The following is a 265,024-nucleotide window of genomic DNA, read 5'->3' on the forward strand; positions in this document are numbered from 1 at the left end:
GCAGATAGGTGATCATTTCTAGGTGCGCTGATATCCTGTGGTGGGGGTTGCCCCCCTTCCCTATATTGTTCCCTGTCTGGTTGTCTGTAATGAGTAAACTCTTATTTTGTGTTCCTATCCAAAAAATTTTTTTTCTATGCTTTGTACATAATAAAAAAAATTTGTTTTTCAATGCTGAAAAGTTGAATGCATTTAACTACCTATGTGTGTGACCTGACTGTAAAACATGTATGTATGCTACCTCATGTTCTCATCATTCACTACAAGAAATGTTCATGTTGTTTATAATATAAAAATAGAAAAAAAAAATCACTTAAATTGAATTTAATTTTTGGCTGTTTTTCTCTTTTAGAGTTTTTTTTATTTTATTTTTATTTTGATGAAATATAAGAAAAATTACTAGTAATAACAATTGTTATAGATGTAAATATCTATCATATGTAAATATCATCTATCTATTTATCTATAATCTATTATCTATCTATCTATCTATCTACCTATCATCTATCTATCTCCTATCTATCTATCTATCTATCTATCTATCTATCTCCTATCTATCTATCTATCTATCTCCTATCTATCTATCTCCTATCTATCTATCTATCTATCTATCTATCTATCTCCTATCTATCTATCTATCTATCTATCTATCTATCTATCTATCTATCTATCTCCTATCTATCTATCTATCTCCTATCTATCTATCTATCTATCTATCTATCTCCTATCTATCTATCTATCTATCTATCTCCTATCTATCTATCTATCTATCTATCTCCTATCTATCTAATCTCCTATCTATCTATCTAATCTATCTATCTATCTATCTATCTATCTATCTATCTATCTATCTATCTATCTCCTATCTATCTACCTATCCCCTATCTTCTATCTATCTATCTATCTATCTATCTATCTATCTATCTATCTATCTATCTATCTATCTATCTATCTCCTATCTATCTATCTATCTATCTCCTATCTATCTATCTCCTATCTATCTATCTATCTATCTATCTATCTATCTATCTATCTATATATCTCCTATCTATCTATCTCCTATCTATCTATCTATCTATCTATCTCCTATCTATCTATCTATCTATCTCCTATCTATCTATCTCCTATCTATCTATCTATCTATCTATCTATCTATCTATCTATCTATCTATCTATCTCCTATCTATCTATCTATCTCCTATCTATCTATCTATCTATCTATCTATCTATCTCCTTTCTTTCTATCTATCTATCTATCTATCTATTATCTATCTTTCTATCTATCTATCTATCTATCTATCTATCTATCTATCTATCTATCTATCTATCACCTATTGATCTATCATTGACCTGTGCCTAAGGCAATAGTGTTAATGGGGGCAAAACTTTAATGAAAAATATATATCCATATACTTTTGATGTAAATGCTGCCGTGATGCTGTGGGCTGTAGAAATTCTATAAAAAAAAATCTGTATCACCCTTTAGTTAAAACCACATGGATCAGAACTGATGTGAAAACTGCAGACTTGCAGTCGCATTTCATGTAGTTAATTTCATTCCTTTCTGCATATAGTGATGAGACTGATAGTGAATCTGCAACAAAATCTGCACGCCAGGCCTCATTCACACGTCCGCAAAATCTGTCCAAAATGGCGGATCCACCATTACTGACAATTTGTATCCCATTGGTTTCTATGTGCCTTAGCCGTGCTGCAAAATAAAAAAACAAAAAACGATGCAACATCCGTATCATCCGTATCTGTATTAACAAACATGGTGTAAAGTGAAACAGGCCCAGTTGCCCCTAGCAACCAATCAGATTCCACCTTTCATTTTCCAAAGAGCCTGTGAGGAATGAAAGATGGAATCTGATTGGTTGCTAGGGGCAACTGAGCCAGTTTCACTTTACACCATGTTTGATAAATCTCCCCCAATATCTCTGTACATAGAGATCTAGCATGCCAGACTTATTCTATGCACTCTGTACAGTATAGGATTTGTGTACCCGGCAGTGTGTATGAGCGCTTATCAGTACCGGTTATATTGGCTGACATGTTTGGCGGGCTGATTTGTATGGAGCCTGATATAATATGGTATCTCTGTACAGTATGTCTCATGCAGACATGTTTATTTCTGTCATAATTCTCTCCTCTTGTTCTCTAGGAGATAGCTCTGCTATGCTGTGCTGTATATAGGCTCTGTATGGCGGCATAAAGTCTAAGGATATGTTAGGAAAAATAACATTAAAAACAACTTATCTTTTTTTAGACTAAAAAGTGGGAATAGGGGGCGATTTATCAAACTGGTGTAAAGTAGAATAGGCCAAGTTGCCCCTAGCAACCAATCAGATTCCACCTTTCATTTTTAAAAGACTCTGTGAGGAATGAAAGGTGGAATCTGATTGGTTGCTAGGGGCAACTGAAACAGTTCTACTTTACACCATGTTTGATAAATCTCCCCCTATAGCTTCATAAAGGCTACTTACCTTATGCTATAAAGCTGTGTGAATAAGTCCTTAAAGGGGTTATCCAGAGTAAATCTATTTCTTTAAAACCAACTGGTTTCAGAAAGTTATATAGATTTGTAATTTACTTCTATTTAAAAATCTCAAGTCTTCCCATACTTATCAGCTGCTGTATGTCCTGCAGGAAGTCTGACATAGTGCTCTCTGCTGCCACCTCTGCCCATGTCAGGAACTGTCCAGAGCAGTAGCAAATCCCCATAGGAAACCTTTCTAGCTCTGGACAGTTCCTGTCTCGGACAGAGGTGGCAGCAGAGGGCAATGTGTCAGACTGAAAAGAAAGCAAAATTGCAGGCCATATAGCCGCTGATAAGTACTGGAAGACTGGAGATTTTTAAATAGAAGTAAATTACAAATCTATATAACTTTCTGAAACCAGTTCATTTGAAAGAAAAAGCTAACCCCTTTAAATACATAGGGGCACATGAGGGTAAGGAGTCAGTGAATGTGAGGGAATATTGGTAAAATATGGCGCACAGTCTCCCGCCATGTGCTGAACACCAGTGTACGTGATGGTTGAACGCTTTGAAAATCTTCAAGATATGTCGCTCATTGTGCAGCATCGAAAAGTGTCAATGATTTTCCTCATGTCAATATCCATGTGCTACACAGCTGAGAGGAATTGGCAGCATCCCGTCATCCAGAAGACATTTTATATACTGACCCCCACTTTGTCTTCAGTGTCTTCAGATATGTATAAAGATTCTTGTCAATTCTGTATCCCACCAAAAACTCTCAGGAGTCTGAGATGCTAAATAGGTTTATTTGCATTGGTTTGATATTTAACTTTCCATATCCTCCTTGTTATTGGCTATTCTATTGAGTTATTGCCTATAAGTTATTGCCGATTCTACATAATATATCTGTGTTTATACTTGAAATATTCAGATTAAGCCATATGAGACAGATAAATAGAAGATAGATAGATAGATAGATAGATAGATAGATAGATAGATAGAAGATAGATAGATAGATAGATAGATAGATAGATAGATAGATAGATAGGAGATAGATAGATAGATAGATAGATAGATAGATAGATAGGAGATAGATAGATAGATAGATAGATAGATAGGAGATAGATAGATAGGAGATAGATAGATAGATAGATAGATAGGAGATAGGTAGATAGATAGATAGATAGATAGATAGATAGATAGATAGATAGATAGATAGGAGATAGATAGATAGATAGATAGATAGATAGATAGATAGGAGATAGATAGATAGATAGATAGATAGATAGATAGGAGATAGATAGATAGGAGATAGATAGATAGATAGATAGATAGATAGATAGATAGATAGATAGGAGACAGATAGAAGATAGATAGATAGATGATAGATAAATAGATGATAGATAGATAGATAGATAGATAGATAGATAGATAGATAGATAGATAGATAAACAGCAGAGCGGAGTGCACTCACAGAAAGTAGTGCTCGGAGTGCCAGCAATGAAAACTGGATCTACGTCTCCTCTTCAAATAATATCAAGAACTTGCAGCACTTCCAAAATAGTGAAAAAACTGGTGGTTTATTTGGTGTAGCAAATAACAAGAAAATCAGCAACGTTTCAGTCTCATCTCGAGACCTTTCTCAAGCACAATAGTCAGTGACTCATATCCTTTTATATACTTAGTGCAATACAAAACAGGTGATTAATCACAGTGCAATCATGTGACTCAAAATACAAGTGTTGTGAAAAAGATACAAATAAGGTTCCGATCGGGAACAAAGTGTAATTACTAAAATGAATACACAGTACATTTTGTGTAGTGATATACATACAGCTTGTTAAAATTGTTACAATGTAATAGATCGGCGGGGCCAGCTTCCACTCACCACTGCTCATGGTAGAAAAAGGCACACTGCAGACGTCTCCATGCTTGTTCGCCCTCATGTGGGGTGGTATTGTTTACAAACCACTAGTCATGAGGGCGAACAAGCATGGAGACGTCTGCAGTGTGCCTTTTTCTACCATGAGCAGTGGTGAGTGGAAGCTGGCCCCGCCGATCTATTACATTGTAACAATTTTAACAAGCTGTATGTATATCACTACACAAAATATACTGTGTATTCATTTTAGTAATTACACTTTGTTCCCGATCGGAACCTTATTTGTATCTTTTTCACAACACTTGTATTTTGAGTCACATGATTGCACTGTGATTAATCACCTGTTTTGTATTGCACTAAGTATATAAAAGGATATGAGTCACTGACTATTGTGCTTGAGAAAGGTCTCGAGATGAGACTGAAACGTTGCTGATTTTCTTGTTATTTGCTACACCAAATAAACCACCAGTTTTTTCACTATTTTGGAAGTGCTGCAAGTTCTTGAAATTATTAGATAGATAGATAGATAGATGAGATAGGTAGATAGATATACAGATAGATAGATAATAGATAGCTATATAGATAGATATATTATAGGTATATAGAAGATAGATAGATGAAATATATATATACAGATAGCTAGATAATAGAAAATAGATAGATAGATAGATAGATAGATAGATAGATAGATGTAAAGAAGATAGATGATAGATAGATAGGAGATAGATAGATAGATAGATAATAGATAGATAGATAGATAGATAGATGATAGATAGAAGATAGATAGATATATATATAGATAGATAGAAGATAGATAGATGAGATAGGTAGATAGATAGATAAATAGATAGATAATAGATAGCTATATAGATATATATATATTATAGGTAGATAGATAGATAGATAGATAGATAGATAGATAGATAGATATGACAGAAGTCCAACAGCACTCCAAAAAATTTAAAGTCAAAACTTGGTGATTTATTCCATTAGAAAAAAAAACAGCAAAACAGCACAGCAAGTGCGAGTATGTGCAACGTTTCAAAGGCTTCTCGCCTTTATCCTCAGGAAGCGAGAAACCTTTGAAACGTTGCACATACTCGCACTTGCTGTGCTGTTTTGCTGTTTTTCCTTTCTAATAGAATAAATCACCAAGTTTTGACTTTAAAATTTTTGGACTGCTGTTGGACTTCTGTCATATATTATTGGAATCCTGGTCGGGATTTTCCAGCTGGCACCCTAAGCTGCTCTGTGTGCTGCTACATCTGCTTTAACTAGCTAGCTAGATAGATAGATAGGAGATAGATAGATAGATAGATAGATAGATAGATAGGAGATAGACAGACAGACAGACAGATAGATAGATAGATAGATAGATAGGAGATAGATAGATAGATAGATAGGAGATAGATAGATAGATAGATAGATAGATAGATAGAAGATAGATATAAAGATAGGAGATAGATAGATAGATAGATAGATAGATAGATAGATAGGAGATAGATAGATAGATAGATAGATAGGAGATAGATAGATAGATAGATAGATAGGAGATAGATAGATAGATAGATAGATAGATAGATAGGAGATAGATAGATAGATAGATAGATAGATAGATAGATAGATAGGAGATAGATAGATAGATAGATAGATAGATAGATAGGAGATAGATAGATAATAGATAGATAGGAGATAGATAGATAGATAGATAGATAGATAGATAGATAGATAGATAGATAGATAGATAGGAGATAGATAGGAGATAGATAGATAGATAGATAGATAGATAGAAAGATAGATAGATAGATAGATAGATAGGAGATAGATAGATAGATAGATAGATAGATAGGAGATAGATAATAGATAGATAGATAGATAGATAGATAGATAGATAGATAGATAGGAGATAGATAGATAGATAGATAGGAGATAGATAGATAGATAGATAGATAGATAGATAGATAGATAGATAGATAGATAGGAGATAGATAGATAGATAGATAGGAGATAGATAATAGATAGATAGATAGATAGATAGATAGATAGATAGATAGGAGATAGATAGGAGATAGATAGATAGAGAGATAGATAGATAGATAGATAGATAGATAGATAGGAGATAGATAGATAGATAGATAGATAGATAGATAGATAGATAGGAGATAGATAGATAGATAGATAGATAGGAGATAGATGATAGATAGATAGATAGATAGATAGATAGATAGATAGGTAGATAGATAGGAGATAGATAGATAGATAGACATATAGACAGATAGACTATATGAGGTTTCAGCATCTATTTAAGTCAGTTTATTGTGTTATGCAAATATATGACTAGAACAAATAGGCATGACCATCATAGTCACTGTCTGGTCATGTGGCCATTTAAAAAAAATATATACTTTTGTTCCCATACACAATCCATAGCTTTCTTTAGCTATCTTTAAAGGAGTTTAAATCAACCGGTGTCAGAAAGTTATACAGGTTTGTAAAATACTTCTATTTTAAAATCACAAGTCTTCCAGTAATTATCAGCTGCTGTATGTCCTGCAGGAAGTGGTGTATTCTTTCCAGTCTGACACAGTGCTCTCTGCTGCCACCTCTGTCCGTGTCAGGAACTGTCCAGAGCAGTAGCCGATCCCCACTCACAATAATGTTTGGAGTAGTCACATGTTATGAATGTGGAGAGGGGAGGTAAGCCGCTCCGTCGGCACCATTTAAAGTGTTTCTCGGTACAGTATATAAAAACATAATTACTAAGAGCGGAGAGAATTTGGGTTGGAAAGGGTTAAGCGTATAAAGGAGAGGCTGAGAATGGATCTGTATCTCACAGGAAGGGGGCACGGTCTATAGTTTGGCCCAGGCTGCGGAGCTCCCTGCCTCTCCGGCCACCCCTAATCGTGTCATAACGTGGGATGATAGGAAGTGATCTAAACTCACAGACACCCTATTAATGCGTTCAGACCTAATCCAGATTTGAAGCAAATAAACCTCAACTTGTAAATCCATCAATTAACTTTTATGTTTTGCTGCCTGGCTTATCTGACACAGAGCACAAGTGGGAGAGGAGGGAGCGAGCACATAAAATACAGCCACTCCGAGGTCTGGGAGCGGAGGACACCAGATAGAGTGCAAGCTTTTGAGAATAGTTATAACATGTTCCATAAACCGTATAGGTGTGTATATCCATAAACCTTATAGACCTGTAGCCAATCAATGGGATCCATCTAGGGCCATTAAAAAACGGATCAGACCGGATCCATTATGTTCATGTAGAATCTAATAAAAACTGAATTCTTAGCATTATTAAAAGTTCTACACTGAATTATTTCATGATATATCTTTATAGGGGTCAGAGCTTCACATTCCCTTCACATACCTATAGAGTGGAATGATTAAATTCTTGCTTCCTGCAACCACCAGTAGATAGCGCCCATGAGCTTAATGCATACTAATTTATAAGGAAGCTGTGCAGTAGGTAGAGCATTACTTCTAGATACATGTCTGCCTATTCTGTACGGTGTCAAAACGGTGTCAACGTGATTTTTTTCACACGTACAGTATGTTTACTGGGGAAAATCTGCAGCGAATGCGCCCCATGTAAAAAGTCTGTGTCTACTATTGCAGCTAGGGCAATGGAAAAGGGTGCAAGGGTGGCGCTATTTGTCCTTGAGTAGGATTCTATATGTAGTCATTCTTGTAAAGGAACTCGTACATAATTTACTCTAAGGGCCGTATTCCACAGTAACGATAATCGGCTGGATCGGCCCCATTTGGCCCGATTCGGCCGATTATCGTTCGTTGACTGTGTTATTGGCAGATCGTTCATTTAGGGCCAGACCTAAAATTATCGTGCATGGCGGGCGATTTGACAAGCAGCAGCATCATACATTACCTGTCCAGGCTTCTTCTCCGTCTTCATCCCCGGGTCCCGCGCGCTCTATCTTCAGAATGGCCGGTCAGCTGACGGAGCGCTCAGCCAATCACAGGCCGGGACCGCCGCGGCCTGTGATTGGCTGAGTGTGGCCTGTCAGCTGACCGGCCATTCTGAAGATAGAGGGCGCGGGACCCGGGGATGAAGACGGAGAAGAAGCCTGGACAGGTAATGTATAATGCTGCAAGGGCTGCAAGGACATCGGTAACGATGTCCTTGCAGCCCTCGCTCAACGATCATCGGGCCGTGGAATAGGCCCAGTAAACAAGCGGCGATCTAGCAGATCGGCGCTCGTTTACATCATTGATCGGGCCTTCCTCGGCCTGTGGAATAAGACCCTAAGGGGTACTCTAAAAAAAATAAATAAATATATATATATATATATATATATATATATATATATATTAACTGGTTTCAGAAATTAACTGGTTATACAGATTTGTAAATTATTGCTATTTAAAAATATTAAGTCTTCCAGTACTTATCAGCTGCTCTATGTCCTGCAGGAAGTGGTGTATTCTCTCCAGACTGACACAGTGCTCTCTGCTGCCACCTCTGTCCATGTCAGGAACTGTCCAGAGCAGAAAAAATGGTTTTCTATAGGGATTTGATACTGCTTTGTACAGTTCCTGACATGGACAGAGATGTCAGACTGGAAAGAATATACCACTTCCTGCAGTACATACAGCAGCTGATAAATACTGGAAGACTGAAGTTTTTTTTAAATAAAAGTCATTTATAACTTTCTGATTTGAAAACATTTTTTTCCCCTCCGGAGTACCCCTTTAAATTTTACCCATATCTCTCACTAACATGGTCATAAAGGTCAGGCACGTGCGGACTCAATTAGGTGCAGAATATTATACACAAGGCACAATATTATCGTCCAATCCGGACCATTTCTCCCACAACCCCCCCCAACGGAGTAGCCGCCAAGCCCCATTGAGGCGAGAGGTCAGATTTCATGTTACATTACACAATGCTAGATATTCTCTTGTAGTGGGTATAATAGGCTCAGACACCAATAAGGAGTGTCAAAGGGCTGACTATGTAACGTAACAGTCTATTCCGCAACGCGGTTTAATGCTGGAGGTGGAAGGCCCATTAGTGTTAATGTGGCAAACTGAAAGGCACCTTTATACTTATCCCCAGCGCAGCCCCTCCATAACAATCTGGCCTTTATAAAGCCCCTCTTTCTAGTCCGGGTGGGGAATAAATAACAGACTCAAAGAAAAGCCAAGGAAAATTAGATCAAAAAACCCAAACCATTTTAATGAGGAAAAACACCTCGGCGGTAATGATCACACTGGGACTGCAAAGGGCCGGCCCAGAGACCCAGAGGGGCCGCAAAGCACTTTGTGTTGTGTCGGGACTTCCAGGGGCAGCTGCCAAGGAGTGAAATATTGTGCTGAGGTTCAAATGTGACAAAATGGAAGTAGCAGGCGCGGCGGACGCGGAGCAGTGTGCTCTCTGTTATGACACGGATAATCTCCACTGAGGGAATATGGTCTATGTATATCATTAGTAATATCGCTTCCCATAAAACTGGCCGAATGGAATGGAATCACCAGGTTTAACAGGGGCGGTCGTAAAATGTAATGGAGAACATCGTCGGAGGGAGGCAGTGGTGATGTCACAGGCTTGTATGTCTTTCTTATTTGGTGTATGATAAAGCATGACACATCCTAGGAACAATAATGACAATGTAATATATACACTACAGTTCAAAAGTGTGGGGTCACCCAAACAATTTTGTGCTTTCCATGAAAAGTCACACTTCTTCACCACCAAACGTTGTGAAATGAATAGAAAATAGAGTCAAGACATTGACAAGGTTAGAAATAATGATTTGTATGTGAAATAACATTGTTCTTACATCACACTTTGCTTTCGTCTAAGAATCCTCCTTTTGCAGCAATTCCAGCATTGCACACCTTTGGCATTCTAGCTATTAATCTGTTGAGGTAAGCTGGAGAAATTGCCCCCATGCTTCTAGATGCAGCTCCCACAAGTTGGATTGGTTGGATGGGCACTTCTGGCGTACCATACGGTCAAGCTGCTCCCACAACAGCTCAATGGGGTGGTGATCTGGTGACTGCGCTGGCCACTCTATTACCGATAGAATACCAGCTGCTGCTTCTGCTGTAAATAGTTCTTGCACAATTTGGAGGTGTGTTTAGGGTCATTGTCCTGTTGTAGGATGAAATTGGCTCCAATCAAGCGCTGTCCACTGGGTATGGCATGGCGTTGCAGAGTGATAGCCTTCCATATTCAGAATCCCTTTTACCCTGTACAAAGCTCCCACCTTACCAGCACCAAAGCAACCCCAGACCATGACATTACCTCCACCATGCTTAACAGATGGCGTCAGGCATTCTTCCAGCATCTTTTCATTTGTTCTGCGTCTCACAAACGTTCTTCTTTGTGATCCAAACACCTCAAACTTGGATTCATCCGTCCACAACACTTTTTTCCTCTGTCCAATGTCTGGGTTCTTTTGCCCGTCTTAATCTTTTTCTTTTATTGGCCAGTCTCAGATATGGCTTTTTCTTTGCCACTCTGCCCTGAAGCCCAAAATCCCGCAGCCGCCTCTTCATTGAGATGTTGACCCTGGTGTTTTGCGGGTACTATTTAATGAAGATGCCAGTTGGGGACCTGTGAGGCGTCTGTTTCTCAAACTAGAGACTCTAATGTGCTTATCTTCTTGCTTAGTTGTGCAACGTGGCCTCCCACTTCTTTTTCTACTCTGGTTAGAGCCTGTTTGTGCTGTCCTCTGAAGGGAGTAGTACACACCGTTGTAGGAAATCTTCAATTTCTTAGCAATTTCTCGCATGGAATAGCCTTCATTTCTAAGAACAAGAATAGACTGTCGAGTTTCAGATGAAAGTTCTCTTTTTCTGGCCATTTTGAGCGTTTAATTGAACCCACAAATGTGATGCTCCAGAAACACAATCTGCTCAAAGGAAGGTCAGTTTTGTAGCTTCTGTAACGAGCTAGACTGTGTTCAGATGTGTGAACATGATTGCACACGGGTTTTCTAATCATCAATTAGCCTTCTGAGCCAATGAGCAAACACATTGTACCATTAGAACACTGGAGTGATAGTTGCTGGAAATGGGCCTCTATACACCTATGTAGATATTGTACCAAAAACCAGACATTTGCCGCTAGAATAGTCATTTACCACATAAGCAATGTATAGAGTGTATTTGTTCAAAGTTAGGACTAGTTTAAAGTTATCTTCATTGAAAAGTACAGTGCTTTTCCTTCAAAAATAAGGACATGTAGTGTATATATATATATATATATATATATATATATATATATATCTTTATTTATATGAGAGTGTAAAGATGCGGCATATCATTTGTTAGGTCAAACAGCAGAAAGAGACAACCCCGCAGAAGCCAACAATCCCAGTGGTGCAGCGTCATGGAATCAGCTTAAGGGTACAAACACACACGGCTTATACGCTGCGTATTTACTGCTGCGATACGCAGCAGATACGCAGCAGATTAGATCTAAATAACTGAACACAGTAACAAATCTGCTGCGTATCTGCTGCGTATCTGCTGTGTGTGTTTGTACCCTAAAACAGCCCCCTAACACTGCTGCTCCAGGCACTATTATGATGCTACCCCAGGCACTATTATCACACTGTCCCAGGCACTATTATCACACTGTCCCAGGTACTATTATCATGCTGCCCTAGGCACTACGATCATGCTGCTGCAGGCACTATTATCATACTACATCAGGCACAATTATCCTGTTGCTTCAGGCACTATTATCATGCTGCTCCTGACACTGTTATCATGCTGCTGCAGGCACTATTATCCTGCTGCCCCAGGCGCTATTATCGTGCTGCCCCAGGCACTATTATCCTGCTGCCCCAGGCACTATTATCACGCTGCCCCAGGCACTATTATCACGCTGCCCCAGGCACTATTATCACGCTGCCCCAGGCACTATTATAACGCTGCCCCAGGTTCTATTATCCTGCTGCCCCAGGCATTACTATCACGCTGCCCCAGGCACTATTATCATGCTGCCAAAGGCACTATCATAATGCTGCCCCAGGCACTATTATCACGCTGCCCCAGGCACTATTATCACGCTGCCCCAGGCACTATTATCACGCTGCCCCTGGCACTATTATCCTGCTGCCCCAGGCACTATTATCCTGCTGCCCCAGGCACTATTATCCTGCTGCCCCAGGCACTATTATCCTGCTGCCCCAGGCACTATTATCATGCTGCCCCAGGCACTATTATCATGCTGCCCCAGGCACTATTATCATGCTGCCCCAGGCACTATTATCCTGCTGCCCCAGGCACTATTATCCTGCTGCCCCAGGCACTATTATCACGCTGCCCCAGGCACTATTATCATGCTGCCCCAGGCACTATTATCATGCTGCCCCAGGCACTATTATCCTGCTGCCCAGGCACTATTATCCTGCTGCCCCAGGCACTATTATCATGCTGCCCCAGGCACTATTATCATGCTGCCCCAGGCACTATTATCATGCTGCCCCAGGCACTATTATCATGCTGCCTCAGGCACTATTATCATGCTGCCCCAGGCACTATTATCCTGCTGCCCCAGGCACTATTATCATGCTGCCCCAGGCACTATTATCCTGCTGCCCCAGGCACTATTATCATGCTGCCCCAGGCACTATTATCATGCTGCCCCAGGCACTATTATCATGCTGCCCCAGGCACTATTATCCTGCTGCCCAGGCACTATTATCCTGCTGCCCCAGGCACTATTATCATGCTGCCCCAGGCACTATTATCATGCTGCCCTAGGCACTACGATCATGCTGCTGCAGGCACTATTATCATACTACATCAGGCACAATTATCCTGTTGCTTCAGGCACTATTATCATGCTGCTCCTGACACTGTTATCATGCTGCTGCAGGCACTATTATCCTGCTGCCCCAGGCGCTATTATCGTGCTGCCCCAGGCACTATTATCCTGCTGCCCCAGGCACTATTATCACGCTGCCCCAGGCACTATTATCACGCTGCCCCAGGCACTATTATCACGCTGCCCCAGGCACTATTATCACGCTGCCCCAGGTTCTATTATCACGCTGCCCCAGGCACTATTATAACGCTGCCCCAGGTTCTATTATCCTGCTGCCCCAGGCATTACTATCACGCTGCCCCAGGCACTATTATCATGCTGCCAAAGGCACTATCATAATGCTGCCCCAGGCACTATTATCACGCTGCCCCAGGCACTATTATCACGCTGCCCCAGGCATTATTATCACGCTGCCCCTGGCACTATTATCCTGCTGCCTCAGGCACTATTATCCTGCTGCCCCAGGCACTATTATCCTGCTGCCCCAGGCACTATTATCCTGCTGCCCCAGGCACTATTATCATGCTGCCCCAGGCACTATTATCATGCTGCCCCAGGCACTATTATCATGCTGCCCCAGGCACTATTATCCTGCTGCCCAGGCACTATTATCCTGCTGCCCCAGGCACTATTATCATGCTGCCCCAGGCACTATTATCATGCTGCCCCAGGCACTATTATCATGCTGCCTCAGGCACTATTATCATGCTGCCCCAGGCACTATTATCCTGCTGCCCCAGGCACTATTATCCTGCTGCCCCAGGCACTATTATCATGCTGCCCCAGGCACTATTATCATGCTGCCCCAGGCACTATTATCCTGTTGCCCCAGGCACTATTATCATGCTGCCCCAGGCACTATTATCATGCTGCCCCAGGCACTATTATCATGCTGCCCCAATCACTATTATCGTGCTGCCTCAGGCACTATTACCATGCTGCCCCAGGCACTATTATCATGCTGCCCCAGGCACTATTATCATGCTGCCTCAGGCATTATTATCATGCTGCCCCAGGCACTATTATCATGCTGCCCCAGGCACTATTATCCTGCTGCCCAGGCACTATTATCCTGCTGCCCCAGGCACTATTATCCTGCTGCTCCAGGCACTATTATCGTGCTGCCTCAGGCACTATTATCCTGCTGCCCCAGGCACTATTATCATGCTGCCCCAGGCACTATTATCCTGCTGCTGTTTACATTTTTTGGCTGAAGGGCCCCGTAACCTTATAAGAAATGCCCCACATTACAGCCGATGCTGATCACATGGGGTATGAGGCCGGTAAGAGAAGATGGAAGGGCCCTGCAGTCCAGCTACAGGCTAATTTTAGAGAGTGAAAGTATGTAAAGTATGGGGATATCTGCAGAGGAGCCGGCGGGGATATCACACAAACACCCAGCTTTCCTGTGTATCCGCCTCACAGGATCAGAACCTTATCTGCTGTATGTGACGATATGGGGGGAGATGTTTATGGTGGATTGTCTGGCAGACTCCTGACACTCATACCCTCACTGTAATATAATGTAAGAGGACGCACATAAATGTCTGATATATCTGTATAGGGAGAAGGAGGGGGTCTCTATATATACACACCGATACTGATATAATCAGCGGGTCTCAGATCTATTATCTATCTATATTCTATCTATCTATCTATCTATCTATCTATCTATCTATATCCAATCTATCTATCTATCTATCTATCTATCTATCTATCTATCTATCTCCTATCTATCTATCTATCTCCTATCTATCTATCTAACTCCTATCTATCTATCTATCTATCTATCTATCTATCTATCTAAATATCTATCTCCTATCTATCTATCTATCTATCTATCTATCTATCTATCCATCTATCTCCTATCTATCTATCTAATTATCTATCTATCTCCTATCTATCTATCTATCTATCTATCTATCTATCTCCTATCTATCTATCTATCTATCTATCTGTCTATCTCCTATCTATCTATCTATCTATCTATCTATCTATCTATCTCCTATCTATCTATCTATCTATCTATCTATCTAATCAAAAGAATCTCTGTGGCACTCAAAAAATAGTGAAAAAACTCGTGGAACACTGCTTGAGAAAGGACTCACTGTGAGTTTGAAACGTTGCGGTTGTGGGCAAATAAACCACGAGTTTTTTCACTATTTTTTGAGTGCCACAGAGATTCTTTTGATTATATAATTTAGCACCTATGGTCACAAAGGTGCTTACTGTTTGGCACCAACTACATCTTTCTTGAAGGAGTGCTGCGCCACAGAATATTTTTATCTATCTATCTATCTATCTCCTATCAATCTATCTATCTTTCTATCTATCTATCTATCTATCTATCTATCTATCTCCTATCTATCTAACTTCTATCTATCTATCTATCTATCTATCAATCAATCAATCTATCTATCTCCTATCTTTCTATCTAGTCCAATAGAATATTAGCGGCACCACTCGTTAGTTAGAGAGTCCGAGTGCCAGCAGGATAGTATCTGACCAACGATACCCTTAGCTATAATAAACAAATGTCCCGCAGCACATCTTATAGTGAAAAATTCTTTAGTGATTTATTTCATCAAAAATCGAAAAACATCGGTGCAGCAGAGCAAATAAACGAAGATATGATGCGACGTTTCAGCATCTTGAGAAAGGCGGTGGAGAATGCCGAAACGTCGCATCATATCTTCGTTTTTTTGCTGTGCTGCACCGATGTTTTTCGATTTTTGATGAAATAAATCACTGAAGAATTTTTATCTTCTATCTGTCTATCTCCTATCTATCTATCTGTCTATCTATCTATCTATCTATCTATCTATCTAGCTCCTATCTATCTATCTATCTATCTATCTATCTATCATCTATCTATCTATCTATCTATCTATCTAGCTCCTATCTATCTATCTATCTATCTATCTGTCTATCTATCTCCTATCTATCTATCATCTATCTGTCTATCTATCTATTATCTATTTATCTATCTATCTATCTCCTATCTATCTATCTATCTATCTATCTATTATCTATCTATCTATCTATCTATCTCCTATCTATCTATCTATCTATCTCCTATCTATCTATCTATCTATCTATCTATCTATCTATCTATCTATCTATCTATCTCCTGTCTATCTATCTATCTATCTATCTATCTATCTATCTATCTATCATCTATCTATCTCCTATCTATCTCCTACTTTATCTATCTATCTATCTATCTATCTATCTATCTATCTATCTATCTATCTATCTATCTCTATCTATCTATCCATCCATCCATCTTTGGCCCAGTTTTTTATTACATAAGGCTGGATCTGGTTGGATATAATTTATTGATCAGGAGTCTGGGATAAAGCTGGATGACTCCCCTATGAGGAAATATCATGGCGGCCATTTTGCTTGTCACCCAGCTGCTGCCTCAGATATGACCGTGAATCATGTAGATAAAATATCAAACAACTTGGCAACAGAACTGGGAGGAATCCGGGCCCCAGACAGGCGGCTTTAATCCAAGGATTTTTTTTAAATTCTATTATTTTGTAAGTGAATAGTGAGATGTGTGGCGTTGTGAAGCCCTCCTAGGCCCCTGTATAGGCCGCACCTCAGTATCTCCACAAGCTGCTATAGATCTGTTTATCTGATCTCCTGGGAGCCTCCTCTTATCTTGCATGTGGTTAAGGAATAGTTAAGGTGGAGAGTTCTCCAGACATCTCGGAGCCAAATAAAACAGCATGTTGACACCAGAACCAGAAGGTGGACAGGGGGGGCTACGAGGGGAGAGCGATTGTGGGGTCATCTGGTTAAGCCGGAATAGGGACCCCAGCTGTATGGATTGCAGGGTGTAGCAATCTGCTGATAACTTATCTTATTCTCTGATTAAGGGATAGAGGGATATCACACAAACTTTTGGCACTTCCTGATGGTGGAGAAGATGAGGAGATGCTGGAGAAGCCTATGTAATGCATTGTCCAGGGTGGCCATGACCATTGTAGATGTGGGAAAAAAATGACGTGACGTTTCAGGTTAGAGTACTGCTCCTTATGAAGTATATGGTGAAGGCACATACACATAGATACCTAGGATCAGAGTCAAGTCACTCCCTATATCACTATATGGACACTAGGTCTGCTATTCCAATGGGAAAAAAAAACAGAGTCACCACCCATCAATAGGCGGCCATCCATCTTTCATAGCTGTTGGCTGAATATTCGTTTGGCTGACTACTATTTCTCCTCATACATATGAACGTAGATGAGAGAGGAGGGGTAAGCTGCTGCCAGACATGTATAACAATGGCTTATCTCTCAGAGAGCAAAGGGGTCAAGCAGTTGAAATCCAAAATGTCCGACTCTTCTCTCTCCCAACATCATCTGTTAGGGAGAGTTAGGGTGCGCTTATCTCTTAAGCTCCCATTACACTTTATATAAACGAACACTGGGCTTAGTTCAAAAAATAAAAATGATTTTTTTGTTATGTATAAATAGGTTCCAAATACATATTACATTTCATCTGAATAAAGTTATAAAAATGACCACAATAATTAAAAAACACAATATTAAAAAATGGTGTCTGCAGGTATAATTCATCATGGTTACGGCAATTGTGATAATGTCTTGTATCTTAACCTCCATCTTAGTATGCTGTAAGGGGATATATATGTATCAGAGAGCTTAGAAGTCTCCCAATGTCCCCTATACTTCAATCTAGTTTCAAAGAGGTCTATAATCAGCCACTATTACTATACAATACTATTGCACTCACCCATGTAGAGCCGTCCCTACGTACGTCTCGTTATCTTCCTCAGGGAACCCATTACACACCCGGGCCACCCATAGAAAATAGCGACAGTCTGCTGCCGCTGCTCCTATTCCACGGAGCGACAGCATCAGATGTTTGCACTCTAAGTGGTTTGTCGCTCAACATGTTGAAAGACAATGACAGACAACGATCAGTTGACTTTGTTCATTTCAGCCGATTATCGGCCCTAACAGCCGATATCAGCCGATAATCGTTTTGTGTAATAGGGCCTTAACTTGCTCTCTACTGACAAGGATGCCAAAACAGGTTATATTTGCGTATAGAGGGGACTCTAATATGAGAAAGCTTGCCTCCTTTTGGAGAGCTCATTTGCATATTTTTTGGCCCAAGAAGCATAGTCTACAAAATGCATCACTTTGTCTCCTCAATGAGAATCAGAAGCAGCGGCACAATTGTGAATATTTAAGGGGGTACTCCAGCGGGGGGGGGGGGGGGGGGGGGGGCACTTTTTCGCTGGGACCGCGGCGGGTCCTGCATTCCTGGTGTCTGACGTGGGCCCGAGAGGTAAGTGGAAGTCTTTTCCCTCAGCCACCTCGTTCCCGGTCCCAGCGAAAAAGTGCCCCCCGCCCGCTGGAGTACCCCTTTAAGGGAATATTCAGCCTGAGAAAAGCATGTCTGCTTTCTTCCTGAAACAGCAACACCCTTGTTCTCAGTTTGAGTGTGAGGTTTGCAGCCCATTTCCATTGAAGTGATGGGAGCTGCATTGTTATACCACACACAACCTGAAGACAGGGGTGGCGCTGTTTTTGAAAGAAAGTAGCTGTCTTTTTTTCCCCCCTAATCCTGGATATCCCCTGTAAGTCTGGTAATTCTAAAGCTGGATATATACATATCAGGATCAGCTGACTTTGTAATGTTTATATTACATTGTTATATTGTTATATTAATGTTATATTAATGTTATATTACATTGGTATATTAATGTTATATTACATTGTTTATTTGTAATGTTTATATAGCCATCCATGATGGAAGAATGTGAGGAATATTGGATATCACCGTACCCGATTCATATGTTCTTGGATGGATACATCACCACTAGAGGAGTCTGGCAGCAACTTCTTCACCTCTCCCCATTTAAACCTCTTGTGTATGGTGGGGGGATCAGGGGAGATGGCTGCCAGCCGATCAAGCAAATCCTGAATCTAATACCAGCTATATGTGATTATCTAATAGATAGATAGTAGATTCTATTAAAGGGGGTTACCCAACGCTACAAAAACATGGCCACTTTTCCCCCTCTCTTGTCTCCAGTTTGGGTGGGGTTTCATACTCAGTTCCATTGAAGTAAATGGAGCTTAATTGCAAACCGCACCTGACCTGGAGACATAAGAGGGGGAAAAGTAGCCATGTTTTTGTAGTGCTGGAAACCACTTTTAAAGTGGATTTCAAGAAAACACTGGCGATACTTACCATTTTCGAGGTTCTATTTGTGACCACTAACCGTCCACCACCATCAATATAATTTTTATGAAATATCATGTGATGTGAACCGGGGATGTAGAGTCCAGCCATCTCCACCCAGCAGAGGTCCATGGTCTATCAGACCCCTGAGTGCAGGGTGACCACCCTCCTGTCAGTAGGTCTCCTCCGCTCCAGTGATTCTTGGTGGGAGGCTGATTTCTTTACAGCTGGGCCTCACTTGTGGGATGATGCCAGGTTCATTATAAGGATCAATCACTTACAGACAGGCCCATTTATCAGGAGGGAGCTTTCCCATGGGACGCATCAAACCCCATCAGGCCTAAACTCTGCTAATCTGGCTGACTGGCTTATGGCTTACACTAAACAAACAATCCACGCTTGGCTAAACCACATGGCAGGGGATAATGGAGACTTGGACACAGGATTTTTATTCAAAAAAGGATCAGGTCTGAAACACAGAAAAGGTGCAAATCTTTTAAATATAAGGGGAGATTTATGACACTGCTGTAAAGTGAAACTGGCCCAGTTGCCCCTAGCAACCAATCAGATTCCACCTTTCATTCCTCACAGATTCTTTGTAAAATGGGTGCACACTGCGTTTTAGCAGTCCGTCTTTTAAAAAAAAACCAACGGATGGAAAAACCGATGCATTTGTTTGCATCTGTTTTTCCATTGACTTCCATTATAAGAAAGCCGATCAAAAAGCATCCTTTTTTTAACGTACACAAAAACCACATTTTTGTGTACGTTAAGAAAAAATTTATGCGTTTTGAGCCTTTTTTTTTTTTATAATGGAAGTCAATGGAAAAATGGATCAAAACGGATGCACACAAATACATTAGTTTTTCAATTTTTTTTTTTTTTTCGTAAAAACGGTTGAAAAAATCACAGGTGTGAACCCAGCCTAACTCTCTGACACCAGTTGATTTGAAAACAATTGTTTTTTCGGAGTACCCCACCGATTTTTATTTTTTTTTTTAATTAATTGTTATTCCCAGTGTACAGAATTGTCCGGATTAGATGACAAAGCCCAATGGGTTTGGTGGGACCATTAATCTGGATCAGGGATGGGAAACCTTCAGTCCTTCCGCTGTTGCAAAACTACAATTCCCATCATGCCTGGACAGCAAAAGCTTTGCTTTTGCTGTCCAGGCATGATGGGAATTGTAGTTTTGAAACAGCAGAAGGGCCAAACGTTCCCTACCCCTGGTCTGGACAGCCATGCTCTACCCTTGTCAGGCCAAGCATGGGGCAGGCTGCAGGCCATGACGCTCCACGACTTTTCTATTCCCCAATCACACATTACAATTACTCTATCGTAATTTTTTTTTTGTATACTTTTATTCCTCGCAATTCCATCCATTTTGGTAAATGAAATTATGTCAAACTTTCCATACCATTACACCATCTAGGTTATAAATAAACCTTTAATAATTTTCCTTGGCAATGGACTCCTCACAGTCGTAAATACGACAGAACGCATTCGAGTTTTATGATTTGGTGCAGAGAATGGGCCGTGTCGGGTTGGCAGGTGAATGGCACTTAACACTTCACTGTGGGAAGCGCTCGATATTACCGACATGGAGGGAATATCCTTTCCTTGGCTGTTCCCCCCGAGCTGAGAGAAAGTCATTGGTCTGAGGACAGGGAGACGTCTCGGAGAGTGCCAGCACCGACAAGGTATCCACGAAGAGTCCGTAAATTATTTTTACTTTTATACGTAAGGAATCTGGTCATCAGGTCATAAAAATGTATGTTTTTGGTACTCTACTCACCGCAGCTGATCGGTGTCCCGCGGTGCAGCTTCGTTACGGCGCGCGCTCACGTCAGCCTCTGCTGTCTCCAGTGATTGTACGCCGAAACTCACACGCTTCAATGCATTCTCTATGGAAGCGCGTGACTTCCGGCATTCAATCACAGGACACAGAAGAGGAGTCACAGCAGAGGCTGTAGTGAGCGTGCGCCGGATTTGAACCCCGCCACGAGACACCAATCAGCTGCTTTGAGTATACGTGCCATCGCCTACCAGGGGGGCCAATAATATTTTTTGTGACCTGCTTCTTTAAGGGTCTGTTCACACGTACAGACTCGCGAGTTTTGCAGCGAGATCAGCTACGAGTCAAGGTCCTGGCAGGTCCCAGTACTACATACTGAAAGACCGCTGCGAGTATGTAATGCAGCCGCCCCCTTAACCCCTTCTGCTACCACTCCGCTGTCTGTATATACCTGTCTGTCTGTATATATTACCTCTCTCCTGCACGGGTCCCGACGTCCTGCTCTCCCGCCCAGCCAATCAGTGGCTGCGGCTGGGCAACACACTGATTGGCTGGGCGGGAGAGCTGGACGCCGGGATCCCGTGCAGCAAGGAGACTGGTAATGTATACACACAGTGGAGCGGGAGCAGAAGGGGTTAAGGGGCGGCTGCATTACATACTGGAACCTTCCAGGACCTTGATCTTGCTGATCTCGTTGCAAAACTCACAGCAAGATTTCAGCTGCGAGTCTGTACGTGTGAACAGACCCTATTGTAGCCTATTGTATTGTAGCCTCCAGAGGATAGGGAATACCCATATGATCATGTTAGAATCACACGAACCTCGATTGATTGTATCTTTTGCGCTGCTTTAAAATTTACTGTTATGAGCAGCATATCTCCCTGTGTAAGGCTGATAGCAAAGGGAAACTGACTGCACAGATCACACAGCAGCACATACTTACCTTGTGTGCTGGTGCTGTGTGATCCGGCACTGTGGGCTCCTGTCCAGGTCTGTGAATGCCTCCTCTGACTGTCAGTCATTCTGGAGGAGGCGGGGCAGTGTACTGTAGTTACAGCAGTGGCAGGATGGAAGCTGAGTGCTGGATCACACAGCAGCGCACTAGGTAAGTATTTACTGCTGTGTGATATGAACTGTTTCCATGGCTGCGTGCAGGATACAAGAATGGTTTGTGCGGCCTGGCCGTTTGAGTCATTGTCCTGTGTAAGGACTGTAATACCCCTTTAATGCCATGAGTGGGTCATACATCTTAGATTAATGTCAGCGAAACCTAATGGTACTTTTACACGGAGCAATAATTCGCCCAATCGCACGATTAACGATTTTGAATGAACGATTTTTTTTTTTTAATATAACGATCGGCGTTTAGACGGAACGATACATCGTATGGAATATTCGTTTTGCGATCGCTTAAGCCTATATCACACATAGGAGAAATCGTTGAAAGACTGTTTACGCGGAACGATCAGCGAATTTTTTGCGAACGATCAACGACGATTTGAGAACATGTTGAAAGATCAAAATGAACGATCTCTCGCTCATCGCTTGATCGTTCGCTGCGTTTACATGTACGATTATCGTTCGAATTCGACCGTTATCGTGCAAGTTCTAACGATACATCGTTCCGTGTAAAACCACCATAACAAATTTATTGGGATCAGCTGATCCTCTGCTGTGTATGATGGCCTCCTGACTCTGAGGATTGAACGATTCTTCCGATTCTTTTTCTAATGTGGAGATAAGTTACCCGTGTATATGGGGATCTGGGGTGATAGCTACAGGAAATGTATGGCACGGATGGCTGTGAACCCATATCCACTCCAGACCATCACTGGTGCCACCATTACCCACATCTACCCCCTATATAACCGAGAATACTATCACTTACCTCTAAACCAACCCATCAATCGCCCTTCTAGTTCCATCCCATCCTCCTGTAAAACAATAGAGAGTTGCTGGACTCACCAGGGGGTTGTAAACAGGTCATTACCCCCAGGAGAGGTGTCCGTTACATGATGTGGATGGATTAGTCTCTTGCTCACATTATGTCTGAACCCTGTGTGGTGTAAGTGAAGGGGAAAGCTCCTGCAGCCAAAATGAAGGTGCAGAATCCCCTTTGTTTCTGATCACTCTCCTTAGAGAGTCCATAGAGCACTTACCCTGCACTCCGAGGAGAACCAAGACATGGAGGAGCACAGCACTGTACTAAGTGCTTCTGCAGTCTGTGGGCCCATACACCTTAAAAGGGTTGTCCAACGGAAAAAATAACTGGTGTCAGAAGTAAATTACAAATCTATATAACTCTATTTAAAAATCTAGAGTTTTCCCATACTTATCAGCTGCTGTATGTCCTGCATGAAGTGTTGTTTTATTCACATTCAGAAACAGTGCTCTCTGCTGCCACCTCTGTCCATGTCAGGAACTGGCCAGAGCCAGAGCAAATCCACATAGAAAACCTCTCCTGCTCTGGGCAGTTCCTGACATGGACAGAGGTGGCAGCAGAGAGCACTGTGTCTAAATGTAAATAAAACAACACTTCCTGCATGGCACACAGCAGCTGATAAGTATGGGAAAACTTGAGATTTTTAAATAGAAGTAAATTACAAATCTATATAACTTTCTGACACCAGTTGATTTGAAAGAAATTGTTTTTTTTCCGCTGGACAACCCCTTTAATACTAAAGTCAGAGAACCCATTGTCACTGTGCAGGCACCAGGACCGATAAAGCAACACTTTAAGGGGGGTTATCCACTATAAGAAAAAGAGAGCTGCTTTCTTTCTTTCAAAAAACTGTGCCACCCATGTCTTCAGGTTGTGTGTGGTATTACAACTTGGTTCAATACACTTTCACGAAATGGAGCTGCAAAACCCACACCCAAACCGAAGACAAGAGGGCCGCTGTATCTACATGAAAGCAGCTAGGTGTTTTTAATACTAGACAATTCCTTTAAGTGTACTTCATACAGTGGCATTAATCTAAGCTTCCCAGGCCCCTGTGATAATGATTTAAAGTAAAGTGTAGAATTCAGTTTACCTACTGTTATACCCAGGGGCAAATACAGTGGCCTGGGCCCCGATATGGTAAAAATGAAGGGCCACTCACTGTTCTCTGGATTAAGGTCACACCTTTGACACATTTGTTTAGGTAATTTTAAATATTAAAGGCATAGTCTCATTTTAAACATGGCCCCCAGGATATGTCATCAGTGTCTAATAGCTACAGAAGCCATCTCTGAGAGGAGGACCCCGTCCCTTACATAGGGCAGCAGAGTCTGATAATCAGTTTTTTTGCTGTGACAATACTGCCATCTGCAGGTGGGTTTATGTCATCGCAGCCACAATGCAAAAGCTAACGGGATTATTTGCAAAAAAAATAAAAAATAAAAGTGAAGTTATTGAGGGCAACTAACTTATTTATTTTTTTGCTTAAAAATATGAGCAGAGCTTTTATTGCTATGGAGAACATCATCCTGCACTTTGATCAAAGATGTGCCTAATGTCTTGGTGTGCCTGGACAAGTTGGGAGTTGTAGTTCTGCAATAACTTGAAAGCCACAGGTTGGTGGTCAGTGGTTTAGGGGCAGGTCCAGTGTAACATGCTGTGTTACTGCAGCTCAAATCAAAATGAATGGGAGCTGAGCTGCAGTAACCCAACACGGCCACTACACAATGTATGGCGCTGTCTCCTCACAGCTTTGTTCTCAGTGGATCTTGCAACAAACAGCTGATTGGCAGACCAGATATAGATGGCCAATCAATGACCTGGAAATCCCCTTTAATATTTCATAGTCCAGCATCCATCAGGTCCCATTCATGCAAAATTTAAAGGATTTTTCCTTTATAACAAACTTCCATCGCAGTCAATTCACTGACACATATTTCCGTAGCAAAAAAAACTGCAAACGTGAACTCGGCGGTGAAGCACTAGGTAACTTTAATAGACCTTACTATATTTCAGTACAATAAATACTTAAAAAAGTGTAAAAATGGTTTCAAAATAGAAATGGTAAAATAAAAAGATGGGGGAGGGGGGAGGATGGATGAAATGTGTTAGTACGAAGAAAAATTAGACCTTTAAACATTTAAGAGTATCCGCACAGATCCTAAGTCAGTCTTACAGCTGTCATGGAGCAACCAATAAAAGAACCGGATCCGTCAACAGCAGCTTGTTGGCCGTTTTACTGGTGGTTACAGAAATAATAATGAAGATCGGTCTTAGTTTAACATTTGCTGGTTAACAGCAACAACCAACCAGGAAACCATCAACAAGCTGCTGGTGATGGATCCTTCTCTCCTGCTGCTGGTGATGGATCCTTCTCTACACCAAACCCCACAATGTCTGGACGCGGCCTGATGGTGTTCTGCTGGTGATAGGCCGCGGGTCTAGCGGAGTCATCGACACATTAAAAACATAGACAAGTAAGTGATCTTTCTACCCCTGTTCTTGATGGGGGGGACCCTGCCTTATTTAAAGGGTTTCTATAAGATGGCGGCCATGTTTTTATAACCTGGTGCGCTCCATAGATGTGGAGGGAATTTACAAGAGACACTATATAAAAAGCTGTATGCACTCGTCTGTTAGTCTATGAAATGGCTATAAATACTGTAATGTTAGGGAGCGTGGGGTTGGGCCTATATACAGTGAGACCGCTACACAAAGACTATGGGGGAGATTTATCAAACATGGTGTAAAGTGAATCTGGCTCAGTTGCCCCTAGCAACCAATCAGATTCCACCTTTCATTTTCCAAAGAGTCTGTGAGGAATGAAAGGTGGAATCTGATTGGTTGCTAGGGGCAACTGAGCCAGTCTCCCTTTACACCATGTTGGATAAATCTCCGCCATTATGTGCTACGACCAACCATCATGCCTGGACCAAGCTTTGGCTGTCCAGGCATGATGGGACTTGTAGTTTTGCAACAGCTGGAGGGCCCCCCAAAAAAAAGTGCAAGCTACATCCCTCCAGATCTGCTATTGTATCGCATATAGCAAGTTAAACACTTCATTACAATTAAATGATACTACAACTCCCAGCATTCTCCGACATGCTGGCAACTGTAGTTGAAGACTACTACAAAGCAAGTCTATAGCTCTTGTATTGTCCCTATGGTGATACTATATGCAGGATATAGACTATGGGGGAGATTTATCAAACATGCTGTAAAGTGAACCTGGCTCAGTTGCCCCTAGCAACCAATCAGATTCCACCTTTCATTCCTCACAGACTCTTTGGAAAATGAAAGGTGGAATCTGATTGGTTGCTAGGGGCAACTGGGCCTGTTTCACTTTACACCATGAGATATATATTATATATCTCATATAGCGTGGTCAATGCAGTAAGCCGGCTCAGCCCACATATACTATACTGGAGTCACACGCCAGGCGCGCTCTGCCTCAGGCCAACATACAATGGGTAATATAGAGTATAAAATATTCCGTGTGACTGAGGGTTACAGGCTACGCTGAGCGAATGTCTGGTCAGGTGACAGGTGGAGGAGCCCGACGTTACGCCATGTCCTCGATTCACATGTGTGACCGTATTACAAGCACAGTGAGGAAGGATTCCTGGAAATATAATGGGGACTATTAAAACATGTAGTAAAAAAAAAATAAAATAAAAAGATCATGTCCAGTCCCGGAGAGCCGGCTGCCAACATGGTCGGTTATTGCTGAGAGACAGACTGGAGCGGGGGGACGGCTGCCCACCATACGCCCCTCTCTGGTGTCTGGAACAATGGAGGCAACACGTATAGACGGGAAGTTTTCTATACAGACATCGACCTGTGGTGAAAATTTTAGAATATGCAAAAATATCCATTTTCATAGCAAAATCTGTTCGGAACCTTGGCAGAATTTGCTGATTTGGCTGAAAGGGACGCTGTCTTGCACCATGTATTATGATATATAACATTACACTCATTATGAGCTTCATGGTTTTCAATACCTCTGCTTGCCGTCATTCTCTCCCTCCCTTGGTCACATGACGGAGACACAACGATAGCTGTGTGCCCATCGTAAGAGCAGGACAGACTGTTTACTATTGAATTACAGCGAGAAATGTTCATACACAACGTTAAGTGGAAATCCAACCTTTAGGCCCCCTCTAAGTGCCATCCTGATCACCCCCTGCCCTGGGTAGGCACTAGGGGGGGTGGATGCTGATACTTACTGGTATAGTGAGGTCTGATATAAGGACAGGTCAAAGAGCCAATGCCCCCTGTCTATTGCTCCTATATGACTGGTATAGGTGAAGGTCCTGAGATCTGGATTTAAAGTCCCAGGACGTCACCTATAGGAGGAGCATAGGACAACCCCTTCTTGCCCCGGCCGTTGTTTAGAATCATGACATGCTGGGGATCGTATATATAAAAGTGTATGACCATAGATCTGTGGTGACTACCACCGTCTTCTATGTGCGAGTGTCTATGAGTGAGCTTAGTCTTCCAGGTACAATACATTAAGAAGATGGCGGGGCGTTTGTCTCCTTCCTGGTCTCATGCAATATGCAGTGCCGCCGTGGTCAGTGTCCGTGTTATACGGCAGCCCCTGCGGACCGGGAGGAGACGCTATGGCACAGGGTGCGGGGGGATTGCCGCATTCACATTTCCTATGTACAAGGGATAAGAGTTTGTGGCTCGGGCGCTGCCAGTCTTGCGGCTATGGCGGCTATGCCTCCAGCTGCTTGGTGCTCTCAGATTTCTGGTCCAGGCGGCTCCGGTTGCTTTTCACCATGTAGATGAAGTAGGCCAGGGTTTCCTTCTCATTTACAGGAATGTTCCGGAAGTGCCGGCTCACAGTCTGGTGGTGGGGAGAAAAGAAAGGAGGGGATGGAGTGGTTAGAAAAACATGGCCGCTTTCATCCAGAAACAGCAGCTCTCCTGTCCCTGGTTTGGGTGTGGTATTGCAGTTCAGTTCTATTGAAGTAAATGGAGCTGTAATACTACCGCACCACCCTGTATATGTCACTCCTCCACCTGACACACAGATAGAAGTCTATGAGCAGAAGACAAGGAAGTGAATCACACTGATGGGGGCATTTTTTTTTTAAAGTGACAGTAAACACTATAAATATTACAATCAGGTAGTTAATCAAGGTTTTTTCCGAGGGAATCCCACACAGGAAACCATCAGCATTAGGACTTACCTCTGAGAACCCCACACAGGAGACAGTCAGCATTAGGACTGTTACCTCTGAGAACCCCACACAGGAGACTGTCAGCATTAGGACTGTTACCTCTGAGAACCCCACACAGGAGACAGTCAGCATTAGGACTGTTACCTCTGAGAACCCCACACAGGAGACAGTCAGCATTAGGACTGTTACCTCTGAGAACCCCACACAGGAGACTGTCAGCATTAGGACTGTTACCTCTGAGAAGCCCACACAGGAGACTGTCAGCATTAGGACTGTTACCTCTGAGAACCCCACACAGGAGACAGTCAGCATTAGGACTGTTACCTCTGAGAACCCCACACAGGAGACTGTCAGCATTAGGACTGTTACCTCTGAGAAGCCCACACAGGAGACAGTCAGCATTAGGACTGTTACCTCTGAGAACCCCACACAGGAGACTGTCAGCATTAGGACTGTTACCTCTGAGAAGCCCACACAGGAGACAGTCAGCATTAGGACTGTTACCTCTGAGAACCCCACACAGGAGACCGTCAGCATTAGGACTGTTACCTCTGAGAACCCCACACAGGAGACAGTCAGCATTAGGACTGTTACCTCTGAGAACCCCACACAGAGGAGACCGTCAGCATTAGGACTGTTACCTCTGCCAGTTGTGCCTTGTTGAGGCCAGGACGGGTCTGCAGCTTGTAGTGCCTCTTGTACCTGCGCAGCGTGTTCACTTGAAGCTGGAAGAGGTCGACCTGCAGATGAAGGAGAGAAGAGGTTACACCAGGACCGCAGAGACCCCACAACGATCTAGCGGGAGAGCTGGAGGCTGAACACAGTATATAGCAGTATATAGGACATTACACAGTATATAGGACATTACACAGGTATATAGCAGTATATAGGACATTACACAGATATTACACAGGTATATAGCAGTATATAGGACATTACACAGTATATAGCAGTATATAGGACATTACACAGATATTACACAGGTATATAGCAGTATATAGGACATTACACAGTATATAGCAGTATACTGGACAACATTACACAAACGCCTATTGATCTCAGCTGACACTGTGTAATTCTTCATTTCCCCTATGGTGGCGCTGCAGAGAACACTTGCTGCCCAGTGCACGGCTGATGGCCGCCTGTGATTGGCTCATCCTCAGGACAGGTGAAGCATGCGACGTGTGCGCGGACGTCGCTCACCTCTGGCACGTCTGTGTCGTGTTCTGGGGAGTCACCGCCATCGTCGCTGGTTTTCCTCTTCCTCTTGTTCCGGACACTTTGGATAAAATTCTTGTGGAAGTCGCAGATGTAAAGATGTCGGACCTGAGGAAGAAGAGGAGGCTGTGAGGGATGAATACGAACGGCTCAGGGGTAAAGGGCGCCCCCTGCTGCTGATAGTAACCAATCACACTGCAGCTCATAACACACGTCTGTGGGCCTGTACACTGATCCATGCAGGAGGGTATATAGTATACAGTGTGGGGTATTACTATATATAGCAGTGCAGAATATGGCAGTATACAGGATCTGGCAGAATAGAGTATATAGTAATATGGAAGGCAGTACAGTATAGTATGCAGTGTGGTATATAACAGTCCACTATATTACAGTATACAGTATGTGGTAGTATACAGTATATATGGTAGTAATATATATAACACTCCACTATATTACAGTATACAGTATGTGGTAGTATACAGTATATATGGTAGTAATATGTATAACACTCCACTATATTACAGTATACAGTATGTGGTAGTATATAGAGTATATATACGGTAGTAATATGTATAACAGTCCACTATATTACAGTATACAGTATGTGGTAGTATATAGAGTATATATACGGTAGTAATATATATAACACTCCACTATAATAAAGTATACAGTATGTGGTAGTATAGAGTATATATGGTAGTAATATGTATAACACTCCACTATATTACAGTATAGAGTATATATGGTAGTAATATGTATAACACTCCACTATATTACAGTATACAGTATGTGGTAGTATAGAGTATATATGGTAGTAATATGTATAACACTCCACTATATTACAGTATACAGTATGTGGTAGTATAGAGTATATATGGTAGTAATATGTATAACACTCCACTATATTACAGTATACAGTATGTGGTAGTATAGAGTATATATGGTAGTAATATGTATAACACTCCACTATATTACAGTATAGAGTATATATGGTAGTAATATGTATAACACTCCACTATAATAAAGTATACAGTATGTGGTAGTATAGAGTATATATCGTAGTAATATGTATAACACTCCACTCAGTAGCGAAATTTGATGGGGGCAGGGGGGGTGGCCGCCCCCGGGCCCACTCTGGCAGGGGCCCACTGTGATCTCCAGAGATTTTTTACGCCGCTGCCCGCCATTGGATGGGTGAGTGCAGCCACAGCCCCCTCCCTCCAAAACACTGTAACACTGCTCTTAAAGGGGTTGTCCGGCGATAAAAAATTATTCACAGAATAACACACATTACAAAGTTATACAACTTTGTAATGTATGTTATGTCTGTGAATGGCCCCCTTCCCCGTGTCCCACCACCCCCACCCGTGTACCCGGAAGTGTGGTGCGCTATACATTACCTGTCACGTGCCGACCACGGTCTCCGATCCTCAGCAGTGACGTCTTCTTCGGGAGCCCGGCGGATCTTCCCGAGTGCCGGCCGCCCTCTGCAGCGTCATCCGAAGCTCAGCCGCGATTGGCCGGGAAGATCCGCTGGCCTCCCGAAGAAGACGTCACTGCTGACGATCGGAGACCGTGGACGACACGAGATGCGGTGAGTATAATGCACCACACTTCCGGGTCTAGCGTGGGTGGGGGGAAACACGGGGAAGGGGGCCATTCACAGACATAACATACATTACAAAGTTGTATAACTTTGTAATGTGTGTTATTCTGTGAATAATTTTTTATCGCCGGACAACGCCTTTAATCTTAATTCACTATGAGTAATGGAGCAGAATATACCCTTTATTATTTAGAAAGCATTGTTGTCAAGTGAGGTTCCCTTTGGGTAACATAATCGGTTGGGGGCCCACTCAGACTTGCTCGCCCCCCCTAGGCTGAACCCCTAGCTACGCCCCTGACTCCACTATATTACAGTATATATGGTAGTAATATGTATAACAGTCCACTATATTACAGTATATAGTATGTGGTAGTATAGAGTATATATGGTAGTAATATGTATAACAGTCCACTATATTACAGTATGTGGTAGTAATATGTATAACAGTCCACTATATTACAGTATACAGTATATATGGTAGTAATATGTATAACAGTCCACTATATTACAGTATGCGGTAGTATACAGTATATATGGTAGTAATATGTATAACAGTCCACTATATTACAGTATGTGGTAGTAATATGTATAACAGTCCACTATATTACAGTATGTGGTAGTATATAGCTGAACATTATAGTATACAGTATGCGGTAGTACATATAGCAATATAGTGTGTGGTAGTATATAGCAGGCCAATATGCAGCACATTATACAGGGTATAGGGAAATCATGTTATAGTATATGGCAGCCCCATATAGTATACAGTAGTGTACATTGCAGTACAGCATGCAGTAGAGTCCAGTATATGGCAGCACATTATAGTAGGTAGCTGTAGTGTACATGGCAGTATAGCATGCAGTATGTAGTACTTTAGTGTATCACAGAAGAGTATGTGCTGTAGTGTATAGCAGTCCAGTATATGGCTACATATTACGGTATTCACTGACACTCGTCTGTCCAGTATATGGCAGCAGATTATAGTATATATAGTCTGTAGGAGTGCAGAGTACATGGCAGTAGGGTATAACATATAGAAACCCAGTATACGGCAGCACATTACCATATGCAGGGGACTCACAATCTTCTCTATGTGCAGTATATAGCACTATATGACAGTACACAGGTTACAGGGTACTGAGACACTTATCTATGTCCAGCATGTAGCAGTAAACATCAGTATACAGTATGGTGTAGTATATAGCAGTATACTCACACTCTTGTCTATGCCCAGTATATATCGGTATACAGGAGTATATAGCAGTATACTCACACTCTTGTCTATGCCCAGTATACAGTATATAGCAGTATACAGTATATAGCAGTATACTCACACTCTTGTCTATGCCCAGTATATATCGGTATACAGGAGTATATAGCAGTATACTCACACTCTTGTCTATGCCCAGTATACAGTATATAGCAGTATACAGTATATAGCAGTATACTCACACTCTTGTCTATGCCCAGTATACAGTATATAGCAGTATACAGTATATAGCAGTATACTCACACTCTTGTCTATGCCCAGTATAAAGCAGTATACATTATATAGCAGTATACTCACACTCTTGTCTATGCCCAGTATACAGTATATAGCAGTATACTCACACTCTTGTCTATGCCCAGTATATAGCAGTATACATTATATAGCAGTATACTCACACTCTTGTCTATGCCCAGTATATAGCAGTATACAGCAGTATACTCACACTCTTGTCTATGCCCAGTATATAGCAGTATATAGCAGTATACAGCAGTATACTCACACTCTTGTCTATGTCCAGTATATAGCAGTATACAGCAGTATATATCAGTATATAGCAGTATACTCACACTCTTGTCTATGTCCAGTATATAGCAGTATACAGCAGTATATATCAGTATATAGCAGTATACTCACACTCTTGTCTATGTCCAGTATATAGCAGTATACTCACACTCTTGTCTATGCCCAGTATATAGCAGTATACAGCAGTATACTCACACTCTTGTCTATGCCCAGTATATAGCAGTATACAGCAGTATATAGCAGTATACTCACACTCTTGTCTATGTCCAGTATATAGCAGTATACTCACTCTTGTCTATGTCCAGTATATAGCAGTATATATCAGTATACAGCAGTATACACACACTCTTGTCTATGTCCAGTATATAGCAGTATACTCCCACTCTTGTCTATGCCCAGTATATAGCAGTATACAGCAGTATACTCACACTCTTGTCTATGCCCAGTATATAGCAGTATATATCAGTATACAGCAGTATATAGCAGTATACTCACACTCTTGTCTATGCCCAGTATATATCAGTATACAGCAGTATATAGCAGTATACTCACACTCTTGTCTATGTCCAGTATATAGCAGTATACAGCAGTATACTCACACTCTTGTCTATGTCCAGTATATAGCAGTATACAGCAGTATACTCACACTCTTGTCTATGTCCAGTATATATCAGTATACAGCAGTATATATCAGTATACTCACACTCTTGTCTATGTCCAGTATATAGCAGTATACTCACTCTTGTCTATGTCCAGTATATAGCAGTATATATCAGTATACAGCAGTATATAGCAGTATACTCACACTCTTGTCTATGTCCAGTATATAGCAGTATACTCACTCTTGTCTATGTCCAGTATATAGCAGTATATATCAGTATACAGCAGTATACAGCAGTATACTCACACTCTTGTCTATGCCCAGTATATATCAGTATACAGCAGTATATAGCAGTATACTCACACTCTTGTCTATGTCCAGTATATAGCAGTATACAGCAGTATACTCACACTCTTGTCTATGTCCAGTATATAGCAGTATACAGCAGTATACTCACACTCTTGTCTATGTCCAGTATATATCAGTATACAGCAGTATATATCAGTATACTCACACTCTTGTCTATGTCCAGTATATAGCAGTATACTCACTCTTGTCTATGTCCAGTATATAGCAGTATATATCAGTATACAGCAGTATATAGCAGTATACTCACACTCTTGTCTATGTCCAGTATATAGCAGTATACTCACTCTTGTCTATGTCCAGTATATAGCAGTATATATCAGTATACAGGAGTATATAGCAGTATACTCACACTCTTGTCTATGCCCAGTATACAGTATATAGCAGTATACAGTATATAGCAGTATACTCACACTCTTGTCTATGCCCAGTATACAGTATATAGCAGTATACAGTATATAGCAGTATACTCACACTCTTGTCTATGCCCAGTATAAAGCAGTATACATTATATAGCAGTATACTCACACTCTTGTCTATGCCCAGTATACAGTATATAGCAGTATACTCACACTCTTGTCTATGCCCAGTATATAGCAGTATACATTATATAGCAGTATACTCACACTCTTGTCTATGCCCAGTATATAGCAGTATACAGCAGTATACTCACACTCTTGTCTATGCCCAGTATATAGCAGTATATAGCAGTATACAGCAGTATACTCACACTCTTGTCTATGTCCAGTATATAGCAGTATACAGCAGTATATATCAGTATATAGCAGTATACTCACACTCTTGTCTATGTCCAGTATATAGCAGTATACAGCAGTATATATCAGTATATAGCAGTATACTCACACTCTTGTCTATGTCCAGTATATAGCAGTATACTCACACTCTTGTCTATGCCCAGTATATAGCAGTATACAGCAGTATACTCACACTCTTGTCTATGCCCAGTATATAGCAGTATACAGCAGTATATAGCAGTATACTCACACTCTTGTCTATGTCCAGTATATAGCAGTATACTCACTCTTGTCTATGTCCAGTATATAGCAGTATATATCAGTATACAGCAGTATACACACACTCTTGTCTATGTCCAGTATATAGCAGTATACTCCCACTCTTGTCTATGCCCAGTATATAGCAGTATACAGCAGTATACTCACACTCTTGTCTATGCCCAGTATATAGCAGTATATATCAGTATACAGCAGTATATAGCAGTATACTCACACTCTTGTCTATGCCCAGTATATATCAGTATACAGCAGTATATAGCAGTATACTCACACTCTTGTCTATGTCCAGTATATAGCAGTATACAGCAGTATACTCACACTCTTGTCTATGTCCAGTATATAGCAGTATACAGCAGTATACTCACACTCTTGTCTATGTCCAGTATATATCAGTATACAGCAGTATATATCAGTATACTCACACTCTTGTCTATGTCCAGTATATAGCAGTATACTCACTCTTGTCTATGTCCAGTATATAGCAGTATATATCAGTATACAGCAGTATATAGCAGTATACTCACACTCTTGTCTATGTCCAGTATATAGCAGTATACTCACTCTTGTCTATGTCCAGTATATAGCAGTATATATCAGTATACAGCAGTATACAGCAGTATACTCACACTCTTGTCTATGTCCAGTATATAGCAGTATACAGCAGTATATAGCAGTATACTAACACTCTTGTCTATGTCCAGTATATAGCAGTATACAGCAGTATATAGCAGTATACTAACACTCTTGTCTATGTCCAGTATATAGCAGTATACAGCAGTATATAGCAGTATACTCACACTCTTGTCTATGTCCAGTATATAGCAGTATATAGCAGTATACAGCAGTATACTCACACTCTTGTCTATGTCCAGTATATAGCAGTATACAGCAGTATATATATATCAGTATACAGCAGTATATATATATCAGTATACAGCAGTATATATATATCAGTATACAGCAGTATATATATATCAGTATACAGCAGTATATATATATCAGTATACAGCAGTATATATATATCAGTATACAGCAGTATATATATCAGTATACAGCAGTATATATATCAGTATACAGCAGTATACTCACACTCTTGTCTATGTCCAGTATATAGCAGTATATATCAGTATACAGCAGTATACTCACACTCTTGTCTATGTCCAGTATATAGCAGTATACAGCAGTATATATCAGTATACTCACACTCTTGTCTATGTCCAGTATATAGCAGTATACAGCAGTATATAGCAGTATACAGCAGTATATATCAGTATATAGCAGTATACAGCAGTATATAGCAGTATACTCACACTCTTGTCTATGTCCAGTATATAGCAGTATATATCAGTATACTCACACTCTTGTCTATGTCCAGTATATAGCAGTATACAGCAGTATATAGCAGTATACAGCAGTATATATCAGTATATAGCAGTATACAGCAGTATATAGCAGTATACTCACACTCTTGTCTATGTCCAGTATATAGCAGTATATATCAGTATACAGCAGTATACTCACACTCTTGTCTATGTCCAGTATATAGCAGTATACAGCAGTATATATCAGTATACTCACACTCTTGTCTATGTCCAGTATATAGCAGTATACAGCAGTATATAGCAGTATACAGCAGTATATATCAGTATATAGCAGTATACAGCAGTATATAGCAGTATACTCACACTCTTGTCTATGTCCAGTATATAGCAGTATATAGCAGTATACTCACACTCTTGTCTATGTCCAGTATATATCAGTATACAGCAGTATATAGCAGTATACTCACACTCTTGTCTATGTCCAGTATATATCAGTATACAGCAGTATATAGCAGTATATATCAGTATACAGCAGTATACTCACACTCTTGTCTATGTCCAGTATATATCAGTATACAGCAGTATACTCACACTCTTGTCTATGTCCAGCTTCAGCTTCTTCTGGGAGATGCTCTTCTGGACCCTCTTGCTGAATGACGCGTTCCCCGCCGGCCGTGCGCACCGCTCCCCTCCGTCTATCAGACAACACGTCTGGCCGAAGAAGGGAGCGGCCGGTGCGGGCGGGCCGTCCCTGCTGTCCTCCTCGGTGCTGAAGCCGTTCATCCTCGTTCACCCGCAGTACCGTCCGGACATGCCGGGCCTGTCCCACACTCAGTGCAGCAACCGAGCCGCCAGCACCCTGACAACGGAAGTCCCGCCCTCCCCGGCACTGGCGGCCCGGAGGCATGGGGGCGGAGCTTACTCTCGATCAGGATGTGTATGATAGGCGGTATGGGCTGTCAGTTGGAATGTGTGTAGACACGCCCCTTCCTGGTATGAGTGCTGACCAATGAGCGGGCAGTGCGTACTGGGGACAGCCCCTCCCCCTGAGCCGTTTACACACAGCCGCCCGTACACAGTACTGGAGGGGGGAGACCTGTGGCGCTTTGAAAACTTAGAGAAGTTGCTGCTGAGGCCGCAGAGGCATTGTGGGAGTTGTAGTCCTGTCATAGGGAGCGCCACAAACCTCATGCTAGTCACGTGGTAGCTTAAAGGAACTGTACACGATAAGGCTGGAGATAGTTGTGACTATGAGCCAAGTCAGCACCCTCAAAACCTGTAATGTGGCTGCAGTTATTGCGGTTGTCAGCTCTGGGTGTAGAAAACTGCGCCAGATGTATAAAATGATGAATAATATCACATCCTGAGTGGTGGAATATACACTGATATGGTGTGTAGTGTATGTGGCAGTATATACTGATATGGTGTGTAGTGTATGTGGCAGTATATACTGATATGGTGTGTAGTGTAGTATGTGGCAGTATATACTGATATGGTGTGTAATGTATGTGGCAGTATATACTGATATGGTGTGTAGTGTATGTGGCAGTATATAATGGTATGGTGTGTAGTGTATGTGGCAGTATATACTGATATGGTGTGTAGTGTATGTGGCAGTATATAATGGTATGGTGTGTAGTGTATGTGGCAGTATATACTGATATGGTGTGTAGTGTATGTGGCATTATATACTGATATGGTGTGTAGTGTATGTGGCATTATATACTGATATGGTGTGTAGTGTATGTGGCAGTATATACTGATATGGTGTGTAGTGTATGTGGCATTATATACTGATATGGTGTGTAGTGTAGTATGTGGCAGTATATACTGATATGGTGTGTAATGTATGTGGCAGTATATACTGATATGGTGTGTAGTGTAGTATGTGGCAGTATATACTGATATGGTGTGTAATGTATGTGGCAGTATATACTGATATGGTGTGTAGTGTAGTATGTGGCAGTATATACTGATATGGTGTGTAGTGTATGTGGCAGTATATACTGATATGGTGTGTAATGTATGTGGCAGTATATACTGATATGGTGTGTAATGTATGTGGCAGTATATAATGGTATGGTGTGTAATGTATGTGGCATTGTGTGGTATGGTGTGTAATGTATGTGTCCAGAGCAGCAGCAAACCCCAATAGAAAACATCTACTGCTCTCCAGGCTGGAAAGAGTACATCCCTTCCTGCAGGGCACACAGCAACTGGTAATTACTAGAAGACTTAAAGTGTCACTGTCGTAATTTTTTTATTTTTTATTTTTTTTTGCATAAATCAATAGTCCAGGCGATTTTAAGAAACTTTGTACTTGGGATTCATTTAAATAGCTTTTCCCCGGGTCCCCCCGCCTCACTTTTCTGTCATCCACTGCTCATTATCAGAAAATCACGACTGTTTTACATCATTCGGATCCTGTCTGTGCTATGGAGAGGGGAGGGGGAGGGGGAGGAGGAAGGAGGGAGATTAGTCGGCAGCAGAGAGCAGAGAACAAAGGATTACACAGCGGGAGCTGCATGAAAGGCGGTATTCAGAGGTCAGTGCTGAGGTCAGAGTAGATAGCGCAGTGATGTAGCTGATTAACTCTTTATTGTCCTGTTTTGGTGCCCACTCTCCATAAAGAACAATGAAGACAGGGGGGAGAGCTTCAAACTGCTTTTTCATGATAAAAATGCATTTTTCAGCTAATAAACCCAATTACAAAGTTTATTAAAATCACCTGTACTACTGATTTCTGCAACAAAAAAAATAAAACATTAAATAAAATAAATAAATAAAATAAATAAAAAAATAAAAAATAACGACAGTGACATTTTAAGATTTTACTAATAGAAGTAAATTACAAATTGAAATAGGACAAAGAACTAACCTACTTCTTAGGCTAGATTCACACGTAACATATCCACAGCGGATTTCACTGCAAACTTGTCTCTCCTCTCACTGTCAATGGGGGAGATTTATCAAACATGGTGTAAAGTGAGACTGGCTCTGTTGCCCCTAGCAACCAATCAGATTCCACCTTTCATTCCTCACAGATCCAGGGTGGTGTCTATGGAGCCGTCGGAAAGGCGTGCGGCCATGAGCGCGATCTAACAACGGAATTCGGCTGAATTTTTCCTCAAGAATTCCATAGTCTGAACCCGCCCTCACACTACATCATTTCAGGAACAGTCTAGACAATACTAAGATATTAACTGGTCAGATTGTACCTGAAAAATGTGCACCCCCCCATAAAAAAGCTTACATCTTATGTGTCCTATTTAATTAAGATGATCTGTGAGTAAGATCGTGTGAATGCCCAAAACATGTCGGATTGTGATTGGGCTCTACATTGTTGAAGCCTTTAGATTTAAAGGTATACTCCGGCGAAAATCTTTGTCTTTCAAATCAACTAGTTTCATAAAGTTGTATAGATTTGTAATTTACTTCTATTTAAAAATCTCCAGTCTTTAGTACTTATCAGCTGCTGTATGTCCTGCAGGAAGTGGTGTAGTCTTTCCAGTCTGACACAGTGCTCTCTGCTGCCACCTCTGTCCATGTCAGGAACTGTCCAGAGCAGGAGAGGTTTTTCAGTTTCAATATATTTTTATTGAATTTTTGTCAATAAATTTTTGCAAACAAAAGTACAACAAGAGTAGATCGAAAGTACAACAGATAAAACAGTTTTCACAAATGGAACGAGAAATAGAGCTAAGGTAAAGTTAACAATAACGTAACATGTATTAAGATAGCATGTCTATCAAAATATGCATGAGGATATAGTGAGTCTGTATGTGTTTTCTATGGGGATTTGCTCCTGCTCTGGACAGTTCCTGACATGGACAGAGGTGGCAGCAAAGAGCACTGTGTCAGACTGAAAAGAATACACCACTTCCTGCAAGACATACAGCAGCTAATAAGTATAGAAAGACTTGAGATTTTTCAATAGAAGTAAATTACAAATCTATATATCTTTCTGACACCAGTTGATCTGAAAGAAAAAGATTTTTGCTGGAGTACCCCTTTAACTTGAAGAAAAAGCGGATTATGCAGAAGCAGGTACTGAATGAAATCCACCTGTATCTTCTCTGTATTGCAGTTCATGGTCAGAGCAAAAAACTTCTCCGGAGGAGATCTCGGCTGAACCACACCATACTGACAGAACACCAGCTCTGGGAATGTCACTGCAGGAGAGGGTGCACCCGCTACACCGCCCGCCAGGGACAACAGCACCCTGATGAGCCATGCTGGTCATCTCTCCCCCCCCCCCCCAGAACACTTATGGGCCACGCCTGACGTCGCTTCCCGGACGTGCCGCTGAGGATCCAGGAGATAGCGCAGGGGACACCGCTGCTGCTGGGGACCGTAGCTCTTAGAGGAGAAAGATGTATGAGGGATGTTTTTATTATTTTTTCCATTACATAGGGCAGCGGGGAAGGGGGAGTTGACTTGAAGTTGGGTCGGGGGGGGGGGGAGCAGTTCTCTGCCCACAGGCCCATAATTCCGTACCTCTGGGTACTATTAAACAAAGCGATTATCGGCCGTACTTGGCCAATTACCGGCCGTTGCAGCTGATAATCGTTTTGTGTAATAGCTCATGCAACAACAATAAGCCTTTAATGGCCCTTGTCCCATGTAATCGGAACGGCGGGAACAGACCACTGCTTACCTCCGGCAGCTCCCCACGTCCCCCCTCCATCCCACTTGCTGTCGGTGTGTAATAGCACTGACAGAAAGTAGGAAACGAGGAGCAAGCGAGCAGTGACCGGACAGGTTGCCGCTCGCTTGCTCCTGTAATACGGCCCTAAGGGTGATGGGTCCCCGGGCAGCCGCCTAACCTCCTAACCTCCTGCCCCTTTCCTGTTTTAGATGATCTGACTAAGTTTAATATGAGCAGCGACGATGCAAGTAACACAAGATACAGCTGAGGATAAAGATATATTAACAACCAATTGTTAAAGGTTTCACTGCAGCATGAACTGTCAGCCATCACTCCTGGGTAAGCGCTGTGTGCTTGCCAGCCAATGTGTCTTCAGCACAGTATTAGCAGTGCCTGCCAGATGCGGAGAGGAGGCAGATGGTAAAGGTAGTAATGCCAGATGTGGAGAGGAGGCAGATGGTAAAGGTAGTAATGCCAGATGCGGAGAGGAGGCAGATGGTAAAGGTAGTAATGCCAGATGTGGAGAGGAGGCAGATGGTAAAGGTAGTAATGCCAGATGCGGAGAGGAGGCAGATGGTAAAGGTAGTAATGCCAGATGCGGAGAGGAGGCAGATGGTAAAGGTAGTAATGCCAGATGCGGAGAGGAGGCAGATGGTAAAGGTAGTAATGCCAGATGTGGAGAGGAGGCAGATGGTAAAGGTAGTAATGCCAGATGCGGAGAGGAGGCAGATGGTAAAGGTAGTAATGCCAGATGCGGAGAGGAGGCAGATGGTAAAGGTGGTAATGCCAGATGCGGAGAGGAGGCAGATGGTAAAGATGGTAATGCCAGATGCAGAGAGGAGGCAGATGGTAAAGATGGTAATGCCAGATGTTATAGGCAGATGGTAGATAGTAATGCCAGATGTTAGATGGTAATGCCAGTTGTTAAAAATGCCAGATGGTGATGCCAGGTGGTGTTGCCAGATGGTGATGCCAGGTGGTGATGCCAGATGGTGATGCCAGATGGTGAAGATGTATTTATAAACCTGTATGGAGCAGAGAGACACCAAACAATGATGTGAAGCAAACAGGTGATGGATACTTTATACTTCTATACTTTATACTTTTTTTATATTTAAATTTTATTTCAGATTTATTATTGATTATTTATTTATTACAAAAAAAGAAAAATATTCTAAAACAACAATTCCACCAATTGGAAATAATACAGTACCATTACCAATTATATTAACAACAACTACTTAACCCCCCAGACCTCCCCCCCTCCCTTCCCCTGCCACTGCTGGAGGAAGACCAAACAAAAAAAAAACAAAAAACCATCATTTAACCTTTTCAAAAACTTTGCAACAGTTTTCCCAATTTTTAAGACTTGGAGGGACAGGGGAAATCCAATTCCGTATTATCAACTTCTCATGGCTCTTTATAGAGATGAAGAAATGACTAATTTCCTTACAGAATATTCTAGGATTAGAACTGAATAAGCTGTAAAAAAAATTTCACAAGTTCTAACAACACAGTAATGGCCGATATGTGGGGGGCAACCAGCCATAACTATAGAGCGTCCATTTCTGGGCACTCTATACGGTCTCCACCCCACTACTAATTCCTGCCTCTATATAGCCTATGGTGTATAGCAGCTTCTAATGGCCCCAGCAACACAGTATCCACACAATGCAAATTTTCAATTAATCATGCCCGTGATTAATTGAAAATTTACATTGCACTGAACTTAACTGAATCCCGGCTGGAGTTTATACGCATAGTATACACTTCGGGCAGGATTCCTAGCGGCCGCAGGAAAGACTGAAACGTCAGTTATGTGCGGCCGCCATTCAATAAATAACGGCTGCACAACACTAACAGATCACACAATGGAAAGTGCAGCTCCGGCCGCACTTTACATTGTCTGCTGTGGTGAATTGGGATGAGGGAACAACTGAATGCGCCTGCATCCTAACTCAACAGAAATGAAGTTCATCCGGCCGATACTGCAGTACCGGCTGGGATGAACTTCACTGACATCGAATAGTCAGACTGTGTGTGAACCCAACCTTAAAATGCAAACAAGTAACACTCTAACTGTGTAAGTGTAGGACAATGTGCTGGGCTTAAGCCCCTTTTACACGGGCCGAGTGTTGCTAAAAAAAACAAAACAGCCATTAATTGGCAGGTGTAAAGGTTTCAGCGATCAGCCGAGGAGCGAGAAAACGTCCACTCAGTGGCTGATCGCATGTCTTGTGTGGGTGGCAAAATCTATTGCTGTCTTTGACATTTCTGAGCAGTAGGTAAGGGGGGCATTGTGTAGAATGACTACAGAAAGGATTTTGTATACTCACAGTTTAGACCACGGTGATCGGATTTCAGCAGCAGCAGAAGAAGGATCTTATCCTAAGGAATAACAAGAACACAGCTGACATGATGAATCTTTAGAGACCCCTGGGGGAGGAGCGCACTGACCGACTCTCCAGCAGGTGTTTCACATCCGGTGGCATCTTTGTGCTGCAGGATATGTCCCATGACTGGCACCACTAGATGGCGCCTGTGTGAGCAGATATATAGTGTGTGCAGACAGGTTTTGTATCAGTGTCTTCTATTGGGGCAGTAAGACATCTATATGGTGGTGTGATGTGTAATGTGTCTGTATGTTAGTGTATTGCATCTCTCTACTTACATAGCCAGCCTCCTCGCCCTCTTCAGAGCCTGACGCCGCTTCTTCTGCTCTCTCCTCTCCTTCTTCAGCTCCCTTTCCAAGTCTTTTTTGGTCTCCTCCCTATTGTACATAAAACATATATCATGTTATATGTAACTATATAAAGCCTGGGAGACATTATCCAAGTCTTTATTGTCAATGTAAGAGGATCAAACAGTGTGATTACTGATAGAAAGTAAGGGGTCTTACCAGATAGTCTCCAGAGTGGGCCGCCAGGTCGTTTTCTTACAGCCGCCACTGGTAGAGAACAGAACTGGTTAGGATAACATAACATAAATAGAATCTACAGAAAATGTTTGGATTAATTTTTCTTCTACAAGGAAGACTCCACCATACCTGAAAGCACAAGGAGCCGAACGCACCAAGGAGCGCCATCTGCAAGAGAAGCCAGAAGAAGAAATATATAGACAAGTCTTCCACAACTAGTGATGCATAGAAGTACCCACACTACTCAGGAGATAAGTGACCATGGGGTATAAGGAGAAAAGTGGCCATGGGGTATAAGGACATAAGTGGCCATGGGGTTTAAGGAGAAAAGTGGCCATGGGGTATAAGGACATAAGTGACGATGGGGTATAAGGACATAAGTGGCCATAGGGTATAAGGACATAAGTGGCCATGGGGTATAAGAAGATAAGTGGTCATGGGGTATAAGGAGATAAGTGGCCATGGGTATAAGGAAATAGGTGGCTATGGGGTATAAGGAGATAAGTGGCCATAGGGTATAAGGAGATAAGTGGCCATGGGGTATAAGGAGATAAGTGGTCATGGGGTATAAGGAGATAAGTGGCCATGGGTATAAGGAAATAGGTGGCTATGGGGTATAAGGAGATAAGTGTCCATAGGGTATAAGGAGATAAGTGGGCATGGGGTATAACGAGATAAGTGGCTATGGGGTATAAGGAGATAAGTGGTCATGGGGTATAAGGAGATAAGTGGCCATGGGTATAAGGAAATAGGTGGCTATGGGGTATAAGGAGATAAGTGTCCATAGGGTATAAGGAGATAAGTGGGCATGGGGTATAAGGAGATAAGTGGCTATGGGGTATAAGGAGATAAGTGGGCATGGGGTATAAGGAGATAAGTGGCCATAGAGTATAAGGAGATAAGTGGCCATAGAGTATAAGGAGATAAGTGCAAGAAATTCTTTTTGGGCGGCACGTCTGTGTCAAGGGTGGTGCTCGGCTTCCGAAACGTCCTGTTTTTTTACCGCTGTAAAAATCTGATGAATTTTCTAAAATAAAGATTTACGGAAGCATGAAAATGGTGAGTGCCGAATTTTGAACTTTCATAAGGAGATAAGTGGGCATGGGGTATAAGGAGATAAGTGGCCGTGGGGGGGAGGGGGTGGAAGAGGGGCTGATACTCACGCCTCGTCAGGTCCGTTGTCCTCTTTAAATTTGGACACTTCAATCCTGTTATATAGGAAAGAAGAGAATAATGATTAGCAATCTCTTTTAGCAGCTATATAGGGTTACCTATAGAAAATATTCAGATGTTTTGAATTTTTTTTTCTTCTACAATGAAGACTCCTCCATACCTGACAGCCTGAGGGTACGGCGGTACCAACAGCAGCGATCTGCAGGAGAAACCAGAATAAGAAACATATTAACAAGTCTTCCACAACTAGTGATACACAATCCATGGGGTATGAGGAGATAAGCGACCATTCATTGGGTATAAGGTTGTGTGTGTGTGTGTGTGTAGTGTGTGTGTGTGTGCAGTGTCCCAGAACATGCAGACTACTACTCCTATTATGCCCATTTCTCTTGCTGTGTCCATGCCTGTTCTGGTAAGTGTTTGCACTGCAACTGCTGCTGGTTTTCCCCTAGTATTCTCTGGTAATGTGCATTTTCATGTGTATTGTCATGTATTCCTGTGTATTATTACAGTGTACAGTGGTATGCAAGGCTGTTGATCACGTGACCTGTAACCATGGTTCCTCCAATGGCCGACTAGCTCTGGCCAGGAGCAACCATGTGACCTCCCACTTCCTGCTGACAAGTTAGTCTTCCCCCTGCTTCCAAGCAAGGAGGATGTGTGTCGTCCCTCTCCTGCCTCAGAGGAGTTGGGCTTCTTCTCTGCAGCTCCCACTTCACCACTAGAAGTGTGGATTAGGTGCTCTGCTATATTCAAGTCTTCGGCTGTATCTGCCTGCTCAAGTGACCGGATTCTTCTCTCTCATCTGGGTGTCATTCCGATATCTCTCCTCATCGCTGCAAGGATTCACAGCAAGTATTATTCTCAAGTTAATCCACCCAGCAACGCTATTCCTCTCATACTCCTACTCCCATCATCCGGCACGTATTCTCACAGCCTATGCAGCACCACTCCTGCCTTATTTGTCAAAGCCTGCTATATACCCGGTTGCATCCGGACAGAACTGTTGCTACTAGTTACCTCATCTATAATAAAACCGCTGTTACTGAACCCTGGCATTGGTGTCCACTAACTGGTGCCCTGACTAAGTGCAGCGAAGAATCGCATGCCCATCATCACCCGCAGATTCCTCAGACCGGCCCTACAGCTGTGCCGCCCTCAGGCCTATACCGTGACAAGTATACACCCTGCAGCTGCCCCGGTCATTGCCCGCTCATAACACCAGCACTGCGGAAGTGGCCCCCAGGGGCCAGGGCATCGCATTTTTGGCGTCACGAACAGGATACAGACTGTGTTGTGCCAACTGTCAGTGTCCCCAGAACTGTACTGCTAATCCCCCCAGAGACTTTGCTATTGCCGCGCTGCGGCCTGCTAAGGGGTCAAGTCAGCCGGTGACGCACTGTCTTCGCGCGCGCGCGCGCGCTCCGCACCGGCCCTGCAGTATCCAAGCCTCTGTTGCAGGAGGGAAGGAGATTGTGCCCGGACCGCCGGAAGTGTTGATGCTGACTTCCGCCCTATTCCTCTCCGGTCCCGGACACCCTGCCTATCGGTGCCTGCTGTTCCCGCAAGCTCTCCTCGCCCCTACTTTCTTCCAGGCGCCTTACACCAGAACCCCTCGTCATGTCCACCGGCCATCACAGTGACTCTGACGGGTCCGGCAGTTCGCCGACGGCCCGAAGAAGGCTTCCCGCGGCTCCCGTTGCTATGGCTACCGCAGCGGTCCCATTCTTCATTGGGCCCAACAATCTTCCCAGTTATAAAGGAGAACCCCACACGTTGGCTGATTTCAAGGAAAAAATTTCCCGCACCCTTGAACTTGTCTCACTCTCTCCCACTCAGCAGGTGCAGTTGCTGCTAGGACAACTTGAGGGTCCCGCTGCCGAGGAGGTGCGGTCATGGCCAGCTACGAAGAAAGCTAATGTACAACAGATCCTGACCCGGCTGAGTAAAGAATTTGAGGTACAGTCACCCACGGAGGTCCGCCTTAAGTTTTATGACCGACGACAAAGGCCAGGTGAGACCCTCAGAGACTATGCACTAGCACTCCAATCTGCCTACCGGGCCCTGAGACAGGTTGATACCATAGACCCCTCGGCTGTGGAGAGTATGATCACTGACCGCTTCATAGAGGGGGTGGACTCTAGACTCATCCAGAGCCAACTGCGTATGCTAGCTGCCCAAAACCCTACAATGCCTTTCCTGGACTTCAAGACTCTGGCTCTGAGGGTGGTTGGCATTGACAATCCCTGTGCCGGCTGTACTCCAGGTTCAGATTGCCCGGATCCGGTGGGACCTATACCCCCACCTCCAGTGCCCACTATGGTTCCACCAGTTTCCGCTATACAAGCTGCCCAACAGTCTATCCCGGCTAATTCACCAGCGATCCCTGCTCTCCTTACGCAAGTGGTTGACTCTCTCTGCCAAGCCCTAAGGGGGCTACAAGGGGCCTATCCAACACCTCCACCACCACAGGACCCCTGCCCTGAGTATTCAGTTCCCGATCGGCCTCCTCCACCGAGACTTAGATCCCCTGAGCGCCCCTATTGCCGCCACTGTAGGCGACATGGACACTACCGCTCTCAGTGCTATCAGTTAAACGGGCTACCCCTGGGTCCGAGGGCCAACACCCAGGAGGTCGAGATCCAGGCCCGCAGGAAGCACAGTGGTTCTCAAGGTTCCTCTCACAATGCCCGCATGTGACTCTCTGGGTGGACGGAGTCCCCCTGGAGGCTCTGGTAGATACAGGTTCCCAGGTTACCACTATCCCGAGGCATGTGTTTGAAGAACATTGGGATCTGAGAACCCTAGGTCCAGTTGAGAAATACCGTCTGAAACTTATTGCTAGTAATGGTCGTCCTATTGTGCAACTAGGTTACTGGGAACCCACTGTCTGCATAGGGAAGCGGGAGCTAGCGCGTCAGGGTATCATTGTTACTGAGGCTCAGGGAGATAGTGGGACCGTGGTATTAGGCATGAATATTATCCGTCATGTATTCACTGAAGTGTTGGATGCCTTGAATGCCTCTATGTCTTGTGCTATGTCTCCTCAGTACAGGCAAGCCGTTCAGAAGACCATAAAGGTGCTCGCCGCTCAGCGGAAATTTGCCAATCCTCGAGGAGAAATCTGCCGTGTCCGCACTAGAGATGCTCGTCCGATCACCATCCCAGCTAACAGTGAGTTCCTCATCTGGTGCAGGGTCCGTCCAGGCCTCAACAATGCTGATTATGTGGCCCTTCTGGATGCTATGGAAATTGAGGGGCAACCTCTTGTCAGGGCCGCTAGAAGCCTGGTGACCGTCTCCAATGGTCAGGTCCCTGTCCGTCTGGTGAACCTTGGAGACTCCTCAGCTGACCTACCCAAGTTCACCACCGTGGCCATGTTATACCAACTCGATCCTGAGGACATCGTCTGTGAGGAGACCATCGCCTATCAGAGTTCCATCCGTGGCACTCAAAGGGACTCAAACAGGGCTCTCGCCCCTTGGTGGGATGAACTCCATATTGGCGATGCCAATACCCCACTTGAATACCTCCACGGCATCCTCAAGGTGGCCAAAAGGTATCACGAGGCCTTCAGCAAACACTCCCTCGATTTCGGGAAGACCAACCTGGTCCAGCATCGGATCAACACAGGGGACCATTTGCCTATCAAAGAGAAACATCGGCCAATTCCCCCTGCCAGCTATCAGCAGGTCAAGAAACTGCTCAAGGAGATGAAAGACTCTAACGTTATCCAAGAAAGTCAGAGTCCGTGGGCTGCCCCTATTGTCCTTGTGAAAAAGAAAGACGGTAACATCCGGTTCTGCGTGGATTATAGGAAGATAAATACAATCACCCACAAGGATGCCTATCCTTTGCCCCGGATCGAAGAGTCTATTGCTGCTTTGGGGTCAGCCGCCTACTTCTCCACCTTGGACCTCACCAGTGGGTACTGGCAGGTGCCCATGGCACCCGAAGACCGTGAGAAGACGCCCTTCACCACCCCCATGGGGCTCTTTGAATTCACCAGCATGCCCTTCGGTCTGTGCAACGCCCCCGCTACCTTCCAGCGGTTGATGGAAAGGTGTCTCGGCCATCTCAACTTTCAGAGTGTCCTGCTCTACCTAGATGATGTGATTGTCTATTCACGTACCTACGAAGATCACGTCCATCATCTGGCTGAAGTGTTCCAGGTCCTAATCGATCACGGCCTGAAAATCAAGCCTTCCAAGTGCCACCTTCTCAAACCCCAAGTGAACTATCTGGGGCATGTTGTGAGTGCTGAGGGGATACAACCCGATCCAGAGAAGATCTCGGCTGTGGAACACTGGGATACCCCTAAGACCGTCAAGGAGGTGAGAAGTTTTCTGGGATTTGCCGGCTATTACCGCCGCTTCATTCCCCACTTTGCCCAAGTGGCCGAGCCCCTCAATGAGTTACTCCGGGGTTGCCCTCGAGAAAGCTACAACCGACGGCTCCCCGTCGAGTGGTCCGAACGGCAGGAGGTTGCCTTTCAAACCCTGAAACGCCTGTTGACTACGCCTCCTATCCTGGCCTACCCAGACTATAACCTTCCTTTCCGGCTCTACACGGACGCCAGCTTCCAAGGCCTGGGAGCTGTGCTGTCCCAGGTTCAAGATGGCCAAGAGAGAGTTGTAGCTTATGCCAGCCGGAGTCTTCGGGGCGCTGAAAAGAACGACAACAATTATAGCTCCTTCAAGTTGGAGTTACTAGCCCTAGTGTGGGCCGTCACCGAAAAGTTCAAGGACTACCTGGCTGCCACCCCTGTTACCATCTATACGGATAACAACCCGTTGGCGCATCTCAACACTGCTCGGCTGGGCGCCCTGGAACAGCGGTGGGCTTCTCGACTGGCCAATTTCCAGTTTGAAATTAAGTACCGCAGTGGCAAGGCTAACGTCAATGCAGACCTCCTGTCCCGACTACCCAAGGGCGAAGAGGCCCCAGAGGACAGCGATTGGGAAGATGTAGAAATGCCTCCCTTCTACCAAAGGTTCGCTACCCAGAGTGCTATTGATGCAGCTAGGCCTGAAACGCCTTCGCCTCCACCTAGGGCCCCGCAAGACTTGGCCAGGTGGCAGACCATCCAGGAAGAGTCCCGCGTCCTGGGGGAGATCTATGACTACCTCTCTACTGGTCGGGTCCCCATGCGGATAAAGAGGCCCTATCCTGATGTCGAGCTAAGGCGACTCTGGAGGCAAAGAAAGAGGCTCTTCCTACAGAAGGGACTGATCCTGCGGAACTCTCTTGACCCGGTCTCCGGGGAGAGGTGTCACCAGATCCTCATTCCCCGACGAGACGCTAAGATGGTGCTAGATGCCTACCATGACCGGTCCGGTCATTTCGGGGTACACAAGACGGAGGCCACTATCCGACAGCGGTTCTACTGGATCGGGATGAGGGCTGACATCGAGAACTGGTGTGCCGAGTGCCCTGCCTGTAATATCTCCAAAGCTGGGGGAAGAGAAGTCAGGGCCCCTTTGCATCCAATCACCTCCCACCGGCCGAATCAGCTAGTCGCCCTGGACCATGTGAAGCTAGCCCCTACAAGATGCGGGTATACCTACGCCCTCACCATGGTTGACCACTACTCCAAGTGGGTAGTCGTGGTACCTGTCAGGGACTTGACCGCCAAGACCACTGCTCTTACTTTTTACAAGGAGTACGTAAAGCACTATGGGTGCCCAGAGTCTCTGCTGACGGACCGGGGTCCGGCCTTCGAGTCGCAACTTTTCCAGGAGCTGTGTGCCTACCATGAATGTAAGAAGCTCCGCACCACGGCCTATCACCCTCAAGGGAATGGTCTGTGTGAAAAAAGTTAACCAGGTCTTTATCAACATGCTCCGAACGGCTTCAGTGACCAAGAGAGTAGAGTGGCCCCACTTGTTGGATGAACTAGTGGAGATCTATAACAATACCACTCATTGTTCCACTGGCTACTCCCCGTTCTACCTGATGTTCGGCCGCCGAGGCCAACTTCCTCAGGACCGTGCTCTTGGAGTCCAAGCTCCTGACACCTTCAACCCCCTACCTGAAACTGACTGGGTTCGGGAACATCAGAGGAGAATCCAGGATGCCCGGGAAATTGTTGACCGGAGGATGGGGGAGGCTCAGCAGCGCCAAGAGGATGCCTACAACCTAAGGGCGAATGCCACACCACTACAAGTGGGGGATAAAGTTTGGCTAAAGAAATATCATCGCTCTCACAAACTTGAAAGCCTTTGGGAGCCTGAGCCCTATGTCATCTCCTCTATCCCTTACCCAGAGACTGATGTGTATGAAGTCAAAAAGCCTGGGCTAGCCCCACAGACGGTGCATCGGAATAGGATAAAACGTTGCACTAAGGAGGACCTACAGGGCCTTACAGCACCGTGTCCGGTACCTGCATCCACGCCTCCGGCTCCCCCAGCAGCTCCAGCTAAACCTCTCTCTCTGGAAGAAATGTTCCAAGTTGAACCGTTCCTCATGGCCGTAGGCTATCCAGCATTCCCTGTACCCGTTCCAGCGGTTTCTCCACTTCCAATTGTGCCTCCAACGACTCCATCTCTACAACCAGACACTGGGGGTGATCTTCCACCGGTACCTGCACCAATCACTGTTGAAGAGGATCCTCCGCTGAGACGGTCTGAGCGCTCTACCAGAGGAATTCCTCCACTTCGCTACAGAGACCAGAGCCCTTAAACTGTTTTTGTTGTCTAACTGTATTGTTCCAGTTCCTGCAATGTTCAAGGTTCGTGCCTGGTCCTCCTGACCAAGTTCCCTGTACTAACCAGCCATGAGCTGATGGACACTTACCATAACAAAAGGTTCTCTAGTGCCTGTCCCAGAGCCTTTTACATGGACGATGTCTAATTGCCTAAAAGAGACTCTACCTAACAGAGACACTTAACCCATTCCTTCCTTATGCACTTTCCTGTGATTGTGTGTTCCACACAGGGTATTATTGCACTTATTTCATTATTGCACTTATTCTACTATTGCATTCCAGTGTTATCAAAGTCTTTGTATTTCCTCCTCTGAGTAAGCACAAGGTTACTTAGATAGCCTCAGAGTAGAGTGCCTCTTTTGTAAAACAGTATATTTTTCCAGTGTCTAAGACAGATAGCTCCTCCTCTGAGTAAGAGAAGTCAGTATATATATACCTCAGAGAAAGTCCAGTTTATGTAGGAGTGTATTTTCTCATCCAGTCTCATTATTGTGTATTATTATCGTATCTATAGCTGGAAAGATTTAGTTGAGCCAGTTTGTATGCAGATTTTTCTCAAATTTTCATTCAGATTTCTCTCAGGTTTCATTCAGATTCATGTGAGCCAGTTCTCCTCAAGACCTCGCAGTATTTGTTGTCTTTTGTGTTTCCCTTCCTTTTGTTTCCAGTATTTGTTTGCCTCTGTCTTGTCCCAACACAGTAGTTATCACACATAGTCATACCTAACCTTCACACTTGTCCATACATATCGCACCTTGGATACCTTTTCGTGTGTTTGGCCTGTGGAGTGCTTGTGTGTGTGATTGAGTGATATGAAAGGGAGCTCCCCATGTATGTTTGCTTTTATTATTTTGTTCTTTTCTCTTCCAGGTATCCAAGACACTACTCAGACACGCCAAGGTAGTACACAGGTCTTCACGGTTCTCTTTTCCAGTAGGGTAACACATTTAACAGAAAACCTACTGTCTAACTGGCTGGAATATGGAGGGTCACCCGCCAGCAGTTAAGTTGTCCTGGCTTACACGTCAGATGGTTCACGCACTAGCTACCTGGTCGCCAGAGTACGTTAGGCACCCCTAGGTGAAGTCCTGCCACTAGGGTTTCTCATTCTCTCTCTTCTCACCTGTGCCTTGGGCGTGGGAAACACACACCTCATCACACTCACTCTCATAATTCATTCCTGTTGTTTGATTGTCCAGTCTATTCATGTTTGCTGCCTTCTAGATTCGCCGAGGTCGGCTCAAATTTGCTAGGGAGGTATGCAGTGTCCCAGAACATGCAGACTACTACTCCTATTATGCCCATTTCTCTTGCTGTGTCCATGCCTGTTCTGGTAAGTGTTTGCACTGCAACTGCTGCTGGTTTTCCCCTAGTATTCTCTGGTAATGTGCATTTTCATGTGTATTGTCATGTATTCCTGTGTATTATTACAGTGTACAGTGGTATGCAAGGCTGTTGATCACGTGACCTGTAACCATGGTTCCTCCAATGGCCGACTAGCTCTGGCCAGGAGCAACCATGTGACCTCCCACTTCCTGCTGACAAGTTAGTCTTCCCCCTGCTTCCAAGCAAGGAGGATGTGTGTCGTCCCTCTCCTGCCTCAGAGGAGTTGGGCTTCTTCTCTGCAGCTCCCACTTCACCACTAGAAGTGTGGATTAGGTGCTCTGCTATATTCAAGTCTTCGGCTGTATCTGCCTGCTCAAGTGACCGGATTCTTCTCTCTCATCTGGGTGTCATTCCGATATCTCTCCTCATCGCTGCAAGGATTCACAGCAAGTATTATTCTCAAGTTAATCCACCCAGCAACGCTATTCCTCTCATACTCCTACTCCCATCATCCGGCACGTATTCTCACAGCCTATGCAGCACCACTCCTGCCTTATTTGTCAAAGCCTGCTATATACCCGGTTGCATCCGGACAGAACTGTTGCTACTAGTTACCTCATCTATAATAAAACCGCTGTTACTGAACCCTGGCATTGGTGTCCACTAACTGGTGCCCTGACTAAGTGCAGCGAAGAATCGCATGCCCATCATCACCCGCAGATTCCTCAGACCGGCCCTACAGCTGTGCCGCCCTCAGGCCTATACCGTGACAAGTATACACCCTGCAGCTGCCCCGGTCATTGCCCGCTCATAACACCAGCACTGCGGAAGTGGCCCCCAGGGGCCAGGGCATCGCATGTGTGTGTGTGTGTGTGTGTGTGTGTGTGTGTGTGATACTCACAGCTCATCAGGGTCCTCGACCCAGGGTTCTGGATCCTCAGCTGTAAAAAGAAAAAAAAACAAAAAAAAAAACAGATGAGATTTACTGAGATGTTCAATATAAGTAAAACACGCAATCCCTATCCCATGTTGTACAATCGTATTGTGTACATGGCGGACAAATGGGGAGCGTAGGGATCACAGAGGATGGCGGAAGGGTGGGAAGGATGGTGGGGAGGTGGCAGAGAGGCTGGTGAGGAGGACTGTGGGGGGTTATGGTGGTGAGGATCATGGAGAGACTGGCAGGGGGATTGTGGGGAGGATAGATGGTGGGGGGATGATGGAAGATGGTGGATGGCGGGGGGAGGTGGAGGACGATGGTGATACTTACAGTGCAAGTCGCACACTGTAGACCATTTCTGTAGAAATAAAACAGGGAGAAGTAAGTTAGTGTCATTGTAATGAAAAACGACTTGCAGCACAGCAGAAACAGAGGCAGGCCAGCAGGGGGCAGCACCAGAAACACACAGCAGTTACCTTGCTGGAGATTTATGGCTCTATCTTACAGTAAGATTCTCCTTGTTGCCCTCAGCAGCCAATCACAGCTCAGCTTTCATTTCTCGCATTGCTCTGGTAAAATGAAAGCTGAGTTGTGATTGGTTGCTATGGGAGCTCTGGTTGCTTGGGACAGTGAGAAGCATTTTACTATAGGAAAGCTGGATAAATCTCCCCAATCTCAAATCCATCAATTATCTTCATGGTTAGAGATAATAATAATTGTGGAGATTGGATGAAGTAAATGTGGCTGTGATGGGTGCAGCGCCCCCTACAGGCTGACACATGGTGTCCTGGTGACTGCAGCGGAGATACATAGAGACTGTGACAGTGTGAACAGGCCCTTACCTTCATAGAGAACATAGTGATGCTCTGTATAAAACAAGAGAACCTGAGGAAGAGAGAAGAAATGTTTTTAGTGCAGCTTTTTTATGGATCTAGCGGATCACTCCCCAATGTAAGTTCTCTACTGTGTGAGATTTGGGGGACACCAGACTTGGGGGGCGCAGAGGGCTCAGCATAGGGTGGGAGAGGGGAGGGGGAGATACTTACACCTCAACTCCTACTCCAACTCTGAAGAGTTCCGAGATCAGCGGCGCCTTATCATTCATGTATGTCATCATGTGTGGTGATGTCACTCTGTGATGTCATAAAGAAAGCAGACAGCCAAACAGATACCAGATCATTGCTAGGTGTAATTTGCATATGGATAGATAGATAGATAGATAGATAGATAGATAGATAGGAGATAGATAGATAGATAGATAGATAGATAGATAGGAGATAGATAGATAGATAGATAGATAGATAGATAGATAGATAGGAGATAGATAGATAGATAGATAGATAGGAGATAGATAGATAGATAGATAGATAGGAGATAGATAGATAGATAGATAGGAGATAGATAGATAGATAGATAGATAGATAGAAGATAGATAGATAGGAGATAGATAGATAGATAGATAGATAGATAGATAGATAGATAGGAGATAGATAGATAGATAGATAGATAGATAGATAGATAGATAGATAGATAGGAGATAGATAGATAGAAGATAGATAGATAGATAGATTAGGAGATAGATAGATAGATAGATAGATAGGAGATAGATAGATAGATAGGAGATAGATAGATAGATAGATAGATAGATAGATAGGAGATAGATAGATAGATAGATAGATAGATAGATAGATAGATAGAAGATAGATAGATAGGAGATATATAGATAGATAGATAGATAGATAGATAGATAGATAGATAGGAGATAGATAGATAGATAGATAGATAGATAGATAGATAGGAGATAGATAGATAGATAGAAGATAGATAGATAGATAGATAGATAGATAGATAGATAGATAGATAGATAGAAGATAGATAGATAGATAGATAGATAGATAGATAAATAGATAGGAGATAGATAGATAGATAGATAGATAGGAGATAGATAGATAGATAGATAGATAGATAGATAGATAGGAGATAGATAGATAGAAGATAGATAGATAGATAGATAGGAGATAGATAGATAGATAGATAGATAGATAGATAGATAGATAGATGATAGATAGATAGATAGATGATAGATAGATAGATAGATAATAGATAGATAGATAATGGATAGATAGATAGATAGATAGATAGATAGATAGATATTTGATGGTAATTTTACTAGAACTACCTTATTAACACTTAGAAGACCCGGTCAATTTTCATTTTTGCGCTTTCAATTTTTCCTCCTCGTGTATATAAGGCCATAGCACTTGTATTTTTCCACCTAGAGACCCACATGAGCCCTTATTTTTTGCACCACTAATTGTACTTTGCAATGACAGATGTAATTTTTGCCTAAAATATGCTGTGAAACCAGAAAAATAATTATACGTGTGGTGAAATTGAACAAAAAAAAAAAACACAATTTTTTTTATTTGTTTTTTTTTTGTTTTTATGTTGTTTGCCCTAGGGTAAAACTGTCTTGTTATATATGTTCCTCAAGTCAGTGCGATTGCGACGATATGTAACTTTATGTGATTTTAAATTATGTAAATATGTAAATTTAAACCTTTTAATAAAAATATATGTTCCCTAAAATCGCTCCATTCCCAGGCTTATAGCGCTTTTATCCTTTGGTCTATGGGGCTGTGTGAGGTGTCATTTTTTGCACCATGATGTGTACTTTCTTTCAGTACCTTGCTTGCATATATGCAATCTTTTGATCGCTTTTTATCACAATTGTTCTGGATTTGATGCGACCAAAAATCCGCAATTTTGCACTTTAGAATTTTTTGCGCTTACGCCGTTTATTGTGCGAGATCAGGAATGTAATAATTTAATAGTTCAGGCGATTACACATGCGGCGATACCAAACATGTTTATTTTTCTATTATTATTATTATTTTTTTTTTATAAAATGGGAAAAGCGGGTGATGAATCAAACTTTTATTAGGGGAGGGGATTTTCTATTAATAAAAAAACTTTTTTTTTTTTTTTTTTTACACACATACTAGAAGTTTCCCTAGGGTTAGGGTTATTCTCCCTGGGGGGACTTCTAGTATCTCTACACTGATCTATCGTTGAGATCTATGCAGTATAGATATATACAGTAGATATAGTATAGTTATACTGCATAGATCAATGAGATCAATGTTCTATTGCTTTCGGCTGCTGCAGCCCAGAGCAATAGATTACCGAGCTGAATCAGCGCTATTACGACGCAGACCCCCGGCCAGACAGGTAGCGAGGACCGCTCCACTGTGATCGCGTCTGAGGGGTGGGCGGTTCCTTTGCTAGACCTCCAGGGATGGGGGATAAAAGATATTTAGATGCAGCTGTAAACTTTGACAGCTGCATCTAAATACCTAATAAGCGGGCATGGCGATCGAAGCGCGCCCATTAATAGATACGGTCTTGGGCTGCATATAGCACATGGGATTACAGCGGTTCAGAGTAGGACCGCAGCGTGGCCCCACTCTGAACACCCCTAGCGGCTCTGTAACGTACGGTTTACATCATGGGTTGTCTAGGGGTTAAAGGGGGTACTCCAGAGGAAAAAAAAACCCACAAAAACATTTTAAATCAACTGGTGTCAGAAAGTTATATAGATTTGTCATTTATTCTGTTTAAAAATCTCCAGACTTCCAGTACTTATCAGCTGCTGTATGATCAGATCTTGTTGTTGTGAGATGTTGTGAGATCAGTGGCCCCTTTGAAAACACCTGTTACTTATTCAAATCATGAAAAAAAAGCCGGTCTGCCCACTTTGATGCCAGTTTTTATACCCAGAACCACTTTGGGCCAGGCTGGGCTCCTTTGGATGTGATGCGGGGCCCCTCTCTGCCTATTATGTGTGTAGTATCAGTGTGATGCGGGGTCCCCCTCTCTGTGTGTACGCTGTGTGAGATCAGTGGCACAAAGTCCATTTTATTTTTAAATCATAACTTTGCGTTTTTATTTTGATGCCCATTTTTATGCCAACCGTGGGCTCCTTTTGGCTATTTTTATCACCGTTCCCCACAGGGCTCCTCAGTTACAGGCAGGTTATGAATATTATACATTTTCTGTAAGAATAAGTATGATGCTCTAGCATATGGCAGTATGTTATAGCATATAGTATAGTGTATGGTAGTATAGCATATGGCAGTATAATATAGCATATAGTGTGTGGTAGTCTAGTATATGCCAATATATTATAGAACAATGCTTCTCAATTCCAGTCCGCATGGCAGGGCCGTCTGTTCAAATCCATTCCTGGCTTTGGCTTTAATAATCTGTGTAAAGGATCTCTGTGTGTAAAGGAACCGTCACTCACTGTGAGAGTCAGTAAGTGCTTGATAGCTTCTTTCTCTACTTTGTGACATTATAGAGTATAGTGTGTGATAGTATGTGGCGGTATATTATAGAGTAAGTTTATTGTGGAAAACTGTACAATGGAAAGAAGCCTCATAGTATGTCAGTACATTATACGGCGTATAGTATATACAGTAGTGTGTAACAGTACATAACACACAGTTTTGTAGTATAGTATATACGGTATTGTGTAACAGTACATAACATTTCCAATCCGCTCATACAGTCAGTGGCAGAGGCGGGATCCCGCCTGAGTGGACTGGAAACATCATGTCTTAATCCCCTGCAGAGACCAGGAAGCGGCACGATGCGGGACACTGCGCTGGAACCGGGGAGGTAAGGGGACGTTGTTGCCCTCATCCACCTCCTCCCAGCCATAGGCAAAAAAGCCCCCCTGCCCGGAGTACCCCTTTAAGTGTGGTAGTATAGTATATAATGTAGTGTGTATAGCAATACATTCTACTATACAGTGTTGCAGTATCGTATACAGTAGTGTGTATAGTAGCAGACAGTAGTATATGGCAGTACATTATAGAATGCAGATTTTCCATTCAGGCAGCCGGAAAAGCTGAGTGGTAACACAATGGTGACCACATACCTGATACTGGATGATCGATACACACAGTATATCACTGATGCATCCTGGGTGATCAATTTATCCTTCACCACAGCGGCACAGAGGTTGTTACCCAGCTTTCCCAGGCCGCCATATCGCATACAGATAAAGGTGTGATGTTTCCTAAACAGACTCCTTCAGGGGAGCACCATCAAAGCTGGTATTGAAGTAAATGGGCTCTAAGCCCCTATCCTTTCCCTGAATTTCCAGTTTTGATGGTGATCTCATAGGGATTTCAGTTGGTCCCTGGAAGAGGTATTTTTTGGGGGCGGGAAGATATCCAGCTTTATGACTCTGTAATATGTGACTGACCCCCAACTCTCAAGTAAAATGAATGAAAACAAAGACCACAAAATAAAGCCACGACACATTGTAATCAGATGTCAAATGGTCACAATTTTATTTAAGATCATATGACACTGAAAAAAATGGCAGCCCAGCACTCCAGCACTAAGGCGAGAAAAAAACCCCTGTGGAGGAAACCTCAAGGGAGACATGGCTGGAGAGTTGCCCCTCCCCTGGGCTTAGAGGGTAATACTAATATAAGATAGTTTACGTATACAGTAATAATAGACTACACCAGTTGTGAGAGCAATCTGCCATATTTATCACCTTATTGGCTAGGCGGTAGTATTGCTTCTCCATTACAAATCCAGATCCACCTCTCAAGAAGGTGGGGACTCTGTTAAAGGGGTAGTCTATAGCAGACACTAAGGGTCAGGAAGAGTAATGTAGTCAAGTTCCAGGTCCTCTTGGCGCCTCCAACATGGCAGTCATCCGGGCAGCAGGCCTTCTTTATGACATAGGCGACTGACCTTAGTGCACGGTTGCCATGGTGACTACAGGTGCTCACAGTGATCTGACTAAACCTTGTGCTGTTAGCGCTGCCCTTATTTATATCCAGCTTCAGGGGCACGGCTAACATCAATGTCAGGATTCTGACCAGTGACCAGTCATATGTATTGTTTGCAGTTTCTATGGGAACATTGGAAGCCTATAAAAAGGAGCTGCATGGCTACTGTATACTGCCGTACAGTCTGTCTACTTGTACATGAGCCTAAAAGCTAAGGGAGTGCCATAATAATAAAAGGGCTCCTATACATGACTCACGTGGACTGAATGGTGTTGCGCTTATGAGCTTAGGTATCTTTCCTTTTTTGCATTACGAACTCTGTATTCTTATCCCATTGTTTGGTCCCCGAAAAACACGGAGAAACACGTTGGGACCCACATCTTTCTTCTTGTTGGTAATAAGATCTGAGGTTGATTCCCTCTCTCGTTGCTATTATCACCCATTTTATCTACTTGCCACTTGTTTAGCAATATAAATATATATATATATATATATATATATATATATATATATATATGCAAAGAATGGGTCAGTAGAGCCTCAGTTGCGAGTCTCAAAACACGGGAATAGCCAGATATCAGGGTGTTTTGGTGTTCTGGGAGGCACCCCTTGGCAACAGGTTTCCTTCTCTGCAGAGAGGGATTTCGGCTATTCCCGTGTTTTGAGACTCACAACTGAGGCTCCACAGACCCCTTCTTTGCATATTCAAATTTTGTAGGGGGCAATCAGTGGAGACTCCATTGTATTTTTTTCACTGATCCCCAAGCTCAGTGATTGTTGTGTTTTGTTGATATATATCCTTCACATTTTGGGTTGGGGCCCCTTAATTTTTTTTTTTTTTTAGGACTTTTTGTTGCATACCAACAAAGCCTGGGTTCACCCTGTGTTTTTGCAGTTTGTGTTTTTAAATGGTCGCTTTTAATGTATAGAAAACCAAGGTCAACCCCCCCCCCCCCAAAAAAAAAAGAATCTGTTTTAAATTTTTATAATAGAAGTCAATGGAAAAACGGATGCAAATGCATGCACAAAATTGCATTTGTTTGTCCCCATACAAAGGATGCGTCAAACGGACTGCAAACACGCAGTGTGAACCCAGCCTAAGTGTTCTTTTATAAGCGCAATACAGTTCCCTACTTGTATTACAACCTACCCATCATGCTTTATCTCCATGTTTTTGTGAATCGCGCTGTCAAGTGCAGCTGGAACATTTGTTTAGACTGGGGTCACACTGTATTTTTTTCAGTCCGTTTAACCCCTTAAGGTCAAAGCCTATTTTCGTTTTCGCGCTTTTGCTTATTCCATTTTAAGTTTAAAAGTCCATAGCGCTTGCATTTTTTCACCTAGAGACGTATATGAGCGCTTATTTTTTGCGAAACCAATTGTACTTTGCAATGACAGTCATTATTTTTCCATAACATATGCTGCGAAACCGGAAAAAAATCATTTGCGCTGTCAAATTGAAAAAAAAAACGAATTTGTTTTGATTTCGGGGAGTTTTGCATTTACGCCGTCCGTCCTATGGTAAAACTGACTTGTTATGCATGTTCCTCAAGTCGTTACGATTACTATGATATATAACATGTATAACTTATATTGTTCAGAAAAGAAATCAGCAATCCAGCACTTGAAGCAGAGAAATTCTTTTATTTTTCCAAATGCCAGTATACAGGAATACACCTAAGTGCAGTGACCCCACAGGACGCGTTTCAAGCGCATGCGCGCTCTTGATCACCCGACTTATATTGTATCTGATGGCCTGTAAAAAATTCAAACCATTGTTAACAAATATACGTTCCTTAAAATCGCTCCATTCCCAGGCTTATAGCGCTTTTATCCTTTGGTCTATGGGGCTGTGTGAGGTGTCAGTTTTTGCGCCATGATGTGTTCTTTCTATCGGTACCTTGATTGCGCATATACGACTTTTTGATCGTTTTTTATTACATTTTTTCTGGATTTGATGCGACCAAAAATGCGCAATTTTGCACTTTGGAATTTTTTTGCGCTGACGCCGTTTACCGTGCCAGATCAGGAATGTGATTAATAGTTCGGGCGATTACGCGCGCGGCGATACTAAATATGTTTATTTATTTATTTATTAATTTATATTTATAAAATGGGAAAAGGGGGGTGATTTGGACTTTTATTAGGGGAGGGGATTTTTTATTAATAAAAACACTTTTTTACTTTTTTTTTTACTGTAACTAGAAGTCCCCCTGGGGGGCTTGTATATAGACAGCACTGATCTCTCATAGAGATCAATGCTGTGTATATACACAGCAAAGATCGATTACATCGGTCATAGATTACTATGGCCTGCTGCAGGCCATAGCAATCTATTGTCGAGCCGGGATCAGCGTCATTCCGACGCTGAGGCCCGGCACGGCCAGAAGAACGGATCTCCCCCCCGCGAACGCATCGCGGGGGGGGGGAGATCCGTCCCACTAGACACCAGGGACGTGAGGTCTGAAGCCTCTAAGTGCAGCTGTCAGGTTTGACAGCTGCACTTAGAGGCTTAATTAGCCGGCGCGGCAACGGGACCCGCGCCGGCTAATAGAGGCACTGCCCGGCTGCACGTGTCAGCCGGGATCAGCGCCGTTCAGAGCGGGGTCCCGGCGGGACCCTGCTCTGAACACCCCGAGCGACACCATGACGTATCAGATACGTCATGGGTCGCTAAGGGGTTAATGGAAAAAAACTGCTGAAAAAACAGATAAAAAAAAAACAGATGCAATTATGGGCATCAATTTAGAGCCATTTTTTCATTAACTTCCATTATATAAGGTATTGTGTTTTTAGTGCACCATGTTTTTGTGTGTGGCAAAAGTAACCATTTAAAAACTGATCTGTTAAATGGACCAGGTGTGAACCCAGCCCTAAAGGGAACTTGACGCCTAGGCACCAGGGGCAGAACCCACCCCCCAGTACTTACCCCCTTCCTGCCGGTTCCACCACTCAGAAAGCCCGCCTGCTCGTTCAATATGCAAATGAGAAGAGATGAGTCCGATTTCCATAGGAAATCACTACTCCAGACATCAGACTCATCTCTTCTCATTTGCATATTGAGCACCAAGAGGAGCGTTGAGCATTGAGCGACAGTAAGTATTGTGGGCTCTATTCCAGTGTCAGACGTGCCCACCAGAGGATTCTCTGGTGGGCCCCCAGGATCATTTCCTCTGGTGGGCCCCAGATACCCCAGTCCGACACTGGTCGGTTCGGTTCTGCCCCGGGTTCCAGGTTCCCTTCTATAAATGTTATAAATTGTACTGTTATATACAATTAAAATCATATTGATTGTGAAAAGTCTTTGCCATTCTTGCCATATCTATGCTGCCACCTGGTGTTCAGAGTGTAAAGCAATGTGCACGTCCACCTAGTGATAAAAGTCCTGCATTAAACATACTGACACAGTCCACGCCTCAATAACACAGCAAGCGTTAAGAAATCTTTGTAAAATTTATTTAATTTAAATACATTACAAAATAAGTCTTCTTTCAGCCTTTAAAAACCTAGCAATGCATTATGTCAGAAAAATCATCAAGGATTATCCAAGCCACTAAGGTTAAAGTGCTAGAATCGCCCCCCTCCCCTCACCGATCACAACTTCCTACAATTAGAGGAATTTACGGGATAGTCTTATACCACCCCCCCTCAAAAAACCCAAACCATAACTACAACGTTAGTTACAGTAAAGACAATTCGGGACAATTCACACATTTTTTTTTTTTAGACACAAAAATACTCAGAATTTTATATTTTGCAGCTGAGAGTGATGTCCGGCATGGCGACAACCTCAACACTGTGTGCGGAAATATTTTTTGGCATCATCATTGAAGAGATTATAATACATGATTCAGAATAACAGGTGAGAATGCTATAGTAGCATCTGATACATACATTACTATGGAAAGTCATGGCAAGGATGGGGAACAATCGGCCCTCCAGATGTTGCAAAACTACAATTCCCATCCTGCCTGGACAGCCAAGGCATTGCATGATGGGAGTTGTAGTTTTGCCATAGCTGGAGGGTCCCATCCCTGGTCAACAGCAACAAGGGTTGGTGAGATGTCTGCTTCTTTATGAACAATGATCATGAATGGCGTCTTATAAGTAGCGTTGAACGGACCTGTCAAACTGTTCGGGTTTCGGCAACGTTTTCCAAACCCGAATGGAGTCCTGGAAAACATGGATACAGCCATAGGCTGTATACATGTTTGCCTGGCAGGTTAAAGAATCACAGTCTCTTCCTGACAGGTTAAAGTGTCCCCATCACTTTTGACTTGTAAGTAGATCGGAGCAGAGAGAAGTGCTCAGCTAGGCTCTTCTCCCCATATCTCCCACAGATTCATCTTAGGCAGCGAGATGGGGGGAGAGAACACTTATCCAAGCTCTTATCTCACCTCATTCTAGCAATCGGTGGGGATTTGAAGGCAGACCCCGATTAAAATTTTTTCATGTCAACACTTTTTATAAGAGACGGGGACACTTTAAATCCTGGTATCTGTAGAATAAACATTTGGAACATCTAGCTGCGTGGGATCGAAGTTACGTTTTCCCTTTTCGCACATCTTTGGCCAGGAGCCACCTAGGATGAGCATTGGCTGCAAATCTTTGACAGGCTGTGGTTATATCAGAAGCCGCAACACTGACGGATCCATCACATGAAGGATGCCAGACCCCCCCCCCCCCCCAATCACACTGACAAAAATAGTGCTGCTTGCAACACTATCTTTCCCATCATAACATACTGACTATATAGAGACAGCGGCTCTATAGAAACAGACAATGCAGAAATGAACAGTTTTTAAAGGGGTTATCCTCTATCCACAGGATAAGTATCTGATTGGTGGGGGTCCGACTGCTGGACTTCTTGTTTCCAAGAAAGGAGGCCCACTGTTTTAATAGAGATTCATTCTACTTTCTGTAAATTTGACTTTAAAAGAGCAGCTGCCTTCTGTAGACTGACTACTGTTGACGGATCTTATTTATCCTAATATCCAGAATAACCGACTAATGAACATATAAACTATCCAAATGGCGCGGAACCTTACCTATCTGGCCTCATCCAATATTATTTTATTAAAGGGAATCTGTCACTAGATTTATGATGCCTTTAATGAGGGCAACAAACTAGTGACAGAAATACTGAACAGATCGGTGTATTACTTATATCGTTCAGCCGTTCTCCTAATATGCAGGAGAATAGGATTCTTGCCACACCCCTCCCCCACCCTCCAGCTGCTGATTGACAGATGACTGCCTATACACAGCATAGATAGATAACTGCTAATCAGCAGCTGGTGGGCGGAGTTTTCTGCTTCTCATGAATATCCAGGACTACTGGGCTCATGCACATAATGTAGAGGACTACTTATTGTCCATGGTATTCAGGAGGATATCTCCGAATCAGCTGCACAGAACAATGTAAGTGATACAGCATTCTGTTCAGCTTCTCTGGCACTAGTTTATGCTACCCTGAGATAGGACATGCTGAGAGAGTCCCTTTCATTTCTGTATTCATCCCACTTCTGACACCTTATGCCATTGGTCTGATAAAGGTCACCAACCCTGTTTGCCCTAACAATATTGAACGGACATGTCTGGATTCATCCAATCTTTGATTTCCAGTTATTACAGAAGAATATCGCCATGTGCTAGAATACACAATGGAAAGAAAGGAGTGGTATGACGGGAAGCGTAGAGGACTGGAGGAATAGTTATATAGCTACACGGCGACTAAACAAATACATACATAGAAATCCCATACGTTTCTAATAAAAGAAGCATTTTTTTTTTTTTAGTCGCCGACTAGGCCCTGGCCTTGTTAACCGTTTATGGAGTGATGAACGGTGTATTACTTGTATAAAATGTAGAAATGCAGAAATATCGACTATATATAAACATCACCGATAACAACATAAAAACATATACAACAGGGACTTGTGCTGCTGTGTCGTGGAAGCAGAGGTAGGTCATAGAGTACATGGTAACACAGCATCCACCCACACAAGCTGTACGTAAGCTATAGTGACCAGGAGACGGACGGCTACTGTAATGTGTATTTACACAAGACGTACAGGGTATAAACCACTCATCTGTGCTCCGCGATGGCCGAAACGCTGGCTGCTATTTTATATCTGGTTGATGGAGTGTTAATGGATTGTGAGAGGTCAGAAAATAGAAGGGTTTTCTCCCTGGAATCACTGAGCATGGATTGTGTATAGTATTACAGCTTACATTACCATTTAGGCCTAGGTCTAAGATATAGATGGGAAATAAGTATTCAGACCAATTCACTTTAATACAATGAAAATTTTTTTTTTTCTTTTATGTCTATGAAAAAGACCATAGTCACTAGTAGACTACATTCAGTGTATTACAGTAAACAGGTCCACCATGTTATCCAGATCAGATTACCCATTTGTCCAATTTATACCTGAAACGTTATGTTGGCGTTCTTACATAGTATGCTGCCACCTGGTGTACAAGGTGTATAGCAATGTGCAAGTGCACCTAATGATTTTCTGTTGCTGGTGAATAGGGCCTTGGCCTGATGTAATACCATACACAAGACAATGCACAGAACTAACTCAGGTTACTACACATATGTATATGTATATAGGCAACACATACTGACGCTCTTAGCTGACACCACTGGTGGTGACTTGTCTCCCTTTAAAGTGTCACTGTCGTTTACATTATTATTATTTTTTTTTCAGAAATCAATAGTCCAGGCGATTTTAAGAAACTTTGTAATTGGGTTTATTAGCCGGAAAATGCATTTGTATCATGAAAAAGCAGTTTGAAGCTCTCCCCCGTCTTCATTGTTCTCTATGGAGAGGGGAGGGGTGGAGGGAGATGAGGCACCAAAACAGGACAACAAAGAGTTAATTTACAGCTACATCACCGGGCTATCTCCTCTTAAGTCAGCACTGACCTCTGAATACCAGCTTTCACACAGGTCCTGCTTTGTAATCCTTTGTTCTCTGCTGGTGACTAATCTCCCCCCTCTTCTCTCCATAGGTTACACAGGGCCTGACTGATGTAAAAGAGTCGAGATTTCCTGATAATGAGCAGTGAAGGAGAGAGAGGAGGGAAGGGGGGACCCGGGAAAAGTCTTTTTGAATGCAGATAATGGCAGATTTGCCTAATAAACCCAATTATAAAGTTTCTTAAAATCTCCTGGACTATTGATTTCTGCAAAAAAAAAAAAAAAAAAAAAATTAAACAACAGTGACACTTTAAACACAAAGAAATGAGAAATGTTGCAGTTCAACATGCTCCCACTGAAATTAGAGATGAGCGAACGTGCCAAAAGTTTAGATCCGCATGAACCCGAACGCTCAATATGTGAATCTCTCTGCCTGGAGAAGGTGGATGCAGCCTGAGGACTGCCTGGAATGCATCGATATAGCCTATAACCTATGGCTGTATCCATGTTTTCCAGGCAGTCCTCGGGCTGCATCCACCTTCTCCAGGCAACGGGATTCAAATGCTTATCGTTCGGGTTTGTACGAGCACAAACTTTAGGCAACTTTGCTCATCCCTAACCAAAATAGTGTGCTCAGCCAACTTTAGTCTTATCTGTATGGGCAGCTTAAAGGGATATGCAACCATTAAAGTGTACCTGTCATAAGAACAAACTTCTGACGTGTTATAGCCACATGTCAGAAGTTTGTATAGGTGCTGAGACCCCCGCCAGTCACTAGAACGAAGGGACAGCATCTCCCACCCCTCAACAACAGCTCCAATCGGCTCCACCCTGACCCAAACTTTGGGGCCCCATTAATTAGACCCCCCAAAACTATACACTCAGCAAATGTGTGATCAAGTGTATACAATAAACAAAGCTCCTTCCTTCAATGGCTGCACTGTAGGCAATAAGAACCAATGCAACATGGCTAAACCATAGATAAAGATTAAAATGGCCGTAACTCTATAACCTAAGATTTTAAAGGGTTTTCAGGGACCAAGAAAAACTATATATATATATTTATATATATATATTTTTGTGTTATTGTATATAGATAAACCCATAATAACTTTCCACCATCCAGAACAGGTGACATCACATGACTTTGTAATGCAATAAATGGACCAGGATGTCACTTGTATAGGTGACACAGTATGGCCCAGTGGGATTCTGGGGTCATAGATGATGTGTTTATAAGATAAATGATGAAATAAAATTAAAAAAAAATTCTTGGTCCTAGAAAACCACTTTAATGAATAAGTTAATAAAAAATGATAAATCAGTACACAACATATATATACCGTATACACCTCCATAATAAAATTTCTGTATTGGAGGCGATATGGGGTGTCCAGGCGACCTACTACGACCCCTTCTCTTTGGGGCACACAGGGGTAATGACTTTGTATAGACGGTAAGCCATCGCTATGACATGCAGATACAACGCCACACTCATTCATTGGTCAGTAAAACCCAATCACACAAATGGCTTGTGGGTACAGAGAGGTAAAAAGTGAGAAAACAAAATTGCACAATCGCCTCGTTCCACCCAGACCACTTTCCTCTTGTCCTGCAAGGCACTAGAAATAGTTCAAGTTTAGCTATTTGCTCTTCCCAGCTGGTTATTCCAATGATGCTGCATTTAAAGGGGAGCTCCATTAAGGGCTACACCTTTGTAGATGCTGTGGAGACATATCCATCCATCTATAGATATACAGATGTACGACGGACGCCACCATAAAGACAGAAAAGGAACCTTTAAATATTGTGCATGACTTATATAACCTCCCCGGTCAGTGCAGAGGTGACAGTAGTACAGTCTACTACAGTCTACTATTGAATTAGCAGCAGATTTTTCCCTATATATTAAAAAGATTAGAAAAACATAGCTGCTTTCTCCCAGAAACAGCACCACTCTTATCCTCAGTTTGCATGTGGTACTGCAACTTAGTTCCACTGAAGAAAATGGAGTTGTAATACCACGTACAACCTGAGAGCAGGTGTGACGCTGTTTTTGGAAGTAAGTAGGATTTAGCTGAGCAAAAAAATCATGTTTAAAGGGCAGGTAAGCGCAGCCTCCTATTCTTCCAAGGGAAAAGCTCATATCTATGATGCTGTTTGAATGAACCGCACACAAGAGAGCCTCCCAATGATGGTAGAAGGATCAGGTTTTCGGGTTTCCATAGCCAATTCAGCAGCTTCATTTGGAAAAAAAACGCACGCTCGCCCACACTGAGCATGCACAGGCATGGGGCACAGACAGCTGAATGTTTGGCCATCAGGTATCTAAAGTGCTTGTCCAGCTTCACCCCAACAACTAGAACATGATTGTCTGGAAAGGGAGTGCATGTATGGCCTCGCTGCTGACTGTAGTGGGCATGCTTTATAGAGAGGATCATTTATAGACTAATGCACCCACTGCTGTCTACTTGTATCTAACTCTTAGGACCGTTTTACTCCGTGTGAACTGGCCCTTATGGATAAGTTGTGCTCAGCTCCAATATAACCTGAACATTTTAGCTTCTGCCTGGTCATATTCCAAAACCTAAACCATATAGACCAAGGAGGGCGAACCTTCCACCCACCAGCTGTTGCAAAACTACAATTCCCATCATGCCTGGACAACCAAATCTTTGGCTGTCTGTGTATGATGGGAATTGTAGTTTTGAAACAGCTGGAGGGCGGAAGGTTCCCCATCCCTGATATAACGAGTTATTACAGGCTAGAGGTGGTATTTAAGTGGCCATTTTGTTCACTGACAGAACAGTCTTGTGCATAATTCCCTTAAGAAACATAAAATCAGTACAACGAAGGCGTCTGCTAACTGCAACTTGACGACTGCTGTGAAACTACAACGCCCAGCATGCCTGCAGAGCGGTGTAATTCGCCAGCTGCCGACAAACTGCGGGACGCCAGAACCCGCTGTAACCTAAGAGAAATAAAGTGGCCGTTACTTCACCGCAGCATCTGTTATGTCAGGGTCTCATGTATATAAACCAGTGCAGTCAAAAATGGAGACGTCATCCATAGCAACCAATCAAATCAATCTGTCCTTTGCATTGGATGTAAAAGGTGGAATCTGGTTGGTTGCTATGGGCAACACCACCACCATTCAACTGCATTGGTCTTGAACCGTAAGGCCCAATGGGGAAGGTGGGGAAGACTTATAAAATCTACCTGTAGCAAAACTACCATTCCCAGCATGCCTGGACAGCAGTCGGCCGTCAAGCATGCTGGGAATTGTAGTTTTGCAACATCTAGTGTAAAGCAAGAATGAGGCAGATTTATGACAAATGTCAAAAAGCAAAACTCTTTGTTGCCCATAGCAACCATTCAAATTACATCTTTCACTTTTTCATCAACGGAATTTGAAAATGAAAGCTGCACTCGGATTGGTTGCTATGGGCAACAGATGCTTAAAAAGCCTTTGTTCCCCATAGTAACTAACCACATCACAGCTTTAATATTTTAAAAATAGAATACGAAAACAAATGTTGAGCTCTAAATGGTTACTAAGGGCAACCGGACTCCCAAGGGCAACCAATCACAGCTCAGCTTGTTGAGAGCAAAACAGGAAATAGGTGCTAAGCTATAACTGGTTGCTATGGGCAACAAGGAGGTTTTCTTTTTTAACCGTTTCCTAAATTGCCCATGGCAACCATTAGGCCACTCCCCTAATTGTCTAACTGCCTTATAAAATCTCGACTGATTGGTCGCAATGATTCTTTGCGCCGATTTTTATTCCCCCCCCCCCCTACTGCATTCATTCGCAGCATCATTGAGAAATAACTCAGCTCTCGTTTACACATTCATCGTCTCCCATCTTAGATTTTTTTCTTTTTACCCCACACAGAAACGGCAAAAAAACACAGAAAGAAAAAAATCTTCCTGCCCAAAGAAAAATTATATCTCACCCAACAGTAAAAAATATAGATTTAAAATATATATATATTCCTATTTATATATGTATAATCCTTTCCTCTCCTTGGCCGTTATAAGCCTCGGTCTCGGTTGAAGGTCTCTAAGACTGTGTGGTTGGTGTTTTCAAAAGTCCATTGCTGTGTCAGGGAGCTGGGATTGCAGATGTTCATGAAGATTTTGCGGTCGGACTCGTTGCAGTCCATACAGCTGTTGGAGGTGGGGTGGTATATGGACTTGTCCTGGAAGCAGAGAAACCTGTTAGTCAACGCAGAGGGTCTCTCTGTCCTCAAGACCTGTCCTGTCCTGCTTTACAAAGACAATCTATTGATTTGTATAGACATGGTGTAATGCTTCATTACTCCTGAGGTGGCGCTCAAGGGAAACTGAACACTACTCTGAAACTTCCTTTTCACCTATTGTCAAGGAACTGTCAAAAACTTCTTTAAAGGAGTTGTTTGGTTTAAAAAAAGAACTTTTATTAACCCTTAGGCTATGTTCACACATGGTATAACACCAGCTGTTCTGTGACCCGGCCGGGTCACAGAACGGCCAATATAACTGAAGATCATCCCGGCCAGTACTGCAGTACCAGCCAGATGATCTTCATTTCTGGTGAATGCGGATGCGGGCACCATTGCCCACAATGAATAGTGGCGACAGAAAACGGACATGTCAGTTTTTCGTGTGGCCGGTACCAATCCTGCCGGAGCGTATACTATGTGTATACGCTCTGGCCGGGATTCCATTCATGCACATACAATGTATGTTTTGTATAAATCACGGTCGTTGTTGCAACAACGGCCGTGATTTATACAAAACATATGTTGTATGAACATAGCCTTGAGAAGTTGTGGTGGATTCTGTCACTCGCCACTGCTCACGCCCATGCCACAGACTTCACTCTATGGTCGGGCGGATTCCGTCGACCGTCCAAAGAACGAACAGGTTCATTCTTTGGACGGACGGCGGAGTGGTTATAAAGAACGTATTTTATTCTGAAGGATCTGACCCGTCCTGCTTTACACAGGCACACTGATTTTAATGGGAGTGTGTAATGCTTCATCCCTCCTGTGGTGGCGCTGCACGGAATATCAACACTTACTGCAAGGATTCCCCACAGATTATTAGTTGACCCTGGGGATCCCAGCAGAGGGGATCTGCTTAAAGTGGTAGTGTCATTTATATAATGTTTTCACATACTACCCAGATGTGTGAAAAGTTATGATCACATTGGATCTCAGTCCTTAGACCCACTGAGGTTGCGAGTTACCAATGGGGAAAGCTCACGGCAGCAGACTTTAATGGTGAGGACTCCTTTAATCAGTCGGATCGAGAGGCAGCTAAGGACTGAGATCCAATGTGAGCCAAACTTTTGACGTAAAACAGCTGGGATCAGAATTATCTCCAATCCTGGCCATTGCATCAATGTCAACTAGCTGACATCAGCTATTCATACTATGGGCCCAGTCCTTGCATCCACACCATCCCCATGCCATACATTTACAGTGATGGGCACTAAGTATATAGCTACAGCACCCAAATGTATGTCACCAAGGGGTGGAAGATGACTGGTCAGCTGTGTGAGTACAAACCAGAGAAATGGCGGACAGGGACTAACTAGAATTATTACTGCAAGGTGATTATCCCATCATGTGACTAAAAGGAAATAATACATAGCATAAAATGCAGATACTCACCTTCCTATACTTCCACAGCTGGTTCCCCTTCATCCCATGGCAATCGAAGAGAGTGACAGGACTTGTGTGTGATATGGCATCAAAGCAAACCTTCTTTGTATGCAGGGGGTCTCCAGGACGAATGTCCTCCCTCCAGCCCAAGGTGAACACCTGCAAGGCAGAACATTTCAGTGTCCTCATCCCATAGCTGTCATTCAGATTCTGCAGAAGGGCAGACGGTCCCTGCGTTTACCTGCTGGCTGCTCCATGCGTCTGCCTTACGTCCCTTGGTGCAGGCTTCCAGCCGCAGCTCAGAGCCCATAGACCCGTGCTTAGTATCTACACACAGGCCGATCTTATTGTTCCGAATCTGTACGGGTGACAGGTGGTCAGATAGTTGTTACCAGGACTAATGGAGAATTGAAGTGCAACAATCCCCCCTTAAAGTGTTACTGTCCCTTAAAAGAAACGCTCTATTACCTCTCCCCAGGCGGCTGCAGGGGGCTCCACAGGAGGGTAGTATTTGGGCAAGTCCCAGGCCACCTTAGTCATGAACCACTTGAAATTCTGACAGCTCAGCTTAGTACGCAGCTCCTTCTGTGACGCCACATCGCCTGGCGATAGATGACGGTAGTCTGGACGCCTCTGGTAGATGTACTCCGCATATTCATCCATCCAGACTTCAGCAACTCTCTTTAGATTCTGCAAGAGAACAATCTCTGTGTAAGGGTGCGTTCACACTGAGTAAAATTGGCGGAATTCTGAGGCGGAACTCTCTACCGTAGAACCCCGCCTGCCTCAGTGTTACACAGTATCTCTATGGGAGGGCTCGCGCGCTTCCGCTCCCCGTGCAAAGAATTGTTAAGTCAATTCTTTGAGTGGAGAGCGACGCAAGCGGAGGTGCGTTAGCCCTGCCATAGAGATACTGTGTAACACTGAGGCAGGTGGGATTCCGCAGCGGAGAGGTTCACTGTGGAATTCCACTGATTCCACCCGAATTTTTCCTGCTAAATGTGATTTAGGTCATATCAGGTAAGCTACATTCTTTGAATTGGTGGTAGGCAATTATAATTGTTTTCTCTCTGCACTGTTGATGTTTACTCAACGCTTGACAGAAAATATGAACAGTGCAAATGTTATTAGTTTACATTGTGCTTGCCCATAAGAAATTCAAATTCTTTGCAACTATACATTTACCTTACAAACAAATGCAGCAGTTTTACTGTACACCCTGGTACTCCTATCCTGAAAATAGGCTTTAATGTAACTTCACATCCAGTCCCCTAGATGGCGCTCAAGTACAAGAGTGAACCGACATTCGTAAAACGCTTAGGACTGCAAACGTCTGCTAATAAGCCGCCTGCAAATGTCATACCTGCCACTGTGTATGTAAAGATCTTCTACCTTTAAATGGATTTGCATCTGTTTTACATAAAGATACATTCATCAAAGGTCCGTACTTCTTATAAGCAAGCCCTATGGCAGACTGACACTGGGGCTGCTGTTGCGGAATATGATCTCCCCTTAGGTGTTATCCCTGATGTCTTTGCTCTGTCAGTGGAGAGCAGAGGGGCTGTCAGTACATACGTCTGACAGGGTATATGTGCTGTGACAGTGAATGGATTCTGCTGACTGCCCATGACAGCAGCTGTGGGGAATCTGATGTCCCTGAAGCTGCTCTCCACTAATAAGCTGCTCTATGAATGTATGATGGGGACTGACCCCCCTAGGATTCCGCCCAATAATAAATGTAAAAATGGGAGAGTAGGTATGAGTTACCCTGGCTAGGCTGACACCGGCAGGAACCTTGTATGGCACATATTTCCGGTATATATGTCCGACTCGTGAGCACGGTGCATCCTCCATGCGGCCTCCGCACATCCAGACCTGTGAGGAACAAAACATGGTCAGCGGCCGTGCATTCAGATAAGTACTAATGTTACTCTTCTCAAACGTTCATTACTGTTCATCCTGAGCCTGCTGGTTCATGGCTGTTACTGCCAGAACTAAAAGTGACAGATGAAGTCTAGGGGATAAGGCCTACCACAGACAAAATACATTTGTGACGTCAACTAGAGGGTGATATATTGTATTCCAGGGTACAGTCTGTATTCTATGAGGAGAGTAATATTAAGCTGTCAGACACCGGCTTCCTGAGTGTCTAAAGTAGTAACACTGGCATATATACAGGAGTCTTACAAGTGAAAAGTGGAATGTGTCACAGACGGCACTGCCAGCCATACAGGTGGGCACTGCCAGTTATATAGATAGGCACTGCCAGTCATACAGTATTCTGACTGTGGTCTCAAAAATGACCTCTAAGGAGAAAGTACCGCACACTGAAAATACTGTAACCTGCAGTCATTATTAGTAATAGGACAGTATATACCATATTGCTAATGTATATGTGAGATACTATACCAGTAGTATATACCATATCCCCAATAAGTGTATGATATCCTATAACAGGTGTATAAACCATATCCCTAATGTGTGAATGAGATCCTATAAGTAGTAGTATATACTATATTACTGAAGTGTGTATGAGATCCTATAACAGGTGTATATACTATATTACTGATATGTGTATGATATCCTATAAGTAGTAGTATATACCATATTACTGATGTGTGTATGATATCCTATAAGTAGTAGTATATACCATATTACTGATGTGTGTATGAGATCCTATAAGTAGTAGTATATACTATATTACTGATGTGTGTATGAGATCGTATAAGTAGTAGTATATACCATATTACTGATGTGTGTATGAGATCCTATAAGTAGTAGTATATACTATATTACTGATGTGTGTATGAGATCGTATAAGTAGTAGTATATACCATATTACTGATGTGTGTATGAGATCCTATAAGTAGTAGTATATACTATATTACTGATGTGTGTATGAGATCCTATAAGTAGTATATACTATATCCCTAATGTATATGTGAGATTCTATAACTAGTAGTATACGCCATATCATTAATATATACATAAGATCCTATAAGTAGTATTATACCCCACATCCCTAATATATACATTAGAACCTATAAGTAGTAGTATACACCATATTCCTTATGTATACATGAGACCATATAAGTAGTAGCGTACACCATATCACTAATGTGTATATGATAATCTACACGTGGTAGTACATCCCTATGTGTACCTGAGAACCTACAAGTAGAAAAGCAGCCCATAACCCTGTTAACACCAAACAATAAAGTGTCCATGTTTACCGACAATGATGCTTGGAGGGGACCAATTCTCCTTGTGGAGATCCAGTGTAGAAAGTCTTACATGCAAGGAATCCTGGGAAAACTATGCAAATTAGTTGTTGCTCTAGTGCCACCTGCCGGTAGATACTAAGTAAGTCAATGTCCAACCCTTCACAGAGCTGTAAGGGCAGGGGTAGGGAACCTTTGCTCTCCAGCCGTAGCAAAACTACAACTCCCATCATGCCTGGACAGCCAAAGCTTTAGCTTTGGCTGTCCAGGCATGATGGGAGTTGTAGTTTTGCAACAACTGAAGAGCAAAGGTGTCACTAGAGCAACAGCTAATTTGCATAGTTCCCTGCCCTGGCGTAAGGGGTTTTTCCAAAACACAGAAAAACATACCCTGCTTTCTTCCCTAAACAGCACCACCCCTGCCCTCAGGTTGTGTGTGGTATTATAACTCAGCTCCATTAACATCAACAGAATTGACCTGCAATATCACAGCAAAACTGAGGACAAGAAGGACGCTGTTTTTAGAAGGAGGCAGCCATGTTTTTCTAACCCTGGATAACCCCTTTAAAATCCGATTAGGGATATCAGCCAAACCAGAGACAAAAGAGAGACAGGTCTTTCTTCTGGTAGACAGACATTTTGCTGCCCACAGTGACACCTTTGTTCTATGGGTTCTAATTTGTCAACAAAATCTGACGTAATAAGTTATAATGTGCAGATGTAAGACCAACCAGGACTAGTTCAGACTATTACCTGGAAACCCTAGGGGGTAAAGCCGCACCAGTGCATGCATCACAGTCTATTACCTGGAAACCATAGGGGGTACAGGGGGCATAGCCGCACCAGGTCTATGCAGTATAAGAACCCCAGTACTATATTAAACGACTGATAGTGAAGGGGATCTTCAAACGAAGCCTTATATTAAGTTTTACTTAAAAACAGGCACCCTCTGGACCTCCCCGGAATACTCACAGCCTTGCGGGACGGGTGGCAGCGTGCAGCGGGATGTGCGGCGTTGGGACATGCTGCAGCATGCGTTGGGACGGGACGTGCGGAGAATGTCGGGGCCATGGACCAAGCTGCCTGCGGCGCCGGCAGTGAAGCTCCATGAGAGGATTAGGTCCTGTTTGGGGGCGAGTGGTCTTACTTCCTGGGGGTGCCCTAGTTTAAAGTGTCACTGTTGTTTAATTATTATTTTTATTTTTTTGCAGAAATCAATAGTACAGAAGATTTTAAGAAACTTTGTAATTGGGTTCATCAGCCGAAAAAAAATTATTTTTATCATGAAAAAAGCAGTTTGAAGCTCCCCCCCCCCTGTCTTCATTGTTCTCTATGGAGAGGGGAGGGGTGGAGGGAGATGAGGCACCAAAACAGGACAACAAAGAGTTAATTTACAGCTAACTCACCAGGCTATCTCCTCTGAAGTCAGCACTGACCTCTCTTACCTCTGAATATGGCTTTTACACAGGTGTGTAATGTAATCCTTTGTTCTCTGCTCACTGCTGGCGACTTATCTCCCTCCTGCCCTCTCCATAGGTTATACAGGGCCCGACTGATGTAAAAGAGTCAGGTGAATGAGAGAGATGGGGGGGCTGGGGAAAGTCTTTTTGAATGCAGATAATAGCATATAAACCCAATTACAAAGTTTCTTAAAATCACCTGTACTATTGATTTATGCAAAAAATAAATAAACAAATGAAACGACAGTGACATGTTAAGGTAGGTGGGGCCTTATTTAGGCTAGAGGGTAGGGTAGCTGAGGTGTCTTATTTTAGAAGGGCATCTTATTTTCGGGGAAACATTGTAACTGCGGACCCCAGAGCTTCAGGTCACATCAGGATTTGATCTTGAATCTAGTACTAGCCGTCGGCCATAGCTTCACTATAGATCTCACCCAGCTTTCTGCAAGATAACCCTATCCTACCATTATGTAACAATACAAATAACTCTTCAGGGTCTGGGGAAAGCTGTGTTGTCACTGAGGGAAGGTCTGACATTTCAGAGGCCGTTGCGGGCAGGGGCTGCCACTCATCTCCTATATAACACAGACATCTAGCTATTCTCCGCACTGCTCTGTGCAATGCAATGAGCTCAGCATGAAAATAAATAGGCTTAGTTAGCCCCCATAGCCTCGCTATCCTTCATTTCCCAGCTCCCATCCGCCCCCTCCCAGCAGCCAGCCCTTTGTGCTTGTGATTTCAGCTCAGTTATTAATCTATCAGCTCCAGATGACTGCACCACTTTATCTTAATTTCAGGACAATAAACGGAGCTGTTTCTGTGCGACTTGTCCCTACCCCGTCAAAGGGGCTCGCGGCGGGTGACTAATTACAAGGGGCGCGCGCTGCAACTTTATCTGGTAAACGGGAATGTGGCAGGCGGAGGGTTGGTCGCTCCCCTCCCCCAGGTGTCAGGAGCGTGTGCGCATGATGAAGCTGCTCGCCCCGACTCGGGGGAACCGAGACCAACTCGGCCCAGACTCACCTTAAAAGAAATTTCATACTGTTCTCCTCCCCAGATCTCCAAACCCGGGTCGTATCCTCCGAGCTCCCAGAACCATTTTTTATCCACGGCGAATAATCCACCGGCCATGACGGGAGACCTGATAGGAGAGAGGTAATGGAGACGCTGATCACAGACAATACATTTCCTTGGTCGGATCACCTGCCTGCCCTGCGGACTGAGACAACACTTCATTTGTATTACGCCGGCCGTCTGAAGGATTCTCAGATTCTGCTTCATGTTCTTAAAGATTAATCCTGCAGCTCTGGGGCAGCTTACAGCAGATGTGCGCGGCTATGCTTTACTGAGCCAGAAGGCCACAAACAGGGGCATCTCTGACACTTAAGATGCTGACACTGATCCACATGCAGAACCAGGAGCCGTGTGCTGTAGTCTATGGAGGCCAGGGGCATACAAATGTCACAGCGTATGAAGGATGCCTCACCCCCAGCTTACCGCTTACATGCCTGCGGCACAATATGTTATGTACATTGCATACATGCATCATTTGTGTTCATGCAACATCACTTTCCATCATGTCCTTGTGGGTATATGTGGTGAACAGGGGAAACTCCTCTTGGGTATAGGCAGGGTTAATGAGGAACCTTTCCAAAGCTGGGCTGTGGTCACTAGTGAAAATGGCCGAGGTTTACTAGGACTACTGGGGAAGAAGGGGGAAAAGCTGCCATCTCCACTGCGCAAATGGGGAATAGGGGATAAGCCTACTGTGACTACTGGGGAAGCAGGGAGGAGGCTGCTGTGACTACTGGGGAAGAGGAGAGGAGGCCGCTGTGGCTAGTGGGGCAGAGGAGAGGAGGCTGCTGTGACTACTGGGGAAGAGGAGAGGAGGCCGCTGTGGCTAGTGGGGCAGAGGAGAGGAGGCTGCTGTGACTACCAGGGAACAGGGAAGAAGGCTGCTGTGACTACTGGGGAAATAGAGAGGAGGCTGCTGTGACTACTGGGGAAGAGGAGAGGAGGCTGCTTTTACTACTGGGGAAGAGGAGAGGAGGCTGCTGTGACTACTGGGGAAGAGGAGAGGAGGCTGCTGTGACGACTGGGGAAATGGAGAAGAGGCTGCTCCTCTCGGGTATAGGCAGGGTTAATGAGGAACCTTTCCAAAGCTGGGCTGTGGTCACTAGTGAAAATGGCCGAGGTTTTCTAGGACTACTGGGGAAGAAGGGGGAAAAGCTGCCATCTTCACTGCGCAAATGGGGAATAGCCTGCTGTGACTACAGAGGAAGTGGGGATAAGCCTACTGTGACTACTGGGGAAGAAGGGAGAAGGCTGCTGTGACTACTGGGGAAGCAGGGAGAAGACTGTTGTGACTACTGGGGAAATGGAAAAGAGGCTGCTGTGACTACTGGGGAAATGGAGAAGAGGCTGCTGTGACTACTGGAGAAGAGGAGAGGAGTCTGCTGTGACTACTGGGGAAGAGGAGAGGAGTCTGCTGTGACTACTGGGAAAGAGGGGGGTGCTGTTACTACTGGGGAATAAGAAAGGAAACTAAACTACTAGAGAAGAGGAGGGGAGCTTGCTGTAATTACTAGAGAAAAGAGAGGAGAGGAGGCTGCTGTGACTACCAGGGAACAGGAAAGAAGGCTGCTGTGACTACTAGGGAAATGGAGAGGAGGCTGCTGTGACTACTGGAGAAGAGGAGAGGAGGCTTCTGTGACTACTGGGGAAGAGGAGAGGAGGCTGCTGCGACTACTGGAGAAGAGGAGAGGAGGCTGCTGTGACTACTAGGGAAATGGAGAGGAGGCTGCTGTGACTACTGGAGAAGAGGAGAGGAGGCTTCTGTGACTACTGGGGAAGAGGAGAGGAGGCTGCTGCGACTACTGGAGAAGAGGAGAGGAGGCTGCTGTGACTACTGGGGAAGAGGAAAGGAGGCTGCTGTGACTACTGGGGAAGAGGAGAGGAGGCTGCTGTGACTACTGGGGAAGAGGAGAGGAGGCTGCTGTGACTACTGGAGAAGATGAGAGAAGGCTGCTGTGACTACTGGGGAAGAGCAAAGGAGGCTGCTGTGACTACTGGGGAAGAGGAGAGGAGGCTGCTGTGACTACCAGGGAACAGAGAAGAAGGCTGCTGTGACTACTGGGGAAGAGGAGAGGAGGCTGCTGTGACTACTGGAGAAGAGGAGAGAAGGCTGCTGTGACTACTGGGGAAGAGGAAAGGAGGCTGCTGTGACTACTGGGGAAGAGGAGAGGAAGCTGCTGTGACTACCGGGGAAGAGGAGAGGAGGCTGCTGTGACTACCAGGGAACAGGGAAGAAGGCTGCTGTGACTACTGGGGAAGAGGAGAGGAGGCTACTGTGACTACTGGGGAGGTGTGGAAGAGTATGCTGAAACTACTGGGGAAGTGTGGAGGAGTATGCTGAAACTACAGGGGGTGTGTGGAGGAGTATGCTGAAACTACTGGGGAAGTGTGGAGGAGTGTGCTGATACTACTGGGGAAGTGTGGAGGAGTGTGCTGATACTACTGGGGAAGTGAGGAGGAGTATGCTGATACTACTGGGGAAGTGTGGAGGAGTGTGCTGATACTACTGGGGAAGTGAGGAGGAGTATGCTGATACTACTGGGGAAGTAAGGGGCAGTATGCTGATACTACTGGGGAAGTGTGGAGGAGTATGCTGATACTACAGGGGAGGTGTAGAGGAGTATGCTGAAACTACTGGGGAAGTGAGAAGGAGTATGCTGATACTACATGGGAAGTGAGGAGGAGTATGCTGAAACTACAGGGGGGATGTGGAGGAGTATGCTGATACTACTGGGGAAGTGTGGAGGAGTATGCTGATACTACAGGGGAAGTGTGGAGGAGTATGCTGATACTACTGGGGAAGTGTGGAGGAGTATGCTGATACTACTGGGGAAGTGAGGAGGAGTGTGCTGATACTACTGGGGAAGTGTGGAGGAGTATGCTGATACTACTGGGGAAGTGTGGAGGAGTATGCTGATACTACAGGGGAAGTGAGGAAGAGTATGCTGATACTACTGGGGAAGTGAGGAGGAGTATGCTGATACTACTGGGGAAGTGAGGAGGAGTATGCTGATACTACAGGGGAAGTGAGGAGGAGTATGCTGATACTACTGGGGAAGTGAGGAGGAGTATGCTGATACTACTGGGGAAGTGAGGAGGATAGCTGGGAACAGAGTATGGAATGGAGTGCGGAATGTGGCTACTATTTTAGTTACTGGGGATAAGGGCGGAACCTCAAATGATGTGTAAAACATTTTATAAAGTGCACTGATCGCCTCCTTAAAGGGATATTTCCATATAATAGAGTAACTGTATTCTACTAGGGTATACAATCACTACATCAGTAGTAGTGCTACCTCTGTGACTCTCACCAACCCCATCACACAGTACGGAGGAGCAGTGCTGCGGCCCATCAATCTCAGGGTCACAGAGGTCGGACCTCATAGATTATAAAGTGATGAGATATCCTAATGATACGCCATCCCTTTAAAACAGGGGAGTATCTCTTTACCATGTTTCCATGCATCATTACCCTAATGAGACATGACGCATATATACTCCAGGATGTACAGGGGTATATACCCACATAACACCTTATAGGCAACCAAACAGTCAATGCTCTAGGCGCTGAGAATGACTCTATCAGGCGGCACAGAAGTGACTGTCGGTAAGTGTCGGTGTCCCTATATTCCTCCTAGATTTCACTCAATCACGCTGTGTCTGGAAACAAAGGCCATGCTAATCAGGTAATTAGTCATAGGCGAGCACCGCGCACTTGTCAGCGCCAGAAACGGCTGATAAAGACATCAACCACTGCAAGGAAAAACAAGACATTTCGGAAGAATTTCAGGTTTTGTTTTATTAAAGGGATCTGAAAGAGAGAGAGATAGTAGATCCAGAAGAACAGACACAGATTCCTAACAATTACCCGGCTATAGTCTTTTACAGTTTCAAACGCCGTCAATTTTGCACGTTTTCCCAGAGAGGTCTGTAATTTTTATCGTAGTTACACTTTACCAATGAGAGACTATAAAAAAAAAAATAAATCTACACACTCCAACCTCTCCACCATGACCAAGACCAAAGAGCTTCTTAAGGACACTGGGGGGACAAAATTGTAGACCTGCACAAGGTTGGGATGGGCTACAGGACAATAGGCAAGCAGCATGGAGAGAAGCCAACTGTTAATAGATATTGGAAAAAAACACAAAATGACCGTCAATCCTTATTGGCCGGGGACTTTATGCAAGATCTTGCCTTGTAGGGGTAAGGATGATTCTGATTATTTAGATGTCGTACAATAAGATATTCAGGATTTTATTTTTTATAGATTGTCATTCAAATTACACATACACCTTTCAAGTGGGAAAACTTGAAAAATCGGCAGCATATCAAATACATATTTTCCCCACTGTATATAAAAGCTAGCTACTTCCCTGCGCGCTGACATTACCATTGGACTTCATTTGGGAATGCAGCTTTCAGCTCTCTTCTGTGGTTCGGTAGAGAATTTCAGGGTCCCTATTCTCAGGATCACGGGGAGCCCCTGCGGTTGGACCCCCCAGATGCCCTAACTTGTGCATACTATGGATAGGGAAAGACTACCCCAAATGGGAATATCCCTTTTAGTCAAACATTGACTAAGGGAATCTAGCTCCAGTAGGTGGCACTGTAAAGCAATGTATCTTCCTACAGGAAATGAGCTAATTTGCATACTCTTTTCCTATAGCATTGCATGGCTTGTAAAGTTCCATATGCCATTTGGTGGTCTCCGCAAGGAGACACACCAATCCCCTAGTCCCGCTATTTACGGATGGGTAAATCCTCCTTTTAAAGGAGATTCCAGCTTGGCATACAATTCCCAATCAAGTTTAAAGCGACTCTGAACCCACAATTTGCCCCCCCCCCAAACCACTTGTACTTTCGGATAGCTGCTTTTAATACAAGATCTGTCCTGGGGTCCGTTCAGCAGGTGATGCAGTTATTGTCCTAAAAACAACTTTTAATCTGGCAGCGCTGTGTCTAATGTTCCTGGATTATTCCTAATGATGAGGAGGGTGGGGAGGAAGGACGGAGAGGTGGTGCCAGCCTAATGCATATACAAATGTAAGCCCCGGCCGTTAGACACAGTGCTGCCGGATTAAAAGTTGTTTTTAGGACAATGACTGCATCCCCTGCCGAACAGACCCCAGGACAGATCTTGGATTAAAAGCAGCAGTCCGAAGGTACAAGTGGTTTGGGTGGTCAGATTGTGGGTACAGAGTCGCTTTAAATGCTATTTGTTAGGAAAGCTACTTCCAGTAGGTGGCAACAGAGAGCAAGCTTATTCCTTCCTTTGAGAAATGCAGTTAAAGGGGTTTTTTTTTTAATTTTTTATTGATGCCTCTTTAAATCTTGGTTGAGAAGCAAGTCCTGACATTCTTATAATTCATCTTATTAAAGGGCCCACTGCGCTCATGTGAGAGCTACAGCCAGGCACGTTGCTGTACACGAGGTAGTGGCTGCACCTGGTGTTCCAGCTCATCCTTCACTGTAATGCAGTACTTGATACAGGTGCTATCCAGTGTATGAGGCTGTAACTGGTAGGAACTGAAGAGACCATACTGCTCCTTTGAGGGCAGGTGCCCCTTTAATCAGCTTGTGGAGGTGCTGGCAGTCAGATTTATTTAAAGGGATACTCTGAACATTTTTTTTTTCCAGAAAGTTATACAGATTTGTAAATTACTTCTATAAAAGAAAAACTACCAAGTACTTATCAGCTGCTGTATGTCTTGCAAGAAGTGGTATATTCTTTTCAGTCTGACACAGTGCTCTCTGCTGCCATCTCTGTCCATGTCAGGGACTGTCCAGAGTTGGAGAGGTTTTCTATGGGGATTTGCTACTGCTCTGGACAGTTCCTGACATGGACAGCGAGCACTGAGTCAGACTGGAAAGAATACACCACTTCCCGCAGGGCATATAGCAGCTGATAAGTACTGGAACACTGGAGATTTTTAAATATGTCGTTTACAAATCTGCAGAATTTCTAACATAAAAAATACTCTCTTCCTAATTTTTTTCATCCATGTGTCCTACTTGGTGCTCCTGGTGATGGACAGAATCAGTCTCCTTACCCCTCTGGCAGCTGATTACATAGTCCTAGATTACTTTCTGAGAGTCTTTTAGCCTTACTTTCCTGCTGCTGCAAATGTTCTGCTCCTTCCCTAGCAAGCAGGCAGAGAGCTGTATCTGTAGAAGAGCCACTGAGCATGTGCGACCACCAGCCGCAGCTCAGTAGGTGGACGCACACAAGTATCAGTATGGAACATCTACATTAAGGAGGGAGAGGGGGTTCAGTCACATTTGATCGCATACATACAGCCTTTTTTTCGTCCAAATGAGCCCATTAGGAGTCATCGGGATCTTTCTGGTGCCGTCAGTATCCGTCATTATAAACACCTTTAAAACATCTCTATTAGTTTCTTTAAAAAAAATTCCCCGCCGCGCTCCTCTGCTCCTTAACATGCGAGTTCCTATGCTGTATCTTGGTAACAAAGCGCAACCAATACTTTTGATAATGATGCAAGCGCGCGTATCTGCACACAATCAAACAACATTAGTCGGAGGAAGGAGGGGGGGGGGATTAACCCTTGCTTCACCCTGAATACAAATCCGCACATAGAACCGTTAGTGTATAAGGCGGGGTACGGGAAGGGTTAACCATCACACATCCAGGCAGGCCGCAGCTCAGTGCCAGTCCTGTAATAAATGATCCATTACGGCAACAACCTTGGAAACACCTTTTCTAGACAATCATTCAAACATGACAAAAGGAAATATATTTTATGCAAAAAAAAAAAAAAAAAAGAATATAAAATCATTGAAAGTTTGACAATGATCTATACATGGCTGGATCTGAATAACGTACAGACATTGTGCTCAGGGGCGGTTAGGCTGAGATCCTGTTCATGCGGATACGGCTTCACTCCAATTAGGAGAGTGTAATACATTGTACTTTGTGGCTGTGTATATATATTTCTCACGTTGTCTGGGTTCCCATTGATTTTCAGTGAGCGGAGGTCTGAGGTGGGTATAGCTCTGTGTAATAACTAATGGACGGGGTGCAGGATTGGTGAATCCCTTCCTATTAGCTGAACATGTCCCTGAAAGAGTCCACAATACGGAGTGATTTATAGCACACTAGCTGGGGAAGCGCTGCGGCTACCTTTACCATCATTTTGGAGTGTTCCTATGCATTGAAACTGATATAGTTCCAGGAAATAGTCTCGTATTGTGTATATGGCTTCTGTGCAGACCTATATGCTGCCTTGTATTATGGATTACACAGTTATATATATATATATATATACATACACACACACACACACACACACAGTGGTACCTTGATTTAAGAGCATTTTGGTTTAAGAGCTCACAGTTTTTCACAATTGTGACTTGGTTTAAGAGCATTGCTTTGGTTTAAGAGCTCCCTGTACTGGGTGGGAGGGGGAGTGGGGGAGGGGCATAGTCTGCATAGCGGGGTCTACAGCCCTGTACTCTGACCCAGGAAGTCCCCCTCACCTTCCAAATCATAGCAGATCCACTTCAGGCTGGGGCTTGCATCAGGGGACAGGACTGTGGAGGTAATCTCTTCATAGCTGTAACCCCTCTCTCCCCGGACAGAGAGCGCTGCATGTATGTGCCCACATTTGCCCTGCTCATTCCTTCATGCTCCCTGCAGTCTCTGTCAGCCCTTGTGTTTCCCATCCTCTACATTCCTGCTACAATGTTCCTGCACTCACACTTAGCTTTACACACTGCTGCTATAATGTGCCTGCACTCACACTCATCTATACACACTGCTTCTATAATGTGCCTGCACTCACACTCAGCTATACACACTGCTGCTATAATGTGCCTGCACTCACACTCAGCTATTCAAACAGCTGTATATAAAGTTTCTGTCACTGTCCTCCTGCACATCTCTGTGATTCTCACTTCCTGGTCCAGGCTAAACACACCCCTCCTTCCCCACTGCTGTCATGTGACCACACAGACCTCTGACAGCTGCCCTGCTTCTCTATTCTAGCCTGTTGTACTACGCTACTGCATTATGGGGATCTGCAGTTCCATCCTGTATCTACAAACTGCGGCTGGTTTTCCGGATTATGCCCTTACTATACATTATACCCCACATGATAATTGCTGTACTGTACAGTAACTTATATTATCACATTCAGCTGTTTCTCATTGTTTGTTTCATCTGTTCTATCTTTGGGGTGTGGAGCCAATTTTCTGCATTTCAGTGATTTCTTATGGGAAAATTTGCTTTGGTTTAAGAGTGGATTTAGATTACAAGCACGGTCCCGGAACGAATTATGCTCGTAATCCAAGGCACCACTGTATATATATATATTTTGTTATTATTTTACACTTTGTAGACTTGGTACATAAAAGCAATCCGCCCTGTTATATGATTATTGTCAGTACTTTGATGGTTCTAGTCTGACCAGTCAGCAGCCTTCTACAACAGGTCCCTGGTGATCACATGACCAGTCACTGGAACCAAAACAGGCAATGGCAGCATTGCTGCCCCTGTAGTAACCCAGCACAACCACTATACAATGTATGGAGCTGTCTACTTCTGGCTCGGTTCCCTTGGTACAGTATGTAGGCAAAAACTGTTCTGGTTGTTGGATCTTCATTGATCACATCCTGAGGACAGGCCATCTATTAAAAAGTTCCAGAAAACCACTTTAAGGGTGCAATCCCACGTACAGGATCCGCAGCAGATTTGATGGTGCAGATATCAATGTAACTAAATGACTGAACACAGCGTCAAATCTGCTGCAGATCTTGTACGTGTGAACGCACCTTAAACCTGTGCTGTATATATACACTCAGTAATGGTCCACCCACTGTAATTAAAGGGGTACTCCAGAGAGAAAAAATATATATCAACCCAACTGGTGTCATAAAGTTATACAGATTTGTAAATTACTTCAATTTAAAAATCTCCAATCGTCCAGTACTTATCAGCTGCTGTATGTCCTGCAGGGAGTGGTGTATTCTCTCTGCCCTTGTCAGCAGGAGCAGGAAAGGTTTTTAATACGCATTAACTACTGCTCTGGACACTTCCTGACATGGACAGAGGTGGCAGCAGAGAGCGCTGTGTCAGACTGGAAAGAATACACAACTTCCTGCAAGACAAACAGCAGCTGATAAGTACTGGAAGACTTGAGATATTTGAATAGAAGTAAATTACAAATCTGTATAACTTTGATACCAGTTAATTTGCAAACTATTTTTGTTTCTGGAGTACCCCTTTAAATTGGACCTGCAGCTCTCCTAACCTGGGTTGGCTACAGGTCCAGGCTGCAAAGGAGGAGCTTCCTTTTAAATTTAAGGGAGGGGAAGTGTTCCTCATGTTTTGGGGCCATAGATAAGGACCATTTGGTTAGTTTGGGCTCCTGGATTGGTAACTTACTCGAAAGGCTCGCTGGGATCAGGGTTCTGCAGCTCTGCTGGAATGGGGATGCGCTTGTAGAACATCTCCCAGTCGAAGGCCCCCCGCATGGCGTCTCCAGCTTGTGTTTCGTATCCAAAGTGGTCGTGATCGACGACATCAATCATGGGGCAGACGATTGTCTTGCGGTTCTGGGCTATGCGGTCTGCAGGAGGAGAGGACATTTCATTTCTATGGAAGAAAACCCCCTAAACCTAAGATAAGCCGCCATGTATTGTAATTACAGCAAAGTGCGGATACAAAGCAATGAGCTGTTTGTACATAATCTCCCCGGTAGTAAGAGATTTAGGTCAGACACTCCGCCAAAACAAGAAGTGACAAATGCCAATCCCTCCGGAGAACGGTTGCTATGAGGATGCACAGGAGGGAAGACACGGGAACTTTGTAGTAGGGAAAGCTATAGATCCATCTGTGCAAAGCAAGGATGTATAAGGATGCAGGAAATGGGGGGGGGGATGGGGCAGTGCTGGCGGTACTTACCCAGCAGCGGAGGAAGCCAGTTCACATTGGCCTCGCAGTGAGAGTCGAGGAAAGTGATGACTTCTCCAATGGCCACTGCGGCTCCCAACATACGCGTGCGGATGAGGCCTTCTCTCTTCTTGGTGCGGACTATTCTCACTTTGGGAAAATTCACCATATATTGCTCCAGGCGTTTTTTCAAATGTTCTACAATGGAGAAGAGAGAAATTCAGAACCGATATAGGGAAAATCCAGTCACAATGATCCATCATGACAAAGTGTGGAGTCTCGGCCCAGTAGAGTGCCGAAACCACTTTAGCCCCATTTACGGATGTCAATGGTAAGAAATCTAAGCCTAGCTCTAGTCATATAAATGGTTACTCTATAGAGGCTTTTAGTTTTGAAAATCAACCTAAAGATCGCCTTAGACCTTCAATGACGATCGATCAGCCATCATTTATTTCTCCCATCTGGCCTCCCTCCTCCCTATACATAGGAATGCGTGACACGGGCAAGTGATCTTGGTTTCTCTATGGGGGGGATTAAGCCAAGCCGCAGTCAAAGAGCCCTGGCTACGGCTTATCTCTCCCAGAACATCAACTATTGGTGGTCATTTGTTCAAGCCCCATACATCTTATACCGACAAAAGTATAAAGCGTATGGGGACCTTAAGATGTGTAATGTATCATGGTATCATGTATGAAATCTAGAGAGAGGTCAGTGCTGACATCAGAGGAGAGAGCCTGGTGATGTAGCTGTAAATTAACTCTTTGTTGTCCTGTTTTGGTGCCTCATCTCCCTCTACCCCTCCCCCTCTTCATAGAGAACAATTAAGACAAAGAAGAAAGCTTCAAAACTGCTTCAAACTGCATTTTTCGGCTAATAAACCCAATTACAAAGTTTCTTAAAATCGCCTGTACTATTGATTTCTGCAAAAAATATATATTTTTTTTTAACGACAGCGACACTTTAAAGATTAAGAATAGTCATGTCGGCAATGGCTCCTTCCACTTTAGGTGCCAATAAGCCAAGCACCAACCACACCTTTTCACAAAGGATGGTGTTTATGGTGTTCTGCAGATAGGGACAAGGAACTAGTAATACAGCTATGAGACATTATAGACTTCTATAAAAGATTCCCAGACAACAGGGAACAATCATAATAAGAGATATGGTAAATGTGAATAAAATAGACCTTGACATTACACTGTACAAAAGGAATGACTATAGAAAGACCTTGTAAGAGACTAGGGAACAGTCTGTCTTTCTATGTTACTCTTTATGTAAGTGGTCTCAGCAACAATATGGGTCATGCCAACTACAGTACAGCGGCTATCACAAATGGCGCAAGAGACTGGCAGTGATTATAATCAGAATTTAATTGACACATCAGTCGGTGGCACCAAGTCGGTAATCTGCATGAAGAAGGGCAGCTAGAGGCAGACGCATGGCACGCAGCCTGACTCATGTGTATTGGCTTATTTGTAGAGACAGGGTGAAGCCCCGACCACTATTGTTAGTAAAGACGACTTGTTTTCTGTAGATTATGATGCAGTGAAGGCTAATGTTATTTAGCTGTGGTTGTCCAGGTACGATGGGAATTGTAGTTATTGGCCCATATAGACAGGGTCTTTTCTTGCCCTTACATTAGAGGATGGTACTGACCCCCCTTACTCTGTGTGTTCTCTGCAAGAGTAAGGGGGGGGGGGGGTGTGACAATATCACTAACAGTTCATTCTACTTCACCCCAGAGACTATCTATACGATTAAGATCGGGGGACTGTTAAGGCCAGGAAAGCATGGCATGATGCATTGTGTTGCTTAAGGTGTTATCCTGCCTTGGTAAACAGCTGCCAGATAGGGCTATAATTCATTATCAACAATAAACCCTAATGTCCAAACCTCTACTCCATTGTTTAAAAAATGCCAGGGTGTTCCAAGAAAACATTCCCCACACTATTATGTCACCTCTGCCAGCCTAAACTGTTCAAACCTGATAGAAAGGATTATTGAAATTTTGACCCTCTCCATCAGTGCCCCAGAGATGTGGATCCATCTGACCTGCATATTTCTCCAGAGATCTGAATCCATCTGAGCACACCATGTTTCTCCAGAGATCTGAATCCATCTGAGCACACCTTGTTCCTCCAGAGATCTGAATCCATCTGAGCACACCATGTTTCTCCAGAGATCTGAATCCATCTGAGCCAGGCCCGGATTGGTAATCTGGCAAAGCGGGCAAATGCTCGCTGGGCTGCCAGGATTACCAATCCGGGGGCTGCTGGTCCTGGCCCCCATGTGCACCGGCCCTCAGCAGTGGCTGCAAGAATAGCGCAGCGGCCGGCTGCGCTATTCATTCAGCCTCTGCAGAGGGCCGGTGACCTGGCCCTTTAACTGTGAGCGTTCAAGATGAACTCTCACAGTCTGCAGTGGCCGCACTCTGCCTCTGACTGACAGATCCAGGGAGCCATTGGCCCCCGGCCCTGCCAGTCACTCCTGTGGCCGGCCGGTCTTCGTAGCCGGAAGTTGTCAGGGCCGGCCCGGGGTCACAGACGTGCCGCGCGCAGGCACGTCTGCAGGCACCTCTGCCAGGCCCCCAGCGGCTGACGTCACTTCCATGACGCGCCGCTAAGGACCTGGCAGGAGAGAGAAGAGAGACGCCGCCATGCTGCAGCAGGAGGAGGCAGGTGCAGTGACCGAAGATCCGGGAGGAAGAAGCTGCCAGGAGCGAGTTGACAGGTGAGAATGTGTGTTTTCTTTTTTTACCCCTTTACATGTGGCCATTGGGGGGGGGGGGGGATTTATGTGGATGCACAGCAGGAGGCTATTCTACATTGGGGGGATGCAGGGGGAGGCTATTCTATATTGGGGGGATGCAGGGGAGGCTATTCTATATGGGGGGATGCATGGGGGGCTATTCTATATTGGGGGGATGCACAGCAGGGGGCTATTCTATATTGGGGGATGCAGGGGGGGCTATTCTATATTGGGGGGATGCAGGGGGGGCTATTCTATATTGGGGGGATGCAGGGGGGCTATTCTACATTGGGGGGATGCAGAGGGCTATTTTATATTGGGGGGATGCAGGGGGGCTATTTTATATTGGGGGGATGCACAGCAGGGGGGCTATTCTATATTTGGGGATGCAGGGGGGGCTATTCTATATTGGGGGGATGCAGGGGGGGCTATTCTATATTGGGCGGATGCAGGAGGGCTATTTTATATTGGGGGATGCAGGGGGGCTATTCTACATTGGGGGGATGCAGGGGGCTATTCTATATTGGGGGATGCAGGGGGGCTATTCTATATTGGGGGATGCAGGAGGGGCTATTCTATATTGGGCGGATGCAGGGGGGCTATTTTATATTGGGGGGATGCAGGGGTGCTATTCTACATTGGGGGGATGCAAGGGGTGCTATTCTACATTGGGGGGATGCAAGGGGGGCTATTTTATATTGGGGGGATGCAGGGGGGCTATTTTATATTGGGGGGATGCACAGCAGGGGGGCTATTCTATATGGGAGGGATGCACAGGGGCTATTCTATATGGGGGGATGCACGGGGGGCTATTCTATATGGGGGGATGCACGGGGGGCTATTCTATATGGGGGGATGCACGGGGGGCTATTCTATATGGGGGGATGCACAGCAGGGGGGCATTCTATATTGGGGGGATGCACAGCAGGGGGGCTATTCTATATGGGGGGATGCACATGGGGGCTATTCTATATGGGGGGATGCACAGCAGGGGGGCTATTCTATATGGGGGGATGCACGTGGGGGCTATTCTATATGGGGGATGCACAGCAGGGGGGCTATTCTTTATGGGGGGATGCACGTGGCGGCTATTCTATATGGGGGGATGCACAGCAGGGGGGCTATTCTATATGGGGGGATGCACAGCAGGGGGGCTATTCTATATGGGGGGATGCACGTGGGGGCTATTCTATATGGGGGGATGCACAGCAGGGGGGCTATTCTATATGGGGGGATGCACAGCAGGGGGGCTATTCTATATGGGGGGATGCACATGGGGGCTATTCTATATGGGGGGATGCACATGGGGGCTATTCTATATGGGGGGATGCACAGCAGGGGGGCTATTCTATATGGGGGGATGCACGTGGGGGCTATTCTATATGGGGGGATGCACAGCAGGGGGGGGCTATTCTATATGGGGGGATGCACAGCAGGGGGCTATATCTATATGGGGGGATGCACAGCAGGGGGGCTATTCTATATGGGGGGGATGCACGTGGGGCTGTTCTATATGGGGGGATGCACAGCAGGGGGGTTATTCTATATGGGGGGGATACACGTGGGGGCTATTCTATATATGGGGGGATGCACGGGGGGCTATTCTATATGGAAAGGTGTGCAGCAGGAGGCTATTCTATATGGAGGGATGTATTGATGAGGATGTTGCTGGAACAAGAAGCCTAAAATGTCTGTCTGACAGATCCCGTGAAGATGAGACATGGCCAGAGAAGCCTTCATGATGGCCGGAGATAGATGGAGAAGAAAAGGAAAAGTGGACGTCTCTTCATGCAGAGAAGACGCCTACTGTGAGTCACAGGATGTAACTGCACTATAATCACCTATAAGGTCTGCAGAACCTTTATACAGCTGGGATCTACCTCTGTATCAGGGGTGTCAAACTCTGGCCCTCCAGGTGTTGCAAAACTACAATTCCCGTCATGCTTTAGCTGTCCAGGCATGATGGGATTTGTAGTGATGTAACAGCTGGAAGGCTGGTGTTTGACATCTGTGTTTTATGGTCACTGCTTTGGAAGAATATTGGTCTTTATATGATGGCTGTTATTTGGTGCCAGTATAGTGGTATTATCCAGTCACCGTATGCTGAGAGTAGTGGGCATGGTGTGATGGTATAATGGTATTATCCAGTCACCGTATGCTGAGGGTAGTGGGCATGGTGTGATGGTATATGGGCATGGTGTGATGGTATAGTGGTATTATCCAGTCACCGTATGGTGAGAGTAGTGGGCATGGTGTGATGGTATAGGGGTATTATAAAGTCACCGTATGGTGAGAGTAGTGGGCATGGTGTGATGGTATTACTCGTCCTGTGTATTCTAGTATGTTTGGTAATATTAGTGTTGTATATAGTGGATTGTATTCAGTCACAGTGTTGCAGTATTAGTCATTATGTGGTGGTAATGGCCGTGCTCATGGTTTGGTGATATTATTTGTTATACTGGTAGTATAGGAAATATTGGTGGGTTTGCTTAGTAACAGTATGGCAGTAACGTGCACAGTATGGGGATAATATTTGCTTACAGGTGTTATTAACTATGACAGTATTATCATGCACAGAAAATTCTAGATAGATAGATAGATAGATAGATAATAGATAGATATCCAGTAGGAAATGTCTATCTAGCAGCGTATTATGTAGCTTTGATTACACATGAGATCACAACCAGCAGACACATTTTAATAATTAAAACCTTACTACTTATACCGCCATTATATGGAGTGCAGATATAGTCAGGATAAAAGGGATTTAAAAAATATAGTAACTTTTGTCCAAAAACAGCACCACCCTGTCCTCAGACTGTGTGTGATATTACAACTTGGCTCCATTCACTTCAATGGAACTGAACTGCAATTCCTCACACAAACTGAAGAAGAGTGTGGCGCTGTTTCTGGAAGAAGGTGGCCATGTTTTTCTCCTTTAAGGGGAATCTGCGAGGTCCGTACCAGGTCTCGGGCTGTAGATCAGCAGACAGGTGTGAGGGAGATATCACTGACAGGACCTTTAGTCCAGTGTAAACTTATACAATTGTCCTTTTCATTACCAACTAAAGTTTCACAACAGCAGCGGCAGCAGCAGCACCCTATACGTCCATCAGTCAGAGCAGGCAGGGGTGGGGCAGAAGGTGCTGCTGTGGCTCCACCTCTGTGACACTTCAGCTGGTAATGGAAAGAATGATTATAGAGGTTTACACTGGACTAAAGATCCAGTCCCTGATCTGTACGCTGGGATCTACAGCTGTGCACATGCTATAGACCCCACAGGTTCCCTTTAAGGGCACGTTCATACCTAATCCAATGCAGATTTGATGCTTGTGATTTAATCAGTTGAAATGAATGCATAAATATGCCGCATCAAATCCACAGCAGATTATGTTATATCATTATTTTTAGGTGCTGATGGTGGGGTTCACATGTTTAAGGGAGTAGTGGGGACACGGCTAAATGAAGCAGAATTTGCTACAGGGAATTACGCTATCCATGATATGGTGTGTGGGCTGCTGGGGTTTGATTGCCAGGGCTGATTTTAAGTCCCAGTCCGGCCCTGATCTGAGCACACCTTGTTCCTCCAGAGATCTGAATCCATCTGAGCACACCATGTTTCTCCAGAGATCTGAATCCATCTGAGCACACCTTGTTCCTCCAGAGATCTGAATCCATCTGAGCACACCATGTTTCTCCACAGAGATCTGGATCCATTTGACCCCGCCACGTTTCTCCAGAGACCTGAATCCATCTGAGCACACCATGTTTCTCCACAGAGATCTGGATCCATCTGACTCCGCCATGTTTCTCCAAAAATTTGAATCCATCTGAGCACACCATGTTTCTCCAGAGATCTGAATCCATCTGAGACAACCCTGTTTCTTCACAGAGATCTTGATCCATTTGATCGGGCCATGTTTCTCCATAAAGATCTGGCTCTATTTGACCCTGCCTTGGTTCTCCACAGAAATCTGGATCCATCTGACCCCACCTTGTTTCTCCAGAGATCTGGATCCATCTGACCCCACCTTGTTTCTCCACAGAGATCTGGATCCATTTTACCCTGTCATGTTTCTCTACAGAGATCTGGATCTGTTTGACCGAGCCATGTTTCTCCAGAGTTCCAGATCCATTTGACCTGGCCATGTTTCTCCAGAGATCTGGATCCATCTGAGCCTGCCAGGTTTCTCCACAGAGACCTAGATTCATTTGACCGAGCCTTATTTCTCCACAGGGATCTGGATCCATCTGACCCTGCTCTTTGTCTCAGCTTTCTCTTTCCTTTAGACACAATCTTCTTGGAACTATTGGTCCGTTCTTATATCTTATCCAGGCTGTAGAGTTGTTTCTTCAGACACCATCAGTCGGACACATCTGTTCACATCAGACAAACTCTTGACTTCCTCCATTGAACCCTTTTATCAAGAACTGACTCTATCCACAGGATCCCCTTTAGAACGATGTTCTTCCTTAATCACTCTATTCTCCGTTGAAACTGATCCACAGAGAACTTCATCTCTTCCTTCTATGCACCAAGGTTCCAGTGGAGAAGCTAGTTCTGCAGTGGCCATTTTCCTTACCCCAAGGTGTCTCTTATTCTGTGTTAATCACCCCCAACTATAGTAGTTGGCAGTGTACAAAGGTATCTCTGTAAATCGAATGCGATCTCCTTTGTAGTTATTGGTCATTATTTATAAGGTAAACTTCTCCCCGCCGCACGTCTCGCTTACACGGCGCCTGCAAAATAATGTTCCTTTCCTCTAGTGCTTTAAAAAAAACAACTGTTTTAACTTTTTCCCTTGCAGTCCTCTGGGGGCACCGTGGCAGACATTAAAGCTTTACGGTTTTAATAATTCAGAAACTGTGTGTGGCTTTCAAGGAATAGACATGGCAAGAGTGGTCTCAGCGGGGAGCTGAGAGATCAGATAGATGTATTTTGCCAAGGATTCTTACATACAGCTACTGCGAAACGAGTAACGGTGCCAAAACGGAACAAAATAATGAGGTGCAGCCAACATTAATGCATCGACTTATAAACTCGCATACAAAATCTTATTTTCTCAGACAAGGTAAAATTTACCTGATCATTCTTAAAAGGGAAACGGACGTACCCAGTGTAATTGTCTTACCGACTCCCTAATGAACAGTTCATTAGCAACACCATTTGCTAAGCAATAGGGAATACTAAACACGTTCAGGCTGTGGCTTCGTAACATAACAACGTAAGATAGGACGAGTGTAATACACTGCTGGATCCCAACATAGTCAAACATATTGATCAGAAAGGTTGGCGGCGTATTCTTGAGCACCACCCAACTTTTCTGGTCCCATCAGTAAATGAGAAAAGGACCGGGAAGGTTTTTCCCAAAGGAAAGGACCGGTGAAAGGTTAAACTGTCCATATTCTGTCCCAGATCCAAGATCTACCAGTGTTAGCACCATTTATCATAGAATAGACTTGTAAGGCAGCAAGTTAACAGACTCGTTGAATAGACAAGCACACACTCATCTATAATGCATGGTCTCTGAAGTCATCCATTACTCTGACATGTATATAGCTTTAGTGCTGCCAGAGGTCTCCTGTCTGAGATTTAGTAAGATCTAATGCATGGCTGGCCAACGAGACACTGGTTCGAACCAAAGGGCCCACAGGAGTTTGAGGTATCACCACACCTTCCTACTCTGATGGGTTGTCTACCAAAAGAGTAGCCAAGCCTCCATCATTGTCCTGGTTGTTGTGGGAGACTGTCTGGTGGATATTGTTCCATAAAGTGCTCTGGGGGATAATTTATCAAGGTGGTTTTTGGTGGACACAGTTTCACGGAGGGCTCTGGTCGACACAGTTTCATGGAGGGTTCTGGCGGACACAGTTTCATTGAGGCCTCTGATGGCCACGGTTTCATAGAGGGCCTGGCCTGTGGTGGTTACTGTTTCATGGAGGGCCTGGCCTGTGGTGGTTACTGTTTCATGGAGGGCCTGTGGTGGTCACTGTTTCATGGAGGGCCTGTGGTGGTCACTGTTTCATGGAGGGCCTGTGGTGGTCACTGTTTCATGGAGGGCCTGTGGTGGTCACTGTTTCATGGAGGGCCTGTGGTGGTCACTGTTTCATGGAGGGCCTGTGGTGGTCACTGTTTCATGGAGGGCCTGTGGTGGTCACTGTTTCATGGAGGGCCTGTGGTGGTCACTGTTTCATGGAGGGCCTGTGGTGGTCACTGTTTCATGGAGGGCCTGTGGTGGTCACTGTTTCATGGAGGGCCTGTGGTGGTCACTGTTTCATGGAGGGCCTGTGGTGGTCACTGTTTCATGGAGGGCCTGTGGTGGTCACTGTTTCATGGAGGGCCTGTGGTGGTCACTGTTTCATGGAGGGCCTGTGGTGGTCACTGTTTCATGGAGGGCCTCTGGTGGTCACTGTTTCATGGAGGGCATCTGGTGGTCACTGTTTCATGGAGGGCCTCTGGTGGTCACAGTTCAATGCAGGGCCTCTGGTGGTCACAGTTCCATGGAGAGCCTCTGGTGGTCACTGTTTCATGGAGGGCCTCTGGTGGTCACTGTTTCATGGAGGGCCTCTGGTGGTCACAGTTCCATGGAGAGCCTCTGGTGGTCACTGTTTCATGGAGGGCCTCTGGTGGTCACAGTTCCATGGAGAGCCTCTGGTGGTCACTGTTTCATGGAGAGCCTCTGGTGGTCACTGTTTCATGGAGGGCCTCTAGTGGTCACTGTTTTATGGAGGGCTCTGGTGGGCACTGTTTCACAGGGGACTCTGGTAGACATCTGGAGGGTTCTTATTTACATTGTTTCATGGAGGGCTCTGGTGAAATACCACTCAAAGTTGAGTGATACCAGAGGCATACTCTTATAAAGATGCCCAGATTTTAAAAATTAAATGAAAAATTAACCAGGCCACAAACTCACCTGTTTTGGGTACTTGCCACTCATCAGAACAGAGCCGAGTACTGGTTGGCTCAGTGAGATGCCTTTGATGCAGCTGTGGGACCCAAAACAGCTGACCACACATGGGTTTGTGGTTACGCTAATATCCCTAGTGATTTCGCAGGACTTGTAAGAAGGGTAGGCACTGCTTTCTTTCTTTTGGAGGAGTGCTAATTTGCATCTTTCTTTTTTTATTTTTACCAAGGGAGCATTTTCTGTAAGACTCCATACCTCATCTACATCTCTTCAATAAGTACCCCATAGAAATGTAGCGTAAATGCTACAGCAGCATAGGTAACTACTACTAGCAACCAATAAACAGAAGATCTCTGTCTGCCAATGACAATTTCTGCTATTATGAACACCCAGATTGTCAATAAGGGTTCGAATGATTGGAAAATCTATGTCCATCAGAATAAACAAGTAAAAATCCAGGTCACTGGTTGTGGTGTTCTCTCTTTATATGTACAAATCCCAGTTTGAACCGCATTCATGTAGATCACCCAAAAATCTGCAGTCCGGCATGTGGTGTAAAACATCTTCAAATCAGATTCCTTCAGCATTGAAACAAGCATTATAGCGCAAGAGTATTTTTTAAAACGCATTTCAGATGCTATGTGCATCCTTAAAAGGGTTATCCGGTTAGGTAAAATATAATTCTTTCCATAAATGTCATTATCTTTTCAGTCACCTTCCCCCAGTTCGGAGCTGCTGCTTTCTGCTGAAGACACAAAAATCTGTTTGTGTGCTTTTCTCTCAGTCTCCCCCTCCCTTTCTGGGACGGCCGATGTAAACAAATCCCTGGCAGGCTTTATCTTCAACTTTGTAGCTTCTTTGTGGTAGGGTCAATCTAAGGTCAGAGACCTGACTGGCAGAGAGGGACTGTGTCTTCAGCAGAAAGCAGCAGCTCAGAACTGAGGGAAGGAGGCAGAAAAGGTAAAGACATGTATGAAATGAATTGTTAGTTTCCAGGAGTACTATAAGTACATGTTTTTATGTTGACAGGATAGAATTTCAGGCATTCTAGTCTGAAAATTTTTGGCGCTATTCAGTGAATAGGGATTTGGAACCTTCGGCCCTCCAGCTGTTCTACCTGCTTTGCTTTGTCTGTCCAGGCATGATGGGAATTGTAGTTTTGCAACAGCTGGAGGGTCGAAGGTTCCCCATCCCTGGTTTTAAAGGACAAAAAAGTTCAGAATTTTAAAGCACATCACTTTTTTGTTTTTACCATGTATAGACCGGCATTGGCACAGGGAGGCCGGTGCCACAGTCCTTTTTTTGAACCATGGCCTGGTTCCCACACGCAGCGCCGGTCTATTATCGGGCACCGGCCCCTATGAGAGGAATTCCCCTCCCCTCTATGACACGGCTCCATTGATTCTAATGGAGCCGCTTCATTGAGGGGAGGGGGTTTCCTCCCACTAAGGACGGGCTGGCCTGCCTCCAGTGCGTCAGGCAGGTGCCCGGTAAAAGACCAACGCCATGCGCTAGAACTAAGCTGTGGTTCAAAAAAAAAAAGACCCCCATGCCGATGCCGGTTTATTCATAGTAAAACCAGAAAAGTTATGTACCACTGGTACATTCGCTTTAAGGGAGAGTTCACACACAGCAGACCGAAAACCAGTTCCATTCTAGAAAAATGTAGAAAATCCAGATTGGCCATTTTGCAGAAATTTCTGCAGCGTGTAAATTCACCCTACAGGAAAATACCGCCCTTCAAGATCTACAGCACACCAAGGGGCACCAGGTCTGAATTCCTAATGTAGGTGGATCATTCTAGGCTGACGACATCTAAGCCTAGCCGTCCCACCGCAACCCTTACCGACAGGACTAATCTGTAGGAGAAACTTTAATAGAATATTCATGCGGTAGTGCGGAGCACGCTTAAGATCTCCGCAAACTCCCAGAATAAGATAACTACGGCAGCTTTATTGGCTTTAAGTGTGATCGACGAGGTGTTTATGGGTCCAACAGGTGGCAATTAGAACCTAAGCACCGACCGTACCATTAAGATTCTAATCAGCGATGAAGGGCAACGCGCAACCAAAGGGCAACCGAGTGAAGCTGATACTGTTCTACCAGCCAGCGATCTTTGGGGACAGAACAGACGGGAGGTCTGTGGAAAAATAAAGAGGCGCTAAGGGAGGCAATTAGGGTTCTGGCAGACAAAGCGCAGCTAAATAATTTACTCTGATTGCTGAGAAAAAAAGAACAGCTGTTCAAATTTAGCATGAAGATTCCTATATAGATGGAGCTGCCAAGGCGCACCAAATTATTTATCAGCCGAAAGGAAATAAATAAGGCTTCTGATATCTTGATTGTCGGGAGCGCGGCTTTAGCAGATCGCGGAACGAAGGGATTCTGCCGCAAGGTAAATGAAGGTTGTGGTTACTAGGTAGCGTGGTAACAGTGATGCGTAACACTGCCTCCTCTTTTTATACCCAGTCCCTTTATAGATGTTAAAAGTTTTAATAAGACCCCCCCCGCTGTTCCTTGTGGGAGAAGCACTTAGCTGGGCACTTCATTTCCTGCCTCGTTTTATAGACTTACAATAAAGTCTGTCTCCTGCTGTAAGACAGGGAATGAAGCGCTTGCCCAGGCACTTCTCCCAGTTCTATCTAACAATGATCGGGTGTCTGAACACGTAGCGATAATTTGACAAATAAGGCCGATTTGGCACATCATCGCTCCGTGTAATAGAGACAACGATCAGCTGATGGCAATGATCATTGGTTGATCTTGTCTTAATGTCCTGATATAAAATCATCGGCTGCCAGGTGCGCGTTGCTAGGTGTAATAGTGATGTGTGGCTGACGGCTGACGGATCTGTAAAGAAAATAACAACATATATACGTTACCTGTCCACGCTCCTCAGTGTCTTACCGTCTTCTCCACGCTTCCCGCAGCCGCAACTTCAGAAGTGGTCTCTAAAGTGACAGCCTGCTCAGCCAATCACTGGCCGCGACGGGAGCGTGGAGAGGTAACGTATATACTTTATTATTACACATATATATATATATATATATATATATGCGCGCTGACAGGCAGAGAGCGGTGACTAGATATGGGCAGGGAGCCGCCCAGATGACTACTTCCCTGCCGCTGCCCGTCATGCGCCCGGGGGATTAAAGTTCTTTTTTTGAGGTATACAGCTCCTGCTGCAGCTGCGGCCGGTACAGGCCACGGCTGCTGCAGGAGCTCTATACAGCGCTTCAGGGAACCATATCAGCCCAATTGGGTTGATTGGTTCCCTTTAAAGACACTTTTATAAAGCTGTTGCTGATGTCTTGGTGCCAAATATTAAAGGGGTTATCTAGCGCTACAAAAACATGGCCACTTTCCCCCTACTGTTGTCTCCAGTTTGGAACTCAGTTCCATTGAAGTAAATAGAGCTTAATTGCAAACTGCACCTGACCTGGAGACAGCAGTAGGGGGAAAAGTGGCCATGTTTTGGTAGCACTGGATGACCCCTTTAAGGAAGATCTTCACAAGTCTTCTGGAGTCCGGGCCTCAACAGACAGGAGTGGTCCCAATTGAAATAAGGTGATTTTAAAGGGGTACTCTGGAGGGGGGGAATATGTTGTTAAATCGACTGGTGTCAGAAAGTTATATAGATTTATAAGTTACTTCTATTTCAAAATCTCCAGTCTTCCAGTACTTATCAACTGCTGTATGTCCTGTGGTGTATTCTTTCCAGTTTGACACAGTGCTCTCTGCTGCCTCCTCTGTCCATGTCAGGAACTGTCCAGAGCAGGAGAGGCTTTCTGTGGGGATTTTCTTTCTGACATGGACAGAGGTGGCAGCAGAGAGCACTGTGTCAGACTGGAAAGAATACACACTTCCTGCAGGATATACAGCAGCTAATAAGTACTGGAAGACTTGAGTTTTCTTTAAATGGAAGTAATTTACAAATCTATATAACTCTTTGATATCAGTCGATATAACATCAAGTTTGTTTTCCCTCAGGAGTACCCCTTTAAGATTCTGCATCCACTGCAGTCTTTCACTATGTTCTATGTATGGCAGGATAATGACTGATCAAATCTTTGTGGTAGAGAAGACTGGAAAGACCAGGTTCTCTCATCTTAGCAATCCGTAACTATTACCAAACTATCCAGCACAGCACAGTCGCTTTATAGCGCAGATTTGGGGTCCGTCATTCTCAAGGATTCTTACATTACTCCTTGGCAGTCTGTGCCGCTAAGTCGCTCCTCACAATTAATACCCATGGCCTGCAGCGTGTTCCCAGCGCTGCCGTCTGGATAGGGGCGGCAGGGGGGAACCGGAGCCGCTCACAAATATTGGGAGGTAAATCTGATTCACGGCCATTTATGTGCAGAGTCTCAGCTTGAAGAGGGAAAAAATAAGAAAAAAAATTGAATCACTTCTTGAGTTTCTCCTTCTAGAGAAGAAAATGATAAATCATAAGAAATCTACTGGCTGAAATGCGTCTAAACAGCGGCCTCCAGCAGGCAATTAGAGCCTCCTTGGATCTGATTGAAGGCTTCGAGGAAGAAATGGCTTTTGCTGACTGCTAGAGCCATTGGGCTTCTGGGACAAGAGAGTGCGTCGGCGGCGGCGTTATTCACTCCATAGAAAGGTACTTTAAGATTGCATGCCTCTCATAGTAGCGAGCGTCAGTGTGGCCAAACAAGCGGATCAATAATAGCGCTATTAGGGAGGGGAAAAAAAAAATCACGTATTGCTATTGGCGCCATTTTCCACCAGCAACATGTGTAGTGCAAAGGTATAGCCACATAGCATGGCTTCAATGACATCGCATTACATGTGGATGACAGCAGACAAGTCTGAGAGAGTCTTAAAGAGCCTTAAAGGGGGGGGGGGGTTATCCTTTAATTCCTGAATTGCAGTGGCGCGGATGTTGCTGCAGATTATATACAGATTTAGGCTATGTTCACACAACGTAAGGGACCGGCCGTTCTGAGACCACGGCCAGATCATGGAACGGCCGGTCTCTGCCCGGATCATCTCGGCCGGTACTTAGGTACCGGCCGCAAGATCTTTCCGGCCGCAGAGCTCTGATGCGGGCGCATGAGCGCGCCCGCATCAGAGCTTCCCATAGCGCACAATGAGCCGCTCGCTTCACTGTGTGGACTGACAGGGTTTCCTACAGCCCCAATTCATTAAATTGCGGCCGCAAAAAACTGACATGTCAGTTATTTGCGGCACCGCACGGATCCCGGACAGAGCGTATACGATGTGTATACCCTCTGGCCGGGATCCCATTGAAAATAAGGCATAGTTCCACACCGCTAAAAGTACGGCCGTTGTTGCCGACTACTTTTACGTAGTGTAAACATAGCCTTATAGGGAAAGCTTCAACCTCAAACCACTTTTTCCTGTGAAGATTGTAGATTTGCCCTTGAAGATTTTCTGTCATGTCAAGTAGTTTTTAACATGTCCTTAGATATGTAAAAGAAAATAAAAAAATTAAATTGAATCATCACATCAGGTCTCAATCCTGAGACCTGCTGTAATCCCGAGATACAGCCGAGGAAAGTGCGCTCCACTCCCCATGCCTGAAGGAACATCTGACTAACATGCTCTACAGACTCCAATGGAACAAATAATTTTGCCATTATTCTTAGCCGGGGGTGGGGTGAGGGAGATGAGTGCTGCCGCTCACTCAACTGTACTACATGATCACAGTGAGTCTCAGGAGTGAGACCCAGTCAGTAACTCCTGACATATCTGAGGACATGTAAAAAGTTCCTTGAAATGACACTAACACTTTAAAGGGGCTATCCGAACAGTAAAAGTTATCCCCATATAAAGTAACTCGCTGATTGGTGGGGGTCCGAATGCTAGGGCTCCTTCCGATCACAAGAGCAGGGGTCAGTTGTTTCCTGGATAAACGGAGCATCACTGCATCACATACTCGACCACTGCCGCCTCACTTACTTAGTGAACAACTGACCTCCGTTCTCCTGATCAATAGAGCTCTCAGTGGTCGGGTTGCCTCTGATCAGCTACTAATCCCCTATCCTTCCAAAAGGGGAATAATTTTTAATCTAGAGAAGTGATGAATATGGTACGAATAAAGACTATCATTATTTAGAGCATTCTATTGACAAGAGGGAAAAATAACACAAAACTACCAAAGTATTTAAGGATTTAAAAAAAATAAAAAATAAAAAATAAAAAAAATCAGATACTCATTTACCCTGATCCCCCGCAGCTGCCACTCTAACTGTACTATTACACAAATCGATTTTTCAACGATAAACGATCTCAAATGACCGCTACTGCGAAAGACCAGAAATCGTTTGCCCAATTACACGGAAGGATGATCGTTACTTATGATCGTTTTTGTGTTCGTCTTGCCGTCGCTATTGCGTTTGACGCTACTGAAAAATGACCGAACGAGGTCTAATTCCATGTGAATGATTTGCGAACGATCAACGATAAAAATAGGTCCAAACTCTATCAAACGACTAACGATTTCTCGCTGGTCGTTTAATCGTTGTCTGCTATTGCACTAAACGATTTTCGTTCAAATCCGAATCTAAAGATTTTTCGAACGATAATCGTTCCGTGTACAAAGGCCATAACATTCCCTGCTCATTACTACTACTTCCTGGTACCTGTGACGTGTTGTCCCTGGAAGGACTACCCACCCATCTATGACCAGTGCTTGGCTAGGCAGGGCACATATTCCTGGAATGACATGCCACAGGAAACAGGATGTAGGGGTGATGAGGGGATAATTGGGTAGATGAGTATCATTTTTTTATTATGCCACCCTCAGCTGAGATTTAATTTTTTTTTAAATCCATGGACAACCCCTTTAAGCAAAACCAATAGGGACAGAGCCCTGGCTGTGACTTATCTGCCCCATTGAGAAAAAAAAGGTCAGGTAGAAGAAATCCAACATGCCCAATCACCTGAAGGCAATGTAACGTCTATGGCTCATTGTTATCACATATTGGCTACCAACAAATATCACGCCTTATAATCTGACAAGCCATTTCTTTCTTCCCCCCCGTATTATTTAGTAGATAATAGCTACCGGCACTACTTCTGAAGGGGTCACTAAAAACAAGATTCTTATATACAGCCGGCTTGATATGTGCACAGTGTGGGATCACTGGATGGTGCTCACTTTCATGGAGTATAAAGAGAACGTCACAATCCAAGAAATATAAGAAAAAGTTGAAAGGACACTCACCCTCTGGTGTGATCATCTTTATTTTGTGCAAGACATTAAAAGTTACAGGACATATTGGGTTTATCCGCAGTACGCCAAGCACCTAATGGGAAGAAGATAAAAGCTGTTTCGCGCGCATGCACGCTTCTTCAGACCTCATCAGAGGTCGGAAGAAGCGTGCATGCAGGCAAACCAGCTGTTACCTGCTTCCCATTAGGTGCTTGGCATACTGCGGATAAGCCCAATATGTCCTGTAACTTTTAATGTCTTGCACAAAATAAAGAAGGTCACACCAGAGGGTGAGTGTCCTTTCAACTTTTTCTTATATTTCTTGGATTGTTTCATTTTTTTGTTACTCATTTATAGGCTTAGTGTCCCTTTAAGGCTCAATTCTTAGCACCTACACCAGATTAATGAAAGCAAACTTATTTTGGTCACTTTATGACATGACTAAAAGTAGGAAGAAAAAAAAGCATTAACAATAAAAGCTCTAAGTGTCAAGTTTTTTGGAGAACACACGGACAATACATTAAAGTCATTCGGAGGCTTTAATGTGCATTTAATGTTCCTCTTCTCCCCATCAGAACGAAAAAAAGCCCTGATGCTGTATTTGATGTGTTTCCACAATGATATCTACTCAAACATCCTTTTGACTGCCTTGAAATTCATCCCGCAATCAAAGGCTTGACATCTGGCACCCCGGTGCACCGAGGACGCACACGCACCTTTGTCACTGAAGTCATCCACAAGCACAATCTCGGCGATGAGCTCCGGGGGAGAGCGGTTGAGCACGCTGTGCACGGTGCGGAGGAGGGAGGACCAGCCCTCATTGTGGAAGGGGATGATCACGCTGGTGTTTGGCAGCTTTGCCGTATAGAGCTTGTTCTTGCAGCTAGGAAAAAAAAAAAAGAGAGAGAGAGGACATAAAAGGGACAGCTGTCAGCTTCATATGCAGAACATGCCCTGAGCTCATGTCAGATGAGGACAGCTTGGGAACGTCTGGGAGAACACCAGCTGAGAGGTGCGAAACTACAGATGGGACTCACAATTGGCTATTTGTATACAGCTACTTGTAATGATATAAGTGAGGAGGAAAGAGGCAGCACAGGTCTTGGTGGAAAGAAGCCATGGAGAGAAAGTCATCCGTCAGCCCTTAGACCGAGCTTGCCGTATGCATCGGGGAAGTCAAACATATCCAAAGACCAACATAGTATCTTTTTGGTCTCTGTTGGGCGAGTACACCTGTTATTCTGCTGTATGGAATAGCACAACAGATTGTATTATCCCTAACAGGGGCAGCTAGTAAAACATTGTATATTACACCGTATACATTATTTACTAAGTATGCCATGTCTGCCTACGCAGTAGCATCTGTCTATGGTGTGCATTAGGAAATCCTCAATGTATACTGCCATTACTGCAAGGCATATACTATCCATGTATGAGAATCCTGACATATACTGCAATGTATATACTATCCATGTATGAGAATTCTGACATATACTGCAATGTATATTCTATCTGTGTATGAGAATCTTGATGTATACTGTGATTACTGTAATGTATATCCTATCTGTGTATGAGAATCCTGATGTATACTGCGATTACAGCCAAGCATATACTATCTGTGTATAGGGATCCTTATGTATACTGCGATTACAGCCAAGCATATACTATCTGTGTATAGGGATCCTTATGTATACTGTGATTACTGCAATGTACTGTATATGTTGCAGTGAAATGACAGAATCAGGGATTTGATCAAATCCCGGGAAATGATGAAATGACCGCGTCGTTCCATCATTTCCCTAGGGAATTGATCAAATCCTTGTCCCCTTTTAGGGAAATGATGGAATAAACTATATAATTTCCCCCTGCGACATAGAATTCGCTTACCGTATCGCCTCTCTGCTCCCCCCAGCCTGTCCTCTCTGCTTCCTGTCCGCCTCCGCCACCTCTCTGCTCCCAGTTCCGCTCGTTTTCCCTGCTATGCACCTCACGCTCCCCCGGCCTGTCCGCTCCACTCCCCGTCCACCTGCCGGGAGGTGTGCCGCTCTGCTTCCCCGTCCGCCCCGCCCTGCGATACGCCTCCAGCTCCCCCGGCCTGTCTGCCCCAAAGCCGTATGCCCGCCGGGCGGTGTGCCACTCTGCTTCCCCGTCTGCCCCTGGTTCAGTCCTCCCCTCTGCCATATGCCTGCCAGGAAGGTGTGCCGCTACGCTCCCCCTGTCCGCCTCTGCCGCCAAACATAGAGCCAGGCGACTTCTTGATCGTTCAGTTCCATCATTTCCCTGAAAGGGGGTCAGGCATTTGATCAAATCCCTAGGGAAATGATGGAGCGCCGTTTCATCATTTCCCTAGGGATTTGATCAAATGCCTAGTGATTTGATCAAATCCCTGGATTCTATCATTTCACTGCAAGATATATAACTGTGTATGAGAATCCTGACTGACTATACTGTGATTACTACCAAGCATTTACTATTTGTGTATAGGAATCCTGATGTATACTGTGATTACTTCAATGTATATGCTGTCCGTGTATGGGAATCCTGATGTATACTGTGATTACTGCAAAGCATATACTAAATAGTATATATATATATATATATATATATATATATATATATATATATATAAAAAGGAATTAAAACGTCAATGTCATTTAAAAAAAAACTCTTCAAATGTCATGAAAGCTTTTCAAAAGTTTTGACTAGTACTGATCGCGGTGATCATGTGTCATGTGATCTGTTGCGTTCACAATGTAAGTCTATAGAGCCCAAACTCTTTCACTGACACAGAGCAGGGAGTTCTTATAATCGGTACGAGCCTGAACACAAAAAAAAGTTTTTTAAAGCAACAGTGACAACTTAAAGACAACTTTTTTTTTTTCTTCTAAACAAGACTCCGATTAATATTGAGGTAATAACGTGTCACTGCACAATTACCTGAATTTCTAATTAGACTTTTGTAAAAAAAAATAATAATAATATTGTTCTTCTTGTTTATGAGAATTGTGATGTATGCCGCCGATAAATGCTATATAACTGATTACATTTACGAAATAATATGCATGATGAAGAGACTGGTTGCTATATACAAGCTGCACTTAATTTGGTTGCTATGGACAAGTTGCACTTATCCTGGTTGCTAGGGACAAGCTGCACTTAATCTGTTGCTATGGACAAGCTGCACTTATCCTGGTTGCTAGGGACAAGCTGCACTTAATCTGTTGCTATGGACAAGCTGCACTTATCCTGGTTGCTAGGGACAAGGTGCACAAATCAGAATAATAGTGCGTCCTGCCTAACAGTTACACTTAAGTGACCAAGTCTTAAAAAAAGCAGTTTTATCATTATAACGCTGTGTGGTGTCTAATAATTCCTAGAACATCAGATTTATTTATAAGAAGTGCGGTCGCCTCCTCCTCCATCCCCCCCCCCCCCCCCGTCCTCCTCACAATGGACAAATGGTGTCTGTCATAGCTGCTTCTACTATGGCTACGTTCATATTAGGCTTGCCTTCGGGGTTTACATTGGCATACCATATACTGAGCAAACTGCAACATGCTGCATTCAGTGAGAATAATCTACCGAACATGGTCTACAAGTGACTATATAAATCTATTTCCGAGCATATACATATTCTTTGTCAGGAAAACTGACAGATCCTATATAGAAGCACATGAAGAGAATAATGCTATTGCTCCACATAAACATGGCAGCTACCATACACATCTCATAGCCTGTGACTATACGTCAGTGAACCTAGGCTGTACATTGTTTTAGTAACCTAATGCATAATATACTCAGTCATTTTCAGCCTGGAGCTTCTGTGCCCCCTAGATTTAGTTAGGGTCATGTGCACCATAGATTTAGTTAGGGTCCTGTGCCACCTAGATTTAGTTAGGGTCCTGTGCCCCCTAGATTGAGTTGGGGTCCTGTTCCCCCTTACACTTAGGGTCATGTGCCCCCTACATTTAGGTAGGGTCCTGTGCCCCCTAGATTTAGGTAGGGTCCTTTGCTCCCTAGATTTAGTTAGGGTCCTGTGCCCCCTACATTTAAGTAGGGTCCTGTGCCCCCTACATTTAGTTAGGTTACTTGCCTAACCATGTCTCCAGGACAGTTACATTAAACTGATACAATAGCTTTTCTGCAATTTTTCTTATACCTTCAGCAAATTTTTATAGCGTTCTGGCCATTCTTCGGCCTTGTACAAAAAAAAAGAAAACTGCAGACGGTGGCAAGACAGATACTTTCTGAGACTTCTTGCAACTATTTTGGACACTGATGCGTGGTCAGCAAAGTGGATTACACTGGAAATTAAATTACGTTTGAACTACAGGTCAGACTGGTTCACTACCAGTCTCTTATGAGAAAAATATTTAGCCGGCTATGTGCAATTCTATTACCGCGATTCTGAGCTGCCAAGTGATAAGATGGAAGAGGAGACAGGTCTGAACCGTATTGGATGTTGCAATAGGACAATGATATTTGTGAATGTAAGGGTTCCTGAAACACTGCAAAAAGCAGATGTATGGACTCGATAATAAAGCCAATACAAAGAGAGAAATTATTAATACTGCAGACATCGGAGCCAATATCTTATAACATATTCAATAGAACCTATACATGGGGATGAGTATAAGAAAACAAGTCTGGATGCAAAATGGCATCCATGGTGCCCTCCATTTCTAGTTTAGGAATGGCTCGGTGGACGTCTATTAGGCAACAAGTGAACAGCCAATTCTGTGTGTTTGAAGGAGGATAAATGGGGCCACGTTGTAACTGGGACTCTAAGAAGACCGGTCTTCTGGAGTGTTCCCTGTATACAGTGGTTAGTACCGATCAAAAGTGATCCAAGGAAGGACAACCGGTGAATCGTTGACAGGGTCATGGTGCTCAAGGCTCATTGATGTTTGAGGGGGATGAAGACTAGTCCTTGACGTCTTATCTCATAGAAGAGCTGCCGTAGAGCAAACCGTTAAAAAATTTCCTGTTGGCTATGATTGAAAGGAATCAGATTAAACCGGACGTTGCAACTTGCTGTGCATTAGGTTGGGTAACCATAGGTCAGAGTGCCCATGGTGATCCACTAACAATGTCTACAATGGGTGCATAAGCATCAGAACTGGACTATGGAGCAATGGAAGGAGGAGGCCTGGTCTGATGAATGGCGAATGGAAGAGATGGCACCAGGTGTACTATGGGAAAAAGACAAGTTGGCAGAGGCAGTGTGATGTTTTGGGCAACGTTCTGCTGGGAGACCTGGCTTCACTGAGACAGATATCATCTACCTAAACATTGTACAGACCTTCATGGCAGTGGGACCTCCTTATGGCAAAAGTCTCAATTAGCAGGATAATGCTCCGGAGACCACACTGGAATGAGGTATATGACAAAGAGATGACGGTGGGGACTCGGCCTCCAGATCTCACTCCGATTCATCATCTGTGGGATGTGCTGGAGAACCAATCCCATCCATGGAGGCCGAACCTCCCATCTAACAATATCTGCTGCCAAATACCACAGGACTCCTTGATAGGTATGGTGGAGTCCAGGCCTCTATGGGTAATGTACTGGAGGCACAATATTACCGTAGGTGTCTGGTGTATAGATATATTTTTTTTTAAACTTTTTTTTCTTTTCCTTTTTTACTTTACCATCTCACAACACAAGGAGAGGCACGCTGCATATGAATTTATACAGCTCTGGCTGAACTGCGAGCTAGCTGTATAAATCTGTATACCGTAAGCTCTCCCAAGTGGCGGCTGCTGGCGGAAAGAGTTATCACTTAACTCCACTGTTGTGCGAGAAGTAGCAGAAACCGGAGGAGTAGAGGCAGCGTGGCAGAGGGGGTTAAACCTGCTGACAGTCTCCCTTTAAAGCCAAGCTGCTGCGAATCGGCTGCGGCCCTGCAGGACGGATAATCATTGATGTCGGATTTGTACAACGCTTCAATTCAGTGATTCAGAGAGGAAAGGTGAACGGTGAAGTCTGGAAGGTAAAATTTATAGAAGATTTCCTTGTATCTGCTCATCGTTTCCTCTAGAATTAGGCGCCGAGATGTGGGAGAGAGGTCTCCGGGTGCCTTAATAAAGCATTACATTTATTTTTTATTGAAACTCGCATTTCCATATATCTCTCGCTGTTTATTTGCCCTTTATTGAATCTGCTATCTTACGGGTAAACGCTCATGCCGTAGGTTTTATGTAGATTTTTTTCATGCAGATTTTTCGGATGAGAGTGGCGCTCCTGCGGCAATGCTTCCTTGGTCTCCTGTCTATGCGTGTTCACTCTACTTGATCATATCAGAGCTAATGGTTGACATCAAAGACTGGTGGGAACAAGGAGAGTTGGGAAAGGTAAGTATAGTTTTTTTTTGTTTTTTTTTAAATGTTCTGCTATTTTTCCCTGTGAATTTGCTTTGCATCATATGTGCAATTTCCATAAGAGTTGTCAACCTTACACAATTCAGAAATCTTTAGTTTAATAAAAGATTCAATTGCCCAGCAGCACCCCCGCAGGGGAATTGCAGCATTGCACAATAAGCACTTAAAGGGACTGTCCAGCGAAAATCTTTTTCTTTCAAATCAACTGGTGTCAGAAACTTCTAAAGATTTGTAATTTGCTTCTATTTAAAAACCTCAAGTCTTTCCATATTTATCAGCTGCTGTATGTCCTGCAGGAAGTGGTGTATTCTTTTCAGTCTGACACAGTGCTCTCTGCTGCCACCTCTGTCCAAGACAGGAACTGTCCAGAGCAGCAGCAAATTCCCATTGAAAACCGTTCCTGCTCTGGACAGTTTCTGACATGGGCAGAGGGTGTCAGCAGAGAGCACTGTGTCAGACTGGAAAGAATACACCACTTCCTGCAGGACATACAGCAGCTGATAAGTATGGAAAGATTGGAGATTTTTAAATAGAAGTAAATTACAAATCTGTGTAACTTTCTGAAGCCAGTTGATTTTAAAGAAAAAGATTTTTGCTGGACAACCCCTTTGAAGGCAAACAAACATACAAAGCTGCTGATAGGTAACTGTAGTGGAGAGTTCCGGATCCTCGCTCTGGTCTCTCTCCGCACAGTTTTTCTGTATTTTTATGAAAATATATGCAAATTAACCATTTGGCGCACTTCAGCCATGCCCCACCCATCGGCTCCTACGTCCCCACCTATGTACGTAGGCATGCAGCTCTGCTCTCTCACAAGATCTCATGTACAGCACCGGGCCGCAGTGCCAGATCTGGTGACAGCAGACTGTGACTACTTATATATATATATTAATATGCATAAATAGGAGGGGACATAGGAGCTGGCATGTGGAACGGGGCACTGAGGGGCCAAGGACCACCCTCAGTGCACCAACGGGCTCATTTGCATATTTAGAAGAGACCCGTACCGGGATTAGGAACTCTGCAGCTACAGGTTCCTACCAGCAGGTTCGTACCTACATTTTCCTTTAATTCAGTGGCTTGTGTATGTAATGCATGGACTGGGCAAGTCCTCCAGAGTGAGAGATGCTTTCTGGCTACTAATATGTGTATTGCTGCTCACTACAGTATTGAGCAAAGGGGGGCAGGGGTCCAGCAATAGAGTCCTGGCTCATCTACATTCTCTACACTCTTCACAAAATACTGTCCTTCCTAGGCATTCTGCATTCCTCTGTTATTCCTCCTAGAAATTTATAAAAAAAAAAAAATGACACCTAGGAGTTACCAGGTGTGGGTACTGCCAGAGCTAGGCACTCCGAGGCCACGCCCTTTTGACAAGCAGAATGGATACACCCAGTTGTCAATTTTGGAGAAAAGCTCACTCTAGATCATGCCCAGGGCTCTGGTGTTAAAGAGACCACACTAAATTGTAGGTGGATAGGTGCTTTAAGGGGTACTCCAGCGGGGGCTATTTTGGGATCTGGCCGGGGAGGAAGTGGCTGAGAGAAAAGACGTCCACTCACCTCCCCGGATGCAGCGGCAGGTCCTGTATTGCGGCGCTCCGGTCCACGGTTCCCAGCCGCTTCCTGGTGTCTGACGTGGGCTCGAGACTCAGTCAGTGACAGAGGCGGGATCCGTTTCAAGTCCACTTAGATCCCGCGTCAGACACCAGGAAGCGGCCTGGAACCGGGAACCGGAGTGCTGCGATACGGGACCCTATAGAACATACTATAGAACATCAACCAAACTAAAACTTTACAACACTATGGGGGAGATTTATCAAACATGGTGTAAAGTGAAACTGGCTCAGTTGCCCCTAGCAACCAATCAGATTCCACCTTTCATTTTCCAAAGAGTCTGTGAGCAATGAAAGGTGGAATCTGATTGGTTGCTAGGGGCAACTGAGCCAGTTTCACTTTACACCATGTTTGATAAATCTCCCCCTATATGTCTTTCTTTTTCCTCTTTACCCTCTATATCGCCTTCCTTACATCTATTTCAATCTCTCTCTATCTGTTAGTTCTCTCTCTCTCACTCGTTTTCTTCATCTCCTCTCTTTTGATCTATCTCCGAGCCGTCTCTTTCATTTTCCTCACCTCTCTCTCCGCCATACGTCTTGGCGCAGTTATTTTCGTAGCTCTCCACACTTCTGCAGTGAATATAGGCCATTGGTACCCTATGTAATTTGTATGACTGAGAAGCCCGGCAGTCCCTTGGAGTGAAGTGTGCGCAGTACACTGCAGACCGCTGTCTTCCACCATCACACTCCGCTTCTCCTTAAGGACGTCGTCTCTCTTATTAGCTCAGCTGAATGCAGAAATCGAGTGCGCTAGCTGCACGGACTGAGAATTAAGATCGAGTTTCTCCGTCATTGCACTCCAAATAATAGGTTATACGAGAGGGAACTGGACACCGCGCACACTGAAGCGTACTACAAACAAGTGACCTGAGCTGCCTCTTTACTCATCGGCTATATAGCAAGTGTCAGTTCTTCCTAAACTAATAGGGAAGTTTCTCTATTGCCCCTTGATATCAGACATTTATATCCTGGGAAAAAGACAACTCGGTGACCAATGGTGTCAATGGGGCCCGTGATTTTTTTTTAACATTGAATGTCCGCAGTAAGGGGTGGGGCCAATGGCTGTGCCAGGAACTGCAGGACTGCTCAAGCCCTGTTTTTGGCACACTAACATACTGCTAGTGTTACTTAGCCTCCCATTGATGTCTATTCTTATACATGTTAGCATTAGAATAGACATTACACTTGGGGAAGCTGTCTGTCAGTAGCGCTGCAGTCGTGGCACAGTGTAGTACAGAGAGCAATGCAGCGCTACAGACACAGACAGCTTCACCGAGTCTAATGTCTATTCTAATACTAACATGAATTAGAATAGCCAGGGGAGGCTCAATGTCTGCACACACCAGCTCTGCAGTTCCTGACACAGCCACTGGTGGCAGCGGAGGGACCATGTCACCCCTAAAATGTAAAAATGTGCAAAAAGGAAATGATAACTGTCCCTTTATATCCATATACAGTACATGTCCAGACATTAAAGGGGGACTCCAGAGGAAAGAAAATGTATAAACATTTGTAAATTACTTCTACTTAAAAATCTCCAGTCTTTCAATACTTATCAGCTGCTGTATATCCTGCAGGAAGTGGTGCATTATTTCCAGTCTGACACCGTGCTCTCTGCTGACACCTCTGTCCATGTCAGGAACTGTCCAGAGCAGGAGCAACTCCCTATAGAAAACCTCTCCTGCTCTGGACAGTTCCTGGTATGGACAGAGGTGGCAGCAGAGAGTACTGTTTTAGACTGGAAACAATACACCACTTCCAGCATGGCATACAGCAGCTGATAAGTACTGGAAGACTTGAGATTTTTCAATAGGAGTAATTTACAAATCTTTCTGACACCAGTTGATTGGATTTTTTTTCCCCCTCCGGAGTACCCCTTTAACTACTGCCATCTATGGATGAGAATGTGACAATCTATGTAACTTTCAGCCTAACAGACACGATTTACTTACTTTGTGTGCCGGATGTCTGGAAGAGATCTGTTAAGGGAGATTTTATCACTGACGTATATATTGAATCCATTCTCACGGTACGCTTGTTCCACACGATCTGCATCAGTCATCGGGAAAGGTTTTCCTTGCTCGCCATTTCCTACGGATGATTTACATTTATTATAATGAATACTGAATACAACACACATACCTATCCAGGGACTTGTACATGTGCTATATAACACAGGGACATATGTTACACACCAAAACACGCTACAGCCAGGGTTTATTAACGTCTTACAGCACGGTCCTCTCTAAAGGGGGTTTCCTAACACGGACATTCATCATCCATTCACAGAACCTGTGGTAAGCATCTAAAAGGTGGGGGATCCCAGTGGTCAGATACCCATCCAATAACCATAAGGAGGGGTGTCCGACAGAATGTGAACTGAGTGACGCTAGATAGACGATAAACGTTTGATGGGGGGCGTAAGCGATAACGTTTCTCCTTGAGGAGAGCGCCATAAAGACGTGTTAAGAATTCTGTGAAATATGCAAAGCAGTTCTGTGACACCACCTTCACGATAACCAAAATGGGGGAGCTATTGTTTGAATGGACCAAGCACCTCTCTATTTAAACTAATGGCATTAGGCCACCCTTATGATCACGGAGGGTCCCAATAGTCAGATCCCTATCTATAGCATGCTTAGTGTTGAGCAGACTTGCCAAACTGTTTGGGTTCGACAAGTTCTCCGAACCCTCAGCATTTGATTACCAGTGGCTGAAGAAGTTGGATGCCGCCCTAAGGAGTCCTTGAAAACATGGATACAGCCATAGACTGTATCCATGTTTTCCTGTCAGCCCTAGGGCGGCATCCAACTTCTTCAAATGCTGGGAGTCAAATGCAGAGAGTTCAGGTTCGGAGAACGTTGCCGAACCCAAAGTTCGTCAAGTCCGCTTAACACTAAGCATGACCCAAGGCCAACAACTATATGCTACCACCCTGACAGATGAGAAAGGTGATGTTACCTATTTTATCGCGGTCTCGTCTAATATACTCATAGTCGTGCCAGTCCTTCTTCCCCGGCGCTTTGTCATTGACGTATTCATCCTTATGTCTTATCAGTGCGACCTGTAAATAAGAAGACATAACCGTTAATAAGGATTCCCTACTAGATATGCACATCATCGTTACCACGGACAGTGCTGGTCCGCAAGAAGCCCCCCCAGTGTAACAATCTTTACCCCCCTCCCCTTCATTTGAATCGGCCCCCAGTACTTTATATCGGGTCGTTGCCCGGGAATATACTAATGCCGTGCATAAGAACTGGGTGCCAGTTAAAAAAAAAAAACACGTATGAGCTTTGCTCTCCGTCTCCTCCCTCCTCCCTTCCGATACAGCTGAAGTAAACAAGTCCCTGGCTGGCTTTATCTGCAACTTTGTAGCTTCTTTGTAATGCTGAGAGGGTTAATCTGAGGCCAAGTTGCTCAAGAACTCTCTGTGATTATCCCTCTCTGCATTACAAAGTTGCAGCTAGGGACTGGTTTACATCATCCGTCTCAGAAGGGAAGGGGGAGGAGGGGGAGACAGAGAGAAAAGCTCACACACAGTTTTTTGTGTCTTCAGCAGTAAGCAGCAGCTCAGAACTCGGGAAAGGAGACTGAATAGATAATAACAAGTATGGAAGGAATTGTTAATATCACCATGGGCAGCAACATATGAAAAGTTATGTTTGAGTGGAATACCCCTTTAAGTGACGGCTTTACAAAGACACTAATGGCTCATACATCTGAATAATTACCTCTCTATCACTTGTGTATGTGTCCTAAAAGGATCTAGAATCGTGTTGGTGAACCAGGCGGCTCAGGATGAACATTAGCGCGGCTGATGAAAGCGTAGTAGTGGGCAATAAACAATTTAAAGTCTTACAATACTCGTAATTATCATCTACAGTATAATAAATCCATTCTTCAGTCTACGGGGGACTCGCGGAGCTAATAACAGCGGATTCCCTGAGCAAAATAAATATCTTCAGATGGCAGGGCCATTTAGCCTGACCAGTCAGGGCCCCTGAGATGTTTACAGCAATTACGCGGCGAATACGAGCAGCAATGCGATGAAAATCCACTGCAAAACTCATTAAGGCAAAGCGTTGGTCCACGTGATCTATGTAATGGCGGAGAAAACACATCAAAACCAATTACATCATTAAAGACGTTTATAGTTATTAAAGGAAAAAACTAAAACCCGTAATAACCGCAACTTCTCGGCGAGGGCCGCAGTCTCTTATTTCAGGGCGACGTCTTAAATAGTGATAATTACAAGAGTAGATGAAATAGCGAATAAAGATTCTATATTGGATTATCTAGTAATAAGGGAGCGGGTAACAGAGGAATGACTGCAATAGCAGAGAGAGTGTCGATGGCCGCTCACAGCCGTGTAGGTGGCCGACACAGGTAGATGGGGTCCTTTGGACTGTCTAGATTCCACTTACGCTGTCTAAATTAGAGAGAGTCCAATTTTGTCGGGATTGGAACAAATTCGTATTGAGGCCTCCTGTTATTATTTAGATGCTGGGGTAGAAAGATCGGGCATGCTGGATTTCAACTGGCCAATCCTTCTGTTCTCGGAGAGAAAAGCCATCTTTACAGGAGTTTCGCACGGGCTTCATTTGGAAAAATAATAACCGTTGACTGTTCATGGGTATGGGGTCCTTTAACAGTGCGGGAATGGTCACTGACTGTAATCAGACGTGTAAAAGGGCCAATGATCAGCCAACGAACAAGAAGCCTCTCGCTTGCCGGACGATCACATCTTAAAGGGGTTATCCAATGCTACAAAAACATGGCCACTATTCCCCCTCTCTTGTCACGAGATTGGGTGGGGTTTCAAACTCGGTTCCATTGAAGTAAATACAGCTTAAAGGGATAGTGCACCATAAAAAATTTTCTTTCAAATCAACTGCTGCCATGAAGTGCCAGAGATTTGTAATTTACTTCTATAAAAAAATCTCAAGCCTTCCAGTACTTATCAGCTGCTGTATGCCCAGCAGGAAGTGGTATTATTTCCAGTCTGGAGAGCAGGAGAGGTTTTCTATGGGGATTTGCTCCTTCTCTGAACAGTTCCTGACAGAGGAGGCAACAGAGAGCACTGTGTCAGACAGGAAAGAAAACACCACTTCCTGCTGGACACACAGCAGCTGATAAGTACTGGAAGGCTTGAGATTTTTTTAATAGAAGTAAATTACAAATCTCTGACACTTCATGGCAGCAGTTGATTTGAAAGAAATTTTTTTTTGGTGCATTACCCCTTTAATTGCAAACCACACCTGACCTGGAGACAAGAAAGGGGGAAGAGTGGCCATGTTTTTGTAGCGCTGGATAACCCCTTTAAATCATCGTCAGTCAGCCGCAATTTTCTCGTGTAGGTAGGAACGTGCGGACAACTACAATGAAGTTAATAGACATGAAGAATGATACGCCAGTCGTTGAGCTCTGCAGATGGGCGCTGATCTCGCCAATCGGCCTGTGTAAAGGGGCCCTATGGAGGCGAGCGGCCTCTCACCGTCTCTGCCAATGAATGGCTGATCAGGCCTGCCACGTCACAGGTCCCTTCGCACCACCAGGAGGTGTTCAGGGACCTGGGCACTAGAACAGAGCAGGGGAATGGGAACTAAAGGCCATATTACACAAAATGAATATCGGACTTACTTGGCCGATTACCGACCATTCAGGAAAACAATTGTTTCGTATAATAGGACATGTTAAATCATCTGCTGCACGTTGCTCTGTGTAATATGACCGCTGACTTCAATGGTGAGCCTGAATAATCCAAGGATAGTCCCAGTGTTCCCTGCTCGCTGTCTCTGCATGCAACAACACAGACAGCAAGCAGGGAATGAGGGGCAAGCAAGTGCTGAGCTGACAGGTCGCCGCTCGCTCCCCCTTTACTATCGGCCCGTGTAATAGTGTTGGTGGCAGCATTGGGGCTGTGTCAATATAAACAATTTTTTCTACAAAGTTATATTTGTAACTTTATTAAAGCAATATGTAAGGAAAACAAAAGATGCCTAGTCTTCGGAGTACCCCTTTAAAAGGGCAAAGGAGAGGCAAGGAAGGATAGGTTGTTATGTTCACCCATTGCCCTAAACGCCTGTCAAATTTTAGCCAGGGCCTGACTTCTCCTTTAAGGAGCCCATCTCTTAAGCAGTTGCTATAGCAAAGACTGAGATGTTTTTCTCAGCCATGCAGGTATCGTGGCCAAAACACTCAGTCTCTATACATGTGATCTCTCCCCTCCACATCCTCTCTATAAGGCTATCAGCAATGCGGAGGTATCCACACAAAAAAATTCAACCGTATTGAAAATTCAAACCGAAAAAGCTGCAGTATACATGATCTGTGTGTGAACACAACCCACCAGAAAACGATGGACAGTATTTAACTCTTCAGCATACTTATTCGCCGAGCTTTACCAGCATCGCCTTGACACCAGCGCTATCTAATCTTGGGTCTTACATTACTCCGGCTGACGTAAGAGCGGGGATCGTCAATAGATCTGGAAGGATTGAAGATTAAAATCTAAAGCAGTTCATTAACAATTGATGGCTCTTTGTGTAATGAAGCATCGGATAAAGAGACGCAACGACGGACGGCAAATCCCCGACTGACTCCTGTTAGCAGTTTATGAGCGTTATATAGAGAGACAGCTGCCCCTGCATATTACGGCTTTAAGGCAATGGTTTCCGGTGGGATCTGTCCAGAATCTATTATGTAAAGTGTATGACAGACCCCACCGGTGGCTTATTCTTGGAAGGAAAGTTGAAAGCGCCTGGTAGCTGTGCTTCCAGGAGGATGCTGTACAGATCTAGAATCCAGACTCTACTAAGGGTCCTATTACACGGGACGATTATCGTTTGGAAAATCGTTAGATCGTTCTGATTTGAACGATAAACGTTTAGTGTAATAGCAGAATTTGGACCTTTTTACCGTTGATCGTTCGCATGGAATAAGACATCATTCGGTCGTTTGCAGTAGCGACGACAAGACAACCACAAGAACGATCATAAGTAACAATCATTGTTCCGTGTAATTGGGTGAACTATTTCAGATCGCTCGCCATGGCGGTCGTTTGAGATAGTTTACCGTGATTCCTTGAAAAAATCGCTGTGTGTAATAGTACCCTAACAATCCATAGACCATATTACGAGGCGGCCATGTATAGGACCAATAATTCTAAAGGCCTTATTACACAGAGCGATTATTGGCCGTATTTGGCCAATTATCGGCCGTTGCAGACGATAATCGCTTGGTGTAATAGCTCCTGTTAATAAGCAACAATCAGCTGACATCTTCGTCTTTCGACACGGTGAGAAATTTGAGAACAATAACATTGGTCTACTGGCTGTCGCTTTGAGTAATAGGAGCGGTGGCAGCAGACCACCGCTATCTCCTCTAAAAGATGTAAAGATCGCCCGGGAAGCCCCTCCTGCAGCTCCCCCGCTCGCTGACGGCATGTGTAATAACGCCAGCAGCGAACGGGGAACAAGGAGCAAGCGAACACTGATCTGACAGGTCAGCGTGCGCTTGCTCATGACCATTGTCTGTGTACTAGGGCCTTAAGGGTGATTAGTTTCGTAATATGACATGCATAGTGACCCAACATGCTTTTATTTTGTGTGTGTCTCGAATCTGTACAGAATCTGACACAAGGAGGAAAAAAAATCCTGTGTGTTCCTGTATGAAACAAGAAGAGCTCCCTCTACTGGTGCCCTATTACAGGACAAAATAGAGCGGTAATGTGGCACTGGGTATTAGGTTGTGTACATACTATGGGGGAGAGTTATCAAACATGGTGTAAAGTGAATCTGGCTCAGTTGCCCCTAGCAACTAGGGATGGTCCAAACAGAGTTCGGTTTCGTTACAACGATTGTTACTACGATCGTATACTCCATCTGACCCCAGCAAAAGGAGGAACGATGTGGAATTACACTGAGCGCATGCGGAATTAAAGCGAGCGATTAACGATGATTTTAGGGTCAGATCTAAATGAACGATCAACGACACCTGAGCGATTTTTTTCGATCGCTGCCTGCAATTACACGGAACTATTATGGGTTAAATTCAAACGATATAACGATTTTCCGCCCTAAGTTACACAGGCAATCCACTGTTGCATGAGTATTGGCACCATTGATGATCACATGACCAGTCAGCTGACCTCTGGGACCAATTAAGGCTACGACTGTACTGCTGTCCCTACTCCATCCATAGCGTTGGCTAGGCAACAGTGGGAAAAAACACTTCTTCTTACTCTTAAAGGGGTTATCCAGGTTCAGAAAAACATAGCTTTCTTGTTTTAGGATGAAGGAGGCTATGGTTTCCTAATGTTGCTTAAAGGGGGTATGCCCTGGATCGAGCATGAGGTAGAGATCACAGGGGTCCGAATGCTGGGAACCCCTTCGAACTCAAGAAATGGGACCTTGAAATCTCAGCAGAATAGAGAGCAGCAAAGAGCTTAAAGCTGTGGATCCTCCCCGATCTCTTACTTATACCCTATCCGGTGCTTACTCTGCAGAAGGCATAACTACCCCAGGTAGGAATGGGACCCCCCATATTCCGGCCCTAGATTTGGCATGTCCCCCCCCTCTATGGAGACTGGGCTTATTAAGAAGCTGTACGTTCTATCCCTACAGCACGTACGCCCCCATGATTCTTGAGTACCATTCAAGTGTGAACAGGCTTGAAGAGGTTAATTATAAGACGAAACACAAGAAAATGACTATTTTTCAACTTTTTTTTTACATAATCCGACTGCTCTGGTTCCAATAACGTGCAGAGCTCCTTGGCGCCATTGAGGGTCGCAGTAATACATATAGATGAGGGCTGTTGAGAAGTCGATGTTTCGGCCCCCCGCAGGAGCACTACAGTCCACAGCAGGCAGCGGCATTAAAGAAAGTGTATAGGAAGATGAGGATCTGAGTGGGCCGAAAAAAAAGGGGGGAAGATAAACACCCTCACCTGCTCCTGGCAGCTGCATATAACAAGCTCCTCATTCTAAGTACCATTTGAGATGCATGACGCTTTCCGTCTCGGCTCCCAGCGGTAACCATGGAGTTTGCTGTGGTATTGTGTCTTACACAAGTGGCACAGTGTTCCCGTCTGACTGCCGAGAGCTCCAGACCATGACAAAAGTCACTGTCTCCCCCATCGCTACATCCCGGGCTGCTATATATAGCCGGCAATTTACTAATCCTCAATTATAGGCGGCTCGCTCATATCACAGAGACCAGCAAATCCGAATTAGGAGATGTAATTTGGGCTGCGGTTTGGCTAAATGACTACAACCCTAATGATGCCTTTTAATACATGGCTTATGGTTTTCTGGGACAAGCATCCCCACAGGACGTGAATATTTCCATAGTTGGGCTACCATAAGCAGTGTGGGTGACTATATACTGTATATACCCTGCAAATCGCTACCTTAGCCACTCCAGAGCCTAGAAATATTAGCCAAACCAGAGTCCCCTTTAAATCAAGGAGACACCTATTTGTAGCGAGTACAGTTTTCAGGGTTCTTGCCCCTTGTCAGTACAGGATGTGCGAGAAGCCTCTAAATTAGCTCTCAGGTGGGTCTATTCCGTCTTATGGAGATCCAGCTAGTGTAGGGAGACAAAGGCAATGAACCCTGGGAAAAGTTATGCAAATTAGCTCTCCTCTATAAGGAAGAAACCAGAGTCTGGGTTCAGTGTTCTGGATCTTACTTTTCAACTTATTCTTTCCACCTGTGTTCTCACACATTTTTTTTTAAAGAAAGTGGACTTCTCCTTCCTGCTGTCTAATACTAAAAACTGATGCCCCCCCCCCCCCCAAAAAAAAAAAACAAAAAACACTATGGGGGAGATTTATCAAACTGTTGTAAAGTAGAATTGTCTTAGTTGCCCCTAGCAACCAATCAGATTCCACCTTTCATTTTTCAAAGAATCTGTTGGGAATGAAAAGTGGAATCTGATTGGTTGCTAGGGACAACTAAGACAATTCTACTTTACACCAGTTTGATAAATATCCCCTATGTGACACCAGCCTAGAGCCTCCTATAGGTTAAAATCCATATCAAGTTTCAAAGCTCCCTAATGGATCAAATATAGACTTACAAGCTATGTGCCTATAGGTGGCACTGTTATGTTAGTTTTCTTGGTGTACGGCTAATTTGCATACCTTTTCCCAGGTAGCACTGCCTGTAGGACTTCAGCTGGCAGTCTCCAAAAGAGTAATAATATGCCCCAAGATGTTTGTCATGCATAGTCTTGCACCAGGGAGTAGTAGAGGTAAGAACTTTCCTGGTCCCCAGACAATCCTTCCCAGGTCATAAGAAGTTAGCAAAGTTCGGGCAAGTTCGCTCATCTTTAAATGTCATCATACACTAGAGTCAAAAGTCAGCCAAACATGGCAACTGTCTTAAAGGGAACCAATCACCGGAAAAAAGCATATAGAGCTTTTGAAACGTGCTGTTAGAGCAAACAGCACACTTGCCACACGTGTTTCCCTAGCCTCCGTGCCTTCCCGATGTAAGCCGCAAAGTAACTTTATAAAACTGGCGCCCTGTATGCTAATTACCTGAGGTAGTCATTTGGGCGGTGTTCGGCTAGCAGGTAGTCACGGTCCCCTGGGCGTTCTTTCGCTGTAATCACGCCTCTCTGGGCGTGATTCAAATGGCAGAGTAGCTGTGGCGTCACTCGGGAGCGCACCGTGCCCGAGGTCGGCGCGCTTACGTACTGATGCCGGACGCCGCGCATGCGCAGCCGCTTCCATTCCCGCTGGACTGCGCCTGTGCAGAATAGCCTCGAACTCCAGCTCACAGGCTATTCTGCACAGGCGCAGTACAGCCGGAATGGAAGCAGCTGTACTGCGCATGCGCGGCGGCGTCCGGCATCAGAATGTCACAGCTACTCGGCCATTTGAATCACGCCCAGAGGGGCGTGATTACAGCAGAAGAACGCCCAGGGGACCGTGACTACCTGCTAGCCGCACACCGCCTAGGTGACTACCTCAGGTAATTAGCATACGGGGCACCAGTTTTATAAAGTTACTTTGCGGCTTACACCGGGAAGGCACGGAGGCTATGAAAACACGTGTGGCAAGTGTGCTGTGTGCTCTAACAGCACATTTCAAAAGCTCTATACGCGTTTTTCCGGTGATTGGTTCCCTTCAAAGCAAACGCAACACTAGTACGTTGCTTTTTTTTTTGTTCCTTTACATGAACAGACTGGTGCCGGAGCGGGGATGCGGATGCCAAGGTACTTCTTTGAACTGCCGCCCGGTTCCCGCACATGCTGCTGGTTTATTTCCGAGCACCGGCCAGGCATTAAGCAGTGGAGGTGAGCCCGCCAGACCCCAGTGTGACAATCCCCCCTCCCATCTGTACCGCGGCTCCATTAGAATCAACGCTTCATGCCGGTCAGTGCTCAGTAATAGACTAGCACCGTGCTCGGGAACGGCGGCGGATCAAAAAAAAAAAAAAGGGACTGTGGCATCGGCATCCCTGTGCCAGCACCGGTCTGTATATGTAAAAACTCAATGTACTAGTGGTACATTCACTTTAGGTGTATCGGCGTCTCCAGACTTTCCCCCAAGAGCTGATATTGAGGTAGAGAAAAATCATACATATTGGATTTCAACAGCCTGACCCTTCTGGTTTCAGAGAGAAAAGCTGCCACCACAGATGTCTGGCAGTGGCTTATTCTCCCCACTTCCTGTAAGCATAGATGAATGTTCCTACGTGTGGGGAAATCGGGTGAAACAGCTCACGGATGAATGAACATTCAGCCAAGGTGTATGGACACCTCTGTAGTGGGTTGGACCAGGGGCGTAACTAGATTTCATGGGGCCCCATAGCAAAAAACTGCATGGCGCTAACATTCTCACCTGGCCTGGCACAGTCCCCCTGCACGCCACTAGTGAGCCAGAGAGTTGGGAGAACAAAGAAACAGTGCAACAGGCAAGGTAAGTATGTGTATGGAGTGGGCCCTAGTGGCTGGAGGCCTGTGAGAGCCGTTGGGTGGCCACTAGTACCCTGCACAGGCCCCGTAGCAGCTGCATGGTCTGCCTCCATGGTAGCTACGCCACTGCGTTGGACCAAAACCAGACCTTAGAACTTTATGCTAAGGTTTTCTACTAGAGCCTCCGATGATCGGCTATAACGTGGTGGATTCAAGTAGCAAGTGTTCAATTTCCCTGCAGCACGAAATAAAGTATTACACAGTTCTCAGTGAAACTAAGTGCAGTGTCCAGAATAAGAGAAACTCTTTGTCACTTCTTTTTCAATGGACCTAAATATCATCATCAGGATTAGCAGCTTTCTTTAAAAAAAAAAAAAAAAAAAAAAAAAAAAAAAAAGAGAAACACTGCCACACTTGTACACAGGTCATGTGTGGTATTACAACTTCAACGGAACCGACATGTAATACCACATACAAACTGAGGACAATAGTGGTGCTGTTTCTGGAAGAAAGCAACTATGTTTATCCTGGATTCGCAAAATACTGTTTCGGAAAATGGGTTTTCTAACTGGGCAGTCCCTTTAAGAGGCAGAAGTTGAAGCTAAAATATTAAATCTTCTCTATCTAATACACACAGAGGCAGGATCTCATAAAGGAACTACATATGTGCAGACCCAATTCCTTTATTATGAAGCTAATATTAAATGCACGCTCCAAACCTTCCCGGAACGTAATAAGTTATCGGCGCGGCGTAAGTTATATTGCAGTGAATAGTTAATGACGTTAACACGCAATTTCTAATATTTCCAGACTGGGAGAAGGGGAATATATAGATGCGTGATTGACACGCGAGAAGCCTCTCATATCTGAGTAACAGGTTTTATCTACTATTCATCTTTCGCTCGTGCTTTCGGAGATATATTTTTAGCGATGGATTATAAATTTAGCTCGTGTTCCGATATGAGCGTCTAACAGTACACAAAACCAGATACACCGCCGCTCTGGCTTAAAAAAACGCAGCAGGGGGCGGTCATTCGCTTGTGTACTAGTGTCGTTTACAATACACCGCACTAAAAAACACAGGTCAAGAAAAAAATCTCTTATTATTCTCTTTTATTTAAAGGGGAAAAACGCCTAAAATCTTGTTGAGCAATGGGTCTAAAATTCAAAGCTTTGGACCTTCAAAGCTCTGGAAATCTGACAAAATAGGGCATGTGACTTTCCTACTGTACACCATAGATTAAAGAGGTAGTTCACTAAAAAAAAAAAAAATCTCATGTCTTCGAGTACTTATCAGCTGCTGTATATCCTGCAGGAAGTGGTGTATTCTTTCCAGCCTGGAGAGCAGGAGAGGTTTTCTATGGGGATTTGCTACTGCTCTGGACAGTTCCTGACATGGACAGAGGTGGCAGCAGAGAGCACTGTACTAGAGTGGAAAGAATACACCACTTCCTGCAGGACATAAAGCAGCTGATAAGTAATGGAAGATTTGCTATTTTTAAATTGAAGTAAATTACAAATTTCTGAGAACCAGTTAATTTGAAAGAATTTTGCTGAACAACTCCTTTAAGTTTTGAAATTCTTATGCAAAACACCCAGGAGTATAAGCCACACCCACATAAGGGCAGCAATAGATACGTCTCTTAAAGTGGTTTGTCCCCCTCAAAGTTATAACAGACTTCCCTTTTAAGTTATTTTGGAACATAATGCCCTCTCACAAACTTTGCCAGCCGTGTGACCAGAAATCTGGGTTAAAAAAGAAGGGGCTGGGTTTATGTAAGACCCACCCAGCATAGACCAATGTGGGGTCTTAAAAGGTTCTGTTAGTATAAAAAGTTTTAGCAGTTCAATAGTTTTGATTGGCAAGGATCTGGCAATTGAGAGATAGAGCCAGGAGAAGTTCTCAGCTAAGTGCTTCTCTCCAAGGCATTACTTGTAATAAGTCTATGGATACAGTCTCCTGCAGTGAGAGACTGCCACGTCATGTCCCAAGTCCAATCTCAAAACCAGGAGTGGGGCCGCGTAGGTAAGTGGATGTTATTTTTTTCCTCCCACCACCTCCCCAGGCATTTAAAAAAAAAAAAATGGGTCCCAGCCGGAGTTTCCCTTTAACTTTTCAGAAAAATGGACAGCGCTCACTGAGAGAGCGCATGGCCTTTAGCACCCCTGATCGATCAGGATTATTGGCAACATTGTGACGCTATTGGTTAAAAAATGTGGGTGTTGTTTGACCGCGTATAAATAATAAGAAGTGCCAATGTATTCCAATGTGAGCCCCTCTGAAGAAGTAGGCGCACCTACGGGGGAGGCTGGGCTCACACTATTTGGTCCACATTATGGTTAGTACATTTAGCCAAAAACCAGGAGTGGAACCAACTATCAAACGACTAAAGCCCTTGATACACGGGCCGATTCAGGAGCAAGTGATCGCCGACCTGTCAGGTCAGGGCTCGCTTGCTCCTTGGAGTCCAGAAAGGTCTATATGTGCAGCAGTGACATACTACTACTATCCTTGAGGAGGACCACTTTATAGATAGTACAGCACAATCCTCCGCGCTGACTGAATACGAATCTCACGTCTCTGCTGCGAGTCACCCTGAACAGTAAGGAGGTCTCACGCCTCTCCTACGCAGGTGGCGCTTCATCGCACATCCAGTCTACACTGTAGATCAGGTTTCTGACAGTTTTTCGCTAATTTTTATTTTTCTTTTATATTTTATTTCATTGATGGCCCCTTTAAGGGAACTCACTGGTGTTTTAGGAACTTACTCTGGTCACATTCGTCCATCTCTCTGAAATTCTCACTACGTTTGTTCCACCAGGACGTCATAATTAGGCACCGGAGGCAATCGGAGAGACTGGCAGTGTCTTCCCTTCATCCAAGCCCCTTACACAAAGCATCCTTAAAGTCCGTGCCTGGTCTGGTGCCAGCTCCCTATTCATGTGTAAATAATGTGCATTCACCTGTGTAATAGTGCGTGTATTGTTCGTAAAACTTGCTGCGGTCAGGCGTCCCCCCAAGGAGGGATTGGCAAAGTGCTGCTCTAAAAGCTTTACGCGGTTACCTGTGACCACATTTGCAATTATATTGTGTGGAACAGTAAACTACATGTTAGATTTCAAAGGCCGAGAGGGAAGCAGGAGGGCACATTGGCAATATGAGTGGCAAAGGAAAAGTCAAAGCTATAAGCCTCTTATACATAACACACAAATAGGTTTGTGCTTAAAGTCCTACTCCGAAGGAGAAAAAAACACTATGAAAGTTATACAGATTTGTAAATTACTTCTATTTAACAATTTAAAATCTTCTAGTACTTATTAGCTGCTGCATGTCCTGCACGAAGTGGTGTATTCTTTCCAATCTGACACAGTGCTCTCTGCTGCCACCTCTGTCCATGTCAGGAACTGTTCAGAGTAGTAGCAAACCTCTCCTGCTCTGGACAGTTCCTGACACAGACAGAGGTGGCAGCAGAGAGCATGGAAAGACTACTCCTAACATATCCAAAATGTGCTGGTGTAACAATGGTCTACGTAAAAAAAACAAAAAAAAAAAAAACTGTACTCATCTGCTATTATCTCCCCCTGCTTTCTCGTTCTTTCTGCTCACCACCACATGGTGATGCCCCAACATAAGGAGATTGACTAAACAATCACTTCTATGTGTTGCGCCAAAGACGAGGACTTCATAAGCATCAGGGACTGGGAACCTCCATTGTTGCTGTTTCAATGATGCCCAGTCCCTGACACTCATGACTACCCAGAGACGCCTTAAAGGGGTTATCCAGCGCTATAAAAACATGGCCACTTTCTTCCAGAGACAGCACCAGCCTTGTCTTCAGTTCAGGTGTGGTTTGCAATTAAGCTCCATTCACTTCAATGGAACGGAGTTACAAAACTTGCACCCAAACTGGAGACAACATCGGTGCTGTCACTGGAAGAAAGTGGCCCTAATTATGGATAAACCCTTTAACATAAGGAAGTGGCTGCTCTACTAATCAGTTGGCACAACACCTTCTCGTGTTGAGACCGATACTAGGAAGATGCAAGCAGCAGGGATCAAGTACCACTAAAACGGGGACCTTGGGGATCACACCAAGCAAAAAAAAATTGGGGGGGGGGTCCAATCTGACCACATCTGGGTGTAAAAATATATCTCCATACAATGCAGGTTTGCTTGACGAATGGGGAAAATCTTCAACGTACAAGTTACAATTCCCAATGCCTTGGTTTTCGAATGAGGTTCCGCAGCAGATTCTATAGTATGGATGGAGCCTCCACACAATTTTAGGTTTACACACTTCTTTAGCCGTGTGGTGATGTGGCACCTGTCAGGAGGTCTCATCTATGCCGGAGGTAATGACATTTGGCTGTGAATACATTGACACATCATCCTCGGAGACCGTATACTCACATCCCATCTGCCGTCTCCCCATCCACAATATGCGCAATTCTGTCGGAATACAATATTTAATCAAGCCTGTGTGCTTCATATGTGCGACTTTTCAGGTTCATTGACGAAACGTCTTCACATTCGCGACTAGGGAAACTTAGCCTTGGGAAGTCTAAGTCATCAGCTTGTCTTAGGAGCCGCAGAAAGAAAACCTGTTCCTGAAGACTTTCATGCCGAGTGCAAATAAATCAATGGTGTCTACACCAACGAGACCCGTAAACACACAGGCACGGAACAGTAAGAATATTTTTTACTGCGGGTCAAGCAGGTTTTGTTGATGTGAGAAGAGTTATTGGAAAAAAAAATCGCCAACTCGATGCGCAGGTAACTGAGACGCGAACAATGTCCAAGAGAAATTCAATGATTTAAAGTGGTTGTTCACTTGAGCATGCACAAGTCTCTAGAAGTAAAGCAGATCATGATGTCCCCTTCTGAGATCCTCAGGCATAAACTGTAATCTGTCTGGTTCTCTGAAAATGTGTATTCGATTTTCCTGCAATGCCTCCGCAGGTGAAATGAGGGATTACACAACTGAGTCCTCCAGATGGGAGAATAAGGGGGAAACGCCGAGAGAGACACCTTGCTTACTGGAGGTCTACGTGTCTTCCTTTACTTTAGTGGGCAGGGTTATAATTAGAGATGAGCGAACTGGGTTCGGGTTCGAGTCAATCCGAACCCGAATGTTCGGTATTTGATTAGCTGGGGCTGCTGAACTTGGATAAAGCTCTAAGGTTGTCTGGAAAACATGGATACAGCCAATGACTATATCCATGATTTCCACATAGCCTTAGGGCTTTATCCAACTTCAGCAGCCACCGCTAACCAAATGCCGAAAGTTCGGGTTCGGATCGACTCGAGCATGCTCAAAGTCCGCTCATCTAGTTATAATCACTAACCCGCCCCATTGAAGAGACTGAAGACACGTGATCTCCGACATGAAGGGTGGGGGCCAGGAGCAAGGAGTGGTGTCGGAGTGGACACCAGTTAGCTAATTTTTTACATCCAAAGTGGGAGAGACAGCAGAAAAAGACCCAAAAGGGTGCAAAACACATAATTACATGCTTTGACCAATGTGTAAAGCTATGGGTGGGCTATTACATGGTGTAAAAAAAAAAAAAAAGATTTGGGGAGAAAAACCCCTTTAAGAATGCACTCCATTACCTTTGACCATAATACCTGTGTTGAACAGTCTTATTGCCCCATAATTGACTTCCATCCGCCTCCAAAACCTTTACTATACACTATTCCTATTTCCCTCCATACTCACCTCCTCCCCAGCACTACACAGAGTATGACAATTTTTTCCTCTGTGCCCCACCATAATGTTAGCCTAGACAGCTGCCTACACTGCCCAACCCTCCCCCCCAGAATTTTAGTGTCCTATAATTCCCGAAACGCCAAAATTATTAACATCTCTCGCGAATCATGAAATCATAAGTGCCCTCACTTGCCCTCCAACGTTAAGTACTTACGCGCCAATTTAACAAGGGTCCATCTGGTTAACGCTCTAAACAGCACTAGACCTGCATCCTACATGTGGTAGCTTGCAGCTATGTCTGCTCTCTCTCTTTGAGACAAACATCAAGGTCTTATAGCCAGCGTGCCAGTCTTTGCATGTGTTGTTAAGATGAATAATAAACCATTACTGTAAATGTCAGCCCAGCACGAGACGGGTCACATAACTAGACCACAGAGACTACAATGCGGCAGTGACATGAATAGGAAAATGCTAAATCGCAGCACTAATAAGGAAACGCCATTCTCCATGTACTGCAGCGCACATTCTCGACCAGGGTATAGAGTAAGTAGTGTTTTTTAGTGGAGGCCTTCCCTGCTTTGCTTCTATTTAAAGGGGTTTAAAAATGTATTTTTAAAGGGGTTTAAAAAAAAAGGTCACTTTCTTCCAGAAATGGCGGCACTCCTGTCCTCAATAGCTATGTTTCTTTAAGCCTGAATAATCCCTTTAAGGATCCTTTTAGTTAATTCTGGGGCTTAAATGAAAAACAGCCACTCTCTGCAAGACCCAGCAGGTCCATGCCATACACAGACAGCCTGACTGACTTCAATGGGTTCTCTGCAATGTGTTGTTTCCCCTAAGATGGTGCTACAGGGGATTTGGACACTGTGGGGAGATTTATCAAACATGGTGTAAAGTGAAACTGGCTCAGTTGCCCCAAGCAACCAATCAGATTCCACCTTTCATTCCTCACAGACTCTTTGGAAAATGAAAGGTGGAATCTGATTGGTTGCTAGGGGCAACTGAGCCAGTCTCACTTTACACCATGTTTGATAAATCTCCCTCTAAAACTTGATAGTTCAGCCCTTAGTTATCTCCCCTTTTCTGGTTACCATATACAAGAACGTTTGGTGCAGCCAAGTGATCCTGTGTTCTCTATGGAGAGAGGAGGGTTAAGTCACAGCCAGAAGGCTCTGACTGCGGCTTATCTCCAGAACAAAGGGGTCGAGTGGTGATTTTCTATCACCACCGACATCATCCATTACACCATCCCAGGGGGAGGTAATAGCAGATGAGTACAGTGTTTTTTGTTTTGTTTTTTTGTTATGGCTGACGTAGACCATCCCAATGCACTTTATATAAATGGCTGAATCTGCCACAAGCTGTACAGCTTACTAAAGTATAAAGGTGTATGGGGACCTTTAAGGTGCTTGAGCACTTTACCTAACTTTGTAAAGGTGAATATTTACTGAATAACTGTGGCTAAGGGCCCATTCACATTGCGGAAAACAGGTGAGATTCAGAGTGGAATCCCCGACCTCGAAACTCCGCCTGCCTGAGTGTCTCAATGTTATGTATGGGATGCCTCCGCTCTCTGCGGAGGAGCCCTATACATAACACTGATACAGTAAGGCCGTTGCGGATTCCGCTTGGAATTTCCAACTGTTTTCCGCAGTGTGAATGGGCCCTTAGGCTGCAAGGAGTTTGCACGTCGTCCCTGAGTCTACTCCAAAACATACAAATCTATAAATTTGGAATTTGTACTGTGGTCCCCAATGGGGACAAGGATTGATTTGAGTCCTGTGGAATTTGTTAGTGATACATATAAAATGGAATAAATCTATATATACACAGAATATGTTGGTGCCATATACATAAAATGAAAAATCTATAAATATAAATCAAATTTTGGTTTGTGATCTGTAATGCTCTACGACAATAGCCAAAGTTTATAGATATTACAAATCTAAAATTCCAATTTTCTAGGACGTAACGGGTTATTATTCTCGAACCACCCCGTGCCTTACTCCTGGTATTCATGCCGGTCGCCTTCAATTCAATGCAACCTCATTTTTATGTATGAATCGATAATAATGTCAAGACGGCTGACATGCTCCGAGAGCAAACAGTGCAATCTGCTGGCAGCGGCATGGGCTTGACGGCATGCATATCGGATTCATTTCTAAAAGGACGCCAGGGCCTGAGAACACTACCCCACTTAGCGTTAATAAGAAGCTTTACCCCTCCGCTGCTGTAATGAATCCTGGCGCCCTGTGAACCCTGTTATATCGCCGTAGAAAATCAGTCGTGGAATGGGAAATCAACCCTGTCGCGCGCTATCTCTGCTCTTCTCCCCCATCCGAGCGGATTGTACAACACAATGAAGCTTGATGAAAGATGCTTTTCTTATGTGACAGTACTTAGCCTGAGAAAGTGGCCAAATCACAATGTAACTCATCCGGGAGTAAACTGATCTCTAGACCGTCAACCGGCGTCCTCTATTCCAGCCCATCCTCAATATCAGTCGGCTCCTGAAAAGTGTCAAACAAAGGGAAGCAAACAGCAATGGGATAAATAGAATCAGTCCGGTCACGTTTACAAGGGTTGTGGGAGTTCTGTTTTCTTTTATGTCCTAGAAACAGTGCCAGTCTTGTCCATAAGCTGAGCCTGGTAGTGTAGCCGGACACAGTGGTAAAGTATCTACAACTAGGTCGGATTCACACAAGTATATGGATGCACTTCTGCAAGTCCTGGCCCAACCATTGGTCTAATGGTCTAAATCATCATGGTTATCCAGCACTGGGTGTAGTGGTTCGATGGCGGCACACATTGCAAACGGGTTCCATATGGCCCAGACAGACCAACCGTGGAATCACTTGACCCACCAACAAGAACAAGCAGCTCCCACAGTTTCCCTGTCCGCCATCCAGACACAGTTGGCCCCTTCATTTTACATCTGTCTCTGCCTGAACCATTTCCAAGCGTTTAGGAATAGAGATGAGTGAACTTCAAGTATGTTCGGGTTTATCCAAACCTGAACTCTCTGCGGTGTCTGAAGAAGTTGGATGCAGACCTAAAGAGTCCTAGAAAACATGGATACAGCCTATGGATGTGGGGAGGACACACTGCCCCCTGCTGGTGTGATGATGTGGGCAGCCATCACATATGACAGTCGGTCATCCCTAGTAGTGATACAAGGGACACTAACAGCTCGGTGATATGTACAAAACACCCTGCAGCCACATATGTTGCTTTACGGCTTCCAGCTGGTATTTTAAGGGTGCGTGCGCACTACTGAATCTGACCGGATAGCCCGCCGCTCGCCTCCATCTTCGCCCAGGCCATAGACTTCATTCAATGCACAGGCGGATTCCGCTGTCCGCCCAGAAAATTGACAAGTCTGTGGTTCCTATGTAGATAAAGGGAAGATTTCTCTTCTTTAAACTTAAGTCAAATGTCTATCAGTTTGAGAAACATTTCCGCCTTGTATATGGCTCCATGCATTCCACTATCACGTACAAGGCATCCTTGGAGGTTATGAAGGAGTTCTTGCCCCCATAGCACAACTACCCAAGATGAGCAGTTACTTGGCCCAACCACTTACATCTGCCATCGGAACGCCCTATAGACATTATTCTACATGTTCATCTGACTTTAATCACTTCTATGACTTACTATATGAACTAACAGCACAATATTCCCCTTCCACCTATCATTTGGGAGGCTGAGGTATGCCACAATGTCATACCGTATCGTAGCATCTTCCCTCGACAAGAACAGTGGTCACCGGAGACGCTGACTTCCTATGCAGGAGTCAAAAAACAGGTCCCGATTTCCTCACAACTCGATATTTTATTAGAGAAAGTAATGGGTGACGATATTTCTTCTGTCAAAGAGGCAACAAAAGCAGCAAACAACAACTCAAATGGTAGCTTTGTGGATCCCTCCACGTGTGTTACTTGAGGAGGAGAGGAATGTTTGCCTTGGCAGCAGTCACACTTGAATTTCCAGATTCGTAACAAATTTCAGTAACCTGACCATTAGGCTCCAGAGACGTGGCATTTTCCTTGTGCCCCCTATGGTTGAGGTTAGGGGACAAGCCTGGTCCAGAGCCCGCGATATTGGCAGCGGACAGCCGCCCAACGTCTGAGTGATAGATCTGCTCTGCATCTGAATCGCACGGGCTGCAATGTGTTACTCACAAGTCTTTGACCTGCAATTCACTGCAGAGAAGTACTTAGAAGAGGCCTGAGGCGATGAATGTGATTAAACCCGTCTCCCTGAGACATTCCCTTGCCGAGTACCACGATGGAGATGTATCTGATCTGCCGCTAACAAGCTCACAATATAGGGACACATGCACAGGTGGAAGAAGCCGCCTGTAATGTATTTTTTAACACACCCGAGGGCTCGCCTATTTAGCTTCACAGTAAATTAGCATTTTCCGCCTTCTATGTGTTTATAAGCGGAAGAAACCTGCAAAAAAATACACATCTATAGCACAAAGCAACAAAATTCAATGAGGGCCGATTATCAAAACCTAGGACAGACGAAGCAACTGATCAGCTTCAAGCTATCACTTCCCGGTGTCCAATGAGCCAAACATTATACTAGGGACTACATATAGTGCAAGAAATACACAACGAGGGCCGCTTGCTAACCGAGACGGTGTAGACGGTTCCTTGTCTGCTCTATGTACAGGACGACATCATAGAAAAATATTCGAAACTTGGTTTTGAATTAGGAATGGGAACCTGACCTACGTGTTTCTCAATCGACGTTCTTATTCATAGCCGCAGACACATAAAAGTCTGGTCAGATGCTATAGAAATTATACAACTTTGGGAATAGACTAAGAATAGTCACTAGTGGGCTGCACTGGTGAACAGGATGACATATCCAATTTCTGGAATCACAACATATACAGATATGGATGAGACTTTTATATCACTGGTTGATCCAACTAAAATGTGCAGGTTCCCACAATTTTTGTCCAAATTGTAAAAAGTCACATAAACAAGTCAATTCCTGCTTGATAATTTAAGGATCTTGCATCTACACAATGTTCAATCAAAACTTGTTCTCAAGCCCCCGTTTTCCCATGATATCATTATTTAAGATGTGATAACAAATAGCTCACATTGATGTCCCTGACTACATTTTGAAGGTTGTACACGGTCGGCATACTGCCACCGATCTACAATTTATAGGGCTGGCGCCCACTGTAAGGGTCCTGTTACATGGAGCAATTTTTAACGATTAATGACTAACGATAAACTTTCGCAAACAAGATTGTTTATCGTTAACCTAAAATGAGTCACCATATTACAAAGAACGATGGTTGTTAAGTTACAATCGTTACTACAACCGTTATTGCGATCGTTACTATGATCGTTTACTCCTTCTGATCCCAGCAAAACAATGAACAATGTGCAATTACACTGAACGGTTAGTGAACAAATGCGGAACTTGAGCGAACGAATGTGAAAATACAATGAACGATTAATGATAATTTTAGGGCCCTATTTTACGTGACGATTATCGTTCGAATTATCGTTACCCATTAAACGACGAACGAGAAATCGTTGATCGCTTAATAAGACCTGGCCCTATTTTTATCGTCGCTCGTTCGCAAATCGTTTGCATTGAATAAGACGTCGTTCGGTCGTTCGCAGTAGCAATGAACGCAATAGCGACGACAAGACGACCGCAAGAACGATCATAAGTAACGATTATCGTTCCATGTAAATGGGTGAACGATCTCAGGCCGTTCGCAATAGCGGTCATTTGAAATAGTTACTAGTTAACAATTATGCGAACGATAATCGTCCCGTGGAAAAGGGCCCTTAGGTCCAGATCTAAATCAACGAACAATTTTTTTGATCGTTGTCAGCAATTACGCAAAACGATTATCGTTTAAATTCGAACGATATAACGATTTTTTACACAATAATCGTCCTGTGTAATAGGGCCCTAACTCTTCGCTTTAAGAAGACATCACCTGTTCAGAAGACTGGGTTCACATGTACTGTAGTATTAGTTTTATTAAAGTAAAAGTAACATCAGGTAAATCGTTTTGGGTTTTACCTAAATTGGATCGGCACCGGCGTAGGGATGTCGGTGCCACAGTCCTTTGTTTTAAAGATCAATTCAGGTTAAAAAAAAAAACTTGCACACCATTCAGCCACCTGGGATTACGGAGCTGTAGCTCTCCAGAAATGGAATGGTGGAGTCAAGTCTCTGTTCTCGAGATAGCAAGGGGTCTCAGTGGTTGGACCGCCCTTGATCCCACACTTATCCCCTATCCTGTGTGTATAGTTGCTGGAATACCCCTTTAGGCTATGTTAACACTATGGGGGAGATTTATCAAACATGGTGTAAAGTGAAACTGGCCCAGTTGCCCCTAGCAACCAATCAGATTGCACTATTCATTTTCCAAAGAGTCTGTGAGGAATGAAAGGTGGAATCTGATTGGTTGCTAGGAGCGACTGAGCCAGTTTTACTTTACACCATGTTTGATAAATCTCCTCCTATGTATTTTTTTGTGACAAGAACATTTGTTGTTGCCGATTAAAACAACGTCCATTCTTGTCCTAAAAAATGAACAGCATGGCATTCAATGCAAAAAACGGCCGCTGTTTTACACAGTGTGAACAATAACCTTAACCTGTTATTTAGAAGAAACCAGACATGCTTTTTTATTAGCAGGTGAAAAATCTTTCCGCACAGCTATATTTTTGGGATTTTTTTTTTTTACAAAACTAATGCAGTCCCCTAACTTTTTCATTAGGGAAGTTACTTCTGAAATTCTCTAATATATTCCCAAAAGCGGCTTTCAAGGTGCCGCCGTACACATCTTAGTAGCAAGGTAAAGACTTGCATCTCAAGTAGCGTTTCTCAGCAGAAAGTGCATCTTTGTAGAGGCGCAGTCATAAAGGAGATGGATTCAGACAGATCCCGGATTAGCCGCACTCAGTTCTCAGAAGGCCACTTGTCGAAATAAAAAAGAAAGGTTACTTGTGGGACCAGGAGACCTCAGCTGGGACTCAGCCTTGTCGAGAATCATTCTGGGATGTAATGTCATAAGCCGGGATGACAGTGGACAGCTCCATCTCCCAACAGGCTCTGCAGTCAGGGAGGACGCTGGATGGTGGGGATGTGTAACTCATACCGATCTAGCATCATTGCAACTTGTTCCGACTCGGCGTGTTTCGGAGAGGGAAGAGCAGCTGTATGTCACAGCAGTACATTGGAGAATAAGTAAAGGACCTGATTACTCTAAATTTTCATAGACCGCGCTCATTGAGGAGAGTCGTTTCTTGTCATCTAATATTGATTCCGCTCTACGGGCCGGAATACATTACAGGTAAATTCACAAGCGGCAGATTTGTTGCAGAAAATCCTGCTGCCGCCTCATTCATCTAAATGGGGCTTGCAGGAATCCATACAAATGCTGCCAAAAAAAAAAAATAAAACACTCAGATCCAAAGAACAGATGTTCATTCTCAGAAACTTCTACGATAGATCTGCTGTGTGTGAATATACCCCGGGGGAAGCTGAGAACTGCACTAAAAATTACAGTGAAATACGTGTGAATGGGGTTAGGAAAAATGTCATCCACCAACAGTGCTAAATGCAGAAAAGCGAGCGTGCTGCAAACTTCTGCATCACCAGAATGCTCCATCTGGGGAATAAGGTAAACACATTTAATCCCTTTCATGTGTTACGGAATGGGATTTGGAGCAGAAAATTTTGGTGCCAAAAATGGGGAAATTCACTGTCTCTTCTATCGGAACATAACAGGGATGGCCCGAACCTGCCGAGGTTCAGGTTCGTACGAACCCGAACTTTCGGCAATGATTACTGCTGTCTGCCTGCTCCGTGGAGAGGGTGGATACAGCGGGAGGACCGCCTGGAAGACTGGGATACAGCCATAGCCATAGGCTGTATCCCAGTTTTCCAGGCGGTCCTCCCGCTGTATCCGCCCTCTGCACGGAGCGTGCAGACAGCAGGAATCTGATGCCAAGAGTTCGGGTTCATACGAACCCGAACCTCGGCAGGTTCGGACCATTCTTAGAAGATAACATTACACTTGCGGATAGTTCTTTTGACAAAAAAAATAAATCTTAAGAAATTGAAAAATCAGCAGACGACACAGGGTTGTTGCCACATAATATAGTGGGGGAGATTTATCAAACATGGTGTAAAGTAAAACTGGCCCAGTTGCCCCTGGCAACCAATCAGATGCCACCTTTCATTTTCCTAAGAGTCTGTGAGGAATGAAAGGTGGAATCTGATTGGTTGCTAGGGGCAACTGAGCCAGTTTTACTTTACACCATGTTTGATAAATCTCCCCCTGTATACTTACCCGTATACTAACCCTGTGCCCCTGCAGTGCAGCCGTGCCGCTTTCAGACCCCCCGCTGGTTTCCTGGATCTTCTGCTCCTGCAATGTCAGGACTAGGCTCATTCAATGCCGAGACACTGCTGCAGTCAATGACTGGCTGAGTAGGCCCTTAACACTGGGTCATGACATACAAGGAAGACGGGAAAAAGTGGGGCACGCTTTCAGGGAGCTTCTGATGCGGCGCTGTGGGGCCATGGGTAAGTATACATTCTTTCTTCTGCAGACTTTTCAGTTTGGCCAGATCTCTCCTTTATTAAAGGGGAACTCCGGAATAAGAAATACTTGTTTTCTATTAAAAATACATTAAAAGTTATATAGATGTGTCTATACAATGTATTACCATATCTGTGCGGTTCTGCCACATCGGTAGCTGATAGAAATAAAGGAAGGATTATAAGAGCCCTTCCTATAAATGGGGATTTTGGGGAGTTCCTGGGCATTTCCTTCACAATTTTGTCTGTTACAAGTAGGTAACACCTTTAGGGTCAATCCGAGCTCTCTACATTCTCTCTCGATATGAAAAGCTTCTAATGTGAAGTTCGCATGAAGGGACAAAGCTGGGCAGATTTTACAACTTTCACCTTGGTCTACAGGCCGGGCCTCATTAACCAAAACTTTTCAACCAACGACACCACAGATTTTATTTGTTGAGAAAAGTGTTCAAGTTCAAAGTTCATCAGACGTTTTTTCCCACATACAGCATGTTGGGTGAATAAATCCACAGTCAACTTAGATCAGATGAATGTTGTGCAAACCTACGTATGTTGAGAGGACCAGTGTATGGTAATGTTCCGACATCTGAAGAGTTGAGGAATTCGAATAGCCTACCATTAAACTGGCCATTAGAGAGGAGCACAACTTGAGCATGCTTGAGTCCAATTGTTCTGCATTTAAATACCAGGGGCTGAAGTATTTGGATGCAGCCCTAGGGAGTCCAGGGAAACATGGATTCCCAAACTCTCTAGGGCGGCAACCAACTTCTTCAACCACCAATATTCAAATGCCAAACGATCGGGCTCGACCATGCTATGTCTGTATCCATATTTTCCCCAACTCCCTAGGGCTGCATTCAACTCCTTCAGCCACCAGTAATCAAATGCCCAATGATCGACTCTAGCATGCTTGAGTAGTGCTCATCTCTACTGGCCATATGTGTAAGGTTGTATTACAGCTACAATCCCTAGTCTGGGTGCAAGTCTCCTGACCTGAACCATCTCGTATCTCTTGGCAGAAAATTATTTAGCTCAAGAGACCTATCCACATGTCTACTTGGCTCAGCCAAATGAGCATGTGTTCTCAATGGAGGATAGGAGGGCGATTATATATCTTTTCTAAAAGCAAAAGATCGAGTATGTTAAAATGCAACAGCCCTATACTTATTTTCCCAAACACCTGCCATTGGGAACAGTCACGAGTAGTGTTGAGCGGACATGTCAAACTCTTTGGGTTTGGCAACGCTCACCCAACCCGAACGCTTGATATTTGATTACCAGTGGCTGCAGAAGTTGAATGCAGCCTTAGGGTTGCCAAGAAACCATGGACACAACCTACGGCTTATTTTGTAGGACTCCATAGGGTGGCATACAACTTCTGCATCCGGGTTCGGAGGATGTTGCCAAACCCGAACAGCTTGACAGGTCCACTCATTACTTATCGTGAAGACACCATACACATTAGATGGTCGCTCATTTCTGCAGAAACTGATGGGTTCTGCCTACGCATATCAGGCTTTTAATATTTGTCCGGTTAGGGTCTTACCTTTGGTATCCATGCTGATAATCACAAAGAAAAGAACAGGACAATCTGTAATATCAGGCAAAACCACTCATGTGGATCATCGGCGAAAAGAATACAACACCGATGTTGCCTTCTCACTGTGAGGTCATCCCTCACCGATCGAACATCTTTGGCTTTTGTTCGCGATAAGCCGTCACATTGTAGCCCCAGAGAACCTCATTTAAGAATCTATTTAACCCTGACATTCATATACGACTCCTATGATGTCATCGTTATTCACAGCTTATCAAGTGGCAATCCCGACAAAGGAGGCCATAAATAATCCTTCAATGAGCAGACTAAGCAGTTTTACACCACAATGATATTTCCTGTACCTGCAAATGTACATCTTGAGCATATGCTCTTGGATGACAGCTCAAGCTGTTGCTTATTAAGGACCTCTTTCAGAAGACACATAAAAAGATCTCTGCGCCAAAGAAATCACAAAGACGGACGTTCTCGCTTCCCCTTAGCCGACTCGTGTATCGGTTGCTAATTGTATTGCTTCATGATACAGGTGACCTTACTAATCACCACCCGGGCGGCACATTTTCCTACTGAAGTAGCTATCTGGTAAGCAATTATTTGCCGCTGTACAGAAATGTTAATTTCATGCTCGGTAAACACATTTCTTTGTGAAACATCGGCTCTGCTAGGACGGCAGCTTGCAACTTCACTAATGGCAATCATTTCAGACAAGAAAGGCCAAGCTGCTCTTTAACCCATTAGGAGAGGGATGAGCGAGTGGCTTTGGATGCGGGCATGTTACAGAATACAAATGGGATGGAGAGAGAATGGGTGGTAAAACTATTGAGACCTTGGAAAAAGTAGAAACCAGGAAATGCTGGTTGATGTATTCTAAATGGTGGCCAAGAACTGGTCCATAATTCAAATGGTCTGTCGCCAGTTCATTGGGCAAGTGGAGAAAAACCTCTTTTAGATATCGAAGTGGTTAAACCGCTCCTGAAAGAACTTGGCCTTGATAATACCGTGCAAAGCTAGTCTCTATGTAAAATAGAGCAACCCATATGATCAAGTGATCATTAACAAACCAAAAAAATTTCCCCGCAGGGACCACTACTGTAAAAATGCAGTATAAGACCCTATGCACACGTCTGGTAAATGTGTCAGGATTTCTTTAAAAAAAAAAAAAAAAAAACTGGATACATTTATACATTTTCGGACGCATAGGGTTGTATTAGGCATGGACACGATTCTGGATTTTTTCCTGAAGGGTGTCCATGCTGGAAAAAAAAAAGTCAATAAATTATAGATCTTATTTATAGATTTATTTATATTTTCGTTCTTAATTTTGCCACGGATGCCTTATAAAACGCTATAGGAACATTAGGAATGCCAAACAGCTCCACATGCGCAACCGGAAACTGGATGTAATTCTGGATGTGCAGCTAGTCAGTGTCAGCACCTTTAACCGTATGCGCTCCTACTCAGGAGCGTATACATTTAAATGCGGCACAGGGTGATGAGCCACTGGTTCCTTGCCTTGTCCATCACTCTTTTGGCCAGAGGCAGCATTATGCTTCCAGCGGCCAAAAAAGGAGCTCTCTCCCCAGCGCCCTAGCACATCAAAGGAGAAAACAAGCTGGAGAGCTGCGCTGCTGTGCAGCAGGTAAGTATGTGTTTTTTAACAGAAAGGAAATACTGACTATTTCATGAAGCCTCCTGAAAGTCTTCCTGATTAGTATTTCCTAACCATAAAAAGAGTTACGGATGTGTGCGTAGGGCCTAACTCTCTGGTCATTGAAATAAAATTATCACTGGCTGGGCTTGGCAAATGACTGCAACTGTTGTACGGTACTCTGGCACACAAAGGGCATCCTGAGTTGGAGATGAGGACTTTGCTTTGGAGACCCTATTTTCATAACCATGATCTGGGCATTCTCACTTCATAGAAGTGAATCCCCTTTTTGGGATCTTTATCTGGAGACAGGCAACCCATTGATGTGACTGGGCACTATGAAACAATTTTTCCTGTGGCGGCGCTGGAGGGAAAAGGAACACTTACTGCTAGGTTTCCCCATGGATTACAGCTGATCGCTTGGACTCCTTTGTACTTTGCTTAGTGCAAGAGAATCATCCTAAGTAGAGATTGTCCATAGTTTAGAACCAATTTGAATGGGTCTATTGGTCAGGAAGCACAACTCTTTAAGACTTATAGTAGAGGGGGCCAGGCTCTGATAAGGTAATCTCTTTACAAGTCCATTAAGCTGAATATGCTTAGAAAAGAGCATCAACACACCATATGAACTGTGATACCTTACTGATATTTAGACATCCATTATACAAGCTTTGGGAGCAACGTTTTTTGGATGCAGCCCTTCATCAGGCTGTTGTACCGACATCCTGGACAAACCGATTGCACTTTATGGATAGGGATCAACACAGCAACCCTTAAAGTACTCAACAGTTTTATCCAACCCAGTCAAGCTGGGTCATGGGGAGTCTCCCCTCCGGTCTCCTCTCTCTACGATGAGTATATACCCCAATAGATCACATGGAAAAAGTTGGGAATCCGGAGATAGCCTCTTTTCCAGTATAAGTGCTGCAGATACTAGAGAGAACCTGTGCTCGGTGAAGCACAGTATAATCTCCAGGAACGGCACTACAGAGAACCGGCTGGAAATCCGCTCTTAACCTCAGATCATGAACGTTAATTGTGGCATTTGCAACAGTTGCCGCTATTAAATCATCAAACAATTCTTCAAACGTATCTTTCGGCCAACTAAAGTTACAAGGTTAATGAAGTGTGTGAAGCACCAATAAAGTGAGATTTAATGGATCTATAAATTGTATCCGATTAGTGCATCTGAGGATTGTAACTGTTTTACACACTGGGGCCAAATGACAGCTATGTAATCCTTTTAGTGTGAGATGACGCTTGGATCACGCTGCGGGTCCCCTTCTCCTCTTTGCCAGAACTTCATAGATCTCGCTTTGAAAAAGCAACTTGGCAAATAATCTTAATATGCTTTTATTTTTTTTTTGATGCTCTGGTGTTCATTTCGCTGCATATTTAATGTCAATTACAAACAGTTCTATTAACCTTTTCCTATGTATTTAAAGTCTTACTGCTGCTGAAGTATTCACGCGTTTCAAGTCTATTCTGTAGAGGGCTGGGAGACTGTAAAGTATCAGATGTATAAACTACAAGGGGGAACAAGAGACGGCAGACATGCAGGGGAGAGCAAGAGGTGGCAGGTCACCTGCAGGGGCAAGAGGTGGCATGCCCAAAGGGAAGGAGCAGGACGTGGCGGGCCTGAAAGGGGAGGGGGGGGGGGGGGGGAAAGAGGCAGCAGGCTCACAAGGGGGAGCAAGAGGTGGTAACGCCACCCATGGGGCTTGGGGGGCAAGAGGTAGCAGGCCCGGAAGGGGGGGCTGTCAAGAGGTGGCAGGCCGGAAAAGGGGGGTGTCAAGAGGTGGCAAGCTTAAAAGGGTGGGGGTGGGAAGGGTTGCAGGCAGGAAGGGGAGAACATGAGGTAACAGACAGGCAAGGGGAAAACTAGAGGTAGCAGACCTACAGTAGGGAGCGAGAGGCAGCAGGCCTACAGTAGGGAGCGAGAGGCAGCAGGCCATCAGTGTGTGTGTGTGTGGGGGGGGGGGTGCAAGAGGTGGCAGGCTGTCCACGGGGTTGGGGTGCAAGAGGTGGAAGCCATCCACCGTGGTGCAGCATTAAGTGGCAGGTTCATGGGGGGGAGCAACTGGTGATGGAGGGGGGGAGGTTTGCAGGCAGGCAAGGGAGAGTATGAGGTAACAGGTAGGCAAGAAACAAGTGATGGCAGGCCCACAAGTGGTAGCTGGCCCAGAGGGGGAGAACAAGAGTTGTAGGCCTGTACGGGAGAGCAAGAGGTGGCAAATGGGCAGGGTAGAGTAAGAGCTGTAGCAGGATACAGGGTAGAACTAGAGGTATCTGTACCACAGGGCAGAGCTATGGCCCCCAGAGTAAAGCTGCAGGTGGTGGGCCTGTAGGGAGAAGTCAAGAGTTGCAGGTCCCCAAGACAGGGCCACAGGAAGCTAGCCAACTGTGCAATCACAAACAGCACAATGCCAGGCAGTGCCACATGCAGCAAACCTGCAGTGCAAAGCCACAGGCAGTGTGCCAATTGGTTAGAGCAACAGGCAGGGCGCCCTAGGGTAGAGCCACGGGCAGCATGTTCACAGTTGACAATGGAACCCAGTCCTATACCAGTAAACACTATCAAGCAATGTCTGGGTTAAAAAAGGGAACGGTCCTTTATGTCCCAAGTTTTCACCTTTTACCTGAGTTGGGCATCCAGCATTATTCATTGTGAGATTAGCAGGTCCTGAATAAAATGTCAGGACAGTAAAGACTGACACAGGGCAGCCGAATATTCTGCACATCATGTACATTTAGGGATTATTCTGGGTCTGGGAAAGGAGTGACAACATCCAATATGTCACCCAGCTTTTCCAGAAACAACCTGCTAGAGCATATGACCTGGAAGAGAGAAGGGGGAGGACAAGCTGTCATTATTTTAGCTCTCGAAGCGGTTGGGGGTTGTGGTTGCTGAGGTAGAAGAGCGATGATACAATGAGTGTGGAGCAGTTCGGGGTATGTGTGGGTTTATTCAGTCATGCAAAATAATGCCGACTCCATCACTATAATTATAACGTATACACTCCTATATGTGGAAGGGAAATAAAACGTGTACAGCAGCGAAACGATACAATTTTCCCCGGTTATTCCAGGTAATGAATCCCCGAGTGCTGCATCTCCTATGGGTACCTAATAGAGACAAGTATATTCTGCTGTACTATGTATTTAACAAGCAGATTTAAAGGGGCACTCATTGTTTAAAGTGTGGCCCATACTGCTCAGATACGTCATCACTTTATGATTGTCTGATCTATGGGCTATGCTGCAGTTATCCTACACAGCGGCCCACAACTCCAAGACTGTAAAGGGAATAGCGCTGAAAAGCAAAGATGTGCCCACTTTATGTATTAGGCCAGGGAGGGTCCTAAAGGTTTGACCACCAAGAGTAGGATCCTAGAGGTCAGACCACCAGATGATAAAGTGTTGGAACATTCTAGTAGCATATCATTAGGTTATAAGATTGAAATACCCCTTTATCATCCAAACTCTACAGCACTTAGTCATCCGGTAGTCACAGCAGTCCCCCTCTATATCTCTCTAGTGGTCACAACAGATCCTGTACGTTAATAGTAAATCATAGCAGTTCCCACCCTTTCTTCCCCTAGTAGTCACAACAGACCCTTTACATTACTAATAGTGTTGAGCGAACTTGCCAAACTGTTCGGGTTCTGCAATGTTTTTTGAACCTGAACACTCAGCATTTGGTTCTTGGCGGCTGGAGAAGTTGGATGGAGCCTTAAAGAGGTTGTCCAGGAAAAATTCCCCTGTGGATAGGGGAAAAATAGGAGATCGCAAGGGGTACGGCCTCTGTACCTCCTGACGATTTCCATATTGGGGTCAGCCAGCTCTGTTATAAATAAATAGAGCCACGGGTACGGCGCGTGATCCGCGGCTCTATTTATTCCTATGGAGGTGCTGGAGAGCCAAGTAAGCTGAAAGAGTGCTTACTTGGCTCTCTCCGGCACCTCCATCGGCTGTGAGTCATGCTCTGTACCCGCGGCTCTATTCATAATCAGCGAGGCTTGATATGGAGATCGGTGGGGGGTACAGAGGTCGGACCCCCCGCAATATCCTACTTTTCCCCTATCCTGTGGAAAAGTCCATTTTCCTGGACAACCAGGAAACCATAGATACAGTCATAGGCAGTAACTATCTTTTACAGGACTCCCTAGGGCTGGGTCCACCTTCTCCAGCCGTCGAGAGACAGATGCTGAGCGCTTAAATCCGAAGAACGTTGCTGAACCTTAACAGTTTGGCAAGTTCGCTCAGCACTTGTTACCAGTAGTCCCTCACCCCATCTCCCTAAGGGTATGTTCACACTGAGCAAATACAGCGGAATCCCTCAGTGTCCTGTAGTGAGTGAATAGGAGGGGGCGTGCGCTCTCCCATAGAGATGTTATGACACACTGAGGCAGGCGGAATTCCTTGGCGGAAAGTTCCGCCTATTTTACTCAGTGTGAACATACCCTAATAGTCACAGCAAACTCTTTATGTCACCATTAGTGACAGCAGTTCCCACTGCATCTCCCTAGTAGTCACAACAGCCCCGCTCCACATGAAAGCTGCATCCCTTTACAGTAGTGGATTATAATAGGGGCGTTCTGGGCGGCAGCCCGGGGCCCTGAGCTCCTGGGGGGCCCATGACCACCCAAAAGTACTTATACTTTCAGTGGTGTACTGTCTCCTGTCTACACTTCCGCCATGATTTGCAAAAAATCACAGTTTTTTATGGCAATTTTGCACAAATCAGGACATCATGACATTATCTATCCTGTACTATGAACACCAGGCTAGTGCTGCCATAGTTACAGTGCGGTGGGGGGGGCCCAGGCTTGGTGAACAGCCCGGGGCCTATGGTAAAGTTAATCCACCCCTGTCCCTTTATTTCCCCAATATTCACAGTAGCCGCCTATATCGCTAGTAGCTACAGTGCCAGGGTCGCGAAACCTTACTGCCAGAGTAGCTACAGTAACTCCATTCCCTTAATAGCCAGAGTGACAACTACACTGTGGCAGCAGTCAGTCCCTTCCACCTCAAAGTAGAACCCCATACTTTCCCCCAGTAGTCATAGCAGCACACTTTTCCCAGTGGTCACAGCTGTGGCTTCACATTACTGAGTCGTAACCCCACTATACCACAGGGCCCACTCCCCTCACTTCCTGGTAGTCATAGTGACCCCCTATTTCACCATTAGTCAGAGTGGCCCACTTCAAACTATCAAGTCATAGGCCCACTATACAGCAGGGCCCCAGTGGTCACATCAGCCCCAAGTCACAGGCCCACTATACAGCAGGGCCCCAGTAGTCACAGGCCCGCTACACAGCAGGGCGCCAGTGGTCACATCGGCCCCAAGTCACAGGCCAACCATACAGCATGGCCCCAGTAGTCACAGGTCCGCTACACTGCAGGGCCTCAGTGGTCACATGGGCCCCAAGTCACAGGCCTACTATACAGCAGGGCCCCAGTAGTCACAGGCTCGCTACACAGCAGGGCGCCAGTGGTCACATCGGCCCCAAGTCACAGGCCAACCATACAGCAGGGCCCCAGAAGTCACAGGTCCGCTACACTGCAGGGCCTCAGTGGTCACATGGGCCCCAAGTCACAGGCCTACTATACAGCAGGGCCCCAGTAGTCACAGGTCCGCTACACTGCAGGGCCTCAGTGGTCACATCATCCCCAAGTCACAGGCCTACTATACAGCAGGGCCCCAGTAAAGACAGAGGGACTCCCTGCTCTCATCAGTGGCCACAGCAGGACCAGCCAACTCCGTTCTGAACTTGTCACATCCAGGCTTCCTCTTGCTCAATGTCACCTTCCCCTTCTAAGACCTCTGCGATACACCCTGTGCAGACAGGAAGCCACATGGCTCCTTGCCGGCTGTTATACGTAGTTTCCTGCACTGGTATTTTGTTAGCAGAAAGGAGCCGTCGGCCTGTGACTGTGTAAGGCGCTGTACACATGATTTTTTCTTTTCCTATTAACCATATCAGAAATCCAATGTTATACCTATGGACATCTGACGTGGATAGTCGACATCTCTGGCTAACATAATATTACTGTAAAGCTAGACAGATTCCCTGTCAGGGCTTCCATAAAGCATGGCGAGAACCCTTGAAGGAGCTTTATGGTGGCCTTCTTGGCTTTAACAACCTAATACTAGAAGACTATGTTGGGAACCAGCAGTAATTTAACAATGGGAGGAAATTTTCATTCTAGTCTTAGAAAGCTGTAAGATTTATCACCCCCGAACATTTACAATCAGTAATGGATCTGCCATCTGGAGCGAGTTATATGAACAGGAAGTGGCTGGAAACCATTCAAGTCGGGAGTCAGCAGGTTCTTCAGCCACCATATAAAGAAGTCTTCTTACTACTCAGCTCTTAAAGAGGAACACCATTTTTAAAGGAAGTATGATCCCAGCTTGTAGACTCAAAGTCCGTGGGTGGTCATCAGAATGGTCACATGTAATACTACATTACTCCAGTAGTGGCCGCTGTAAGAACTCCTTGGCAAAATCAGTCGATTACTTGGGGCACCAAGTGCCTGATCAACCAGATTAAAGTGGGTATCCTAATATTACCACAATAAGTAATTAATTGGTGGGGGTCTGACTCCTGTCAGTGTAAAGTCTCCCGAGCAAACGGAGAAGACATGCTCTGCTGTGGGACTTCCAATAACCGAGGGGCAGTACTCAGCAATCTTCTGGAGGCCCTTAGGGAGTGAATAGAATGGTGGTCATGCATGCGTGGTACAGCTATATTTACTCATTTAGTATGTATTTTTGAGTAAACTCTATGGAATAGTGTGACAATCCATACAGTAAAAATATAGGGATATAATTGATATACAGAAGTTTGACTGAGGCCAAAAGAAGATTAATAAAAAAAAAAAAATATATATATATATATATATATATATATGTAATCATATTTTTAATTTAAATGCATATAATGTATATAGTGCCATATAATAAAAAGTGGCCACATCTAGTACTGCAGCTCAGCCCTATTCAGGAGACTCTCTCCTTTTTTGATGTCCTTGTGGTTCTGAAGTAGCCATAACCCAGAATACATCTATTCCCCAGACTGTCCCTTTAAGTCTGACAGGGAAGACGGATAAAACAACAAGCAGAAACTAGTGGTTGCATTAAATTCCTCCACACAGCATGGATGACTTCCTCCTGGGGGTTTTCAGTAAGCGTGTTTTTTCCATTTGCTCAGTATGTCTCACCAGGATTTGTACATTTTGCTGACTCTTCAGCTACTCGCGATGTACACGGGCTGGTGGAGTCAGCGTGGCTTATAGGACGGCGTGTCGTTTCAGCTGCCCGGTGTTATAGATGAAGAATAAAGCCTAGGAGTTATAAAAAAAAAAAAAGAATCCCACTGTTTGTGAACATAATAAAAGCTTTACGTCTGATTGCTAAGTGATTCATTCTCCGTCTGATCAAATCTGAAGGGAACAATCACCTCCAGTCCCAAATGATTCAGCGCTGTGATTGTACAAAGCAGAGCTAAAATTACGCTCACCGCCCTCTACTCTGTGAAATGTATCGTAAGCAGAATCTACAATGGAGAAGGTGAAGAATGTTTACAAGGAACGGGGGGCAAAATTTGGGGTTCGCTGGTTATTCGTGATCGACTCTAAAGATAACAAGTACTCCATGCCTAAGGGCCCTATTCCACCGCACGATTATCGTTCAAATTATCGTTAAATCATTCGAATCTAAACGATAATCTTTCGGTTGAAATGCAGTTAACGATTAACGACCGAACGAGAAATCGTTGAACGCTTTATAAGACCTGGACCTAATTTCATCGTTGCTCGTTTGCAAAACGTTCGCAAATCGTTCGCATTGAATAAGACGTCGTTCGGTCGTTCGCAGTAGATACGCACGCAATAGCGAAGAAAGAGTGAAGAAAAAACTATCGCAAATATGATCATAAGTAACGATTATCGTCCCATGGAAATGAGCAAACGTTTTCAGGTCTTTCGCAATAGCGGTCGTTTGAGATCGTTAATCGTTAATGATTATGCGAACGATAATCGTCCGGCGGAATAGGGCCTTTAGGCTCCAATAGCATAATACTGACAGCAGGATTGGTGGCGGTGGTGGTGGGGTATGCTGGGAGTTGTAGTTGTGAAAAAGGCCTTATTCACACGTTCACAAGTTGTCCGTAATTGCAGATCCATAATCACGGTTCAACTTAGAGCACATTGATTTATATTGGGCTATTCACACAATACATGTTAATTTTGATCCGTAATCCATTCCGTACCAAAAAAAAAGACATGTTCTAGTGCGGATTGTGATTTCAGTACGGATTACTAATAAAAGTCTAGGGGATCCAATTTTTTTTTTACGGACGTCATGTGACATCCGTAAAAAACCCGGATCAAATCAATGCAAATTAGTACTGTTCACATTTTACAGATATGGAAACGGATGCAAATACAGAGATGGTTTTCCACTGATCACATAGAAAAAAAAAAGTGGGATGTTTTTCGCCCCAGAAAAATCACTGAATATGTGAATGAGGCCTAAATAAAGTCCCCTGTAATACACGGATAAAAGGGAAAACAAATCTACACTGTGGCTAGAGCTAGCGAGACACATGATATAGCGGTTGGCCAAAACTCATTTGCAAACCGCTAACTCTTCCAACTCCACTTGGCTCGGCCAAACACGTAGGTTTATCCTGTGGATAGAGGAAGAAATAAGCAGATTACCTGCTACAGGAACAAAGGATTGGGCATGCTAAAACGCAATTTGCCCGAACCTTCCATCCCCATGTTAGTTGTCAGAAGAGGCCCTAGTACTGATCCCGCACCAACCATAAAGTGCACCTATCACTTACTATGATAGAGACATGTTTGATTGGTTGGGGGTGTTCAAACCCCAACAATCGTAAGAATTGAGCACCGCTTTAACCACGCTGTTCGTCCAAATGCGAGCATGCAGCATTCGATTACCTGTGGCTAAGGAAGTTGAGCCACAGGCAATCAAATTCTGCACAATTGGGTTAGGACTAACTCGAGTGTGCTCAGGGTTCGCTCATCTCTAGTAGACGGGTGATAACTTTAAATCTAGGAATGACCTCTTTAAACTGGATTTATTAGTGCATATGGACACAATGGAAGGAGATTCACTGCTCATAACACTTTCTATGAAGCCAAAACAAGTGTCTCCCGTTCTGGTGGACTTGATCAATGTGACTGGCATGTAATACTACAATTGGCTGCAAGGAAGACTCCTGATAACTGCAGTCTCCTCCTGCTGAGGGTGTCAGGATTGGGACCAAGGATGATCAGCTGATCGCATTTTATGAAGGATTTCCTCAGAAAGCACAAGCCCTTTATTAAAGGGGTTATCCAGCGCTACAAAAACATGGCCATTTTCCCCCTACTGTTGTCTCCAGGTCAGGTGCGGTTTGCAAATAACCTCCATTTACTTCAATGGAACTTAGTTTCAAAACCCCACCCACACTGGAGACAACAGTAGGGGGAAAGTGGCCATGTTTTTGTAGCGTTGGATAACCCCTTTATAGCACTGAATACGTGTAACGGTTATTCATGAGGATAGCCACTTATCACGCCAGGACACTGAGGAAGAAGGTATGTGTCTTACCCTCCCTTCTCTGCACCGGTTCTGCGCTGTTATTCGGGGTAAACGCTACTACGATGCACCGTTAGGAGCACTGCTGCGTCATGCACCCCCCCTCTTAATGATAATCAATGGAGGGGGTGGGCCGGATGAGGTGCTCTGGAGCAACTAACAATGTGGGAGCGCCACAGAGAAGGAAGGTAAGACACATACCTTCCTCCTCAGCGCTGTAGGGGGCTATCAGCAGGTTAGATTTGTCTAAACTACTGATAGTTCCCCTTTAAACTTGTGACACAAAGGTTTTGATAAGTGGCAGTCCCGGTATCGATTATTCTTTTAATTTTCCATCTATATTAGAAGATAATCCTGAAATCTTGCCATTTCCAGTCTGACCGCTAGGCCTAAAACTAAGACTTCCTGGTCTGTCTGCAGTGATAAGGAGGTCGCCACTGGAAAGCGATCTGTACAGCAGTACAGTGAAGACCTGTATATACATGAAACAATTCAGCCTCCGCCTCTCCTGAGGAATTACCGCTACAAAGGTCACAGATCATGCCCAGAAACATTTCTTGTTCATAATAATGGCAAAGCTTTTTTATTGTGATGGGGGGCAGCCATCTTGTTTGAGCTGTTTTTAACAACATTTAGAGATATGCTTTACAGCAAACCTCATGGACATGGGCAACAATGGTGTTGCTTATGTCCATGGGGTTTGCTGTAAAGCATCTCTCTAAATACTATTAAAACAGCTCAGGCAAGATGACTGCCCCCATAAGAATGAACAACAAATAATATTAAAGCAAAAATGATCAGAAGATGGAAACAAATCAGAAATAAAGAACATATTTTAGTACCTGTCTCTAGTCCTGTATCTGGCTGATACATTCCCTTTAAGGGATTACTAAACCAGTCGGTGCAAATGTACAAAGAAATATATGGAATCCATAAAAAGCAACCTGAAGGTTTCTGCGTAACCAGACTTCTCAACATTGTACTGTAAAAACAAAATAAAAAAATCTATTAAAACAGCAAAATAAAAAATGAAATGAAAGACGATGTATTATATCGATTGTAGATTTTTTATTTCACCCGAACGCTTTCTATTGATGTATAACAAAGCATCTAAATGTATCAGAACCTGCATCGACATCAAAAACATCTGCAAAATCTGAAAGCCCTGATATCTCCCAAACAAATGAGGAAAGCATACGGCGGCGGTATTAGCCCAGGACGGCGCGGTGACAGGCGCTGAAGGATGACTGTGTGAAGTCTATTGCGGCAGACATCAGCTTGGACCGGCAATACAATTTTTACTGGCAGATTGGAAGCATTGCAAATGCTGATTAGTTTCATCAATGCGAGGCTGTGACAGCTCAGACGGGGACAGATCCGAGGGAAGAAACGCCACTTATTCTGTGGATTAAACAAAACTGATTTATGTCAAACAGCATTCATGTGGGAGCTGGCAACCGAGTCAGTGCGGTTATCTGGCTATGAGGGAGTTGTCAGACGACACAACATAAATTAATGATCCCTTTTATAGGCGGAAAAAAAAAGGATAAATATGATAGCGCAGGTTTCTGGGCCGAAGCAGTCGATGTGTCATCCCTGCACTCCCTGTGTACAATAACTATACACCGATCAGACATAATAAAACCACTGACAGGTAAAGTGTCTACACCATAGACGAGAATAGGCCTAGCCCAGCGCCTTCAGCAGGTTCAGCCTACTGTCTAAGAGGCCTTTTACACAGGCCAATTATCGGCCAGGAGCTTTGCTAGGAACCAGTGGCGTCGCTAGGCAGTTTTATTCGGGGCTCATGCCCCGAATAAAATGCCTGCTGCCCCGGATTTCTTCAGCCCCGCTCTTGCGAGCCAGATGCGGCTCTTTTGATGGCCGCATCTGGCTCGCAGATCGCGGCTGCTGCCCGCCTCGCCAGCTGCTCATCTTATCTACTGCCCACCCGTAGCGCCCGCCGTGCATGCTGCTCCAATCCAGCGGAGACCGGAAGTGCGGGGCCGCTGCGGCGGGCCGTGGCGCACGCGCTGATTGGATGCGTACACCACGGCCCGCCGCAGCGCAGCACATCCGGCGGCCGCTACGAGCGGCCAGTAGGTGAAACTCGGTGGAGGTGAGGTGAGGTGGAGGTGACTGTGGAGGTGAGGAGGCATGGGGGAGAGAAGCATGGGGGAAGAGAGGTATGGGGGAGAGGACCACGGGGGAGAGAAGTATCTGGGGGAGAGGAGCAAGGGGGGAGAAAAGCGTGGTGTAGAGAAGCATATGGGGGAGAAAAGCATATGGGGGAGAGAAGCATGGTGGAGAGAAGCATATGTGGGAGAAAAGCATGGGGGAGAGAAGCATATGGGGGAGAAAAGCATGGGGGAGAGAAACATATGTGGGAGAAAAGCATGGGGGAGAGAAGCATATGGGGGAGAGAAGCATGGGGGGAGAAAAGCATGGGGGAAGAGAAGCAAGGGGGAAGAAAAGCATGGTGTAGAGAAGCATATGGGGGAGAAAAGCATATGGGGGAGAGAAGCAAGGGGGAAGAAAAGCATGGTGGAGAGAAGCATATGTGGGAGAAAAGCATGGAGGAGAGAAGCATATGGGGGAGAAAAGCATGGGGGAGAGAAGCATATGTGGGAGAAAAGCATGGGGGAGAGAAGCATATGGGGGAGAAAAGCATGGGGGGAGAAAAGCATGGGGGAGAAAAGCATGGGGGAGAGAAGCATATGGGGGAAGAGAAGCAAGGGGGGAGAAAAATATGGGGGAGAGAAGCATGGGGGGAGAAAAGCATGGGGGAGAGAAGCATGGGGGGAAAGAAGCATATGGGGGAAGAAAAGCATGGTGGAGAGAAGCATATGGGGGAGAAAAGCATGGGGGAAGAAAAGCATGGTGGAGAGAAGCATATGGGGGAGAGAAGCATGGGGGGAGAGAAGCATGGGGGAGAGAAGCATGGGGGAGAGAAGCATATGGGGGAGAAAAGCATGGGGGAGAGAAGCATATGGGGGAGAAAAGCATGGGGGAGAGAAGCATATGTGGGAGAAAAGCATGGGGGAGAGAAGCATATGGGGGAGAAAAGCATGGGGGGAGAAAAGCATGGGGGAGAAAAGCATGGGGGAGAGAAGCATATGGGGGAAGAGAAGCAAGGGGGGAGAAAAATATGGGGGAGAGAAGCATGGGGGGAGAAAAGCATGGGGGAGAGAAGCATGGGGGGAAAGAAGCATATGGGGGAAGAAAAGCATGGTGGAGAGAAGCATATGGGGGAGAAAAGCATGGGGGAAGAAAAGCATGGTGGAGAGAAGCATATGGGGGAGAGAAGCATGGGGGGAGAGAAGCATGGGGGAGAGAAGCATGGGGGAGAGAAGCATGGGGGAGAGAAAAGCATGGGGGAGAGAAGCATGGGGGGAGAGAAGCAGGGTAGAGAAGCATGGGAGGAAAAGCAGGGGGGAGAGAAGCAGGGAAGAAGTATGGGGGAGAAATATGGGGGGAGAAGCATGGGAGAGAGAAGTGGGGGGAGAAGTATGGGGGAGAGAAGCAGAGGAGAGAAGCAGGGGGGAGAATTATGGGGGGAAAAGCAGGGGAGAGAAGCACAGGGGAGAAGTATGGGGGATAGAAGCAGGGAAGAGAAGCACGGGGAAGAGATGTATGGGGGAGAGAAGCAGGGGTGAGAAGTATGGGGAGAGAAGCAAGGGGAAGAAGTATGGGGGAGAAAAGCAGGGGGGAGAAGTATTGGGGAGAGAAGCATAGGGGAGAGAAGCGGGGGGGGGGGGGGGGGGGGGGGGAGAAGCATGGGGAAAAGAGGGGGCCGGGTGGGGTAGTGTGTGTGGGTGGAGAAGGTGAGGTGGGGTAGTGTGTGTGGGTGGAAGGGGTCAGGTGGGGTAGTGTGTTTGGGGATGGCAGTCGGGTTAATTGCAGGCAGGATGGGAACTTTATTACTATGGTATGTACAGCAGGCGCATTATTACTATATAGGAGGCACAGCAGAGGGGGTATTACTATATGGAGGGTACAGCAGGAGGCATTATTACTACATAGGAGGCACAGCAGAGGGTGCATTATTACTATATGGAGGGTACAGCAGGGGGCATAATAACTATATAGGGCACAGCAGAGGGCATTATTACTATATAAGGGTACACAGCAGGGGGACATTTTACAATGTGGGGTAATACAGCAGGAGGCATTGTTACTATAGGGCACAACACTGGACATTATTATTATTTGGGGGCACAGCAGAGTATCCTACCTACAGGGGGCAACATACTTACCTACCTACTCACTGACACCAGGTAGTGGAATAACTACTGTATGGGAGCCTATAGGAGGGGAAAAGGGAAGGAAATTGAAGGAAAAGTGCAGAGCCTGAGATGTTTGTCTGGCAGGTTCTGAAGAGATGAATTGCAACTGAAAGAAATCATCATGGTGGTTTGGGCCGGATGGAGAGGAAAAGGGAAAGAGAACAACTCAGATCAAAGAAGACGTCACCTGTGAGTCACTGAATGAGGTTTTTGCATTTTGTAGAACGTTATCTGGTAGGAGTTCCCCGAGGTAGAAAAGGTTGGGAAACACTGGCCTAGAGGATAGGAGCTAGGGCAGACCTCCCAGAGGCTGTGTGTACAGGGGGAGCTGTGAAGGAGCTGTCTGTGCCTGCTTAGCCACAGTTATTAAGAGTGGAGGCAATAGAGCAGGACTAATTGAGCAGTCATTGGGGTTACTAGCTTCTGCATCGGGCTCCTTCGCTAAGCGCTTATGACGGCACTCAGAGGGCCCGGGCCCCGGATGTTTTAGGACCCTAGCAACGCCCCTGCTAGGAACACTATTGTGGTTAAAAATTCCCGCCTTATAAAAGTGACATAAAAAAAGAGCACAAGCAGCAGTGTATACTTACATCCGAGCCACTTGTGATCCGGTATGTCTCCTCCAGTCCGGCCATTGTCTGTATCTTCTGGCCCCGCCTCCTCCAGAATGATTCACAGCTGGAAGATATAAACCAGCGGCCAGACTGGAGGAGACATGCTGGATCACAAGCAGCGTAGATGGTAAGTATAGACTGCTGCTTGTCATCTTTAAAAGGGGTTGTATGGCAGTACTTAAAACATTTTTTATATTGCTGCTGATGCATGTAAAACATGTTATCCTTACCTCTGGTGTCAATGTCTGGGGAGTGACAGCCCACTCAGGCTGCGGGGCTGTCCTGTCTCAGTCAGTGATTGGCTGAGCAGGCTGATACTGCAAAGACAAGTTTGTCTCGGAAGTGGAGGCTGTGCAATCAGCAGACACACCGGCGACACCAGAAGGGGACATTGGGGGAGTGTGGAGAGTTATGGATAACATGTTTATAGTTTTATATGCACCAGCAGCAATATATGAGAAAAGGCCAACTGCCGGACACCGTTTTAAACTGACAGTACAGATATATACATATCTGTGCTGTCAGTTTCCCGGGCTGCACGAACAATACAAGGATTATTTGTGCAGCCCAGGCTTCTTGATTGGTTGTGCTGTGTAAAGGGGCTCGTTTGTGTCCCCTGTGGCTGACAATTTGCCACATCTAGAAGGACCTTGAGATTTATGGTTTTTCCACCAACAGGGGATGTCAAGGGTCGGCCGGTAGAAAAACGCAGACCCTAATCTCCACTAACATCATCTTCTGTTGAGATGTTCTGGCATGTTCTATTTTTCTAGGTGGGATAAGACCTGAGCCAAAACCCTACCACAGAGGGAACAAACATCTGGCAAGAATTATTCTTGTTTACAGGGGAATCGGGAAAGGTTAGTATCGGCACAAAAAAAGTCTCGCTGACAGCTACTGCAGATCCTTCCTTAAATAGGCACTAGGCTGACTCAGTGTCCTGTCATATGTGGTAGTGTTTAGTCAGTTGGATGTTTAGTCTCATCCTGATCTTCCTGGTTCTAAAACAGACTACAGAACTTTGTCAACTAATTGGACACCGCAAAACAACCCCCCCCCCCACCGAACATAACCTAATAAGCCATATGAGATGATGGATGTGTTTACGAGACTATTAAAGACAAGGGGACAACTATACAAACTTATGGTATTTTTTTTCTATTATTTTTTAGGAAATTCTCCTTAAATAACTATGCCAATCCAATCTCTATTCAGTAAGATTCCTGCCCTGGTTATGTTATGTTATCTGCATCTAAAAAGCCCTCTCAGGACACTCCGGCTCAATAAAAGCCATTTACGGAGTGTGCGATAACCGGCGCTCATTTACACCGTTCTACCCGAGGGCATCCCAGCTACTAAAGCATCCCGACCCGAAGATGCTTCCTGGATTAATGAAGAGCCATAAGGACCCGTAATGATCCTCTAAATAATTAAAAGGTGGTAAAACTCAGCCCAGATTTACGAGTCTCCGATGCTGGTGCGAGAGTTTTCTTCCAGCAGCTGAAACTTTACTTTTCGGCTAAGTAGAAATTGACTCAAAAAGCGAGATACGCTCTAGTGGAAAGTTGTATGTTTCTGACCGATCTCCTGGCATGTCTGTTCTATTTCCATAAAATTTTGAAATGTTTTTTTTCCTAATACTATACAGGGGCTTTCCTCTTACTCCTCTCGGAAATGTCTAGATAAACTCACAACCCGCTGCTACCCTTTCTATGGGAAACTAAATATAGTTCCCAATACCCCCTTAACTCCCCAAGAACAAAAGGATGGGGCAATTAAAATCACTCCCCTGGCGAAATTCGGGAGGACCCCTATACACATTAGATGATTCTTCAGTGCTATCAGAATGGGTTTGGCAAACTTTGGCTTGACTTTTTTTGGGGCACGAGCAATTGGTAAAGTAAATGGTAATACCTAGTTGTCAATTTATTCATACATATAGTTGACAACATAATTGTCGATCATTTAATCACTGCCCCTAATGGTGCGTTTACACAGAGATTTATCTGACCAATTTTGGAAGCCAAAGCCAGGAATGGATTTGAAAAGAGGAGAAATCTCAATCTTTCCTTCATGGCCTGTTCTCTTTTTATAGTCTGTCCCTGGTTTTGGCATAAAAAATCTGTCAGATAAATCTGTCTGTGTAAACGCAGCATTACATAGCCCATAATCGCCCAAACTCCACCCCTTTTCCCCAGTACCGATAGTAAATAAGCATATATTTCCAAGAAGAATAATAGAGGAACAGCCAGAACTGTTATTTCATAGGGAATCCAAGTATCCGCTGGGTCAGATTTGTCAAGGGAGCTGGCAAGTCTTCTGTAATGGCTGCACTAGTACCCCATTGCCAAAGATCAGCAGGCCACCACAGTTCTTGCTATTGGAATGCCCAAAAACGCAGTTTTCACCAGAGGAATAGCCAGTTATTGATATCTGGGTTTGTGTGCCTGAGTGGGAAATGTTCATAGTTGGTGGCTTGGTTATTCAGGACTACAAAACCATTTGCCACACCTGTCCTTCGGTTGCGTTTGGTAGTACAACTTCGCTCCATTGGTGGAACTGAGCTGCAATACCAAACCGAGAACATGTGTGGCACCGGTAAGAATGCAGCTCTGGTTTTTCTTTTCCTCGATAAAGAATACGTCAGAAACGTCATTCATTCTGGTGTCACATGGCAGATTATTTTAGCTGTCATTGCAGTTTTTGAGTTTTGAGTTAAAACCAGGAGTGGATTGAAGTAATAAAGGAAGCACTTATATGTCTTCTTCCTGCAAGATCAACTCCTGGCCGTGGCAGTTTAAAAAAAAATTGTCATATATAACTTCAACCCCAATCATGATTTTTTTTTCAACCTTTTACTGACCCTAAAGGTCTTTATGTTTATAGTTTTTCACCATTTTTAGACAAAAATCTAATGGATTAAATAGATTATATGGATTAAATAAAAATAATGGATTAAATAAAAATAAATTACACACAATAAATAAATAAATTATGGAAAAAAAATGGCAAATGGCCATTTCGATTAAAGGGGAACTAACAGCTGGCTAGACTAATCTAACCTGCTGATAGTTCCCTATAGTGCCGGGGACGATGAAGAGGAAGGTTTGTGTGGTCCACACTACGTTTTTTTCATCCGTTTTTGCAAAAAAAAAACGGATGAAAAATGGATGAAAAATGGATGGAAAAAATGGGTGCAGTTGTGTGCATCCCTTTTTTTCTATTGACTTCTATTATTAAAAAAAAGGATCAAAATGCATCCATTTTTTTTAATGTACACAAAAACGTGGCTGACTTTACTTTTGTGTACGTTAAAAAAACGGAATGCGTTTTGATTCGTTTTTTTTTTTATAATGGAAGCCAATGGAAAAAAGGATAAAAATGGATACACACAATGGCATCTGTTTTTTCCATCCAGTTTTCATCCTTTTTTTGCAAAAACGGCTGAAAAAAAACGCATTGCAAAAACGTAGTGTGGACCCAGCCTTACCTTCCTCCTTGGCGTCGATCCTGCACTGTTAGTTGGGGTAAACTCCACTCTGCAGCGCTGTTAGGAGCACTGCCGCATCATCTGGCCACCCCTTCTAATGATAGTCAATGGAGAGGGGAACCAGTTGACATGGCAGTGCTCCTGAAGGTGCTCCGGAGCGGAGTTTACCACGACTAATAGCGTGGGACCGGCGCCGAGGAGGAAGGTAACACACACTTCCCTCCTCAGCGTCCCTGCCGCTACAGGGGGCTATTAGCAGGTTAGATTTGTCTAACCTGCTGATTTCCCCTTTAAGCTAAAAATAAATAGTCTATCACTATGGGGGAAATTTATCAAACTGATGTAAAGTAGAATTGTCTCAGTTGCCCCTAGCAACCAATCAGATTCCACTTTTCATTCCTCAGATTCTCTAAAAAAATGAAAAGTGAAATCTGATTGGTTGCTAAGGACAACTGAGACATTTCTACTTTACACCATGTTTGATTACTTTCCCCCATAGTTTTAGAATATTTATTTTTAGCTTAAAGGGGAAAGATCAGCCTAAGTATACTACACCCATGATGACATTTTGGTCACTTATCCAAAAGCAGAGTAAACAGTAGCGCCAAGTAGCACTCACCTCCTTGTCATTGCTACCTTGAAAAGTATACGTATATAAGAAAAACTTGTACTAAGTAGCGGGAGCAAAAAATCTGCATTCGTTTCCATGTGTCCATGTTTTTTAATGAGAACATTTCTCAGTCGGTGCACACGGCTTCACCGGCAGATTTGTCCTAACAATGCAGTGGGCTGGTTAGTTAATGAACAGGGTATCATCAAAAGCGAAGGCTCTTGTTAATCAGTATCAGAACGGGAGCCAAAGAAGCGCGACTTCTGCAACCTCTTGTCAAATCAAAGGCGGCGTCTGGCATAGCAACCCCTCTCCTTCACTTCACATGTGAGGGTGCTCATCACGGGGTGAACGCGGCACCAGGGGAAAAAAAAAAAAGGGCTGTGGCGGTAAACTAATGATTTCCTCTCTTCCGCAAAATGGCAAAGGTGAGTAACACAATACGATATGTAAGCATTAGAGAGAGAGCTTGGTGCGCGCGGATAGAGGGAAAGACACTTAAGTCTGAACGTTCAGGATCCACCATGTTTTTTCTGTAAGGATGTAGACAGTGGGGTCCTATTACATGGAGCGATTTTTAACTTTTAACGACTAACGATAAACGATTGCAAACGAGATTGTTTATCCTTAACCTAAAATCGTTCACCGTATTACACAGCACGATGATCGTTAGTTGCGATCATTATTGCGATCGTTACTATGATCGTTTAATCCTTCTGATCCCAGCAAAACAATGAACAGCGTGCACTTAAACTGAACGATTAGTCAAAAAAAGCGGAACTTGAGCGAACAAATGTGGAATTACAGCGATTAGCAAAGGATTAACGATAATTTTAGGTTCGGATCTAAATCAACGATCAACGACATACGAACGATTTTTCGATCGTTGCCTGCAATTACACAGAACGACTATCGTTTAAATTATCCATCTATTTATATTGCTGCTCGTTCGCAGAAGCGATATCTCTGATCCCTTTTAGAAAAAAAACTAACAACATGTGTTATGAGCATATATAACAACCCCAAACTTATAAATTAGGTTATTTACCTGCACAATTAACAGCATTTTAAAAAAAATACGGTAGCTATTTATGTAAAAAAGAAAAGAAAAAAAACAAAAAGGAGTGTGAATGCAAGTGTCAACGCTTCCTGTGAAAAGAAACAAGCTTTCACACCCTTCCATCATAGGAAAATCAAAATATTGTTCCCTCCCGAAACCTGACTACAAGCTTGTTGTAGTCAGACACGCCCCTTACATAAAACCTATGGTGCAAAGTCATCTGCTGGACTGTTTTCTGGGAAATTGTGAGATCAAGGGTCCTTTTACATGTACGGAAAAATTGTTTAGTGAAGAGGCGATTTTTTCTTTTAAACGATAAGCACTTTGATGAAATAATAAATCCCTAAGAAAATTTGTTAACGCGATCGTATTTAAGATTGGAAGTAAGATTGCAATTATAAGATCAAAACAGATTTTTCATCATCGATTGATTGTTGCTGCGCTTACACCAGATTATCGTTTAAATCCAAACTATTTAACAATTTACTGCATTATAATCAACCATGTAAAAGATCAAGTGTCAGTATATAGATGCTCCCTCCCCCAGTATATAGCCGCTCTATCCCCACTATGGATTTTTATAAAGTGATACAGATTAACTCTTGACGTTCTTATAGAAAATTTTTCTTCCAGCTTGGCACGTCCCTCTCTTAGTTGCCCAGACAATGTTGGACGTGCTGAAGCCATAATAGATAAAAAAAAAAGTTCATCTCTGTTCCATAATAAACGCTTTCTTCTTTATTTGTAATCCATAACACACAACATTTTTTTTCCCCCCAAGGTGGATTATAAGCTTCACTTCAGCAGCCATGGAAACAGGATACAGGGGACCAATTGTAGATGACATTAAAAACAATGCGAAAGTAAAAGGTAACCGTGCACTTTAGATAGCTGTCGGGAAAGCAATTCCTCCCAACCTTTCTATGCACGCACATTGATCTGGAGACACATACATGTGTCTATAGGCGACAGTGGTCAGGGCCCTACTACACGGAGCAATATTCGGCCGAATCGGGTCAATTCAGCTGATTATCGCTTTGTGTAATAGAAACAACGATCACCGGCTGATCATTGGTTTAGGTTTGGACCTAAAATCATTGGGCGCCAACCAGCGAGGCGTGGTCGACGATTGCCCAAACACCTGTTATCTTACCTCTCCCCGCTCCCGGTCTTCTCTCCTGTGCTCTGAAGCTTCCCAATCCCAGCAGCTCCAGCGTCTCAGCATCCAGTCAGCTACACGGCCAATCACAGGCTGTGGCGGTCCCTTTCTGTGACTGGCCGACAGGCCGCTTAGATCCTGCTGCCACCGGGACTGGGAAGCTGCAGAGCACAAGAGAGAAGACCGGAAGTGGGGTATTGTACGGCATCAGGTGTTTGGGCAAGGGCTGCATAGACATCACCAATGATGTCCATGCAGCCCTTACTACCAGATTATTGGTCCGTCTAATAAAATGATGAGGCCGCAGTCGGCCCGTGTAATAGGACCCTAAGATTTTTCTGGACACCTTATTGAGATCCAACATGCCCAATCCTTCTTTTCCCAACTATTACCTGTATGCATATCCTAAACACATAATTGCCAGATTGCCCCCTTTGCTACTATGTTTACTGGCACACCAATTAGGACTCATTCACTTCAAGAGTCAACTAGCGACTATGTTCAGATCTTTACTTGCGTAGTCCCTACAAAGACATAAACATGGCTAACATGACCAGAACAGTCAATAGTTGACTATATTAGAGCAACGAAAGTCAACAGGGGCCATGCCAGTACACGCATGTATATATCGTGGTATCCCATTTTGCCTGGATGCGGATATAGACGTGTAGTGACGTGAACAGGCACCCTTGTAGAGATGAACGAACCTGCCGAAAATTGGGTTTGCACGAACCCGAACAATTTTCATTTGAACTCCACTACCTGAAGAAGGTGGATTGCATCCTTACATACCTTCTCCAGGCAGCAGGATTCTAATGCAGATTGTTCAGGTAAACCCAAATTTTTGGGAGGATTGTTCAACTCTAGCACCTTCTCCAGGCAGCGGGATTCAAGCGCTGGTCGTTGGGGTTCGCTCATCTCTAGCCCCTAGATAATTAGCTGGTCCCACCAAAATTAGTGGGTTTTACCCCATATAGGTACTATATGAGAACACAGCTATTTCTTTTGATCCCCAAACACTCATGCACGCTCAGCTAGACCAAAGTGCATGCACATTCATTAGGGAGATGGGAATAAGCGGCTGCCATACAATTTCATAGCATTATTTTATCTGCCATGGTTTGAACCTCGCCTAATATTTCCTTTAACGACAATGTAGTAAAGCAGCGATGGGGAACTTTCGGTCCTATTATAATAATAATTATATTATCTTGTCAGCACATAAATATAATTTAGTAAAGATTATGATGGAAATGTATTAAGCCATGTACTTTGGTGGAGATTTATCAAAACGTCTTATAGTAAGAATGTTCTTAGTTGCCCAAAGCAACCAATCAGACCCCAGCCTTAATATATATATATATATATATATATATATATATATATAAGCTAATCAGCCACTAGCCGCATATCCTCTATTACAGAGGGGAATGCGCACCCAACGGCCAGTGATTTTTATGCAATTCAGAACGACACGATGAGCCAACAAATGAGCATAACGCTCGTTGGTCTGCGTTGCCGGCCTTTTTACACGGTAGTATTGGCCTGATTTGGCCAATAATCAGCCAATATAATAAGGCCTTTACTAAAGTGCATCTGTGCATTAAGACCGATGTATGAAAATTGGGTTATCACAATCACAGGATACTTATGAGGTGGATGTCTGGCCACTGGAACTTCCACGTATTACAAAAACTAAGGTCAACTTGATAAGTAGCTGCCCAGTTGGGGTCTGAATACTTGGACCTCCCCACTGGTGACCCTTGAAGTCAAAATTGAGCAACGCTACTTCATTCTAAGCAGAAGACAGACTTAAAGCAGCACTATCAGCAGCTTCAGGCCAGTGAACCTGCTGATATGTGTCAGCCGCTATTTACCTCAGGATTCCAGTGTTTACGTGGGGTCCGGTACAGCGCTGTTTTCCGCTAAATGCTAATGAGCGGTCCCAGAGCATTTGGGGCATTCCCCATGCTCCTGGAGCACCCGCTCGGCCACCCTAGCCTGCCTCCTCCCAGCCTTCCCATATATGAATAAGTAGAGTGGGCAGGCTGGGAGAAGGCGGGCTAGGGCGGCCGAGCGGGTGCTCCAGGAGCATGGGGAACGCCCCAAAAGCTCCGGGACCGCTCATTAGGATATTAGCAATTAGCAGAAAACAGCACTATACCGGACCCCACGGAAATATGACTTACAGCACTGGAATCCTGAGGTAAATAGCAGCTGATAGTGCCGCTTTATGGTCCCCATATCAGCATCAGCTGACATAAGATGTATGGGCCTCTCCCGAATGACCACCAGATGTAGTTGGTGGTGATAATGTAAAATCTTGGGATAACACTTTTAACACCCACCACGCCCAAGTTGTACCGAACCAAAGATAAAAAGGATTAATATTAGCGGATGTGTTCTATATGAAATTTTAATTACTACAAGTGATCGCTTCCTTTAGAGATTTGGGGATATTGCCTCCAGTTACCATTTATTCGCCTGTAGTAGACAGATACAGGCTGTTCTGTTGATTTCCAGGCAGAAGGGCTGATGGGTAATGTTAGTTCATTGCTTAGGGATTCCCCTTTAATATCCCGATCCCCCTCCACTTCCTCTTCACAGAAATGCAATTTAATTTTTCTAATTTTCTCCCACCTCTATTGACTATGTTCTTTTATTATTTGCTCGGTTCTAAACAAACAACAATTATTGTCCCTTTGTATCGTAAAGCGCGTGGAACAGCCATCTCATTGTTACTAACGGTATGAGAGGGGATCCCAGACGTGAGGGCGACGCTATGCTTCCCGTGCCGCCACATAAGTGTTATTCTCCCAACAGTTACGGGCTGGAATTATCTCATTAGCTGTGGCATTTATTTTACGATCTGTCGCTTTCACAGTAGCTTTGTGCAGTCAATGGGGCTTCATATCTTTCTGCGCGTCTGTGTTAGGGGATGACTAATCGGCCCCACGTGTAGAGCGGGAGACATCACGTATTGCTTCCATTACGTACTTACCTAGGGTGACTGATGAGCAGAAGATCATGGTGACTTTGTAAGATGAGGCACCTCACATAACCCCCTATTTATAGGATTCGTTTTTTGCATTTGTTTCCGTTTAGCGTATTCGTCAGCAAACGCAACATAAGTTTAATGGAGGCTGCAACGGTGGCATCTGTCATAGAATATTACAGCATTCGAGATGTGAACAGCTCATGATGTATACATTAAGCAGATGCCTGTGATGAATGACAAACATAAAATAACTGAAATAGAATATAGTGGGTGTTAATTAATGTAAATGGGGGGTCGAAAATCAGGATTGTGGCAGGTCGGGGGGGGGGGGGGATTTAAAAAGTCAATAATGCTAGTTCCACGCATGGCAGTTTAATGGAAAATTTCCACTGCAGTTTTTGTGCCAAAGTGGATCCAACAGGGAAGAGAAGTACAAGTCATCCTGTGGTGACCCCCCGGTGTGGAGGTACGGCCGGTAACTTGTCAGATGGTTAAACGTGACGCCAGTCCTATGGTGGTTGGCCAAGACGCCAGTGCCGGTTGGGCACACAGGTATGGTGGCACACCAGTTTTCATTTTGGTGGGCTGGCTATACCTTGTTCCCCTGTGGACAGTGACCTGCCAAGCTGTTGCGGGGTCCCACTCTGAAGATACTTGAGGTAGGCAGCAAATATTTCGGGTATGGAGGTGCATCGGCCCTTCCCTTTTGTTCCTAAACAAGATGGTCCATAGGCAGAGGTGTATGACAATGACTTAGCTCTTTCCCCTCGTTGAAAAGTCCTACACAGTAGGCCGAAACGGGAGAAACGGGTGTTAACCAGAAGTATATGCGGTTGACAGCTATTGAAGGTATATGGGCATCTTGAAGATAGCGAGCCCTATCACTGGGTGGATGGGTAATGAACAACTTATCGTGGAAGAAAAGTGGATCTGGGGAAGAAGCTGTGAAATCAAAGCAAAGCGAATTTTAGGAGGTGGGCCACTATGCCCCAGCCATGCCACAAAGTGACGGATCATTTTTCCATTAACGCACCAACGGTTGCGCAACATGCTCTTATTACAACGTATGCTATATACACTTTATCAAGGCTATGCTGCCCTTTCCTCCTCTGTCTGAAGTCATCTAGTCCCGTTGGCGTGCAACTCCTCGTCCAGTATCTTGCCATCCAGTTTCATGTTATAAAAGGGACACAGTAACCAGTTGCATCAATTTCTAATATCAGGGCAGACAGAAAGACTGTTCCAATGAATTTGGGGTACAGGTCAGGTGAGTCATGTTGAAACTTCTGCAAATGTATTGGAGTGTAGTAGGCATGGTGGGAAGATTATGAAACCAAATGGTGCGTTCTTCATACGTTCAGGAAACCAGTATGGGTAGAGATCATTGGGCACAAGTCAGGGGCCAACAACTATCTACTATGTTGTGTTTTTTGCATGGAATGGGGAACCCAGTTTCGGCCTCAAAAGACAGTAAAGCTGCCCATATGTTGATCCAACATTTGTTCTGCTGACAGCTATCCCTCCCATCCATGTAAACTCCATTAGGTCGAGCATACATGTATTTTAAAGACTGAGAGGGAGATTTATCAAACATGGTGTAAAGTGAAACTGGCTCAGTTGCCCCTAGCAACCAATCAGATTCCACCTTTCATTCCTCACAGACTCTTTGGAAAATGAAAGGTGGAATCTGATTGGTTGCTAGGGGCCAGTTTCACTTTACACCATGTTTGATAAATCTCCCCCACTATACATGACAGAAAAAAAAAAACACAGCACCACCTTTATCCAAGTACTGTTTCCAGGAGAACGTGCCCATATTTCTCCACAGTAACACAATTCCTTTAACTTCCTGATATGCCAACTATTAAGACGAGAAATAAAAAGTTGTGGCTCCTTAAGGAAAATTAGAAAAAGATTTGCGAGAAAAAAAAATTACTTCTTACCAAAGGGCGGAAAAAAAAAATAATCTGAATCGTGACAGATCTTCCTTAAATTTCAAATCTCTATTGATTCCTTACACAAAAATCCATTCGCGTAACATATTTCACAGAAGGCTGAAAGGAGAAGTGACAATGTTGCTGGCAGGAGCGAGCGTCTCGCAGGCGGCAGAACGTGCCGCTATCTAGTTATAAGTACAAAGGAAATTAAATGAGACTGGAACAATGTTGTCTTTTAATGTTTCAACATTTATTTTTGCAGCACAGGAGTTCTCGTCTGCCAAAGAGACATCCAATCTAACTTGTCACCGTCTTGGCAAGACGAGGCCGGCTGTCTGATATATACCGTGTATGCTGTGATTACTATGCCGCGCTCCCATCCCTTCCCCTTTTATGCTGCATAAGGGAGAAAAATGTACGCGTGTCGGAGCCAGGAAAGTGATCGCCTAGGAATTGGGAGTTTCCGAACAACTTTTTTAACTTTACATGATCAGTAGTTTATTTTAGACTGATACAGAGGGATTGACTGTATCGCCAAGTAGTTAAAGCAGACTACCCCGGTAGTCACAGCAGGCGGCCTACATCCTTGTCCAAAAGACATAACATATCTAACCCAGCTGCCCCATAGTATATATCATCCCCCAACTACTCCAGTAGTCAGAGCATCACCCTCATCATAAAAGGAACAGCAGCCCCTGACCAACTTCCCCAATAGTAGCCTACATCCCCATTACAACTGTGCCTCACACTTGTTACACCAAGACCCTATAGAGATCAAACTATAAGGGAAATTGCACGCTATGATATAGATCAAAAAACCTCAAGCCTTACAGTAGTTATCAGCTGCTGCATGTCCTGCAGGAAGTGGTGTATTCTTTCCAGTCTGACACAATGCTCTCTGCTGCCACCTCTGTCCGTGATTAGAAGTCACCTAGAAGTCTCCTGCTCTGGACAGTTCCTGACATGGACAGAGGTGACAGCAGAGAGCACTGTTTCATAATGGAAAGAATACACCACTTCCTGCAGGACACACAGCAGCTGATAAGTACTGGAAGATTGAGGGTTGTTTTTTGTTTGTTTTTTTTACAAATTTGTGCGACTTACTGTCATCAAGTGATCTGACTTTATTTTTCTGGAGCACCCCTTTAAAGACGCTTCAACCTGCCTCACAAAAGATTTAATCTCCTAAGGCCCCAGTAGTCATAGAATTGCCTCCACTGCACTAGTCACAGGAAGCCCCCCTACCCAATGCTCCCAGTCGCTACAGTAGCCATTTTACCTCCTTGACATCTCCAGGAATCACAGCAATACTCCCTACTTTCTCAAAAGTCAGAGAAGCTTCATCTTAGTCGTCTGGGAGCAGCTTTGCCTCCATTTAGAATATACGCACACCCAGCTAAGTTGAGCATACATGTGTATGGGGTAGGTCAGACATGACAGCTAAAATCCTGTCTAGCACTAGCATCTACTGTATTATACCAGCCAAAGTATATACTACAACCAAGGTCGTAGGGTCATGCAATTCTATTCATACCCAGGCCACGTAACAAAGAGGAGACTCAGGAACCAACTACATGCCACGTATTTCAGCAATTAAAGTCCTTGTTGGCACGCTCGGGTAACCAATCACTGGAGCCAGCAAAAAAAGAAAAGGGACGCCTCACCCCGAGCAGCCATTGTACTGTACTACAGGTTATTGGCAGATCGGAGGTCACAGACGGCTGAGGTCAGGGACACATTGTTTATGTAGGGAAGGTAAATACTGGGAAAAACCTATAGTCTAAAAGAGGGACTGGTGGAACCCCTACCGATCACTCATGAGACATGGGTCGTATCAGAGCTCTACCCCCCCCTTCATATCCTACCCTGTATACAGTATAACACAGCCCCATACACTGCAGATCAGGCCTCAGCCTCCTCCTTCACCTGATCAGCAAGAGATGATATACCATACCATGAGGTCATCACCGATGGATTATATGTCATAAGATGGAAAAGTTCCGGACTATGTTCACTCGTGGTGGATCCATCATCATCATCATCCCACACAGATGAAGCCAGTATCTGCAGATCCCACTACAAGGGACGACTGACACGGAGAAGGGATGGAGTTAATGAATCCAAGCTGGAACAATGTCCCCGGTAGCGGGCCGATTGTGACGGGAGGCAGGTCTGGTCAGGCAAGAAGACGGAAACCTTAATTACTTCCAATACAATATAAACCATATGCTGAAGGATCGTCTGGAAGGTGCCAGACACCCGCGAGTGGTGGAGCCGCTGCCCGTCCCAGTATTTCATTCATGATTGTACTGTCTAACCTGCTGCAACAACAGACTGTGGTCGGCGACCACCAAATCCTCATACATCCCGGCTGTACAATGCCTGGTTCATTGTCAGGTTTACATTTTTTGTGTGACACAATGTTAAAGGTGTACTCCGGCGAAAATATTTTTCTTTAAAATCAACTGGTTTCAGAAAGTTATAGATATTTGTAATTCACTTCTAGTTAGGAATCTCCAGTCTTCCAGTACTTATCAGCTGCTGTATGTCCTGCAGGAAGTGGTGTATTCTTTCCAGTATAACAGTGCTCTCTGCCATGTTAGGAACTGTCCAGAGCAGTAGCAAATCCCCAATAGAAAGCTTCTCCTGCTCTCGAGACTTGAAAGAATACACCAATTCCTGCAGGACATACAGAAGCTGATAAGTACTTGAAGACTGGAGATGTAGAAGTAAATTGCAAATCAGTTGATTTGAAAGAAAGATTTTTGCCGGAGGACCGCTTTAATGTAGAGAAATCTACTGAATGATGATGGATCTAGCCCCAATAAATAAAACTAATACACGAACACTCATCTAGGTTGAGCACGGAGAAAGAAGGGGGTAAGGCGCTGCCTGAATCCTCCGACAAAGACTTCTCTCTCGCAAAGAACAAAAGTATCAAGTGATTAAAATGTAACACCCCAGATCCTTCTCTCCTGACCCCATCTGTCACCGGGAGTCAGAAGACCCCCATATACCTCAGATGGTTGGCTGGTACCGCCAACATCGGTAGGTTTGCCCAAAACAAGTCTTTACTGGTTTAGAGTAAAATTAGCAAAATTCCGCGGCAGAGTGTTTCTCTATGGGAGGCTCGTGCGCCTCTGCCCTCGCTCAAAAAAATTGACATGTCAATTCTTTGAGTGGAGAGCGACAGAAGCGGAAGAGCATCAGCCCTACCATAGAGAAACAATGTCACATAAGGATGGCGGGATTCCGCAGTGGAGAATTAAGCCAATTTTACCCCGTGTTAAATGGCCCTTAGGGCTTATTCACACATTGCCGTAAATAACCGACCTATGGACAGGGAAATCCTGTAATTGACTGATTTTCCGCCCAGTATGATGTGTCAATATCATGCCGGGAGTGGAAAAACTCTTTGAATTTCCACGGCTCTGTTACTACACGGTTTCCCCTTCCTTGGGGCCCGTAGTTTACTGGACGTGTGAATAAGCCCTTAGGCTATGTTCAGTAGGCGAAAGTTTTCTGTAACAAAAAAAAATCCATAGTGGATAGACGGGAAGAAACCCATGGCATACCACAGAATTAGATCATAAATTTCCACCTAGTATTTCCAGATTTAAGAAGCAGAGACAAAAAATATAATGAGACGTGTAAAAGACGTTGTGTACTGCCATTAAAAACAACTTTCACATGGACTCCCTCAAGGAATTGCCTCCCTAGGGCTCTGTTCACACCTGTGACGTCAATTCCATTTTTTTCTGTCGAGGGAGAAGAAATATGAACGGAGATTGAGAGCTGGATCCTTCACACGGCAGACAGACAATGAAAAAGCATAAACTTACAATGGGGTCCATCGTGTTCCACCACTCTGTTATTCATTTTGACTGAACAACAGTGTAATTTACATATTAAACCATGACATATGCCACACCATACACTATGGGGGAGATTTATCAAACTGGTGTAAAGTAGAACTGGCCCAGTTGCCCCTAGCAACCAAGCAGATTCCACCTTTCATTTTCCAAGGAATCTGCGAAGAATAAAAAGTGGAATCTGCTTGGTTGCTAGGGGCAAATGAGCCAGTTCTACTTAACACCCCTTTGATAAATATCCCCCCTATGTGCTGAGGATAGATCAGTGATATCGGCATTCCATAGCTTCGGCTGTCCAGGCATGATGGGAATTAGAGTTCTGCAACAGCTGGAGGGCCGAAGGTTCCTCATCACAGGGATAGGAAGGTCCTCATGTACTTTAGTAAAAAAAAAAAATTGGGACCACGCACAAATTTTGGCAAGACTGTCTGACTCTCTAATATTCATAGGGCCTCCTGACTTTCTAACTGTCCAAACTCACTGGGCGGATCCGCAGCGAGTTTCTCTCTGACTCGCTGCAGATCCCTGCCCTGTACCCCCTATGGGCAGACAAACTCAGCAGGATGTACATCCCGCTGAAAGTCTGTCCGCAGGCCGCCCCGTTATACCCCGGCCGCCGGAACCTATAAGTCATCTGGTCCCCGCTTCGGCTTGCTTCGGGGGTTCCCGGCAGGTCCTGCCCGACCAATCAGTGCGCTGCCCCGCCGCAGCACACTGATTGGCTGAGAGGGACGTGACGACACCGGGAGCCCAGAAGCAAGCCAGAGCGGGGACCAGGTGACGTATAGGCTCCAGCGGCCAGGGGGTTAACAGGGCGGGCTGCGAGTTTAACTGCCCATAGGGGGTACAGAGCAGAGATTCACCCAGTGAGTTTGGACCCTAAGGGTATGTTCACACTGAGCAAATCAGGCGGAATTTCCTCTGTGCTCAGTGTCCTATTGCCCGTCAATGGGAGAGCGCGCGCTCCTCCGCTGCCGCGGTTCTCTGCTCAGAGAAGTGACATGCCACTTCTTTGAGCGGGGAGGGAAGCAGACAAGAGCGCGCGTGCCCTCTCATTCACTCATTGTAGGACACTGAGCAGGGCGGGATGCTCAGTGTGAACATACCCTTACAATGGAAAATGTCAGGGAAGAGAAGGGTCAGACAGGTTGGATTACACTTTTGTTTTTCAGGAGATAAGCCGCCATCGGACCTGTCAGGAAGCTGTTTGGAGCTGTAGTACACAGCCCGAGCGCATCAGTACATGAGGAAAAATTTTGGTGATCTGAGTCTATTTACAGATCACAAGGCCCGATCAGATTTGCGGCACATCAACTATTACACGGCGAGACGTGCAGCCGACCGCCTATGCCTTTCTCCGACAATTATTGATGTTGTTTGGTCCACCTTAACACCTTTTCAAAGGGTCTCAGGATAGAATATGATAGACATGCTATCTGTGTCCAACTAACTGATATGAAGCCCAGAGATCAGCGCCAGGCTATTTATCCTCCTGTGGGCTTGGCTTTCTTCATGATCAACCAGTGACCCTAAAGGACCATTGAGTCCAAAAACTTTTTTTATTTTTTTATTTAAGCTGCTACATCCTCCTATCTATCGGCAGAGATCACATACATTGGATATAGATATACAACGATAACATCAATGTCTATCCAGAGAATCCCTTTAAGACAACAAGGTTCAGTAAATCCTCTGAAGCTCCCGTGCTGCGCTCCACCTGGCTCCTGCCCAGTGTTTCAGTCATCAGGACACGTAATCCCCGCATCAGCTTCTTAATGGCTTATTACATTACACAGGCTCCGTCCACCCACCCCCCTTATCCCGGATACACCCTGATCATCCACATAGCTGAATTACATCACACGTAGGGCGAGTATATACACCGTTGTCAGATCATAAACCCGCAACCAGAACACTCCTCCTATCTGGCTACTATGGCCGGCGCGTCCTGAATGTTGTTAGGATGAAAATGTAGATGGAAAGCCCGAGAAAATCTTTTAATACGGCCCGGGGACAGGCTTGTCAAGAAGTTGATAGCTGCCCAGACAAGCAGATTCATGGAAAATCCTTACTTCTATACTTTAACCCCTTAAGGATGCAGCTATTTCGGCCTTGAGGAAACAGCTAATTTATTCATTTTTTTTTTTGCAAGTGAGTTTTTTTACATATATATTTTTCTGTCAAGGCAACCGTACGAGGGCTTGTTTTTCCAATATGAGATGTGTTAAATTTGGATGAAGGCAGCTATGGTTTAACAAGCCTATACACCTCCTATAAGCCACTGCCTTTGTAAATCCATAAAGGCATACAAAGAAGGCAGATATGGAGGTTTTCATCAGGTCCATGTCTGCTACTGAAGTCATTCTGAAAATTAGGATTGCACTTCAAGGGGGTGACAATGTGGTAATGGAGGGGGGGGGGGGGGGGGGAGTTCCTCACTCAATCTAACCACTTAGATGCTGCAGTTCCCATTGACCATGGTATCTAAGGGGCTAAGGGGGACATTTATGAACGGTCCACCCGAGGCGTACGCCAGGGAGAAGGTGCAGATTCGCCTTCTCCCTGGCGTATGCCTCCTGTACTCCCCGTTTGGCTGATGGGCGGGCTGGGTAAGCTTGGGGGCGTGACAATGTGGGGGAGGAGGCGTAAACCGCAATCCAAATCTACACCTGCTGGAAGCAGGCATGAGCCTCTTAGTGAATCCTGCCGTGGGAAAGGGAATGGGGCCTAATACAAGACCGGCGTAACCCTAAATGCCCAGGATTCAAGTTCGTTCCCTGAACCCCCCCAATGATGCCAAAAGGTCCCCAAACAACTTTTATAACAATTATTCGGCCATCAGTTATCTCTTACGTCCATCCCTCATACAAAAAAAAGGTTTGGCACAGTTGAGCTATTTGGTGTTCTCTATAGGGAGGGTTGCAGCTTATCTCTCCAAGAACAAAGCGGTCAGACATCGATTTTCCATCACACCTGACCCCTATGTTTACAGACATCTGTTGGTTTCCGGTCAGGAGAACGCCATAACCCTATACCAACATCCGTATCCACTGTGAATGGCGGATAAGGCCAAGTGTAGTATAAGGTGTACAACTACTTAAATTGTCTTTCGTTTTTTTTTTTTGTTTTTTTTTTGCAGAAATCAATAGTACAAATTGTTTTAAGAAACTTTTGTAATTGGGTTTATTATTAATTGCCATTATCTGCATTCAAAAAGATTTTCCCCAGGTCCCCCCCTCTCTCATCCACTGCTCGTTATCAGGAAATATTGACTCTTTTAAAACAGTTGGGCCCTGTCTGTTCTATGGAGGGGGGAGGAGGGAGATTAGTCGCCAGCAGAGAACAAAGGATTACACCGCGGGACCTGTGTGAAAGCCGGAATTAAGAAGTCAGAGAGGTCAGTGCTGACTTCAGAGGAGATAGCCCGGTGATGTAGCTGTAAATTAACTTCTTGTTGTCCTGTTTTGATGCCTCATCTCCCTCCACCCCTCCCCTTTCCATAGAGAACCATGAAGACAGGGGGGAGAGCTTCAAACTGCTTTTTCATGATAAAAATGCATTTTTTGGCTAATAAACCCAATTACAAAGTTTCTTAAAATCGCCTGTACACGACAGTGACACTTTAAGATGCTCACCAAGTCCATTCTGATCTCCATTTCCTGGTCCGGTACAGACACAGGGGGTCCCAGAGCTTGGAGCCTGACTAGCTATCTCCTATCCAGGCTTAGAAAAAAAAAAACTCCACTCTTGCCCAATCTCTCATTGCAGACAATAAGGGAGGGCTCCAGCTGTAGCCAGTGTCCTTACAGCCAAAGCTCTGTCTTATCTGAGGCTTGAATATGTATAGGGCCCATAGAGGAACAGTTTCTAAAAACCACCCAATTGATTTCAGTACGATACAGAATAGAAATCAAAGCGGAGGAGAATATTGAAGGGAAGAATTGCCGGCAATTTTTTGTGTATTTTCGGCATTCAGCATTTCCTTTAAGTATTTCTCTATAAAAGAGTAAACGTCTTTTAAACAAAATAGTAAGAAATAACCATTAGAGGGAAATAACAGACTTCTCTGCGAGCACCACTTACGCATAGCGTACTGTATTTTCCAGCTACCTGGTTTACATGTCTCACTTCTGACAGATACCTTTCAGCTATTCTGCTTTTAAATTCACACTTTTATTCCCGTCTAAAGCCGCGCTCCATAGAAAATAAGAATGCATACTGCGGCGCATTCATACAGCCGCCATACAGAGCGCGGCAAACGCGGAGTCTGTCATTCAGCTTCCTTCATGGGACTTCACAGGAGAGTTCAAAAGCATCGGAATAAAGAGTATATCAGTGGATTTCTAAGCGGTTTGGTCACCGCCGCACCTTCTAGACCGAGAAATAGGAGAAGTGTTTGTGTATAGTCGTTCGTGGGGACTTCGCAATAAGCAAGCGGTTTGGCACAATTCACTGTGATGTATGATGCTTATACTGACTCGACAGTAGACACACATTATCATATGACAATAGAAAGAGTCAATATTTTTTACTTCTTTGTACTCTGCAATGATACGACCGTATAATTTATACATAAGAAATGGTACCATATACAGGGCTCTTGAGACAAGTCGAAACAGATGAATATTAGGAAATAATTACATTCACTGTAAATGATCGATTCTGGATAATTCTAGGTGGTGCCAAATCTCTGTGAAATGTATAAACTGACAAATGGGCGTGTCCCTCCAGCATCTTAAAGTGGCCATTCACATTGGATAAAGGTCTGCCAAAACAGCCTATTCTGCTGGAACCAGACCACCATCTTACGTATATGGAGGTGTCCCAAGAGAATACTTGCCTGGTTAAGGAACGCCTATTTGACACTTGACATCATGGTGAATAAAGACTCTTTTATTCTAATTTATGTTAGTACTATGGTCATCAACCTTGATATTTCTAGTTATTCCTCGTCACCTGTCCAGCAGTAACAAGAGTCTGAGAGGTAAAAAGTGGCAAATTTGTTTTAGGTCATCTATCCTGTGGGGGCGCTGCAGGTAAAGCGAATACTTACTGCTGGATTCCTCTACTGATGAGAAAAGTAACAACTCTACTAGGCATTGCTCCCACCTAGCCAGAATCCTGCTCCACACTGATGAGGGGCAACACCCCGAAACAGGTGTCTGTGGACGGATACCTGGCCTTGGTTTTTCCCTTGTGATTACACTGACTTATAAGGCCACTTAAAGAGGATGTACCATCAGGTACATCCTCTTTAATTTGACCCACCGATAGAACGCCGTTCTACGCAAGGGTAACGGGCTGGTGCCTTTAGAATCAATGGAGCCACGTCAGAGAGGAGGGAAATCCTTCCCACTGGGGGCCGACCGCGGATAGAAAAACGGACCTCGACACCGGCTTCCCCGTGATGGCGCCGTTCTATCGGTGGGTAAAGTTAAAGAGGATGTACCTGATGGTACATCCTCTTTAATAAGGTTGTTTCCCTACAGGAGCTCCCCCTTGGCTGGGCCCATCCTGGAGGGGTATCTGGCTAGTCCTGTGTTTTGAGACTCTTAAATCAGGCTCCTTGGGCACTTTTTTGAACACGACTTTTAGGACTGGCAAAATATCTAATGTGTATGGCGGCCTCACTACAACACTTTCCCGAAAATTAAAACTACTTCAATGTGACACAGAGCACCCAGTCCAGGAAAAATGTTAACAGTAAGCGAGGGAAGCATAAAGCACAGCTAGCTTATTGTTCTGTACAGGGAGCAGGGAACTCCATACCTTAACTATTTACCTCTACGTGATATCAAATAGATGATGTCATAGATTCCAAGTCTGCTTTCAAATCAGTGACGTCAGCAGAACATGTTTTCAGAAAGACCAGTGACCATTTAATGAGTATTGGGGGGGGAGAGCTATTTTACAGCTATTGAAGGTGTATAGACACCAATAGTAGTAACGATGTCAAAAGTTATTGATCGCATCAAGTCTCAATGCACAGACTTACATTGTTAGAACTAGCTTATCAGGAGATATGGCTAGGGAGTGGATGGCGCGGCCCCCGCGCTCTCTCCCTGGCTATAACTCCTGATCGCAACGAGTCTCAGCAGACAGACCTGCAGCATATAATATCTTTTGACATACCTGATGACATATAAAAAGTTATTTTCAATTACAGTAAAAGTAAGTCCTCCCCGTGACTACGCGACAGTATGATCAGCACCATAAGAGCCAACATGGCCGACAATGGCCGGCTGACAGCTACTTCCTGCTTATAATGTCGTAATATAAAAATGAATCAATATTAATATATTCAAGTTGCATCCAGACTGTCTGGGCCAACTGCGAGGGGAACTAAATGCTATCACTTTACCTTCTGTACATTAGCACTAAATTAGCAAGGGAAAATGCTTGTAAAATTTAACACATATACATCCTAAATGGCTGTAATGAGGCACTTAAGATTTGCGAGGCTATAAATTAACCCAGCCGAGCAACGGCGACGACCAGGAGCTCCGAACCAGTCTAAGATCACAGCGTTTACTTTTTTATTTTATTTTATTTTTTGCATGGAGCTGTAAATCTGAGTCTTTGGAGAAGCGGCAGTGCCAGGGAAGTGGATAAGAAAGACCTTTTTGATGCAGTGGCGGGGACAGATGACAGATTTGCAGCTGCTCGCGCTAAGAGAACAAAGTCCTCTCTGCCAATCCTGCTGCAGGTGGCGACGCTGACAGATCGTCAAAGGACGATAAATGAAAACGGAGATACGTGCCGGAGCCCCAGATCTGGCTGCAGTCCCCAGAGGCCCTAATGCTGGATAATGGGATCTATGAACGGGAACCTGTTAATGAGTGTACAGTATACATGGTGTAGTAAAGCAATGCTGAAACATACCCAGGTCATACACCCGGACATCACAACCCAATATTATCTATGGTAATCCAGATTAGAGCACTGACGTAGAGAGACCTTTTCTTATGGACGACCATGGACATCACAAATACCCATTTCTGTAAACAGATATACTATTAGACGCTAAGAGCACTGTTCTTACCAGACAGGATCTAATGGTATAAGCTCAGGAACCCTGTCTATGCTACCAGTTGTAGGCGATTCAAACATCGTACCGCAATGGCCAGGACTGGGGGTTATCCCTGATACCAGCTATTTATCCCCTTACATGCCACATTCTGCCGTTTGTGGCTTCTACTGTCAGGCCCCCTCAATGCAATATTTAAATTACCAAAATTGGGATATTTTAAGGGCCGTCTGGGAACTAGAAGATGGATAAAGCCTTTTGCTCCCTGGTCATGACTTAAAGCGACTCTGTATCCACAATCTGACCCCCCCCCCCCCAAACCACTTGTACCTTCGGATAGCTGCTTTTAATCTAAGATCTGTCCTAGGGTCCGTTTGGCAGGTGATGCAGTTATTGTCCTAAAAAACAACTTTTAAACTTGCAGCCCCGTGACCAACGGGAGTATCTGTGCCCTAACTTTGCACCACCCCCTCCGTCCCTTCTCCCCACCCTCCTCATCATTAGGAATGCCATTGGAACATTTTCTCCTGTCTAAACATTGCACAGGCGCCTTAACCATCCAGCCCATGTTCAGTATTCACACAGGTGAGGAATAGGAGACAATGTGCCTGGAGCAGTCCTAATGAGGAGGAGGTTGGGGAGGAGGGACAGAGAGGTTGTGCCATCCTAATGCATACACAATCTAAGCCCTGGCCGTTGTGCACGGGGCTGCCAGTTTAAAAGTTGTTTTTTAGGACAATAACTGCATCACCTGCCGAACGGACCCCAGGACACATCTTAGATTAAAAGCAGCTATCCGAAGGTACAAGCGGTTTGGGGGGGTAAGATTGAGGGTACAGAGTCGCTTTAAGGTACCTATTCATCTTATGCTATAAGTGGGCTTGGCCATCATTGGCCGTGAAAAATCATCGCCCGACCCCTCTGCTCAGGGAAAGATAAGCCGGAGAGATAAGCCGCAGAGAGAGCTCTGTCTCTGATACCGTTCATTCGACGATCAGTTATTGAAGATGTATGGCCAGCTTTACTTCTGAGATGAGGAGTAGATGGTGGGCACATTTCGGAATAGCCAGAAGTGGGGGCCAGGAAACTTTAGCATACTGACTTTCCATGATAAAAAAAAAAAAAAAACATACAGACTTACTGGTCCTCACTTCCCTCCACTGTGCAATCTTCCAGTCCCAATTGTGTTCCTAATGTACCGGCTGAGAGGGGATCAGTGGAAGCCGACATAACGGGAACACAGTGAGACCAGAACATGGCACAGCAGAAGCAGCATTGGAGCCAAGTGAGCAAGTATGACTTTGTTGTTGTTTTATGCCAAAATAAGCCTGTAGGGAGTGTTTAAGATTTCCCTGTAAGTTCACCCTACATTGACCACCTTTAGGTGGGAATAACACTGATAGGCAATAAATATAAAAGGCGCCATCATTAAAAGAAAAAAAAAAAAAACTGCTGGGAACCTGACCAATCAGAAGAACGAAGCACACAGAAGCATATCCCGCTCCCTGGCCCACAGCTATCTCCATCCAGCCTGCTCCATTGATGATAACTGACTGCAGGGAAGTGAGGCACATGTCTCCTTGCTGAGTCTCCTGATCGGTGGGGGTCTTTGCTGACATTCCCAGTAGACATGTCAAAAAAAAAAAATGTTTATTATGACAGACACATTCTACGTATTGCAGCTCTTCGTCCCCTAGAAGGACAAAAAAAAATCATAAAAAACAAAACAAATAAATGTATAAATAGAACATAAAAAACTTTTAAAAAGTAAAAAAAAGCAAAATAGATAAATTGAAAATCAGCTATCATAACAATATGCAGAGAAAAGAGAGGACACTGAAGCCGCATTGTGAAAAGCAAACGTAACATGCAACATTGAACTGCAGATTTATTTTTTCCCCGTGTTTTTCTGAGGAAAAGCAAAACAATATATTATATGTACCTTGACACTGAGCCAATAAACAGTCATCCTGCAAGAAACGCGCCATCATACCACTTTGCTGATGAAAGTAAAAAAAAAAAAAAAAAAAAAAGTAGTACGGGTCTGATGAAAAAGGTCGAGAAATCTTTTTTGAAGGCCCTCGGGGCTTGGGTTAAACAGGTTGTCCGGAGAAAAGTTTGGCTGCTTATCTCCCTTTGAAGGCCCTATTACACGGAACTATACGGCCGATATAGTCTGTTACGGCCAACAATCGCCCCGCGTAATAAAAGGCAACGATCAGCTGACATGAACAATGTCGGCTGATCGTTGTTGTTTGTCTTTCAACATGTTGAAGGAAAAACGACTGATAGCAGCGATCTGCTGCCGTCGCTTCGAGGAAGAGGATCGGCGGCAGCAGACCACCGCTATCCTCTATGGGTTGCCCGGACAATCTAGCAATCACTCGGGCAGCCCCCTTGTGGGCTCCCTGCACTAACCCACTCGCTGCCAGTGCGTGTAATGGTGCCGGCAGCGAACATGGAACAAGGTGGTCACGGTCCTCGCGGTTGTCTTGTGTAATAGGGGCTTGAGACGAGTCTGCAGTCAGCTGGGGACATCGGGGTCACTCAGAGAGGCAAGTACCAATACTTACCTCTCCACATTCCCCCATGTCCCCAGCGGACTGTAGCCCCGTCACTTCCAAGATGGACTTGTCTCGACAGTGACAGCCCGCAACAGGACACCTGGGGAGCCCGGTGACTATATAGCAAAATTTTTCTCATCCCTGACAACCCCTTTGCAGTATTAGTAGGTGTACTCACTGTATATACTGATAGCAGCTCCCTGTGTACCTCATAAAGATGAAATCAGACTCCCCTCCTCCAGGCTGTGCTGTCCTGTGGTGATTCTGTCCATAAGATGGCCGACATGGAGGAGCATGTGACCATGCCCTGTCCCCCAGTGTCCACTACTGAGCCTATATATATATATATGCCTATGAAGGACAATGAAGGCGGGACATGGTCACATGCTCCGCCATGTCTGCAATTTTATGGACTGAATCAGCACAGAGCAGGACGGCTCAGCCTGGAGGAGGGGAGTCTGATTTTAGCTCTATGAGGTACACAGGGAGCTGCTGTAAGTAATGTGAATACACTTACTAATACTAGTACACAGAAAACAATTTTACTATAAAGTGGCCGACCCCTTTAATGTCAATACTAATGCTACATTTCTCCTCACAGATGATGACTCTGTAAAAGGGTCAGGATGAACAAATACTTTAAAGAGTGTCTTCTAAAATGGCAAAAAATATAGCCCTGATGTAGTAAGGAAGGCAAAGAATAAAGTCCCCTGCTCACTTAGCCGGAGTGTAGAATAGACCTTAAATGTCCCCATACACTTTATACTTTAGCTCAAGGCAGATATATGGGGCTCTCCCGACAGATGATGTCCATGAAGATAGGAGTTGGGTGTGATGGAAAATCACCTTTGTTCTGGGAGAGATAAGCCGCAGCCAGAGCGCTCTGACTTTGGCTAAACCCTTCCCACCCCATAGAGAACATAGGAATGCTCATCCATGCTAAACGTGTATGGGGAGGACAGGAAGCAGGCCGGAGAGATGGATGACGGCCGAACAATCGTGGGTTATTGAAGGTGTACGGCCACCTTTAGAGATGCCTGCTACAGGAGACCTTTCAAACTAAATGCAAGTTTTAAAATTGGATAACCTTTATATAGTACTGACATTAGAGGGGTTGTCCAGGGGAGATCAAATCAACTGGTTCCAGAAAGTTACATAGATTTGTAATTTACTGCTATTTAAAAATCTCAAGTCTTCCCATACTTATCAGCTGCTGTATGTCCTGCAGGAAGCTGTGTTTTTCCCCCCCAGCCCTCTGCTGACATCTCTGTCCATATCAGGAACTGTCCAGAGCAGGAGAGGTTTTCTATGGGGATTTGCTGCTGCTCTGGACAGTTTCTGACATGGACAGAGGTGGCAGCTGAGAGCACTGTGTCAGATTGAGACGAATACACCGCTTCCTGCAGGACATACAGCAGCTGATAAGTATGGGAAGACTTGAGATTTTTAAATAGAAGTAAATTACAAATCTGTAAAACTTTCCAGTACCAAATGACTTGAAAAATACAAATATTTTTGCTGGATAACTCCTTTAAATATGAACATCAGTCAGTTTATGTAAAAGTTGTCAGAGGACGCAAGTAGACAAAAAAGAAAAATAATTACCAAACATATAAGATCAATTGATTGATGGATAAAGGATAGCTGTTCCTATTGTATAGGTCTTAGCTAATCATCTGGTACAGGAGGGTGGCATTACATATACAGCGAAGTCATCCTCCCCGCTGTTAACATTGCTTTGTCTTCACCGCCATGGCTGTGCGCGATCCCTCTCTCTCTTTCCTTGTCCGTGTTTACCTACGTTAACCTTCACAGATGCCTGCGAGCCGGCAGTCAGAGGGCACCGGCAGAGCTGTGGGCTGAGTGATCCCGGCTCTAATGCTCATTTGCAGACATTGTCATTGTGTACGGCAGGAGCCAGCAAAGCATGAAAGTGCTCAGGGAGCCCTGGGGCAAACAATTAACTTTATTATCTCAAATGAGGAGACCCCAATGAGAAAGCCTTCACGCTTTACCAAATAGATGGCAGGAAGAAATTACAGGAACGCAGGATGCTGGCACCGAGGTATCGACATTACACAAACAAGGCCGGCGATGCCACGAAGGCTGGGCACCAACCAACTGGGGCGAAAGGAAGTTAGCTTTATTTCCTCTTATTTCTCTTTTCCTCCTGACCTAGTTTACAAACAAGTGAAAGTCTGTCCCGACACAACCTTTAAGGAGAAGACCTTGGCACATCTGTTGTCATCGCAAAGGGGTTTGGAGTTTCAACGTGGTGTCATTGGGAAGGAGGTCACGCAACAATCGTGAAAAAAAAAAACAAAAAAACAAAAACCGTGGCCATGAACTTGTGATGCTGCAATACCAAAGACTGCCAGAGGGGCGCTGTGTCTGAACCTAAAGATTTCTCAATTTAACTCAGTCACTGTCATTTCATAAAACTTCCCCAATGTGGTGAGGGTGTCAAACTCGTGGCGCTCCAGCTGTCGCAAAACTACAATTCCTTCCCATCATGCCTGGACAGCCAAAGACTGTCCAGGCATGATGGGACTTGTAGTTTTGTGACAGCTTGAGGGCCGCAAGTTTGACACCTGTGGTCTAGGTGATTTTGTAAATCCCTTTGTTTACTACTTTGGAGCTAGAAAGTTTCATCCACTAGGTGTCTTACCATCTGCTGTCCACTGCCCGTTGTTAGGAGAAGTCTGTCTGTAGTAACGGCCTCGTCAAGACAGATTACAGGAAGTGGAAACACAGTGCTCTGTGAGAGGAAAGACTGTACGAGGAAAGACTCTGTACATGCATCTATGAATGACCGCTCTCTATGCTCCCCATCATCTCTACAGCAGCCATCATGCTTTGGCTCTCCAGGCATGATGGAGGTTGTAGTTTTTCAACAGCTGGAGATCCAAGGTTCCCTACCCATGGCTAGTGTAACCCTTTCTTTGCTGCTGCTATTTACTTTCTACTCACAGTACCCATCAGTAACCCCTTCTCCCCTCACATGGAATGTACTGTAAAAAAAAAAAAAAAAAGAAAAGAAAAATTCAGTGCATCAGTAACCCCATCTTCCTCCATAAGCTGTTTATAGTCGTATACTGTGTAAATTATCAGCCCAGCACAGTGCACTTTTCACCAGCACTATGTCATGGCACAGCAGATACGAGTATGTGAGGTGTTGTGCCATGCTATAGCTGGCTACAGAAGAAAAGGAGGATGTACATTTTTGGTTGTACAAAAGACCGCTAAAAAACATGTGTGAACACAGTCTTAAAGTCTGTATTATATTGCTCAATAAATGAGCGCCGATTTACAGAAACTATCAACCTGTAATTCGCTTAAAGAGGAATTCTGCTCAAACATATATTCAGCTTTTCATATATTGTTGCCCATGGTGAAAATAGCAAAACAGTCAATGCTTACTTTTCAGCCAATCACTAGCTAAGACAGGGCAGCACCACAGCCAGTGATTGGCTGAGTGGGCTGTAACCCCTAGATGAGTCCATCCCACAAGTGGATCGCTCAGCCGGGGACTTAGACATGCTGTAGGAGAACAATGGGGGGCACAGAATAGTAAGTATAGGCTCTGTTATTTTCTCACCATGGGCAGCAACATATGAAAAGTTATATTTGAGCGGAATTTCCCTTTAAAACTGGGCATTCTCTTAAGCACATAGTGAGCAGCCAACACCCACATGTGCCGAGCAGTCACCGTACTTGTCATCTATCCAGTCGTTGAGGGGGCCGTATGGGATTAAAAAAACATGGCTGCTTAGTCACACCTAGGCGGCACAGAGGAGACAGCAGATTTGGGGGCTGTGCCAATATTCATCAGAATGCGGCGTATTATACAAGGTGCCACATTATCAGTCATGTCTTACGACTCCGACCCGGGCATCGTCTGTCTTGGGTTCTTTATGTGTGTCACAGAATATATTAACGTAGACGAGATATTCGCAGCTCTGTAACTGCTGGAAAGCTGACAAAGATTTTAGTTTCATCACCATAACACGAAATTGACGATATGGCCGTGAATGATCATGCTGCCCGATATGCCGATATGAAAGGGTTAGCTTCTGGGATCTATTGATGCTGTCTGAGATCAGTTTGCAGTATCAGTTGGTGGCCATTTATTTTCTCTGCAGCACACCCGCAGGTGAAATGGGGCATTACAAAAATCAATTGGCTGTCCAAGTAATGCATGGACAGGTCAAGTCCTCCAGAGGGGGAGACACTCTTTGTGAATGATAAGCTAATAGATGAAGGTCCTGAATAGTGGACCCCTATTTATTCACTCAGAATTCACTAACGGTATTTGGAAATAGGATTTCTAAACCTGAAAACCCCTTATAAGAGGAAATCACTACTCAGATATTACCGTTATTTTTTCCTAATGGATCCTGGCAGCAAATTACCTAAGGGCCCTATTCCACCGGATGATTATCGTTCGCATAATCGTTAACAATTAACGATCTCAAACGACCGCTATTGCGAAAGACCTGAAAAAGTTCACTCATTTCCATGGAACGATAATCGTTACTTATGATCGTATTTGCGATCGTTTTTTCTTCGCTATTGCGTTCGTATCTACTTCGAACGACCGAACAATGTCTTATTCAATGCGAACGATTTGCGAACGAGCAACGATAAAAATAGGTCCAGGTCTTATAAAGCGATCAACGATTTCTCGTTCGGTCGTTAATCGTTAACTGCATTTCAACCGAACAATTATCGTTTAGATTCGAACAATTTAACGATAATCTGAACGATAATCTGAAAGATAATCATCCGTTGGAATAGGGCCCTAAATAATCGCTTCAGGTCGCTAAGTGTATGTTCACACGTGGCAGATTTGTTGCCAAAATTCTTATGACTGACAAGACTCTAAATAGGGTTGTTACAATGGCAACTCCGCCACGTGTAAACATACCCTGCCCGTCTACTGATGCCTATACACCATGTAACAGATTAGCTGTAGTGTTCAGACTGGTTTCTCGAGTCTACGGTGTTTTGTCCACCTCAGATACAGACACGTATAGGATATGGGTAGACTGCGAGGTTTACTTAAAGTGGTATTCCCATTTGAACTTGTTATTCCCTATCTGTACGATAAGGGATTACAAACTGATCGCTAGGGGTCCAACAGTTAGGACCCTCACCAATCTTGAGAATGGGGATGCAACTGACCCCCAACGAATGGAACAATCACTGCAGCCTGTGCTCCATCCATTCTCTATGAGGCTACCGAACGCTTCAGATTGCTGAACTCCTAGGTTGCCATAGTGATCAGTTGGGGCCTGAACATACAGACCCAGGCTGATCAATATTTTGGCATCTTGGTTGCTGTTAACAGCATTTCGAAATACGCTTTATGGCAGCTACTTGGATCATAAAAACTTGTAGTCTGTAGCCAACAGGAGAAAGTTGTGGGCATGCTCTGTAATCAGCGCAGGAAGGGGAGGAGCTGAGCTGTGACCATCACCTATTGTGAATGGCGGATCCTGTATGATCTGGATACTAGTGTCACTTTTCATTGTACTCCTGTTTGTGAGACTATAAAGATAACTGCTGAGAAGTGACCTCAACGGAATCGGGAAGTGTCGGCCTACTGTGGAGCCGAGTTGTCAACGATTTCAGGAATGTTTTTAACAAAGGATGTGAAACGGAAAATTCTTTAAAATAGGTTTAAAACGTTATTCAAATAAAACAGGATTTTCTGACGTCACATTCTAAGTTCTACTTAAATGGTCATCGTTTCAACAAACTTTGCAGACTAGTACAAGTGAACTTTGCATTATATATCTTATCAGATAAACAAAAAATATATATATCTTTCTCCTCTTATCAGGATCCTTTCCTTCCATTCACTGTGGAAAAAAAACGTTCACTACTGTCCTGTGGACCAGCAGCTCACTGAGAGATCAGCTTACATGCTGCCCATACAAGTCTATGGAGAGAGAAGGCAGCAAACTGCAAAGAGATTACACAAGCTAACTGTAGGTAATAGGTCTAAAACTATTCACAACTTAAACTTTTTACTACTGCTCTATAACGTCCTCCATGCTGCTGCTACTGCTTTTTAGTGTTATCTTACAGACATAGAAGTGCGAGACGCTTTAAAAGTCATCAGAGGCTAGGCTCCACACACTAGCTCAGAAAACTGAAAATTAGATGTGGAGCCTGCAGAAGGGAAAACTGGTGAAAAACGCCACGTATACATTATATAATGGGCACAAATAGTGCTCTCCCTCCTGTACATACATAACCAGAATGTATCATCAGAATATGACCTAGGTGGCAACTTCACTGACATGGGTGTGGTGACCAATATAGAGCCTATTAATAACCTCACATTAGCATGATGAATCAGATGACACGTTAACCTATTTAACATATAAGGTTAGAATTTTTTCTACACAAAATCTATCCACTATAGGGCGGACTACACAGGGGCCATCCACTATAGGGGGAAATACACAGGGGCCATCCACTTTGGGGAAAATACACAGGGGCCATCCACTGTAGGGGGGAATACAAATGGGGCCATCTTCTATGGGGGAATACAAATGGGGCCATCTTCTATGGGGGAATACAAAGGGGGCCATCTTCTATGGGGGCGAATACAAAGGGGGCCATCCACTATAGGGGGGAATACACAGGGGGCAATCCACTATAGGGGGGAATAAACAGGGGCCATCTACTATAGGAGGGACCACACAGGGACCATATACTATAGGGAGACTACACAGGAGGCCATCTACTATACGGCGGACTACACGGGGGGCATCTACTATAGGAGGGACTACACAGGGGGCCATCTACTATAGGAGGGACTACACAGGGGGCCATCTACTATAGGAGGGACTACACAGGGGGCCATCTACAATTGGGGGACTACACAGGGGGCCATCTACTACATGGCGGACTACACAGGGAGCCCTCTTCTATAGGGCGACTACACAGATGGCCATTTACTAAAAGGGGACTACACAGGAGGCCATCTACAATTGGCGGACTAAACAGGGGGCCATCTACTATAGGAGGGACCACACAGGGACCATATACTATAGGGAGACTACACAGGAGGCCATCTACTATACGACGGACTACACGGGGGGGGGCATCTACAATTGGGGGACTACACAGGAGGACATCTACTATAGGAAGGCTACACAGTAGATGGTACAGACAGGATTTTTCACAGAAAATTCAACCCATGTAAACACAACCTTAATGTGACACAGAGGAGGTGAAAAGGTAACGGAGATAAGGAGCGGGTTCAAAGTTCATTCTGCTGAACACAAGCCGCAGAAAGTGATTTATGACTGTGGCGGCAGGGCTGGGACCTGTGGTTCGCTTGATTGTCAAACAATCAAATATACTCAGTTATCCTCTAAAAGGTATCGCCTGATTTCTTCTCTATTCTACTGTTGTCAAACACTAACTCCCAGTAAGAAGCATAAAAGACAAGACTACAAGGCATCTTCCAAGGGGGGAGATTTATCAAACATGGTGTAAAGTGAAACAGGCCCAGTTGCCCCTAGCAACCAATCAGATTCCACTTTTCATTTTCCAAAGAGTCTGTGAGGAAAGAAAGGTGGAATCTGATTGGTTGCTAGGGGCAACTGAGCCAGTTTCACTTTACAGCATGTTTGATAAATCTCCCCCACAGTGTCTCCCCCCTTGTGTTACCATATGGCAGTAATATCTGGGCTGCAAGTTCAGTTATTCTCTATGAGAAAATGTAAAAAAAAAATATATCAAGAAAGGAACTCGCCATCCCAAAGAGGTGAGGGAAAGAGAGAGAGCGCCAGACAGAGGGAGCGGGAGAGAGAGAGAGAGAGCGCCAGACAGAGGGAGCGGGAGAGAGAGAGAGAGAGAGAGCGCCAGACAGAGGGAGCGGGAGAGAGAGAGAGAGAGCGCCAGACAGAGGGAGCGGGAGAGAGAGAGAGAGAGAGAGCGCCAGACAGAGAGAGCGCCAGACAGAGGGAGCGGGAGAGAGAGAGAGAGAGAGCGCCAGACAGAGGGAGCGGGAGAGAGAGAGAGAGAGAGAGCGCCAGACAGAGGGAGCGGGAGAGAGAGAGAGAGAGAGAGCGCCAGACAGAGGGAGCGGGAGAGAGAGAGAGAGAGAGCGCCAGACAGAGGGAGCGGGAGAGAGAGAGAGAGAGAGAGCGCCAGACAGAGGGAGCGGGAGAGAGAGAGAGAGAGCGCCAGACAGAGGGAGCGGGAGAGAGAGAGAGAGAGCGCCAGACAGAGGGAGCGGGAGAGAGAGAGAGAGAGCGCCAGACAGAGGGAGCGGGAGAGAGAGAGAGAGAGCGCCAGACAGAGGGAGCGGGAGAGAGAGAGAGAGAGCGCCAGACAGAGGGAGCGGGAGAGAGAGAGAGAGAGAGCGCCAGACAGAGGGAGCGGGAGAGAGAGAGAGAGAGAGCGCCAGACAGAGGGAGCGGGAGAGAGAGAGAGAGAGCGCCAGACAGAGGGAGCGGGAGAGAGAGAGAGAGAGCGCCAGACAGAGGGAGCGGGAGAGAGAGAGAGAGAGCGCCAGACAGAGGGAGCGGGAGAGAGAGAGAGAGAGCGCCAGACAGAGGGAGCGGGAGAGAGAGAGAGAGAGCGCCAGACAGAGGGAGCGGGAGAGAGAGAGAGAGAGCGCCAGACAGAGGGAGCGGGAGAGAGAGAGAGAGAGCGCCAGACAGAGGGAGCGGGAGAGAGGGAGAGAGAGCGCCAGACAGAGGGAGCGGGAGAGAGAGAGAGAGAGCGCCAGACAGAGGGAGCGGGAGAGAGAGAGAGAGAGCGCCAGACAGAGGGAGCGGGAGAGAGAGAGAGAGAGCGCCAGACAGAGGGAGCGGGAGAGAGAGAGAGAGAGCGCCAGACAGAGGGAGCGGGAGAGAGAGAGAGAGAGCGCCAGACAGAGGGAGCGGGAGAGAGAGAGAGAGAGAGAGAGAGAGCGCCAGACAGAGGGAGCGGGAGAGAGAGCGCCAGACAGAGGGAGCGGGAGAGAGAGCGCCAGACAGCGGGAGCGGGAGAGAGAGAGCGCCAGACAGAGGGAGCGGGAGAGAGAGAGCGCCAGAAAGAGGGAGCGGGAGAGAGAGAGAGAGCGCCAGAAAGAGGGAGCGGGAGAGAGAGAGAGAGCGCCAGACAGAGGGAGCGGGAGAGAGAGAGAGAGAGAGAGAGCGCCAGACAGAGGGAGCGGGAGAGAGAGAGAGAGAGTGCGCGCCAGACAGAGGGAGCGGGAGAGAGAGAAAGCGCCAGACAGAGGGAGCGGGAGAAAGAGAGCGCCAAACAGAGGGAGAGAGAGCGCCAGACAGTGGGAGAGAGAGAGAGCGCCAGACGAAGGGAGGGGGAGAAAGAGCGCCAGACAGAAGGGAGGGGGAGAAAGAGTGCCAGACAGAAGGGAGGGGGAGAAAGAGTGCCAGACAGAAGGGAGGGGGAGAAAGAGAGCGCCAGACCGAAGGGAGAGGGAGAGAGAGCGCCAGACAGGAGGGAGGGGGAGAGAGAGCGCCAGACAGGAGGGAGGGGGAGAGAGAGCGCCAGACAGGAGGGAGGGGGAGAGAGAGCGCCAGACAGGAGAGAGGGAAAGCGTGCCGGAGAGAGAGGTAAAAAAAGACAGACAGAGGTGGGGCGGGAGTGGAGAGACACAGACAGAGAGGGGGAGAGGGAGAGAAACAGCCAAAGGGGGGGGGGGGGGGGGGGGAGAGAGAGACAGACAGGGAGCTAGAAAAACAGGGAGCGCACGCCACACAGAAAGAGTGAGTGAGCCGGACACAACAAGTGATCCAGTATTCATAGCCGCCACATTGTCCTGCAGTATACGGATCTCTCACACCCCATCACCCTGACTCTATATGGTGTATCTGGGGGGGGCACAGGATGAGACGGGCTGGACCTGCCCCGCTTGTTTCCCCCCAGGAGACCTCTTTACTGTCAGTGACTTCTGCAGTCAGTGACTATGTAGACGCTTTGAGCCTCAGACACAGAGAGGGAGAAGTATCTCATTCAGATCACATCCTGGCGGCCGCCACATCCAGACACATTCACACCCGGAACCAGGAAACTTTGAAGTTAATAACAAGTCAAACAGACACGACTGGCGCCCACGTCACGGCCCGGCCAGCACACCTGGGCAGGGGGGAGGGTGCCAGCTGCAGCCCCTTGCACGTGCCGCCACACACACACACACACATTCTTTCTATTGAATTAAAACATTTTTAACCTGTAATTAGAATTTTTGGGATTTGTTGCTTTGTGGGAAACACTAAAAAAACAGCGTCCGAAAGCTGCCCCCCCCTCCTGACCTGTACAAAAAATAAGGGGGCAAATACTGAGGGGGTCTCCCAATTCCTGGTAATTCCAACCATCAAAGATCACAGACAATAGGGGTATACGGTGTATACTGAGAGCGGCAGTCGGTACTGTACACATCCTAGGTGGACACTCACCCTTACGAGCACGCCGGACACTGACCTCAGAGACTGTCACTAGGACAACAGTTACAGTCGGCTCTGCTATACTGACCAAGCAACTTACAGTGACAGCGACCAGTGAACTGGACAGTAACATAACCGCTGACAGCCACCACATCTCTGCTGTACACGGTCAGCTCTGCTGCTTACAGCCCCCAGTGCTGGACAACACCATAACTTACAGTCACCTCTGGCGGATAATGACAGCCGAGCTCAGTCATCTCTGCTGGATAGATGAGGCAACATGGGAATCCCAATATTGGGAACTACCATAACAGTCACAGACATAACCACGGACAGTCACCTCAATCAGACACCAACGTAACCGACAACATCGACCAAAAATATAATCGCCACAGTCATACGCATTCATCTCCGCTGGACATTACTGCCTACAGCCATCTCCTCTACCGCACACTGACATATCGTCACCTTTACCGGACACTGACAAACCATCACCTCGCCACCTCTACCGGACGTTGACACACCGGACACTGTCACCTCTATCGGACACTTGACACACCATCACCTCGCCACCTCTACCGGACGTTGACACACCATCACCTCTACCGGACACTGATACACTGTCAACTTTACCGGACACTGAAATAGCACACACCGTCACCTCTACTGGACGCTGACACACCGCACACCTTCACCTCTACCGGACACTGAAATAGCACACACTGTCACCGCTACTGGACACTGACACACCGCCACCTCTACCAAACACTAACATACCGGACAACGTCACCTCTACCGGCCATTTGACATACCGTCACCTCGCCACCTCTACCGGACACTGATATAACACAACGTCCCCTCTACCAGACACTAATATCCCATCACCCCTTCCGGACACTGACATAACACAACGTCACCTCTGCCGAACACTGACATACCAAACACTGTCGCTTCTACCGGACACTGACATACCATACACCATCACCTCTGCCAGACACTGACATACCATACACCGTCACCTCTACCGGACACTGACATACCATACACCGCCACCTCTACCAGACACTGACATACCATACACCGTCACCTCTGCCAGACACTGACATACCATACACCGTCACCTCTACCAGACACTGACATGCCATACACAGTCACCTCTGCCATACACAGTCACCTCTGCCATACACAGTCACCTCTGCCATACACAGTCACCTCTGCCATACACAGTCACCTCTGCCATACACAGTCACCTCTGCCATACACAGTCACCTCTGCCATACACATATACCAAACAAGACAGAAAGACAAAGAATGGCGCACCCGCAATATAATAATGAATAAATCTAATATCTTTATTTTCAACACATAAACAAAACAGCAAATGGACATACACTTAAAAACACCTAAAAACCCAATCCGGGTAAACCATCACAGGGAATACTCGTGATAATATAAGTTTCCCTCTAGCCGCAGCCCCAGTGGCAAATAAATATCAGGCCCTGTATCCTGTCTAAACAATAGAATCGGAGACCCTGACTATTCAAAGTGCATATATCCTAAAGTGCACGTGCTCACAAAGATAACATGAACTAATTCATAAACAAATAAACAATCATATATGGAATATCAAATACTGAAAATCATGAAAATCCCCCCCCCCACAAAGAAAGTGACCAAGTGCATAAACTATCCTATCATTACAAAAAGTCAGGGTCAAAGCCATACAGAATAATCACATATCACCCAGGGCTCTGAGATGGGGCTCCGGTCTGTAACCCTACGCGTATCGTCACCTCACGTGACTTCGTCAGGGGTCAGGGGTCAGGGGTCTGCCATACACAGTCACCTCTGCCATACACAGTCACCTCTGCCATACACAGTCACCTCTGCCATACACAGTCACCTCTGCCATACACAGTCACCTCTGCCATACACAGTCACCTCTGCCGGACACTGACATACCATACACCGTCACCTCTACCGGACACTGACATACCATACACCGTCACCTCTACCAGACACTGACATACCATACACCGTCACCTCTACCAGACACTGACATACCATACACCGTCACCTCTACCAGACACTGACATACCATACACAGTCACCTCTGCCATACACAGTCACCTCTGCCATACACAGTCACCTCTGCCATACACAGTCACCTCTGCCATACACAGTCACCTCTGCCATACACAGTCACCTCTGCCATACACAGTCACCTCTGCCATACACAGTCACCTCTGCCAGACACTGACATACCATACACTGCCACCTCTACCGGACACTGACATACCATACACCGCCACCTCTACCGGACACTGACATAGTGTCTCCTCCACCCTACACTGACATCGGACACATCACCTCACCTTTACTGGACACTAACATATTGGACACATCACCTCTACCGGACACTGACACACCGTCACCTCTACCGGACACTGACACACCGTCACCTCTACCGGACACTGACACACCGTCACCTCTACCGGACACTGACATCCTGGACAACGTCACCTCTACCAGACACTGACACACCGTCACCTCTACCGGACACTGACATACCGGACAACGTCACCTCTACCGGACACTGACATACCGGACAACGTCACCTCTACCGGACACTGACATACCGGACAACGTCACCTCTACCGGACACTGACACACCGGACAACGTCACCTCTACCGGACACTGACACACCGGACAACGTCACCTCTACCGGACACTGACACACCGTCACCTCTACCGGACACTGACACACCGTCACCTCTACCGGACACTGACATACCGGACAACGTCACCTCTACCGGACACTGACATACCGGACAACGTCACCTCTACCGGACACTGACACACCGGACAACGTCACCTCTACCGGACACTGACACACCGTCACCTCTACCGGACACTGACACACAGTCACCTCTACCGGACACTGACATACCGGACAACGTCACCTCTACCGGACACTGACATACCGGACAACGTCACCTCTACCGGACACTGACACAGCGGACAACGTCACCTCTACCAGACACTGACATACCGGACAACGTCACCTCTACCGGACACTGACATACCGGACAACGTCACCTCTACCGGACACTGACATACCGGACAACGTCACCTCTACCGGACACTGACATACCGGACAACGTCACCTCTACCGGACACTGACATACCGGACAACGTCACCTCTACCGGACACTGACATACCGGACAACGTCACCTCTACCGGACACTGACATACCGGACAACGTCACCTCTACCGGACACTGACACACCGGACAACGTCACCTCTACCGGACACTGACACACCGTCACCTCTACCGGACACTGACACACCGTCACCTCTACCGGACACTGACATACCGGACAACGTCACCTCTACCGGACACTGACACAGCGGACAACGTCACCTCTACCAGACACTGACATACCGGACAACGTCACCTCTACCAGACACTGACATACCGGACAACGTCACCTCTACCGGACACTGACATACCATACACCGACACCTCTACCGGACACTGACATACCGGACAACGTCACCTCTACCGGACACTGACATACCATACACCGACACCTCTACCGGACACTGACACACCATACACCGTCACCTCTACCGGACACTGACATACCATACACCGTCACCTCTACCGGACACTGACACACCGTCACCTCTACCAAATGGCGACAAGGATGAAACAGCTGAAGGTCCGGTGATGGGACGTCTCCGGTCACTTGTGGAATTCTCTGCACAGTTTGGAATTATTTAGTAAGTGTCACTCATTGTTCCTTCCATTAACCCCACATTGTCCAGGGTGAGTGCCCCCAGCACCGGGTGAGTGTCAGCTCTGCAGCACATACAGCAGCTCTCAGCAGGACGCGCACACTCCGCGCACGGGACGCCGGCAGGGAAGTTACCGCACAGGACACTTACCTGGCCGCCGCCGCCGTCCCCGTTGCTGCCCCCCGCGCCCTCCAGCTGCCGCTCCCGGTACAGGGACCACAGACCCACGTTGGGCAGGAAGAGCAGGGCGGCCAGCCCCAGCCCCACCGCCTGCAGAAGCCGCTTCTGTTTCCGCCGCATGGGAAGAAGCCCACGCCCTGCCGCCAAACTCCGCACCGACAGCTCCGGACACCGAGCCAGCCACAGCCGGGCAGCGCTGCCTGCACTCAGCCTCCGCCGCCGCTGCCGGGAGAGGGGGCGGGGACACGCTGCGCACTCCCGCTACCTCTCAGCAAGCGCGCCGGAGGCTGACCGCGGTGTGTGCGTGTAGGTGCAGGAGCCGGCCGCCAGAGGGCGCTGCGGAGCTCGGCCAGTGCGGCAACCTGTGGCTCCTACTGCTGCTGCGGGACTACAGCGCCCAGCAATAAGGAGCTGCGACAAACCTGCCTTATATTGTACTCTCCTATCATCCTTATCATCTTCCCACATGTATATCACGCTACATTGCTTTATAGTTCAATCACTACTGTTAAAATCTCTGCTTGCTGTCAGTGAATGGAACATTCTTTAAAGATCCCCCTCATTATATTTAAAGGGGCGATATCCTGTAGAGATGTGTGAGAAGTTTTGATCGGTCAGGGTCTCGGTGTTCAGAGAAGTGTAATCTTAGCGGACTCGTCCAGCTCTGTGCCATGTGCATCTGCCCCATAGTAATACCCCCCCCCCCCCATGCTGTCCCCACAGTAATAATCCCTCCTGTGCTGCACCCCATAGTAATAATCCCCCCGTGCTCTCCCCATAGTAATAATCCCCCTGTGCTCTGCCCCATAGTAATAATCCCCCCCGTATTCTCCCCATAGTAATAACCCCCCATGCTGTCCCCATAGTAATAATCCCCCGTGCTGTCCCCAAAGTAATAATCCCCCTGTGCTGTCCCCATAGTAATAATCCCCCGTGCTGTCCCCACAGTAATAATCCCCCTGTGCTCTGCCCCATAGTAATAATCCCCTGTGCTGTCCCCATAGTAATAATCCCCCTGTGCTCTGCCCCATAGTAATAATCCCCTGTGCTGTCCCCATAGTAATAATCCCCCTGTGCTCTGCCCCATAGTAATAATCCCCCCCGTATTCTCCCCATAGTAATAACCCCCCATGCTGTCCCCACAGTAATAATCCCCCTGTGCTGTCCCCATAGTAATAATCCCGCGTGCTGTCCCCACAGTAATAATCCCCCTGTGCTGTCCCCATAGTAATAATCCCCCGTGCTGTCCCCACAGTAATAATCCCCCTGTGCTCTGCCCCATAGTAATAACCCCCCGTGCTGTCCCCATAGTAATAATCCCCCCTGTGCTCTGCCCCATAGTAATAATCTCCCTGTGCTCTGCCCCATAGTAATAACCCCCCTGTGCTCTGCCCCATAGTAATAACCCCCCTGTGCTGTCCACATAGTAATAATCCCCCTGTGCTCTGCCCCATAGTAATAACCCCCCTGTGCTGTCCCCACAGTAATAATCCCCCTGTGCTGTCCCCATAGTAATAACCCCCCTGTTCTGTCCCCACAGTTACAATCCCCCCTGTGCTGTCCCCATAGTAATAATCCATCCTGTGCTCTCCCCATAGTAATAACCCCCATGCTGTCCCCATAGTAATATTCCCCCCTGTGCTGTCCCCATAGTAATAATCCCCCTGTGCTCTGCCCCATAGTAATAATCCCCCTGTGCTCTGCCCCATAGTAATAATCTCCCCATGCTCTGCCCCATAGTAATAATTCCTCCTGTGCTCTGACATGGACAGAGTTTGTAGCAGAGAGCACTGTGTCAGACTGAAAAGAATACACCACTTCCTGCAGGACATACAGCAGCTGCTAATTATGGGAAAATTTTAGATTTTTAAATAGAAGTAAATTACAAATCTATATAACTTTCTGATACCAGTGGTTCTGAATGAAAAAGATTTTCGCTGGATAACTCCCTTTAACAACAAAATATAGACAAGTGTTCCTCAATCTGTGCAAAACTACAACTCCCATCATGCACCAGGCACCGATTTGAAGATCAACTGTTCTTCTTTTAATGATTCCAATGAAAAACTTGTTCCATTTTGCTTGATCTAACAGAGTAAATGAATATTTTATGGGCGGACAAACCCTTTAAGGCTCTCAGGGAGCGACGCTGCCACTAGTTATATCCCCCTTCCCATGGAGAGAGGACTTGTGTTCTGCGCATCATGAAGCGCAGCTCCGGAGCACAAGACGCGGCCGCCCTTCCTGCCATATTTTTATTAGTTGCCGGTAATTATACGTCGGCCATTAAACTGTCTACACTAAACTGTTCCTTTGTTCCTCTCCTGTCTCCTGCGCCTGATCCGTAAAACCTCTATCTTGTAATCTCGGCTTCTGCGCATATTGATATATTGATGTCTTTCCTTCCCCAACATAATCGTTTGACTCGAGTAAATTGGTTCATAGAAATGGGACCTGTCAATCCCACAATTAACCGAGCTAAGAATAGAAGAACATTAGCTCATGGTTCCTTTCTTCAATGTTATCATCGAGGAAGAGGGGGCGATCGCTCATATAGAGGCAGAAGCCATCGCTGGGGTCCGAACACACATTTATTTTTATTTTATTTTTTAAATTGGTCTAACCCCTTGGCGGATCTGCCTTGGGGATATATGGGGCCATGAAAGCCCCTAGATCAGAGATAGGGAACCTTGGCTCTCCAGCTGTTGCAAAACTACAACTCCCATCATGCCTGGACAGCCAAAGCTTTAGCTTTGGCTGTCCAGGCATGATGGGAGTTGTAGTTTTGCAACAGCTGGAGAGCCAAGGTTCCCTACCCCTGCCTAAATTTCTGGTCCTGGTCATCTCTGGCTGCTAAATGTTTTGATTAATTTAATTCCATGGGTTAAAAAGCAATCAAAAAGGTTGTATGTCGTCCAATATGGTATCAATACTCTTTAGGGTGTTGTTTAAATGGGTACCGAAAAACATATCAAATCAACTGGTGTCAGAAAGTTATAGAGATTTGTAATTTACTTCTATTTAAAAATCTCAAGTCTTCCCATTCTTATTAGCTGCTGTATGTCCTGCAGGAAGTGATGTTTTCTTTCCAGTCTGACACAGTGACTATCCAGTCTATTTCCTACTGCTCTGGACAGTTCCTGACATAAACAGAGGTGGCAGCAGAGAGCACTGTGTAAGACTGGAAAGATTACACCACTTCCTGCAGGACATACAGCAGCTGATAAGTACTGGAAGACTTTTACGGGAAGATTTTTAAATAGAAGTAAGGGCCCTATTCCATTATTGTTCGCATAATCGTTAACGATAAACGATCCAAACAACCGCTATTACGAAAGACCTGAAATCATTCACTCAGTTACATGAAAAGATAATCGTTACTTATGATCGTTCTTGCGGTCGTCTTGTCGTCGCTATTGCGTTCGTCACTACTGCAAACAACGACCGAACGACTTCTTATTCATTGTGAACGATTTGCGAACGAGCAACGATAAAAATAGGTCCAGGTCTTATCAAACGATCAATGATTTCTCGTTCGGTCGTTAGTCGTTAACTGCTATTCAACCGAACGATTATGGTTTAGATTTGAACGATTTAACGATAATCTGAACGATAATTATCCGGTGGAATAGGGCCCTTAATAACAAATCTATACATGTTTCTGGCAACAGTTGATTGAAAGATTTTTTTTTTTTTTTGCTCACCTGTTTTTCACCATTTAAAGGGGTTATCCAGCGCTACAAAAACATGGCCACTTTTTCCCTCTCTTGTCTCCAGATTGGGTGGGGTTTCAAACTCAGTTCCATTGAAGTAAATGGAGCTTAATTGCAAACCACCCCTGAACTGGAGAGAAGAGGGGGAAAAGTGGCCATGTTTTTGTAGCGCTGGATAACCCCTTTAACACTCTGCTATAAGCCTTCATTGCAGGAGGCTATGAGAGTACTTCTGAAAGTAGATCTTGTAGATCTAGTGAACAACGCATATGCTAAACACAATGGAGAGAAGAGGAGAAAACCAGTGTGGTTAACCACAAGTGATGCGATAAATAATAAAAAACAAGTATTCAGGCTACTGAAACAAGAAGGCACTGAGGAGGCATTAAAAAAAAACCAGAAGGAATGATAGCTTCAAAAAAAATCCCTAAATATTCTTCATCTACGCAAATAATAGGAAACATCAAACTGAGTATGTTGACCCCCACAAAAATAATCTGGGTGTAATGGCAGAGGAGGATGAGGAAAAGGCCAATTTACTAAATACCTTCATCTCTGCTGTATTTACACAGGGAAATCCTATGACAGATGACATGAGTAGGGATAATGTAAGCCCTCTATTAAATCTCATCTGCCTAACCCAACAGGTTATACAGGAATTAAGTACTGCGCACGTAGCATAGTCAGGGACAAGCAAACTGGTCTGGGCGGGCAACACTGGTTCATACATAGGAGCAGCAATGGGATACAAATGGAACAGGCAGGAAATGGAGTCAATGAAACAAACCGGGATGAAAACATTAGTGGAGAACGTCTAGACTTTGAACACTAGGAACCTACAGGGTAGGGGCAGGATGGGGTTTGGCTTTGGTCCGAAACTCTGAAGATCCTATTACATGAGACAAATATTGGCCGTTATGGACGATAATCGTCTCATGTAATAGAAGACAACGATCAGCTGACATGAACAATGTCGGCTATTCGTTGTCTGTCGTTGTCTTTCAACATGTTTAAAGACAAGCGACTAATGGCCCTATTCCACGGAACGATTATCGTTCGTTTTCGGACGATATCGACCGCTACGGACGATAATCGTTCCGTGGAATAGAGTGCAACGATCAGCCGACATCGTTCATGTCGGCTGATCGTTGCAGTCGCTTGTTTTTCAACATGTTGAAAAACAAGCGACTGATATAGCAGCGATCTGCTGCCGTCGCTCCGTTGAATAGGAGCATCGGCAGCAGACGCTGCTATATCCTATGGGCTGCCCGGACGATCAGCGATCCTCCGAGCAGCCCCCCCGCAGCTCCCCGCCGCCCCTCCCACACTCACCCGCTCGCTGACGCCGCGTTGAATAGCGGCGGCAGCGAGCGGCGAACGAGGAGCAAACGAGCGCTAATAGCGCTCGTTTGCTCCTCTAAAACGACCCGTGGAATAGGGCCATAAGATCTTCACCACTATCTTCTATAGGCTGCCCGGACGATCTAGCGATTACCCGGGCAGCCCCCAAAAAATCCCCGCGGCCCCCTCCTGCACTATCCTCACACAGCTCCAAAGTTAAATTTTAGATTGAAAAACAAATTCATAATATTTCTTTATAGGAGAGCTCCAAATTCTTTGCATGGATAATAAAATTCTGGTTACCTCCAGCCACCACTAGAGGGAGCTTACTGCATACTGTGTAGAAACAGTATGCAGTGAGCTTGCTATATGGAAATGTTATCAGAAAAGTGTAGCTTCAAAACTGAGGATATATGGGGTGGTCCAAAAGTAGGTGGACAGTATGTGTAATAGGGTAATGAAGGAGGAGATTTATCAAACATGGTGTAAAGTGAAACTGGCTCAGTTGCCCCTAGCAACCAATCAGATTCCACCTTTCATTTTCCAAAGAGTCTGTGAGGAATGAAAAGTGGAATCTGATTGGTTGCCAGGGGCAACTGAGCCAGTTTCACTTTACACCATGTTTGACAAATCTTCCTCTATTACACATACTGTCCACCTACTTTTGGTCCACCCTGTATATAGCTAAATAGTTGAGTTGGCTATATACTGCCCATAGACATTGGACTCCAGCTATCTCTACTTCTTACAAAGTTATGAATAGGCCAGAGATCCCCTATACATTAGCAGGCGGTGGGGCGTTCGTGTTCATTACAATGGGGGTGAGATTATTCTTGAAGGGCTTGTTAGTTAATATTCTGCAGGGAGACTGACTAGACTATAAATGCAAATATAGAATTAAAGGCTGTTGAGGAATAATAAACCCTTAAACCACTAAACACGTCTTAAAGCCGTGACTGCAGGTGTCTCATTACGGCTGATTAACTGTAATTTTACTGCTCAAATCTGCTAAAAATAAACAATCAAGAAAGCAAGAGAAAGCGGGAACAGCAAAAAACTATATAGACACCACTAAACAAGGTTCATAGACGCCTTAAGACCCCAAGATCAGATGTCTATCAGGACCCCCAGACTGCTGGATACCGTTTATGCAGCCCCTGTAGTTACACCCACAAAAATATGTAAAAAAGGTATACAGATGTATATACCGTGTTTCCCCGAAAATAGGACCCCCCCCCCCCCCCAACCTACCAGCTAGGCTAAAGTAAGACATTTCCTCGAAAATAAGCCGCCCCCACTACTCACCTAATCGCCTCATGGACCAGCAGCATCGGCGCTGGCCTGCGGCATGTCACCCGCCATATGTCCCACCGTACACTCTGCCGTACGTGATGCTGCTCACTCCACTGTACGTCCCACCCTGCGCTCCGCCATATGTCCCACTGCACGTTCTGCTGCACGGTCCTGGTCCTCTCCAAGGTCGGTGAGCGAGCCAGAGGGGAGAGCCGCAGGGAGAACCGCAGGGAGAGCCGGAGGAGGGCTGGGGGCTGTGCCGTGGGGAGAGCTGTAGGGAGAGCTGGGGGCTGAGCCGTGGGGAGAGACGGGGGCTGAGCCAGGGTTGAGAGGAGTTGGTGGTGGTGGTGGTGGGGAGAAATAAGGCTTCCCCTGAAAATAAAACATAGTGCCTCTTTGGGAGCAAAAAATAATATAGAGCACTGGGAAAACATGGGAGCAGTGCATTCTGGTGGCCCTATGTTCAGTAAATAGAGCAAAAGGCATCTCAAATTTGGTGCTTCACTAGCCTCCTCGCTCCTCCACCCTTCTTCTTTCATCTTGATTGACAGCACCAAGTTTAGTCTTGACTAGAGATGAGCGATCCGGGTTCGGGTTCGAGTCGATCTGAACCCAAACGATCGGCATTTGATTAGCGGTGGCTGCTGAACTTGGATAAAGCTCTAAGGTTGTCTGGAAAACATGGATACAGCCAATGACTATATCCATGTTTTCCACATAGCCTTAGGGCTTTATCCAAGTTCAGCAGCCACCGCTAATCAAATGCCGAAAGTTCGGGTTCGGATGGACTCGAGCATGTTCCAGGTTCGCTCATCTCTAATGCCCACCCCCGGGTATACAAGCACTGGGCTTTGTAAAAGTCCAGCACTTAAACAAGACTATAACTTTACTTGAAGGATCTTCAGTGCAATACAGACAATCACCAAAATAAGGTCCAACAGGGTCCTTTATCTTTGTGGATGACACGGAAGTTGTAGCTTGGGTGCTTGTAGTATAGACAGTAGATGAAGTAGTATAGCTGAGGTGAATAGGTTAGGAAGTATGGTGAGTTGGTTTGGGGGCTGTCTTGGGGACCTTGCCTATGTAGGGCAGTATTCTGCCGGGATAACTCATAGTGACTTTGTGTAGAAGAAGTCTCTCGTACTCAAAGTTAAGATGAGAAGTAGGAAAGAAGACCGCATATGCCAAAAAAGTCCAGTGAGAGTCAGGTTTGGTAGTACGAGCCCCAGGCTTGAACAACGGGGTGAAGCTAACCTCTCAAGATTAACCAAGTAGGCCAAGTAAGGTTCAATGCAGTACTTTGCTCCACTGCAGACAAATTGTCCTGACTAGTATAAGGATCCCTGGGGTAGGCATGGTTGGACCCAGGGGACAGTTACCCCATCGTGGGGTTTTGCTCTGTATAGTAGTTTCTCTCACAGACTCTAACAGAACTTCTGTCTCTCTCCAATTCTATCAACTGACTAGAAGCCCTATTACCAGGGACTAACCTTCCTATATAGGGGTGACTGGGACTAACTTCCTATTGGTGGGGGAAATGCTTGAAGAAGTGAGGTGTAAGAGTGTGATAGGGTAGAACAGTGTGAGGCACCCAAGCCAGTGATTGGAGAGAACAGAACAGAGAATCAAACCAACTTAACCCTTTTCTCTTCAGCTGTGCACAAAGAACAGGGGAGAGTGAGACACCAAGTGGTGATGGCTCAGAATGGCACCCATCATCCCAGAGTGTGACACCTTACAGGTGGAAAGCAGAAGTTAGTGGCACCCCAGTACTGGGACACTACAATTGTGGTGCACTACGGCCGACCGATCACTTACTAGGTGGTAACGCGTGACACCACTGCTGTTGTGGTTGGTCGACATATACCTTAGCCAGATGGTAAAGTGTTGTGATGCAAGGTGGGCACACATGTATGGAGGCACACCTGCTTTTAGAGTGGCGAGCTATAACTTTTCATCTGTGGTCGGTGACCTGCTGGGCTGCAAGGGGGTCCCTTGGGTACGTATCACGGTTGTGGAGTGGAGCTGTGACTCACCCGGACTATCGGTACTGCCACCCAGAGAAAGGGGAGATAAGTCAGATGACCCAAGGATGTGATACCTGCTCTGTAGGTGCTTGAGCAATAATCACTTACTCCTGTTAGCATAATAGATCTTCTTTACTGAGAGAATACTTTATACAATAGCTGATAGCATACTGTAAGCTTGACAAAACATAATCTGTACTAACAACCTCTAGAGTAGAAGAGCGGTGAACAGTAGAGAGGAGTTTGTACTGAGAATCCAGAACAGTGGAGAGGAGTTTGTGCTTCAAGTTCAGAGTAGTGGAGAGGAGTGTGTGCTGAGAGTCCCAACCCAGGGTAGAGGTGTGCTCTGCCGGAACTTTAGAAGAAGAAGTAGAATACTGAAGACTTGAAAGTAGACTTACTTATCTGTCGTGTACCACCTGTTTGCCCACCAGTGTCGGGTGACCCATCCTATGAGGGTGACACAAGCCCCAGACCTTGTTACCTGGGTTGAGCAGAGTGGCCAATTTACCTGGTTACACCTGCGCTGCAAGATAGAGTACGTAAGCTTCTAGCAACTTTGCTCTATCCGGATCAGTTCCTCTTGTTAACAGGATACTATCCTGCACTTTTAGACTTTTTCTCGGTGTGGGTTGGGGTTTCTCTGACTTGTCCTCTCCCTTGAGTAGCTTAACACTGCATAGTGTGTAGAAGTGCTGCTTTCAAGAAACTAGTGTCTGCGTCACCCATGTGCGTCTGCTCCCTACCACACCTCAGACTACACTACTGACTAACTAGGTGTGTGTTTCCTCTCCCCATGTGACAGCTTCCTACAGGAGGAGTAATGTCCCCTGTGAGTGGTGGAGAAGAAAGCAAAGAAAGAAAGGAGCTCAAAGATAGAGAAGAGAAGGTCCTCATTGGTGTACAGATTACAACAAACAATAACCCTTTAGTTACCTGCGGCTGTGCAAAATACAAGTACAGTTACATACAACATCTTGTGGCAAAACTTAGGTACTACTTCTTTACCACAGTTACTTGAAGAACAGACTTTTGCAAGGGGTTTAACATACTAGCAACACCCTTGGTGCGACACCACACAATCACATGCATACGGCCAGCTTTATATAATATGTTCCCTACTGTATATTATGGCACTATCATAAGCATTCTCCTCTTGTATAGCGATAACTAGGATACGCCATCCTTTTATGATAGGTAGGCAAGACCTCTGTTGTATGTGCCACTCAATGGCATCTAAGTCTCACAACCAAAACATCTGTGCATCCTGTCAGTAAAAAAATAGTCACAACCTAGTCACAGTCTCATGCGACTTTGAGGTCAGTGACGGAAAAGCTGCATCCACCACTATATCAGATTCTCTGCCTACTCATTGAAGTCAATGGGTATCCAAATCCGGAGGCACCTCTGAATGTTCCCTATGCTTTCATAGAGATGTGAAGATATATCAATGATAAGCATTGGATGTGATATATTGCAGGGATGCAGAATTGTACAATACACACCGCAGCTGCTGAGGAACCTCTTAAAAAATCCCATATATTACAAATATTAATGGTGACAGAAAGTTATATAAATTTGTAATTAATTTAATTATAGATTTGTAATTAACAGTTTGACAGCCCTGCCCTAGATGTTGACTCCTTATTACTAGAACTCACCTATCATATATGATGTGTTGCCTGCACTTTCCCGACCACCAGGGCCTGGGAAAAGAAGCCTTTTAAATGCAGCTGTCAACTTTGACAGCTGCATTTAAAAGACTAATTAGTGGGCACGCCGATCGGACTGTGCCCACTAATTGCCGCAGTCCCGGGCTGCAGATAGCACCCGGGGTCGCGGCGGTTCAGAGCGGGGTCACAGCGCTGCCCCCCTCTGAACACCCTTAACGATGCCAGGGTGTACATTTACACCCTTTGTCATTAAGGGGTTAAAGGGGTACTCCCGTAATCTTTTTCATTTAAATCAACTGGTTTTACAAAGCTATATAGATTTGTAATTTACGTAAAAATCTCTAGTACTTATCAAGTACTCTAGTACTTATCAGTTGCTGTATGTCCTGCAGGAAGTGGTGTATTCTTTCCAGTCTGACACAGTGCTCTCTGCTGCCACCTCTGTCCATGTCAGGAACTGTCCAGAGCAGTAGCAAATCCCTATAGAAAACCTCTCCTGCTCTGGACAGTTCCTGACATGGACAGAGGTGGCAGCAGAGAGCACTGTGTCAGACTGCAAAGAATATACTGTTTCCTGCAGGACATAAAGCAGCTGAAAAATACTGGAAGACTTGAGATTTATAAATAGAAGTAAATTACAAATCTATTTATCTTTCTGAAACTAGTTGATTTGAATGAAAAAGATTTTTGGAGTACAGGCGCAAGGCAACACATTCCAATATGATAGGTGAATTCTAGTAATAAGGAGTCAACATCTAGGGCAGGGCCGTTAAACTGTGGCAGAACTACAATTCCCATCATGCCAATGTTTTAGCTGTCCAGGCATGATGGGAGTTGTAGTGTTGTGACAGTTGAAGGGGCGCAGTTTGACACCGCCTGACTAGTAATCTTCTTGAGATGCATGTCCGGGGCTGAAGAAGACGCGATCGTTGAGGATTTCAAGGGGAGTCCAGATTACTGTAAACTCTAGCCGTCTCTCCCCACGGCACGCGGCAAGATCCTCTCGAATAAAATTAGCATACACTTGTAGACATCATCATAATGGAGTCATTAAGTGATTATGATGTCATAATATGTCAGCCATTATGAATTAAGAACATTGTTCCCTGGATAAAAATAAAGCAAAGTGTACTTATGGCGGAATACAAATAAGCGCGCTCTTCATTTTAAGACTAATTGGATGGATCCGAGATTGCCAAAGGAATTGTCATTTTTTTTTTTTTTTTTTTAATTTTCTCCAAGGGATAGCGACAAAACGAGCATTGTCACATAATGACAAAGAAAGGCTTTTTAGAGGGAGAAAAAAACTCATTTATCACAATGCTTTGTCTGCAGTAGTTTTACATTAGTGATTTTTTTTAGTTATTCATTTATTTTATAAATGCCGGCAGTATATAGTATATACAACTTAGATTTTTCTCATTTACAGACACTCTGTAAGCTCTCCTGATGTACTTGTATTTCCAGTGGAATAACAATGCTGCATTGTCTTTTAGAAGCTTTCTGCATTGTGTTGTTCCTCCGGGAAATAGATAATAAATTGACTACTGGATGTTACCGGATGTTCTAGTCAATGGGGTGTGTCCCACTACCCAAGTTCTAACCGCCTGTCAGACTGTTAAGGTCCATTTACACAGAAAGATTATCTGACAGATTATCTGCCAAAGATTTGAAGCCAAAGCCAGGAATGGATTTGAAAAGAGAAGAAATCTCAGGTTTTCCTTTATGACCTGATCTCTGTTTATAGTCCGTTCCTGGCTTTGGCTTCAAATCTTTGGCAGATAATCTATCAGATAATCTTTCTGTGTAAATGGACCCTAATGCTGGGTTTACACGGAACGATTATCGTGCGAATTTGCACGATAACGATCGAATTCGAACGATAATCGTGTAAATGCAGCGAACGATCGCACGACGAGCAAGAAATCGTTCATTTTGATCTTTTAACTTGTTCTTAAATTGTCGTTCGTCGTTCGCAAAAAATTCGCCGATCGTTCCGTGTAAACAGTCGTTCACTGATTTTACCTATGTGCAAGATAGGCTTAAGCGATCGGAAAACGAATTTTCTGTACGATATATTGTTCCATCTAAATGCTGATCGTTATAAAAGAAAAATCGTTATTTAGAAATCGTTAATCGTACGATTGGGCGAATTATCGCTCCGTGTAAACCCAGCATAACTCTATCAGGTGTCACAGTAAGTGCTGGTAGCTGCACTTTCCAATCCAGCCACTAGGTGTCTCACTTTACCCCCTAAGTACAGCTGCAGTTTTACAAAGGTTTTAGCTATGTAATGTTGTCCAACCAATCACAGGTGCCTCCACTCTTAGAGGCCTATTCCATGGAGCAATAATCGGCCAAATTGGCCAATTATCGTTCCGTGGAATAGAGATAACGATCAGCCGATGATCGTGCCATCGGCTGATCGTTTATTTAGGTTCAAACCTAAAGTCATCGGGCACCGACCTCGCATCGCTGCGTGGAATAGCGGTGCGTGGACAACGATTTCACAAGCACCATACATTACCTCAACATGTTGCAGAGCTTCTCCTCTTCTCCTGCACTCCTTCTTCCTCCTGGTCCCGCACGCAGCAGCAGCTTCAGTGCGGCCTGTCTGATGGTCCTTTTACACGGAACGATTTATCGTTCGTTTCTGCATGATAACGATCGAATTCGAATGATAATCGGACGTGTAAACGCAGCGAACGATCAAGCGACGAGCGAGAAATCAATCATTTTGATCTTTCAACATGTTCTCAAATCGTCGTTGACCGTTCGCAAAAAATTCGCTGATTGTTCCGTGTGAACATTCTTTCAACGATTTTACCTATGTGTGAGATAGGCTTAAGCGATCGCAAAACGATAGCAAAACGATTTTTCCGTACGATGTATCGTTCCGTCTAAATGCTGATCGTTAATCGGGCCGTGGAATAGGCCCAGTAAACGAGTGCCGATCTAGCATTTACATTATTGATCGGGCCCCCATCGGCCCATGGACTAGGACCCTTACACTCTCTCACCCTTAGTTCCTGTGACACAGCCCTAGGCAGGATGGGGGTTTCCTGTAGTTAGTTGGTTGTGGTCTAGCTAGGGAAGCGATAAGACCTGTTTTTCCAGAGAGACTGATATCTGCACTATGCAGTGCTAATCCCTAGAGGTAGGGCACCCGGGACATTAGGACCACCATTGTCTACGCCAAGGATTCTTTCATTCAGGACAGTCACCCCCTAAGGAAAGGAAGAGGGACTGATCCCCAGTGAGGCAAAGTTGCTACGAGCTGAAGTACCTTACTGGCGTACGTTCGCCCACTTAGGTAAACCTTCAGTGGGAGCTTCACCCGGACCTTGGACTCGTACTACCTCACAGTCTCCAAACTTGTGAAGGCAGAAGACGGTCAGATACACAGATATGTAAACGTGAGATTCTTCTTCAAGTACCTATTCTACACACATCCTGGCAGAGTACTTCTACAAGGGATCCTACCTGGCCTCTATACTACCCTCGCACCAATCTTTATATGTGTTTGTTATTTGTTTATTGTACTGAAGTTCTTAAGTAAACCTGCACCCTCACTACCGTTCTACCAAAGGTCCAGTGCCCGTGTGTCTGGGGGTTGGTACTACCACTCTCGACCACCGTGACAAAACCCCAGAAGCCCACCAGCTGCAACAACACCTGCACATGGCAACCAGAAAATGTATTCATGCAATTCCAGGTGGAAGAACAGAGACACTAGGGTTAGGTAAATAAAATCCAACATGCCCGACTCTTAAAGGGGATATCCAGCAAAACATTTTTTTCTGGTGCCAGAAAGTGCTAGATATTTGTAATTTATTTCTATAAAAAAAAAAATCTCAAGTCTTCCAGTACTTATTAGCTGCTGTATGTCCTGCAGGAAGTGGTGTATGCAGGAGAGGTTTTCTGTGTGGATTTGCTACTGATTTGGACAGTTCCTGACATGGACAGAGTATAGGAGCCCTTGTCTAATTATAACAGTACTCTGCCACGATGTGTGTTGAAAGTTTAGAATCTTGAAGAGCTTCTCGTACTCACGTTTAGATATATCTCTGATATCTGACCGCCTTCTGCCTACACAGTTTCGGTGACCGCCCTGTGTGGTAGTACGAGTCCTAGGCCTTTGTCTCTAGGTTGAGCTAACCAGTGAAGGCTTTCTCACGTAGTCGAGGATAGTGTCAGTAAAGTACTTCAGCTTAGTGCACTTTTGCTTTACTGGGAATCAGTCCCTCTTCCTTTCTTTTAGGGGCGACTGTCCTTACTCAGGAGAACCACGGCATAGACAAGGGTTGTCCTGTTTCCCGATTGCCCCACTGCTAAGCTCTACCAGTGCATAACTGCTGTCAGTCTCTCTTTGGAACTCTCCTGACTCCTGATTGAACTGAACAGGAAGCCCCCTATCTTATATAGGGTCATGTGACAGGAAGTGTACGTGAAAGAGTGTAGACACAGGTTAATACACAACAACATTGCTTAAAGTGTCACTGTCATTTTATTTTATTTTTTGCAGAAATCAATAGGACAGATGATTTTAAGAAACCTTGTAATTGGGTTTATTAGGCAAATATGCCATTATCTGCATTCAAAAAGACTTTTCCCAGGTCCCCCCCTCCTCTCTCTCATTCACTGCCCATTATCAGGAAATCTCGACTCAGTCAAGCCCTGTGTAACCTATGAAGAGGGGAGGGGGGAGTAGGGAGATTAGAGAGCAGAGAACAAAGGATAACACAGCTGGAGCTGCATGAAAGCCGGCATTCAGAGGTCAGAGAGGTCAGTGCTGACTGTCAGAGGAGATAGCTGGTGATGTAGCTGTAAATTAACTCTTTGTTGTTCTGTTTTGGTGCCTCATCTCCCTCCACCCTTCCCCTCTTCATAGAAAATCATGAAGACAGGGGGGAGAGCTTCGAACCGCTTTTTCATGATAAAAATTCATTTTTCAGCTAATAAAACCAAATATAAAGTTTCTTAAAATCGCCTGTACTATTGATTTCTGTAAAAAAAATTTTTTAAACGGCAGTGACGCTTTAACCTTTACACAAAGACTGCAGCTGTGTGCACAGGGAGAGTGAGACACCTAGTGGCTGGAGTGGAAATCACAGCTCACAGTACTCGGTGTGACACCTGAGTTACTTTACCTGGGTGGTATAAAGCTTAGGCAACTTTGCTGCCCAAGGCTGAGACCTTCCATGGAAGTGACTGTTCACCTGCAGCTAATACATCCCTCCCATCCCCTGACAGGCGTCATTGTCAGGAGATAATGTTATTCGATTCACCTATCAGTGGTTTTAATGTTCTGGCTGATCGGTATATATATATATATATATATATATATATATATATATATATATATACACACATTTCTCAGTCTATTGACTAATAAATGACACAAACAGTTCCCATATTTCGCACCCACGTAAAGTACTGCGAGTTGAAAAAACACATTACGATGCCAGAATATGATTTAATATATTTTGGCATTAGATTGCAGGGACGACTATGACAAATGCTCTCTGTCACCAGAATTAATATATCTTTCTCCTGTCATCTCATGCATCCAATCATTGGCGCTGTTACACTTGTAGCCTTATAAAAATCCAACCCGCTCCTCCTGTCCTGGGTCCCTGGTGTCAACATCGATGTCTGATGCTCATTTGTCATCCGTAATAAATCTGGGAAAGTGTGAAGAGTCTATGCCGCTATACTATTATCCCATAATATGCAGCTTTACTATTACCGCTGCTGCTGAAAGAGTGACTGAAGTGTGTGCTAGAGAAACTTAAAGGGATCTTCCATCTCATGAAGGGATTGCCTATCAATATAATACATTTATAACCAATCATGAGAAGGAAGACATCCCCTAAACAGTCTCAGCACCAATTTGGCCAACCATCTAATATGTATGGGACCTCCGAGGAGAATGATTGAGCATCCCCCTTCCCTCTTCATATTCACAGTACTTGTACGCTCAGATCATGTGTGTGTATTGGGGTATAGGCAGCCAGAGGGTGACTCCCATGTTAAAGGGATTATCCAGCGGAAATTATTTTCTTTAAAATCAACTGGTTTCAGCAAGTTATATAGATTTGTAATTTACTCCTATTTAAAAAAAACTCAACTTTTTCCATACTTATGAGCTGCTGTATGTCCTGCAGGTAGTGTGGTTCTCTTTTCAGTCTCTCTCTTATTCAGTCTCTCTGCTGCCACCTCTGTCCAAGACAGGAACTGTCCAGGGCTGGAAAAGTTTTCTATGGGCATTTTCTACTGCTCTGGACAGTTCCTGTCTCGGACTGAGGTGGCAGCAGAGACTGAATAAGGGAGAGACTGAAAAGAAAACAACACTACCTGCAGGGCATACAGCTGCTGATAAGGATTTTTAATAGAAGTAAATTACAAATAGCTAAAACTTTATGAAACCAGTTGATTTTAAAGAAAATTATTTTTTGCTAGGGAACCCCTTTATCTCTACTGTACAGTATAGACTATACTACTGTACTGTAGAGTACCAATCACTGCAGTATAAGGCTATGTTCACACTACATAAAAGTACGGCCGTTGTTGCCATCGCCTTATCTTCTGTGGGATCCCAGCCGGAGCGTATACACATCGTATACGCTTCGGCCAGGATCCCGTGTGGCGCCACAAATAACTGACGTCAGTTTTCTGCGGCCGAAATTTAATGAATTGCGACCGTAGGAAACCCTGTCAGTTCACACAATGAAGCGAGCGGCTCCGGCCGCTTGTTTCACTGTGTGCTGTGGGAGGTTCTGATGCAGGCGCACGCTGATGCGCCCATATCAGAACTCTGCGGCCGGCGGGGATGATCCGGGCTGAGACCGGCTGTTCCTTGACCCGGACGGGTCAAGGAACGGCCGGTCTCTCACAGCGTGTGAACATAGCCTAATAGAGCTGCAGGAGCTGTCCTAAGTTTTCTTAGGTATCATTGTAATCGTACTTACCCCCAGAATACAGACAGCGTGCCTGTTTTATTGTTAAAGCGACTCTGTACCCACAATCTGACCCCCCTAAACCGCTTGTACCTTCAGATAGCTGCTTTTAATCCAAGATCTGTCCTGGGGTCCGTTCGGCAGGGGATGCAGTTATTGTCATAGAAACAACTTTTAATCCTGCAGCGCTGTGTCTAATGGCTGGGGCTTACATTTGTATATGCATTAGGCTGGCACCACCTCTCCGTCCTTCCTCCTCACCCTCCTCATCATTTGGTATCATCCAGGAACATTTACTGCTGTTTGAGCTTTGCACAGATGTCTTAACGATCCAGCCCATGTTCATTATACACACAGGTGGGGAATAGGAAGCAATCTGCCTGGAGCATTCCTAATGCTGAGGAGGGTGGGGAGGAAGGACGGAGAGGTGGTGCCAGCCTAATGGTTATACAAATGTAAGCTCCGGCCGTTAGACACAGCGCTGCAGGATTAAAAGTTGTTTTTATGACAATAACTGCATCCCCTGCCGAACGGGTCTCAGGACAGGTCTTGGAGTAAAAGCAGCTATCCGAAGGTACAAGTGGTTAGGGGGGGGGGGGTCAGATTGTGGGTACAGAGTCGCTTTAAGTGTTTTATTTGCAATGTTTTTTGTTTGTTTTTAAAAAATTTTGATTGAGGAGCAAAAACAAATATTAAAAATAAATAAATAAATAAAAATTCCAGTCTTGCAGGGATTAATACAGATTCTACACTGATCCTATTTTCTTTATAAATGACTATATTACAGGGTCCATTTAACAGCTGGATCGTCTATATCTGGAGATAGAAGCTTTGTCATACCTTAAAGGGGACATGGCGGTGTTTTTGTGCCTTGGTGTATATCCTTGGGAATGTGACTGTGGTGTATATTAGCCGGGAGTGTACGGCCATGTGTATCATCCATTAATGCTTTTGATTAATGATGTCACTATAATTAAATGTCACGCAGAACATACGGAGAACAGAGGACCACCGATCAATATTCAGACCCGTAAACGCTATCGTAAAACAAGTTAAAGTGAATTTGTCAGCTCAGAATAATTTAGCTCATTTACTAGCGCTAATAATTCTGTCTATTCGTGATTAAGATTAATCTGGGTGAAAAGACCTGCGATTAACTCCTCACTATCGAGAGGAAAATCCTTCTAGAAGGCCAGACCGGCCCATGAAATCTATCGCCATGACAACTGCCCGTAGACATCAAATGTTTGCTGATTTTGGATGTGGATGTGGCCCCCATATACATATATGTTTATCCCAGGCAGGTTTACATAGATTTACCAACATCATCTGCTGAATTTTTTTTCAAGCATCTACTACTCTTTTAGTAAAGTAATATTTTCTCACATTGCTTCTCATTGTTCCCTTAACTAACCTCTCACTAATCTCTTAGTGATGTCTGTGCAGGCCTTGTCTTTTTCTGTGTAGAGATGTGCAGTCAGTGGACGATGATGTTTAGTGTGGACCAAAGGACACGATCAGCTGATGAGCACTGTCATCAGCTGATCGTTGTCTTCATTATGCAGAACAATAATTTGCCAAACGGACCAGATTGAGCAGATTATTGCTCCGTGTAATAGGGCCCAACAGTAGGGGAGAGCGGCCATGAAGCAATACCCTAGCCCATGCCAGGAACCCTTCTAAAAAGTGCAGGACAGACTCCTGGAGCTAACCCCAGTAGGACAAAGCTACCAGTATAAAGAAGGTCTATGTATCCTACTGCGCAGTGTCGGTCGACTGGGAAAACTTGGGCACCTACCTACATTCAGATAACCAACGACTAGGACTCATAATACCCTAGCAGGACGAGTAGCTCACAACTGCAGGGCAGAAGGCGGTCAGACTTAGTGAGTACAAGGATTACTTCACTACTTATCTATACACACTATAGTTCTGGTAGAGTACAGAGTACAGATTCTACACTGGGCAAAAGGGCTCCTCTGGCAAACTCCTCTCCTCTTCTCTCTACCTCTACAAAGCACTATTACTACATGTACTCAAGTTTCTGCTCTTTCCAAGCACCTACTTCAAAGTCAGTACTCAAGTCTGTTGTCAAGATTATTACTGTCTACAGAGCGTGTACTGTTATCTTGCCAAAGTTCTGCAGTAAATTGTTATATTTTGATATCAAACGCACAGGACTCTGTCTACCTCTGTTCGCACCTGCACCAGCACACACACCACTGCACACCTTGGGTTAATTTTCCCCTTTCTTTGGGTGGTGGTATTGACATCCCGGGTGGGTGAGATACCACTCCAGGTTGCCTAGACCAGAGCCCAAGGGGCCCACAACTAGCCCAGAGGTTAAAGACCATTTGGGGAGTCAAACCGGCCACATACAAAAGCAGGTACCAACAGTACACCTGTGTGCTGACCTAGCACTGGCGTCACAACAAATAACATCACTGGCTGAGTAGCACACGTTCGGCCATGTGTATGTGGAGGACTGGAGAGATAACTTCCGCCAAGAGTTATTAAAAGCATATAGGCCCCTTTATTATAGAGCCTGTTTCACGCAGCTTAGTTGAGCGCTTCTCCCGGCTCAATCTAGCGATCTGTGTGGGTCTCGGCATCCAGACCCCGACCGATCAAAACTTTCGTCATTTCTTTAGCACTCTGAGTGTTAAACTGAGTGTTATCATTATCCCTTGTATATAGGATGATATAGGTGGAGTAAATTGAAGCCTACGTACTTTTCTGACGCACCATCTTGTTTTGAGCACAATAACCACAGGCACAATAATAACGGAACAAAAGAAGCATAAAATGTGGCAGGAGGACTGAACCCCATTATTCCGTCATTTCTCCCTTCCGTACTTAAAGTTAACCTATTACTGATGAAATGACAATGTTAAATACGAAAACCTTTGCGCAAAACGAACATTTCAATGGCCTCCGAATAAGAGACGGCACGCCAGGAATTACAATTAATGATACTTTATAACAATATGCTGAACACTACATAGCAGAAAAGGATGAAAGAGATTGAAAAAGAAAGGGCTGGCCTCGCGTTTCAAGATCCCTTTTGTGAAGTACTGTCATTATACCAATTACAATATATGTTATCCCAATCGCTGAGGAATTATACACAGTCATTAGACCGGCCGGGACAATGCTAGCATATCAAACTCGACATGTAACGTAACCCTTGGCCTCCCACCCACGCGGCTTTAGTGCTTAGGACGGGTATGTGTGTGTTGGGTGGGGGGGATTTAATAGATAGCCATTGTTTACGGTTTGTTCTCTTGCTGGAAAGAACAAAATGTGACTTTTCTAGTTTTTGTGCATTTGAAAAAGATAAATGGATGTGATTACCGGCAGACAAAAACAAAAAAAACAAAAGAAGCCGGAATACCGACAATAGAGTAACAGCGATACTGCAATTCTGAAGATATGGGGGGGAAAAAACAACTATAAACAAATACTTTACACCGTGATTGTGTTGCACCTACAAAGGCTCGGCACTGAGTATCTTATGGTAGTCATATACTTTAGTCAAAAGTCAGCTGAACCCACCAACTTCAGCGGAGCTGGTCGACTGTCTGAAGTGTTTATGTGGTGTCCCACTGTGGGTGTTGCTATTCTTTACACCCCTTGTAAAAGTCTGTACTTGTCTGTCGTCTTGTTATAACTGTAGTATTATCAGAGATGACCACTAGATGTTGCTGTAGTGTGTAACTGAAGTCTAGAAGCTGCTCGGCAGAAGTATCTCAAGGGTTATTTGTATGTGTATGTACCAGATTCTGTTGTCCAGTAGGATCACTCCTTTCTTCTATCCTATCCTCTCTTTCTTTCCCCCTTTTCTATTGCACTCTTTCCAACCAACCACAGCGCAGCTTACACGCTGGTTAGGAAGTTCGTCCCTTGGGTGAAGGAGGAGTCTTAGCCGAGCCTTGGTGGAGAAAGTTCACAGCTCAGAAAGCTCTCCACCGTGGTTCTAGCTGGGCTCTGGCCCTCTGTCAGGTCCCTTCTACAAGTTAGTTCTTAGTCAGTACTGGTTAAGGTCCAGCTGTATCTCAACCAGTATCTGAACTGGGTAATAAGGCTCAGTGAGGCATCAGTCTATGTGAGCAACCATGTGATCTTCAACTGGGCAGGATATCTGAAAATCCAAGGAATTTTTTCCTTCAGTTGGGTCATGTGACTTCATAGCGACTACCTGGAAATTATATGTGTTTATGTGCTCTCAAAGATTAGAAGCTCCTGCATGATGAAACCGTGGGGACTGTTTCACACAAGTTCTTCACAGGAGGGGATTGACAGCTCAGCCTTCCTGACTATATCTAGTAATGGTCTCTTATAAAAGGGGAACTATCAGCAGGTTAGACGGATCGATCCCCCTATAGCGGCGGGGACGCTGAGGATGAAGTTATGTGTCTTACCTTCCTCCCCGACACCGGTCCTACGCTGTTAGTTGGAGTAATCTTCACTCCGGAGCACCGTTAGAAGCACTGACGCTTCTAATGATAATCAATGCATGGGGTACAGGTGGTTCCGGGTAGAAAAACAGATTCAGTGGTGGACTGGGAGGATGCAAAGCTAGCTGGGAGTACTGCACATATAACGCGTTTCAAGAGTCACAGCTCTCTTCATCCAAAGCAAGCATGCAGTGACCGAAAGCGGGTGTCCACTGCTCTAGCAGGTAAAGGTCGGCATTGTGTTTGTCTATATGCTCTCAGACCGAAGCCGTAGTATGCTACTCCCACCACCAGGTGTCACTATGACTTGCACCTTTTTGGCACAGCTGAGGGAGAAACTATACATGGGTTATTTGTATTCTTTATTGAGTGTGTGGATTTCCTGTCACTTTCTGGTGATTTATATTTAGCCAATCCCTGAGCTAGCTACCTCAGAGGTCACTACTTTATTACAGAGGATTATCTTTGTTTATTTATTCTTATTAAGGATTATTCTACTTTCTATAAGCCTTATCTTCCTAGCCATGTTCAGCTAGTGCCTAAACCCTGTCTACACTGGTTGGCTAGTCTTTTCTCATCCTGAGGATCATTTCAGGTACAAGTGAGTAGTCAAGCTAAGTGCAGTAAGCTGAGTCTTTTTTGCATGCTGCTAGGTTTCCTAAAAAGTACCCCTGATGGCTATCTCTACACACAAGGTGGGCCCTACATCACTGGTTCTGTGTCACTCTGTGCCCATAGACAGCATTAGGTGGAAGTTCATATCCGTGGGTGTAGGTAACTATTCTCAGTAAAACCCCAGCTGAGAATCCTAGTATCTATGTAATGTCTGGAGCCGTGGATCCTCTATACCACCACTAGCAATGAGGTAATCCGCACCAGGGAGTGGAGTCTAAGGGGCTGCTGGTCCTGACCAGTGACCGCTGCAAGGCGGGATTGGTTTGCTGCAGCAGGCGACTCACAGGTCACTAGCCCTAGCTTGTTTTGTTAGTGGCGGCAGGAGAGGTGCAGTAAGCAGGTAGGCTGTAACACAGCAGTACACAAGGCTGGAACTGCAGGCAGCAGGAACAGAGCAGGACACACGGCTAGATCCACGGGCAGCAGGACTCATGGCTGGAGCCACGGGCGGCTGGAACCATGGAAGGTGAATAGGTGCACAACTAATTAGGAATGTACTGTCCCTTTAAACTTCACTGAGCTGGCGCCAATGCTGTAGGAGGTGGGGACATGTAAGAGCAGGAGCGTGGCCAAGTAAGGGGGCTAGAGTGCAGGCATACCCACATCCCGGCATCAGGGATACGGTGCCTGCCGCACGAAGAGCAGAAGAGGAGGGGGGCGGCGGCCGCAGCTCATGGTACGGGTCGCGGCTGCATCCGAGACAATTTTAACAGGGCACACTACCCCTTTAACACAATGTTGGCTAAGCAGCAGGACATCTAATGTTCAGTGTACAGGAGCAGGGAATCTTACAGTATATGCACTGTCAGTGGTGCCTTACAGTAATAGCATATGGCGCTATAGAAAGTATGTACAGCATTAGATTACGCTATCCAGGCATGATGGGAAATGTAGCAACAGCTGCTCTATGGCATTGTGCTAAAGTATAAACAACAATGAAGTTGTTCATATTAATATATACAAATAGAAAACTGGGATACTGAAATAAAATGGAATATATACCAAAATCAATGCAAATGACCTCTGCAGTACCCAGCAGCACATTCCTCTAACCTGGCAGATCTCTTACATTGCATGAATCAAGGTAATGAGTCAAAACTGACCTCTAATCAGCCGCGGCTGCTATAAAGGCTGGCACACGCAGGCCGAGCTGTAGTTAGCTTCTATTCGGTCCGTGTAGTATAAAGCACCATCTAATAGTGCCGCCCTGCATGCACATGGCAGAATGTCAAACATGATTGTGATTGCATCAATAGTCGGCGGGCACCGAGCAATCAGCAGGAACTAAAAAGTAACATAAAACAGCACATAGCAATTACAGGCTTATCCGAGGTGTGGAGGGTCAGGGAAGGATGAAAATCAGGTGGAATTGTAATACAAGCAGCGGCACTAGATTCTAATGAACATCGCTGAGGTCTGCTATATGCAGCATGAAGCATATCCTGAGGCATTAGTGCTTTTCGTATACTGCCCTTAAAGCGAATGTACCATATTGCTTTGAATAAACCAGCGCTGGCGTGAGAAAGCCAGTTCCACGCCAATCAATGGAGCCGCGACACATAGGGGAGGGGTTTCGTCACACTGGGGGCAGGCCTAACCCGCCTCTAATGCTTCATGCCGGGCTGGCGCCCAGGAATAGACCGGCGCCTTGCTAGGGAACCATCCCCATGCTGGCGCCAGTCTTTTCATGTAAAAAGCTTGAAGCAATGTACCCCTGTAGGAGGAGTTAGTTATCACTGTGTGAGGGGAAAGTGAGCAGTGAATTGAGCCTAGACACCAGGAGAGACTGTGGAGAGGTAAGGTATCAGGTGTTTGGACAATTGTCAGCCGTCGGCTGTGCATCGCTATGAGTCGGTGACCAACAATATTAGGTCCAAACCTAAACCAACGATCAGCCGATGATCGTTTCATCAGCTGATCGTTGTCTATATTACACGTTGTCTCTCATTATCCAATTATCGTTCCGTGTAATCAGGCCCTAAGGGTCCTATTACACGGCCTGATATTGAAGAACAAACGAGTGCCGACCTGTCAGGTCAGCGCTCACTTGCTCCTCGTTCCCTGCTCAAGAGTTGAGTGGAGCGGCAGCGGGAGGTGCCTTCCGGACAATATTTAGATCATCCGGATTGCCCATAGAAGTTAGTAATGGACTGCTGCTGCTGCTCCTACTACACGACACAACCATTATGATTGTCGCTCTTTTTGAACATGTTCAAAGACAACGTTCAGCTGACATTGTGCATATCGGCTGATCGCTGCCTTTAACCCCTAGATGACCCAGGATGTAAATGTATGTCCTGGCATTGCTAGGGGAGTTCAGAGGGGGGCCGCACAGACCCTGCTCTGAACCCCCACGATCCTGGGTGCTAAATGCATCCCGGGACTGTAGCTATTAGCAGGCACGGTCCGATCGCCATGCCCGCTAACTCGGCATTTAGATGCAGCTGTCAAAGTTGATAGCTGCATCTAAATGCTTCCTTTCACCAATGGTTGGTGTTATGGTGGGGGGGTCGCCTCCCCCTGCGAAGCGACATAGAAGGAGCGATCCCCGTATCTGGTCCGGCCGTGGTCTGCGCCATATCTATAGTGCACAGATCTCAATGAGAGATCAGAGCAGTAATACTAGAAGTCCCCCAGGGGGGAATAACCCTAACCCCAGAGGGAATAACCCTAACCCCAGGGGGAATAACCCTAACCCCAGGGGGAATAACTCTAACCCCAGGGGAAATAAGCCTAATCCCAGGGGGAATAACTCTAACCCCAGGGGGGAATAACCCTAACCCCAGGGGGGAATAACCCTAACGCCAGGGGGACTTCTAGTATAAGTGTAAAAAAAATTTTTTTTATTAAAAAAAAAAGTTTAAATCACCCCCTTTTTCCCATTTTATAAAAAAAATAAAAAAATAAACATATTTGCCGTGTGCGTATTCGCCTCAACTATTACATTATCACAGTATGACACATGGTAACTAGGGGCCCTGTACGGCCTTTGCTTTGGGGCCCAGGAACCTCTGTATTCTCCAGTAGTGAGCACTAGTCTGTCACAAGCTCCTCTATCTTTAATAAAATCTTCAATATTCCCTAATGTTTCCTCGTTGAGTATTTTGCACATGGCCACTCTAACCACCACATACTTCAGGGCTGCCAGATGGCAATACAGTGCGTCCCAATGTAGAAAATAATCTGGTAACCACAGTATCCTAAGAATGTCCCTGGCATAGACAGAAAGCTCCTCTATTCAGCTGACATAAGGATTTCTGAGGTGTATTAAAAACTTAAATGATGATATTAAATTCGTCCTTTATTCGTATTCTAAATATAACGTCCCGCTGTGGTATTGCGTAATATACAATGAAGTCAGAAAATCTTCAGACCCACTTGTTTTTTTATATGTTGTTATTTTACAGCCTTTTCCTTTAAAAAAATATATATATATACCTTCAATCAGGGCTGTATTAACAGCTGCTGCTGCCCTAGGCACTAAACCTGAAGACACCCCATCTACACGCACCTATTGGCGATACCAGACCTGACCAATACCACCATACCCCCCCACCCCCCTGGAAAAGACACCAGATTTACTGGCAAGTCTGAACGGGAGGAGGGAAACTAAAAAAATAAAAACAACAAAATTAGTTTTTTTCTGTCCCCCTGCTCCCTGGTGCTGCCCCCCTGCAAGGTGCTGCCCTAGGCACCGGACCACGGGTGCCTAGTGGTAAATACGGTCCTGCCTTCAATCCGAACTTAAAGTGACTCTGTATCCACAATCTGACCCCTCAAAACCACTTGTACCTTCGGATAGCTGTTTTTAATCCAAGATCTGTCCTGGGGTCTGTTCGGCAGGTGATGCAGTTATTGTCCTAAAAACAACTTTTAAATTTGCAGCCCTGTGCCGAACGGCCAGAACTTACAATATCTGTGCCCTAACTTTGCACCCCCCCTCCGTCCCACCTTCCCACCCTCTTGACCATTAGGAATTCCACTGGAACATTTTCTGCATGCTGAACATTGCACAGGTGCCTTAACCCTCTCCCGCCACTGCACAGTAAATTCACGTCGCTGCAGCCTATGCCTGGTGCTGCAGCGACATGAATTTACTGCACAGGATGACACAGGCATAGGAGCTATGCCTGTGCCATCCGCGGCGGGTCCCGGCTATCAGTGAGCCGCGCTCCGGTGCTGAGAGTTAACCCTATAGATACTGCGGTCAGCAAGACCGCAGTATCTATAGGGCTCCGGAGAGGCAATTCTCCCTCTACTGAGGGAGATTTGTCCCTTTGGTGTCCATCGGGGCTCAGTGAACTGATTGCAGAGCCCCGATGGTAGTCATAGAAGCCTCAGGCTTCCGGTTTCTATGTACGGAGGCGGGCGGGGGACAGGAGGGACGGCAGGACGCGCCAGGCGCACGGCCGTGCGCTCTGCCTCCTCCCCTTTCTCCCCTGTTGCTGTCACACGATTATGACAGTGACAGGGGACATCAGAGAGGCGGCAGAGCTAGGGGGACATCATTATGATCCCATAAGCTGATGTCTAATCACGACCTGAGCATTGAGGCGTGAAAGGGTTAAAGATCCAGCCCATGTGCCCGGCTGACACAGGTGGGGAATAGGAGACAATCTGCCTGGAGCATTCCTAATGATGAGGAGGGTGGGGAGGAGGGACGGAGGGCCGTGCAAAGTTAGGGCACAGATACTCTAGGCCACGGCCGTTGGGCACTGGGCTGCAACTTTAAAAGTTGTTTTTTAGGACAATAACTGCATCACCTGCTGAACAGACCCCAGGACAGATCTTGAATTAAAAGCAGCTATCTGACGGCACAAGTGGTTTGGGGGGGTCAGATTGTGGGTACAGAGTCGCTTTAATACTCCAAAATGAGACTATGAAAACATTTTTTTTTTAAAAAATGTAGGTATATTTTTAATAAGGGAAAAACTCAAATTTCACAAACTTTGGAACAGGGCCAGGACTCACCCTAGAGCTGCCAGCCCACCAAGCTAAATAAGAGGGATGCCCAAGAACCCAATGGTCACTGAGCTCAGCAATAACTTGAGCCTAAAGGAAAATCTTTGGAGAGACCTGAATATGGCTCCACTGATGGTCCCATCCAACCCGTCAGAGCTTAAACAGGTGCGAAAATCTTTTTCCTTCAGATCAACAGGTGTCGGAAGTTCATATAGATTTCTAATTTCCTTTTTTTTAAATCACCATTCTTTCAGTACTTATTAGCTGCTGTATGTTCTGCAGGAAGTGGTGTAATCTTTCCAGACTGACACAGTGCTCTCTGCTGCCACCTCTGTCCATGTCAGGAACTGTCCAGAGCAGTAGCAAATCCCCATAGAAAACATCTGCTCTGGACAGTTCCTGACATGGACAAAGGTTGCAGCAGAGAGCACTGTGTCAGTCTGGAAAGATTACACCACTTCCTGCAGAACATACAGCAGCTAATAAGTACTGGAAGAATGATAGACCCCACACCTTTCCAAAGGGTTCACCCCTACCTCGGTGTAGTCATTGCGCCTGATTCTTGCGGGTATAAGTGCCAGTATGACACGTAGAAGTTTGAGGACTCTGATGGTCGATGGGAGGTGAGACTACAGATGAATCCTAAATGGGGAGTTATGAATAGACAGGAGTATTTTCATGTATCTGTCAGTAGATATTTCTTCATTTAATCCTTCCGGCAACTCCACTTTTCTCGCTACCAGCTAAAAGAGAATGGAGCTGACATTCAATTATTACCCTGGATGTTTCATACAATGAGAATGTGCTGGATTCCCCCGGAAGCCGCCAGATCATACTGTGATCCTAGATTAATGTTCCAAACCGCAAAACATTTGCCTTCTCCGGACCCGCTGAGAGTGATTGAAGGCAAGAAGAAAAGTTTGAATTTGTTTTTTGATATGAATTATTTGTTATTGTGTGAGGTTTTCTTTTTTTTTTTTTGGTTGTTATTTTAGTTGATGGAAAACAAGAAAAGATAACGATTATTTGCGGAGTTCTTAATGCTTTGATTGTATTAAGGAACTGAGCCTAAGGTAAATGTATACTTGTAGCAATGGAGAAGAACAAAACATTTTTTTTAAAGTGCACCCGTCGTTTAATTTTTTTATTTTGTTTTTGCAGAAATCAATACTACAGGCGATTTTAAGACACTTTGTAATTTGGTTTATTAGCCGAAAAATGCATTTTTATCATGAGAAAGCAGTTCGAAGCTCTCCCTCCTGTCTTCATTGTTCTCTATGGAGAGGGGAGGGGTGGAGGGAGATGAGGCACCAAAACAGGACAACAAAGAGTTAATTTACAGCTACATTACTGGGATATCTCCACTTATGTCAGCACTAACCTCTCTGACCTCTGAATAGAGGCTTTCACACAGGTCCCGCTGTGTAATCCTTTGTTCTCTGCTCTCTGCTGCCGACTAATCCCCCTCCTTCCTCCTCCCCCCTCCCCTCTCCATGGAACCCCTGTTGATCGGTACAATATAGGGGGCCGTCGGACTCTTCTTCATCTCATTTAGTACTAGTTATGGGTGTATGTACATATAAGCCTCTGGGTAAGAAATGAAGGAGATGCGGAACTTATCAGTGGGTGTCTCAAAACTTAGACCCTATTCATTGAATTTCTGGAAGAATAAAACCTACTGTTCACCCCAATTTTTTAGTTTTTTATTTATTTTTTTCAAATAAACTGGTGCCAGAGATTTATAATTTACTTCTATTTGAAAAATCTCGTCTTCCAGTACTTATCAGCTGCTGTATGTCCTACAGATAGGTACACAGTGTGGGTATACTGTATATGTACTAGTGGAATACCATAAACCAATGAGGTCGAAACCCCTGTACCCTGATATGTAAATAAACTTCACGTTACTTCTTTAGGATTTCTTCTTCTCCATGTCTCTATGTCATGTGAAAGGTTTTTTTTTTTCGAATGACAAGAATGAGGTAGAACCATCTTAGCTGATGTTTTTTTTCCAACTTATGTTTTCCTTCCAAGCTTAAGAGTCATAAAGGATTGGTAAATCTGCAGCATATATGCTTCCTACCTCCCCTACCTCTCCTTGCCCTACATAATTGATGTATAGGATTTGGCTTCCAGCACTGAGCCTTGTATATTAATCATGTAGGGAGGGAGGAAGCATGCATGCTGCAGCTCAGCTTGGCTTCTATGGCACTTAAGCCTCTAAAAAAACCCAAGATTTTATAACTTTACAAAAACAGCTATCATTCGCTTTATCTCCCAATCATATCTGCCCATGTCTGCAGCTGTGAGCACAATATAGGGTTAACAGATTCCCTTTAAAGATGAATATAGGAATTATCTCTTGATCTTTTCTCTGTGTTTCTCTTGGATTTCTGGAGTTAATGTCACATTTCCTTTGTACGGGCTGGCATTTTTACTCCATTGGTGTCTCCAGCCTGTGTGTAACATAGCTGCTTCAATTACCAGTGTGATATTTATTAAAGGTTGAAGTGAAACAATAAACCTATATGTCTGCTGAGATCTTCATCTGAAAGATTTCATATTCTACATGGTTCTAGGATTAATAGAGGATTAGTTCACGATGAGCCAACATTGTCCCAACCAGGTGCAAAACAAATAACCAAGGGGCCCTATAATAAATGTATTCTATCAATCAATCTATCTATCTATCTATCAATCATGGTGTCCTACAACAGGTGTTACAGATAGATACACCCTTCGCAAAAGTCTGTACTTGTTGTACTATTGTGGTGATGAAAGCAGTACCAAGGTTCGCCACTGGATGTCACTGTATTATGTATGTGATTGAAAGCCACACAGCTGAAGGATGTAAAGGGTTAATGTTTTTCCATGTGTCACCAAAATCTGTAGATCAGTAGGAGTCTAGTTCTCTTCTTTCCTATCATCTCCCTCCTTTCTTCTTCTGTTGCACTCTTCACCCACTCACAGCGCACCTTACATGCTGGGAGGAAGTAAGTCTTGTGGGACACAGGAAGTGTAGTGCAGTCTTAGTCAGAACCCCGTATGGGAGAGACGCAAGACAGTACACTGCTAACAACTTCTCTACAAATAACGCTACACCGCACTATTCACTGTTAACCCCCTTTTAGGAGAGGATAAGCCAGAGACAACCTTGACCCACGCCGAGGACAAGGAGTGTCACAGAGCAGGACAGTATCCACAAGAGCCAAAGAGCCAGAAACTGATCTAGATAGAGCAAAGTTGCGCAAAGCCTAGGAACTCTATCTCTCAGCGCGAGTGTCCGCAGGAAATCCTCAGCATTCCTCATTTTAGGTAACAAGGTCTGGGGCCTGTGTTACCCTCTAGGAAGGTTCAGCCGAGTCTAGTGGGCATAAGGTGGTGTGAAGACTCAAAGTCAATACACGGGCACAGGTGTTCTTCTTCTTCTTTTAAGTATTCTACCTCATCCTCCAACATCCCGGCAGAGCACAGTACTACCTGGGTTGAGACTCTCACGGCATCCTCCTCTCTACTACTCTGCTTCTTCGTATTACTCAACGCACTACTTAGTCAGCACGACTATATGCTATACTGCACTTCTACTACTGATCAGGTTGCTGTATTGTCAAGTATTTATTGGGAACTTTGTCAAGTGTGTTATGAAGTGTTTTAGCCAGAGGAACCTCATACTGTTTATTCTGTATTACCTGCTGTAATTTCCCTCTGGGAAGAACCCAGCCAAGGGGTTGTCCTCTTCTTCTCCATACTCTGCAAGAACGTCACTCGTATCCCGGAAAGCCCGGGGAGGGAGCAGCCTTTTTTAGCCAGAGGTAGTAAGAGTGACTGGCAGAGAGGGGAGCCAATGGCTCCTAGCTCTGACAGTCAGGGAGCAGCAACATTTAAATATAAGTCCTCATCAGGAACCCTTACAGTTAAAGGAATAGGGGAGACTTTGCAGTGCCAGGCACCAGCCCTCTGCTAAGGCTGAGTAAACAGTGCAGAGGCGGGTGACCAGGGCGCTGTCACTTCTCCCACTGCATAATGTAAATGTGCAGTGGGACAGGTGGCCCACTGACTGTCAATCTGGACGACCGGATTGTCAGTCCGGGCATGACACAATGATATCCTAGTTCAGAAATAATGCAAACAATCATGTTATAGCACAAGGATAAGGTATGGCATAATGTCACAGCAAAGGAATGATCTCACATTAACAGAATAAGGCTCATAGCGATGTCACCTTACAGAGATAATGTACACTATGATATTATAAGAATTATGCACATTAAGGTTACCATGTACAGTATGACAGCATAGGAAATAAACTAATATTGCAGTAAAGAGATAATTTACACTGGGGAACAGGTAACAGGTGAGTTGTTGTTGTTGATGATGTTTTTTTTTTTTCAAACTGGTGGCCCACTAACTGACAATCTGGGAAGCCCACCAGGAATTTGCCCGGTACACCAGATTATCAGTCTGGGCCTGCCTACAGCAAGGTTAATCATGAGGCTCAATAGCAAAACTTAGAATAGGACTTAATCAGCCATCTTCCATAGTAATTGTGGTGTCCCACCACTGGCGTTTCTTTCTCTTCTATGCACCTCTCAATAAGTTTTCACTTCAGGTTAAGTGGTGGATGAGGTATTTTCAGTTTCTCCACTAGGTGTCAGTATTTCCAATGTATTTATTTGTATTGCACAGCAGAAGGAAGTCATTGGTTAATGTCTGTTGTATCAGGTGTTGTGAGTTGACCCTTAGGAGGTGCTCTTTTCTACTGTCCTATCCTCTTTCTCCTTTTTCCTGCACACACTCATCCCCACCACTCACGGGCAGGAATCCTTGTCGCAGGAATCACTGGTGGAGCAAGTGCAGTTTAGCTTCATGCAGATTCTCAGTGAGGGACGGCACAAAGACAGCCGTTCCTGCGGAGGTTAAGCCAGGGCCTGGCTGATGCCAGGACCCTGTCAGTGGCACAAGTCAGTTGAGTTGAGTAGCCACCAGTGTGAACAGATGCAACTAGAGACCAACAATTCCATTAGCCAAACCACTATATCTACTATGCAGTGCTTAGCACACACAAAGGAGAGTAGTCACCAAGGAACACACTGACCCACGTCAGGAACACGTCAGAAAAGTGCAGGGCAGTATCCTGCCAAGATAGGAACTAGCCTCAGTAGGACAAAGCAACCAGTACAAAAAGTTCTACGTATCCTACTGTGCAGTGTAGGTAACTGAGAAGACTTAGACACCTTGCTACACCCAGATAGCCATGACTGGGGCTCGTACTACCCTACTGGCACGGGTTCTACACTTCCAGAGGGCAAAAGGCGGTAAGACAGTGTCTAAATGTGAGTACGAATATCACTTCACTCAAGATATCTCTTGAGGTTCTGGCAGAGTACAAGGCTACATTGGGTTGGGTCTCCTCTGGCAAACTCCTTTCCTCTGCTCTCTACTCCCTACTCTCTACTCTCTGGTCTACAATCACTGCTGCAACTCTTCTCAAGCACCTACCTTCAGCACAAAGGTCAAGCATTCAAGTGTGTAAAGATTTTCCTCTAAGAAAACGTGTACTGTAACCTGCAAAGTTCTACAATAAAGCTATTATATTTTTATATAAACACACGGGATTCTGTCTATCTCTACTCACACCTGCACCTATACACACTAACCGCACACCTTGGGTTATTCTTCCCCTTTCTGTGGGTGGCAGTACCGACAGTCAGGGTGGGTCAGTTGCCACTCAGAACTACTGTGACAAGAGCCTGTTGGACTGAGGTATCTGGGGCCCACCAGAGGAAATGATCCTGGGGGCCCACCAATGAAGAACCCATGAGAAATAACATGTCAGTCAGTGTAAGAGCTGGGGGCTTACCGGAGGATCCTCTGGTGGGCCAGTCCGACACTGGGTACACAGTGGCCAATCACTGATCACAAAGATGATGTTTGTCTTGTACCTTGTTCACCCCACATAGTGAGGGAGGCCAATAGCTGGATACAGCGATGATATCACTGTGGAGGAAGCCTCTACAGCAGTGCTTCTCAACTCCAGTCCTCATGGCCACCAACAGGTCATGTTTTGAGGATATCCCATACAAAAACACCTGTGATAATACCTGATGCACTAGTATGCACGAGTGTAATTATATCACCTGTGAAGTACAGTGGTACCTTGGTTTAAGAGTAACTTGGATTAAGAGCGTTTTGTAAGAAGAGTTGACAGGTTTTCAAAATTGTAACTTGGTTAAAGAGCATTGCTTTGGTTTAAGAGCTCCCTGTACTGGGTGGGAGGGCGAGTGAGGGAGGGACATGGTCTGCATAGTGGGGTCTACAGCACTGTACTCTGACACGGAGGTCTCCCTTACCTTCCAAATCATAGCAGATTCACTTCAGGCTGGGGCTTGCATCAGGGGACAGGATTGTGGAGGTTTCATAGCTGTAACCCCTCTCTTCCCAGACAGAGAGTGCTGCATTTATGTGCCTACATCTGCTCTGATCATTCCTTAATACTCCCTGCAATCTCTGTCAGCCTTTGTGTTTCCCATCCTCTCCATTGCTGCTATAATGTGCCTGCACTCACACTCAGCTATACACACTGCTGTTATAATGTGCCTGCACTCACACTCAGCTATACATACTGCTGCTATAATGTGCCTGCATTTACACTTAGCTATACACACTGCTGCTATAATCTGCCTGCACTTACACACTGCCTTATATAAAGTTTCTGTCACTGTCCTCCTGCACAGCTCTGTGATTCTCACTCCCTGATTGGTCCATGCTGAACACACACCCCCTTCCCCATTGATGTCATGTGACCACACAGACCACTGACAGCAGCCCTGCCTCTCTATTCTAGCCTGTTGTACTACACTGCTGCATTATGGGGATCTGCACTTCCATCCTGTATCTACAAACTGCTGCTGTTATTTCAGGTTAATTCCCTTACTATACATTATACACCACATGATGATTGCTGTACTGTACAGTAACTTATAATATCACATATTCAGCTGTTTCTCATTGTTTGTTTCACCTGTTCTACGTTTTATTCAGAGTAAAAAAAATATTATTTTGGGGGCGTGAAACCAATTGTCTGCATATCAGTGATTTCTTATGGGAAAATTTGCTTTGGTTCAAGAGTAATTTAGACTACAAGCACAGTCCCGGAACGAATTATGCTCGTAATCCAAGGCACCACTCTACCAAGAAAATCCTCAAAACATAACCTGTTGGTTGGTCATGAGGAATAAAAATTAAGAAGCACTGCTATGGATAGAATGTCTAAACTTCCAGTATAATTTCCAGCAACTGATAAGTACCGAAAGGCTTAAGATTTTTAAATTAAAGTAATTTGTAAATCTGTAGAACTTTCTGATAACAGTTCATTTAAAAACATTTTTTTCCCCAGAGTATCCCTTTAATAAAAGGAGAAGGAAGCATTTTTGTCTGATAAGATATACTACACTGTTTCTCATACTATAGATACTGTAAGTTAAAACAACAGCATCTATTTTAGACCGGCGGTGGGCGAACAGAGGTGAAAAGTACATTGCAACATTTGCTTTTTTTTTTTTAAACCTCGGATCCCCAGTGAATTCATTCTTATACAAGTCATGTTTTTAGTTTTTCACATCGCATTTTCCCCATTTAAATCAATAACCGTAAACTATCCCGAACTGACAATGCTGTCAAAGACTTGCAAATTCTATTTTCAATATGTGAATATGGATGAGTTAGTGCTGCAAAGGCCAGAGGCTTAACCCTGGATTCATTTGGATCCCATGTGACTGAGCCAGGATTTTCAATCCTATTTTGGGCAATGCAATCTGGATATGCAACATATTTCAAAGTGGAACTTTTTTTTCTGATAAGGAAAAGCTGCACAACAATTAGATGGTTTTGGCAGGAACGCCTCGGCAGCCGCTCGAGGAGGATTGAACTGATCATACCTAAGTCTCTGGCACCTGGCCCTGTACCAGCTTGTAAAGATCAATGTATGCATGGCTCCTTATCCATGATTTAACTGAAGACGAGACCGCTCTAAATATCTGTGTCATCAGCGCTTCCCTTGAGGAATTAAGAGCACCTGCAGCATTTTACACAAAGGCAATCTCTCGGCAAAAATAGATGTAGCGGCCTCCCCTGACAAGCTGTACGTCCTCTTGCCTGATATCACAATACTGTCTGATTGTCTCCGGTGTCGCAACGGACGTCTGGCAATTACGTTATTCAAATGAGACTGCGGAGGTTTGATGCATTATTGATAGATATTGAAGATATTTTATAATCTGCTAGGACAGTCTACATAAAAAATCTATTATCTCCTATCGTCTCGCTGTCAACATTAATGAGTAGCCAACTGTATTTGGGGAGACGTTCACTGGGACAAAGAGCGGCCATAAATCATCTCTGTGTCCGCGATGCATAGGAGGAGAGCGCTGGCTAATACCATTACATGGCTCCTGGGGTCTTCTATGGTTTCCAGGCTGTTGCCCGCGGCTGCTTCAACTACACTGTGGGCTAATGATTTTTTAAAGATTTTAATTTTTCTACCGTTTCAGGATGAGTTGTTTACTTTATCATTTTGGGGTCCTTATAATCAGTAGCGGATTATAATAGATTTATGGCCATGACCCTTATAAACAGAATTGATTTGCATCAAAATTGCTGCTTTTTACAGCAAATTAGGGCAAAACTGCAGCCAGGAGACATTGCAGTAACATTAGAGAATATATTGAAGGACCTTATCATGTGACAATGATGTCACCACAGGTCCTTTACAAGCTGCATTACGGATATAAAAGACCTAAGTTAGTGCCGCCATAGTTACAGTGGGTTTGTGGAGGCCCAAGCTTGGTGAACAGCGCAGGGCCCATAGTAAAGTTAAATAGGGGCAGCCCTGCTTATAATTTAACATTTATTAAAGCGCACATTTTAGTCTAAGCAGTGATTTGAATGTAAATAGGGAGTAGCTCTAGTTCTCACTATTATAAAGCTTGTAGATGACATTTTTCACCAGTTTTCCCCTCTGCAGGCTCCGCCCGTAATTTCCAGTTGTCTCTAAGCTGGTGGGTGGAGACTAGCTGTTATGATCTTTTGGGGGCCCTGCAGCACCTTGAGAGTGGGTCCCTTAGGGCCCTATTACATTGGGAGGTTATCTGACCTATCTGACCAATTAGGCCGATTCCGGCAGATATTGTCCCGTTTAAAGGGGTATTCCAAAATAATCAACTCTTCCCCTATTCATGAGATAGGGGAAAAGTAGGAGATCGCGGGGTGGGGGGCAACCTCTGTAACTCCCGCTGATCTCTGTATTCTATTATGAATAGAGCAGCGGGTATGGTACAGCTCTCTGTTCATGTACTCGGATATATTTGTTTGTTCCAGAAATCAACGGAGCCGCGAGTCACATGCCATAGCCACATCTCTAGTAATAATACAGAAGCCAGTGGGGCCCAATACGGAGATCGGCAGGGGTTCAGAGGTCGGAAGGCGACCAGGGTTGATAACCCATATAACAATTCCGGCTACAGGGTACACATAAATTGACCCAACAATGCCATGAGACAGAAAGCAATGCCAATATGCCATACTAAGGTTCATCTACACCTTATATGTGCCAGCCACAGCTGCCATACTAAGGATCATCTCCACCTTATAAGTGCCAGCCGCATAACCTGCCATACTAAGGATCATCTCCACCTTATAAGTGCCAGCCGCATAACCTGCCATACTAAGGATCTTCTCCACCTTATAAGTGCCAGCCGCATAACCTGCCATACTAAGGATCATCTCCACCTTATAAGTGCCAGCCGCATAACCTGCCATACTAAGGATCATCTCCACCTTATAAGTGCCAGCCACTTACAGGGGTTATCCAGCGAAAATATTGGTGTCAGAATAACTGGTGTCAGAAAGATGTATAGATTTGTAATTTACTTCTATTTAAAAATCTCAAGTCTTCCCATACTTATCAGCTGTTGTATGTCTTGCAGGAAGTGGTGTATTCTTTTCAGTCTGACACAGTGCTCTCTGCTGATATCAGGAACTGTATAGACCAGCAGCAAATCCCCATTGAAAAAAATTCCTGTTCTGGACAGTTCCTGTCTGGGACAGCAGAGAGCACTGTGTCAGACTGAAAAGAATACATTTCCTGCAGGACATACAGCAGCTGATAAGTATGGGAAGACTTAAGTTTTTTTTTAAATAGAAGTAAATCACAAATCTATATAACTTTCTGAAACCAACCAGTTAATTTGAAAGAAAAAGATTTCCGCTGGAGTACCCCTTTAACATCCCCCCAGCAAGATCCATATCCCCCTCCCCATAAATTCACTCTGGCATCCCAGTCCTGCCAATTCTGAGGCACTTGTGTATGCGTAACTTGGCACAGGTACAGAAGACATAAGATTATTAACATTCAAGGTGTAAGAAGCAGACCTCAAGGAGCTGCCATAGAGCGGTGATTATGCAGGGGGTGTTCTCTTATATAGAGCAGCCTGCCCGTCCTCAATCCCATTGGAAAAATTATATGGATCAACTTGAGATTTATTGTAAAAGCTACTCCTAGTTCTTTAAATAACAGTAAATGTTTTTTTTTTCCCGAGTCCTTTTTTTGGTCTCGATACGGGGAGGTTAGCGGCTTGTCCCATTTTATGCATCATTAACTAACAGTAATAGGTTATTTGCATTGTAGATGGTGCAAATAAATAGCTTGAGAAGAGAAATTGGGACAGACATAATTAAGCGAGAGCACCGATGACAGATGGTGAAATGTCACAATGCACTTGCAAACTAAGCCTTTAAGAAAAGTTTTAACTACCATGACAGGCGCTGGGCGAGAGCCAACATCTACTTTCACAACATATCCTCGGATTGTGTTCCAGAGAAATAAGTTACTTAAATCCACCTCTGCATATTTCTTATTTTCTCATTTAGCTCCTGGAATCTTAAAGGGGTTGTTCACCCATTTTTTTTTTTCTTTTAAATCAACTGGTGCCAGAAAGAGCCAGAGATCTGTAATTTACTTCTATTTAAAAAAAAATCTCCCTCCCTCCCCCCCTTAGTGCATGGGCCCTGAAGCAGTGGCGTGGTCTGCCTTATTGGAATGTGATGTATGTATAGTATGTGTTGTGTGTTTAAATATGAATATATGTGTTATGTTTTTATGATATACATGCATGTGTGCACAGTATTTAGTATAATTCAAGAGTGTATGCAGTTTAACACTTTTAACTGCCCCCTTAAGCCGCTGTAAACTTTATGGGCACTGTATGGACACCCATACAGTAAAATACTGCATTGTATGTGGGTAAGTGATGATTTTTTTAACTGTAAGCACACCCTAACATAGATAGACATGCTGAAGGGAAAGTGATCAACCTGTAACTGGATGTAAAAAGCTGATATCTACTACTATATGGGTAATATTGATCTGCATATAGTTTTTTATTTTTATTTTACAACAATATAGTGATAAGTAATAGCCATAGTGTGTCGGAATCATTTTTCTGGCCCCAAAATTCCTGCTAGGAATCCTGATGAAATGGGTATCAATGGCACTAATAAGGAAAATCTTCTTTACAGCAAATGAATGGCAATAAGGTCATTATTGTGCTGCTTGAACCCCAACTCCAAAGCAAAATGAATAAAACCAAAGAATGCTAAACAAAGACACAACACATTGTGATTAGGTGTCAAATTTTATTTAAAATCACATGACACTAAAAATGGCAGACCCCTGACTCACGAAGAGTCACCCTCCATCACTTAGGCAAGGAAAAACACCCTGTGGAGGAAACCTCAAGGGAGTCATGGCTGGAGAGTTGCTCTTCCCTTAGGCTTGGAGGGTAATACCAATATAACATATTTAACTAATTAACATAGTTTTAAAGGAAAGTTAGCAATTACAGAGTTTCTTAAAATCGCCAGGCTTCTCAACTACAATAAAGTTATCGAATAGTCTCCCTACTTACCAATACATTTAAATCAGCATTCAAATATTTATATTATTTTTTAATTTATTTATTTAATTTTATTTTTTATTTTTTTTAGAAAAATTCAAATTTTCACCCTTAACCATTGTCTTTTATCTCATTGCTTCTAACTTTTCCATCAAGGATTCTACAAGCTTTCGCTGCCTGTACATTGCCTCCAATAATCACCACTTATCCAGGATTCTTCTTCTAGATGTAATTTTGTAGTTCAGGAATCACACAGATTGAAATTCCTGGAGAACTACATGAACTTGGCCATAAGCGCTCCCCTGCCGGGAAACGTAGTTGTTTAACTGGGACTTGATGCAGAAGGGAATCGCAGCACTCAACACCATCACAGAAGACCATTTATTATTTTAGGATATACATGACATGTCAGCGCTTAAGAAAACTGATTGTTCTGGACCTGAAATCAAAAAGTGCAATAAAAAGCGGCAGCAGTGTGTGACTGATGTCTTAGTACGCAGAAATGTCCAGGAAGCCTGTGCGGGTAGGAGCGGACCGCCAGACTTACATATACAATATTAATTGTGGGGGCAAAACTATAGCTATAATCAGACAGGCTAATATAAGGGCAGATACTGGATTTTGTCTTAGTGGACGTCTGCTAGTTTGTTTAAGATTCTGTGCAAATGTCTTACAGTTGATCTGGATTAGCTATCTGGAAAAATATAATGTTTTCAAATAAACTGGTGTCAGAAAGATATACAGATTTGTAAATGACATCTATTTAAATAAATCTCAAGTGTTCCTGTACTTATCAGCTGCTGTATGTCCTGCAGGAAGTAGTGTATTCTTTCCAGTCTGACACAGTGCTCTCTGCTGCCACCCCTGTCCATGTCAGGAACTGTCCAGAGCAGGAGAGATTTTCTATGGGGATTTTTTACTGCTCTGGACAGTTCCATTATCACTGGTTCCCATCATATTTTGGTGAGTTTGTCTTATTTTTCTTCTTATCACCTGTATTGATACATGCCTTCTATGTCTTTTTTTCTTGTGATTGTCTGCTTCTTATACTGTTTGGTTCTACTGGGGGCATCTAAATACTGAGTGCCACAGTCTAGACCTAGGTGAGGTGACTGCTATAGGTGAAGTCCATCTAGCTTTGTTACAACACAATTGATGGGCACGATCACTGCTGTCGTTATAAAGTGAGTATTTATATCTATACTGCTATACTGTGCATATAACAGTATACATATATAATGTTGCCGTACTGTAAAAATAAATAAGACTACTACGTACAGAACTAACACCCATATAATGAGATCCAGTCACAGCGCCACACTTACAGTGGGGAGTGGGGCTTAACTATGTACTATGTGCAGGAGAGAGTAAGAAAGCCTGGGCTGTTCACCTGCAAGCTGAGCCACCCTGACCACTGAAGTTGATCCACACTGTTCCTAAAAGGTAAATCAAGGCTTTCTTCTCTTACCTCCCATACAGTACTGGGCAGCTGTTCCGTATGTAAATATCAGTTTACCTAGTGCTATATTTTCACAGTGGTCCAGTACAATATCCCACCCCCTTTAGCTCCTAAGCAGTAGCTCCAGCAGCAGCTTGGTGCCTAGGGTAACCCCTTTCCTTGTATTTCTGCTTTCCCAATGCATCAGTAACCCCTTCTATCTATTACCCCCATCTATATTACTGTACTTTGTAAACTTTCCCTGCACAGTGTCACGGCATAGCAGGGAGGAGTGTGTGTCGTGCCGTGATTGGCCAAAGTAGTAAAGGAAAGGAAGTGCCTGGGTGTGTACTACTGGTTAACAGTCCAGCTCTTCGCTGAACATCATCATCATCTATGATATCATCAGATTGAGTTGGTTGATGTAAAAACTAGTTGAAAAGAACCAACTTTAGGGGCGATTATCGCTCTGTGGAATAGAGACAATGATCAGCCGATGATTGTGTCATCGGCTGATCGTATATTTAGGTTCAAACCTAAAATCATTGGGCACCGACCGTGCATTGCTGCGTGGAATAGTGATGAGCGGCGGGCGACCGACGATTTCACAAGCACCATACATTACCTAAGCATGTTGCAGGTCTTCTCCTGCGCTCCTTCTTCCTCCTGATCCCGCGCGCAGCAGCAGCTTCGGTGCGGCCTGTCTTAGCAGACAGACTGCTCAGCCAATCACTGGCCAGAACCGCCGCGGCCAGTGATTGGCTGAGCGGTCTGTCAGCTCAGACAGGCTGCACCGAAGCAGATGCTGCGCGCGGGATCGGGAGGAAGAAGAAGCGCAGGAGAAGACCTGCAACATGTTTAGGTAATGTATGGTGTTTAAACAAGGGCTGCAAGGACATCGGTAACGATGTCCCTGCAGCCCTCGCTAAACGATTATCGTGCTGTGTAATAGGCAGATCGTCGCTCATTTACGATTTTGATCGGGCCGTGAAATAGGACCATTAGGCTGATACAGAGTGACCAGTGAAATGTCATGGTTGCGCAGAATACTACAATCCCGCAGTCAGGCATTTTTGTTGGTGGATTCATGTGACAATCGATAGAAATCACTTGCACTTAGGTGAGACGCCTGGAAGGTTGATTGATTATCCTGTAATCCTCCCAGTATACGAGACATGCAGGTGCTTCCTGGTAGGTGAGGGCCCATTAACTTCTGCACCTATGAGGACAGGCATTGGGTCCGCTCTATCACCTTTGATTGAGTGCAGAGCCACATGGACTGAATGGTGCATTTGTTTTAGCAGATTTTCTTACGAGATGCTCCTCTAGGGCTTTTCCTTCTCTCGATAAACACTAAAGTCAAGAACAGACATTTTTTTTGCTAGGGCTAGAAGTGTCTGTCAGTTCCTATCAACTAGTTTATAAATCAACATGAATAACTGGGAATTGCAGTATGTCCCACTCACAGGCCTCTGGACGTGATACTTGTTATTCCGTCTCGGCATTAAATATTTCTTATACAATCACTCCGCAAAGAAGGAAAACAGCTTTAAGTGGTATTGATGGGGAGCGGGTTATAATGTAGTCATGGTCCACGTCCTATCCTATCTGAAGACTGCGCCTCAGCCTTAACCCCTCTACAGCCTGGAGTCTGGTCCTCGCTTTACACCTTGTAAGATTTCACTTTTTAGGTTTTAACACATTCACGTAGTGGTACACGAGTTCAGCCCTATGGAGGGCGATTTTTTTGCCATCATTTGGTTGATGATAGGGAGAATAGTTCTCTCTGGTCCTGGGATAGTTCCATATAGCCACAGAGGCTTGAGTGGCTCCACTTGCTCCATAATACTCCCCAAGGTAGACACAGTGACAAGAGAACCAGTACAGTCAGTGGTGTCTAGGCCAGGGGTCCTTAACTGGCGGACCGCGGAGGCCAGCTGTCCAGACCCCTGCTGCAGCTCAGTATACCTGTACACTGAGCTGCGCTGCTCCCCTCTGCATAGTAACTGTGAGAACTCATAGTTATCGTGCAGCAGCAGCACTGACAGAGAGGGAGCCATGGGCTCCCTTCCTGTCAGTCACTCCTGTGGCCGCAGCAGTCACAAGAGGCCGCTCTGTCCTGTCTCTAGTTTCGGCGCTCGAGTGACGTCACTGGAGCGCCGGCGCCAGGACAAGCGGAGATCGGCCTCTTGTGACCACTGCGGCCACAAGAGGGGAAAAGAAGAGGAGATGCCCGGACCCAGGTGAGTATAAGTGTTTGTTTTTTTATGTTATATGCTATATGGGAGGGGGAGCACAGGGAGGCTATATAACTGGGGGAACACACAGCAGGGGTGCTATATACTACTGGGGGAGCACAGGGGGACTATATACTACTAAGGGAGCGCACAGGGGGGCTATATACTACTGTGGTGCACAAAGTGGGGGTCTATATACTACTAAGGGAGCGCACAGGGGGGCTATATACTACTAAGGGAGCGCACAGGGGGCTATATACTACTGGTGGAGCACACAGCAGGGAGCTATATACTACTGGGAAGCACAAAGCAGTGGTCTATATACTACTGGGGGAGCAACAGGGGGGCTATATACTACTGGGGGAGCACAACACATTTACTAATGATGTTCAGCTCCGACCTTCACCTGACAATAGACCCTGGTAAGTGGACCTTCACTAAAAGTTGTTGAGTACCCCTGTTCTAGGCTGATGGAATATAGGGATGCCTGTGATGGTCAAGTGCAAAGATGAGACCAGACACAATGATAACTTGAAGAAACTCACAAACTCTAGGTTCTTTCACAGAGGAGGCACAGTTTCTCCAACAGTCCACAGAGGAGGCACAGTCTCTTTAATAATCCATAGAGGAGGCAAAGTCTCTTCAAGAATCCACAGGATAACCCATAATGTTGGTGTATACTTAGGTACCTGGAGCTTTTTCTCTTTACTCAAGTCCTTTGATGATGTTCCAAGTCTATTTGTCTTTCTTCCTGGAACGTGATGTAACTGGGTCCCTGTAGGGCTCAAAGTTGGCATTAGATAGCCACTAGTCTTTCCAGTAAAGTTTCACCCAATAATGGACTCTTATTGGACCCCAACAATAGGAGCAGTAAGAGGACAGACTTGGATAGAATTCTTAGGACCGACATAGCTGGTTCATGATTCTTAGCAGGAGCTGTAGGTATTCGAATTAAGCACAACTGGAGCTTCAGTCCTTTTTAGTGGGCTGACTATACCTTTTTCCCCTGTGAACAGTGACCTGCCGGGCTGTTTCAGGGTCCCTTGGCCAATTATCACGGTGGTCCGGAGTGGAGTAGTGACTCCCACCCACAGTCACAGTCACAGGCACTGCCACCCACAGAAAGGGGAGATAACCCAAGGATGTGATTACTGTGTCGGTGCTTCGTGAAAAACTACAGAGTACCGTTAAAATAAATATAATCTTGTTTACTGTGAAGATACTTGATACAGGAGAAAACAGTATATACTTTCGTCTTAATAAGTTACTTTAGATTTGATAAACCAGATCTGTACTGAGAGTTGAAAGGGTGATACAGCCGTGCTGGCTGGGTTGTGTGCTGAAAGGCAGAAAAGGATCAGAAGAGAAGAGTGGAGGATGTTGAGAGAGTCCCAACTCAAGTAGTACTGTGCTCTGCAGGAACTTTAGAGGTAGAATACGTAGAATACTTGAAAGTAGAGAGAATACTTATGCCCGTGTTTTGACTCTTTGGTCTTTGCACCACCTATTACCCCCCCAGTGGCGGGTGACCCGTCCTAGAGGGTGACACAAGCCCGAGACCTTGTTACCTGTGATGAGCAGAGCTGTCAGAGTTTTTTGATTACACCCGCACTGCGAGATAGAGCGCATAGGCTTTTAGCAACTTTGCTCTATCAGGATCAGTTCCTTTACTTCTTGTGGATACTGTCCTGCACTGTGTTCCTCTTATCTACGGCGTGGGTTAGGATGATTCCTGACTTGTCCTCTCTAGTAGTGACTTAACACTGCATGGTGTGTCGGAAGGTTGCTTAAAGGAAAACTGTAGGGAGCGATCTACCTCTACAGAGTCTAAGGCGAGAAGACGCTACACTTCCTCTACCCATGTGACTTCCTTCCTACAGCATGTGTAAACTGTGCTGTGAGTGGGTGAGGAGTGCGTGTAAAGAAGTAAAGAGAGAGATGATAGGTGAGAAGAAGAAAGAACTTTCATTGGTGTGCAGATCCATGTGATACATAAGCAAAACAATAACCCTTTAATTCCTACAGCTGTGCAATATATATATATAAACACCTATAACAACGACATCTAGGGGTAAAACATTGGTGCTACTACATTACCACTTACACTTAAAAGTACAGGCTTTTGTGAAGGGTGTAACCAATAGCAACACCTGTGGTGGGACACCACAATTGTACTTGAGCATTCTCCAGTTGTGCTCATCTCTAGTAGGTATCACAGATTTCATCTATTTTACTCTGAAATGATCTCTTCACTTTGTGCAAAGGCTAATGTGGAACCTCTCAGCATTAAGGCTGCCTCACCACCTCCTCTCACTACAGAGTCTACTATGAAATGACTTCCTGATGGTATATTTGCTTTAAAAACACTTAAAACACCCATACCAGGCAAATCATTACTGGAAAGCAGTGATAATCCGCACACTTCCCACCTGAGAGCTGCCCATAATAAATCAATGTTCCAGAGCCCACATAATTCATACATACATATACAAATGCATGAAACTCTTCCTCCTTCCTCCTCAGTAAAGTGCAAGTGCTCACATATACATTTATGAATATATAAATTAAATCCCTACCAATTCATATATATATATATATATATATATATATATATATATATATATATATACAATCAAACAACATAGATTCATGTATATACAGTACAATCCAAACTAAGAAAGTATCTGTGTGAAAATGAAACAAATGCAATAAATCAATCAATAGAACCTGCAACCTAAATGGAGTGGTTCACTCCAAGGAGAAAGAAATAACTAATACACAAACAATATGAACATAAAAGATATCACTCAGGGCTCTGTCAGCTAGCTCCAGTCTGGACCCTACATGTATACAAAATACTGTAGGTGATTTGCAGTAATGGTTTATTCGGTATGGATGTTTTAAGTCTTTATGAGCATGTCTAGTGTTTTTGTAATTTTTTGTATTGATATGTTGATTTCCGATAAAATATATTTTTTGGCATATTTGGTGATATTATTTCATGAGGGTGCACCTTATATATGTTTTTTCCTTTTGACTTTGTAAGGTATACTTACCTAGTGGACTGCTGCTGTGATCTGGCATCCTGTTCTCCGCCTCTCCTGTCCAGCTGCTGTCTTCTAGCCATACCCCCTACGGCTCTCAATCATTCTGGACGAAGTGAGACCTTAAGACACAACAGCTAGACAGGATAGCCGCAAAACAGGATGCCGGATCACAGTAGCAGTGCACTAGGTAAGTATGTACTGCTGTGTGATCTGGAAACTTACAGTACGAACATATGTATACTCGTGCTGTCAGTTTCAACGGCTGCATGAATGATACATGGATCGTTTGTGCAGCACGGCCGCTAGATTTGCTATGTAAGGGCACTGCAAACAAGCGACTATCTCACCGACCCGCGCTTGTTTGTGGCTGCCTGCGGCCGCGAAAACTCTGTGTGTATAAGGACCCTGAGACTTCTCCTCATTTTAATCTATAACTAAGTGGAATAATCGCAATGAAAAACCTAAACGTGTGAACACACCCATAGGGAGACGTGAAAGGGTGCACCTCCTTTTATGGCACTTTTACACGGAGCGATAATTCGCCCGATCGCACGATTAACGATTTTGAGTGAACAATGTTTTTTTTTATAACGATCAGCATTTAGATGGAACGATACATCGTACGGAAAAATCGTTATGCGATCGTTTTGCAATCACTTAAGGGTCCTTTTACACGGAACGATTATCGTTCGAATTTTCGCCATAACCATCGCATTTGAGCGATAATTGTTCCGTGTAAACGCTGCGATCGATCAAACGACGAGCGAGAAATCGTTCATTTTGATCTTTCAACATGTTCTCAAATCGTCGTTGATCGTTCGCAAAAAAATGTGCTGATCCTTCCGTGTGAACAGTCTTTCAACGGTTTCACCAATGTGTGAGATAGGCTTAAGCGATCGCAAAACGATCGCATAACAATTTTTCCGTACGATGTATCGTTCCATCTAAACGCTGATCGTTATAAAAAAAAACATTGTTCATTCAAAATTGTTAATCGTGCGATAGGGCGAATTATCGCTCCATGTAAAAGTACCATAAGCCTATCTCACACATTGGTGAAATCATTGTAAGAATGTTTACACGGAACGATTAGCGAATTTTTTTGCGAACGATCAACGACGATTCGAGAACATGTTGAAAGATCAAAATGAATGATTTCTCGCTCGTCGTTTATTCGTTTGCTATGTTTACACGGAACGATTATCGCTCAAATGCGATCGTTATCGTGAAAATTCGAACGTTAATCGTTCCGTGTAAAAGGACCATTAGTTGCTGACCCTGTATCCTATACACTCACCGGCCACTTTATTAGGTACACCTGTCCAACTACACGTTAGCACTTAATTTTAATCAGCCAATCACATGGCGGCAACTCAGTGCATTTAGGCATGTAGACATGGTCAAGACAATCTCCTGCAGTTCAAACCGAGCATCAGTATGGGGAAGAAAGGTGATTTGAGTGCCTTTGAACGTGGCATGGTTGTTGGTGCCAGAAGGGCTGGTCTGAGTATTTCAGAAACTGCTGATCTACTGGGATTTTCACGCACAACCATCTCTAGGGTTTACAGAGAATGGTTCGAAAAAGAAAAAACATCCAGTGAGCGGCAGTTCTGTGGGCGGAAATGCCTTGTTGATGCCAGAGGTCAGAGGAGAATGGGCAGATTGGTTCGAGCTGATAGAAAGGCAACAGTGACTCAAATAGCCAACCGTTACAACCAAGGTAGGCAGAAGAGCATCTCTGAACGCACAGTACCTCCAACTTTGAGGCAGATGGGCTACAGCAGCAGAAGACCACACCAGGTGCCACTCCTTTCAGCTAAGAACAGGAAACTGAGGCTACAATTTGCACAAGCTCATCGAAATTGGACAGTAGAAGATTGGAAAAAAGTTGCCTGGTCTGATGAGTCTCGATTTCTGCTGCGACATTCGGATGGTAGGGTCAGAATTTGGCGTCAACAACATGAAAGCATAGATCCATCCTGCCTTGTATCAACGGTTCAGGCTGGTGGTGGTGGTGTCATGGTGTGGGGAATATTTTCTTGGCACTCTTTGGGCCCCTTGGTACCAATTGAGCATCGTTGCAACGCCACAGCCTACCTGAGTATTGTTGCTGACCATGTCCATCCCTTTATGACCACAATGGACCCAACATCTGATGGCTACTTTCAGCAGGATAATGCGCCATGTCATAAAGCTAGAATCATCTCAGACTGGTTTCTTGAACATGACAATGAGTTCACTGTACTCCAATGGCCTCCACAGTCACCAGATCTCAATCCAATAGAGCATCTTTGGGATGTGGTGGAACGGGAGATTCGCATCATGGATGTGCAGCCGACAAATCTGCGGCAACTGTGTGATGCTATCATGTCAATATGGACCAAAATCTCTGAGGAAGCTTCCAGCACCTTGTTGTATCTATGCCACGAAGGATTGAGGCAGTTCTGAAGGCAAAAAGGGGGTTCAAACCGTTACTAGCATGGTGTACATGGTGGCCGGTGAGTGTATATATTGATGCTATTGTATTAGTTTCTCATAGTGTCCGAACAGGTACAGTTTACTAAGGTATTAAAGATGTCTATTCTCTCTATCTCCGAGTCCATCCATCAAACCGCGGCGAGCTGACGACAGAAGGCAGCACATCTACAGATGGAAAATGCCACCTATTACTACGTCTCATTCCCTGGCTACACAGACGCTCACAGCACAGGGAGCCCACGCCGCATTTCATCGGCGTACATATATTAAGTCGACATGTTAAGGTCTGATGTTATGTTTTGTTCCAACAAAGTGACAGGTTTGTAGTTCCCAGATGCCAAGGCCCAGCAGGTGACAGATGGGGATACCCGGAGATGGCAGAGAAAACATCTTACTTTGGCATCTTGGTGTCTTGATTAATGAAATATGTTCACCTTGTATTTTCTGTAACCCCGAGCCTGCTGAGACTTGTACACAAACACTTCAGGCAGTAAGGCTCTATAATTCACTGGTGTTGTCTGTGATCTCACAAAGCGTGTCATTAAAACGCACTTAGAGGCCATTCGGCGGAATAGCACAGGGGCTTGAACAGTAGGGACAAGATGTCAACAACTCTATAAAGTGGCGTGATGGGATTTTTTTTTTCTTCAAGCGCACTTTTCGTCTAATTCTTTTCCATATATCAATAGTGTAGGAGAAAACAAGAAACTTTGTAATAGGTCTTGCTTCTTCCTCCTGTACCTGGCTATTTTACTGTAACTGCTCAGAAGCTTTGTACTCACTGAAAAACAAGGTCATGAACTTTGTCTGTATTTTTTTTTCTCTGAATCACTGAGAATATTACAGATACTTGGGACTGAATCATCAAAGTATGAAGGCTAAAAAAGCCTAGTGGGGAGTTCACCTAGTGGATTGATAACCCCCCCCCCCCCTGCTAAAAGAAGGCAGAGAACTATGGGCTGGAGACCAGGTGCAGTGCTCCTGAGTGTTGAAGAACATCATCACTGCTAGTTAAAGGGAGCTAAAGGCTCAGTTATAGGGAGCTAAAGGCTGCCCATAAGATAAATGTTGCCTAAACACGCCAATTTCAGCAATACTGGGTGGCCATCTAATAGGTATGGGGGCTCCTGACTGTCTCCCCATCAGGTGGTGTTGTAGGATAGAAGGATCAGGGAAGTAAGATTTGACCTGCCCAATACTTTTTGTTCTTGGGGTGACAAGCTGCTAGCTTGAAGTGTAGAAGTACCCTTCATTCTACACACATAAACTTTCCTTCAAGCCTTCAATGAAAGTTTTTCATGTGAGCCACTGTACTCATAATAACTGCATGGCTAGGCTGGGACTGGTATTGAACCTACTGGTGGGTTCTGGTGTTTTGGGGGCTATTTGTCACGGTGGCCAGAAGTGGTAACACCCACCCCTGGACCTTGGTTGGGACTAATGTGAGGTGCAAAGTGTAGGTGCAGCAGTAGAGATGACAGAGTCCCACTTTAACCCCTTCACGACCAAGGATGTAACTGTACGTCCTTGGTCGGGTAGGGAAGTTCTGAGCAGGGGCGCCCGGCAACCCTGCTCTGAACCGCCGCAATCCGGGGTGCTATTAATAGCCCCAGTTGGATGAGCCATTTAGATGCAGGCCATGGCTGACAGCTGCATCTAAATGTCTATTTCTACCCTATCCCTGGTGTCTTGAGGGCAGATCGGCCATCCAAAACTGCGGCCCCCCAACTGTTGCAAAACTACATTTCCCATCATGCCTGGACAGCCAAATCCAAAGCTTTTGCTGTCCAGGCATGATGGGAGTTGTAGTTTCGCAACAGCTGGAGGGCCGCAGTTTGGAGACCCATGGTCCAGAGTCTAGAGAAATCCACGGCGTAGGCAAGGGGTGAGACTCTCTTGTCTCCGGCTTCCCTGGGGGGTGAAGTCTAGCACCCATTAAGATTGAGTCACTAGTGCAGGAGAATGAGCTATACACGTCCTGCTTGGCCTGATGCCAGGCACTAACTAACTAAACTAAAGGAGACTATAGAGGGAAGTGTGTGTGTGTAGCTTAACCTAACTTTGACTCCAGCTGTGCTGTGGGAGAGTGTGACACCTAGTGGTTGGAGTAAGGTACAGCAGTTTATTGCCCTAACAGTGACACTGAATAGAAACTATTTTGCCTAGGTGTAAGAAAAGAAGAAAACACGTAGTGGGACACTACAGCTATGTTTCCACTTTGGCGTGGCCATCTCACTAAATAGACCATGATCATTATTGGCAGCCGTCTATGTTACAAGACACCCACCTTCCCCGATATGTTCCCAAAGTGGAATATTAGAATATGTCACTCATAGGTTTCCATTGTAAAATAATCTATTACATATGATATTGTTTTTTTTTTGCCCTGGATGACCATGGTGTTAGGCTATTCAGTACAGAAAAAAAAATGCCAACATAAGGCGGATATGAACAGGAAAGTCTTTCTGGCATCCATCAGATAAGATATGTTCTGTGTATGCACTGGGAACTTTCCCACGCTTCAACTGAATGTAGTGTACAAACATGATGTGAACAGAGCCTAGCATTCTGCCAAGAAAACTATTAGTATTTCATTGCACACAAAGAAACCTATTCTGAATAATTCACCTGATACGCTTTGAAGAGAATCTATCAGCAGATTAGGGCGGCCTAACGTGCTGATAGATTACTATGGGAGACAACGCAGAAAGGTACTGGGTATCTACTATGGCGCTCCAGTGTGCTGGTCTTATGTAAATGATGTTTTACTGTTATGCTAATTAGGCTGTTTGGTGCTCTGGGGGCGGGCCTATACCCCTCACTGCACCGGAACAGACAATTGCCTGCTCCTCTAGAGGTGCCCCATGTTTAATACTGAGATGCCCCTCAACATCAGAGGGGCATCTCAGTATTCATCCCCAACAGACATCCCTGCACCACCAGATATCCCTGCACTACCTGATATCCCTGCACTACCTGATATCCCTGCACCACCTGTTATCCCTGTACCTCCTGGCATCCCCATACCACCTGTTATCCCTGTACCACCAGATATCCCTGTACCACCTGATATCCCTGCACCACCTGTTATCCCTGTACCTCCTGGCATCCCCATACCACCTGTTATCCCTGTACCACCTGTTATCCCTGTACCTCCTGATATCCCCGTACCACCTGTTATCCCTGTACCTCCTGATATCCCTGTACCACCTGTTATCCCTGTACCTCCTGATATCCCTGCACCACCTGTTATCCCTGTACCACCTGATATCCCTGCACCACCTGTTATCCCTGTACCTCCTGATATCCCCGTACCACCTGTTATCCCTGTACCTCCTGATATCCCCGTACCACCTGTTATCCCCGTACCACCTGTTATCCCTGTACCTCCTGATATCCCCGTACCACCTGTTATCCCCGTACCACCTGTTATCCCTGTACCTCCTGATATCCCCGTACCACCTGTTATCCCCGTACCACCTGTTATCCCTGTACCTCCTGATATCCCCGTACCACCTGTTATCCCCGTACCACCTGTTATCCCTGTACCTCCTGGCATCCCCGTACCACCTGTTATCCCTGTACCTCCTGATATCCCTGTACCTCCTGGCATCCCCGTACCACCTGTTAACCCTGTACCTCCTGATATCCCCATACCACCTGATATCCCTGTACCACCTGATATCCCTGTACCACCTGTTATCCCTGTACCACCTGTTATCCCTGTACCTCCTGATATCCCTGTACCTCCTGGCATCCCCGTACCACCTGTTATCTCTGTACCTCCTGATATCCCAGTACCCCCTGACATCCCTACTTCATGGCAATGTCGGCTGAATAAGAGATGTCTCTGGAGTGCAGACAGGTAACTACCTGACAGGTTCATCGTGTGCTTGCGCTCTCAGAAGCCACTCCAGGATTCACATGCCGAATCCATGGGAGAAATCAGAGACTATTGTAGACAAGGCACTTAATAGGAGGTAGAGGACACTGTAGAGGCAGTGTACACACACATTAGCTGACCCCATTGTTCGCTGTTTGCTCTGCCATCCGGCTACATTGATGCCTATCTCAATGACTTAGCCTGATCTGTACACACAGGTGTAGCGCAGAGCCGAATACACGGTGTCACTATTCCGCATGGCAGGCGGTAAGCACACGGTCCTTGGAGATTGACATGTTAAATACAGATTAATGCACTTTCCTGCACTTTTCTCTCGAGCTGCGTACGCCGCGCTGAACACTTCACTGTCTGGAAGTGTATTACCTATGCGACAATTCTGGGCTGTAGAATAATGGCAGCTCAGTTACAGCTGCTGCTCCATTCTATTAGTCAGGGCTCCAAGGCCAACCATGTAATCTAATATATGCTGTTACGTGTAGTCCCTGAGTCCATTCTGGTTTCCATATAGATTTACGTTGCCTGGCAACACGACTGTCCAAACTGGATGACCCTATGGCCCTGTGCACACAATGCATTATTCCAAGTGTTACAATCTGGAGGAGACATTGCTGGGAAACCCTCGCTGTGTGTGTGGACGACCGTTATCCTGCAGCTGGAAGCCATGAAAGACAACCCATGTGGCAGCAGTATGTCCTATACATATCACTAAGCTGTTAGTGTCCCTCGTATCAATACTGGGGGTGACCGACTTTCATATGTGATCATTGCTCATATCATCAAACCAGCAGGGGGGAGTGTGTCCTCCCCAGATCATCACACCAGTAGGGGGCAGTGTCTCCTCCCCACATCATCACACTAGCAGGGGGAAGTGTGTCCTCCCCACATCATCACACCAGTAGGGGGCAGTGTCTCCTACCCACATCATCACACTGGCAGGGGGAAGTGTGTCCTCCCCACATCATCACACCAACAGGGGTCAGTGTCTCCTCCCCACATCATCAAATCAGGAGGGGGCAGTGTGTTCTCCTCACATCATCACACCAGCATGGGGCAGTGTGTCCTCCACATGTCATCACACCAGCAGGGGCAGTGCGTCCTCCCCACATCATCACACCAGCAGGGGGCAGTGTGTCCTCCCCACATCATCACACTAGCAGGGGGCAGTGTGTCCTCCCCACATCATCACAACAGCAGGGGGCAGTGTGTTGTTTCGAAGCAAAGGCTGGATTGAAGAGCTCCAACCGTGAGGAATACTCCAACCCAACTGTAGCCAGATCCTGAATCACATCTAGATTCCATTACTAAGGATTATAGAATCCCAGTGTGTAGACGTTCTGGTTTCTTGTTTATTACACTGTGCAGTAACCTGGAGTTGCAAGGCGTTGTTAGCAGTGGGCTAGGTGTAGGGGTACCAACTAGGCACTGTTCATGGCAGCCAGGAGTGGTATGCCCACCCCCGGGTATACTAACACTAGGCTTTGGAAACTTGACCTTTGAATAAAAGGTTAGGGGACTACCAAGGGGCCTTGACTAGTAGTACAGTACCCTGTCGGGGCAACTTGACTTAAGAAGTGTATAGGAGAACTGCCTCCTGCCCGAAGAGCTCACAGAGTGCCAGGTCTGGTAGTATGAGTCCCAGGCCTGCACAAAATGGGTGTAGCTAGCCGCTCAAGATTCCCTGAGATGGCCGGGCAAAGATTAACGGGGTACGTCGGCTTAAATTGCACTTTGCTCCGCTGCAGACAAATCCCTTTACCCCAACCTTAGGTTTAGCACTGCATAATGAACGATGTCGGCTGAACGTTGCAGTCGTTTGTCTTTCAACATGTTGAAAGACAAACGACTTGGATAGCAATGATTTGCTGCCGTTGCTCCGTGGAATAGGAGCGGTGGCAGCAGACCGCTTTTATATGCTATGGGCTGCCCGCACGATCTAGCGACCACCCGGGCAGCCCGCGCCCCCCCCCCCCCCTCCCACACACACACAGCTCCCCGCGGTCCCCCCCTGCACTCACCCGCTTCCCACTTGGGAAGGAGGAGCAAACGAGCGCTGACAGCACTCGTTTGCTCCTCCAGTCGCTCCAAGGGGTTAAAAAGATAAGTGTGTAAAGTGCATATACTGTACAACCCAGAAAAGATGAAGGAACTATACAAAAAAGAACAAGCCTGGGCAAAATCAAAAAACCTGCACATCTCTATACATAAAATGCAAAAATCTTTATTATAGACTAAAAACAACAGACAAACAAACAAAAGAGGGGCAACCCTGAAAGGTTTAAGGTCAGGATCTAAACGCTGAAGCCATAAATACAAACAACAACCAATTTCAATGTGAATACACCTATAAAGCAAGTGAAAAGAGCATGCAATAACAATAATACATCCTATAAAGTGCAACATGCCATAATAATAAAGTGCAATGCAGGAGGAGGAGAAAAAAGTCATGCAAGCGGTCCCGACGCTAACCCTACCCCACACTATTAATAAAGGCAGAGAGAAGCCACTAGGTCCGCCCTATGGTGGTTTAGTTGGCATGACAGGTTCTCTTTAAAATAAGGATTTTGGACAATCCCTTTAAGGATGAAGGGTATATTAATCAAGGCATAGAGAAGCCACTAGGGTCGCCTTATGGTGCTTTAGCCAGCATGACATGTTCTCTTTAAAACTAAGATTTTGAACAATCCCTTTAAATGGGTAGGTCACAAAAAAATCTTTTAAATCAAAAGGGGCCAGAAAGTGACAGAGATTTGTAATTTACTTCTATTAAAAAATCTCAAGGCTTACATTACTTTTCAACTGCTGTATGTCCTGCAGGAAATTGTATTCTTTCCCGCCTGGAGAGCAGGAGAGGTTTTCTATGGGGATTTGCTACTGCTGTGGACAGTTCCTGACATGGACAAAGATGGCAGCAGAGAGCACTGTGTCAGACTGGAAAAGAATACACCACTTACTGAAGGACATACAGCAGCTGATAAGTACTGGAAGACTTGAGATTTTTTAACAGAAGTAATTTACAAATCTATATAATTTTCTGACATCAGTTGATTTGAATGAAAATTTTTTTGGTGCACTACCCCTTTAAGTACAAGGGATATGATAAGCTGATCACAAGATATTTTACCATTTGGGAACCTCAGCTATCGCTCTAATCTGTGGAGGAATCCCAGAAGCAAGTGTTTCATTTCCTTATAGTGCCACCACAGGAGAAATAGATTATTACATGTTCCCAATTAATCAGTGTAATGTAGTGGTCACAAACTAGCGGCGCTGGTTGCAAAACTACAACTCCCAGTCTCCAGCTGTCAGGGCATGCTGAATGTTGTATTTTTACAGTAGGTGGAGACAGTGTTGGACTGGGGTATCTGGGGCCCACTAGAGGAAACGATGCTGGGGGCCTATGTGGTGTCCCACCATGGGTGTTCCTTGTATGGCACCTGTCGCAAAAGCTTTGTACTGATGATGAAGGTATTTATTGGTTTTGCCACCAGATGTCAATATTTTATGTGTGAGCTTGTATATATGTATTGCACAGCTGTATTCTGTAATCCTGTGGTCCAATGGAGATACTTTTTTTCCTTCTATCTATCTCTGTACCTCTTCCTTTGTGCACTCTCTTCTCCACCACTCACAGGGGCTAGTGTAGCGTCAGTTTCCCTCTGATCCTCTGGAGAGTAGGACACACACACAGAACAGGCATCCCTGCTGAACTTAGCCAGGGCCTGGCTCTGCCAGGATCCCTGTTCGGGACAGTCCACCTGTGTGAGTTGGTCAGAAACACACATGTATGGAAAACCTAGAGACTTTCACTTCTAACAATATTACTCAAGACACCATGCAGTGTTAGACCCTAAAGAGGGGACAAGTCAGAGATCACCCCAGCCCACGCAATAAACCTCTCAAAACAGTGCAGGGCAGTGTCCTTGGACAGAGGAACTGACCCAGATAGAGCAAAGCAACCGTACGAAGGTCTACGTACTCTATCTCGCAGCGCAGGTGACACCGAATAATTTCGAACACTTAGCTAGTAGTATAAAGAAGATTGGAGAACGGCACTTCACCTTAAAATCTTCACCTTTATTTCATTAAACAGTATAGGACAGGAACATCTCAGAGGCGCTCACTCGCAGCCCACATACGTTTCCTGCTGTCAAGCGCTTTCTCCAGGTAACCAAGACTGGGGCTTGTGTCACCCTGATAGGACAGTTACCCTGATACTGCAGGGCTGAAGGTGGTTAGTGACACACAGGAACAAGTATTCTTCTCACAAGTATTCTTCTCTCAAGTATCTCTCTCTCAAGTTCTGGCAGAGCACACTACTACTATGGGTTGGGGCTCTCACGACAAACTCCTCTTCTCTTCACTGCTCAAAACTAAGCTACACCAGCACCGCTATTCTACCTCAGCACTTAAAGTATCTCCCAGCACAGATCCAGTGCGCACAAGTCTGTACCAAAGAAGTTATTTGTTACCAATGTATCCTCTACTGGGACTCAGTGATCATTGCACCAGCACCTACACAAACCGGCTACACCATCCTTGAGTTACTCTCACCGTTCCGTGGATGGCGGAATCGACAGTCCGGATGGGTCATCTCCCCACTCTGGACCACTTTGACAAGAGCCCAAGGGACCTGTTACAGCCCAGCAGGTCACCGACCATTTTAGGGGGGTACAGCTGAACTAGTACCAACAGTACCAACACCAGTATCACTGGCTCAGCTGTATTACAACCACCAGCACAACATCATCCGGTGGTTCACACACCGCGTACACACCACCACAGCCACCAATGAAGAACCAGTGGAAAGCGACATGTCAGTGAATATTAGTGCAGGTTCTAAAGCTGAGGACCCACCGGAGAATTCTCCGGTACTCCGGTGGGCCAGTCCGGCACTAGGTGGAGACCTATAGGTAGGAGATCGCTGATATATTGTATGGATATGTTGAGTTCTTCACATCCAGTGGCCAAGAGCTATACTATTTGTCTGATGACTTCTCCGGCCATCGGTCACTGCCCGCGTCTGTGCAGCAACATTTGGCTGTATTGTAATGAATGGGCCCTGAGCTGCTGATCTCCCCTCTTCAATTAACTCCGAATGGGTAGAGAAAATTGTGGCTCTGTCCTTCTTTTAGGTCACGGAGAAAGGATGCGCGCCCCTGGAATTTCTAAATCCGTTGGCAGGATTCCTCTTTTAGCGTCTCGGTTATTAGTGTGAAATTCGCGGCACGAGAAGTGATGAATATGCGGGTTATGAAAGTGCCAAAAAAATAAAATAAAATCCCTGTCCTATTTTATCTCGGAGGCTGCCAGCTTGCAAAGGTCTTTGCGGAAGATTAATAGATTAGGAATAACAGGTGACATCATAAAAAAGCTTGTTAAAATCACAGGTCACCGAGAAAAATCCCTTTTTAAAATACCACAGGGCAGGGTAAGCTTCTAAAATATGTGCAGCGAAATGGCTCTGTGCAGGCGGCTGCTCTGATTGAAATATACTGCCCCAGATAAATTCATCATATAGGGAGCCAAGGCTTTTGGCGCATATAGGGCGCCATCTAGTGGCTGCATGAAGTATGACAAGAAAGAACTGCAGCAGAGGGAAAGCCAGAGTCACTCAAGTCAGAAGAATTCATTTCTTATGATCTGCGAAGGCTGCGTCCATGTTAAAGGAGAACTCTGGCGAAAATCTATTTTTTTAAATATGTTATTACATAAGCAAAGTTAGACAAATTCCTAATATACACTAATTGTGGGAAATGCACATATACTGCTATTTCCCTCAATTTAGTAGATCAGACAGGCTTCAATTTCTCTAAAGAAAAAAGACGTTTGGACCCTCTCGATATACCTGAAGGGTGCAGCAGGGGGCGCAGTGTATGTAGAAGTATAGAAGTAGAAGTCTATGTGGAAAGTATATGTAGTGGAATCATCCCCGTCCTCCCTCCCCGCGCTGCCCGATGCACGTGCATCTCCCTTCCTGTGCGATTGGCTGAGCAGCTGATGACGCGCCAGAGGGGGGGGGGCCGCAGGAGGGAGGGTTGGAGCGGTCCTGAAGATGACGTGTTCGACCCAAGATGGCGGCTGGGGTCGACAGTGATTGCGTGAGTATAATGCACCACACTTTCGGGGGTGGGGGTAACACGGGGAAGGGTGCCATTCACTTAAAGGGGAACTCCGGGGAGAGGTAAAAAAAATGAAACTTCTGCAGAAGCATATAACAATACTTACCTATCTATCCCAGTTTTGAAACTACCAAAAATCCATTTGTTTTGGGGGGTTTTGTTCTGTTTTGTGTTTCTGTATTTCCTGGTTGAGCAGATGTACTCAGTACTACAGGTTCCAGAATGCAATGCTTTCCCTCAGCTGTTCCATCACAGTCCTCCACCCTGCCTATTCCCTGCCCAAAGCTGTTGCAGTACATCTAGGCTGTGTTCACACATTGCAGTTTCATTGTGTTACTGAATTATTTGCAGTACTTCATCATTTCATTGTGGTCCCACCCGCACAGCGCGCTGTATTCTCTACCTGTAATGCTGATATTGGAATAAAGCAAAGAACTTTTTAAATTAAATTTTTCTTTTTTTTTTATTTTCATCTCCACGCACACATTATGATCAAGCATCTTTTATCTTTGAAGTTGATTCCCACAATAAGGAAATTATCCGATATTATCTTACATGGGATATACTGTTTATGCCTCTTATCCTCTCCGCTGTTTAGCATTACCTTATTGTGTTAATTTGTGCAGATGCTGCAGTACTGCAATGACACTCCAACATGTGTGAACACAGCCCTAATTTCTCTGAAGACTTTTGCACAATCAGCGAAGCTGAAACACCTGCTTCTGGCCGGTCAGAGATGGTGAATCATGCCCTGCCCCCTCTCTGCATCATCAGCCTGTGCTCAGCAAACACACACAATGTGAGACAGAAGCATGGAAAATTTGTCTCCTAAGGGGGGAGAGCAGAGGGAGCAGGAGACAATGTGGATCCGCACAGAGGCCATTTTTTTTCACTTCCTGGATTTTTATCAGCTACCAGTGTGGCAGAACCGTACAGATACGGTAATACATTGTATAGACACATCTATATAACTTTTAATGTACTGTTAATAGAGTTCCAGAGTTCCCCTTTAAATAACACACATCACAAAGTTGTATAACTTTGTAATGTGTGTTATTTAGTGAATAAATGTTGAACGCCGCACTACCCCTTTAAGGCTGGCAGTACGACCTCCTATACTAGGAGGTGCTGGACGCTTTCATTGCAGATGGGCCATACTGTTCGGCAAGTTTGGTCAACACTATACTTGAGTCAAGATGGGCATAAGGATATTCTTTAGGGGGAACTGCAGCAAAAAGTTTTGTTCTTTGAAATCAACTGGTGCCAGAAAGTGCCAGAGATTTGTAATTTACTTCTATTTTAAAATCTCCAGTCTTCCACTACTTATCAGCTGCTGTATGTCCTGCAGGAAGTGGTGTATTCTTTCCAGTCTGGAGAGCAGAAGTTTTCTATGGGGATTTGCTACTGCTCTGGACAGGTCCTATCATGGACAGAGGTGGCAGCAGAGAGGACTGTAGCAGACTGGAAAGAATACACCACTTCCTGCAGGACATACATCAGATGATAAGTACTGGATGATAGGTACTTTAAAAATAGAAGTAAATTCCAAATCTCTTACCCTCTCCTGTATAGTGCCTTAACATGACGTCACCCAGCACGTTGTTTACCTGACTGTCTCGATGTTTGCCGCCGGCCTCTTGTGTCCCCCTGCACTCTGGTGGTAAGAACTCTTGGCTGTTGGGGGGATGTTAGGTGTTGGGGTTTGGTAGTTCATGGCATGGGTAGAAGGCTGGTGGAGGGGGTTGGGTAGTTGTATGGCTGGGGGGGGTTGAGTTGTTGTTTGTATGGCTGGGGGGTTCGGGTAGTTGTTTGTATGGCTGGGGGCTTCGGGTAGCTCTTTGTATGGTTGGGGGGAGGGGTCGGGTGTTGGATGTCGTCTAGAGCAGTGTTTCTCAACCTGCGGTACGCGTACCCCAGGGGGTACGCGCCGCAGGCTGAGGGGGTACGCCGGGAGGTGGGGTAAAAAAATATTTTGGGTGCCGGGACACTGCTATCACCCAGCAATGTCCCGGCACCTATCCCCGCCGCTGCTCTCACATCCTTCCCCCAGCAGCCTCACCAGCTTTCTGTACAGGACATGGTGAGGCTGCTGGGGGAAGGATGAAGTCCGAGGATACAAACCAGCAGCCTCTCAACTCACTGTCTCTGAGGCCCTGCTGGTCCGGCCGCCTGCGGGGACATCAGCCTGCCGCCGCCGCATCTCCTCTCCGCCGGGTCACCTCAGGCAGCCTGTTCGGGATTCGTCCCCAGGCTGCCGTATATCCTGCTGGAGCCCCCGGCTGGACGCTGCAACCCGATCCGGGAGCCTCACGCTCTTCCCCCGCGGCTCCCGGATCGGGTTGCAGCGTCCAGCCGGGGGCTCCAGGAGGATATGCGGCAGCCTGGGGACGAATCCCGAACAGGCTGCCTGAGGTGACCTGACGGAGAGGAGATGCGGCGGTGGCAGGCTGATGTCCCCGCAGGCGGCCGGACCAGCAGGGCCTCAGAGACAGTGAGTTGTGAGGGGGTAGTGGTGCTACCCCGCCCGCCGCTCCTGCAGTAGATTGTGGACCAGGATATGGGGCGCCCCCCATGTCCACCTGCCGCCGCTTCTCCCCGGTCTCCCCTACGGCTGACGCTGCTTCTCTCCGGTCAATCAGTGGTTTGTAGACCGGGAGATGGGGCCCCCCTCGTCCTACGGTTGACGCTGCTGCCTATGAAAGTGGGGTGCCCCATCTCCCGGTCCACAATCCACTGCAGCAGAAGCCCCCAGCGCACCACTACATCATCACCTCTCTCCCCCCTCCACCTCCTCTCTACCCCCATAATCACCTCTCTCCCCCCTCCACCTCCTCTCTACCCCCATAATCACCTCTCTCCCCCCTCCACCTCCTCTCTACCCCCATCATCACCTCTCTCCCCCCTCCACCTCCTCTCTACCCCCATAATCACCTCTCTCCCCCCTCCACCTCCTCTCTACCCCCATAATCACCTCTCTCCCCCCTCCACCTCCTCTCTACCCCCATAATCACCTCTCTCCCCCCTCCACCTCCTTTCTACCCCCATCATCACCTCTCTCCCCCCTTCACCTCCTCTCTACCCCCATCATCACCTCTCTACCCCCAAAATCACCTCTCTCCCCCCTCCACCTCTTTTCCCTCCATAATCACCTCTCTCCCCCCTCCACCTCCTTTCTACCCCCATCATCACCTCTCTCCCCCTCCACCTTCTCTCTCCCCCCATCATCACCTCTGTACCCCCATAATCACCTCTCTCCCCCTCCACCTCCTCTCTACCCCATCATCACCTCTCTACCCCCATCATCACCTCTCTACCCCCATCATCACCTCTCTACCCCCATCATCACCTCTGTACCCCATAATCACCTCTCTCCCCCCTCCACCTCCTCTCTACCCTCATCATCACCTCTGTACCCCCCTCCACCTCCTCTCTACCCCCATCATCACCTCTCTACCCCATCTGAACCTCTGTACCCCCATCATCACCTCTCTCCCCCTCCACCTTCTCTGTACCCCCATCATCACCTCTTACCCCCCCTCCACCTCCTCTCTACCCCCATCATCACCTCTCTACCCCCATCATCACCTCTGTCCCCCCTCCACTTCCTCTCTACCCCCATCATTACCTCTGTACCCCCATCATCACCTCTCTACCCCCATCATCACCTCCCTACCCCCATCATCTCCTCTGTACCCCCATCATCTCCTCTGTACCCCCATCATCTCCTCTGTACCCCCATCATCTCCTCTGTACACCCTCCACCTCCTCCCTACCCCCACCACCTCCTCTCACCCCTCATCACCCATCACCTTCTCTCACCCCCATCACAGCTCTCCTCCTCTGTCCTCCTCTCTCCCCTGTCTTCCTCTCCCCCCTTCACCTCCTCTCTCTTCCTCTCCCTTCTTCACCTCCTCTCTCCCCTATCTTCCTCTCCCCCATCACCTCCTCTCTCCCCTGTCTTCCTCTCCCCCATCACCTCCTCTCTCCCCTGTCTTCCTCTCCCCCATCACCTCCTCTCTCCCCTGTCTTCCTCTTCCCCATCACCTCCTCTCTCCCCTGTCTTCCTCTCCCCCATTCACCTCGTCTCTCTTCCTCTCTCCCCTTCACCTCCTCTCTCTTCCTCTCCCTTCTTCACCTCCTCTCTCTTCCTCTCCCTTCTTCGCCTCCTCTCTCTTCCTCTCCCCTTTCACCTCCTCTCTCTTCCTCTCCCCCCTTCACCTTCTCTCTCTTCCACTCCCCCTTCACCTCCTCTATCCTCCTCTTTCCTTCTTTTCCCCCTCAGACCTTACTCTCCCCTTAATCTCCTTGTGGCTCAGAGGCTGGAGAAGAGAGGAAGACCCCCCCCCCCCATGGGCGGATAATGTGAGTATGAATTTTTTTTGTTTGTTGGGGCAGGAGGGGGAGGGTGTAGAATGGTGGGCATTACTATGGGGGCAGGGCAGGAGGCATTATTACTATATGGAGGGTCATGGAAGGGGATAATATTTTTAAATGAGGGATCCTAAATACAGGGATAACCCACACACCTACTCACTTTACAGCGCATTACACCAAACAGCGGAATTATTACTGTATGGGAGCCTATAGGTAGGAAAAAGGGAGGGAAGTTAAAGGAAAACTGTGACGCCTAAGATGTTTGGCAGGTTCTCTGGCAAGAGGTAAATTGTAGCTGCAAGAAATCATCATGGTGGTCTGGGCCAGATGGAGAGGAAAAGGAAAAGTGATATATGGCTACATGGGGAGGTATCTGGCTATAGAAGGAGGTATCTTAACTACATGGGGAGATGTCTGGCTGCAAGGGGGTAGGTATCTGGCTACATAGGGGAGGTATCTGACTACATAGGGGGAGGTATCTGACTACATAGGGGGAGGTATCTGACTACAAGGGGAGATATCTGACTACATGAGGGAGGTATCTGGCTACATGGGGAGATATCTGACTACATGGGGAGGTATCTGACTACGTAGGGGGAGGTATCTGACTACATGGGGGGAGATATCTGACTACATGGGGAGGTATCTGACTACATGGGGGAGATATCTGGCTACATGGGGGAGAGATATCTGGCTACATGGGGGAGAGGTATCTGGCTACATGGGGGAGGTATCTGGCTACATGGGGGAGGTATCTGACTACATTGCAGAGGTATCTGGCTACATAGGGAGGTATCTGACTACATGGGGAGGAGGTATCTGGCTACATGGGGAGATATCTTGCTACATATAAGGGGTATCTGGCTACATAGGGGAGATATCTGGCTACATAGAAGAAGGCCTCTTGACTACATGGGGGAGGTATCTGACTACATGGGGGAGATATCTGGCTACATAGAAGAAGGCCTCTTGACTACATGGGGGGAGGTATCTGGCTCCAGGGGGACATATCCATCTCTGTGGGATATATCCCACCTGCTTCTCTGGCACCCGGTTTACTGACGGCCTGCTCAGCCAATCAGTGCACAGTCCCACCGTAGCCACTGATTGGATGAGCGGGCTGTCAGTGAGCTGGGAGCCAGAGAAGCAGGTGGAAGTACAGGCAGGTAAGCAGGATCTGTTAAGGGCCGGCAGCTAATTAGGTAAATAGGCAGCGGCTACATTCTCGCAGCAGATTGAAAATCCTCTGTGAGAATGCAGAGCCATAGGCCATAACAGTACAGAGTATCGCAGTGGATTTTGCTGTAAAACGTACATGTAAATCTACTCTGGGCAATGTTATTAATGGATGGCATCGTTGGGGGTACTCGGCTGGAGCATCTTGTCGCATGGGGGTACTTGGCCTGAAAAGGTTGAGAAACACTGGTCTAGAGGGGTGAGAGGCTGGAAGAGGGGGTTGGGTAGTTGTTTGGCTGGGGGGTTGAGTAGTTGTTTGTGTGGACGGGGGGTTCGGGTAGTTGTTTGTATGGCTGGGGGGTTTGGGTAGTTGTTAGTGTGGACGGGGGGTTCAGGTAGTTGTTTGTATGGCTGGGGGGTTTGGGTAGTTGTTTGTATGGCTGGGGGGTTTGGGTAGTTGTTTGTATGGCTGGGGGGTTTGGGTAGTTGTTTGTATGGCTGGGGGGCTTTGGGTAGTTGTTTGTATGGCTGGGGGGCTTTGGGTAGTTGTTTGTATGGCTGGGGGGCTTTGGGTAGTTGTTTGTATGGCTGGGGGGTTTGGGTAGTTGTTTGTATGGACGGGGGGGGGGGGGGGGGGGGGGGGTTCGGGTAGTTGTTTGTATATGGGTAGTTGTATGGCCAGGGGGTTGGGTTTTGGATGTCGTCTAGAGGGGTGGGAGGCTGTAGCATTTGTAGGAGCTGTATGTCACCTTTAGGGGGTCTGAGTGGGGGTGGGCCTGCTGAAAAAGTGTTTTACACAGGGCGCCATCTACCCTAAGGCAGGCCCCAGTTATATTGAGTGGATTTGTATTGTCCTGTCACCCAGCTTTCCCAGGCATCATATACTCCTCTCCTGTACGGCAGGGTTATCAATCCATCCCAGACGCTGAATACATAGATGTAGATGTCGGCCCCTCGGATATGACAGTGACAGCACTGCCTCAGGATCTCTGTTGGCAGAACATTATCGGAGCCTCCACGGTCCTGTAAGAATTCATTTCCCTATAGAGCGGAGCTGGGAGTATTCTCCGAGCCAAAAGATGATAATAAATTATTACCTTTTTACAACTCTCATCCAGAAGCAATGGAGAGATCGGCTCCCTGGAGCCAGTTCACTCGAGCTGGTAGGAAACGTTAGCCATGATGAGTTCCATAAAATGAGATTGAGGGAGACGTCTATTAAATTATCCCAATGATCTCAGGAGCGGGAACATTAGGAGGAGGAGAGGCGGTGGCGGCGGCGGCGGCTCACTATATCCACATACAATACACCTGGTTAGGCAATTTCACTCTACATTGAGCTGTGTGTAATATAAGATATAATATAAAATCCTACAGGACTGAAGCTCCAACCTTTCCCCTTCAAGAAGGGAAATAGTCAGTGCCGCTAATCTTATAATACTATGGGATAGGCCGTGACTATATGATCGGTGGGGACGAAGGAATCAGGCCCCTTCAGGTTATTTTCTGCATAGCGACACGACTAGTCACCTACTGTGCAGGAAAATGTGTTGTAGTTCTCCGCACAGCGGGCAGCCGGGAGTGTTGTTACGCAGGGAAATACTGTTAATCAGCATGGCAGCTCCTTCCGCCTGAGAATCATGGGGGGTCCCGGCCTTTAAACCCCCTCCGATCAATATTAATGTATGCCATGCACCTACCGTACTTCCCTTAAAGGGGTACTACGGTGAAAAGTTATTTAAATCAACTGGTGTCAGGAAATTATACAGATTTGTAATTTACTTCTATTTAATAATCTTAAGTACTCCCATACGTATAAGCTTCTGCATGTCCTGCAAGAAGGGGTGTATTCTTTGCAGTCTGACACAGTGCTCTCTGCTGCCACCTCTGTTAGTGTCAGGAACTGTCCAGAGAAGTAGAAAACCTCTCCTGCTGTAGACACTTCCTGTCAAGGACAGAGATGGCAGCAGAGAGCACTATGTCAGACTGGGAAGAATACACCACTTCCTGCAGGACATACAGCAGCTGATAAGCACTGGAAGACAGGAGATTAAAAAAAAAAAAAAAATAGAAGTAAATAACCCTTTCTAGTACCAGTTGAATTGAAAGATTTTTTTTTTATTTTTTTAACTACCCCTTTAAGCTTATTTTGCTCTGTTCTGACACTCATTGCAGGAGACATAGACTTCTTCTGTACACTCTATCTATAGACATGAGCATAAATGAGTCCGTCCAAACCCGGAAGTCTCAGTATTTGATTACCAGTGGCTGAAGAAGTCCGTGTGAACGGAGCCTTATGCGCTGTATGATGAATTTGGTGCATTTTGTTGCCTTGTGGATTCCTACTGCTCCCACTGAGTGGAGAAAATTGGAAACTTTTATAGACTTGCAAATCATAACTCCATCTATCGCTGTGGGGGTGATGAGGCCCAGTCTCAGATGATCCTGCATCCGTATTATGCTATTATATCCCTATGCTGATCTGGGCTGACAGCATTATAGGAATCTACAGTATAATAGGGATCTACAGTGTGATGGGGATCTAGTGTGACAGGGATCTACAGTATGATAGAGATCTACAGTACGAGAGGGATCTACAGTATGATGGGGATCTGCGTCATAGGGATCTACAGTATGATAGAGATCTACAGTATGATGGGGATCTAGTGTGACAGGGATCTACAGTATGATAGAGATCTACAGTACGAGAGGGATCTACAGTATGATAGAGATCTACAGTACGAGAGGGATCTACAGTATGATGGGGATCTGCGTCATAGGGATCTACAGTATGATAGAGATCTACAGTGTGATAGAGATCTACAGTACGATAGGGATCTGCAGTGTGATACAGATCTAGAGTATAATAGGGATCTACAGTATGATGGGTATCTACAGCAGGATAGGGATCTACAGCGTCATAGGGATCTATAGTATGATAGGAATCTACAGTGTGATAAGGATCTACATTATAATAGAAATCTACAGTTTAATAGGGATCTACAGTATGATGGGTATCTACAGTATGATAGAGATCTACAGTGTGATAGAGATCTACAGTACGATAGGGATCTGCAGTGTGATACAGATCTAGAGTATAATAGGGATCTACAGTATGATGGGTATCTACAGCAGGATAGGGATCTACAGCGTCATAGGGATCTATAGTATGATAGGAATCTACAGTGTGATAAGGATTTACATTATAATAGAAATCTACAGTTTAATAGGGATCTACAGTATGATGGGTATCTACAGTATAATAGGGATCTACAGTGTGATACAGATCTACATTATGATGGGTATCTAAAAGTATGATAGGGATCTACAGCGTCATAGGGATCTATAGTACGAGAGGAATCTATAGTGTCATAAGGATCTACATTATAATAGGGATCTACAGTATGATAGGGATCTGTGGTTTAATAGGGATCTACAGTATAATAGGGATCTAAAGTGTAATACACATCTACAGTATGATGGGTATCTACAGCAGGATAGGGATCTACAGCGTCATAGGGATCTATAGTATGATAGGAATCTACAGTGTGATAAGGATCTACATTATAATAGAAATCTACAGTTTAATAGGGATCTACAGTATGATGGGTATCTACAGTATGATAGGGATCTACAGTATAATAGGGATCTACAGTGTGATACAGATCTACATTATGATGGGTATCTACAGTATGATAGGGATCTACAGCGTCATAAGGATCTATAGAAAGATAGGAATTTATAGTGTCATAAGGATCTACAATATAATAGGGATCTACAGTATGATAGGGATCTGTGGTTTAATAGGGATCTACAGTATAATAGGGATTTACAGTGTGATGGGTATCTACAGTATGATAGTGATCTGCAGTATGATAGTGATCTGCAGTGTGATAGGGATCAACAGTGTGCTAGGGATCTAGAATGTGATAGGGATCTACAGTATGGTAGGTATCTACAGTGTGCTAGGGATCTAGAATGTGATAGGGATCTACAGTATGATGCAGTCAGTTTGTTCTAGCTTTTCCAGGCCCTAACTGTAGATCATCCTATTCAAGACGTGACTATTTTGTTCTTTTGGAAACTCTCCATAGAGCGGATAGCCGGCCTCCCCCGTCTCAGCAGAGCGGCTTCCCGCCCATTAAGGAATGTCACAATACATTTGGCTAAATGTCTTCATTATTACAGCAACACAAGCGTCTGCAAGAGGAGAACACATTTTCTGCTCTAATCTTCTATGAAAACAAGCAGATTTTGTTGACGGCCTTAATTGCCTTGTCTTCCCGCAGACGATTTAGCATAATGTATTATCGCTGTAATAGCGCCCTCTATTGGCAGCAGTGCAACACTGCCACACTGGTAGCGTCCATTCATCCTATGGTTGGCTCATGTGGGGTCAGGACGACACAGAGAGGAGGATCAGTAGGGGTGAGTATATGTGTATTATTTTTATACCATCCCCAGCCCTGGAGTTAGTTTTTGTCTTGCCTGGACAACCCCTTTAAGGGATAATAATACATACCTATGGGCATTTTTGGCCTTGCAGAAACATACAATGTGGTCACCATGAATTATTCAGACATCAGCGCTAAAAATGTAATATCAAGGAACCGCAGACATCTGCTAAATGGAAATCCCAAAGGTATCTGGCATCTTCCAGGCATCTGATAGCTGCATGGTGAGAATAGTCTCAGCTGCCCCTTGTATACTCCTTGCTATATACACCGACGTCTACTTAAAGCGGTGGTCTCATAAAGATGTTGCTTTTGTCCTATTGAAGGATATCCTAGAGCAGGGATGGAGAACCTTCAGTGCTCCAGCTGTTACAGAACTACAATTCCCATCATGCTTTAGCTGTCCAGGCATGATGGCAATTGTAGTTCTTTAACAGCTGGAGGGCCAAAGGTTCCCCATCCCTGTTGTAGAGGATGGCTTCATTTTTGGCCAAGGTTCCTGTGTGATCCTAGAGGTTACAACCAAGTTTGGTTTGCTGCTTTTAGGTATCTAAAATAAGATATGAAGCAACTTTGCAAATAGCCTTAAAGGGGTACTCCAGAGGAAGAAATTTCCGTTGTCAAATCAACTGGCGTCAGAAAGTTATATAGATTTGTAAATTACTTCTACTTAAAAATCTTGTTTTTTCCAGTATTTATCAGCTGATGTATGTCCTGCAGGAAGTGGTGTATTCTTTCCAGTCTGACATAGTGCTCCCTGCTGCCACCTCTGTCC

General features: G+C 45.0%; 2 protein-coding genes and 1 long non-coding RNA gene across 3 annotated transcripts; all 3 read right to left on the reverse strand.

The window, feature by feature from the left end:
• Window positions 1-26,142: 26,142 nt before the first annotated feature.
• Window positions 26,143-37,190, reverse strand: SAP30L (SAP30 like). Its single transcript, XM_069953487.1, has 4 exons — window positions 36,868-37,190; window positions 29,538-29,660; window positions 28,976-29,074; window positions 26,143-27,997 (listed from the first exon to the last, which is right to left on the reverse strand). Exons 1-4 carry the CDS (start codon window positions 37,057-37,059, stop codon window positions 27,866-27,868), a joined length of 546 nt encoding a protein of 181 aa, XP_069809588.1. The 5' UTR covers window positions 37,060-37,190; the 3' UTR covers window positions 26,143-27,865.
• Window positions 37,191-43,833: 6,643 nt separating this feature from the next.
• Window positions 43,834-45,052, reverse strand: LOC138772801 (uncharacterized). Its single transcript, XR_011359825.1, has 3 exons — window positions 45,005-45,052; window positions 43,971-44,009; window positions 43,834-43,871 (listed from the first exon to the last, which is right to left on the reverse strand). It is a non-coding gene; the product is annotated as an uncharacterized lncRNA (long non-coding RNA).
• Window positions 45,053-68,596: 23,544 nt separating this feature from the next.
• On the reverse strand, window positions 68,597-196,219 carry GALNT10 (polypeptide N-acetylgalactosaminyltransferase 10). Its single transcript, XM_069969050.1, has 12 exons — window positions 195,942-196,219; window positions 115,863-115,965; window positions 114,854-114,992; window positions 105,620-105,786; window positions 88,059-88,244; window positions 87,540-87,723; window positions 78,083-78,200; window positions 74,146-74,253; window positions 72,847-73,068; window positions 72,620-72,736; window positions 72,388-72,537; window positions 68,597-70,929 (listed from the first exon to the last, which is right to left on the reverse strand). Exons 1-12 carry the CDS (start codon window positions 196,089-196,091, stop codon window positions 70,762-70,764), a joined length of 1,812 nt encoding a protein of 603 aa, XP_069825151.1. The 5' UTR covers window positions 196,092-196,219; the 3' UTR covers window positions 68,597-70,761.
• Window positions 196,220-265,024: the final 68,805 nt, after the last annotated feature.

The sequence above is a fragment of the Dendropsophus ebraccatus genome, chromosome 1 (genome assembly GCF_027789765.1).
Source record: "Dendropsophus ebraccatus isolate aDenEbr1 chromosome 1, aDenEbr1.pat, whole genome shotgun sequence".
In the NCBI taxonomy this organism is placed as follows: domain Eukaryota; kingdom Metazoa; phylum Chordata; class Amphibia; order Anura; family Hylidae; genus Dendropsophus; species Dendropsophus ebraccatus.

Excerpts from the sequence above, each read along its gene's own strand:
- SAP30L (XM_069953487.1), bottom strand. The coding sequence starts at position 37,059 with ATGAACGGCTTCAGCACCGAGGAGGACAGCAGGGACGGCCCGCCCGCA. Across the intron at positions 29,661-36,867 it reads AGCTGGACATAGACAAGAGT|GTCCGACATCTTTACATCTG; the intron begins GTGAGTATACTG and ends CTTCTTCCTCAG. Across the intron at positions 27,998-28,975 it reads ACAAGGCACAACTGGCAGAG|ACTGTGAGCCGGCACTTCCG; the intron begins GTAACAGTCCTA and ends CCCCACCACCAG.
- GALNT10 (XM_069969050.1), bottom strand. The coding sequence starts at position 196,091 with ATGCGGCGGAAACAGAAGCGGCTTCTGCAGGCGGTGGGGCTGGGGCTG. Across the intron at positions 78,201-87,539 it reads GATCCCAGCGAGCCTTTCGA|GTCTCCCGTCATGGCCGGTG; the intron begins GTAAGTTACCAA and ends CTCTCCTATCAG. Across the intron at positions 72,538-72,619 it reads ACGCATGGAGCAGCCAGCAG|GTGTTCACCTTGGGCTGGAG; the intron begins GTAAACGCAGGG and ends TCTGCCTTGCAG.